Source organism: Rhinichthys klamathensis, unplaced genomic scaffold (assembly GCF_029890125.1).
Source record: "Rhinichthys klamathensis goyatoka isolate OS25496 unplaced genomic scaffold, OSU_Roscu_1.1 h1tg000281l_1, whole genome shotgun sequence".
Classification (NCBI taxonomy): Eukaryota; Metazoa; Chordata; class Actinopteri; order Cypriniformes; family Leuciscidae; genus Rhinichthys; species Rhinichthys klamathensis.
Genome location: NW_026606800.1, coordinates 7,384,438 through 7,631,809, shown reverse-complemented (window position 1 = coordinate 7,631,809; position 247,372 = coordinate 7,384,438). Strand labels below are relative to the sequence as shown.

The following is a 247,372-nucleotide window of genomic DNA, read 5'->3' as shown; positions in this document are numbered from 1 at the left end:
CACTGCAAAAATCATTGATTTAATTAGTATTTTTGTCTTGATTTCCTGTAAAAATCGAAACATCCTTTGAACAAGATTAATTTACTTGAGAAGAGGCGTATTGAGAATGTCTTTAAAATCCCAACTCAGTTCCTGAATTTGAATTGAGGTAGCAAACAGGATGCAGAATTATAATCGAATATATACAGTATATATGAGCCAAAGCATTATGACCACCTGCCTAACATGCTGTTGGTCCTCCATGTGCTGCCCCGCAGAGGCATATACTCTACTACAAGTCCCCTGAAGGTGTCCTGTGGTATCTGGCATCAAGATGTTAGCAGCAGATCCTTCAAGTCCTGTAGGTTGCGAGGTGGAGCTGCTGTGGATCACACTTGTCGGTCAAGCACATCCCAAAGATGCTCAGTTGGACTGAGATCTGGGGAATTTGGAGGCCAGGGCAACACCTTGATCTCTTCATCATGTTGCTCAAACCATTCCTTAAAGGGGTCATATAATGGTACATGCACTTTTACAAGTTGATTGTACTGAAATGTGTGTTGGCAGTGCCTGTACACAACCATCATAAAATGATAAAAATCCATCCAGTGTTTTTGTTTTAATCTCCTTATATGTTTTCCCCTGCCTCAAATTGAGCCGTTCGATTTTGTGACGTCACACGCTCGGAAGCCCCTCCCACGATTGTTGATTGACAGCATCGTTTCAACACAGACCCGCCCTCGCTCGTGAGCGAGCTGTCAATCATAGTCTGCGCGGACCAGCGCGGTCATTGTTGATGTGCCGGAGCACTGTCTATGAGCAGAATGGCGTCTAAGCGATTGTGTTGTTCTGTTCTTGGGTGTAATAACGAACACAGCAGTCATTTTAATGTTCCTTAATCCGAACCGCTGAAGACGCAGTGGCGGAGTTTGTTTTCGAAGGGAATATTCCCCACGAGCAACGTCAATGCTCTCATGTTTGCGCGAATCATTTCTCACCAGACTGCTTTATAAACGAGGGTCAGTATAAAGCTGGATTTGCTAAGAAGCTGCTCCTGAAAAAAGGATCGGTACCAGCTATTCGTGTTCCTGCTGAACCTCTAGAACAACTGAAGTGAGTGTAACGTTTTATTAAACTTTATATTAATATTTATATTAATCTTTGCAAATCGCTAGCTGCACGCTTCACAATGAATGCGTCTAAGGTTTACACTTAGGGTACATTACGGCATGTTTTCTATGTATGATGTTCTCAAAATAATTAATAATCCCACGTTTATACTGAACAATGCGTTATGGTTATTGTGTTATTGTGTTACAAACGGTGTACGCACAGAACAGAGAGGCGGGGTGAGCAAAGCTCATTATCATTTAAAGTCATATGCACTGAAACGGCGTGCTGAAAACAGAGCTGTTTTTGACCAAGTAAAATAAGTGTCCGCATCAAAGTGTCCAGTCAAATTTACGTCCACATGAATGGCCAGTCCCAGGGTTTCCCAGCAGAACATTGCCCAGAGCTTCACACTTTCTCCACCGGCTTGTCAAAAGGTGCACAAGTACCCGGCCATCCACGTGATGTAAAAGAAAACGGGACTCATCGGACTAGACGGCCTTCTTCCACTGCTTAAAGGTCCAGTTCCGAGTCGCTTTCAATGGTGGACAGGGGTCATCACAGGCACTCTGATTGGTCTGCGGATACACAGTCCCATACGCAGCAGAGTGTGATGCACTTTGTGTTGTTACACATTCCTCCCATAACATCATTAAAGTTTTGTGTGACTTGTGGCACTAGACCTTTTGTTGGCTCAGACGGGATAGCCTTCGTTGCCCTCGTGCATCGATGAGACTTGGGGGCCCAACACCCTGTCGCCGGTTTGTGGTTTGTCCCTCTTCAGACCACTGTTGGTAAATACTCATCACTGCTGCCCCACAATCCTTCCCATTTCAGAGATACTCTGACCCAGTTAGTTGCCTTGCCATAACAATTTGCCCCTTATAAAAGTCTCTCAGATCTTTATTGAGTGAGTTGATTTTTTTTTAATTATAACTAATTTTATTCCTGTCATTTAAATTCAAATTCAAATTTCAACTTTCTGTGTGTTGCTCAATTAAAATTCCAAATGGATTGAAGAGGAGCAAATTTATTAAGAGTAATTTATTATGATAGCTAATTAAAAAATAAAACAAAGTAAAGATACATTTCTTATCTTAAGGATTTAAAAAAAATGTCTACTGGGAAACCAGACAAAAACACTGATTAAGAAAATCATTATTTACTGTGCACACAAGCATTCTTTACACCGCCATAGGTGAGCAAATGGACAAATGACCACTTTACATGCATGTGGAGACTGGAAAGAGGAAGTGCACACATTCAATTGGCAAAAGTATAAGACGTCCAGTTAATTGGCTAGAAGGGATATCACATTCCAGCCTAATGCACACATGGCGTGTTCAAAACTATTCTCTAGTCTACATTATCATCCTGGCAAGAATGAAACATTCTAAGTCTACTCAAGACTCCACTGTGGTTACACCCGCGTACATATACATAAATACATATTGATGTTACATGACTTTGGATCAAATCAATTTAGGTAGTAATTAACCTTTGACCTCAGTGCTAAAGCATGCTGCCTCAGTGCCCAGGGGATCAATGCGACTTTTTCCTGCCCCCACAACACTCAGAAAGAGAATGACAGCAGGCATAAATTTAGGTGCTTAGTCTTGTGCATTTTGGTGTTTATCCAACTATATTAATACATATTTTTGATAACAATCTTGTATTTTTTATGTTTATTTTAATTACACATTCTTGTTTGGTTTGAATGAAAGGGTGAGATGAAACTACAGTCCCTTATAAAGCTCAGATCAATACGGATCAATATTTCTTCTGACATATATCTGCATCAGTGCATTTGAGACCCTCAGTCACACACTTATCAACATTGTCACCCATCTCAAATCTAGCCGCTCATCAATTATCAGACTGAATGTCACTTTCCCGAATTATCAAGCTTGCAGTCTGGCATTTTCACTCTACAGGGCACAGAGGAGCAACTAGAGAGAAATCTGAATGAACCTCTGTGGAAAATAGGTCATGCACGTCTAGGGCAAAAGAGACAGGATGTAATGAGCAGCTAGAAAAATATGGTCTGCTGGAGCGACAAGGCAGCCAAGGCAAACTTTTGTATAAATTCTAAATGAAAACAAGTCACCAGATTAGAAAATACATGAAAAAAGAATAATTTGTTAGAAATTGAGATGAGACTTAAGAAATGTCATGAAAATGCAAGGCAAAACTGATATGGTAAACAAACATGCTACTATATCATTGATGTTTGCAGGGATAGAATGCTGTATTGACAAATCAGAAGCCAGGACTGGAACAATCTATTTTACATAATACACACTTACACAGCTCTCTAGAATACTTGATTCTGATTGGTCAATATCCACAACCTGCAGTCCAAATTTTTTGTATAATTACCACTAAAACTTTATATATCACACATATTGACAAAATAGATGTGCTATATTCACTTCTCTCATATCGCAGTTTCTATCCTTCTCATTTATTTATTTTTTAAAAATCGAATATTTTATCTCCTTTTATTTATTTCAGGAAGTAGCTGTGCACTGTAATGCACTGATCCTTAATAAAAAATAGATTCACTCTAATATTGCCTTATGGCTAATTGTTTAATAGTGAATTTATTTTTATTAAGGATCTACACTGCACTATTTTAAGATAAAGCTGACTGACCAAACACCGCATGCAAATAAAAGATTAAAAAAAAACAATACAGTCAGATCATCAAGTCAAATACAGTCGATGTATCGATGCTGAGATTTTCACATTCCTCTGAGTCATATTTTAAAGGATTCCTTTGTAGCAGCAGAGAATAAACATGTTTTTAGACTGCTGAGTCACTGGTCGAATCCATTGCCGAAGCGTGCTCCCCCTCCCTTCAACAGCTCTTCTCCTCATTCGCTCACTTTCATCCTCTCCCTGGCCTGTTCTCTCCCTCCATCCCCCTCTCGTGTTCTGATCTACACCCACCCACCCGCTCCAACCCCAACTTTTTCTCTTTATCTCTGTCAGCACCCCCTAGCCCAGCTCCCTCAGTGCTCTCACTCTCCTCTCTCTGGTTTAATTAAAGGGGAAATGAGTCTGTGAGTGACGTGTAAGAGAGCAAGGTCTAGTCACAAAGAGAGTTGATAATGCAACTACTAATTCTTTTCTTACTGCCTCTGTTCCAATGGTGCAAAAAACACAGCAAAGTCAAATGCTACAGATAAAAAAAAAATAAAAAAAAAACCTTCAAAGGCTTCAAAGATTCAGCGAGACTTTTTTAAAGATTCGCTTTAATCTTAACATTACAAAAAAAGAGCAAGATCTGCTTTGTTTCAAGTTAGGTTATATTCCACGACAAGCAACTGACTTTAAACTGTCTTTGATTTGAAGAGAAAGTAACTCAATATTGTTTTTGGGACCTACCGGTGTATAATAACATATTTGATAAATTTATGAATATTATTATTAATCATTTTTATTTTACAAAAAAAAGACCATTAAATCTTCACAAAACATTTATTGTACTAATATATTCTCACTCCATTACCCAGTAATAGCATACTGAGATGATGAGAAAACTAAGGCTATTAAGGGGGTACATATCACATAAAACTTTTATATAGTTGAGTTTAAACTGTGTATTAAAAATACATAAAATCTCTGTAATTCTTGTGGTATCAAGAAATACGCACGGTGGCATAAACTAACATCAAATTTAATGAATTATGAACACTAAAAATATGACATCTGTCCAACTTATTTCAAGAGCACCTACTTCAGCTTTTGCAAGTCATTCTTCCAGTTTTTAGGTGTTTTTGCTGTAGCAGTTTGTCCTGCTGGTTTCCCAATGTTCTCCAGAGGGGTTTCCCTAATGAGCATGATGAGCTGTTGTCACATGACTTCCTGACATAACAAGTCAGTTTAACCTCATACATAGGGAATTTAAGAAAGTAAGTAAAATATATATTTTTTTTTTTACCTTATTGCATGCTACTCTGAGTGGAGCAAAATAAGCATAGGTGTGAAAATCCCTTTCCTGATTGGCTTGCAAGATCTCCCATTTGACCAATGGCTGAGACAGAGTATCCTCTGTCTCTGGAGCTTGCAATAGTGACATGCACAACATTTTAGCTGTCTGCTTAACATATTTAAATGGTCAACTATTTTAAATGACTTCTAATTGATTGATTAAACGTAAAATAAACTACCGGTATGCTAAATTCAACAAAAATAACAAATTCACTTCACTCTGTGAGAGAAAATGCCACACATTCAGAAGGTATAACATTCCCATTGTCTAATCTCAAACATGTTAAAAAACAAGTGTGACATTTTCTTTTTTCCTTTTCTCAACAGTTCTGTGAGTGATACTCACAAATTAGATTGGACGAGTCTTGTTGTTCTTGTCAACTCAACATTCACATGCTGCTGCCAAACAATGTTCCACGGCAGGTGCTACATTTTATTTGGGCCTCCCCTCCCCGACAGATTTCTATTAAACGTCGGTGACGTCAAAGCGGACGCCATCTTTGTCGAGGGCAGAGTTGCTATCCATTGAAGACGAACACACACGCATAGCCGTTGCAGCAACTCAGTCCCTACAGAAGGGAGTTTGATGGTGGTTCGCTGTTGAAATTCGCATACAGACACTTCCTTACTGACGGTCTAACAAAGACTACGGGATCAGGTAAGCTTTATTTAAAAGAGGAGATGATACAAAGGATGTGATACGATATGTCTTTTCTTCTTTCTTTTAATTTTTTTGGCCAAAAAGTGGTTGAGGCAAGAGCAACAGTGGATGTTTTTTTTTGTCAAAATGAAATATGAAAACTGATGGCTAATTAAAAGATATTAGTAACCTTTCATTTTCGTATCCGTTTAACTGATTGAATGTAAGCTTGATGCACTGTTTGGAGGATGTCAGATTTTAGGGATGACCATGTGTGGTTTATACGCATTTGAATCGTGTGTTGGATGCGGCACGATGTGGGCGGTTTCTGCGTTTCAGCACCCTGGACAGCGACTGCGTTTCTGTCCTGTATTCACATCCAGCCTCTGCAGCTAAATTGCCATTATATGTCTGGCAAAGTTTTGCGCATAGGCGCCATCTAAGTAATGGCTGATTTTACCAGATGTTTACCCGTTTTAAAAAGGGCTCTGTTGCATCAGGCCATTAATCACTGAAATGACAGTGAAAACTAACGCCTATGTTTCATTTTGCAGCATAATTTTATGAGCAGGTCGGCTCATTGCTTTCCTTGCCAGAAGCATTTTTATCTCAGAATATAAATATGTAAGGTTTGATAGCATCGGGTGGAGATTTAACGAAAGTGATCAGCGATTGATAGTGGGGGGAAGTCAATATGGAAAAATGCGACAATTGGTCGAGAATTAATGTGCCGCATGTGCGTGTTGCAAAGAAAGCAGAGTGGGGAAAGTCAGATGGGATGATGCAGTGATCAGACTTATTCAATTTAACCGACATATTAATTGTTTGAACCATATAATCTCAACCTTGCCGTATGTAGCCTATGTATGCGATGGGGCAGCGGTAATGATCAGTTCGTGTCTTCCTGGTGTTAGACGATGGGCGGGGGCTTGAGCAGAGACGAGCGGAGGCGGATGCTGGAGATACCCTCACTTACCATGATTCTTTGGGCTCATGTATGTTTAGGGGTGGCAATCTTAAAGAATTTCGTGATTCCCTTACCAGCTACTTTTAAGGAAGATATTTGGGGGGAAAATAACTCTGTCGCCAAATAATGAGATCATTTCAGATTTCGTGGCTTTCACAGACTTTTAGAGGCGGCATAAATGCAATAGCCTACAATAATTGGTCTTAATTAAGAATACTAAACAAACTAAAAAATAGTAACGCATTTCATTAATGAATTAATTTATTATTGATTACAACTAAACTCATAATGTAAAGCTACGTGTCAACTCAACATTCAACGTAGCCTACGTTGTCGTATGATCAACCAGCCAGTAGCTACACTGATGTAGGCTAAGTCTCACGAGACTTAACAACATACAATTATTTTGATTAAACTCCAGTCATACATGACGAAATTAAGAATGTTCTGTTCAGGTGTGTTTCATTCACTTCAAAGAACTGAGTCATAAGAGTAAGACTGGTCGTGCTGTAGCCATATTGTTGATTCACTATAAGAACCGACTCATATGATTAATTTTTTCGAATACCTGATCTAGTATGTTTTTGATTCTCTAAAAAGATCAGGGTTATATAGAGAGGGATCTTTTTCTCGGGAATAAATCTACAGAGGTCGCGCTGTAAATTGTTGATTCACTAAAAAGAATCGGCTCGTATGAATCATTCTTTCGGCTACTCCTCCAGACTTGTGTTTTTGACTCTCTAATAAATATCCGACTCACAGGCATTCGTGTTTGCTGTACATCCTGTAGCGATGTTGAACAACACTATCAGAGAATTTTAGTGTTCTAACCACATTGGCGGAAGAATTTCACGCTCGAGAACCGAATGTCACCAAAATAAAACTCGAATGGTTCTCCAAACCCTTTGTATGATGCAGATTCAATTCTTCGCCACATTGACTCCATCCTCACGTGAAACACTTTCTGGCTCACAGAATGTACTGATTACACAATAGTATTATCGCGTGGGTAAAATCCCTACATTAACCGGATGTCCGTAACAACCCGAAATATCATCTAATCATCCGGTCAAAATGCCGGTGTGACTTGGCTATGTCAGGATACTGCAGACGAGCTCCCTCTTTTCAGTCACGTGCCCTCATCTTGCACCTGCAAATGCTCTAAAGCCACGGTATTGTTTCACATCACTCTGTTTTTGGCCATCCTTCTGTTGCTGTAAGGTTAGTAAATGCGCATACTGTTACTGAGGCATATGAGCAACAGAAAACGATAGTGAGTAGAGCGTTCAGTTTCGCTTGTTCCGGTCTGCATTTGTCTTGCGGCGGTTGTGAGAGACAGGTTGGCACGCTTCTGTTGTTGAATCTGATGGTTTAATGCGGCTTATTATGGCTTGACTGCAGAGCGCAGGGCGGCAGGGATGTTCCCCAAATAAGTGGTGACTCACGCGATAGCCTACCAGACCGGGATTCATCTTGATTCATCGATGCTCATTACTTAACATATTTAGGTACCTAATATTAATACATTCTATATAATATAGCATAATACAATTTGAATTGTAGTACACATATTCGAGATAAACAAAAAGATACAGTGGATTTGTTCATAATAGGATACCCATGGATTGTTATGGGTTATTTATGCAAATTGTTTGGTGTATAAGGATAAACAGTTACATGCAAATTCTAAATTAGCCTATAAGTCATTCAAGATTTATTTGATGTATTTTAGAACAGCACATGTTCACAAATTCTACTTTTAATAAATGGCTGAGCTCAGTCAGGAGTGATTCACTTAAATAACTCATACAAACCAATTAATATGTCATTTGGAAATTGTTTCATCAAATCTTGACACTGAGACAGCGAAGTGCTTTGTTATGGTTGCTCCGATGTCTTGATTAACCACATACACTATTGTATCAATGAAATGTTGTGATAGATATAATGAAAAAAAAAGAAAAGAAAATCAAAAGCTTTACCAGCCTATTACCAGCCTATTATATGTTATTGTCAGCTACATGTATAACTATCACCCTAAAGTCCTTAATTTCATATTCCTAATTACATATCGCCTTTTAACACAAAATTGTTTCAGATTTAAGCACCAGCTGGGTAAAAAATGGAAACTGATTTGCAAATTCCCAAATGAAAAGGAGCAGGTAGTCTTGGGGAACACTTTACATCTAGCAAATAATAACATGGGCCCAAGTACAAAAGCCACTGGATATCTCTGCGACAGTCCTGCACAAGTGCACTTGGCTGAACACCCACAGATTGAAAATATGGACAAATGCGTCACAAGAGCATAAAAGACTGAAGACGGCTATGGATAAAAAGATGAGCAATAGAAAGAGTGGGGATAATGTTGGTAGAGAATTAAAAAAACAAAACAGATAAAGTACGTCAGAGGAGGGCGGCTGAGGACGAAATGAGAAAAGACAAGATACCCTGAAGAATTAGCTTGTATGATGCACAATGACAGCAGAAAGAAGCACCCTCATGCCAAGCATCTCAGCCTGTAAACTCTGCCCACACATGTGGGTTTCCCCTCCACCATTTATGAATATCAATAGTGCTGGAGGTTTCTGAGGGTGGAAAGAGAAGCATCATAAATCAGCATAAGGACTGACACTGTCCTCTCTCTCTCTCTGTGAGCACAAAGTAAGAGAGGTCACAGTGGTTAATAAGTGCAGTCTTAAACTTACTGAATAAAAGTTAGATTAAGCAAAGGATTAACAGCTAGCTGATGTAAATGACTGTAGTTTGTACTTGCCACGTAATACTGAGAGAGCTGAAGCAATGTATTTTGTATTTGACATCTAGTTTTTGAAAATGCTCATATAAACTCCTAACCTCATATTTGTGTTCGTTATGATGTGGAAATAGATGTGAGAATGCGTCATAGGACGGGCATTTGTTTAAAGTACAAATGGATTAAAATACAAATGCGTTTTGCGTGATCAATATGGTTTTTCTTACCTGTGTCAATTGTCTTTTGTAGGCATCTTAATGTTTGTACCAGATCAGATGGACTTGTGCAATTTCATTGTATGAATTTGGCTACTTTTGCAAGCTGTTATTGTGAGCAATTTGGACAAATGTTACGCATCTGTTCATTTGCTCATAGCTGCAGTTGCAGTCTGAAGCCATTTTAGAATGGCGCTCTTTCAGACTACAGAGAGTTCAATCAGTTCATGTCATGAAGTTTTCTACAGTGTAGTGCATATATAAGAGATAGATGATAAGATAGATGAGCTCATGCAGATGATTTATACTTTCTCAGTTCCATTAAAGTGGAATCGTATTTCAGTATTAAGCAGCATGCTATAGTAAACGCTACTCAGAAATTCAATATTAGCCTTTGCTTCATGTTTGCATATTTCTTGTTAGGATTATTTGACTGTTGACTTATGTTTGAGATGCCAAACAGTCATTTGTTAATAATACACACTGGCTCATTTAAGCAAGTCAATAGGATGTAGAAAGACAAACTTGCTATAGTTGAAGTTTTGATGCATGTATATTCAATCTTTGCTTGTCAATCACCGTTGTTTCTGATTTAAAAAAGAAAAACATGTTAAAGAAATTTGATTTTGTGGCATTCACTCTTTTTGATTATAAATAATCCAAAAATAAACCTTTAGATGGTCCTGCAGTGAATATCCATATCATTATACATCATTATGAATATATTTATTTGTACATTTTTTGGTACATTTTTGTAGCACTTTTCACTATGCTTATTGTTCCAAATCAGATTTAAAATAAACAGTGGTCTAAAAAGTACTTTTGTTTTGTTTTTGCATTAAAATATTTAGAAATCTTTAAATTATGATATACTTGAGATACAAAACTGCATGAGATATTAAGAGTAAAAATTATTTGCTAATGTGATAAGAAAAATATAAAGATAATTCAATATATTCTCTGAACACAAATCTTAATATATTTTTATAACTTAAAATATCTTTATATATAATAAATATGGTAATCGATAATTAGATGGTGCTTTCAAAAAGAATATTCAGAATACATAATTTAATTGAAGTGTTTTATTTAGGAGAGTTTTACTTCCTTTAGCTAAATGTACCTCTAGGAAATAGAGTGGTGCAGGGATGACGTCAAAACCCGGAAGACTAATTCACCAGCGCTTCCCGTGAGATTTCCCTATGGTTTTTGTAATGGGGTTTTTCAATTGACGAGTAAAATAAGGTCCGTGGTAAGTTGCCGATACTTGGACACAAAAATATACATTTTGAAGCTATGTTTATTTTAAAAAAAAGTGTGTTTCTAATAAGTAACAAGATAAGATCGTTTGGGGTGTGAGTGTCTAGAACATTGTAGAACAAAACATCCAAGTATCATCAAATTATGTTTACCACAGACCTTTTTTTACTCATTAATAAAAAAATAAAAAAAACATTATAAAAACCCATAGGAAAATCTCGAGCGAGCCAGTGGCGAATTAGTCTTCCGGATTTTGACGTCATCCCTGCACCACTCTATAATTAAATAAATCTGTTCATCATGTTTCCGTTGAGCAAAAGCTTTTGGCTGCTTTCTGGATTCTAGGCTTCTTAATTGTTTTTTAATGTCTGTTGTTTATGACTCCTCATATTTTAAACACCTGCTGATGCTATCATTCAGGTGTCATTTTTCTCTGCTTTCTTCCCTCCTGTCTGATCAACAAAACAAATGTCACAACCACATGATACCATCATTGCAGTTTGAGATTTTCATATAAATTACCTCTGATGGCACCCAATTCGTCTTTGATGCAATTTGACTTTTCTGCAGCGTCTGTTGTTGAAGAGGCATATTATGTAAATGCAATAACAGTATGTTTGGACGGACGCCAATCAAAAGTAAGATGGCAAAGCAATGATATTAGTGGAATGGCAATGGCAGTTGAAAACAGATCTTCTGCAGGTGTGAGGACGTCTGAACGTTTCTGTTTTAAGTGGGTCTGTTTCTATAGAAAATTTAAAAAGATGGCTGCACTCGCTCTCATTCCTCTGCCGCTTTCTGATCATCATTTCTATGAAGCTGCAATACAAATGTGAAGGTCACAGTCAAACAGACTGCATAGCCAGCCCTCCAATCCTTGCGCTGTCAAACTCATCACTTCATCACTCGTCATATATCTCCAAGAACCTTGGAGCCAGATGGGGAGGCGAGGGAATCAGGGTGTCAGGTGGGGAACACACTGTCTGCTTTAATGGCCCCGTTGTTAATAAATACATCCCGGGGCTTCCCTATGAGTGGGAGTTTACAGGCGATGAGAAGGGAGGGCTCTCTGCAGAGGACCTGATGCTAGTGTTGCTGCAGAGCTGACAACAAATGGGCTTGCGAAATAGACTCCGTCAAATCAATTGCACTGGCCATTGGATCCCCGCTAAATCACAAGACCCTTCAACCCAATGTAAAAGGGGGGATATAGATGAGGTTCTGAGGCTGCTGCAGTCATTTATGGTGCAGCAACATGAGTGCGTATTCTGCTATGAAGAATACTCAGCATGCAGCCACACGCACTCTGAAATGTATAATTTAGATCAGTACTAATGACCGCCACAGATCACAAGCCTAATGATTTTCTGTTGGAGAGTACAATGTTTATTTTATTTATTTATTTATTTTTTGGTTCATTTATTTAGTACTTTTCACTATGCTTATTGTTCCAATGCAGATTTAAATGAACAAATTTAAATCTGCATTGGAAACAAAGAGAGATTTTCTTTTGCATTAGAAAATATTTAAAACTTTTTACATGCCTTAAATTTATGTTTAAGGATGTGTAGATATTTTTACTGGAATTTTGGACAAAATAATAATAATTGCAGTGTAGATGAGGAAACCTAAGGAACTCACCTCCTCAGGCTGGTGATAAGCAGTATAATCAAATTTGAACTAGCATGTTTTTGCAGCAGAGGTCTTTTCATCTTATAGGAATTTCTATTTCTATATATTATATACATGATTTATATAAGAAGTGTGAACAGTTAGAGGTTAAGAGATGTGTTAATAGAGCCCTGGAATCACTCCACGCAATCCTCTACTCAGGAGGAAGGGAACTGATGCTATTAATCACTGCTCATGAGAGGAGGGGGCGGCATCGCTCAGGCCTGTCCTCTTCATCTGGTTGCATTGCGAATAATAAACCATTGCTATAGTTTACAGGTTGCTGGCTCTATCCGTTACTCCTTGGTTTTCAAACAAGGCATGGGTGGAGACAAATGGAAGCATAAATTAACTCAGGGAACTCCCTAAATTATGCATTGCCCACTTCAGTTTATATTTTACATTACATTTTACATTAAATGTGCTTTAGCTATGCAACTTTCTGATGCATTCAGTATGTTATTTTATGACAAACTAAGGCTAGGCTGTCAATTTACTGTGGAATTTAGTTTGATGGCTATATCAGATGTCCATCAATTTGCCAAGCATAAAAGGTAGTGAAATGAGTAACAAATGGCATATGGCTTGAGTTTCTATCCTCGCATCTGTGAATAAGGATTCTCTTGGAGATTTTAAAACATGCCAAGCTCAATAACCCACTCTACGAGAGTCAATCTGTTGCAACAAACATAACACTGTAGAGGGGAAATACCATAACCCGATTTCAAAGGTAATCTCGTAAAACACGTCTGTTTCGCCTGACTCTGAGATTTAGAGGTCAGGCATGATAAGTTCATTCCGTTTGAGGGGATATAAGGTGACGTTAGCGTTTAGCGAAGCATGTGAGGGGGGGAAAAAGAGAGTGCAGCGTCAAGTTTTGGAGGCGGACAGTTTTTGTGTGGTAACTGAAGTGCTGCAGTGAAGGGAGAGGCTGCATGTTTGAGGAGAGAAAACAAAATGGCAGCCAGAGACGAAGGATGAGCGAGCTCTCACACACACACACACACACACACACACACACACACACACACACACACACACACACACACACACACACACACACACACACACACACACACACACACACACACACACACACACACAGCTATTCTAAAAGAGCATGTTTAAACCATAGAGCTTCTCATTGTCTCAATAAACAAACATACAGCTACATACAACTTCCAGTAACCAAATGAATAAATATTGCTCAGTAGCCTAGTTCAAGAAACAACTTTTGATATGTTTACTGCTTTCAGAGGCATTACCGTGGAGCTTTTATTTCAGAGGTCCAAATGGGGGTCCAATCTCAAATTGTTTAAGGAAAAAAAAAAACTTAGTTTTCAAAGCAACAGTTCTGCTCAATGTTTCTCTGTCCCTCCCACTTTAAAATGTATTAATTAAAAGTTAAATGTGATGCTTATGTAATTCTACACATCAGTTCCTAATTCACGGCAGTATAATCAAATTTGAACTAGATTGTTTTTGCAGCAGAGGTCTTTTCATCTTATAGGAATTTCTATTTCTATATATTATATACATGATTTATATAAGAAGTGTGAACAGTTAGAGGTTACGAGACGTGTTAATAGAGCCCTGGAATCACTCCACGCAATCCTCCACTCAGGAGGAAGGGAACTGATGCTATTAATCACTGCTCATGAGAGGAGGGGGCGGCATCGCTCAGGCCTGTCCTCTTCATCTGGTTGCATTGCGAATAATAAGCCATTGCTATAGTTTACAGGTTGCCGGCTCTATCCGTTACTCCTTGGTTTTCAATCGAGGCATGGCTGGAGACAAATGGAAGCATAAATGAACTCAAGGACCTCCCTAAATTTGCTTTTAGACGCATTTCTGTGGAGCTTTTATTTCAGAGGTCCAAACGTGGGTCTAATCTCAAATTGTTTAATGAAAAAAAACTAGTTTTTTCATTTTTCAAAGCAACAGTTCTGCTAAATGTTTCGCTGTCCCTCTAAATTAATACTGTAAAATGTATTAATTAAAAGTTAAATGTGATGCTTAAGTATGTAATTCTATACATCAGTTCCTAATTCATGGCAGTATAATCAAATTTGAACTAGATTGTTTTTGCAGCAGAGGTAATGTTTTATTTATTAGTAATGTTTATTTTAATGGCTAGACATCACAAAGTTTGAAAACACATTAATATGGTACTCTGTGTGCATAATTATAGGCCAGTCTTGAAAGGTTGAAGACCCGCTTTATTTGAAGACCCCCCCCCCAGTTTACCAGTATTCATTTCTTGTAATCCCTGTCCATTCTTTGTTTATAATTTATACATTTGCAAAGTAATGTTCTGAAAAGACGCATACAGGTCTCATCAAATGTACATTCGACTGCCTCAGAGTTAGCATGGTCTGCCATCATTCAACAACCATAAAAATAATGATCATCAATAAAGCACGAATGAGATCATGTACATATTTGCATTGTTTTTCTTCTATATTTAATGACTGGTAGTGCACTGGAAATTTTTTTTTTAGAATAGGTTACCAGTACCCAATGCATTATTAATAATCCTTGGATTTATGCAACAAGTACAGTACAATTTTTTAATTTAACCTGAAAGCAGAAGTGAATTACAAAAGAATTTAAATTCGAGAGCACCTGCTAACAGGTCAATAATCGAGGGTTCCATCTGCTCAGTTCTCTGGCCTACACTGATGTTAGCCTTTTACATTTTTCAGGTTTAGCTATAGCCTACAATCCAAAGGACTGCTAGCAGTGCCAATCATATTCATAATACGGCAAATAACATTATGTATGCTCAGTTAAAAAATGAAAAGATGAAAGATGTGGAGGGAGAAGCAAATCAAAATATAGTTTTTCAGCAGTAAGGAACAGCGTGAAGTAAAGTAAATTAACAGTAAACACGAATCCTGAGGTTTCACTCAATGCAAGGCGCCTCTTTGTTTTTCCTCTGGTCTGGTCTCTCAAATTGTGCTTAACTTTTAGGTTATTTCAAGATTACTACCACAAAGAATTCTCTATGACAGTCATTCACTGACCTGACATTTTTATGCACTCATCAGAATCTGAATGAGTTCCTTCATCAGAGGTTGAGCGAGGACATGTGAGGGACGTTTCTGTATTAGTGCGTTTCACTGGCACCAGCTAGGGACTGATGGTACCATACTGCAAATTCATCACAAACATGTTTCTACCCTGAGAGAGCTTGGATCAGTACACAGCCTGGTTGTTGGGTCAATCAATTTTAGATTGGTGCTCCCTGATCTTTAACCAAAGCAGAAGATGACATTCACTTGTGGAGATGGGAGTGTAATATTTCAGCCTTTAGAGTCTCTGGAGTATTTCGCTGGGAAAGGTCAGGCAGGCGTGTTAAATTTAATCGCTTGAGTACAATTATGCAATTAATGGAAGCAGTATCGCTCTTTAATGCCTGCTTGGAATTCGTTGTTTATTGTGGATGGTTGTGGACTATTGTGGATGGTTGTGTTGGAGATATTTGCCAAAAAATCTGTAAAAATCTATTTTTATATTGCTTTTTCTTAAACAGAATTTAGTGAAGTTTCTGCTAAACATTTAAAAATGACTGGGCAATGTCTGGCCTTGCATGCAGGATGGTTTTGCGAAAGCATGTTTACCTTTTGCTTTGAATAAGGATGGAATAATTTAAGCTCACGTGCTTGTGCAGTTTAACACACACTCACAATTATTCAGTAAGCTGTTCTTATTAGACCTCTTGGGATATCTTGCTTGCTGTCAAGCCAGTCTTTTCAGGAATATATCTGTCAAGCTCACAGTTTCCATGGCAGAGCAGGGAATCATTTCTCCTGGAACACCCAGAACCTCAGGGAAGAATTTAATCAGCTAAACAGCAGCAGCCACCACCTCGACGCTCTTCGAAAGAGTGTACGAGAGGAGGCGATGGGTTCTTTAAGAGCAGACAACGTCTATTTCATGACATTTAATTAGCCTGTGTAAATGAAATTGCTTTATTAGCTGTATAACTCTATCTGCCCTATGAATTTAACATCCGTGGCTGTTTTTCTGGTGCTTATGGGTCTGGGAAAGGGAGAGTTTAGGTCAAGGATGAGTATATTGTCTTTGTTCATTCTTAAAATCTGGATGACACTTCATTATTCAAGTGAGCTCCATTGTTTAATGTTTTCCTTTTCTCTATGTCCAATTCTTTCAGCTTCCCCCAGACTTCCAGTAAGACCCACTCTTCCCAGTTGGAGACCAGCTCCACCCAACACACCCAGCAGCCATGGCAGATGATTCGGATATGCGCAATGAGCTCTCTGACATGCAGCAACGTGCAGACCAGCTGGCCGATGAGGTGAGGACATTCACTTTCTGCCTTTATGCTACACTCACATGAACAACAACCTTCAAACATTAACTGATTGCAACCAAAGACAAATGTAGTGCCAACTAAGAAATCAAAATGGAGCTTTGTGCAACATTGACATGTTTTCTGATAATGATGAATATATATGAGTATACTACAGTAAATTAATGTTCACTTTGTTTAAAAATGCATTCAGCAATAAGGAAATTAATCTTTTTTTTTTTAAGAAAAAAGGAGTGTACAATCAAAATAAAGCTTTGTTGCTGCATTAATGTGTTTTTGAATACCAAATGGTACCGAAATAATAACAATTTTGAGGGGGAAAAAACATGTACACTCACATGACATTAAGACTCCAGTCACATCAGTAACCTAGCCCAATAAAAGCTGATGTATTCCACATGGAGCAGGTCTCCTTATGGAGGCGGCCATGTTGGCCAGCTGATTACCACTTCCTTTATTTTGGTAACTTCCTGTTATTGGAACTTTTTTTACAGCTTTTTTTTTTACATGATGCTGCATCAATGCCACTGGTCAATGACTAAAAAACTTAATAATAATAATAAAATATTTAATTTGCTAAATCATCTGTTTAGTTGAAGCAGACATCAAACTTGTTTTGCTCTTATCCAAGTCTCCAACACAAGTTAATTATTTCATGTCTTTATGCTCTGTTGATTGAGGCTTGGATAAATTGCTGCAAGTTATGCTACAGATTTATTTATTTGTACACAGCTTGTTCTGTAGGCCGTGACTGTGAGATGTCAGAGTCCATATGTGAATGTGTGTGTCATGTGGAGGGAGGTTCACCTGCACTCTGCCTTACATAACGCTGCAGCATTTGGTGTGTGTGTGTGTGTGTGTGTGTGTGTGTGTGTGTGTGTGTGTGTGTGTGTGTGTGTGTGTGTGTGTGTGTGTGTGTGTGTGTGTGTGTGAGAGAGAGCTGGGGGTGGCGCCTGTGTGTTTGCAGCCTGATGGAGCTGCTCTCTGCCACCCCACGCTATGATTCTCACAGCTGAGCAGAATATTAAAACACAAACAGCACACTGCAAAAATTTCCTCCAGCCTTCTGATCCACAGAGATATGAATTCATAATATCCAGACACCCAGTCCATGATATTTGTGTGAAAAATGCTGTAATTTTCTCATCTAAATTGCATATTTCAAATGTATTCTGAATGTTTAGAAAAAGATAAAAAAAAAGAACTTGTTCAGCTTTGTTTTACGTCAGTGGGAGACAGAAACATAAGGTGGTCATAATGGTGGATGGACTAATGGATCTAGAGTTTGAAAGGAGAGATGAATAATGTTCTTTCTGACTTGGTGCCTCAGAGAACCGACCAGAGAGACATTATTTCACACAGATTGTTTATAATGCATTTAAATAATAAAACATAAAAAATAAGTAGTGCAATCATTGAGCACTGCAAATTGTTTGTATATTTTTTAAATGTTAAATGTTTTGGTACATTAGTGCTGCAAAGAACGTCAATTGATTATTTATTGATTATAGTGTGTGTTAAAAATCCTCCCACACACGCTACAGCTTGTGGAGGTTTTTTATTTCTGTCAGTTCCTAATGAATTCTGGTTTTAACATCTTTTTCCGCCCCCCCACAGTCACTGGAGAGCACCCGTCGTATGCTCCAGCTTGTGGAAGAGGTAAGAGAAAGACGCTTTATTATATTTATATAATATATTTATTCATATTTATTATATTTATAATCAAAAATTACATCTCACTGTATGCATATGTTTTCTCATCACAAATGTTTAATATATGATCTGGCATAATCTCTAAACATTTTTATTTATTTAGCGAGGATGCATTCAATTGATCAAAAACGACAGTAAAGACTTTAACATTGTTAAAAGAGGTTTCTACTTCAAAAAATGCTGTTCATTTAAACTGTCTATTAAAAAAAACGTTATCAGTTTCCATAAGTTATTTTAAATTGCAATAATATTTCACAATTTTACTGTTTTTACTGTATTTTTGATCAAATAAATGCAGCCCTGGTGAGAGCCGGTGGTTAAATTACATTTATTCATTTAGCATTTAGAATTATGTTCAGTTTCTAGGGCTGTCAATTTAACATGTTAATGTAGTACATTTAATCTGTTAGTCACTTTGGATAAAAGCTTTTTTCAGATTAATTGTACTACATTAACATGCTAAATTGACAGCCCTAGAAACTGAACATAATTCTATGGTCAAACTAGGAACAAAAAATAGAAGAAATAGATCAATATAAGGATAATAGGGATCCTAATTGTATCATTTTTGTTCTGTCATGAGAGCTTTAGTCTTCAGACAGAGCTGAGCACAAGCTGGGCTTGACTATTCTAGGCTTGATGGGTTGAGGGTGTTAGAAGAGAGGTGTGTATATCTAAGAGAAAGAACTGTGATGAAGTCTCCACAGCATATCTCAAGGTCATATTGATAATCACAGCCCATATCTCTGCAAAGAGCACTTCGCCATGTCCATTACTGGCAGATCAGAGAAGCGATAAATCGCCTCTGAGTTGACAAATAGACAAAATCGCCTGAAGACTCTTGAGACTGACAGACAGAAGAAAACATGGAGAGGGAGGGTGCACACAGATGGGAAATATGTCTCGGTCAGGTCTAATAAACTATACCAGCCTTTTCATGTTCTAGTTAGACTAATCGAATGTTCTCGGCACTTATAGACGATCAGCAGTATTCCTGTGTTAGGCCAAAATGGAGGTAAATCACATGCATTATTTATACTAGTAGAAGCATTGAGTTTGTTCCAGGCTTTTACTGCTGCGTGAAAATTCAGCGGTTTATGGCACAAACAAATTAATCCCCAAGGATCCATTTAGGGCACATTGTGATCCCATCCGGAAGGAGGGGGGTGCTGCTTCACGTCCCGCTGATATATGCACCACCGAGCCTTACGATTATCCCAAATATCGATATCCCGTTCCCACCAAAACGCTGAAGCTGCACTTTCTGAAATATGTCACAGCTGCCTGTTATTTTCCAAACACCAGGGGGAAAAACGGCACAGTAAATTTACCTCGCTGATCATTAAGTGCACGGAAAAGTCATATTTTGCAAGTGTTGAGATCTGGGATGCCAGTGACCAAATAGTGATGGAAATAGGTTACTTAAAGACATTTCTCATTGAAGACCAGCACAGTAGGAGCTGATTTATAACGCAGACCTTTTCAGGGCACTATGGCATGGACGTCTATAGCAAGATATTAAGAACTTCTGTACTGGCCTTTACGCTAATTAAAGCGTCCCCTAATCATTTTTACAGGGGTTTGGGAGGAGTAGGCATCCTTTTGTATGAGTGTAACTCATTTTATAAGCTTTAATGAAGTGCCAGATGATTTGTCGTCGTTTTAATGGGCACACCAAATAGTGTTGTGCTAAATCTGCCCTCAATAAGAGGAACGAAGAGGCATCACTCGTTCTCACCTTCAATGAGACCACACTGTATTTGTTGCATTGCCTAAATTGACTGTACTCCAACACTCATTTATTCTCTTAAACAAACAAGCGGATTCATTTTTGCCTCAATCCGATCATGTTTCAGCAGAATATTTCATTGATGGATTGTCGTACTGTTTAAGGGTGTATTAGAATTGCCTCAAGCTATGAAAGCTCAGAAATCTAAATAGATAGACTCTAAATAGATTCTGCCTCACATTAGCACAGAGAGTGCATTTACAAACTATATTGATCAGGGCTATGTGCTCCACAGTAATTAGCGTCTGCTTATTTAGTCTAAGAAAAAGGAGAAGAACATTATGCAATTTGAAATGTCACCAGTACAGCCTAAAAAAGTAGACTGCCTCTGAATGAGCCTTGTGTTTTGTGTGCTGAATCTCACCTCTTTTTCTTTGTCCTTTATTCTCCACTTTGTTTTTTCCATGTATTTCACGCTCTTTTCCACCCTTCTTCACCATGGTTCTTGATGCATAGAGTAAAGATGCTGGTATCAGGACTTTGGTTATGCTGGACGAGCAGGGAGGTAAGTGTGGATGTGTTTCAGATGACGACAAAACAATTTTCTTCCATTCTTGGCACATACAACTTTGAATAAAAATTGCATATGTCTATTAGCTTTTCATATCAAATTTAAATGTGCCAATGTGTCATTATAATATGCAACTAGAGTATGTATTATAAATTGATTTTTATCTTTATCTATTTTTATTTTTTTGTTAATTCAGTTGCTTAATTAATTGCAGTAATTTCTGTGCAATGTCATTTTGATTTCTTCTGCTTTTTCTGAAGTAACTCTAAATCTTTCACCCTTTTAACACACTTTTCTCTTTCATTTAATATTCTTTCAATATGCTCTTTTACCAAATAAACAGGACTGGCCACTGCAACTGTCCATTTAATGTTTGCATGTCAAATATATTCACAGTTCAGTTTAAAAAGTAGTTGCCATCACAATAGTTTTTAGGCCAGCTTCAAAACTATTCAAATCAAACAGCTCCAAGTTCAAATAAACAAATAAAGCAACGATCGATTTAGCTGGTAATGACAAATGATACTCTTTCCCATAAACTGCACTAATACTCTTTTGTATAATCCCTGGCGTAATCCTAATATTGAAACTAGATATTAAATACTGTAACGGTGTCATTTAAATCAGTAAAAAGTCAAAGTGGACCATTAAATAAACAAATCGGCAAGGCTGTAACCAGCTTTTTCCCATTTTAAAAGCACACGGTTAGCTTGTTTGGCTTAGTGTGGTTTTAAAAACTACATAATTAGCCTTGCTTTAAGCATTAGCTCATTAGAAGCCCTCTGATTGGCCCCTGTGTGTGAGGGCCCAATGTCTGTAGCCAATAATTAGTCTTTTCATAGGGGGAATGAGATCTCACTCCTTCATCCCCTCAAACTACAGCCTAAAGCCTATTTAAATACTCTCAGCCCAGAGGTGACACTAAGCTCCAGATTTATCAAGAAATGAGGTGTCAAAAGTTCATTTTCTTGTTTTAAATGAGAATCTATAGAATTTTGACACAAGGAAATTAATCAAATTTAGGTTCATTTGCTTTGCCTAAACGAAAGTGTCTTTGAATGCCAGGGATTAAACAAACGCAACTGATGTGGTAGGCTTGTTTCCCTCCTGAACCATTTCCAGTTTGCCTCTCTCTTTCCTGTGACTGATACCTTTACTAAACCTCTTAACAATATCGAACACACCCTGTCTGCACGACAAACACGCCAGACTGCATCACCACGGGTCACTCAGCACCTCAGCCATATCATCCCCTAACCACACAGACAAACAAACCATAAGCTGCTGCCTCCATTGTAACGAGGAGAAAAAGAGGCTGTCCGCTTCCAGCAAAAGGGCACTACAGCCACTAAGCCTTGAGAGAGATCAGGGGAGTGTTTTATTCTGCCCCAAGGTCTAATTAAGTAGACACTGTCGCCCTCCTGCAGTGCCCCTTGTGGGAGACTCTGTCTGCTATTGGCTGCTGGGATCAAATTCAAGTTTTCCATGTGTTAAATGTGAAAGTCAACGTGAATTGCCATTGCAACCCATTTTACTTCTGTAATGTGACATATTTTGAGTAATGATTAAAAATGTTTGAAGGGGCTTGATTTTACTTATTGGGAATTGGTGAAAAGTGAGCGTTACATATCAGAATTTAAGTGAATTTGAGTTTGCAAAAAAAATTCTAAATGCTAAAAAATAGCTATTTGACCACAGGTTAACATTATCCAATAGCCTGTGTGGCCTCAGTGATGTCAGCTGGAAACTTTTTGAATGGGGATTAAAAAGACACTTTTTAATCTTTTTTCATTCCCGATAATACCAGGAATGTGCATTAAGAAAGTAAATAGGGCCCGTTTTGATTTCATGTTGACTTTGATGCATATTTAGCTGAATAAAGGATGAAGTCTTGCTTCTTTAACTCTTTCCTAATTCTTTTTTTGCATGTAGGTTCACTCTAATGCATGCGTCCCCTCTAGATGCATTGAACAATTTCGCATCCAGTTCAGCAGTGCTCATTTCTCATATATTCTTGTCAAGCAAGGGCCAGTAAAATTCATTCCACTGCTGTCATCCCTTTGTCCTGACCAGAACAACTCGATCGTGTTGAAGATGGCATGAACCATATCAACCAAGACATGAAGGAGGCCGAGAAAAATTTAAAAGATTTAGGGAAATGCTGTGGCCTTTTCATATGTCCATGTAACAAGTAGGTACTGACCTATGTGGAAGAAGGGTCTTACATATGTGGTGGCGTCCGTTTTTTTCCCCTCCCTTTTTTTTTGAGTTTCTTTTTGTCACAGTGACTGTCTGAAGTTTTGTCTTCTCTTCTTTGTCCTCTCTTTCCTCCCTCCTTTATTTTCCTGACACCTGCTCTCGTTCTGTGGGGGATAAATTACTTGTTGTTTAATCAGAGCAACTGGAACGCATCGAGGAGGGAATGGACCAAATCAATAAGGACATGAAGGATGCAGAAAAGAATTTGAACGATCTAGGAAAATTCTGTGGTCTTTGTTCCTGTCCATGTAACAAGTAGGTGCTGCTTGCCTGCCTGCCTGCCTAAAAATAAATCTTATTGAGAGGCCTGTAGCCCTAGCCAGGTGTGCCCAACTCCTGCCAAGTTCACTACCCCATGATCCCAAGCACAGACAGTGAGCATGAGGCATGGTCATCACACATGCTCACAGAAGTACAACAGTCCAATAGCCTTAGCTCTGGGTCCTTTATTAGACAGTTTATCAATGAAATGTATGAATAGAAGGCATGCTGCACAACCCAAGGCCAAGTCAACATATTATGAACGCATTATCAAACCACTAAAACTGCATGGATGTGCCAAAGTTGAGTCACTTAACGTAGTCTCAATACAAATGAATAGAAAATACTGAACGAAAAGTAAATGACTCTTTTAATCAACTTAAGTAGCCTATTTTATCTTCCGATAATTTATTATTCCTTTCCAGTCCATCAAAAATAGCATACATAACGCATGTGACGAGCTCGTCATTTTGAGTCGTTTACGAGAAATACCTTAACTATTTTGTGTTTTAATTACGTTTGAATTAATTCAAACTCAAAGTCTTCAAAATGCAAATTTTAAAACGAATGCAAATAACAAATGGCGTTTTGGCGCTCAGTAATGTGTTACATCTACGTCTTTACTAAGTTACTATTTATAAGCACGAAAAACATGAATGGACATCAGAGGGCAGGTTAAAAGATATGGTATAACTTACTCAAATGTAGGCTTTCATCTGTGTCATCAGCGTTTTGACCGCGGAAAGACCTCAATAAAAACAGCGCGTGAACATGTCACGTGATGTTCCATTTACCTCAGGAAACGTCGAGAGGATCATATCGCTAAAATTGTATGTATATACACTATATTATAAATCATGCATTATATTTAATATTTAATATCTAAACTGTTAGTTATGTCTTGTTTAATGTTTTAATTAATTCTGTCTGAAGATGATTAATTCTGTTTTTCAGTGGCATTTTTGTCAGCCACTATTTAAATGAGTACAACAGTTTGGAACAGAAACATAATTATATCATTAGAAAGCACTTTCCTTTTTCATTTAATGCATGGAATTCAGAAATATGCTTATTGGTCTAAAATGACTCAAAATGATAGAGCAACTCACTCACATATAGCCTGGCTATAGGCTATATAGGCCTATATTAAAAGACAAAGATATTTAACAGTATCTGCTTGAAAATGTATAAGCATACAATAGCTTTTTTTTACAACTTTGAAAGCACATCCATCAATGCTACCTGTATGACTATAGCATGTCCCTGAATGCCAAATGCATGCTCATGCATCTCTTGCGACTGATACTGACATTGCTGCTATTTGTTATAAAGAGCAATTATGCATAGTAACAATGCTGATGACCAACTCTACTGAAAGTCATTCAGATGATCTAACAGTTTCAAGCCTGTCTCATTTATGTTGGCAGGGATAGTTCGGCAAAGAACAGGACACAAAGTCCAGTCTATAGCCGCAGTACAGTGGAGAGAACCAATGCTTTTACTGGTTCCCCAAGGGGAGCAGACGAGATCTAGGTCAGACAGAGAAAAAGATACAGTGCAGATATTCAGGGTTTTTTTTTATGTGACAGCCTGTCATAAAGTCCCGGACTGGTGCAGAGGAGCAAATGAACCCGTGCACGCAGGGAGGTTGAATTTGGGGTCAGATTGTGTGGTTCACATTGAACTCAGTCCATAGTTTTATCAAAATAACAGTCACTTTTTAAATAAAATAATATTCTATTTACATTATTATTATTATTATTATTATTTTAAAATCTGATTATGTTTCAAAACAATTTAAATTTTCAGAAGATTCTTTCATAGTTGGACAGCAAAAGGTATATTTTTGCTCTTACAAAAAGGAAAATAAGATATTCAAGGTTCTAATATATTTTGTAGGCATTGTTTGCCAGTTTGAGTATTAACTGCTCCTTCACATTAGATAAAGCTCAACATGCTGTTTAGAGAGAGAACGGAGGGAAGGCAGCCGGGGGAATTGTAGCTTTAGTCCGTCTCTATAAATAATACTGCAGTGGGAGGCTTGGGCATCTCTCTTTAGATAAATCAAGAAATATTAGAACTAAAATCCATATCAACAACTCACAGCAAGAACAACAGCAGATGATGAATAAAACCTTGTTTATGCAAAAGATGCAATCTAGATTAGAATTTATAAATTAAGTTTATGATTTTCTTGACGCTATTAGAATGAATTCAAGGATGTCATGTTGATAGACTATTAAATAAAAACTGCTTTCAGTCTTCTCATGATTTTGATTATTGGGTAGCACTTTACAATAAGGTAATTAGTTGTAACATTAGTTAACATAAACTACAACACTTCTGCAGTGTTTATTAGTCTTAGTTAATTTCAACATTTACTAATGCATTAATAAAAGTTGTGTTAATTAGTTCATGCTAAAATGACTATAATGAACAAACAATGAACAGTTATATTTTTACTAAATAACATTTACAAAAAATAATATTGCTCATTGTTAGTTCATTTTAGCCAATGGAAACTTATTGATAAGTGTTATCAATTATTGTTGTTCTATACCTCGCCTCTGAATGATCAGCAGATCCCAGTAGCATGTCTACAACAATATATAGTAGTAATCATAATAGGTTGTTGTCATATTTGATAAGATTGCATATGTTTTGGATAATTAGCATGTAAAAGAGGCTATAAATAGCAATAATTGATTATTTTGTGGCTGTGGGCTTGTAATCTCATAACAATATTGATCTGTCATTGCTTTTCTTTCATTATAACATTTATTTAACACATTTAAGAGTCAGAAACACTGAGCTGAGAGGTGGCCAATGAAAGGGCGAGATAGGATGCGCTTCTCTTCCTCCAGTTTCTTTTCTGTTGAAGTTATTTACACTTGTCTCCACTGATGTGGCAGTCCTGTTACTCTGTGTTGTCTGTCGCCAAGGCCTGTGCTCTTTGTTATTTGTCATAATTTGAGAGGGGGACAGCTCATGTGCCATGGGGCGGGCAGAAGTGACCTCCGAGTCCCATTTATCTTTGTTTATAAATGGCTATCCACCTCTATTTACGTCCCCCATTTTCAGAAAGGTATGTGTCTCAGCATCGAGTACATGTATGTTAAATGTCCGCAGGATATAGCATTACAAATTACAAAGCCCCTAGGAGAATGAGCCCATCCCTGTTATGCTTGCCTGGTAATTCATGTTTGTTGTTGATCTGTGGACACACTGCTGCTGATATGGAAGTGTCCGGTTACCCTAGTGCTCACGCTTCCCCCGACTCTGTGCAGAATGAAGAGCGGAGCCAGCAAGGCCTGGGGAAACAACCAGGATGGAGTGGTGGCGAGCCAGCCCGCCCGCGTAGTGGATGAGCGCGAACAGATGGCCATCAGCGGAGGCTTCATCCGCAGGTGAGACGCCCAGGATTCCAGGACACTCAGTCAAGAGGGTTAGCTATAAGAGAGAGGTTTAATCGTGTAGCCAAAAGCTCAAATAAACAGACTTAAGAGGTCAAATGTGTAGATAGCCCGCCCATGTGTATGCGTTCTGCTTTGAGAAATAAATGGTGATTTAAAGTGACATTCTACCGTTCTTACATGGATGCAGGGTAACAGATGACGCCAGGGAAAATGAGATGGATGAGAACTTAGAGCAGGTGGGAGGCATCATTGGTAACCTGCGCCACATGGCCCTTGATATGGGCAACGAGATTGACACCCAGAACCGCCAAATCGACAGGATCATGGAGAAGGTATGGATTGGCTCTCAAGGACAGTTTCCCCTATTGGATTTTCCAATGATTAAACAGAATCCTAAAGTGCTATTTTAAAAGTCAATTCAACAAATTAAGAGTTGACCTGAATATCTATTTGCAACATGTTTGACTTCATAACATAAATAATTGGGATTTACTCAATTTATATTGATTAATATTACTAAATGTTGTATTTTGTTATATATTTTATATATAACTTAAAATATTAAATAAATATCTAAATATTATATTTTATTATTTTATGATAAGTTATATATTAATATATACTGTACACACACACACATATATATATATATATATATGATATTATTTTGATAAAATATTAAGTCAGTTTGGATTTAGCATAAATAATTGGGATTTACTAAGTTAATATTAATTAAAATTACTACATGTTGTATTTGTTATATATTTTATATCTAACTTGAAATATTAAATAAAATATCTAATTATATTCTATGATACGTTATAGGCTATATAAATATATATATATATATATATATATATATATATATATATATATATATATATATATATATTAGGGCCGGGACTCGATTAAAAAAATTAATCTAATTAACTAGAGGCTTTGTTATTAATTAATCGAAATTAATCGCATTTTAATTGCATAAATATTTGACCTGAGAACAGGGAGAAGTAATTTTTTTCACATGGATTTTTAGTATACCATTGAATAATGACTGAATACATAAGCTTAAGCAACAAAATATTGTTTATTTTTGTTCAACCAAGTCCAGCAGACCAGTTCAATTTTTACCATTAAGTGTAGCAATAGCATATTGCTACACTACACTAATAGCAATAGCGAATTATTCCTTGTTGCATAGCTTGCACACAACCATGCTCTTATCGACGCTTCCATCATTTCGTTTTTTATAACAAAATGTCCCATCCTCGGGCCCAACCAAAGCGGTCTCGTCAGCTTCTTCGTTCATGTTCACTGTGGTTTGTTGTTGTCTGAAGTCATCATGAACGCTAGTTGGTGCTCCAGTATAATTGGTCCGCCGAAACTCATCCAGTGAGAAACGTTCCGCGGTGCAAAAATAAGTGTTTAACGTGTTATTTTTTGTGTAATTAATTAACGCGTTAAAGTCTGTAATTAATTAATCTTAATTAACGCGTTAAAGTCCCGGCCCTAATATATATATCATATTATTTTGATTAAAGATGAAAAGAATTAGTCAATTTTGATTTGACATTAATAATTAACTGAGTAAATCCCAGTTATTTATATTACTAAATGTTGTATTTTTATATATATTTTATAAATAATTTGAAATATGAAATATCTAAATATTATATTACATTATATTATATGATGTTATACATATATGCACAATTTTTTGAATATAATATATTTGATATTATTTTGATTAAAGATTACTCATGATGACTTTAAAAAATAAAACAATATAATAATAATAATAATAATAACAATCTATAAAACTTGTTTGACTTCCATAACTTAATTGGGAATTACTAAATTATAGATAGATAGATAGATAGATAGATAGATAGATAGATAGATAGATAGATAGATAGATAGATAGATAGATAGATAGATAGATAGATAGATAGATAGATAGATAGATAGATATGTATAGAAGGTTTGATTTACATGAATAAAAACATCTTTGCTAATAAAGCACTGTTTGGTCTATTTCAGGCTGATTCCAACAAAACCAGGATTGATGAAGCCAACCAGAGGGCCACAAAGATGCTGGGCAGTGGCTAAAGCTCTGGTCTGCCTGCTTTTACCAACCATGCAGTTTGTCAAAAGGCAATGCGCTTATCATGGTATTTACCTTCTAGGTTTGCACACATGCACATATCACCCGGCCCCCGTTGTAAATGTCGTTCTATGTGTCGTCTGTCAGCTTTTTCAATGATTGTCCTCGTAAAATGATTTCTTATACTCTGTACCATTCTTTCCAAAGGTTGTATATAGTGCTGACTCGATGGCTCTTGCTCACTTGTGAAGTTTTTATTCTCTCTATTGCCTGTATACATATATGTATGTATGTATACATATATCTACTTGTATGTGTATGCGTATAGCCTATGTGTATATACATATATATATATATATCGAATTTTTGCTGGAGGAACTATATAGGAATGCTATACAAGTTGTCTTTCCTTTTCAGTATATCTCAGTATCGTCTTGGTAAAACTGTCACACCACTCAGCTACTGTCATGCTCCTTATTTTGATGTTGTCATGACAATGAAAAATGGGAAAAAAAAATATTTTGCAAATGATACCAATACAACAAGCACTTACAATCAATGTCCTTGGTTCATATCCCTCATCACAACCATAATCAGTTACTGTTTAGACGATGTGCAACTAGATTCTGTAGCTGTAGTAGTAAAAACATTGCATTCCGAGTGATGTGAATTGTGCGTTATGCATGACAAATGGTAGATCTTAGCGTCTTATAAATAAAACTTGTTTTAAAAAGATGACAAAAAAATAACTTAATCATGGCAGTAGCAAAATTGACAAAAGCATGCTCAGTATTAGGACACAGTGGAACGTTCCATATTACTGCAAGTTTGCAATAGTGCCACCATTTCAGTCGATAATATATATTTACAGACTGTGACCTTTGTTGTAAAATAATGCAAAGTGACTTAAAGAGGAAATGTGATGGAAACGAAACAATGCTGGTGTGGTGGTCCTGCAAAAATGACTTGTTTTCTAAAAATGAATATGCAGTTTGGTGTAGAAAATGATGTTCTGAAAGGTGGGGTCCGGTTGTTTACTGTATCATAGGTTTTGGATGCTCTGAAAAAATAAAAAATAAATCATTTGCAATGTAAAGCAAAGACGCATATTTCTGAGAGAACTTACTTTTATAAGATGACTGTATCCTGTTAGTTTACTTTCCCCGTGTGGTTTGTTATTGGTAAAAAATTATAATAATTCATAACAAAAAAAGGATTTTTTTTGTTGCTTCTGTACTTAGAGCTATGCACACCAAATCACTACGATATTGAATAGTTATTATAAGAAGTCAAATAAATACCTTACCTGAATGACATAGGTTAAACTGTGAGATTGATGTCCTCAACGCATGTAATATTAAAACTCCCTCTGTATCCTGTCAGTCTGTGAAGTGGTTGACATTTTGTAGCTATAGCTGAATTGATTAAAAGTAATAAACCCCTAATCGCTGTGGGTTTTCATTATTGTCTCAAGCAAAACCTCATTGTCGCTTGACAGAGCTGCTTTGTGAGAAAAGAACAGGAGATCTGAATAAGCCAAACTTGAATTGTACATAGCTGGCAGACGCTTTTAACCAAAGCAACTTGCAACTATGTGTTCCCTGGGAATAAAACCCTGCAGCCCCGACGTACATATTAGTCGTTATGAAGGTTATGCATTTCTAATGAGTCAAAACTGGCACTGAATGATATGAGACAGCGATCGCAGATTGGAGTAAATTGCTTTCAGACAAAGTCCATTAAGGCAAGTCAGTTCACTCAGCCGCCATATTGGTAACAGCCCCGGGGCTGTTGTTTTCCGTGTAGATAATAGACAACTTGAATGGGGAATGAACGAAATATCTAGATAATATTATGTTTCAATTACAGATTTTAACTCGGCGATGAATGACAACCATTGTATCATAAATTTAGCTTGTTTAATTAAAATCATGCTAAAACAGGCTAGTCCAGTACATGAACATTCTAGAGTAAATAAACAGGTGATGACTCTATCATAAAGGTGATTAATAAGAACACATCAGCCTAATTTAGTTCCATTAGCCAAGAACAACAACACAACATGTCAATGCTTTGTGCAACCAGCAAGTGCCTACAGTTTATCCAAAAACATCAAGAAGCTTAATAATCATATATGCTGTTACAGTGTATTATAATGAACCGATAAATACTTCAGACCAGAGGTACACTGCATGCTAAAAATGTTTGCATTAAAATAAGAGGGTATGTAGGAGAAATTTAAATCATCTCATGCAAAACAAAAGAGAACGAGATGTAAAATAATGGGTATGCTATCAGATTTATTGAAAATAGACATAAGAAAGGCTTTGTTTCTAATCATTTTTATAGATGAAATGATTAAAGTCATCATGAAACGGAAGTTGCGATTAGTCTTTCCTTCCCTATTGTGATGTGTATCCAAGTGAAACAGCTTTTTGAACAAGAACAAATGTAGGGAGGGACTCTGACTTTAGGATTTTGTCCATCGGGAATTGATTAAATAGTCGGATGGGTGTGGTTTGCTATTGCTGTGATGTCATGTGAGTGACAGGTTGCCATTAAACACGTCATCAGAAAAGAGATGTCTTTGCAAGAGGGAGGGGAAGATATTTTGATTAATGATCACAAGGGCACATTCATTTTTATTTATTTTTTAATAATGATGTGCATGCATAAATCATTTATAATAAATACTCCAATATTCTATAAAGAAACTAAAGTTGTCAAGTTTGATTTCATGGTGACTTTAAACAATAGAGCTAACAGGAAACAAGCTCATGTCTCTTGTATCATCACACATTTTCTGTAAGAGACATTTGGAAAAGGTGTTGCAATATCAGGCAACACTGAACCACATGAAATATTCATTAGCATAAAAATATCCACTCTGCAGGCATAGAAAGCCTCTATGTTTACACACCATTTTCAAAGTGGAGTCGTTTCAGAGAAGGAAAAAAAATGTACAAGTGGTCCATCTAAATATTGTCTCCGCTGCTGGTTTTCCATAGGCTTATAAACAAACCTGTTGAATGATCCTATATGTGATAATGCCAGTTATTGTATGTTGGCAGTCAGTGTGACTCGTGTTGTATTTCGAATATGTGAGTCAACAGACGTGTGAGACAGGGAACGGTGCATTTCCCTCAGTGAAATCCAGCCCTTCGGGTTAATAAAATGGAGTGCTGTGAGCTGCATTCCCTCCTGAGGAAAAACAAATGTGATTTTCTTTCATTTTGGCCTTGTGTGAGGTTGGCTGATGAACGAGGTGCTGTAGTGTGCTTCTCTGCTGACCCAGAGGTAATTAAAGATGCTGGAGATTTACAATGAACATGCAACCTCTCTCAGCCACAGAGCTAATCTGAGAGAGCAAAATAGGTTTAAAAAGTGGCTGTTTGTTGCTTTACGCCCGGTGTCCAAAATATTCTGCATCTGTGTCCCATTCCCTCCAAAGTTTTATGTTATAATTAGTGACAATTAGTATCCTCATTGCCTGATATCTATATCTGTCTATAGGAATAGCAAAGTGTTAACTTATGGTTTTACGTTTAGCAATTATTTCTTAACATACACTATCATTTGGGTTCAGTTTTTAATTTAATGCTTTTATTCAGCAAGGATGCATTAAATTGATTAAAAATGACAGGTTAGACATTTATAATGTTAAAAAAGATTTCTATTTTTACTGTTTCAAATAAATGCTGTAATTGTGAACCTTCTATTTATCAATGAATCATGACAAAATATCACGGTTTTCAACTAAAAATAATAAGCATTCAGTTCACACTTAAGTATATTTTTTTAAAGTATGGAAGTACATTATTTCCATAATTAGTACTCTTTTTTTTTTTTAAATAAATGCAGCCTTGTTTAGCATAAACAAACCTATCAACCCCAAACTTCTGAATGTGTATTGACAGAATTTGGATATTTACTGCAATAAACCATGAAACACAATTATTTGAATCTAATGAGAGCAATCAAAACACTCAGCGCACTCTCCCAGCTAATTAGGTGCTGAGACCTATATATATCAGTACAAAAATGCAAAAAAAGATCTGCACTCTAAAAATACTTTGACAAACAGGAGATAAAGATTATACAAATGTTTCGGCTCTTTGCCTTCGTCAGTGGGACAATTTCACTTATTCTCAATAATTATATAGAAAGGTCTTCAGGTGATCATGATCGTATTTAAACAATCAAATAATCAGTCCACAGACAGACTCCATCTGGAACAGTAAAAATAAATATCTACATATAAACCAAAGCTTAAACAGTCAATTAAACAGTTAATTCTATTGAGAGCCAAATTTTCAACAGTAAGAATTAAAAACCAAATGTAAAAATAGATTAATCTCCTTTCTTGTGACAAGGGGTTCATTATATTACTGTTTCCTTGGTATAAAAAGTTCAAAACTTCTAGAATCTACTACTTATTTCCTTCTAAATAGTTTTAAACTCGCCTCAGTGCTCTGCTGTTTACTCTTAATAATACTCTTATAATGTGTCAGGAAGAGAACATGCTGGTTCAGTCAAAATGTCGCGCCTTCAGTCCGTCTTTCACTCTCACTCTCTCTGAATTTCACATTCTCTCCGGCTCATATACCGCCTCATCCCGTTGGATTTCACCCTCCCTGTCTCACGTTCTCTACACCTTCACCCCTCCCCCTCTCTCCACTCCTCCCCCTGTAGCTGTAACTGATGCTGCATAGCCGCCCCATGTCCTGCGACCACAAAACAAGTCTGCCATTAAGGAGTCCAAATCATACAGCAAATCCTTCTCTTCCGCCCCAGCACTCACTGCAACACATTAGCAAGGCTTCACCGGATCTGTCCAGATCTTTGACACGTCCCTGTGGCAAGCCGAGAAAGATCACACATAGTCCTAACCCTCCGAGATTACGCATGCGGTCGTTTCATGCAATCCGTCGGACGACTTCGGGAGGGGCGGAGGAGGACTGAGATTCAGGGTGATGCTTGGGCAAAATGAAAGCGTGAGAAGGGAGGGCGACTTACATAAGGCTTTGCAGTAGACTCGTGAGTACCAGGCGCCCTAAAACATGGCAAGAGAAACAATGTTCCTCAGAGGACTGGAATGAGGAAGGGAGAGAAAGAGTAAGACAGAGTACAGAAGACTGATAAGGGTTTTATGTACAATGCATACAATATGCCGGAGAGAGAAGCCTTCGGACTGGATCGCAGGCTTGGTGGAAAGGCGGAATGGGAATGGCATTTGAAAGATAAAGATGTGTTAAAGAGCTCACGAGTATGGGGAAAACTGGCTGAGGATGTGACGGGAATATGGGAATAGCAGCGCAGACAAAACAGAGAGAGAGAGGGTAAGAAAGAAAGAAACAAACCAATATGAGTCTCAAATCTACAAACATCACTGGGTCATTTCCTTTGTGTAGTAGCCTACATTTTCATGTCCCTATTTAATGCATATAATACTGTTCAAGTTTAATGTTTTTTTTTTTTTGTTTTTTTAAAGAAGTCTCTTCTGCTCACTAAGACTGCGTTTATTTTATCAACAACAAAAAAAACACTAATATTCTTAACTGTTTTCTATATTAATATATTTTAAAATGTAATGTATTCCTGTGATGGCAAAGCTGAATTTTCAGCATCATTACTCCAGTTTTCAGTGTCACATGATCCTTCAGAAATCATTATGATATGCATATTTACTTGCTCAAGAAACATTTCTTAATATCAATATAAACAAAATGGTTGTGCTGCTTGATTTTTGTGGAAACCGTGATACTTTTTTTACTGATTAAAAGATTTTTGATAAATAGAAGGTTCAAAATAGCAGGATTTATTAGGAATAGAAATCTTCTGTAATATTATAAAAGTCTTTACTGTCACTTTTGATCAATTAAAAGCATCCTTGCGAAATAAAGTATTAATTTCTTTCAAAAGAATCTGCTGGACCCCAAACTTTTCAAAGGTAGGGTATATAAAAAGTTGCTGTTTTAACTTTAAACATTAAAAACATTTTTAGAATTGATACATTTTCCAGGTCTGTATATACAGTATATACATACGTGTGTATATATATATATATATATATATATTAAATTATGTTTTAATTGGTGGATAATCTACAGATTTACCTGTGTCCTCAATATCATTAATTTTATGTCATATCAAATCCAGGCTCACATAAGCAAGTAAAAGCAATGGATTTAATTAATTCTATGATGATTTATGGTTTTAGTTGGTTTGTCTTACTCCTATAGTTGAAAAAATCCATCCTATAGTTAAAATGACAGGAATCAGTAAGATATAAGAATAACATAATACGGTTAAAAAATTTGACAATTGATTTCAATTTGACAAGATAACTCTCAAACCCTCAAGCAATAACTAACTTAAACTCTTTTATTTCATTTTTACAGCATATGAGGTACAGCATATGAGGAATCCCTCACCTTTGTCTTTCTATATGCCATCCTATCCATTTCTCATATATTCTACATGTCCTCAATGCATGTATGCAAGGTCTGTGAGTTTACAACACACTCTACTGTTGCCGCCTCTTTAGTCAAGTGTGACAACAGATTAAAACAATCTCCGTCCCAGCATCTCTTCATTTCCTGTAAGACTGAAAGCAGCTGAAGCTGAGTCATACTAACTTGTGCCTGCCAAGCTGCTTCATCCTTGGCCTGCATCTTTCAGCCCCTGTTCTTCATCCACTGCGACCCCCAGCCACCTCTCGTCTTACCTTAAAAAGATATATTCATAGCCTTTCCTAATCTCCCCAAACAACGTCTACCCCTCTCACACCAAATGACCTTTCCTGTCATCTCCAGCTCCACATAAATAACCAGCAGATGTGGAAATGGAAAAAGGAGACACCTAGTGGCAGATTTCTGTCAAAGGCATGTTAAAACAGAGATTAAAGCCCTTTTGGGTCAATTTAAAAAAAATAAAAATAAAATGGCCAAATCAATAACTCACTCCCAACCCACAAGACTTTTATTTCTCTTCAAAATACAAATGAAGATATTTTTAATAAAATCTGAGAGATTTCTTTCACCCAAGCTTCAAAACGTTCAGAATAAAACAAAATAAAAAAATAAAACAAATCCAAATCCAAATGAATTGAGCGGTTTAATCCAAGTTTTCTGAAGAAACACGATTACTTTATATGATTAACATATTTAATTTTGTGTTTTATTCACATATAAGCATTGATCAACGAACACACAACATACAATAAACCTCATTGGTTCTTACAGAAACTCAAATGTGCGGTGTGAGCTTCTGTGACCAAATTTGATCAATGTTTATGTGAATAAAAGCCTAAATTCTACTCAAGTGATCATGTCTCTTCAGAACATTAAACCTCTCTGATTTCTTTTGCGACCTCTTTATGAATATTTTGAAACATCAGAGTTATGGATGAAAATATATTCAATGGAGGAACATAAATCTTTCAGAATTCATTCAAATATCTTCATTTGTGTTCTAAAGATTAACGCAAGTCTTCTGGGTTTAGAACGATATGAGGGTGAAGAAATGATGACAGAATTTTCACTTTTGGGTGAACTATCCCTTTAAATAATTTAAAGGGCAAATTCACCTTTTCTGCAAGTTCTTTCCCTATTTGAAAATATTTGTTAAATAGAGATTTATTTTTGAAACTAAGTAACAGAAACATTTCTAAAGAGAAAGGTTCTAGCATCACCTTTCTAGCATCAGCACCAATTTGTTTGATATTTAGACGTTTAATGCAATGACATTCAAAGATTTTTAAGTGTGACTTGAGTCAGTGTTTTAGGGTCACAGTATATACTTTAAGATCTGAGACCTTTAATGGCTTACAAACAAAGAACAGGCCTACAGCACTCGATTCACAATCCTTTTGGCTAAGTCACTGCAAAATTTCAACAGAGATGAGCTAGGCTGAGTGAATCTGACAGATTACTCATGTCTACTGTCCGCTCTTCAGTGAGAACTGGACTCCATGTTTGTTCAGACGCTCTATTAGGGTGGTTCTTGCAAACGCTGAGCCCGGAGTGAACACGCCACCTCTGTGAGGACCAACAAAAGGACAACAGGTAAGAAAGGACTTCATACATGCTACTCAAATAACAGTCAGCATCAACCCGTAAATGTAACTCTACAGTTAACATTCACACGTAGCTTTGAAATTTAGTATCCAAAAATGAAGTGTATTCAGGTTTAACCACAGCAATTATATAAAATCACCCCAACACATATATGGATGTTTCTTCAAATATGAAGAAAATCTTTCTTCAACCCAGGGGTTGATTTCTTTCAAATTAAATCGACAATTTAAACATATCATTTCACATATAGTGAAAATGAAACTGTTTTGTTAATGTTCAAGTTTCACAAGAATGACAGAACATATACACTACCGTTCCAAAGTTCAGGGTCGGTAATATTATAGTATTTTATAAGTATTTCATGCTCACCTTTTATGCATATATTTGTATTAAAAATACAGTAAGACCAGTAAAATTGTTTTCTACTGAATATATTTTAAAATGTAATTCATTCCTGTGATGATTTTTCAGCATCACTCCAGTCTTCAGTGTCACATGATTATTCATTCAGTGTCATATGATAATTCTGATATTATCAATGTTGTAAACAGCTGTGCTTCTTAATATAATGCCTTTATAACTTTATAAATGCAGACCTGCAAACTCCTCAGAGTAAAAAAGGTGACAGTGTTGCCGGGGGGGGGGGGGGGGGGGGGGGGGGGGGGGGGGGGGGGGGGGGTGCTAGGGTGTGGTTACAGTTACATGGTTACAGTTTTGTTGTTCTGGATGAACACTATACTGTATATATAATTATCATAGGATTGGCAAAGGAGAAAAAAGGCAGTTAAATATAAATGAACCATGATGAGCAGCACATTTGTTACTGTATTTATTATTCTTTGTTAATAAAAATACAGCTGTTCGTTGTTTGTTCATATTACTTCACAGTGCATTAGGCTAACTAATGTTAACAAATATAACTTTTAATTGTAATAAGGCTACTAGTAAATAGTGAAATTAACATTACCAAAGATTAATAAATGCTATTTATATATAAAAATTAAGAAGTGCAGTTTATGAATAGTTAATATTAACTAGTTTGTTGTTATAGATTTGTTATACACCGATTCAGATCTCTTTTGAAGAGACAGATGTTGGACAGATCAGTTATTTTAACCATAAAAGTAAATCGGTTCAAATGAGTCATTAGTTCGCGAATCGGACGTGCCATTAGCTGACACACACGGCACGCGTTGTGTGATTATCCCAGCAGATAAGGACATCGCACAAGATTTGTCTCAACTCTCAACACAGAAAACATTGAATCACTGGATAGGTTTTTTGTTTATTGAAAATGTGGTTTATGTCAGCTGAATGTGCGGAAAGCTTTTCAGAGAGGATAGGGCAATTTTAGTAGGCTGCAATTCACACCCAGTGGTAATTCAGGAAAAAAAATCTCCACGTGAAACTTTGGTCTTTTGATCTTTTACTATCGTGTCACTTCTCAATAGATTTTGATTAATATGCGCGATAGAGGGAGAGCAAGGCAGTTTGAATACAGTGAGAGTGCGCGCGCGCGCGACCGGCTCGCTCTCTCGCTCGCTCTCTCTCTCTCTCTCTCTCTCTCTCTCTCTCTCTCTCTCTCTCTCTCTCTCTCTCTCTCTCTCTCTCTCTCTCTATATATATATATATATATATATATATATATATATATATATATGCTCGACTTCTTTCAGCGCCCTGTCACGAGCGCAGCATAACAAAGCGGTAGCTAACCTTAATTGAATCAAGCAAACAACTAGATGTTGTTTTTGCTCCAAAAAAGCTTGATTTACCTCGAATTTCACATAAGATTCCTTCACGTTCTGAGTTTCCATCAGACTCGCGTGGTAGCCAGGTGTCTCATCCAATGGCGATTCTGACGCAAGTGCTAAGATTCCGATTGGCCAAGAGAAAAAGTACTAAGATTCCGATTGGCCCAGAGAAATGTCAATTATAAGAATTATCCAATAATGTTTCGCAATTCTAGCCTGCGTGCAGATTAAGGGCAGCCTACACCCCCCCACCCCACCCCCCAAAAAACTCTCCGGTTCTACGCGATTCACGTGAATGACCCAAATGACCAAGAAAACGGCGATTATCGCCGAAAAGCGACAAGTTTGCAGGTCTGTTAAATGTCTTTACTTAAAGCTGCAGTCCGTATCTTTTCCTCTTTGTCGCCATCTCTCTGTTCGAAATCTGTAACTGCAGTGATTCGCGGAATTATCATCTTTACGTGGGTTGTAAATCGGCATGAAACAGCGCGGATGAACAGTGCTTTGAGGCGAGTGCTGCTGTCAGTCACCGCGCTGTGTGGATACTGTCATACAGAATCACAGATTCACTTTTTGAAAGTTTGACCAACATAAGAATTTTCATAAGAAAATGTCTTCTGAACAAGTAAGTAACATCCATTTTTGTTCTGACCAACTAAGGGGGAAAAAGCATTCGACATGATAAGCTTCGTTAGATTTAATCAACGCGATTTACAGCAACCGTGCAAATTATAGCCTACTTTGTTCTCAAATTGTTCATGTTAACAACATCAGCATTGCGTGACTAATGTTAAATTTAATGTGTTTTATGGTTAGCAGCGTAGTTCAGAATTCATATTCTCCATAATAGCAAAACGAGAAAGGCACAACAAAGGAAACTCCATAACTGTGTGAATTAAGAAAACGTACTGTTACACGATTGAACTATTGAAATGTCTTACTTGTTCAGCAGAAAAAAAGCCGTCTCTTCTTCCGTTTTGAACCCCTTCAAAACACGGAGTTCACGCACTTTTCAAAAGCCCCGCCGATGTTTAAATCCTTGTGTTCGCTGAGACGGTTTCTTTCTCTTTCTCTAGCCACCTTAAATCCGAAGTACGAAGTCTTTTGGGTTTTATAACTGCTGAATCTCCATTTGACACTGATGATTGTTGTTTGGATCTTTCTGGATGCCATAAGTTTAATTATGTAAAGTACTGCGAGAAAAGCCTATACATCTAAACATCTCGTCACGCGCAGTATAGCCGGCTAGCCGAAACTCCTTCTTTATGTGTACGGGTGTGACGTAATGACGCAAAGACATGCTCGAATTTCCCGCGGAAACCCACCAGTACCACTGGAATTAAAATCATTATTACAAGCTAACCGTTTTGAATCTAGCTATGGCAAGTAGATAGTTTTGACCACTGGCAGAATACGTTTTTTTTTATATAATTATTTTGGATTATTTTTAACTTAAAAAAGTTACGGACTGGAGCTTTAAACTTTGAGAAATGTAATGCATCCTTACTCAATAGAAGTACTAACTACTTCCCCCCTCAAAAAATAAAACAATAAACCTTACTGACCCCAAACTTTTGAACAGTAGTGATTATCCAATATTCGACAATGTTAGTGAACAAAGTAAATAAACTACTGAGAATATGAAATGTGGTTTTTTTAAGTTCACCGAAGTGCCAATAGCTGAAGAATCATCCATATATTATTTTGAGGTCGGATTACTCACTTATTAGGGAGACAGTGAGATTCGTTGAGCAGTGTAATAGCTGCCTGCACCATGGTAATCGGTGTAGCAATGTATCCTGGCTCTGCAAAATACGACAGTAGTGACCATTTAAGTCTAAGTATTTAAGATGAATATTTTGTGTCAAATCAAATTAGTAGGACAATACCTGGTCCTGTTATTTCAGTGTTGATAGTGGCATTTGGCTTGCCTAGAGAGAGGTCCTGACCTGTTGTGTAGCCCTCCCCCATAAACCTCAGGCAGAAAGAGGTTCCATCCATCTGAAAAAAGACAACAATGGCAGAGAGACACCAAATGCATCTTCAACTAAACAAATAAGGGCTTAGTCATTTGTTCTGTGAATTTCAATGCATTTTTATTGTACCTGCTTTCTTGACGGTCCGGACTTCGAGAACAAACCAAATGAGAAAAATTTGGGAAACTAGTAGAGAGAATAAAAAACAAAAAAAAAACACTTGAGTTGATATTCATGAGTTCATACAAGCAGTTCATGCTGTTCTATGGTATGAATGCGAGTTGTTTTAATAGTTCAAATATAATCCAATGTTTTTTTAAATGGTACTGGACCTGAGTAAGCAATCCCCTGCCAAAACTAAATTTGACCATGAACCAGAAGAGCACGCCTGCAAAGAGGGTCTTCACCACGGAGAAGGGACCACCAATACCTACATATGCCATGTACTGAACCTGAGGACAAGAGGACAGAGGAAACCAAAACAGTGAACTGTTGACAATTGATTCAATCAAATGAAGGCCATCTATACAACAACAAAAACAACAACAAATATAGCTGCGAGCAGCGATTACGGGCCCAAGCCGGTGGCACCGCAACCCCGGTGCCTTTAGTTACCTAAAGGCACCGGGGTGGCGGTACCACCGGCTTTGGCCCTTCATCGCTGCTCGCAGCTATATTTATATATATATATATATATATATATATATATATATATATATATATATATATATATATATATATAAAGCCGGTGGCACCGCCACCCTGGTGCCTTTAGGGTTATTGTGCACGACGTGCAAAAACGTAACCCTGCTTTGACTGTCGAAAAGTGTGCTGTAGAGCTTGTATCAGTGTGGGCTCTGCAAAAGTGTGCATTGAGGGCACATATCAACCACAAAGTATGCGAGAGCAACCTTCTGAAAGGTCAGGTCTACATCCAGGTCTACATCTGCCGTGTGTTTACATCATAGTAGTGAAGTTTGAAGCAATCAGGTGATTTCAAAGCTTTTTGAAAGTGACAGAATTCCTGCTGCCAGTTGGTGGCACTATAACCGGGGTGGCGGTGCCGCCGGCTTTGGCCCTTTCATCGCTGCTCGCAGCTATATTTATATATATACACACATAAAAACACACACACACACACACACACACACACATATATATATATATATATATATATATATATATATATATATATATATATATATATATATACATAAATATATATATATTGTTTTTTTAAGAGACAAGACAGAATATTACTTGCCTGATCTGATTAGAAAAATAGTGTTTGTGTGTGTGTGTGTGTGTGTGTGTGTGTGTGTGTGTGTGTGTGTGTGTGTGTGTGTGTGTGTGTGTGTGTGTGTGTTTGTGTGTGTGTGTGTGTGTGTGGCGTAATTGAACAATGTAGACATAAAAACATACTCCGTCCTTTTGTTCATACAGGACATTATTCAAACTGCAAAGTGTTTACTTATATTTGTGTACACTTGCAATAAAACACAACATTGTGCTTTTGTCAAGCTATAAACTCTTGTCAAACTGTAAACTACAACTGTCACCCAACCAAAATCTCTTACACACACACACACAGTTTAAAAGCAAAAAATATCAAACAATCCTATTTAAAAACAGTCTGTGGGAGCCATCTTTTGGACATTCATCATATCGCATTGGTTTTCATTTCTTGTCATCAAACAGAGCCCTAATCTGTTTATTTTTTCAGTTACACATTCTACATTGATTAAAAAAGAAAAATCAAATGTGTTTTTATTTTATACAGAAATAAATAATCTATCATTCAGATGAGAATAAAGTTAGTGTTAGTTCAAATTTTAAGGAAAACAAATATATGATCTGAAATATAGCACATTCATTTAAAATTCATTCAGGTTCAATTACCAAACATACAATCTTAATGTAATTTAAAGCAAACAATACATTTAAAATATATGGGTTGTATGACTATTTTTTAATATAAAAAGATATATATCCAAAAAGACAAGGCCTAAAGTTTAACAAGGGTTAAACTCTTATCACTGTAACAGACACAATCACACACACAATCACACACACACACACACACAAGTCAAATCACTTACATTTTACATGCAATATTGACTTTTTTTCTGTTTCAGCAGCGAAAATAGTTAAACAAAGATCACAGCAGAACCATCGCGCATCTCACAGCAACGCGTTCTCATTACTGAATGATTCAGCATTTTGAACGAATCGGTTGACTCAAAGATTCAATGACCAATCAATCCATAAACATCTATCTCATTCATGAATGACTCAGTCGTTCAAACGAATGAATCAATGACTCGCTCATTAAGACGGTCGCCTGGCGACACCTAATGACGGTTTAGTGTTATGTTTAAAAGTATCATTCTTTCCAACGATTGTTAATTAACTCATATTTGAAACATAAGCTATATTTATATATATACATACATATACACACACATACACAAAAATAAAATAAAAACACATTTGAAACGTGTTTGCTTACTAAATTGTGAGCTGAACGAAAGTTGCAGCAAATATCAGCAACAGGAGTCAAATTTCATTAATCACGAGAGTGAAGAGCTGACTGAAAAGATGATGACGGAATAGGCTATTTTATGTAAAAACGCCTATTTAAGCGAATCTGTCATTGTACTCTTTTATTGTTGTGTTTTCCGTGAAAAATAATAGACTATTGAACTCACAATTCAAGCAATCGGCCCCCGAAATTGCACTAATTTTAGTGACACTAAAAAGTATGCGGCTGCACTGGCATTCATAACGGTGCGCGTCCATGGCGACGAGCGAGCAGAACAGAGCGAACGTTTAGTTAATTTCTACTTCCATAGGAATTCATTCGAGCGCCACCATTTCAATGTCCGTGCGGACGTCCATATTATACTTTCGCTTTCAAGTTAGTGTTTTTAAACCCCCCAGCGGGAGGTTTACACAATTGGTTTACACAATCACACGTTGATTAACGGGTGGGAAAATATTCCCATAGTAACATCCCTAATATATAAATATATAAATTCAATAGGCCTACCTGATTTTGAACACAAGAGGGCAGTATAGCACTATATATGATTTGGATTATTATTATTTTTGACTAAACAACCATTCTGGCTGTTTTTAAACTTAAAAATAATTCTTAAATTGAAAAAAAGGAATAAAATGGGTTTAGTTCTAATATTTGTATAATTTTATATAAAAATAAATGGTGTATAATTACATTTTAGAAAGATATGAGACATGCCCTGATTCTTTTTTTGACATTATTGTCCTCGATCAGAGCCCTAATCTGTTTATTTTTTCAGTTACACATTCTACATTGATTAAAAAAGAAAAATCAAATGTGTTTTTATTTTATACAGAAATAAATAATCTATCATTCAGATGAGAATAAAGTTAGTGTTAGTTCAAATTTTAAGGAAAACAAATATATGATCTGAAATATAGCACATTCATTTATAATTCATTCAGGTTCAATTACCAAACATACAAATCTCAATGTAATTTAAAGCAAACAATACATTTAAAATACATGGGTTGTATGTTATTTTTTTTTATATAAAAAGATATATATCCAAAAAGACAAGGCCTAAACTTTAACAAGGGTTAAACAATCACTGTAACAGACACAATCACACACACACACACACACACACACACACACACACGTCAAATCACTTACATTTTAGATGCAATATTGACTTTTTTTTCTGTTTCAGCAGCGAAAATAGTTAAACAAAGATCACAGCAGAACCATCGAGCATCTCACAGCAACGCGTTCTCATTACTGAATGATTCAGCATTTTGAACGAATCGGTTGACTCAAAGATTCAACGACCAATCCATAATCTGTCTCATTCATGAATGACTCAGCCGTTCGAACGAATCGTTTGAACGAATGAATCAATGACTCGCTCATTAAGACGGTCGCCTGGCGACACCTAATGACGGTTTAGTGATATGTTTAAAAGTATCATTCTTTCCAACGATTGTTAATTAACTCATATTTGAAACATAAGCTATATATATATATATATATATATATATATATATGTATATATATATATATATATATATATACACACATATGTATACACAAAAATAAAATAAAAACACATTTGAAGCGTGTTTGCTCACTAAATTGTGAGCTGAACGAAAGTTGCAGCAAAGATCAGCAACAGGAGTCAAAATTCATTAATCACGAGAGTGAAGAGCTGACTGAAAAAAATGATGATGGAATATTTTGTGTAAAAGCGCCTATTTAAGCGAATCTGTCATTTACTCATTTGTTGTTGTGTATTACCTGAAAACCGGAAACAATCGGCCCCCGATATGGTGCTAATTTTAAAGTGACACTAAAAAGTATGCGGCTGCACTGGCATTCATAACGGTGCGCGTCCATGGCGACGAGCAAGCAGAACAGAGCGAACGTTTTTTCATTTCCACTTCCATAGAAATTCATTCGAGCGCACTGCGAGCGCCACCACTATGTCCGTGCGGACGTCCTTACTTTACTTTCACTTTTATATTAGCGATTTAAAAGGCCTCGCTGGTGTCTAACGTCGATTAACCGGTGGGAAAAGATCCTCACAGCCACATACCTAATATATTTATATTTAATTACAATAGCCACACCTGATAAAAAAGTTTTATGTACTGAGTTGATATCATTTTGGACACAAGAGGGCAGTATAGCCCTTTGTATTACTTGATGTATTTATTTTTTAACTGAATAGCACATTCTGGCTGTTTTTAAACTTGTACATTATTCTTAAATTGAAAACAAGAATAAAATGGGGTTAGTTCTGATATTTGTGTAATTTTATCTAGAAATAAATGGTGTATAATTAATTTTTTAGAAGATATGAGGCTTTTAGTGTTTACTTTTTTGACATGACTTTAATCCCTCGCCATAGCAAAACAATTTGAGATATTCAATAGCCATTCACAATTTAGCTTCTTTAATGTATTTTCATCATGTTGAAAAAGTTTGGTGGGAATTGAATAAACCACTTAAGAGGAGTGGGTAAAAAATCAGAGGCTTTTTTAGCCAAAAATCCACATTCAGACAAAAATATCTGACTTTCTGTTGATCCGAGCTAATTACGGTAAATTAGAAAGTTGTCCGGCTCGAAGAGTACAATATACATATCGAGTTTTATTACTGTAGATAAAACTAACCCCCCCCCTTTTGTCAAAAGCATTTAGGAAGTGACACACTTCCTGCTGCCAGTTGGTGGCGCTATAACTTTGACTCACAATAGTCACATCCATGTGATCGGGCTCTTACAACGAACACACTGTTGAAGTTTCATCAAGATCAGTTAATGTATGCAGTAGTTATGACACACTTCCTGTTTCACGTTTCTCGCCATAATTTTGTTTCCTCGCCACGGCCAAACCGTTCGAGATATCAAAAATCCCCTCGCAAACTTTCATCCTCAATGTCTTGACTTCATGCTGACCGAGTTTCGTGCCGTTTGTTTGAATTCTCTAGGAGGAGTATTTCACATTCCATTGCGTGTGTTTTACCAACAACCCTAAATAGCCGACTTCCTGTTGGGCTGGGGTAAAAAGTAAGAGTGTGAAGTATATATGAAACGAGGAGATCTACATGTGTACCGAGTTTCATATTATTACATGCAAGCGTGTTTGATTTATGGACCATGTTTTCGGACCCCGTTCCAGGGGGCGCTGTCGAGCCCCCCTGCCACGCCCGGGTACCATCTTCAGCCCGGCCCTGATGGCCGCGGGTTCTGACATGTGTGCAAAGTTTCAGGAGTTTTTGAGCATGTTAAGGCCTCCAAAAGTGTCCAAAAGGTAGCAGAAAAATAATAATAATAATAATAAATATAGCTGCGAGCAGCGATTACGGGCCCAAGCCGGTGGCACCGCAACCCCGGTGCCTTTAGTTACCTAAAGGCACCAGGGTGGCGGTGCCGCCGGCTTTGGCCCTTCATCGCTGCTCGCAGCTATATTTATATATATATATATATATATATATATATATATGTATATGTATATATATATATATATATATATATATATATATATATATATATATATATATGTATATGTATATGTATATATATATATATATATATATATATATATATATGTATATATATATATATAAAAAGCCGGTGGCACCGCCACCCTGGTGCCTTTAGGGTTATTGTGCACGACGTGACACAAAATATCTGCTCACTATCTGCCGAACGACTCTGGTAGTTCCGCTTCAGCACTGATGATGTTGTAGAAATAGTGCGCTCTGGTTGGTCTGGATTATTCGGGATTTTTTATTTTATACAGAAATAAGTTATTTATAATTCAGATGAGAATAAAGTTAGTGTTGATTAAAATGAAGGAAAACAAATATATTGATCTGAAATATAGAACATTAATTTTAAATTTATTTAGGTTCAATTACCAAACATACAATCTTAATTTAATTTAAAGCAAACAATACATTTAAAATATATTGGTTGTATGCACTTTTTTTTATAAAAATAAGATATATATCCAAAAAGACAAGGCCTTAAAGGGTTAAACTCTTGTCACTGTAACAGACACAATCTCTCTCTAATATATAAATATATATAAATTCAATAGGCCTACCTGATTTTGAACACAAGAGGGCAGTATAGCACTATATATGATTTGGATTATTATTATTTTTGACTAAACAACCATTCTGGCTGTTTTTAAACTTAAAAATAATTCTTAAATTGAAAAAAAATTTCTGCTCTGAAAATATAAATAAGCATAAAAATTGAATAAGCACTTTGAATATTCTAAACAGAATAAGCACTAGTCACTAATGAGTAAGTACTAGTACTTAATGGAATAGATACTAGTATCTAAAAAATAAGTACTAGTAGCATGAAAATAGAGACTAGTAGGTTAAAATGATTAAATGTTAAAACGGCTTGCCATATTAGCTCAGAGAGAGACAGAGAGAGGCTCACCATATTCAAACCAAAATATCTGACTTCCTCTTGGTCTGAGCTAATTACGGTAAATTAGAAAGTTGTCCGGCTCGAAGAGTACAATATACATATCGAGTTTTGTTACTGTGGATAAAACTAACCCCCCCACTTTTGTCAAAAGCATTTAGAAAGTGACACACTTCTTGCTGCCAGTTGGTGGCGCTATAACTTTGACTCACAATAGTTACATCCATCTGATCGGCCTTCCTAAACCCATAATATATGGGTTTAGGAAGGCCGATCAGATGGATGTAACTATTGTTGCTATATAGCCGACTTCCTAATTTTAAATTTATTTAGGTTCAATTACCAAACATACAATCTTAATTTAATTTAAAGCAAACAATACATTTACAATATATGGGTTGTATGCACATTTTGTAATAAAAAAAGAGATATATATCCAAAAAGACAAGGCCTTAAAGGGTTAAACTCTTGTCACTGTAACAGACACAATCTCTCTCACACACACGTCAAATCACTTACATTTTATATGCAATATTGACTTTTTTCTGTTTCAGCAGTGAAACTAGTTAAACAAAGATCACAGCAGAACCATTGCGCATCTCACAGCAACGTGTTTTCTCATTACTGAATGATTCAGCATTTTGAACGAATCGGTTGACTGAAAGATTCAATGACCAATCCATAATCTGTCTCATTCATGAATGACTCAGCCGTTCGAACGAATCGTTCGAACAAATGAATCAATGACTCGCTCATTAAGACGGTCGCCTGGCGACACCTAATGACGGTTTAGTGATATGTTTAAAAGTATCATTCTTTCAAACGATTGTTAATTAACTCATATTTGAAACATAAGCTATATATATATATATACACACACATATATATACACAAAAATAAAATAAAAACACATTTGAAGCGTGTTTGCTTACTAAATTGTGAGCGGAACGAAAGTTGCAGCAAATATCAGCAATAAATTTCATTAATCACGAGAGTGAAGTGCTGACTGAAAAGATGATGACGGAATAGGCTATTTTATGTAAAAGCGCCTATTTAAGCGAATCTGTCATTGTACTCTTTTGTTGTTGTGTTTTCCGTGAAAAATAATAGACTATTGAACTCACAATTCAAGCAATCGGCCCCCGATATTGCACTAATTTTAAAGTGACACTAAAAAGTATGCGGCTGCAGTGGCATTCATTACAGTGCGCATCCATGGCGACGAGCGAGCAAAACAGAGCGAACGTTTTTTCATTTCTACTTCCATAGAAATTCATTCGAGCGCACTGCGAGCGCCACCACTATAAATGTCCTTACTTTACTTTCACTTTTAACTTAGCGATATAAAAGCCCCCGGTGTTACACGTCAAATAACCGGTGAGAAAAAATTCTCGGAGTCACATAGCAGCTACCTATATTTAAATACAACAGGCCTACCTGATTTTGAACACAAGAGGGCAGTATAGCCCTATGTATTATTTGATATATTTATTTTTTAACTGAATAGTGCATCCTGGCTGTTTTTAAACTTGTACATTATTCTTAAATTGAAAACAAGAATAAAATGGTTTTAGTTCTGATATTTGTATAATTTTATCTAGAAATAAATGGTGTATAATTACATTTTTAGAAGATATGAAGCTTTTAGTGTTTTTTTTTTTTTTTTTACATGACTTTAATCCCTCGCCATAGCAAAACAATTAGAGATATTCAATAGATATTCACAATTATGCTTCTTTAATGTATTTTCATCATGTTGAAAAAGTTTGGTGGGAATAAAATAAACCACTTAAGAGGAGTGATGCATATTTTGTCATTTAAAAAAAAATACAAAAATTGTTATGCGAAAAGACAAGGACTTAGAGATTTCTTTATCCTTTAATGCAGGAAAAATCATACAGCCAGCCACACACACACACACACACACATAAACACAGACACCAACCCTCCCTCCCTCCCCTCCCCTCTGCTCCCCTCCCCACACAGACACACACACAAACAGAATGGCAGGGGGACAAGAAATCCATTCAAACTACAATATCTGACTTTCTGTTGCTCTGAGCTAATGACTTTAAATTAGAAAGTCGATTGGCTTGATGAGAACAATATGCGTGGCAAGTTTTGTAACTGTAGGTAAAACGAGCAAAGTTATAACACACTTTATGTGTCCTTTTTTAGTCATAAAATTAATTTCCTCGCCACGGCCAAACCGTTCGAGATATCAAAAATCCCTCCGGAATTTAGCATCATCAATGTCTTGACGTCATGCTGACCGAGTTTGCTTGAAATCCGATCAATTCCCAAGGAGAATTAAATAGAATTTCAGGGGTATGCGTTTCCAAACAAACCATGATAGCCGGCTTCCTGTTGGGATGTCGTAAAACTTAGAGCACGAAAGTTGTTTAACCCAATGAGATCTATAAGTGTACACAGTTTCATATTATTACATGCAAGTGTCTTTGATTTATGGACAAGTGTTCGAATCCCAGTCCAGGGGGCGCTGTCGGTCCGCCCTGCCACGCCCGGGTACCAGCTTCAGTCCGGCCCTGATGGCCACGGGTTCTGACCCGTGTGCAAAGTTTCAAGAGTTTTAGAGGATGTTAAGAGCCCCAAAAGCCCCCGAAACCTTGATCAACAATAATTAAAAGCTTTGTCACTCAAACAGACACATCCCCCTCCCCCCACAGACACAGAGGTATGCAGAGAGAGGGAGAGAGGGACAGAGATTACTCCAAAACATCCCATTCAAACCAAAATATCTGACTTCCTGTTGTTCGGAACCAAAAACTGTAAATTAGAAAGTTGTCCGGCTTGATCTGAACAATATGCCTACCGAGTTTTAAGATTGCAGGTAAAACTATGAAACTAACCCTCTCACTTTTGTCAAAAGGTGGCGCTACTGAGTCCCTGCACCACGCCCGTTCCTGAAACTTTGCACATGTCTACTGGCTAATATATGTGACATGTCTGTCGAGTTTCATGCAATTTCAAGCATGCTAAGAGTCTCAAAAGCATCAAAAAATAATTTTAAAGTTTGATGTGTTGCCACGGCAACAGTATCAAAGATATCAAGAATCCATTCACAGGTCTACATCTGGCGTATGTTTACATTATACAGATGAAGTTTGAAGCAAATTGGGTTAAAATAAGAGGGTGATTTCGAAGCATTTTGAAAGTGACACACTTCCTGCTGCCAGTTGGTGGCGCTATAACTTTGACTCACAATAGTCACATCCATGTGATCGGCCTCTTACAGCGAACACACTGGTGAAGTTTCATCAAGATCAGTTAATGTATGCAGAAGTTATAACACACTTCCTGTTTCACGTTTCTCGCCATAATTTCGTTTCCCCGCCACGGCCAAACCGTTCGAGATATCAAAAATCCCCTCGCAATTTTTCATCCTCAATGTCTTGACTTCATGCTGACCGAGTTTCGAGGCATTTCTTTGAATTCTCTAGGAGAAGTACTTTAAATTCCATTGCATGCGTTTTACAAACAACCCTAAATAGCCGACTTCCTGTTGGGCTGGGGTAAAAAGTAAGAGCATGAAGTATATATGAACCGATGAGATCTATATGTGTACCGAGTTTCATATTCTTACATACAAGCGTGTTTGATTTATGGACCAAGTTTTCGGACCCCGTTCCAGGGGGCGCTGTCGAGCCCCCCTGCCACGCCCGGGTACCATCTTCACCCCGACCCTGATGGCCGCGGGTTCTGACCCGCGTGCAAAGTTTCAAGAGTTTTCGTGCACGTTAAGAGCCCCAAAAGTGCCCGAATAGTCGTAAGAAAAATAAAAGAGGAAAAAAAAAAAAAATATAGCTGCGAGCAGCGATTACGGGCCCAAGCCGGTGGCACCGCAACCCCGGTGCCTTTAGTTACCTAAAGGCACCGGGGTGGCGGTACCACCGGCTTTGGCCCTTCATCGCTGCTCGCAGCTATATTTATATATATATATATATATATATATATATATATATATAAAGCCGGTGGCACCGCCACCCTGGTGCCTTTAGGGTTATTGTGCACGACGTGCAAAAACGTAACCCTGCTTTGACTGTCGAAAAGAAGTGTGCTGTAGAGCTTGTATCAGTGTGGGCTCTGCAAAAGTGTGCATTGAGGGCACATATCAACCACAAAGTATGCGAGAGCAACCTTCTGAAAGGTCAGGTCTACATCCAGGTCTACATCTGCCGTGTGTTTACATCATAGTAGTGAAGTTTGAAGCAATCAGGTGATTTCAAAGCTTTTTGAAAGTGACAGACTTCCTGCTGCCAGTTGGTGGCGCTATAACCGGGGTGGCGGTGCCGCCGGCTTTGGCCCTTTCATCGCTGCTCGCAGCTATATTTATATATATACACACACAAACACACACACACACACACACACACACACACATATATATATATATATATATATATATATATATATATATATATATACATAAATATATATATATTGTTTTTTTAAGAGACAAGACAGAATATTACTTGCCTGATCTGATTAGAAAAATAGTGTGTGTGTGTGTGTGTGTGTGTGTGTGTGTGTGTGTGTGTGTGTGTGTTTGTGTGTGTGTGTGTGTGTGTGTGTGTGGCGTAATTGAACAATGTAGACATAAAAACATACTCCGTCCTTTTGTTCATACAGGACATTATTCAAACTGCAAAGTGTTTACTTATATTTGTGTACACTTGCAATAAAACACAACATTGTGCTTTTGTCAAGCTATAAACTCTTGTCAAACTGTAAACTACAACTGTCACCCAACCAAAATCTCTTACACACACACACACACACACACAGTTTAAAAGCAAAAAATATCAAACAATCCTATTTAAAAACAGTCTGTGGGAGCCATCTTTTGGACATTCATCATATCGCATTGGTTTTCATTTCTTGTCATCAAACAGAGCCCTAATCTGTTTATTTTTTCAGTTACACATTCTACATTGATTAAAAAAGAAAAATCAAATGTGTTTTTATTTTATACAGAAATAAATAATCTATCATTCAGATGAGAATAAAGTTAGTGTTAGTTCAAATTTTAAGGAAAACAAATATATGATCTGAAATATAGCACATTCATTTAAAATTCATTCAGGTTCAATTACCAAACATACAATCTTAATGTAATTTAAAGCAAACAATACATTTAAAATATATGGGTTGTATGACTATTTTTTAATATAAAAAGATATATATCCAAAAAGACAAGGCCTAAAGTTTAACAAGGGTTAAACTCTTATCACTGTAACAGACACAATCACACACACAATCACACACACACACACACAAGTCAAATCACTTACATTTTACATGCAATATTGACTTTTTTTCTGTTTCAGCAGCGAAAATAGTTAAACAAAGATCACAGCAGAACCATCGCGCATCTCACAGCAACGCGTTCTCATTACTGAATGATTCAGCATTTTGAACGAATCGGTTGACTCAAAGATTCAATGACCAATCAATCCATAAACATCTATCTCATTCATGAATGACTCAGTCGTTCAAACGAATGAATCAATGACTCGCTCATTAAGACGGTCGCCTGGCGACACCTAATGACGGTTTAGTGTTATGTTTAAAAGTATCATTCTTTCCAACGATTGTTAATTAACTCATATTTGAAACATAAGCTATATTTATATATATATACATACATATACACACACATACACAAAAATAAAATAAAAACACATTTGAAACGTGTTTGCTTACTAAATTGTGAGCTGAACGAAAGTTGCAGCAAATATCAGCAACAGGAGTCAAATTTCATTAATCACGAGAGTGAAGAGCTGACTGAAAAGATGATGACGGAATAGGCTATTTTATGTAAAAACGCCTATTTAAGCGAATCTGTCATTGTACTCTTTTATTGTTGTGTTTTCCGTGAAAAATAATAGACTATTGAACTCACAATTCAAGCAATCGGCCCCCGAAATTGCACTAATTTTAGTGACACTAAAAAGTATGCGGCTGCACTGGCATTCATAATGGTGCGCGTCCATGGCGACGAGCGAGCAGAACAGAGCGAACGTTTAGTTAATTTCTACTTCCATAGGAATTCATTTGAGCGCCACCATTTCAATGTCCGTGCGGACGTCCATATTATACTTTCGCTTTCAAGTTAGTGTTTTTAAACCCCCCAGCGGGAGGTTTACACAATTGGTTTACACAATCACACGTTGATTAACCGGTGGGAAAATATTCCCATAGTAACATCCCTAATATATAAATATTTATAAATTCAATAGGCCTACCTGATTTTGAACACAAGAGGGCAGTATAGCACTATATATGATTTGGATTATTATTATTTTTGACTAAACAACCATTCTGGCTGTTTTTAAACTTAAAAATAATTCTTAAATTGAAAAAAAGGAATAAAATGGGTTTAGTTCTAATATTTGTATAATTTTATATAAAAATAAATGGTGTATAATTACATTTTAGAAAGATATGAGACATGCCCTGATTCTTTTTTTGACATTACTTGAATCCCTCAACCATAGCAAAACCGTTTGAGATATTCAATATCTGTTCACAATTTAGCATCTTCAATGTATTTTCATCATGTTGAAAAAGTTTGGCATGAATAAAATAAACTACTTAGGAGGAGTAGCTAAAAACTCAGAATCTGAAATCCACATTCAAACCAAAATATCTGACTTCCTGTTGGTCGTAGCTAATTACGGTAAATTAGAAAGTTGTCCGGCTCGAAGAGTTCAATATACATATCGAGTTTTGTTACTGTAGATAAAACTAACCCCCCCACTTTTGTCAAAAGCATTTAGAAAGTGACACACTTCCTGCTGCCAGTTGGTGGCGCTATAACTTTGACTCACAATAGTCACATCCATGTGATCGGCCTCTTACAGCGATCACACTGCTGAAGTTTCATCAAGATCAGTTAATGTATGCAGAAGTTATAACGCACTTCTTGTTTGTTGTTTCTCGCCATAAATTCGTTTCCTCGCCACGGCCAAACCGTTCGAGATATCAAAAATCCCCTCGCAAACTTTCATCCTCAATGTCTTGACTTCATGCTGACCGAGTTTCGTGCCGTTTGTTTGAATTCTCTAGGAGGAGTATTTCACATTCCATTGCGTGTGTTTTACCAACAACCCTAAATAGCCGACTTCCTGTTGGGCTGGGGTAAAAAGTAAGAGTGTGAAGTATATATGAAACGAGGAGATCTACATGTGTACCGAGTTTCATATTATTACATGCAAGCGTGTTTGATTTATGGACCATGTTTTCGGACCCCGTTCCAGGGGGCGCTGTCGAGCCCCCCTGCCACGCCCGGGTACCATCTTCAGCCCGGCCCTGATGGCCGCGGGTTCTGACATGTGTGCAAAGTTTCAGGAGTTTTTGAGCATGTTAAGGCCTCCAAAAGTGTCCAAAAGGTAGCAGAAAAATAATAATAATAATAATAATAATAATAATAATAATAATAAATATAGCTGCGAGCAGCGATTACGGGCCCAAGCCGGTGGCACCGCAACCCCGGTGCCTTTAGTTACCTAAAGGCACCAGGGTGGCGGTGCCGCCGGCTTGGGCCCTTCATCGCTGCTCGCAGCTATATTTATATATATATATATATATATATATATATATATATATATATATATATAAAGCCGGTGGCACCGCCACCCTGGTGCCTTTAGGGTTATTGTGCACGACGTGACACAAAATATCTGCTTGCTATCTGCCGAACGGCTCTGGTAGTTTCGCTTCAGCACTGATGATGTTGTAGAAATAGTGCGCTCTGGTTGGTCTGGATTATTCGGGATTTTTTATTTTATACAGAAATAAATTCTTTATAATTCAGATGAGAATAAAGTTAGTAGGGCTGCAACTAACGATTATTTTACTTTTCTTTTATTTAACGACCTTTTAGATACTAGTACCTATTAATAGATACTAGTATTTATTCAATAAATACTAGTACTAAGTCATTAGATACTAGTACCTATTAAATAGATACCAGTACTTATTCATTAGCTACTAATACGTATTCAAAAGAATATCTAAAGAATAAGCACTAGTATCTAAAGAATAGGCACTAGTACTAAAGAATAAGCACTAGTCGCTAATGAATAAGTACCAGTACTTAATGGAATAGATACTAGTATCTAAAAATAAGTACTAGTAGCATGAAAATAGAGACTAGTAGGTTAAAATGATTAAATGTTAAAGCGGCTTGCCATATTGGCTCAGAGAGAGAGAGAGAGAAAATGACCCTATTCAAACCACAATATCTGACTTTCTGAGGGTCGGAGCTAATTACTTTAAATTAGAAAGTTGTTTGGCTTGAGGAGAAGAATATACACGCTGAGTTTTGTAACTGTAGATAAAACTAACCCCCCCACTTTTGTCAAAAGCATTTAGAAAGTGACACACTTCCTGCTGCCAGTTGGTGGCGCTATAACTTTGACTCACAATAGTCACATCCATGTGATCGGCCTCTTACAGCGAAAATACTGTTGAAGTTTCATCAAGATCAGTTAATGTATGCAGAAGTTATAACACACTTCCTGTTTCCATTATTCGCCATAAATTCGTTTCCTCGCCACGGCCAAACCGTTCGAGATATGAAAAATCCCCTGGCAATTTTTCATCCTCAATGTCTTGACATCATGCTGACCGAGTTTCCTTGCGATTGGTTGAATTCTCTAGGAGGAGTATATCGAATTCCAGGGGCATACGCTTCCAAACAAACCATAATAGCCGACTTCCTGTTGGGCTGGGGTAAAAAGTAAAAGTACAAAGGATATATGAACCGATGAGATCTATATGTGTACCGAGTTTCATATTATTACATGGAAGCGTGTTTGATTTATGGACCAAGTTTTCGGACCCCGTTCCAGGGGGCGCTGTCGAGCCCCCCTGCCACGCCCGGGTACCAGCTTCAGCCCGGCCCTGATGGCCGCGGGTTCTGACCAGTGTGCAAAGTTTCAAGAGTTTTCGTGCACGTTAAGAGCCCCAAAAGTGCCCGAATAGTCGATAAAATAATAATAATAATAATAAATATAGCTGCGAGCAGCGATTACGGGCCCAAGCCGGTGGCACCGCAACCCTGGTGCCTTTAGTTACCTAAAGGCACCGGGGTGGCGGTGCCGCCGGCTTTGGCCCTTCATCGCTGCTCGCAGCTATATTTATATATATATATATATATATATATATATATATATATAAAAAAGCCGGTGGCACCGCCACCCTGGTGCCTTTAGGGTTATTGTGCACGACGTGACACAAAATATCTGCTCGCTATCTGCCGAACGGCTCTGGTAGTTCCGCTTCAGCACTGATGATGTTGTAGAAATAGTGCGCTCTGGTTGGTCTGGATTATTCGGGATTTTGTATTTTATACAGAAATAAGTTATTTATAATTCAGATGAGAATAAAGTTAGTGTTGATTAAAATGAAGGAAAACAAATATATTTATCTGAAATATAGCACATTAGTTTTAAATTTATTTAGGTTCAATTACCAAACATACAATCTTAATTTAATTTAAAGCAAACTATATATTAAAAATATATGGCTTGTATGCACTTTTTTTTTATAAAAAAAAAAGATATATATCCAAAAAGACAAGGTCTTAAAGGGTTAAACTCTTGTCACTGTAACAGACACAATCTCTCTCTCACACACCCACACACACACACACACACACACACACACACACACACACACACACACGTCAAGTCACTTACATTTTAGATGCAATATTGAATAAGCAGAAAAATCGGATTTTCTGCTCTGAAAATATAAATAAGCTTAAAAATTGAATAAGCACTTTGAATATTCTAAACAGAATGAGCACTAGTCGCTAATGTATAAGTACTAGTACTTAAAGGACAACTCCGGCGCAAAATGAACCTCGGGTGTAATAACACATTGGTACAGAAAATCGTTCCCTGAGATTTGTTTTCATGATAATCGAATATAAAGAGTTTTATCTCTAAAAACAATTTAGCTTATAACGCTAGTATATTGGGCATCGAGTAAGCAAAAAGAGATCGCTAGTTAATACCATTAACAAGGCTCAAATTAGCCCCACACTAACACGGCAGCATAATGAGTGTCCTTGCATGCAAACCGAAGCATTGAGAACTTTGTAAGTGTATAGACAGTTTAATAAGAAGATACTTTACACAGACAGTACAGTTAGCGCATACAGACAGCAGCCATCTTGGAAAACAGTCTCGATCAATCGAACCACGAAGGTGAGCGAACAGTACGTGTAGATATTGAAGATAAGATGAATTATATTTATTTTTTTATTTTCTCTGTTGCGTTCAGTGCTTCTCTTATGCGCTCAGTGCTTTCTTCCGGAAACAACGGACCATATGAGATTCCAAGTCACAGTTCAGCTCACGTATCACCGTGTTCGTGGTTTGACTGATCGAGGCTGTTTTCCAAGATGGGTCCTGTCTGTATGCGCTAGCTGTACTGTCTGTGTAAAGTATCTTCTTATTAAACTGTCTATACACTTACAAAGTTCTCAATGCTTCGATTTGAATGTAAGGACACTCATTATGCTGCCGTGTTAGTGTGGGGCTAATTTGAGCCTTGTTGATGGTATTAACTAGCGATCTCTTTTTGCTTACTCGATGCCCAATATACTAGCGTTATAAGCTAAACTGTTTTTAGAGATAAAACTCTTTACATTCGATTATCATGAAAACAAATCTCAGGGAACGATTTAGTCTGTACCAATGTGTTATTACACCCGAGGTTCATTTTGCACCGGAGTTGTCCTTTAATGGAATAGATACTAGTATCTAAAAAATAAGTACTAGTAGCATGAAAATAGAGACTAGTAGGTTAAAATGATTAAATGTTAAAACGGCTTGCCATATTGGCTCAGAGAGAGAGAGAGAGAGAGAGAGAGAGAGAGAGAAAATTACCTTTTAGATACTAGTACCTATTAATAGATACTAGTATTTAGGCTCTAGATCCACTCCGAAAGTCACTTCGTGATCATTTAACCGCTTCATTTGAGAAAAACTATCATTATGACATAAACAAACAAACTCAAAAGGTCTTCACGGCAACCCGTCAAAATAAAAGTTCAGTTTAACTTGACAGAAACATATTACCGTTGTACAGTAGAATTTAGATATGTCCCAATGTAATAATACTAACACTAATCCAAATAAATTATCATCAAAACTGAATTTAAGGAATAATCCATGTTTTAATTTTAACAGTAAAGCTCATTGTGCAGCACGTTATTTGACAAAAAGTTTATTTAATTTCATATGATTAAAATTGATGATAAATGATAAAATTTGTGTTTTATGTCTTCATTTTATTACCAGAAAAAACACAACACAGAATTAGTGTGACATTTTTTTTCATATTTTTTTTAAATGTTGTATACGTTTAATGATTCATAATACACTATTTCAATTAATTAGACATGCTTTTTGATTGCTAAAAAATTTACACCACGTATTCGTAATACACCCGCTCCGCAACACTAGCAGTTCCCCCAATCCCCCACCCCCCCCCCGAAAAAAAATCCTAGGGGAAACACTGGGCATTCATAACGGTGCGCGTCCATGGCGACGAGCGAGCAGAGCTGAGTGAACGTTTAGTTAATTTATTCATTCGAGCGCTCTGCAAGCGCCACCATTATCAATGTGGACGTCCGTATTTAAAAGCTCTCGATCCTCAGTCACATACCAAATATGTATATAATTTTGAACACAAGAGGGCAGTATGGCCCTATGTATGAGTTGGTGTTTAAACTAACCTATCACTCAAAGAGCCCCCCCCCCCCCCTCCCCACACAGACACACACACACACACACACACAAACAGAATGGCAGGGGGACAAGAAATCCATTCAAACTACAATATCTGACTTTCTGTTGCTCTGAGCTAATGACTTTAAATTAGAAAGTCGATTGGCTTGATGAGAACAATATGCGTGGCAAGTTTTGTAACTGTAGGTAAAACGAGCAAAGTTATAACACACTTTATGTGTCCTTTTTTAGTCATAAAATTAATTTCCTCGCCACGGCCAAACCGTTCGAGATATCAAAAATCCCTCCGGAATTTAGCATCATCAATGTCTTGACGTCACGCTAACCGAGTTTGCTTGAAATCCGATCAATTCCCAAGGAGAATTAAATAGAATTTCAGGGGTATGCGTTTCCAAACAAACCATGATAGCCGGCTTCCTGTTGGGATGTCGTAAAACTTAGAGCACGAAAGTTGTTCAACCCAATGAGATCTATAAGTGTACCGAGTTTCATATTATTACATGCAAGTGTCTTTGATTTATGGACAAGTGTTCGAATCCCAGTCCAGGGGGCGCTGTCGGTCCGCCCTGCCACGCCCGGGTACCAGCTTCAGTCCGGCCCTGATGGCCACGGGTTCTGACCCGTGTGCAAAGTTTCAAGAGTTTTAGAGGATGTTAAGGGCCCCAAAAGCCCCCAAAACCTTGATCAACAATAATTAAAAGCTTTGTCACTCAAACAGACACATCCCCCTCCCCCCACAGACACAGAGGTATGCAGAGAGAGGGAGAGAGGGACAGAGATTACTCCAAAACATCCCATTCAAACCAAAATATCTGACTTCCTGTTGTTCGGAACCAAAATCTGTAAATTAGAAAGTTGTCCGGCTTGATCTGAACAATATGCCTACCGAGTTTTAAGATTGCAGGTAAAACTATGAAACTAACCCTCTCACTTTTGTCAAAAGGTGGCGCTACTGAGTCCCTGCACCACGCCCGTTCCTGAAACTTTGCACATGTCTACTGGCTAATATATGTGACATGTCTGTCGAGTTTCATGCAATTTCAAGCATGCTAAGAGTCTCAAAAGCATCAAAAAAGAATTTTAAAGTTTGATGTGTTGCCACGGCAACAGTATCAAAGATATCAAGAATCCATTCACAGGTCTACATCTGGCGTATGTTTACATTATACAGATGAAGTTTGAAGCAAATCAGGTAAAAATAAGAGGGTGATTTCAAAGCATTTTGAAAGTGACACACTTCCTGCTGCCAGTTGGTGGCGCTATAACTTTGACTCACAATAGTCACATCCATGTGATCGGTCTCTTACAGCGAACACACTGCTGAAGTTTCATCAAGATCAGTTAATGTATGCAGAAGTTATAACACACTTCCTGTTTCACGTTTCTCGCCATAATTTCGTTTCCTCGCCACGGCCAAACCGTTCGAGATATCAAAAATCCCCTCGCAATTTTTCATCCTCAATGTCTTGACTTCATGCTGACCGAGTTTCGTGGCATTTCTTTGAATTCTCTAGGAGAAGTACTTTAAATTCCATTGCATGCGTTTTACAAACAACCCTAAATAGCCGACTTCCTGTTGGGCTGGGGTAAAAAGTAAGAGCATGAAGTATATATGAACCGATGAGATCTATATGTGTACCGAGTTTCATATTCTTACATACAAGCGTGTTTGATTTATGGACCAAGTTTTCGGACCCCGTTCCAGGGGGCGCTGTCGAGCCCCCCTGCCACGCCCGGGTACCATCTTCACCCCGACCCTGATGGCCGCGGGTTCTGACCCGCGTGCAAAGTTTCAAGAGTTTTCGTGCACGTTAAGAGCCCCAAAAGTGCCCGAATAGTCGTAAGAAAAATAAAAGAGGAGAAAAAAAAAAAAAAAAAAAAAAATAATCCTAAGGAAAACAATAGGGCCTTCGCCTTTTCAAGGCTTGGGCCCTAATAATAATAATAAATAATCCTAAGGAAAACAATAGGGCCTTCGCCCTTTGGGCTTGGGCCCTAATAATCCTAAGGAAAACAATAGGGCCTTCGCCTTTTCAAGGCTTGGGCCCTAATAATAATAATAATAATAATAAATAATCCTAAGGAAAACAATAGGGCCTTCGCCCTTTGGGCTTGGGCCCTAACTAAGTGGGTTGGACAGTGAACTGCACACATTTGTGACTGCTGAATTATTAACACATACGTTTGAGTCCACTGCAATACATCAATCAAAAATGATCATGTCCTGACAGCACCCTGTTGACCTTCATGACATCACCCTGTACACAGTGGTCATCGCTATGGAGATGAAAGAACAGGACGATGAATCACAAAGACTGTGAATCATCCCCTGCTCTTTCCATGAAGGCTTTCAGAGCACTATCACAGTAATCATGCTCGCACAAGACAGATCGAGAAGAAATGTAATTAAAACTAGTAAGGGGCATAATGGTGTTTGGAAAGCAAGCGAAGAAACGGTCAAAGTCTGTCTTTTTTAAGAGGATGCAGATGGGTAGGCAAGAACCCATTGGATCTACATTCCAATAACAGTTTAAGAAAACTGAATACTGGGTTTGGGTTCAAATTGTTCTGCTCACAAAAAATGATTGGCATGGTTTATAAAACAGCAGAAATTTGGACTTGTTTTAGTCAAATTACTATGAACGACAAAAAAGAATACATAATATTCATAATTCCGCCTTGTTGAACATTGGAGACTTTAAGAGTACATTGAAATATACTATATAAAATATTTATTTATTACATTTTTATTCATTTTTAAAAATAATTTAATTGTTTAAAAAAATATTTTTTATTTTGATATTTGAAATATACATTACAAAATTTGAGATTATATCGCTATAACCTAAAATAAACTATAAACCAATAAACTAAAAAACATGACAAATTGCTAATATGATGACAAATTGCTAAATATAATACAATATAATTTAATGTGTTATTTGCTATTTGTAATTAATATATATACTTATATATATAAACATATATAGTATAGTGGTGAATGGGAGACGACAGCAAAAGTTCAAAATAAATTGCATTCCCATTTGCTATAATAGCAAAAGAAAAAACATAACTGTGGAAATGTGTCATCACAGGTCCATTTGAGTTTATTTCATGGTAAACAATAAAAAGATGACTATAAGTATATATACATACATATACACACACACATGTATATATATATATATAATTGAATAGAAAATTATAAACAAAAAAATGGAAATATATTTAATTAAATTACATTGGTATCAAAAGTGTGTATAATTTTTTTAGACTCACAGGGCAGTGGTTATGTTCCTCATGCATATAGCGCTGAGTCCGTCGCACCACAGATGGATCTGAGCCCATGAAGGGAATAGCATACTGCTCAATCTCCTTAGTGAAGAAAACAGCTCCCCTGGGTACACCAAAATAGCAAGCAAATTAACACAAGTACAGATTTCCTTCCTGAGAACAATTCTCCTTCACTCCTTTGGGAGTCAACTGCTATATAAAGCACATGAAACATGATCAAGATATTATTAATAGAATCTCTATGTCGAGAATTATTTTATAAATACTTAAAGCCACCTCTTTTTAATTCTAGCGCCGACAGCCGGGAGAGGTTTATGCCCAAACTTTTTTCTTATTCTTCTGAGACTGGCACTGTCAGCAAAGCCAAAGATGGCTGACTGCCATGTCGCATCATGGGCACATCCACCCTGATGAAGAAGACAAGACAGCTGAACAAAAGCCAAGACATGTTTTGCTGTTTTGAGGACACGCAATAGGTCAGATCCAAACAATCTGCTATAGCTCTCTTCATACCCGATTGAAAGAGCAGGAAATAAAATTTGATAGAGTGCTTATGAAATACTACAAAATATGGGCCATAATACTCTGAATATACTCTCCATACTCGCTTTATGCCATCTGCTACTCTAACAGTGGAATTTAATGTATGTAAAGTTTTTATATAGTGTTTCTGAATGTATTTAAACATTTTCTTTCTTTCTTTTTGTGATCAATCCCCCCCAAAAAAAAGAAAAAGAAAAAAAATCACATAAACTATCTCTCCTTTGCAATCAAGTTACTCATTAACATGAATTCCCACAAATTCCTAGTTTGCTCCATCGGGATATGACAGTTAGTTGCATTATTTATGAGCAGCTGCAATTGTGAATTCCCAGAGCTTAATATAAGCATTGCTTTAATCCTAGATCACACCAAAGTTTGAGAGCTCATTTTTAATAACAGTCAATCAAATTCCAATGGACCCTTAATATAGTTGTGCAAATACTGTATACTGTATATACTGCTCACCCCAGGTCCTGTGTTGATGGTTAAAAAGCTCTCCACAGCAGTGAGCGTTCCTGTGGAAGACAGGCAGAGGAGTTGTCAGGCATCTGCTGCTCTACAGGCACGTTTGCCCACAGCAGCACTTCAAAGGCCAAGCACAGACACTCACATCCGGTGAGCACCGAGCGCCTTTGCCTTTGTCACTCACTGACACGTCCCACTAATTGGGATGAGATTAAAGAAACCGACTGCACAAGGGTCAGGTGAGGCAAAGGTCAAAGTTCATTCACAGGGCAAATATCACAGTAACATATGTACGTTTAAGCATTAGGACACTGATGCAAATAGCACCTCTAAACCTGTTATAAGTCAAGTCAGGATTAGATTCCCTACCCCCCCATACTGTATGGTACTGTAGATTAAAAGTAATTTCAGTATTTATATATATAAAATCAAATATTATAATTTAATTAGACTTTTAAATAATCAATTATTAATAATAAAACATTATCCAGACATGCAACCTACCTTTGAAGTGATTCTGTGTATAAAGGATGCCCATATCTGCTGGTATTGAATCAAACCCACAGCTTCCAATGATATACACACCATTCTCCTGAGCCTTACTGTGGTACTTCAGCTGTATCCCCTCTAAAAACTGCATAATTCAACAATCAAAGAGATATGCATTACCATTCAAGGGTTTTGGGGTAAGTTAGATTTTCCTTTACATTTATAATGTTACAAAATATTATTATTATTTTTTAAATGCTGTTCTTTTGAACTTTCTATTAATCAAAGAATGGAAAGTCACACTTTACACAAATATTTCAAGCAGCACAACTGCATGTTTCTTGAGCACCAAATCATCATATTAGAATGATTTTTTAAGAATCATGTGACTGAAGACTGGAGTAATGACTGCAACAAACAGTGATAAAAGCATAACAGTAACTACCTGTGGTTCTCCGCAGATGTCAATGCAGTGGGCCCCGTTCTCTATGCAAGCCTTCACCACAGGCTCTCCATAGAATCTATACTGTTGAAAGAAGACAACTCAGCACAATCTACTTCCATATATGCAAAATGGCATTTTACAGTCAACAGTTCACTCAGAATAACACAACTCCATTGATCATTTTTTGTCATAAAGCTATCGTGGGACTATGGGTGCGATGGGACAGGTGTGAATGCACAGATGTGTAAACTGACCCCTTCCTGTGCTTTTTACTATAGTCTTTGTGGACTTACTGGTCCCACGCAGTTGAGCACAATGCAGCCTTGTTTGCACATGATGGCCAATGACTCTGGCTCGGCTACATCTGCTACAATAACCTCCACACACTTCAGCTCTGGTTTACCTGCAGACAAATGATGCAATGTCAGAGATGGATGGATCGCTCTTCTCTAACAGCTCAAAATGATAGACAGACAGACAGACAGATAGATAGATAGATAGATAGATAGATAGATAGATAGATAGATAGATAGATAGATAGATAGATAGATAGATAGATAGATAGATAGATAGATAGATAGATAGATAGATAGATAGATAGATAGATAGATAGATAGATAGATAGACAGACAGACAGACAGACAGACAGACAGACAGACAGACAGACAGACAGACAGACAGACAGACAGACAGACAGACAGACAGACAGACAGACAGACAGACAGATAGATAGATAGATAGATAGATAGATAGATAGATAGATAGATAGATAGATAGATAGATAGATAGATAGCCTATTGCATAGTTTAAAATCATCTCAGTATGGGCAAATTTATGATGGGATTGTCAGAACATTATGCCTTTAATCAACAATATTCTCAAACCTTGTAATCCCATCGGATAATCTCAACAGACAAAATCTGCTGAAACTCGTCTAATACCATGATCTGACTGCCTCATGTCTAGCCATGGCAGTATGGTAATTCAATCTGTCATAAATAACATATGTGCATTGTAATTCTGTGTACCCTAGCAAAAAAAAAAAAAAAAAAATTTAAGTACTGTGGCAGTTACATTATGGTATTAGAGGGTAAACGTATTGTCCTTTGATATATTCATATACCAATATATTAAAATATAATATATAAAACAATGAATTAATTATTTTTGATGAACTATTCTACAATTTGAGATTATAGGTGAAAAATAGGTGACAAACTTACAGGGAAAAACATGGTAATACCATGTTAGTTTTTATTATTACTAAATGGTCACACGTATTGTATAAAGTTAATGTAATCCAAATGAGAATTAATACAGTTGAGTTCGTATTTTTGTACGAGTTACTACTATATTTTATGTTTATTATTTTCTGTTGTAATTCACTATGTTATATAATATGTGTGAGCACCGCAATGTAAAGTACAATTACGCCAAAATCTAAAAGGTTGTTGTTAAAACTTAAATGTACTGCGGCAAACACGTACACAGAGCGTCAGCTGCCTGAATGAGTGTTTTTTCCAGTCGGTCGCGGTTCCGTCCGGCTACAGCCCATTGTAACGACCCTCCTGGACCCTCGGTACACGTCCTCGCGACCTCCTCCACTACAAACTGACCGGTAAAACCGGTTGCCCCGAACACTATGATATGGTACGGTCTTTTGCTTGATGTTGTGAGCGTCGCCATTGTGTCTGTAATCCGCGTGCGATGCGACATAGACGAGGTCAGAGCGACCGCTGCTGCTCCTCTGGTGTCACTGTACAGTGTACAGTATCAGTGTAAATAAATACTGCACAAGAGGTTTAGAAGCTCAGGTTGTGCTTCAGATAAATTGTAGCTCATATACAAATCCCACTGTTTGTGGGTGAAAAATCCAGAAACGGCCACACTTTGAAGTAGTAGAGAGACATCTTGTGCTGGAAAGGTGATATTACCACAACAGTAGGCTACTGCAGTGTAATGTAAGCTATATTTTGTGACCATTAACATATTATATATATAAAAGCAAATGTATGTAAATATACACAGCTGTAAATAGCATTTGAATGTCAATTGATAAATTATAGGATCGCAGCTTGTTAGTGACTGTTTTGAAGAAATCAGTAAAAAAAAAATGTCAAGTTCAAGTCAGACCACTTTTGAAAATAATTTTCCATTTTTTTTCTAATGCATTTTTTATTATTATTACAAATGATTTTATCAGCATAAATATTTAGTTTTTGCTTTAATGACAGCAGCACCAACTTTGATCTTTTGTTCGAAGGAGTTCACATATTAACAAAATTAAAGAAATGGTGCTGAATCTTAGACGTTTTTGTATTCATTTTACATTGTTTCTTTCTTTAAATTTGTTTTTAAAAATCTAACACGTTGTTTATACACTTTGAACCCTATATATTTTCTATGCGTTTCTAGACTTTTGGTCCCCACTGTATGTTTTTGTGATTAATCACATATTGTAAAATTAAATTAAGCAATATGAATGAATTATTTCAATATGCACTTTACAATTGACTTTAAAGTTCAAGCATATTGTTCTTTTGGCAAGAAAACAATGACAGTACAATGATCAGGTACTTAATCAGGGCTGTGACACTATAATATTTTTGTTCTGTGCATCTTAATGCTTCATTGTTAGAGAAATTGTTATTGGATTCTGAAATGAAATTAGCTATGAGTCAGTCTACGGATGACACACTGGTCTCCAATGTGAAATGCTCCTACTTCACCTAGGTTATGTGTGCCAATTCCATTTGCTGCTGCGTCATCTTTTTTTCCATTCAGAAGACCATTCCACTATTATCAGAGTTACAGCATAAACCCACTTCCAAAATATATTTTATGTCATAATTCAGAGATGTCATGTGTATTACTTTGCAAAGGAAAACAGAAAGACATACAGAAATAGGATTCTAGTTCTGAGAATAACATTAAAACACTTAGGCGTGGTTTCACAGATATGGCTTAGGTTAAGCCAGGATTAGGCCTTAGTTCAGGGGTGGGGAACGTCCGGCCCCCGGGCCGTAACCGGCCCGCAAAACAGTTTGATGCGGCCCGCGAGTCAAATCCTCCCAAAAAAAAAAAAAAAAGACCTTCAGAACCTAAAATCTCAGCAATTACTTTTCCTGTGACAGAAAACACAAAATAGGCAAAGCGGCAAGCAGGGCGAGGCCAGTAGCGAGTGTTAATGAGTCACCTGCGCACCAGTTTCAAGTTTCTCACAGATGAGCTTCGGGGGCGCGCGCGCCGCACCGGTTACAAGTTTCTCACCGCGCCCCGCACCGGTTTCAAGTTTCTCACTGATCAGCTTCGGGGCGCGTAAAAGGATCGGAACGAAGACAGCGGAGGACCAGGCATGGACTTTACTTTATGTGTGTGTGGTCGTCGTCCACGAGGAGCTACTGCTTTTACTTTCGTTTTGTCATTTGCGTATTAATGTATTAAAGTGGTTTAAACGTTTGCCGGTTCCCGCCTCCTTCTTCCCTGAACAAACCAACCACGTTACATTTAATATAATAGATAATATACAATATTATAAAATAACATAATATATTATAAAATAACATAAGAGAGTCGACGTTTCCGGGTGGTCGCTTCCGACTGTGTCCGGGTCACAGTCAGAATGAACGCAACAGACACGTAACGTTAGCGGTTGTCATCGCTGATATGCATCATGGCGACTGTCAAAAAAAAAGAAAGGTAGATTCGCCGACAGCAAGTGGAATGAGTGGCCGACTAAAAGAGGAATGAGTCTGTGCGTGTGGAAAGAGTATTATATTATGTGACTGTTTTTGTGCTTTTATCCACCTCTAAATAGCTATAAATTAAGCTTATGTCGTTTTAGTTTCATATTGTTAATTATTAGTTTCATAGGTTGTTAAACCTGAGACGAACTCTTTCATATTGCGCTGCATTACTGTCAGTGTTGTTGACTATTACTGACGGTTGCGCTGTTGGCGCTCGCGCAGCCTCTCGAGCAGAAATCTACACAAATGAGCGCACACACACACACTCAGTTAACAACATAGTGCCTATAAAAAATCTAAATGTGGAGTTTTTATATTTTTAACATATGTTAAGCAACCTCAATTATTTTTCCTGAACACCATCACGATTAAAAATGTGACATTAATTTCCAACAACAGTTCAATAAACAGTTAAAATTAAGTCACTTACATTTTAGATGCAATATTGGCTGTTTTTGTTCTGTTTCAGCAGCGAAAATAGTTCCAAACAAAAATCACAGGAACACTCGACCTGTTTTCATTACTGAATGATTCAGCATTTTGAACGAATCGATTGAGTCAAAGATTCAATGACCCATTCATAAACATCTGTCTCAATCTTGAATGAATCAGCCGTTTGAACAAATCGTTTGAATCATGAATGAATCAATGACTCACTCATTAAGACGGTCGCCTGCCGCCACCTACTGGCGGTTTGTGTTATGTTTAAAAGTAGATCATTCTTTCCAACGTTTCTTATTTGTAAATTTAAATCAATTTCATAACATTATTTTATGCAATTATAATTTTTCAGTGTAAATGATTTAATTTGATCAGCCCTATAGTGTCTTATTATTCGAAATAATTTAATTTATTGATCAAATTTAGGAATTTAAAATGAAAGATGAAGCATACATTTAATAATATTGGGGGAGGGGATGCCCTTTAAAGGTGCAAATATTACAATATGCCGATTTAAATATCAAAGCTAATTGAACACTGATGAGAATATTGTTTCAGAATAAATTAACAAAAAAAAAAAAAAAAATCCGGACGAGAAACTTTTTTACTCGGACAAGTGAATGACAGATTACTTGTCCGAAGGACAAGCGTATGAAAGGCTTAATGTCGAGCCCTGCCTATATCAATGTCATCAGGATACACATACACAGTGGCCCACCTTACCGGGTGACCACGTCGTGGTCCACCAGAATTTATAGTTTACCCACCTCTTTTTTTACCACTACACCTCTGAATAAAACGTACGAGTCCCAGTCATGCCGACCCTCTCTTCTTCCTTCCAAACACTGAACCTCATTACAATGGCCCTTAAAGAATGTTAAAAAAATTGTAAATGGCCCTTGATAGGAAAAAGGTTCCCCACCCCTGCCTTAGTTAATTAGAACATTTAAGTAGCTTTTATAAATGCGCCTCAGATAAAAATATTGCTGGTGTGCATCTTGAGACAAAACAATGGCACTGAAATATTTTAAGATATATCAGTGCAAGTTGCTTTCAGTTAAATCAGCTCAAACATGCATTTTAGTCTGGGACTAGGTTTAAGCCTTGTCTGTGAAACTGGGGGTAAGACTATTATTGAAAACACAAAAACCCACACCCACTTTGATTACTGAACACAAAACATGCTTGTAAGTAAAAACAAATCGATTGCTTGCCGTCTTATACGATTATACAATTTTCAGATTTATTTTGTACCAGCTGACCACAGAAGAAGTGCTAGAACAAAACCGAAGTGACATAATCTAGTCAGATCTGATCGATCCTCATTATTCAGCCAGGTCATGTGCTATTCATTATTCAATGTACTTATCTGTTTGATTAGTTAATATCCCATAAGTTAACATTGCTAGATTTTTGCTTGTTCATGTTGATACTGTGTGAATTTCTGTGCTTACAGCACCATTGAAAAGTGCCAAGTCAATCTATCTCAAAATAAAAATATACATACAAAGATAACCATGGAATGTAGTGTATCGGAGTACTAAAATGTACAAAAACAATGTTGTGGCTCCAAAGGCAATTCTTTCAATGCATGTAGTTATTGATCAGTCAGAGGAATAGCTGTAGTATATTATTAATATATATAATTCTCTAATAAGCATATTTTAGTACCAGTATTAAATACTTTATACAAATCTATTTATGCATTAGGAAGCCCTGTGTGATGTGTACAGACTCACTAAAGAAACATTTATTAAGGCCTGTCTGGTAATGTGCATTTGTGCATATTATCTCAAGATAAATACTGTTGTTTATCATCAGAAATGGTAATATAAAGAAAGAGTTCCACTTAAGTTAGCATAAAATATCTGCTATGATGCACCAGAAGAGAGCCACTGTGTGAGAGCGTCCACTCCTCGTCGTACAGGTCCAAAGAAAAATTCTACGTTTTGCGAGAAGTCAACACACACATTAGAGTACGCCTCTCCAAAGAGACAATAAAGGGCAGTCCCACCCATGCTAATCACCACGGTAGCCAGACACAAGAGGAGAAGGACGAGGCAAGAGTTTCCAGACACCTCATCTGGAAGCACGAGAAAGATGATCATTCTCACATTAATACAAAACAGAAATATGAATATATAAAGGCCCTGTGTGACCATTTGTTTTAAAAAATGTGATGAAATTGTACCTTGATCGAAAGCATCATCTGGCTCTCTGAAACGGACTTTGCGTTTGGTCGAGTCTTTTTGTGGAGTCGCATTCTCCGTTTCCTTGACGCAGGGTCTCTTCTTTAAAATAGAGACTAAGCCATTTGAGGGAAACGTCTAGAGAAATACAGTATGAAAATCCATGAAATAGACAACAAAATCTGAGGTAGAATTCATTTTAAAGCATGTACATGGCAAATAGTGTAATAACAACTAATAACCAAAAGGGGTCAGTATGTGCAACATCATAATGAACCGAACTGCATTATTGTGATCCCTTGTGAAAAGAGCACTTATTATGGAAATAATATACTTAAATGTGAACCAATGTTTTTAGAACCAATTTATTATAGAATCTTTTTTTAGTTGAATTTAAGAGTGCTTTTAACCCACTTAAGTAGGACTTAAAGAGACAGTTCACCCAAAATTCATTATTTACTCACCCTAAAGTTTTTCCAAACCTGAATGACTTTCTTTCCTCTGCTGAACACAAAAGAAGATATTTTGAGGAATACCAGACAGTTGATGAGCCCCCATTGACTTCCATAGTATGGGAAAAAAAAATACTAATGGAAGTCAATGGGGTCCCACCAACTGTTTGGTTACCAACATTCTTCAAAATATCTTCTTTTGTGTTCAGCAGAGGAAAGAAAGTCATAGAGGTTTGAAATGGCATGGTGAGTAAATAATAACAACAGAAACACGTAATTTTTCAAGTCAAATCAGAGGCCTAAACAAAAGTGATGAGAGTCTTTAAATCACTACAAAATAATTGTGTACAACAAGCAAACAAACGCATGTAATCATCATTCAGTTGTCGTGTTTGTTGATCAAAAAAGTCAGTAACTCTTTCAGAATGTGTGTCCAGTACAGTTCTGGAGAAGGTTTTTGCAGTTGGACTGTTATTAAAACAACCACGCCCAATAGCTTTAGGAAACCATACACTCCCTGAACGCTTCTTTATAAAATTCCTGCAGCTGGCTGCCATAATGCTGTGGATGACATCACACTATTTTGCTTTCACAAACCAGAAAACCCTGTGGCTAAAAAATGTGGCCCGAGAATTAGAAGAAAGTCCCATTTGACCTTTCACAAAGTCGTAAAAAGAATCAATTTGAGGACCCATATTAATACATCATTGCATATCTAAGCTCTGAGGAATACAAATTGTTCTGCAAGCGGTTGATTTGGAAAGATCGCAGCAGACGGATGGCGTCTCAGCATGCTTATTTTTTCTATAAGCAGATGGTAATATGCAAGAGATTAACATCACTCCTACAGCGTCCTACCTCCTTTACCTGAATGAGGTTGTCCAGCTCATCCACAGGAACCTGGCCGTCAAAGTCTGTGTCGTCCTGCAGCTCCTCATTCCAGTACTCATCCTCCTCAAGACCTTCCTCCTCCTCATCCTCCTCATTCAATTCACAGTTCTCTTCTGGCTCCTGTTCAGCTTCCAGCCATGAGCAGTCGTCCGCCCGGTTTTCTCTCCCGGTTGAGTTCACTGAAGCTTGTTCTTGTTTTGATCTTCTGTGTTCTGTCACATGGGTTGGGTTGTTCTGTAGTTTTATGTCATCCATGTTCTGCAATAACAGACTGCTTTAATCAGACTCACAGAAACATAAACCGCATTGGTGGATAATAAAACAATTGTAATGTTTTTGACTTTACCTTTTCCAAAGAGAAGTTAGGCCTGAAAGAGGAGTAGAGTTTGTCAAATTATTAATTAAGGAGTTATTTAATTTCTGTAGTGTTGTTAAAATATTTTATACAATAGCAAACAATGAATAATTATATATGTATGTGTGTGTGTGTGCACATAATTATAATGTATATTGCATAACTGTGTGTATATATATATATATATATATATATATATATATATATATATATATATATATATGCATGTTTATAGCATTATCGTTTTTACATATTTTTATTTTAAAATATATACCTTTAGAGCAAGCTTCTCAACGCTATTTATACACACACATATATATATATATATATATATAAACACTTTAATTAGTATTAAAATAATATTACTGTTCTACTGTATCTTTGATCAAATAACAACAAGCTCTGAAATATATTAAATTAAGACAAAAAAAGTGAAAAACAAATTTTGTTTAGAAAATTTTCAAAATTTATGTCATTCTTCTTCAGGTATTTCCCTATAAATCGGTTTAAATTGATGGTACTTGACAAGGCCCTGGTTCTGTCAGAGTTAAAAATTTTAACATTGTAAATAAAATGTAATGATTATTCTTTTCTTCTCCTCTGACAGTTCTTGTCTACACACAGTCTCACCTCTGGTGTGTTCTGCAGATATGACTCAACACTTCCATATGCTCTCGCTCTCTGTCAGTTCCATTAGCGTTTAAAGTAGAGTTACTATCGGTTTGGATGCTGATTTTCCTCTGGGACTCTGAAACCAAACATATGGATTTGAGTCTTAAAAATATTTGGACTGTGCGTCTCATTTTCTCTCTAGCTCTCTCTCTCTCCTGCATACAGTATACAATATGTACTCACAGATTATCTGAAAGCAGTCTAAAAACACTGATATCATTCTCAGTTCCTGAGATTTCATGAAAAAAGTTTCACTTTCCACAGTAAGACCTTGTTGACAGTTAATCAGATAAGATGGGAGAGTCTGACCTCTGTACTGCACTGATATTGGTGAAGTAACAGAGTCACATGTGGTCTGGGCAATGAAGCACGGTTGGGAAATGAGCAATTTCCTGAGATCAAACCATACCACTGCGGTTTACTTATAAAGGATGAAGCTAGCAATTCAATTTACAACAGTATTCTCCTATTTATAAAAGAATTATCATCTTTATAAGATAAAATAATGCTTTAGGAAATCCTCTCACATGCAAACAATTTGACCTCGCCTGGTTAAAGTTATTATTTTAGGAAATACATTTTTGATGTACCATTATCCATAATCATCTGGCATTCTTACCCCATTTCTTTTGTATGGAGGCCAGATTAGACAGTAGTCTTTCATGGTACAGCTTCTCCAGATGAAGAAACTCCACTGCCCACTGATCTGAGATAGCCAATGCTTAAAGAAAGCAGCATTTAAAAGTCTTTATATAGAGAGAGTAACATTCAAAAGTTTGAGGTAAGTTTTTTTTTTTTTTAAACAAATTAGAAAAAAATTCAGGAAGGATGCATTAAATTTATCAAAAGTGACCGTAAATACAACTAAAACATTGTAAAAAAAAATATATATATATTTCAAATAAATGCTGTTCATTTGATCTTCCTGTTCATCAAAGAATCCTGAAAAAAAAAAAAAGTATGATGGTTTCCACAAAAATATTAAGCAGCACTGTTTTTAACATTGAGCACCAAATCATCATATTAGAATGATTTCTGAAGGATCATGTGACACTGAAGACTGGAGTAATGATGCTGAAAACTCAGCTGTGCCATCACAGGAAAAAAATTGCATTTTAAAATATATTAAATAGAAAACAATTATTTTAAATTGTAATAATATTTCACAGTATTTTCTTATCAAATAAATGCAGCCGAAACTTCTTTCAAAAACATTTAAAAATCTTACCGAAGGAGCCCATGATGACCAGAGATAAAAAAAAAGTTTTTTTAATTAAATATCTATCAACATCCTTCCTTTTTCCAACACCCTAAATGTTAGCATGGAAAGACACACCCCAATGAGCTTCCCCTTGGTTACGCTTGCCCTGGTCACTAAGACAACAGCATCAACAGGGACCATTTAGTGACAGTAAAGGAAAGGCAAAGAGGAAACAGACAGAGATCAGGAGAATAACAGTGGTGCATTTAATATGCAAAAGGATACAGTCCTCTTCAAGGAAGTAGCCCTCCGCTATCTGTTATGGAAGAAAAATATCAGCAAGTAAAATATTACATCTCCTTACCAATTCCTGGATCATCACAAAGACAGTTTCATCAAGCGTTCAGTTAAAAGACTCTCAGCTGTGGTCGATCAAAGCCGCATTTCCTGTTAGACCTGAATCTTGATTTCATTTCAGCTCTAGTGAAGAGCACATTTAAAAGGACAATCAACAGAATGAAGCGCATGCGAACATGTTAACGGGTCTGAGAGCGAGCGGAGAATGTTTGATAATAACTGCCCTATCTTTGCCCATCTAATGCATTCTCTTACATGGATCGTCTATATTTAGTGTAATGCAGGAAAATGAATTGGTTTTCCTGTACTCTTGATTTTATCTCACTACAATAATCTCATTGGGAGGTAATTTACACCCTGCTATTTATAACTCTACCGGGAGATTAAAACAACAACTCACAGAGCACATTTCAGCAGTTTGTCTTGTTGACAGATCTGATTATAAATGTGCATGGTGTTTTTGTCAAAGCTTTTTTACACGCAGGATGCCTGGAAATGCTGACAAAATATGGAAAAACAAGAAGAGACTATTTTTGTACAACTTATATCACATTTTGGTTGAAATTAAAGAGTTAGTTTAAAACCGAAAGAGCTTATAAGAATAGAGTTCATTAGCGCCCGCCCACTTTTTCAGCAGCGTTGGTTCCGGAAGTACTTTTTCCAATCATTTCTCCCATAGGGATTTAAAAAAAGGTCTTTGTTAAAGCATTATAAGCCATGAACCAAGCCAACCAGCTACGAGGTGAATCACAACATTACAAACTTTGATTTGAAGCAAAAAAGTATTTAAAAAAAAAAAAAAAAAAAACGGTTCAAAACTTAACAGCTTTAGTAATAGAGAGAACTACTATCCCATGATTCGACTCAGATTGGTGGAATTTTCCATACAGCATCATGGGTAATGTAGTTTTCACCACAAATTCTGCTGTTAAACGGGATTATTTTAAAACTAAGTTGAAATAATGCGGAATAACAGCTTCAACAGAAGCAAATATTATCGTACTCGTAGCTCACAGTAAGGCCGTCTTTATAGGTTTATATGTTACCCTTAAAAATCTATTTTCCTATGGAGAAAATTAATGGAGCTATATATACTTTCAGAACAAGACTGTTGCACTCTATAAGATTACTGTTTTTTTCCCCTTTAAAATATCCTTAAGTAAACAACAAAAGTTATCAACACTCTTAGAATAAAAGGTTCAGTGGGGTTCTATATATAACTCTAGGGTTCTTGAATTTTAAAGAACTCTTTATGCTAAAAAGCTATATAAGGAGAAATGTCTTCCCTGATTGCATAATACTTTCATGTTTAACAGGTTATTTAAAAAAAATTACGAGCTGTTTAATTAATACATTAAAAATGCATTGAAACAAAATTAATTAATTAAACTTAATACATAAAATTATCACTTGATGGGAACCCCTAAATAGCCCTTTAAGGTCTTTTCATGCCAATTTGTGTTTTGGCAAGGGCCTTTTTGTGGGCGTAACCTTTTCAAACTCCCAGTGCACTCACCTGGTGTAAGGAATGAGGGAGGAGCATGTGATCATTCTCTTCAACAAGGGACTGCAGTGAAGCCAGAAGAGAAGGACTAGGTCCAGGTGGCACAATCCCAGAGAGAGTACCTGTACAGAGATCACATCAGGAAAAAAAATTAGGAACTCTGATGCAATTGCATAATTATGAATTTTGTAAACTGGTAAATCCAGTGATTTGAGTGCATTATGGTTACGGTTAATTAAACTACTTAATACCTGCTAATAATTAAAGGAAAGATTGTTTTTGGAATGTGGTTAGCAGTTGGTCTAAATTTAACCTTAAAGGGATACTCCACCCAAAAATGAAAATTCTGTCATAATTTACTCACCCTCAAGTTGTTGCAAACCTGTGAAGAACGATTGGAACCAAACAATTGTTTGGCACCATTGACTTCCATAGTAGAAAAAAAAATACTATGGAAGTCAATGGTGCCAAAGTTCCAAACGTTCTTCAAAATATCTTCCTTTGTGTTCAACAGAAGAAAGAAACTCATACAGGTTTGCAACAACTTGAGGGTGAGTAAATGATGACATAATTTTCATTTTTGGGTGGAGTATCCCTTTAAAGAAGCAGTTCAGCCAAAATGACATATGTGTCATTATTTCCTCATGTCATTCTTAACCAGTAAACTGACATTTTTTTTCCTGGAACAAAATAATCATTTAAAAGGATCCTCACACAGCTCTTTTCCATACAACATATCATAGTGATTCCTCTCAATCCTCAAAAAAAGCTCCGTCAAAGTGATCCATATAACATGTGTGCTATAAGGTAGATATATAAATAATAATAACATTTAAGATGCTCAGCAAGGCTGCATTTAATTGAACAAAAATACAGTAATATTGTGAAATTTTAAATAACTGTTTTCTATTTTAATATGTATTTAAAATGTAATTAAACCTGAATTTTCAGCATCATTACTACAGTCTTTGTCACATGATCCTTCAGAAATCATTCTAATATGCTGATTTGCTGCATAAGAAATGTTTATTTTTATTACGAAATTTTGAAAACAATTGTCCAGCTTATTAAAATAAAATAAAAAACAGCAATGTAAGAATGTAAAAGTGTCCTTAGTACTTTTGTTTAGTAAGTACACTTTAACATTGCTGTTTACATTGCTGTTTTTTTAACTTGAATCATTTGAATAGTTATTGAATAACTTAATAATTTCAATTACAACTGTGTATATATATATATATATATATATATATATATATATATATATATACACACACACACACACACACATATGTATGTAGGACCAACTCTACAATATTTAAAAATAAATACAGAAATAAATAAATGCTCAATAAATAAATAAGCATACAATTAATTGCCCCAAAAAATACAATAAACAAATACATGTAGGTAGAAATTAAATTATACAGTGAGACATAAATGTATATATCTATTTATTTATTCACCTTTGTAATAATTACCTTATTTATTTATTGTCCATTATAATCTTCAACTTTATTTATTAATTACTTATTTTTTTTAAAGTATTTATTTATGTGCATGTTATAATATTTTTGTCTGTTTTATTCTTCCTTTGTATTTTTTTACCCTATTTATTTCTTCAATGCTATTTATTTCTGCCTGTCGTTTCTACATTTCTGTATGCATTTCTGCCTCATTATGCAAATGAGGAGGGGCTGTGTCTTAAGGGGTCAACTTCTGCCCATTGAGAGCCTAAGCCCCTCCCCTCCGCTTCCGCCTCATGGGACCTTATTTCGGAAAAAATATGTATGGTAGTCAATAGCGAGAGACAACTTATCTTTTTATTCCGTCTGAACTGTGCCCTGAATTACACATATGATGTTTGTCAATTTAAAAGATAATTATGAAAGTCAAGAAAGTCGCAGTTTGTCATAAAACAGAAGAGTGACATTTAGTTTTATGTGGAAATCGCTCAATGAACTACATCTCCCGGGAAGCGAAACAACGAGCGAGATCCGCTGCTCGTGTGTGTGCAGTCTGGTACAAAACACTCTGGCATGACGGCGTAACGTTACGATTATAACGTAAGACTATAGAACAAATGACAGACGTTAGCTTCAGTAAAGTTAGCTTCATTCATTGAGAGAAAATGTGTGCCTTTTGGGTTTGTAGTCTTTTTAATTACGTATTTTCACAGTCTTATACCTCAACAGTTTTACATCAAACTACGACTTTCTTGACTTTAAAATGTATATTTTAAATTGACAATCAGGGATGAGTTCCCTAATGAATATTAATAAGTCTTCCCCTACCACCCTGCAAAAAAAAAAAAATCGCAGCCGGTGGCATGTAGATTCGACCGATGCAGTAAAATGCTAACCAACCAATGGGCAGAAGTTGACCCCTTAAGACACAGCCCCTCCTCATTTGCATAACGAGGCAGAAATGCATACAGAAATGTAAAAACGACAGGCAGACATAAATAGCATTGAAGAAATAAATAGGGTAAAAAAATACAAAGGAAGAATAAAACAGACAAAAATATTATAACATGCACATAAATAAATACTTAAAAAAATAAGTAATTAATAAATAAAGTTGAAGATTATAACGGACAATAAATAAATAAGGTAATTATTACAAAGGTAAATAAATAAAAAAGCTAATTAAAAGAGGTATATACATTTATGTCTCACTGTATAATTTAATTTCTACCTACATTTATTTGTTTATTGTATTTTTTGGGGCAATTAATTGTATGCTTATTTATTTATTAAGCATTTATTTATTTCTGTATTTATTTTTAAAGTTGGTAGAGTTGGTCCTCCATACATATATACACAGTTGTAATCTAAATTATTCAACCCCCATTGCAAATTGAGAAAACATCTGTTTTGCAGATTTGTGCTGTTGTGAGGGATTCTATGAGAGGGAATTTAATTTTCAGTTGAATTTGGGGAAACCACTTTTGCGAAACATTTGTTTTGTCGAGCTATTTCAATTACTTTTGTTTGATTTGTTCATTGCAAAAATCTGAGTCATTGAGTCTCTGCAATGGGGGTTGAATAATTTCAACCTTTTGTGTTCCAAGGAAAAATGGAAGTAATTCCATTTCACGTTTCTGATTGAATTGTTTATAACCTTTTAAGTAATATTTCTTTCATCAAGACAAGTATTACAGCACCAGAATACAGCGATATAAAATGCCTACCATGATCTAAAGAGCAACTATGGCTCTTGATGTTTGTTGGAGACCTCTCTTCTGGGTTCCTTATCTCTGAGTCGAGTTTAACAGCTTCCACGTCCATTACCTCTGCCTCTTGCAGCTTGTTCTGATTCTCATCAGAGGCTGCTAGGTAAGACGTAATGATGTCCTCTGCGGTCTGGGTTATTGTGCTCGTCTCTTTCCATCGTACAGACTTTCTTGTATTGGATTCTCCCATAACTGCTAGGTGATCACAAAGAAGATAGACGATCATGAAGATGAATCTATATCTTAATAAGAACTCAAGAGAAAACATTAAGGACTAAATATATCCACCAATTGGGGACAGGGTGGTTTTTCAAGTTCTTAACCCTGCGCTGTCCCTTATGCTGGTCATATCTGTCATCAGTGACAATGCATCACAGTGATCGTAAATTGAAAGAGGAAACACAAGTAGGACATGTTTGGCGTTGCTGAACATTTTACAGGCAGATCTTGGGCCTTACTTAAGGAAAACCTTGTGAAGCTGTGAAACAGGGTGTCCTAAAACAAACCAACACTCACTTGTTTTACTCCCAAAGCTGACAGCAAGCTCAAACTGACAGGTGTGTTCAAAAACAAGAGCTGCGCTGCATAATTCATGGGATAGGGGTGCTTGTCTTTCACTCTGTCTAGGCATTTTGAGTGAAACCAGAGACAGAGATGGAAACTGGGTGGAGTGTGGATGAGTGTCCTCACAGTAAATTACTTGTCACTGTCAGAGTGGTAACAGAACAGGGCGAATGATGAGGTGGAAAAGGCTGACAGAAAAGTTGAGATGTTTCTTGACATAACATGACCACAACCAGATCGATGTCAAGTTGAACCCTACCCTAATAAAAGCTGAACAGTGTGAACAGGGTGGGCATATAATGAGACATGCTGAGATTACACTGTACCTGATGCAGCAAAAGTTAAACAGTTCTGTTTGCAGAAATTGTGCTGAAATAAATTTAATTGGCATAAGTTCGTTTAATACACTAGCGTTGAAAGGTTTGGGGTTGGTACATTTTTAACAGTAAAAAATAGAGTAAAAACATTAATATAGTGAAATATTATTACAATTTAAAGTAACTATTTATTCTATTTGACTATATTTTAAAATGTAATTTATTCATGTGATGGCAAAGCTGGATTTTCATTTTCAGCATCATTACTCCAGTCTTCAGTGTAACATGATTTTTCAGAAATCATTCTACTATGCTGATTTGGTTCTCAAGAAACACTTCTCATTATTATCAATTGTTTTGTTTTTTTGTGGGTTTTTTTGGAATAAAAAGTTCAAAAGAACCGCATTTATTTGAAAAATATTATTGTACTGTCACTTTGCATACTTGCTGATTAAAAGTATTAAAAAAACAGTAGTGTATATTGCAATATGCAGCAATAATGTAACTTAAAGAATCTTAAATCATAACATAAAAAATTGCTGTAGTATAACCATGTTTATTTGTTTTTTTTTATATGGAAAAATAATATTTCAGTTTTGTAACTTGTAACTTGAAGTACCATGTAAAATTTTCATATTTTAATCATGGTATATCAAAAATGCACTATAACATTCTGATTGTGTACCATGGCACCACCACGGTTTTTTTTTATTTTTTTTGGTTTCTTTTGTGCTGTTTTCTAACTGATTAATTTAGGCTATTTATTTATTTTGAGTGACATCCAGTCACATCAAGGTTGGGTTTAACAATAACTTTTAGAGTACACTAAAGTTAAACCATGAATTAGCATAATTTGACAGGCAAAGTGATTGTGTAGTAGCCTGCAAATATAGATGTCAGGACATGCTTATGTTTAACAGACAGGTGTTCACATGCCTGAGGCCTATCTGAAAGAAAAGCACATACTAAAACTAACCCATTTTAAAAGAAAAGAAAAGTAAATAAAAGAAAACTCTGTTCTCTGCCCCTCTGGTCAACTTTGAAGATTGCATTGTATTGAACTTCTAATGAATCTTCACCATTTTAATGAATGAGTGTGCTAAATTAATAAATGTAAATATAAACGGCTTCGGCGAAACCCAACATCACAACGTGGTCTGGTAAAATACATTTATGTTTACGTTACTGCTCTTGTAATATATTTCTACTGATCTAGTTTTGCATACATACCTTGCACACAAATGAAAAATGGTGTAAAGGGCGCGTGCTTTAGTGTCCCGTATTTCACAGCGTCTTGCCTTTTGTCGCTATTTTATTTTCATCAGAACCATTTCAAAAAGAAAAACAGACACACGACTCATGTCGTACTTACGTTTAGTCTCTGTAATGATGTTACAATAGTCCGCATCTGTCAACGCGTGCACGCGCAGCGTTCATATCTGTTCCCAGAGCTGCTCAAGCAGCTACCCCAGACCCCTCTCTGTAAAATACAGACCGATCTCAAATCAGTTTCGATACCTTGCCTTGTCTCTGCATCTTTGCAGTTGTTTACAATCCAAACAGGGGCGTTTCTTTGCAAGGTTTCGATCTTGCTGGACGACAGTGGACGTTAGTGCCACCCATCGGTTCACATGTGGCACTGACATTGAAAGTGTTTGGAGACATAAAATTAGCTGCTGTTAAAATTGTCTATTTGCCCACATAACAGCAAATATGACAAATTAGCTCTTAAAGCAATTAAATATTTAGTCGTGACTCCTGTCGGGTGACACTAGAGAAAATAAACGTAGGCTAGTTTTATTTTTATATTCCAAACTCCTTTAGGCCTACTTGCGTTGTAAGTTTTTACTCACTGCCCAAAACTAAACAATATCCAATAATGTTGAAACCAGTAAGCTGAATAAACTCTTCATATATTTATTTTAGCCTACTATCAAATTATTCATCATCAACAACAAGAAAAATGCAGGTAAAGAAAAAGTCTGCTTGAGTTCAGTAGCCTAATCCATCAGCATCATATAATCCAAGAATATTCCAAATATTTTCAGAAGTCTTACCCTAAAATATGAATAAACTATGAGAGGAAACATGAAATGGACATTAGAATATGTAGGAATTGGAGCAGAAAGTAAACACAACCCTTGAAACATGCAGTGATTATGTTGGCTTGCTGTGGTCTGTAATGTCTCTGACTTCATATTAGGATAGGTTTTATCCTATTGTACCATAGCTTAGTGAACTCTTAAGGGGCTGCACTTCATCTCAGCCGGTAATGGGCCTATGTGTTGTGACAGCGGGATGAGCTGAACATTTGACTCATTACAATGCATCCGAATGTTTTTTTAATCCTCTGTGAACAACACAAACCATGCACAGTTTTCAATGTCTATTAATGTTTTATAAAAATAATAATAATTCAAAATCATGTCGTTTCTCATCTGATGATTACAGTGGGTATTAAACATGTAAATAAATTGACACAATATCAGTAAAAGGATTTATAACTTAATTTAAACAAAAACAATACAAAAGTGCATAACAAGTTTTTATTAGCGCATAAGGATTAAAGACCTTAACAATAAAACTTCCAAATTATTTGCTCTTACAGCAACAAAATAAACCCTGGGTGTTAAAAAATTAGATATATAACTCTCAATAAAGTCAGTCACTTTTTTTTACCTCCAAAATTAATTTTATTTCACACTTGTACATTTTAAAAGGAGTAACGCATCACAACTTTTAAACTAGTGACATTAAGCCCAAAAGTATATTGTGTGAAACAATAAGGTGCGAGAATGTTACAGCAAGTTGTTTAACAACACGTAACAAATCATAAAATAATGCTTGGGAGAGAAACAGATTAAAATATTGTTCATTTCCACAGACAAGCAGTTATATTACAGGTCATCTCATAGGCTACTTAAGGTTAGGGTTAACCTAGCAAATATGCCAGTAGGAAGGTTAACCCCGGATTTACAAATGTACAAAGGGAAATCTTGAATCCTGACTACCCAGAATTAAAGTCTGAACAGTGGAAAAACAAGGAATAATCTAGGATTTCAAGTAATACTGCAGTCCAATATGTTGTTTTGATCCCTCCCAATGCTAAAGCTAACAACACAAACATTTACAGCAAATTAGATTTCAAGAATGCCCGATCAGCACCAGCGGAAGCTTCCGTATAATGTGATGATTTTGAGATGCTTTAGAGGCATGGATTTGCATATCATTTCATATGTTGCATAACTGGTACAAGTGATCATTTAAAATCTTGGCATGCTATATTCCTACAAACACTGAATGATCTACAGTGGGCCGATGCCGCCACTTTCGTCTGCACTTGGGTGTAACATCAAAGCTGGTGACCATCAAGACATGTGCTTTACAGAGGTTAACATGACGCTCTAGCCGTTCAGTGACCATCTCCAAAGCCTCTAAGTGCTCCAGGGAGTCTACCTCAAACGTTTGCCATAAGTCAACTGCAAAATACATCACACAAATACCATTATAATTATTGATAAGACAGGAGTTTAAGCAGAACCATAAACAACCCTACAGTTTTCTATCCTGCATTGCTTAATATTAGGTAATATACATAATCAAATATTTTTAACCCTTACATTCACGGGTCCATTTTCCTTGGTCCACCATCAGATGATGCTTGGCATGTTCCAGCTCCCTCTTGAGAGCATTATACTTGAGTCTCACCTCTGCTATTCTCTGCTGTCGATGCTCCAGGAATTTCAGCTTTGCACTAAAGAGGACTATACCCTGGAAACGTGGATGACAAAATGTCAGTTTCCCTCCATAAAAAAATGTGAGAGATCTGAGATTAGCATTTGGCCTTCCATCACACCACAGGTTTTTATACTAATGTAATATTACAGTTTTCCTATAACACATTTCATATACAGACAAAATCAAACACTGTATGCAGCTAAGTTATCTTGCGTCTAAATCAAATCTTGCCTTTAAATAACCCACAAAAACCACCAAATACACAGATACACTGAATTACACACTGTGAGATTTATTTAAAACAAAACGACCATGGTCGTTTACTACAGTGAATGAGCAGCAGCTATACATTTTAAACTCTGCAACATAATAGTACTACATAAATTAAAGTGAATATTCACGTAAAAAAGCAATTCCTGAACATACAGTTTTGGTTTTGTGATAACAATATTGTTTTGATAAAATTAATCATCATTTGAGGAACAGCATCTTTGCTACTAGGGATAAAACATTGTACACAACATTGTCAAATTTTCCTAAATGTGTACAGTACATTGTTGAGTGAAAACTGTAAAAATATACATTTGTAAACAAAATAACAAAATATTTCCCAAATTTTCAACAAAGAGTTGCATATTTTTCAGTAATAGAAAAAAACAAAAACAGGATGTATAAAGATTGCAAAATCACATTTACTCTGAATCAGTATCTAGTCTCTAATTTGTGTCAGAGTAAAAAAAAAAAGGAAGAAGAAACAGATTTGCAGATTGTGTGAAACTGGAATAATGTTTAAAGTTTTTAGAAATTAGTCTTAAGGCTGGAATACACTATTAAATCTGAACAGATTTCGGCACTTTCACGTTGTTCTGAACACAAACTCATGTTGCTAGAAGACGCATGACAAATTAAAACGTGTTCTAAAAATCGATCAAAATATCAAACATGTTTGATATCCTCTGATTGGATGGAATCCTATCCAATCCAATGCCCATCACACCCTACACGATTTTCTGTGAAATGAGTCAACTCCGACTGCCCAAAATCTGCAGATTGGCTCTGACTTTCGCCAACTAACGCCGACTCCTCCAGACTGCAAATCGGGCAAAAAACCTGGGCAAAAGTCATGTAGGGTATTCCAGCCTTCACTTTTAGAAAACGGTGTTGCAAGTCAGGATACTTGGCTAAAGAACAGATTTTCATGTCTAAGCAATTGAGTCAAGTGCTACCAATTTAACGGACCATACAACAATAGCAGTTTGTGAATGAAATACAAAGCAGACAGACAGACAGACATTTTTTCATTGACACATTTTGAACCTCACCTTGTTCCCTGCCCCACCTCTCTTCTGTACGCCATCTACATTATCAATCTCATAGACTTTAATTTCATAAGATTCAACAACCCCCCGATCCACCCGGTGCATTTTGGGCCCACTGAAGGATCTCTTCAGCGACTGGAGGTTGTCTTGAGATGGGCGTCTTATACTGGACCCTGTGGACAAAGACAATACAGTGAAAACCATCTTGTTTTTTATGCTAGAATACACTGAATTAGAAAATTCCTTACCTATGTTGGTTCTTTTCTTGGTACTTCTCGCCCCTTTAGCAGCACCGAGTGAGCAGCTCTGATCGCTGATGGAGTTGTGCGTTGAACTGCTGCTAATTGTAGCCTCACTGTCTCTTAGCATGCTTTCATAGCCACTACTGACCATACTGCTTCTGTTATAGAGTAAAGCCGTTTTACACATGGCAGGAGGCATCTCTCCACTGAGAACACTGGTGGTGTCGCTGGCATGGCCGCTGCAGTGGTATGGTGTCCGTGGAGCTGTGATCCGACTGTACGGGGATGGCAACGTGTGAACGAAAGGTTTCATCGTCCCCAGTTCCTCACTTTCATCTAAATCCGACCCACTTTGACTAAAAGCGGAAAGAGAGTCTCTACTGCTTCTTAAAAGTTCAACTCTTCCCTTCCTGACTGCACCAGGCGACTTCAAACCACCGCTGTCCTGACTTCGGGATAGGGAGTGTGTTGACCAGAAGCTTTGGTTGACAGGTGCTCCGTTAGGAGAAAAGCTTGAGCTCCTGTTGATCGAGTGTCTAGTGGGTTTGGGGGACAAGTTTGGCATCTTCTGGATCTTTGAACTGGGCATGAATTTATTAACAGCTGTTGTCTTAGAGTGACCATTTTTGGATGGCCGGGATGCATCGTTGGCATCATGCATGGGGAAGAACTGTGGAACCCTCCCAAGACTCTGACTAGCTCGACACCTTACAAAGTCCTCAAAGTCTTCTTTAAAACCAAGTGGGCTGGGTTGAGCTGGAAAATATTGTTCATCTAAAAGGCCTTTAGGAGCCATATCGATGAAAGCAGTCTCCTCGAGGTACTTGCTTTTAAGTCTTGGTGAGCTAGAATTACCTTTCAAGCTTCCTGTTGAGTTCCCGATATTACTCTCGTCCCAAGTTTGGCTCCTGCCGGATAATGCTTTCAGTTTTGCATTAAATAACTTGCTGCTCTCTTCAAAATGAGATTTCGTGTTGGTCTTAGTTTCAGTAGCCTGGTTTAGCATTGCACTTCTGGCTATTGCAGACTCTTCTTTTGTTTCTTTCCTTTTTAGGGTGGGACTGTTTGTGTATGTTGATGGCACATTGTCTTTGTTCCATTCCACAAGTCCGTCTTTCTTGGCATGTTGTTTCTCCTTAAGAGTTTCTTTTGGATTACATGGGTTCTTGTGTTCTGTGTTCATTTGTGGGCCATTCTTGATGTCTTTCTTTTTGTTTTGGCACAACCAGCTCTGCTCGGGTGTAATTTCACAAGCATTTTGTCTGGACTTCAAGACTTCACAGTGAGGGTCAAGTTTAGCATTGGCTCCTCTAGGTATCTCCTTCACATCTTCTGTCAGCGGCACGTCAGACCAACTATCATGCTGCGGCAGGTCTATTGAATCAATGAAGCCGCTTACCTTGTCAATATGTGGATTGATTTTTGTGTGTCGTACAGCTGCATCAGATGAGGCCATGGAGACTTCATTCTCTGAAGTTTTTGCATTAGAGGTGCTATAAAAACTTGCTGTTTGTTCTTCACCTATGCTGCCGATAATCCTTACAGACTGACTTCCTGGCGTTAAAGCCTGGAGAGAGTGAGACTCATGAATACTTAATATTTTTGCCTTTCCTTGCTCAGTGGCCCCATTTATTGATACCTCCTCAACCACGGTATACACAAGCTCATCATGTCCATTAAGATCGAGCGGCTGCTGAACGGTCACGGTAATGGTGGCCCTCATCTCTCGCTGGTTCTTTGCTGTACAATGTAAAACATTACCATTCAAAGAGGCAGAAACAGCCGGTGGGGAGCTCAAACTGGAAGATAGGGATGATGAAAAAGAAGAGGACGAGGTAGATCTCGGAGAACTCTTGCCGACAGGAGAAATTCGTGTCTCGGGTTGCATTGTGAAATCCGATAATCTTATCTTTCCTTGGTCTTCTAATTTCAGAGATAGTGAAGTGGGCATCATGTCCATTTTTTTATTATAAAGCTTATATTTGCTTGGAGATTGGCCAGACAGCATAGGATCACTTGGTTTGACTACATCTAGCTGTGCTGGACATGTATGAATAATCTGTGAATTGGAAGTACTTGGAATTTCCTCACTGTTGTGAATGATGGCAAATGTTTTTGATAAGTTTCCTTGTCTGGTACTATCATATTCCCTTTTGCTCAATGCTTGGATGTCCAATGAATTAGACCTCTTTTCAGTTTGGCTAAAGCGAGGTGCTTTATTCATTGTGTTCATTTCCGGATCTTTGCATAGATCCAACTCTGTTCCGTCTATGTTTCCCAGTCGATTCTGGAGTTCTGCAAATGTGTTGCACTTCAGACACTCAAACTCTGATTTATCTTGCAATATTGTTGGTGTTGACTCTTCTCTAGTCTTTTCTTTTGATATCTGCTTCATGCGATTGGCAATTGGTGGAGAGATTTCACAAAACTTCATCAACGAGAGCTTCTTGGACTCTAATTTGCTCTTGAGTAAGGATGGAATAATAGGCAAAACCTCTCTGCTTCTATTTGTAACCTCTTTATCTAGGAGGCCAGAAGGATCAACAGAGATAATGGTATCACAGGACTTGTCACTCCCAGGGTAAAATGCTGGATCACTAGAGAAACCAGGAGAGGAGAGATCTTGATCCAGTGTTCCTGTAGATTGGAATCTCAGCTTGGTGGAATTATTAACTTTCCTCTCATTGCCTAAGCTTCTTCCCCCGGGCGAGCTCGAGGAAGATTTCTGAAAGAAAGAAAAAAGTTAAAATGTACAACTCTGCCTAAAGTTCACATCACTTGAAAACTGGAGAACACATCCATAATAATAAATATATTTAATAGTTAGATTATTAAATTATAGTTAAATTAAATTAAATTATAAGTTAAAATAAAATAAAATACATTTCTTAATATAAAAGCATACCCTTGTCTTCCTTTTCTGCCTTCGCATTCGAGACACAGTCTGCATTGTACAGAGGCTTTCTGTAATGTCTTCAGATGAGGTGGATATATGGGCAATAATTGTTGTGGAGCAGTTGACATTGCTCAGAGAGTCTTGCAGGAGCATGGCTAATTTACTTTCCCTGTTTTGAACAAATTATAACTGGTAATTAAATGTAGCTACTTAAATACATTTTACTTCATTAAATCACTCTGCTTTATATTAGTGAATTCCTACTTTTATAATTGAGATATACACAAACGTACCTATTAGGGACATGTTTATGTCTGTTGAGATTGGCTGTGATAAAGTTTCCAAGCTCAGCAAGGCAAACTCCACAGTTGCTTTCACCCCTCTCCCCCACACAGCTCCCTAAATCGATCAGGCTCAGCTTGCTTTGATCCACATTCACTGAGGAAAATATATATTTAATTAATACAAGAAATTAAACAAATAATATTAAAGAAGCACCGAATGTTATGAAAAAGATCATATCATGAATGCAAACCAATCTATTTTATTATGCTGAAAATAGAAAAAAGTATACAATTTCACTCTCCTGGGTCAGTATCGCATGAGAAATGTTATCCAATAGGCCTTTGTTTATCAAGTCGAGTTTATCAAGATCTGTACTGAGAATCTGCACATGAACATACATATTATTGAACAACATATTAGAGACATGAAAACGCAACTGAACTCACTCCCAGACTTGGTGCTGCTCCCTATGTGCTGTTGGCGAACATGCAGGGTGAAGAACATGTGACAACAGTGTAGCGGTCTCCCTCCACTGCCCAACGTCCCACTGCGAGATGCAATAGCTGCATCTAATAGAAAAGCTGCTCTTTCTGGGGTTGGAGCATTTAGCACACTGTGGTTGCAGAGCTGGAATCAAGATAACACAATCCAATAAGGAGACTCTCAAGTAAATGGGAATGTCTCAATTAACATATCAATGAGTATGAATTAAATTTGTATTGATTGCTCATGAATATTGATAATATGCCATGCAAAGGGTTATAGACTTCATGCAAAATGTTTTTAAAGGAATATCACGGGTACAAGTTTAGCTCAATCAACAGCATTTGTAGCATAATGCTGATTACCACAAAAATGATTTGCACTTGTCCTCTTTTCTTCATAAAAAGCACAAATCTGGGTTACGTTGAGGCACTTACAATGGAAGTGAATGGGGCCAATCCACAAACATCAAAATACTCCCTTTTTGAATAGTATAAGCACAAGAAGCAAACAATATACTTTGTATTACATCCAATTTAAGAATGTAAGAATTATGCTTTAAAAAGAGCAAGTGCCTCCCTTTACTTCCATTATAAGTGAAGTGCCTTATATTTTTAAAGTAATAATCAACATTATGCCATAAATGCTGTCGATTGCACTTAACTTAACACTTAACCCTGAATATTCCTTTAAATGCTACATATGAGCACTCGCTTGAGGCTTTTCCATCATCCAACTAACATTATAGGGAATTTTTCCATGCAATTGTGCCCTCAGATTATCAGGGACTATTTTTTGCAAAGCTGCTTTGGAACAATATGCATTGTGAAAAGTGCTGCACAAATAAGTAGAAGGTAAAATGAAATGAATTGCCTGTATTCCACAGACATGGTCCTCTTTGAGGAAAGCATCTGGCTTATAGGTCTCCTTGCAGTTGCTTGTGTCAACATCAGAGAGTAAATCCCTAATGGCATTGTTTTCCCCACAGACCTCTACAGCTGACACGGAAACTGAGATGTTTGCCCATGTCTTGTCTTTCTTCCTGTTAATGAGCTTGAAAAGCCAAGAGATAGCACATGGAATGACACCAAGGCTTTGAGTACAACCATCATGACCAATCATGGTGTAAGACATTCCTGTAAAAAGATAAAAAGAGAGTGAGAATGCCATTTTTCATTACAGACCATCATTAGACAGAAAAGCCCCCCATAAGGGTTTTGCTAAATAAATCATCATTTGGAATGACAAAAAGCCACAGCTTGCAATATGCTTAAATATATGGTGAATGACTTTACAAACTGGGGTGTAAAATGCGTTGTGGCAATGTCATGACCAATTAAATGTAAAGCACTTTACTGGCAGTCAAGCATGGGCCGGTTTAAAAGATTTATGATGTCTGGCTGGGAGCCAAGGGCCAACATGGAGGCCGGGTAATTCAATCTAGCTAATAGAGAATGATGTCATACTCCAAATGCCATGTAGAGATTGTTCTCATGATTTTAGGAGGATAACAATTAATAACCTTAAAGGTAAATTACCGTGATGACCTACTGTGTAGCCTCTATGCCATCTCTTGAAGGAACAATATTTAATGCACATTCATTGAGAGGCCCCACAAGTCACAAGAAGTGACAAAAACATTTGAATCTAAACCTTTCTGCCCCAACACCATAGGACGCGGAGCTATGGAAGCCCATTTCTGCCCCAGAGTAAAAAATTAAAAGGTAATTGTGAAATAAGACAGTCATTCTGCAGCATATAGTCGCAGAGTTGCATTATGAAGATGCAAATATGAGAAAGGTCACGATCGTGAGATTTATCGTCACATAGTGAGATGTATAAATTTGCAATCTGAATAAATTTTTTTTTTAGTGTGAGAAATAGTCACATTTACTATGAGTAAAAAACCTCTACAATTAAAACTACAGAGCGTTGATCACAAAACTTAGCACTTAAATATTATTCAACTAAAACATTATTGGGAGATAAAGTGACAACTGATATGTATATGCATTTTATGTAAGCAGCCTGTTATACTGTAATTACAAGCTATCACAATTTCTTTCTGGCCATTTAAATAACAACAGCACCAAATTGCATATTTTCGCTCAGTTTGAGCGGTCTGACCTACTTGTCATTATATCATACTATTTGGGTCATAAAGGCCTGCATAAAACATAAAACACATTTGCAATTTTTTTATTTGTTAGATTTTCTTATATATACACTTACATATGTTTTGTCTTAAGGTTCAATAAAAGGTTCCATTTAAAAAGTAAATCTTATTTTTCTGACCATTTCCTATACGCCAGGCTTTACAGGGTAAAAAAGATTTTAATATAACTCACTTACCCACACTGGTTTGACCAAAGGTTAGGATGCAACCATCAGCCCCTGCAACCACACACTGAAGCACCTCACACAAGCTGTTCTCACAAACTTCAGCCTGAAATATAATCAACTTTTTTTATTTTTATTTTTTATGACAACACTGTTTAATCAATTGACAGTTGAACTAAACAGACATTTCAAGGACCTTTTCCCGGGATTTGGCATTATTTAGTCAAAATGCATTTAATACATAGAGAAATCAGCTCAATTGATTATACTGGTGAAGAATATCCAGATATTGAATATCTGCACTCAAGTGACCAAATCTGAAAGTGTTGCAGACGTTTGGATATTATGACTCAGATGGGCTCCAGACATTAGACAGATCAGTTTTCATATCATGAGACAGAAATAACAAAGCAGTGGCCCTGACCTGGGTTGAATCGTGGCCAAAGGCAGCATCAAAGGTGAAGGTCTTTGAGGAGACTGTAGTGCCAGCAGTCTGTCTCTGAGGGGTGAGGGTGGGTACATTCAGCAATGTGATCTGTTTCTTGTGCAGGTCCAGTTTGAAAGAGTAGGACTGGGAGGGATCTGACTCAGGAACCGAACAGACTCGCAGCATCACTTTGACCTAAAATTGGGGGGAAAACACAAAACAATATACTAATTAGATATTACATAATATAAATCTAGGATGTTTTTAAATCTACATTTAAAAAGTGCTCAATCCCATAAGGCAAAAATACATATTGTCAGATATATATTTTTAAATATAAAAAATGGCCAAAATATATTTTGCTAATAGTTCTTTTTAAAAATAAGTTTAAGTTACTTATATATAATTATATATATATATTATATATAATCTAATTATACATATTTTGGCCATCAATATACATTTATATGTCCAAAATATATTTTTTAAATAAATTTTGCACATTACCCAAAATGTATTTTAAGACTGAAAATGTATATTTGCTCCTTAAAGTACTTTTTGTAATATATTTAGCATTTGAATGTTTACATAATAATTAGTGATGTCAAATCGATTAAACACGATTAATCGCATCTAACATAAAAGTTTTTTGTTTACATGTGTGTAAATATATATTATAATATTTATATATAATTAAATATAGTGTGTGTGCACACACACACATATATATAATATATATTAATATAATAATATATATATATATAAACATTATTACTTATGAAGTCCTAAACCAGAGAATAAGACAGCTTAAACCACTGCGGTCAACATCAAAATCATCAGTGCGATACTTTTACTGAGACAAAAATGTCCTTGTTCCTGAAACTATAACTATAACAGTAATATTTAAGACATAAAATATTCCAATTTTTAAAGCATGATGTCATTGAACACACAACTAAACCGAGTTTTGGTTAATGCTTTGTCTGATATCGAATGCATTTGTCTAGTGATATTATCTTCTCTGTTCTGAGTCTGTCAAATCATATTTACACGAAATGAATTATTTAAGAACCCATTATCTCTGCTACAGTTGCTGGATGTGCAAAGCTGAGTGCGATCTTTCTACCAGGTGCTACCCTGAGAGCGATAATTTGAAACTCAAGATGAGTCCCATCAGTGTGAACTGTGAAGAGTGAAGTCAGGATGAGCTACAATTAAACTAAATTGATTTCCCTTCCTCAAGGAGGTGGTGTGATGGAATGGGAGGGCCATTAACATCACGTTCAAAGGTCTTCTCTAAAATGTGAGGCATCTAGAGATCAGCCACATCCCAAGGTCAGACTGAAGGACATCTAAACCATCTGTAAGTAAGGGACATTTGTCCTCATTCAGAAAGTTGTAGACAAAGACACATGTGTTTAAAGTAGGCTAATAGAAGCTGTTTCATTTACAAGGAGCTCATGGGGGCTGCCATATTAACATCACATGACCAGCCAAATACTACTAGTTTCATCTTGGTAACACTGTTATTGTACACCTTTGCTCACAGAATAAATAAATAATGCGTGCATGGGAACAGGACATTTTTACCATGGAAGCTGTATTCCGTCACTAAGGGGAAAAAAAGTTACACTTTTTCAAAAGGTTTGTGGTCAGTAAGATGTTTATACTTTATACTATTTAATACTTTTATTCAGCAAGGATGCATTACATTGATCAAAAGTGACAGTAAAGACGTTTAGAATGTTACAAAAGCTTTTCCTTTGCACTTTTTATTCAAATATTAGAAGAGCATTTTAGAAGAGACTTCAAGAGAGACTTACAAGAGACTGATAAGAGACTTCGTTCAAAAAGCATTAAAAAATCTTTCCACAGTAGTGTAAATTTGACTTTATTTCTCACAACTGTAATTGTCCGGTAACACTTAGGGTCCAATTCTCACTATTAACCAGTTGCTTATTAGCATGCATATTACTAGGATATTGGCTGTTTATTAGAACTTATATAGAACATATTAATGCCTTATTCTGCACGACCATTTTCTACCTCCCCTAAACCTACCCAATACTTAAACTAAAACTACTTTACTAACTATTAATAAGTAGTAATTATGAGTTTATTGAGGCAAAAGTCATAGTTAATAGTTAATTAATAGTAAGAATTGGACCCTAATCTAAAGTGTGACCAATTGTTTTTCTCAAAAATTTTAGACTTTATATCTCATAATGTGACATAATATCTCACAATGCAACTTTACATCTCACAAAAATTTCTTTATTTCTTGTAGTGTGTTCTTACTTTTACTTTAAACGTACAAACGTTTAAACTCATTTTTACTCTCAGGTAGAACACAGGCTTTCATATTTATACAATCAGTAAAAATCATAAAATAAACAATATTACTACATAAAATTGCTATTATATTATTGTCTCTGATTTATTAGCAAATGAACAGCTACGATAATCTAACAATGCAATATTACGTAATAACAGAAGCACCCATAAGTTTTGGTATTTTTTAGTAGCAAAATTAAACAATTAACATTTGTAGTAAACATTTCAGCCATACCTTCCCCATCCCAGGTGTTTCCTTGCTCTTACTAGCAGGTTGAAAAATGTTGGCAGGTACTGGAGGAGGAGACTTCTGCATGAGGCTACTGAAGTTTGTCAGCTGTTGGGAAGCACCACTTTCTGAGAACTGCCTCCCTCTTCTAACCATTACATTCAGCTTTTGTGCAGCCCTGTGGATGTTCAAAGATTTGACAGAGTTTAGCTTAGATGTGATTTCTACAAATCACACCTTTACCAAATCACAGTTTATTTTTTTATTTTCTGGTCTGCTCCTATTACCTGACAAAGAAAGACAAGGCAGCAGAGGTTCCTGAAGGTAGCAGAGAGGACATACTGGAAGAACGGGCTGGCGGCGAGGCGCCGTAGTTGCATAGGGCTGTAGAGGTCACATTCTCCTTCTCAAAAACCTTTCCTGCATGTAAAGGACTCTGGGAGGACTGAGAAAGAATCATCTTCACTGATATTGTTAAGCTCAATAACTAGAATAGGTTTTCATGCTTGAATGCCCAAAAAACATTATATATTTTTCACATATTTTACATAGTTGCAGCACCTCTCTTTCCAGTCTGTCAGTAACGCTCAGTTTAGTTTCTGCCTCTATGAAGCCCCTCCTTCTGAACAGCGCAATGTGCTCTGATTGATTGGCTGGACCAGTGTGTTGTGATTGGTCAACTCCTTCGAGCGAGTTTCCGAAATGTCACGCACCTTACCATAACAGCGAGTTTTAACACAGAACTAACGCAACTCAACCAGACCTAGTCCCCTTTATTTGCGTAAACCTTGGAAGAAGCTTTATTTCCCGGAAGAAAAAACCCGCAGTGTTTCAGGGACTTCAGAAACAGTGCTTATTCATAAATAACTCCCTTTGGAGTGCTTTGTAACTTTTCAGACCTTTTTCATGCTCAAACAGCAACATTACACACTAAAGAAAGTTTAAAATGTAAAAAAAGGTCCTCTTTAATACAACAAACTGGACAGACAATATGTTAATTCAGTTCATTGTTCTAAATAAATAACTAAAAGTCTTTCTGACACTGATTTAAAAATGATGGCTGTGTGAACACTACACCATGAACATGAGTGTGTTTGATGCACTGCAGTCAGACACTATTATTACGTATTGCCACTACAAGCTGAGTCATATGTGCAGATGAAGTCATGAGCCTTCTTATATGTGTATCAGCATACAGGCGATGAATGAGGCTGCAGGGGCTGACAGGACTTCAGTCCAAAATCTAATATTCAGACTGAATTTTGCCTATGCTTGAGAAAACCATAGCTTGCCTGCAGTCATCCACATATCCAGAGTCACTCCCTGCCTTTATGTCTCATCAATGCTTTTATCCAGCCATGCGAAATAGGAGCCCCCTCTTTGCTCCCCTCCATTGGCAGAATATAACGCCAATTAGCACTGGGAGCAACCCTCGGGCAGAGACGGCAATATTGCCTCAACTGTTATTCTTTCCTCTGTCTCTTCTTTCTTTCTCTCACTTCTCTGTACTCTAGAGAGAATCTAAAATTTAATTATGTGCACATCTTATTTCCGCAGTTACGCTTTCCATTAAAACATGCCTGTCAGTGTTGTGTTTTCGCTATTTCAAATAAAATACTACAAAAAGCATCTCGTCTGCTTTTACTTCATGCAATAATCTTTTTTTTTTTATTCCACTTCAAGGACAGAGAATTTACCTTGGATGTTTGTGTAATGAAATGGAGCTGGACTAATGGACTAGGTCTGCCGTCAAGCTCTCGGTCAGCGTCGCATAAAGATCTGGTACTGAGTGCTTATGGAGCTGTCTGAGATGTTCACTCTCTGCCGCACTTTCATAATGCATTCTCGTTTCATCTGTATTTACGAGCGCTGTGTATGAATATTTCACTGGTCATTAAATATTACAGCGATATTGATCAAGCTTCTTTTTTTCCCTGACTGGCTTCTCTGTGGTATGGATAAAATGTGGGTTTAACCATTAACCAGAAAAGTTCTGTATCTTCTGTATCTGGAGAAAATCAAGGCTGATTAAAGGGTTGTATATCATAAGATGGCACACATGACGTGTGTCCTGGTAAGTCCTGGTGGGCAGACATAGCTATGTATATTTAATTGATATACTCTTACATTATGCACACAGATGGTGTACTGGATATAAAATATGAAGAGCACAGAAAGGGCTTCTTTCTTTAAATTATTTGGAAAAGGAATACATACATATGTTCACCAAGGCTGCATGTGTCACAAAATCATTCTGATATGCTGATTTGATGCTCAAGAAATTGTTAATATTATCAATATGCTTCTTATTATCCTTCTTATTATGCTTATTTTTGCAGAAACCATGATACATATTTTTCAGGATTATTTGAATAGAAATTTCAAAAGTACAGCTTTTATTTGACAAAGTCTTCTTTACTATTGGTTTTGATCAATTTAATGTATCATGGCTATACAATTGTTTATTTCTATCTAAAAAAACAAACACTTTTGAATGGTAGTCTATGTTTAGTATTATGAAAGTGTTCACCAAAAGTAGTTCAGCCTAAAAATGGGAATTCTGTCATATTTTACTCACTATCACAACGTTTTAAACTTGTATGGTTTTCTTTCTTCTGTGGAACACAAAATAATACAATTTGAAGAATGTTTTAACTGTTCTTGTCTGTACAATGAAACTCATTTGGGTCCAAAACAACACTGGACCCAACTACCTTTCAGTGTATGGACAAAAAACACTGAAACATTTTTCAAAATATCTTCTTTTGTATCCCACACAAAAAAAGAATGTCATACAGGTTTAGAACGACATAAGGCTGATTAAACGATGACAGGATTAACATTTTTGGGCGTACCAACCCTTTAAAGACTTAAAGGGCAAAAATATGATCAAATACATAAAAAAATGTTTGACCTACCTTTTGAGATATTGAATTGATTCCTTTACATGAAGACAGGGGCCACAGGGACTCCAAATGTTGACGTCCTTTAATCCAGCAATCCGGCCTTGCATTGCTGGGCCTCTGATGGGGGTCTGAGACAACAGATCGGTGGCTTGAGGTTCTGGGGAGCGTTTGTGAGCCTGAGTCAAGGCTTGTGGATGAGATGTTGGCAGTGGTAGGTGGAGCCCATATGGCCCGATCCTGGGTGAGGATTGTGCGGATAGCCTCCTGCTTCAACTGGCTAAAGTGAGTGGAGCAGACGCCACAGCGTCCGTCCACGTTGCCCCAGGCTTCTACAGTACTAGCAGGTGGTTTCATGCTCTCATAAAGATGAATGAAGACTTTGGGATCCTGAGGCACAGAAAGAAAAATGTTGTCAGTGACTGTTAACTCAACATATCAAAAACGAGTAAAAGTAACTACACAGATTATTAGTGAAAATTGCTAATACAGTACTAATCAAAGTTTACTTTAATTGTTTTATCCATACATAAAATTATAAATATTTTATGAAATTAAAAAAATTATATTATATAAATATTGTAACATTATTTTCAAACCACAAACCCCTCTGGTGACATGATAAATAATCACATCCTTCTTTCTTATAGGGATGGTTCACCCAAAAACGAAAATTGTGTCATCATTTACTCACCTTCTTGTTGTTCCAAATCTGTATGAGTTCCTTTGTTCTGTTAAACACAAAAGAAGATATTTTGAAGAATGTTGGTAATGAAATAGTTGACGGCCCCCACTGACTTCCATAGGGAAAAAAATACTATGGGAGTCAATGGGTACGGTCAACTGTTTGGTTACCGACATTCTTCAAAATATCTTCTTTTGTGTTTAACAGAAGAAAGAAACTCATGCAGGTTTGTAACAACAGTAGGGTGAGTAAATAATGCCACAATCTTCACGTTTTTGGGTGAACTATCCCTTTAAAAATCTCATCCCTCCTTTATCCTAAATTCAGTAAAATTGCTCAAACATCTTAAATTTCATGAAAAAAGAGGTCAGAGATTTTGAGTTTACTAAAAAAAGGACAAGAAAGGATCCACTAACCTATTTCTCCCCACCACCAAATAAAAAGACACATGCCAGCCGCAAATACATCTCTATCTCAGCTGATCACATTATAGTGTCATTTACTTTATTGTTCTCCTCTGTAGGAACTGAGTTTTCATATTCCATCCATTATGCCCCATATTCCAGTGCAATCAGGGCTAGACGAGTGTCACATGAATCTCAGACCAACTGCAAAAGCTAATCGATTTAAACTCGTTTCAAGGGAAGGGGGAAAAAAGCATGCGCCTCATATGTAATTGAAATATGAGACATACTCTGGCTGATGGGGACATGCATGCAGCAGTCCACCGGAGATACCACCCAACACAAGGGCATTTGGTCCACAACTCAAAATGCATTAAAATGCATGCTATTCCTTTCTAAATGCATGCAACTTGATGATAAAGAAATATACTTACTTTGGTAGAAAGGTTTCCGTCAATTACTTGTTTAAACGCTTCCCCTTTGAATATGTTGAAATGAGAGATGCACTTTTTACACAAATGTCCCGTGTCGAATAACGTCTCTCTTTTCGTCCCAGTGGACTTGATGGAGTTGTATTCAGGAGGGTAACCGTTTAACGATTCTTTGGGCCATTTTGACCGTGAGAGAGTGTGAGTGAGGGGTGTCGGGAGTGAGCCCGCGCACCCTGTCCAGGGTGCTGCATGGGAATCATATCCTGAAGAGCCAGCGCCTTCGGGCGTGGGACGCTCCTTCTGCGCTGCATGTCCCTTCAACACGGGACTCATTTTAACGTTGGTCATCTGTGAAATATACATGCAACCCGTGCTATATTCATTTTTAAGGATCTTAGGCAAATTATATATTTTAATATTTAAACAATTAAATATTAATCATATTGAGATATTATGGAATATAACTGACCTTACAAAAGATGCATATTACTTATATTCAATCACGAGGCACGCAGAAGTAGTCACCTACTTACCATAAACCGCTGACTGCCTGTTGTTTCACAATCTCCTGTTTGATTCTTCATATTCGCTCAATAAAGCTCCTATCCTTCACAACAAGTTTCCATTCGTTTCAAATAAAAAACTATTGTGTTTCATGAAAAATCCGACTTTACTTGGTTAAAAAAAATGTGATGTCCTAGTGGCACATGCAGTGATTTCGCGCACCGCGCCTTTATGTTGTTGCAACTTGGTGATCCGGTGAGTAGCGGTGAATATTTGATTTATATTTACGCATACACAAAAAGTCCTTGAATTAAATCACCCCCTGCGAGCTGTTATTTAAGTTGCCGTTGATTTTAATATTCTACTCCTTGTTAACTTTCCTTAGGAAAACTGTGCATGCAAGGCATATGATAAAAAAATCTATATTCGTCCTTGGGTTGTTGTTGGATTAGGTCTTCATCTTTTTTGTTCTCCGTTTACAGTACCACCCACTTGTCATTGCTCTAAGGAATAGATCACACTGTTGTGGTTACCGTATGTTAAGATTAATCATGAGATAGCGCCACCCATCGACCAAAATGTAGATCTGCAAACGGCAGTGCTGCCCACATGCGGATTGATTCAAGACACTGCAAACTTTGAAAATGAGTGTAGGCTATAGTGTATTTGCATCGTCACACAGCACAGCACAATAATTTTGAATGACTGTGTTGAATTATGCAGAATTGAATTTAATCAAGCATTGAATAATTTGTAAAATTTTACAGAATTATGTTTGAATTTCTGGGTATTTTGGGGGAAATATTTTAAATACATTTTGTTCAAGGTGTTTAAATCAATAGTTTTTCAACAATTAAAGGTAGGCTATAGTTCACCCACACATTTAAATTCTGTCATTAATTACTCCCCCTCATGCCATTCAAAACCCGTAAGACACAAATGAAGATTGTTTTGATTAAATCTGAGAGATTTCTGTCCCTACACGCAACTATACTTTGACGCTTCAAAAAGTTAGAGATCGTAAAACTAATCCATGAGCAATTAGTCCAAATTTTCTGAAGACCGATCGCTTTATATGATGAAAAGATTTAATTTAGATTTTTATTCACATTTAAACTGATCAACGGACATAAACAGAAGCTCAAACTGCAACGCACAAGAATGAACCTCATCGGCTTGCGGAAGCTTAAACATACGTAAAACACAAGAATGAACATTGGTTCTCACACGTCAAGCGAAAATGCTTGAGCTTCTGTTTACCACAACTGATGTGTGAGATAAAAAATGTTTATGTGACCAAAAGCCTAAAATCAATCTGTTCATCATATAAAGCGATCGCATCTCTTCGTATGATTTTTACTAAACTGCTCAAATAACTTGGATTAGTTTTACGATCCCTTTATGAACTTTTTGAAGCATCAAAATGGTAGTTGCATACAGTGGCGTAGGCAGAAATTGTATTTTGGGTGGGCCAGTGAAAATGTGACTGGGCCTATATTTTTGTCTAGAAAAAAATTACTTCAATAATAATAATTATTGAAAAATGACTTCAATAATAATTAACATTAATAGACAAACTGAAAAAACAGTTACACCTTTATATTCGGCAAATCATCATGTTCAACCAACAGAGCTCAATAAAGGCTGGACAAACCAGTATACACAATAACCTGTCTATTTTATTCTATTCAGCAGTGCAAATACAGTTCACCCGAAAATAAATTAAAGTAAGCTAAAATAATAATATCACAGTTAGATCGGCGGATAAACCCGCGTCAGGCTGACGGGGAGAGAGGGAGCAAGAAGCGGCCGGCGCCAGCACCTGACTAGCCTTCTCCTGGGGAAATGAGTCGGAAGAACTGGGCTGGGTGGACTCGGAAGATGAAGGCAGTGGCGTGTCTTCTTCCTCAACTCTTGCTTTTTTTCAAATAGCACATTAAAGAAAGTTGTTTAGCCATTATTGTGGCGCCGACGCCACTGAGAGTTTTCCTATCGGAACCCCCAGCAACCATAGCAACCAATAACGTTCCGGAGAGAGGCTTTCTACAGCTTGCTTCACCAGTTAAATTTTATTCGAAAAACAAATTAAACACACACAGCAGTCAACAATTAATCAGGTAAATATTAATATATTTTCATAAATACATTTGAATAATAAAAATAAACAAAAAAAAATATTTTTATCAAACTTTCCTGGGCGGGCCAGTGAGTAATGTGGGCGGGCCAGTGCCGCCCTGGCCCAATACTGGCTACGCCCCTGGTTGCATAGCTGTCAACTGAGGGACAGAAATCTCTCAGATTTCATCAAAAAGATCTTTGTGTACAGAAGATGAAAGAAAGTCTTATGGGTTTGGAACATAATTTTGGGGGGAACAATTCCTTTGGGGAAAACAGGGAGAAGGGGCTTTAATTGTTGAAATAATAGACTAAAAGACCCCCAACATGGGGCAAAAGATGGGGAGAAGGGTCTATTGATTTTCAACGATTAAAAAAAAAAAGATTTTAATATAGTATACTGGCATAATTACAGTGCCGGTAAAGCATAGAGAAATGATTATAATAATCATCAAATCAACTTAATTCAAAGGGGACGTTTTAATAACTCATTGACAAATATTTGTTCTTGGTTTAATCAAACTTCCTTCATTTTGTTCAATTTTTAATTTTACATTTGCATCTCAAGTGAATGTGTCCTGATTTAAAGATGTTTAGATAAACTATTTGAATAAAAAAAAATGAGATATTAATTGTTTGCAATGCATGCAATATTAACGTCATGTTTTTTATTTTTTTTATTTAAGACTTTCTGCTCTGATTTCTGACCTTTTTAAGGCTTTAATTTGTGTAAGGGCGAACTAAGACTTTTTTTAAGACCCGCAGAAACCCTGCTTGTATGAGCCAAAATGGATAGTCTTTATGGTCGTAAGCATCTCTGAGGATCATTACGATTGAACACGCCCATGTTCTCTGTGTGCAGTTGCATTGGGAGGGGTCTAGCACCAGGCGCCATTGAATTGTTTTGCCGGTGGACACAGACGCAGAATCACCGACACACCGCGGCTGTGCGCAATTCAGAGAAGCTAAGCGGCCGTCGGCTCTCCCTGGATTGCAATAGTCTTAACAATCGAGTCTTTTAGTTTTCATAGACCATCTACACTAAACCGACAACATGAGTGAAATCAACGTAAAAAAGCTTAAGGTGAACGAGTTGAAGGACGAGCTCAAGAAGCGTCAGCTCTCCGACAAGGGGTTGAAGGCCGAGCTTATGGAGCGGCTGCAGGCCGCGCTCGATGCAGAGGCCCAGGCCGAAGAGGAAGACGCTGTCGCGCCAGAAGCACCAGAAGAAAAGGAGGCCGATGGAAACGGTGTTGCAGTCAAACAAGGCTGCACGGGTGAAGAGCCAGAGGGCGAGAGCATGCAGGCCGAGGAGCAAAATGGAGACAAGGGTGATGCCGCTGTTGTGGGTGATGGTCAGGACGACGAAATGGGTGAAGAGGAGGAGGATGGGGACGCCGGCGTGGAAATGGACAAAGCCTTCGAAGAAGATGATGAGGAGGAGGACGACGACGATATCATTGACAAAATCGACGATGAAGACGGTGAGCCTCAATCTCATCAATTAGAGGGTGAGCTTTTTGTATCAAAAATGGCTTTCTAGACGCCGGGAGTATCGTGTTCACGTGCGCTTTGAAGCCGGTGAGATCATCATTTAGCATACGTGGCTAACGGCTAACCGGTGGCTATTGTGTAGATGGCTAATGAGCGAATCCTGTCGGTTTCACGTTACTAGCTTGTTTTTCCAAGTGGTCTAACTCGGTTGAGTTTAAGTTAAGATTTTGATGGTTTTTCTGTTTTTAGCCGTGTCGGCAAATCTATTTAAATCACCCGCGCTAGCCTTTTGTTGTTAGGGGTATGTTGGTTATTGTTGATATTTCGTTACGATAAAAGGTATATTTATATTCTAGTCTACAACTAACGGATTTTTATGCTTTATTGTACTGTTTTGGTCGGTTTAGGTAGTTTCAGAAAACTCGAATTGTCTCGCGGGAGGATCGCCTCGTTGCATGCTCATGGCGGGTCGCCCTCGCGCGGATACAAATGTTGCTCTGCACAAAACCTTACGGTAGACAATGCAGAAGTGCGGGGGTTACAGTGCAATAATATATTCTCGGCGGGTGATACGGTTAGGTATATTATATAATGGCGGAAAAGTACTTATAGCCTCTAAAGAAAGGTGCATTGTGTAGTTTCGGTTCAGATTGCTAGAAGAAGGCGCCATTTACTTCCGCACAAGGTCAGTTCAGGATAATGTGTTGATGTTCCCCAGTTATTTGTCATCAAAGATGTGAACATTGACTGGTTAGCCAGCTACAATAGGCTATATATATATATATATGTATTTGTTTGTCAATGCATTACATATTGTAGAGAAAAGCACTTAAAACACTCACATTTTTGTCTGATCTGCTTTATGCAATCAGATATCAGTGCTTGCAATTTGAATCCTGAATGCCATAATGACATAACCAAGCAAAGTATTCTGTCTGATCAGAGGTGGTCGGTTCATTATGTAACTCTGAAGTCCGAGCACTCCTGTCGTGTGGGCCACCCTTAAAACCCAGGGTCCAACACGTCCGGGCATTTCATTACTGTTTGTTTTATTTTCAAAGGGGATGCGGACAAAGACATCAGTGCTGATCAGAAGAATAAGAAGGGTGTTAAGAGACGCCGAGAGGAACATGGAAGGGGCTACTTTGAATTTATTGAAGAAAGCAAATACAGCCGGTAAGGATGGAAGTAATGGCCTTCATTATCCCCGAAGTGCCACTTTTAATATATATATATATTGGCTTTAAGTGCCAATGCCTTACCTAGAAAAATGCAACCCTCATCTACCTCTTAAAGTAAAACTTTGTTGGGGGTCATTCCTGGCTAATACAAAACACCTTACCTGCAGAAAGCTCATGAAACAATTGGAAAAAATAATGTTATTGTCACACACACTCGCACTGTTGTCAGGCTGACTGTATGCGCGTGTGGCGATTCAGACAGCGACCAAAGCAATGACGATAGCACAAGATGCGGCTTCTGTCATGGCGGGGTGGGGGGTGATGGGGCAGTGGCGTAGAGTTTGTATCGCACAGTGCATCATTACGTAATGGGGCGGTAAGGTAATGGAAATGAAGCAAATTGTTGTTTCAATCTTCAGACGTTCCTTCGTCGTTTGTATTTTTTTTTATTTCTAAATCTGAAAGTTTAAATGTTATATTTTTCCTTTTTTTATAATGTTTTTTTGTGTATGTGTATTTAGATAAAGTGTAAAGAATTGTAATGACTCTTCCTTTTAAAGTTTTTCATTTGTGGTCATCAGGTAAGTACAACCAACCATTTGCAAACTCTTGCAACTCTTCACATTGCATTAAGAAAAGGAAATATATTTATTTCTATAATGCATGTTCTTTCTCTAAGTGTGTGGTGCTCAATTCCAGACAGAATACATTCATTAGGAATCTTCTGTCTAGGTTTAATTCTAAGTGAACCAATGTTTGGATAGAAAATTCTCAATCTGCTTTTCTTTCAGCATATGGAACAAAAAGGGAAATGTAAATATTTTCATTTATATGAATTACAATGGGTCTCAAGCCTAGAAAATTCTCAATCTGCTTTTCTTTCAGCATATGGAACAAAAAGGGAAATGTAAATATTTTCATTTATATGAATTACAATGGGTCTCAAGCCTAAAAAAATCTCCAAAGGTGTTCGATACTTTGCGAGTCATGCTGTAGAAGCTGTTTTTTCTAGCAATATCTGACCCAGTTGTTACCAATGGCTGCCATTGGTTTATTGAAGGGATGATCTAGACAGAGCCGTCACTTGAATTTATGGGGCCTGGGAGAACATAATGGTGGCAACTCCCATATACTCAGAAATGTAAAGACTTGTTTAATGACCCTGTCATTACAGGGCCTGAGATGACATCTGTGGCATACTCTTGGTTACCACGGAAAGCAATTTCAACTTCTCTTTTAGTTTGTAAAAACAAGTGCAGTAGAAGTCTATGGGGCAAATATACTATTTGCTGTCTACATGCTTGTTTTCTTTTAGCAATCTAAAACAAATACAGGATGGTTACATTTCTATTTTAGAATGTTGGATTTTGTCATGACAGCAAAATTCCTCTTCCAGATGTCCCTTATAAAACTATTATTCTAAGTTTTCTATATATATATATATATGTCTTTTGTATTGTCTGTATAGTCAAAGATAGGCCAAAACAGCTTTATGAACTTTAGTTTGTTTTGACCTTTTCAGAAAGATTTGCCTAGATATTACATAAATACCCTTAGGCTTAGAGCTTTTCAGACCATGACTTAATAAAACGAAAATGTCAACAACCTCTTCACGTAGCAATATATTTCCACTTTCTATTTCACCAACAAGTTTTCTTTCAGGCTTCATCATGGGGTAAACTGGTAAGCAATGATGGCAAATTTTGCATTCATAAATGTGAATTTACAAAACAGTAAGAATGTTATGAGCAGTCAATGTAAGGTAATGCAAATCTACTGTTGGTGCTGCAGTGGCTATGAGGAAGGACCTCACCTGGACATTGGAAGCATGCCAGTCCATCACAGTCCAATTCTTGTGCTTCACTCGTGGAATTAATGGCTTATTGCCTCTATTTCAGGGCTAAGTCTCCCCTGCCACCTCTGGAGGAAGAGGATGAAGAGTTTGACGACACACTGGTCTGCCTGGATCCCTGTGAGTGCTTTAAGAAATGAGTCCAGCATTCTTTATTAAATTATACAAAGTTCTCTTAGAAAATATCAACACAAGCCATTTTAGAGTTTTACCTTGTATAGGTTTTTAAATTTTAAATAGCTTTTATATTTTAACTTGTTACTCGCCAATAAAATTAGCCAAGGAAGCTGGTGTTAAAACATTAACCAACCAACCTTTATATGTTAAGAAGCTCACTGACCAGGATTGTAGAACTGATATAAACTGTAAAGTTGCTGTTCTTGGACTAACAAACTCTTCGATTTTCGATGTCTCCGTAGACAATTGCGACCTTCATTTCAAAGTCTCTCGAGACCGATACAGCGCCTCGTCCCTCACCATGGAGAGTTTTGCTTACCTTTGGGCAGGTGGCCGTGCCTCCTATGGAGTAAACAAGGGCAAAGCCTGCTTCGAAATGAAGGTGAGTACTGTGGCATTTTTATGTAACGGGATGAGGAAGTGATGCATTTTGGATCAGTACGTTATTCGTTATTTGTCTCCTGCATTTGCAGATCACTGAGAAAATCCCAGTCAAGCATTTAAACAGTAAAAACATGGACTTTCATGATGTCCATATTGGCTGGTCCCTGGCTAATGGAAGTCTTTTGCTGGGTAAGTGCAGTTAGTTACTCTTAACATGGTCCCTATGTGGCCACAATGTATGATTGTGCAGCTCTTTTTTATTTATTTTTTCACACTTATGACTGTTATATTACTGTTCTAGGTGAGGAGGAGCATTCCTACTCCTATTCGGGCAAAGGGAAGAAGACTTCAAACTGTGTGACTGAAGACTACGGGGAGAGTTTTGATGAAAATGATGTCATCGGCTGCTTCATTGTAAGGCCTGGAGTTCACAACGCTCTCACAACAGTTGGTTTTCCCCTTTACTTCACATTTATTCTTATGTACTTTGTTGTAATTTTGTTCTTTTTCTCACCTAGAATTTTGAAGCTGATGAAGTGGAGATTTCATTTTCCAAAAATGGCAAGGACCTTGATGTGGCTTTCAAGGTCAATAAGGAGACCTTGGCCGGACAAACTCTGTTCCCCCATGTTCTTTGCCACAACTGTGCTGTTGAGTTCAATTTCGGTCAGAACGAGACGCCATTCTTCCCTCAGGTGGAGGGCTTCACCTTCCTGCAGCAAATTCCTGTGGATGTGCGTATCAGAGGACCTAAGGGACCTGAGACCAAGAAAGATTGCGAGGTACTAACCTCACAAAAGTTTATGATTTTTCTGAAATGTTTTATCTTTTCCAGAACAGGAATAAATTGGATTTTAAAATGTTATTTTAAATTGTAATATATTTGAGTAATATTATTACTAATAAATAATGTTTTTATTTTTATTAAATTATATAAAATTGTATTATATTGCTCTATATTAAAATGGAAAGAAAAATATTTAAAATGGTACTTCACAATACTAATGGTATTTCACTTTTTGGTCAAATAAATTCAGCCTTAATGAGCATAAGAGACCTCTTTTAAAACATTTTGAACTCAAGTGTAAATAAACAAACACCTATGAACGTTCACAACACGTGAAACAACATGACTGGTTAATATTTGTTGTGCATTCATTAATGATATGATTGTTATCACTGTTGTTTTCAAGGTGATTGTCATGGTCGGCCTTCCTGGATCTGGAAAAACTGCTTGGGTAAAGAAAAACGTTGAAGAGAACCCTGGGAAGTTCAACATCCTCAGCACCAACACTATTTTGGAGAAGATGATGGTGAGTGTGTAATTTTACATTTTTATCTAGTCTTTCTTAATTTCTGTCGTATTTTCTCATCTAATCTCCTTTCCTGGACTTGCAGATTGACAGCATGAAGAGGCAAAACAAAGACACAGCAAAGCTCTCAGCCATCTCTCAGCGTGCTCCTTTGTTCCTGGGCAAGTTTATTGAAATTGCTGCCCGCAAAAAGAGAAACTATATTTTGGATCAGACTAATGTCTCTGCACCGGCCCAGAGAAGGAAGATGTGTCTGTTTGCTGGCTTCCAACGCAAAGCTGTAGTGGTCTTCCCTACAGACGAGGCCCTTAAGGAGAGAGCTCAGAAGAAAGCGGAAACCGACGGCAAAGATGTACCCGAGCACGCCGTTCTAAAAATGAAAGGTAAGATGTGATGTCTTATTTCCCCATTGCAAATCCAACCTGGTACGTAAAGTAGGAATACAAAATGTGTTTTTTGTGTGTGTTTTTTTTACCTCTTTACAGGTATCTACACATTGCCAGAAGTAGGAGACTGCTTCTCAGAGGTCACCTATGTGGAACTGCAGAAGGAGGAGGCCGTCAAGCTCTTGGAGCAGTACAAGGAAGAGAGTAAGAGTGCTTTGCCACCAGAGAAGAAAGTCAACCAGGGTACCTTGACCCCCAGAAAGGGGGGTGGACGAGGCAGAGGGCCTAAGAACCAGTTCAGTAGAGGTGGTGGTCCAGGACCACGTGGAGGCAGAGGTGGATTCCAGCCCCGTGGAAACTTTAGAGGATGTAAGGGGCTTTTTGTGGACTAATACAGAACTTTTGTACGAGGTGCTCTTCACTGAGCTGCCATTGAATCAGTTAAAATAAGGTCGATTTATAATTGAAATATTTTTTCCTTTCAGTACCAGTACCACCTCGTGTTGGCGGTTTTAATCGTCACCCACGCGGCTACATGCCGCCTCCACCACCACCACCTGTCTTCCGAGGCGGGTTCCATAGTCGAGGCAACTTCAGCAGAGGTGGAGGCGGTGGGATGCCCAGCCGGGGAATGTCTCCCAGAGGTGGGCACATGAGGGGCGGGCACATGAGGGGCAACATGGGCAGCAGAGGTGGAGCGATGAGCCGTGGAGGGCCTGCAAACAGAGGTAACATGCACCGCGGCGGTGGACCCAACCACAGAGGACCGTTTCAGCAGGTTAGTTCCTATATTTTGCAACCAAATACACTATTATTCAAAAATATGGAGTATGATTGTTTTTTTGAAATAAATATCTTTCAACAATATTCTGACCAAGGCTGCATTTATTTGATTGAAAATAGTTGAAACCGTAATGTTTAGAAATATTATTACATTTTATAATAATCATTTTCTATTTTAATATATTTAATTTATTCAATATATTTATTCATGTGATGGCAAAGCTGAGTTTGTCACATGATCCCTTAGAAATCATTCTAATATGCTAATTTGGTGCTTAAACGTTATCAATGCTGAAAACATTAATAAAGTTTAGAAGAATATATGTGTGTGTGTGTGTTTTTTTGCAAAAAAAAATCCAGTCTTTACTCTTTACTGGCACTGGCACATAATTTTATGTATGCATGCTGAATAAAATTAATTTCTTTAAGAAATTTACTGACCCCAATCTTTAGAATTGTACATCCTTATAAAGCTCAATTTGATAGACTTTGACATGGAGAGTAATTTTGAATTTTCACATTCTTAGAAGTTCCGCGGCAGAGGAGGCCACCAGCAGAATCGTGGGGGTTTTGGCAACAAAAACGGGTCTTTTGCCCAAACCTTTAACCAGAGTTGGCAACAAGGGGTGAGTAAAGTTATGTATATTGTTGAGAAAGCTAACATTTGATTGGGTCACAAATGAGTCATACATTTTATACTCCTCCAATGAGAAATCCTACAACAGATTGGCTATAGTTTCCAAAATATTTTACAACAAAATCAAAGTGTAGTCCATTTGACTGATGAAACTTTCTTTGACCCCTTAGTTCTGGAACCAGAAGCCATGGAATCAACAGTACCACCCAGGATATTACTAAGTGCACATTTGTATTAAAGACTCATGGCCTCTGTTGCACGGAGATGCACAGCCACAGAATATCCATCCACTTTTATGGTCCTCGTTTATTGTAATTTTTTAAGGAAGTCCATTTTTAAATGAGAAGCAAGTGGCAAACAAACATTCCGCCTCAGAAGTAAACAGTCTACGTTCTACATAGATGTGTGATGTCTTCACTCTCAGATTTTTGTAAAATGCATTTCCTCCCCCCTTTTTTGTATCACAGCTTTGATATTGTTATATCAGGAATCACTGCATGTCTTGCTTTGAATTTCAGGGTTGTGAATTTTATTCTGTAAAATGTCATTTTTACTCATTGTAAATTATTTTATTATTTTAAGTTCTTTTGCGCAAGTTGTAGTGTTAAAAAATCCCTGTGAACCTTAATATTTTCAAAACTTTTGTCAATAATCATTCATATTTACTCAGCAACTTTTCATGTTCAGTGGAGGAGTGAAAATATTGTTCTCTATTTACTATTTGCATATTCAAGTTTTTCTTTGTTAGCCCAGACTGTAACAGTTACTTCATAGGTTTGCAATAAAAGATGTGCTTGCTTTTCTATGACTTTTTATGGCTTTTGACTGATATCTTGAACAATCCATTTAAAAAAGCCTTTGAATGTCAATCAGATTTGTCTCTTATTCAGCACCGTAAGACCTTTCAGTGTCTTCCTGTCTCGTACGGTGGAAATATTTGTTAATCAATTTAGTTAATGTGACTTTTTAAATGCACTGCATAGTTTCAAAAGTAAATTTATGCATTTGTATCATGTAAAAAAGCAAGAGAAGCCATGATGAAACATGTATATTCATTGAACTTATTTACACAAATCAACATTTTATCAACAATAACTTGAAATATATATTGTACGTTAAGCTTACTAATACTTCTGAGTAATATTTTTTGGCAACACTTGTTCTGCAAAATCATATGTGAGTAACCACTAGATGGATCTATTTAATAATGCAACACTCCCATTTCTGGTCCACAATTTGGACCATTTTATTACAGGATAAAATGTTTCTGTTGGGATTAACTGGGCAAATAGTGGCCTTGATGACAACGGTTTTGGATATAACAGCCAGCACATAAGCAAGTTCTTTTCTCAAATGCATTATTAATGTTACATAGAGCGAGCTGTGAAATACTGCAGTTGAAGGTCATATCAGAATTTTCTAACTGATGTGGATTTTCTCAATTTAAATGACCTGCATTTTGATACTCAATCAGACCACATCTCACACACCCCATGAACACATCCTGTTTTTCGTCAAGACACCCTTGACTTGTTTCAATGAATATATTTCTTAAAAAGTGCCAAATAAAAAGGGCAGCTATTTTTGACTTAAAATTGGTGTATTTTATCATGATGTAATAGTTCAAGTGGATTTTTTTAACTGTATACCATATAAATTGATGTAAAAGTATTTTTTTTTTCTTGAAATGATTTCATGTGGGATAAAATAATGACCCTGTCCCTTATAAAATTAGTGCATATAGCATGGCATGAGAGATTTGCGATGATTACTACGTAGTCCTTGCTTGTGCTGTTTTGAGGACGACAGTGTGGCATTAAGTGTTGTTTAGAGATGGCAGGTGGTATGGTTTATGATGTTTGTATTTTGGCATTGTTTTTTTTTTTCAACGAGATGAATGTTAAAGTGTTTCATAATGTAAGGAAATGTGTCATTAAATAATGTAATAAACGTCTGAGATAAATCGTTGTTTTGTTCTCTAATGTAAAGTATTTCTCTTAATATCACTTAGTATAGTTAAATAGTTACTGTGGGAACTACTTAATGTCATGAAATAAATGACTAAAGAAATTAAAAAGAGCAAGATTCTTAAATCTTATTTGATTGAAGAAAACTTGTTTTGACTGATATTTTTTATGATTACCACCATACTTTTTTCTATATGTATCATCAGAGCCCTTTATGCTATTAGGCATATTTAAATAAGGATCTTGACACTTAACCCCTTTTTAAACTACAAATTGTTCTGTTTAATAAGTGATTATTTGTGTGTGTAGAGTAAACAAAAATACAACTGCCTTGTGTAGGCTATTTACGTCTGCTCTCCATGTGGCCATCTGCAAACACTGGAATATGCTAAACGTTTATTTGGTTTAAGAAAAGGAAAAGGTCACTAAAAGAGTAGAGGTTTCAATGAAAAATAGTTTAATTTATATTCAGTCAAAGTGACATATACAACAAACCCATTCTATTTACTGCTCAAAATATAACATCTACAACTCAATCTTTTCAGTTCATATGGCATCATATACAAATGCAAAAATAAATGCATATCAATTTAGCAATATTTACAAATTTATACAAAGTGCTTAAGGTATGTCATGAAGGCTAAGTTGCCAACACCCTTTCTTAGCCAGCCTATAACAAAGTACAGTGCGTCATCACGATGACTGAGGTCGATGGCAAATGGCATATTCATACAACTGAAATATTGTCCATTGCGCATCCACATTGTTCAACAATCATGTTTGGGAATTCAGCCACCTCAATTTCAGTATAATCTCCCTTTTTCACTAAATACATCATCGGTAGCGGCGCGCTCTCCACAACCGCGCACTTTCTCTCTCCGTAGCCGTAGTTGCGCTTGGGCTGCCGGCAGCCGCCGTTGCACCGGAACGCCTGATACCCGGACGGTTCGATGATCCAGTACTGGGTCCAAGTCAAGGCTCGGAAATTGATGAAGTATTTTTCCCTGCAGCACATTTCACTGTCTTTGTTGGTTTCACAGTCTCCACTAGACCTGCAACGTGAACAATAAAAGAATATTAACACATTGTTGAGCGTTTTAAATGAAACACATCCGTTTTATTTTCAAGAAATTAATTCCCTAAGGCTTTACAGACAGTGCTAGGCTACATAAATCACATGTAAAAAAAGATATAATTATAATAACAACAGGATAATTATCTTGACTATTTGACAATTTAAAAAAATTCCGCAAGAATTAACATTGCAATTATTTATTGCTAACTCTATGTATAAAATATTTATATTAAACAAAGTAGGTCTATTTATGTGACTAAATTTGCCATATTTACACTATGTAAATGAAACAAATTAGCCTAATAGGCTACTTTTTATAAAAAATAAAAAAGCAGGCCTACGTAACAGTAAATGTTACATTTTATTCAAGTTAGGATTAAGCAATTAAAGAAACAAAATAAAAAAATTGTGAATTTGTTCTTTAAAACTAGAATACTTTTTTCACAAGGTGTAGCCATAGAAGGGAGTAGCTAATACAAGCAAGACCTACTCCAGAAATGAAGCAAGGCTTACCCAAACTCTTCGAGGTTGAGGGTGTAAAGAACAAGCTCAGGTTTTCCCAGAGTGTTGTCGTTTGCATCTTGAGTTGTGAAGTGGACACACTTGGCCATCTCTGCCGCGTAACTGCCGGGTCTCTCGCCCTCGATCCACACCTCAAGGTGCATGGGCATCTCCATTCGGCTCTTCGACCAATAGTGTACTGCCTGGGTGACATCAAAGCTCTTCCAGCCGGTTTCGTGAATGGGAATCAATCTGAGGAGGTAATGGTTGTGACAATTAGCATGCATGTTCCTTAACGCCAATCAGCAGTGGAATTAGCATAATGAAGATAGAATAATGCCTGTCTGTGTCCGTCTCTGCTTACCTGGAATCCACTAGTGAAGTTCTGTTTGACCCGTCTTCCAGAGGTTCTACCCAGTAGATGCTCACCCTGGCGTTGTTGACGGGCCTGTGGCCCTTTCTCTCTGGGATGGAGCGCTTATGTGGGGCTTTCTTGAACAGTTTCAGTTCTGCCATGGTCACTTCACTGTTCTCAGGGATCCTTGATGTCATCTCAAAGACCACACGTTGACGTGTCGTGTCAGAATATACAAATTCACCAGAGATGTCTGGAATAGACGAGAGCAATTTTTTTTACATTTTTTTTTTTTTAAACTAGCTTAGACCTAATTAAAGTTTATTTTTTTAAATTGCAGCACATTACATGTTCATTTGCATGGCACAATTTATGCACGAAATGTTAGTATTTGATGTCAGTTTACTGGTTCTTTGTCTCTAAATTTTGCATTAGGCTATACATTGTGCATTTAAGTTAATTAAATGAATCTTACCTGCATTGCCAGGAATTCCCCTCAGGATACCGGCTAAACTTGGAAGCGAGCGCCGTTTCCTTGCGTGGTGCAATTTCAGCATGGAAATATATTTGTTCTTAATGTGCGCTGGAATCACAAGGTTCTCCAGATCCCTTTTGTGAATTCTCGGAACTTCACTAAGTCCCAATTTCTCCAGCAGAGCCTCTTTCATGTCTTCGTGGGTGAAACCCCTCACCATCGCGAAAAGTGCTGCGCAAAGGAGGCAAGCGGTACGGATTGAGGACATCTTTTACGCGAAGGTGCAGGAGAGGTTCTGAGTCTGTGCTGATGTTCTCGGTCTGAAATGAATCTGCTTTGACAGCGGCCGGTCCTTATATGCACCCGTTAGACCCCCAGTTGTTGGGGGGGTGACTGTGGGGGTGACTGACATCAGAGGGAAGGTGAATAGGTGATACATGAAAGCCACGATTCATCGGAGAAATTAACGCAAAATGCACAACTTAAAACTAGAATGATAATTCAAATAACCAATTTTTATTCAAACAAAAATTAGATAGAGATAAAATAAGATAGATAGATAGACATGTAGGCCTATAATAGATAGATAGACAGACAGACAAAAATATATATAGACAGACAGACATCCAGATACACACACACACACACATATATATATATATATATATATATATAGATAGATAGATAGATAGATAGATAGATAGATAGATAGATAGATAGAGGCAGACAGACAGATATAGATATAGATAGATAGATAGATAGATAGATAGATAGATAGATAGATAGATAGAGACAGACAGATATATAGACAGATAGATAGACAGACATATATATTTTTAACATTATGCAATTTAACAAAACATGTCACAAGTTATCTTTTTTGCAATACAAGCAATAGTTCACATAATTATGTGTGAATGTAGACCTGCTCTACTTGCATTTTATGTTATCTGTATTGCTGACATATAATGTTCTTGTTGTGTGGATTTACCGATGACCGGCTTCCAGACATGGTGAACCTAGAACGCTCCCTCCTTTCCAGTTTGCATGTGCACGTTGATGTAGCACCCTTGTTCGTCATGTGTACATTCCCCTGGACATTGTAAAACATTCCTAGTCTGGCAAGAGTCTGTCAGTATAGAGTTTTCAGTCCCTCTGTTTAAGCACCATTCTGATCACCCTCGCTGTGGTCCCATCATCATTGGGTGGGCTGAGGGATTAGATGTTTATTCGAAGACCACCATCCTTCAGCTTGATGCACAGATTAAAATTATTAGGCAAACAGACTGTTTAATCCAGGGCTGCAGTATAGGATGTGGATTGGGAGGCTCTTCACAGGTTGGTGATTATCTGATTCCATTGCCAGATTTGCCATTCCTTGTTTGGTCACACTAACATTAGAAGAGGGGCTAGTGGCACTGAGGGCCCAGTGTCTAAGTATGTGTATTGGCCCCTCTATTTGCTCTAAGATGTCAGACAGACTAAAGGAGCTCACAGGAAGAACAGATGACAAATGACTGGCTGGAGATGGAGGCAAATTAATGCAATACAAATGCAGAACCAGACAAAAGAGCTCACTGTTTGAGCCCAGAAGAGTATTACCATATCTGCTGCAAGAAATGATTAAGTTGTCATCTGTTAATATTTGTCCTAACTAGATACAGGTATGTTTCTCTGAATAGTTTAGAAACAGTTTGTTTGGACATCTGGTAATAAGTCTGGAATATGAAATGTGAATAAATATAGGCTATATATTTTTAAAATTGCTATGTTCAAATTATTTTTTTTATTCTTAAAGTCATGTTAGTTAGATGTGAAATTAATTTCCAAAAATCCTCAGTCTAGGGGCCTGCTTGACACATTTTGTACAATACACATGGTGCATGAGTAAACTGAAGTCCAGGATCCTTGTGTGATTACTGTCAGTCTTCTGTCCTTCCTTGTCGATTATTTTGAGGCCCTTTTGTCAATAGAAGTACCATCTAATTCTCACAGGTAGTATATCCTTAATCAAAGGATGGAGGTACGCGCCAATCAACAAAACATGTGCTAATTAACACCTCTCTACTACATACGAAAAACAGCACTATTCAAACGGATCCCGCCTCGGTTTGATAAAACAACAAACATTCTATAGCGACGTCATAAGGTAACGACGTTGAAAATTCAGTGTTCTTTTCGTCAGTGATTATCGATATCGTAAAAATGCATATCCTATGCAGGCTATATATATATCGTTTTTTTTTTTTTTTTTAAATGTGCTTAAGGATGTTTATTGTTTAAAAAATCTCATGGTCAAAAGAAATTAATTGAATGTTAACTTCCTGTTCAACATTCCCTACATCCTGCCGCAGTTTGGTTCTAACATCAAATGTTTTGAGATGAAAGACACTATTAGCACCTTATTAGGTTTGGTGTGGCAATTGTCAGATTCAGATTTATTGAAGAATGTTTATGAAATACGCCACCTTGAGAGGAGAAGATGTCACGTTCTCAAACGTCAAACGCTTACACGTGAACAGCTGCGCTTTGACATTTTCGTTTGATGTGACAAATATGTTTAGCTACTCTATCGAACTAAACAGCTTGTTTGTTTAAGACAGGCCTTATATTTAAAACGTGACATATAGCCTATATTATATGAAAATATTATATATTAGGCTCATCTTTAATATTTATTTGTAGACATAGCCCCACAGTTGTAGCCAATTTTGAAAAATTCTTAACTTAAATGTAACATTTACAACCATATCTGCTACTCAAGAAACGTTAAATAAATAGGGCTACGCAGACAAATAAATATCAGAGACCCTCTTGTTAAAAATTCTCATTGGAATTGCAATGCAAAATATTGGACACAAGAGGGCGAACGTGCTCATTTTTCTTAAAATATTACAACGTTTCTGTACTAAAGACCTTTCTCAAATAAGAGAAAACGTGTTTCTTTGGGTAACATGCCCATCAATATTCACTAGAAATTAGGATTACTGTTTGAACGAGACACCAATCACCATTAGTTACCATGCGTAAATTGCTTTTTAAAAGTATCACATTTATTTGTTTTATGGTGTGTAGTGTGTTTTATTTGTGAATGTAAAAAAGATCATTCATGGGGTATATGTATCATTTCAAGAACTCTCAAGGGGTGCATAAACCTTCTAGGCTGCATCCGAAATATACTTACCTACCTATAGTAGGCAAAAATCAGTGACAAAAGACGTATGTCTGAATTCACAGTACTCATAAAAGAGTTGGCAAAAAGTACCTGGATAACCAACTTCTTCTGGCGAGATTCTGAAGTGTGCATACGATGGACACTGTACTATCCCATGAGGCCATGGGAGAGGATTTATGAATGGCAGTGAAGCAACGTGACTGACTTAGATACTAACTTATATAATTATACTAGATACTGTAGATACTAACTTATTCAAAATGAGTACCTACTCAAGAGAATGGGAATCTACATCATTGCACATTGCATTATGGGTAGTGGTCGCCATATTTTAGGACACGCTCATAAGCGTACAATGATCACAAATACAAATCACCAAAGAAAAAAGCTGTATTTATGTTAATACATTTTTTAAGAACTGCTTGGACGCTTAGAATAAACCGACTAATATTTGAGTCTCTTTCCTACATCTGAGCGCTCAGCCAAGATACTGGACATATTCATTGCATACCATACACTCATAGAAATAAAAATACCGCCATCTATCAGACCACACATAGGACCAAATTGATTTCTCGAGTCTTTTGCAGTTTATTGCTTTAATGATTAAATTGTGGCACTGATATATCTTCTAGATAAAATAATAAACACAATATAGCTTGATCTCAAACAGTGGATCATTTATTTAATCAACATATAGCATCATATCGCCCTAATTTCTTAAATCACTAAGGGATAACAACAGTATGGCGCTCTGAAATGCAGATCTAAAATTATTTGTATTGTGAAAGTGTATTATTAATGGGATAGTTTACCCCAAAATTAAAATGTTGTCATTACTTATTCATCCTCAATTAATTTCTTTCTTCTTCTTAACACAAAAGAAGATATTTTGAAGAATGTTTTGTAATCAAACAGTTGACGGTATCCATTTGACTTCCATAGGAGAAAAAAATACTATGGAAGTCAATGGGTGCCATCAACTGTCTGGTTACCAACATTCTTAAAATATCTTCTTTTGTGTTCAACAGAAGAAAGAAACTCATACAGGTTTGTAACAACATGAGGGTGACAAAATAATAACACATTTTTCATTTTTGGGTGAAGCTATCCTTTAAATGGAACAAGTAGGGCCTACAAGTTTCCTTACCTAATTAAGTCCCACAAGAGACACAAAACAATGCATTTAAAAGTATGTATTGTTACATAATACACGCGTAAAACGCTTTTAAACGAATGAGTAACAAAAAAGTTAGCATAGTTGTTAGTCAAAGACAACTACTATAATTAGAAGTCGCCTTGGCTTACAGAGGTACCATAGCAACAGTACTTTACGTTGTTCGAGCTCTTTCGTCACCTTCAGACGTAAGTCAACAAAAAAGTCCTACCGTTATCACTTTATTATTTATGTAGCTGCTACTGCTACACAAGGATAATAACAAATCGTGTGTTCTGAAAGTGTTTAATAATTAGCGCACTGCGCTGAAAAGATAATTTGGGTTAAGCGAAACGAACCTCAACGGCAAATTACTGACAGAAATTCCTTCAAAAGGTCGAGCCCTCTGAAGGTCAGTGAATAATTGGCGGATAATTCGCACACTGCTCTAGTATACACTACTCTACTATTCCCACCAGCATATCCCCATCCATTCCCCGCAGCAGATGCCGTGACGTCGCCATGATGATGTCGGGTTTTGCAGCAGCAGCAGCAGCGAGCTTGTGAGAGAGAGAGAGAGAGAGAGAGAGAGAGAGAGAGAGAGAGAGAGAGAGAGAGAGAGGAGAGAGAGAGAGAGAGAGAGAGAGAGAGAGAGAGAGAGAGAGAGAGAGAGAGAGAGAGAGAGAGAGAGAGGAGAGAGAGAGAGAGAGAGAGAGAGAGAGAGACGGCGACCGGGAGCAGAGCAGGGAAGGCAGGCAGCAGAGCAGGGAAGGCAGGCAGCAGAGGCAGAGTCCTCACCGACATGTACGAGGACGCATATTTTCAGCCCCTCGCCGCAACGCTTCCCTCGACAAGTGCATTACATCGCGTAACAGTTTGTCGAACCCACGGCTTGCTCTCTCCGCCAGCGTTTTGTATATACAAAGAGAGGAATTTAAAGGAAAAACAGCTTGCTAAGGCTTTCGCAGTCCTGCCAGAGGAGGGGCATATGGGGCTTTGTAGCAATGCAGATCCCGTGCTGCTGATGCGCTTTTGTTGCTGCATTATGGATAACCACAGATATCACCATATCTCAGGGGATTGCTTAAAACTTCTTTGGTGACTTCTTTTGTGAAAAGTGTCCTTCAAAGGAGAAGCTGATATCGGGAATACATAAGCCTAGGTTATATACGTCAAATCCACCGGCCAGGGCAGGGTCGATGGCTGTAAGTTCTCTGCATCTAAGGACTGCGAATTCATGATGTTGTGGATTGATATGGACGCATCGGTAAGAGAGGGACCATGATTGACCCCCTTAAGCTTGACTATATATTTTTGAGCCTTTAAGTTTTTCGATCACTCAAGTGTGCCACTGGCCGGTCCCATTTACTACCGTGGGGAGCAAATCTTGACCATACTGTGAGACATCAGCACCATTTGAAACCATGTCTGGAGAGGTGCGTTTGAAGAAGCTGGAGAAACTGTTTCTAGATGGGCCGTCTCAATCCAGCGGCCAGTGCTTTAGCGTGGAGACCTTGTTGGATGTTCTTGTCTGCCTTTATGATGAGTGCAATAATTCTCCCCTCAGAAGAGAAAAAAACGTTCTGGAGTTCCTAGACTGGGGTAAGACACATTTCATGCACTGCACGCCTTGTCTTTCACGCGTCCCACACGTCAGTTGTTTGGCGATTCACTGTGACATGCGGGAGGCAAACAAACTATTGTTATATTGTCTGACGTTAGCCAGCTGCTTAACAGACAAAGTTGCTGTATGGAAAACACATTGAGTTGTTTTCGAGGGGGGAACAGAAATGAAGATGACATCATCGCTAGACTGGTTTGTGCATGAATGTGGAATGTGAAGCTCACCTTAATGAGTCCCTACTTACATTTGAAACAAGGTGGATACAGTGCAGTGGGCTTTCATTTTGACATGGGCCACAGATAAACAAGCTAATGTATGTATGGCTTCTGTGCATGTTCACCAGCAGAATAGTATATTCTATCTCGATGGCCTAACACTTATAATTTTCTACATATAATTTTCAGTCAATAGCTAAAGGTGCACTCAGTAATAGTTTGCTAAATTGTAAAGTTTGACAAATGATGAATAATCCAGATCTATCTATCTATCTATCTATCTATCTATCTATCTATCTATCTATCTATCTATCTATCTATCTATCTATCTATCTATCTATCTATCTATCTATCTATCTATCACATCCAGGCACTTTACAAATCACACAAAAAGTCACACTATATATATATATATTATTACAAACACAACATAACTGTTTAAGTCTCTTTTCCTTTTATGACCCTCACATTTTTTTTTAATCTAGGGCCTATACCTTTATTACTTTTAATTAGTTTAATTAGCAACTTTTATTGTATTTTTTATAAACCTTTTTATGGTTACTATTTTTGTAAATTATTTTAATATAGGCCTAAAGAACTTTGAATTACCCCATGTATGAAATGTGCTATATAAATAAACTTGCCTTGCCTAACTTAGCCCAAGTCAAAATTTAGATTGATGGTATGGATCAGCATGCAGTTAGTAAACACATGTCATGCATCCAGGCTTATACATGTCAGTATCACATCCAAAATCTATTGAAATGAATAAGATGCTGTATGTAAACAAAAACCTACTGAGTGCACTTTCAAGGGAAATATGCCAAGTTTTATGGGGGCAGAGTTCATCCTGCATCTGTAAATGATCTAATTGCTAGTTTAAAATGGAGCAGAATGAACAGCCTTCTATCTTTGGAAAAAGTTTGGCTTAACTAAAACTGTCATGTTATGTAACTCTGAGAAATAAAGAGATTGCAGCAAACAGCATGGGTTTGGATTCATTGACCATCGTCTGAATGCAGTGCCAATTCACAGCACAGACCCTGCTTAGTTTGTTGTATTGTTTACAATCCTCTGGTCCTTTTATTTGAATGAAAATGCAAATCAAACTAGCCTTCAAGCAACTTAGTTAGGCCCGTATACTTTGACAGTGCTGGTCAGTGCTGTTGCACAGGACGTTTTTGAGATTATTGTGATTTTAGCTATTGTGCATGTGTGCTTTTGCGAAAAAGTGTAAGTGCACCTTTCCTGTGGGGGGTCTCAGTAGGGCAACGTCAGGAAACTCCACTGAGCCACTGGACACATGATGTCATACGGGGAAACGGCTGTGCATTGTGTTTGTCCCCTTTGTGGACTTGACTATTTAAAGACCGACTGGATGGGTCACTCAGTCATGAGCTCATTAGCACACACTCACTCTTTCATTCACATTTCAATGTGACAGTCATTGGAACGGAGACCAAAGTCGCAGTTTATTGTCACCAAGGTCAAAGTTAGCTTCACAAGGGACTTTGTGTCTTGCTTTTTTGTGACACACTAACACATTTTACGGTGTTCGTATTTCAAAAAAGAGGCTGGAAGTCCAGCGTAACTTTGTAAGCGAAAGGGAATGAGAGGATAAATTTGGCTGGTTGCTCTGGATTTCCTCAGCGTCTGAGCGAGGGCAGTTCATAAACAGAATTACTGAGGACGCATCAACCACTGATGGTTTAGGTAAGGGCAGTGATGAGTATTCCACATTCAGCGTTGATGGTTTGTAATTGGAGCCTTGAGGCCGTCACTATGTACTACAACATAATGAGAATCACATGTATGTTGGGACAAGGCCGCTAAGCTGCAATTATATGTGAACCCCCCTGGAATGCCCCAGTCCACCAGAGAAATGTATGCATAACCCTACGAGACACAGAATGAATGATTCATCCGCATTTCCTTTCCTTCCCTTCCATTGCCAACCAAGTCTAGACCAGTGACCTAGAGCCATATTGTATTGTTCTGATTATTTTTTCATTGTGAAAGAGTGAATTCATGCAGACTCCCTGTGCTTTTCACTGAAATGAATCTAGGGCCAGTTGGCAAAGATGCTTAAATATTTCAGCTTTTCATTCGTTTTCTCTTTACTGGCCATAGAAGATTGGAGGCAGCTTGGGGAATGGTTTGACGGGGTTTCCCAAATGATACATTCATAACAGTGCATTGTGTTTAAAAGGTATTCCCACTGTCAGTACAAAATCAAATTGGATCAATGTCCATATGGAATTCTTTGACCAGTGAAAGTAATATACAGGCTTTTTTTTTTTCGTTTACAAAAAAGTACTTCTCATGGTTGATTGGACATGGTGATATTGTGGTATTATTTGAATTTTGTTGGTGTATAGTGTAAATACCATGGTATGCAAATAAGGTTAGTAATTTAGTTATTTTATTAAATTGAAAAGTGAGGTCACTCATTGGACATGTGACAATATTTCACAGTCTATTGCATATCCTGCTAAAATGCAAGGCATGCCAGAAATTGAGCTGCTCCACATGCACTGAGGTGTAAGATCAATGCCAAACTCCCAAAATAATGCCTCAGCAATGCAGAGATCTGGATGCATTGTTCCTCCCTGTCACATGATGTTTCTCCTGCGGAGGGCTTGGCTCGGATCGCTCGGCTGTAATAGTATGGTTTAAAGCCAAAGAATTCACCTCTTCTCCCTCATCCATCTCCATTCCCACTCTGGTCCCTCATTCCAGCACACCCTCCAGCACAGTCAAACAGGAACATCTTATTTAGTGCTAACATTATACGCTTAGACACCCACCCATGCCTGAAGCTGTAGTATGCACACACATATGTGGGAAGAGAGAATGTTTTTGTCATTGTATATACTGTAATGCATTCTAGACATGTTTAGGGTGTGTTTCGCTAATAGAGATCTGTTATTTGAGATAACACTCAGAAGTAGCCAGATAGCCAATTCTGCAGTGCATTGGTGCTCTGAGACCCTCCTTGTACACTGTAGATGAAGAAGTGCTGCATTCCGCTCAGACTAAGGCCAGATTTGCATGGAAGTGCTGACTCAGAGTTCTAGCTCTTTGCCGCTCTGATGTGCAGTGTGAAGAGGCTCGTACGGCAGCGGTTTGATGCCTACTCTCTGTCGCCATTCTCTCGATCTATCTTCCTCTCAATGCATCCAATTTCTTCATTGGTGAGCATTTAAATCAGCCTGCCAGTTCGCTAGCTTCAGCAGAGGAAAATAACAGACACCCTCAGTTTCATTTGCCATTTGAGATCTAAGTAAACCGATTGGTGGCAGCCTGACAATTGAGCATGTTGTAAACAATTGGTGGCAGGTGACAGTTGAGCATGTTGTAAACAAATGCTATGAAACGCTACAGTCTGCAGCTGTGCAAGTGTGATGCTGATGGATTTAATATAACTCGATTCTGTTACCTTAAAGCGATAGTTTTTGTCATCATTTACTCACCTACAACATTGCAAAACAACATGGGACCCCATTGACTTTCATTGTAATGACAAAAAACAGAAATAAACATACAAACAAAAAAACATAGGCTTAAAGGTTTGATTTCAACTAAAAATGGGGTAAATAATAATGTAAAATTGATAGATCTAATTTGGAACCCAATTCTACTACTACTTTAAGGGGGTAGTTCACCAAAAATGAAATTTGTCCCCATTTATTTATTCACCTTCAACATTGCAAAACAACATTGGACCACATTAACTTTCATTGAATGAAAAAGGAAAAACAAAACAGCCGTTTTCAAAATATATTTTGTTCCACAGAAGAAAGAAAGTCCTACAGGTGTATTTTAGCCAGGGACCTCTAGTTGAGTTGACAACTAGGAATGACTCAGTTATTTCTTCAGCAAAATACAAAAGTAGATATTTTTTATAGAACGTTTCAATTGTTTTTGCTCAGACAATGAAAGTCAGTGGGGTACAAAACAACACTGGATTTCATTGTATAGAAAAAATACATTGAGGTGCTTTTGAAAAATATCTTTGAGTATTTTCTATAGAAAAAAGTCTCAAATGTAAATGAGGACAGAATTTTCATTCTATGTGAACTATTCCTATAAATATGGGGTAGTTTTATGATTTACAAAATGGTTGGCAACTTTAGTAGCAGTGCAGATCGGCCAGTGTCCTCTGACATTGCTGACCGACTATAATGCTGCATGCACACAGTTATCACTTGGCCTTACTCTGTGCTGCTTCCTGATTTATGTGCCTGAATACTTTGTGTGTGTGTATTTTTGGTGTATGCCCTTGAACTTTGATGCACTGGAACAGTAGAGCATCCTATCAGAATGCTACCACATGCACCACTAAGCTGTGACACAATGTGACCCAGAGATTTGACCCCAACATTCAGTAAAGACTAAAAATATGACTTCCAAAACCATTCCGACTCTAAATTCCAATTGGATGAGTAAAATTCAAAGCTATTGTAAAATGACTATGCACACTGTCTAGCATACTTTTATTCTCAAATGAAGAGCAAACAGCGCATACGTATATCTTTTTTTTTTTTCCCTGAAGTGTTTTCAATGTAGACACGAAATATCAAAGTGATTTGCTGGTTCAGCGGTTTTGGTTTGGTTTGGTTTCTCTTTCAGTAGGCGTGCATTTGTGTTTTGCATCATAGTTTCCAGTCCTCGAGGGTCACGGGACGCTCTCGCTGGCCATGCAGCACGATAAAGCAGCCTCGAGTGACACAAAATGAGGAAATCCTGTGGTTGGAGTGATTTTTGTCTGTTGGTTATCTAGGCATGTTTTGCGTGCTGCTGTACTTGTTAGCCTCGCACATAACGTGCATGTCAGGCTATGTTTCAGTCGAATCTACCTCATGAGATTTCCAAATGACAAAAATACCCTCACACTTCAGTAACTATCACGCATGACTTACGCTTGATCAAGATTTTACGAGCTTTCCAAATTGTAAATGCCTCGTATTTTGAGATAATTACTCTTGTATGCAAAAAATGCTGCACCCCTGAGATGAATAGTTAGGCTGAATTGCTGTAATAGCTGGCTAGCTGTAAAACACACACGGTTTAGTTAGGTTTGTAAAATGGAAAATACAGGCAATTAAACAGACATTTTTATAGATTGAAATCCGCCTCAGACATGCAGGCGATAAACATCATGGAAGGTTATCTGATATCATATCACATTATGTTGATTGGTCTTGTTACCGATCTGACCTTCAAGATTTCTTGTCTGCACTGTCTAAGTTAATTTGCTTAGCAGCTCAGACTGCAGCTCCATTCTAAAAACTAGTCAGCTGCATCATATCATATGGTCCGAGCATGCTTTTTGTTTGAAAAGGTACATAATTCTGCTGCCTTCTAAGTTCTTTTCTTTTGACAAAATGGCATTGTGACAAGTAAAAAATATTGATAATTTAATTGATAAAAGTCATTAAAAAGTGATTTTTTATTTCCCTCAATTATTTATGGTACAGCTGCATGATTTGGGGAAAAAATCTAATAGCGTTTCTGTGATTTTTTTTTTTTTTTTTTTTTTTTTTTTTTTTTTTTTTTGTAAAATGCATCCCAGTTCTTTTTTGGCGAGTGTCTCAATCAGACTGTCACTTCAGGGTGCCAGCTTCAGCAGAGGAAAACTCAGTTTCATTTGCCATATGAGATCTAAGTAAACCATTGATGGCGGGTGACAATTGATCACGTTTTAAACCAAGGCTATGTTCACACTTGTAGTTCGGTTCTCTTGGTTCTTTTGGTCTGGACCAAAAAAAAAAAAAAATACATTTAGTCCTGTTTGCTTAGCATTCACACTGTCATTTTTTAACACCAAACCTAAAGATACCACACAAAAAACAACAACAACAGCTTTTATGACGTACAATTTGCGGCTGAACTTGTCAAACATCCAAAACAATGCTGTGTGCTGGGCTAAATGTGTGTACATATGATAGTATTTTGACCAGCTGAGAACTCGTGAAGAGTCTGAGATAAGTCCAATCTGGTAACAGAATCTAATTGTGTTTCTTCTCCGTTTTTCAAACCAAACGTTTTTTTTTTTAGATGTGTTTGGCAGTAGACTAAATTTAAAGGCACTGTTGATAGCTGTCACATGTCAAATTGTCAAGGTCATAGATGAGTCCTCTCATTATGAGTGCTGTCAGCATGTGTCTGACCTGCTGCGGGGGGCTAGGAAGAAGGGCATGGGTGTGAGGAGATGCTCCATGGATGGGGGGATGGGTTTTAAAAAAAAAGAGATGGGGGTTTTCACATACATGATGACTCCCATATATAATTCATGTTGTTGTAGGAAGCAGGTACCAGTTTGAATTTAATTTCAGTAAAGCCTTTGGTTTGGTTGTTTAATAATTCTCTTCCGTAAATCACAAAGATTCCAAACAAAGTGCGTGCTCGGAAGGCTTTGCGGTTGAGACAGTATTTTGCATGTCGGCTGTTCAGTAAAGCTGAAAGAACACGGTTTCCCCCACCCCCCACCTGTCTGTCATCAGTCGACGTGTTTTGCAACATCTTTCTTTGAGAGCCGATCCACTTTTTGAACTCTTGTGTGCATTTCTTCTAGTCTTGTCGAAACATGTTTCGTCAAGCGCATATTTTTGGGATACTTACAGTTTCAAGTCCTAGCACTGACACCTTTCCTCTGTAAGTTATAATTAGTAGTCGTTTCCAGCCTAAGGGATTGGCTGTGGCCCAGAAAGTGTCTGCACTGGAGGACTGCAGAGGTGTGTGTGTGTGTGTGTGTAGCCTTTTTGTCCCTTTCATTTATTTTTGCTGCTGAAAATGGGGGTTTGTGCCAGCTTTAGACCATGACTGCTTTCTGTCATTGTATATTGTGTTCACATCACATGATTTGGACTTCAGTCAGAGTTAAAATATTTGATTTTCAACATGCACTTAGGTTTAACTGCACTTATGCTTATGACTTTAGTCTTAAGGCCCTTTCAAGAACAATAACTATAAAGATGACCATAACGATAACTATCTTAGCATTCACACCAAGAATGAAAACCATAATGATAATTTTAGCGCCCACACCAACGAATGAATGATATTAAGGTTCTTTTTAAGCACGCGCTGCAGGTTTGTCATCTGCCGCTTTAAATGCTTGAGCTCTTTGAAGCGGAAAGGATTCTGATTGGCTGTCAATGTTTTTATTGTTTATCAGCTGGAAAAAAATTGTTCTTAAAGTTTATGATATGCAGTTTAGCCAGACTTTTGACTAAATGCCTAAACACTATTATAAACTTCACCTTATTCTGTCCTTGAGCTGCCTGCTTAAATGGAAAAAAAGACCATCTAATTAATTTGAGTTTGACATGTAAAGAAACCAGCCACTGGTTGTTTTGTTTTTCTTTTTACCAGAAAGCTATTATACAGCAATACACTTGTGTGAAATAACAATAATAATTTGGCACTTTCTGCGAGTGGTTGTACAGAAAACACTGGTAAAATGGTGGACCGTGTGTGTAGACTCTGATCAGATATCTTTTTATCTTACCCTTTTAGTGCCTCAAAAAAGTTTTTCAAAAAATATATTTATAAATTTAATAAGTTAGAATGAAATAAACTTTTTATTTTCTAAATGTCTTTTGTTGATCTTATACAATTCATCCATGCATGTTTAATTTGTAAAATATCTTTTGAACTTTTAAAGGGTTAGTTTACCCCAAAATTGGGTTTTCATTAGGTTACTCACCCTCATGTCGTTCCAAACCTGTAAGACTTTTGTTCATCTTCGGAACACGAATGAAGATCTTTTTGATGAAATCTGAGAGATTTCTGTCCCTCAGTTGACAGCTACGCAACTAGCACTTTGACGCTTCAAAAAGTTCATAAAGAGATCGTAAACAACTAATCCATATGAATTGAGCGGTTAGGTAAAAAAATTCTGAAGAGACTCGATCGCCTTATATAATGAACAAAAATATTTATTTTGTAAAACACAAAAAAGACATTTTGAAGAATAAACTGGTCTTAATTCCATGCAATTAAAATGAATGGGAAATTGAACTTTTAAGGAACTTTCCAAAAGCATCATAAAAGTGGTCATTACAAGCTTACAAGAATGTATTCTAAGTTCTAGCTATTAATTTATACAGTAGCCTGTGAGGAACAGATTATTAATTAAACTCAAACTAGTAGGCTACATTCTCAAAAATGTTTTTACTTTTATAATTTAAGGAAGACATACTGAATACCATACAGGTTTGGACCAATAAGAGGGTGAGTAAATGATGACAAACTTTCATTTTTTTTAAGTGAACTATCCCTTTAGCCTTATGTGAACAACACGGTGAGAAGCATGTGTGTGGATCACGTTACTAAATTGCAGGTTACTAATAGGGTTTGAATGTTTAAAGTTTTTTGACAGACAGCGTCTAGCCCAAATTAAAATTTCACAGTGGCATGTTCCAACAAAGTTGATTAGTGATTAAGATAATAATGATTAGGATGACAGTGATGATAATCTGAACATATTACATGGGTGGCGAAGTTTCAACAGTTCCGACTGCCTCCGGGTTTTCACTCAGTCGTGGTGGAACGTCCAGCAGGATTTCATTCACTCCTCTGTTCTCAGAGAATGCAGTAGGGTAGAGTTACATCTACCATGACATATTTTGCCACAGGGAGGTGACTGGGTGGTATTATGTTGACTGAAAAACTCCTGCTAAGCTAATGCTGGTATTTTTACATCCCTGCCAATTGAGCGTAAAAGCATTGCTGTCTGTGGAAAGTTTTCACAGCTCTTGTGTCAATGTCAATGTTGTTGGATGACTATGGGGGGATATGACCTTTCTGCTTTTCTTCAAAGGTGTCTACATTAGGTTCTGAGAAATGGCAACGGTCCTATTAATTATACATTGACCCTCACATGAAATAATATCATACACTACCTTTATTTCCCTGACATAGAGTAGCAACATCTCTGTATTGACTCCATCGATAAAGTAGTTCACCCATGAATGAAAATTCTGTCATCATTTACTCACCCTCATGACTTTCTTTCTTCTGTCAAACATATTTATATCTGATTGTCTAAGCTGCTCTTTTCCATTCAATGAAAACGAATGGTGACCAAGATTGTCAAGCAAAATTTTCAGTGATTAACAACTTAAACTTCAGTGTTCCTTACAGAAATCTGTTTTATGGTTTCAGAAGGCTGAAAAAATATGCTTTTTGCTTAAAAAAGCAAAACACATAATAAAAGTGGTCCATATGACATATGCTTTTTTTCGTCTGGCTGCGATTAATCGAAATAAAGGCGAAATCAGTGTGCAGCTCACAATCCTGTGTTTTCAGTGGCTCGGTTCACAGTAGGGCTTTCTGCAATTTTACATCCAAATAGGCTCTATGGTTTAACACTTTTAAATGAATTAAAACACCCATAAACATTGTCATTTTACAGTTTTATTGTAAAAGGTAACACATTATTTTAGTGTCTTTGTTACACATTACATGAAGTCACTATAGTAATAACTGTAAATTATGCATAATTATACATGCAACTAGAAAAATAGCATTTACATTTCCCACCACAAATCGTGTAGCACTGACAGCATTACAATTGCAGCTTGAACATTTTCCAAAAGACATCCCTTTGTGTTTCACAGAAGAAAGCAAGTCATAAGAGATTGGAATAACTTAAGGATGAGTAATTTTTTGGGTAAACTATCGCTTAAAAAACGTTTTCTCACTTTGTTTGGACTATAGCAGTGATGTTAATGGGGGGGGGGGGGATCACAGGTTAGCTCAGCTGTTTCTTTCGTTTTGTTTGGGTCTTAGTATGCAGGACGCCATAGAGAAGAACGAATGAAGGTATTTCTTAAGAAGATTGAAAAAGCAGGGGATCATGTTACAAAACGGGTGATGCGACTGCAGTCACTGATGAGAGCTGCAGTAACCAGGAACACAGTAAAGTGTCGAACATGCTTTTGACGTGTTTACCATCTCATTTCATCTCCGTCTTTTGTGCGGAGAGTTTCTGTTTATGGCGTTTGTCACATAACCTTCTTGCATTCAGTAAATTTTTAACATAGCTGTCTGTGCTAAAAGGGCCATGTGTTTTGCTCTCTTCCACCATTAATGCACTTGCAGCATGGTGCTTGAGTTTCGGGCATGTCTAATGGGTGAATCTTCATCTACCCCCTCTGTTTGCATTTTTTTCTTGATTAACATTAGCACAGGAACCCTGAGTTCTTATTGCTTTGTTTGTACTGAGTGGTCTTCCTCTGGCTTCATTGTATTTTGGGAATATCCTGTTTTTGCATTGCAGTGGTTAGACAATTGTAGTTTTTGTCTTGTCTGACACAAGTCATGCCATCATGCTTCTATAGCTGAGGATGCTTTAGGGGCGATATATATTGCTTTGGGAATTTGGCCGTCATGGGTGCTCACTCTGCATTAAACACAATTTATCGCCCCATTGCATGTTTATGCAGTATGAAAGTGATTCTCAGGCATGTTTATGTATGTTTGGTACTTATTAATGATTTAATGCTCTCCCCTCTCCTCACGGAAGGTTTCATCTATCACCCCCCGCTAACTACATGGTACTCTGAGCCATGACTTTGCCTTGGGGATTGGAAGCATGCATTACTTTACATTTTTTTATTCATTTGATATCCTGCTAGCTTGTTTAATAACAGGGCCTGCCATCGCATCTATTAAGGAAACCCCTGCTCAAGATCCCTTCATTTTGTAAATGTAATTTATTCAGTCTGTTGGGAATCGTCTTATTTATGACCTCTATTAGCAGTAGCAGTTGTGAGGCACTGGGACTTTTATTCCAGATTAAGCAAGACATTGTTGGAATCGCAGGTCATATGGTTACAAAAATAACATGAATAAATAGCCTACGTTTTATAATTTTATTTATTTATTAATTATTATTATTATTATTATTATTATTAAACATATTATTTAAACGTTGGAATTGTGTTTAATTAGAATAATAATAATAATAATAATATAAATAATATTTTTTTTTTACTTTATTTATTATTTAGCTGGAAATATGGTTTATATTGAGATAAAAAAAAGAACAAAAACAGTGACAATAAAAATTAGTTTTTGTTTGTTTTTGCCTATTAAAAGTTTTCTCTTTGGGCTTATTAGTAGTAGTATTTTATTCACAGAAAAAAGATGGGGACTGGAAATTAAACTAACCAACCTCAAGTCGCATCATGCACACGAGTGCCATCGTGCAACATGTCTGACCACCATGTTTATTTTTGGTGAAATTGAATTAACTGTACATTTCTTGCTGGGGGATTTTGTGCAGGCTTTCTGAAGACTGATTACTCCAATTCCTAAGATTTTTGTTTGAAATATTGCACCTCACAGAACTTCAAATTTCTCAATACCTTATATTTTTATTACGTATGTTTAAATTTCTGTAACTTTTTTGTCTCATATTAGAGGGCTACAAAAGTGTTCACATGACGCCTATATTGTAAAGTAGAATTTTATTAGTTTCACTGTACTCATCCTTGTTAGTGCATAGCCTCTCCTTCTGAAAGTTGTAGAGGTCAGAGCACATTGTCATAACTGTACTATTGTGTTAATGCTCTCAATGCCTTATTAGCCTCTCTGGTTATGAAAGAGGAAGGCCATCCTCAGGTCTTTTAGCTCCAGGAGCCGGGACGTGTTCTTCTGGAAGCGGCATTTTTGCGTTGTTACCTCACCATGGCTGTAAATAATCCCTCTTATGGCTTCCAGATGTCCCCTTGCCAGAGAAGTGGATGTGGGAACACACTCTCAGGGCCTAGTATTCCTCTTTGCATCCTTTGCACACACTCCTGTCCCTGAATACAGCGGGGAGGGCAAATTTACACAAGCTCACGCAGATTCTCATGAGCGCCGTGTGACGCACACCCTTAACCAGTCTGGTAGGAGACACAAAGACGGGACGTGTTTTTCCAGTCCCAAAATGCCAATGAGTTTACTTTGACACTTACTTTCAAAACCTCAGTATTTGTATTTTGCATAAATTTCATCCCTTTGTGTACCAGGGTTATTATCGTTAAAACAAAAACTATGAAAACATTAACTGAAATAAAATAAAATATAAAAAAACAAACTTATTTTAGTTTAACTTAAAGCACTAAAATAAGTAAAAGAAAAATTACACACACAACAAAATTACTAAAATATTAGAAGAAACTTTAATAGTATATCAATGATACTAAATAACACTGCCTTATACAACCTCGCTATTACCATGTCAACCATTCTTTGAAAGGATGATAAACATCCATACAGTCAGTAATGTGGCGAAGGTGTTTACATTTACAGCACTGCAGATTACCTCACTCTCATTTGTCATGACAACCGTTGCTATGTTTGACATGCCCGTGTTGTTTTATTAGGTTTTTAGGTGAGTGATACTGGATAGCTATTGTTCGGCTGCCAAAATTAAACAAGAGAAGCATCACTAAAACTATTATTGTTAACCCACTGATCCTTAGATACATAGGGCGGAGCTGGCTTTATGATGCACAGGTATCGCATGCATTTCTCCATTGACGGGCCCCTCACTCGATCCACGTTTATTTGTTTTTACTCTATAAAGACGAGCTTTGCAGGTCCAATTATGTTATGGTTACATAGAGATTCATGCTTGCAGAGTATTTTATTCAGTGGTTGTTTTGCAGTCCATGCTGTCTGTGGCGCTGCGGAGTCTTTTAGGACTCTATGGTTTATGAGCATTATATGCCTGGTTGTATGTTGTCGATGGTGTGTGTGACGTAATGCACGACTCCCACTGCAGTGGCACACTTATTTTACTAACATGTGGCTGACGTTAATGTGTCAAAACTGTTGAAAGTTTCTTAGAGGTCAAGCGTGGCTGATTCTATCCAGGGATGTCTGAAGTTATTTTTGCCCTGTCTCAGTGGTAAGCCATGGGCGATATGAATTTAATACATCCAGTCAAATAGCACGTTGAGACTGTTTTTGAACTGATGCCAGACTTACCTTTGTCTTTTGGTTTGCATCCATCAAGGGGTGTAACGATACACTCACGATTCGATACAAATCGCGATACTGAACTCATGATATGATACTATCGCGATATTTTGAGCCAAAATAAAGAAGTGTTTTTTTTATTTTTTTTTTTAAGTAAGCTTTTGAACATCCATGTTTACTGTGTCGTTGTAAATCTGTTCATCATATAGGCTAAAGCCATTGGTCTCTTCAGAAGACATGGATTTGGATAGACCACTCCATTGATTGTAAAAATAATGCCTTTATTAAATTTTTTGGATCTTTTAAGTTTTAGAGGAATGGACTTTGATTGGAGGGGACCGAAGTCTCTCAGGTTTCATAAAAAAAATCTTTATCTTTAAAAATATAATTTATGTTTGGAAGATGAATGACAATCTTTTAGTTTTGAAACAACATGAGGGTGAGTAGCCTACATGATGACAGAATTAAAATTTATATATTATACCTTATAAATACAGTAAGCTGAGCCTTGGATGAACTAACTCTATCGCAAATCATATATTTTATATCAACGATAAATATTTTTATATCGCGAATTTCTCGATATAGCAATGTGTCGTTACACCCCTAATCAAGTACTAAATAAAGAAAAATCGAATCTAATGTACTCTTTTTTTTATTTATTTACTAGATTATCTATAATATCCACTACCACATGTTTATTTAATATATAAGCCATATTTCCAGATAGAAGATATATTGTAATGGACTCTTATTTAGATTTTTTTGTTGTGTTTTGATTAGTTCCTGTTTCTCTGCTCTGTTCTTTTTTGGTTACTGATTATCTCCTTGTTTTTTTAGATGGTTACGTGTGATTATCACCTGTCAGTCATTTGGTTCGTCTTTTGTATTTAAACTCCCTGTCTTGTCCAGTCCCTGATCGGTTAATGTCTTATGTAAAGTGTTGTGTAATTCCGTGCGTTCATCATTAAAGCGTGATCTAGCCTAATACTTTAGTTATGCTGCCTACCCTTACTTAACGGTGTTTACACATAGTTGGTATTGTTGGCATGTTTTTAGCTGTCATCATCAGGGTGTGAGATAAACTACCTGTGATATGTGACTGTGACTACTGTTACTGTTAAATTAGCTGTGGGTCAGTTCTTAAATGTAATCACAGTAGTAATGTGGAGCCGTTCTGATGAGATGTAATGACCTGGTCGGGTAGTGAAGGCCTGCTGGGACCAGAATGCCTTGGAGCCACCAATTGTACCTTGGTGATCTACCCACTTATTTGCTCTGAAAGACAGATGCTGTAACTTCAACAGAGAATGACCCCTTAAAGGGTTAGTTCACCCAAAAATGAAAATTCTGTCAGTAATTACTCTCTCTTATGTTGTTTCAACCCTGTAAGACTTTGGTTCATCTTCGGAACACAAATTAAGATATTTTTGATTAAATATCAGAAAAACAAAAACAAAAAAAAACCAGAAAAGTTAGTAAAAAACATCGTTAAAATAGTCCAAGTGACTACAGTGGCTCAACCATAAGTTTATCAAGTGACGAGAATACTTTTTGTGCACAAAAATAACGACTTTATTCTCTGTGGGCCTCTGAGTGAGTTCACGTAGTGTAACAGCGCAGCGCTTCTGTGTTGTATGTCACAAGCATCACACACATGACCAGCGTCGGCCAATAGTGAGCCTACATTCTGACATACAACACAGAAGCGCTGTGCTGTTACACTACGTGACCTCACTCAGAGGTCTTTCCTGGGCCGGCAACTTTCAATAACATAGAAGCCTATGGAGAAGTGAGACAGCTCTCAGATTTTATCAAAAATAAATATCTTAATTTGTGTTCCGAAGATGAACGAAAGTCTTACGGGGTTGGAACAACATGAGAGTGAGTAATTACTGACAGAATTTTCATTTTTGGGTGAACTATCCCTTTAAATAGAATTGGAATATCATGTGGGGAAACATTTGATTTATTCTCAGTTTATATTATTAGATAGGGAAAGTATTTTTTACCTCTTCTAAAAAAAAATGTAACTGGTATTGCCCGTGTGCCACAATGCTTTAGTTTTCTGGATGGTTTTAGCCTTAGCAAATACGTGTAATAGTTTTTCAAATATTGTGCTATATTTTTAATTATTTTTGTTAAGGTTCAATCAATGTTTTTTAATGGTTGGATTTGTAAAACCAAATTTTTACATATAGAAAAAGGTCTCAGAAGTTGGTTTCTAATAGCTGTATTTTTGCACTTTGATGTCTAATGCATTTAATTTTTACTTGCATTGGGGACCCAAGGTATTTAATCATTTAAAAAATAGTTTGAACGTCATTGCATTATTGAATAAAAAAAAAAACCCAACTTTTTCACAAAAGATGAAGCACTCTTTTTTGGTAAAAAAAAAACAAGGCTAAGAAAGGTGAAATTAGTTGTTTGCACATGCATTTGGTTTCATATTCTGTTGCAAAGGAAATTCATATTTTCAAGTGCAGTGTTTAAAGGGATAGTTCACCCAAGGGATACTCACCCTCAAGTTGTTCAAAACCCTGTATGAATTTCTTCTGCTCAACACAAAAGAAGATATTTTGAAGAATGTGGGTAACCAAACAGTTGATGAGCCCCATTGACTTCCCTAGTATTTTTTTCCATACTATGGAAGTCAATGGGGCCCTGGGCCTGTTTGGTTACCCACATTCTTCAAAATATCTTCTTTTGTGTTCAGCAGATTTGGAACAACTTGAGGGTGAGTAAATGATGACAGAATTTTCATTTTTGGTTGAACTATCCCTTCAAGTTTTCTGGATCCACTATATATTCCAGGAGAATTTTCATCATTCATTTATCCACTTTGAAATAGCCAAACCAACCCCCCCATAACAGTTCAGTTTGACTTGTTTGTTGTAGTCTGACAGGCATTTCCTTATTTCTCACAGGGCCAGACTTTTTTGAATTTCTCTCCTCTGCACAATCCAATATTGCTATGGCAACAGAGATGTCCCACCCCGTGTGCATGATGCTGATTGGAAGAGATTTAGGGACAACATTGTGAGTCTGCGGCAGAGGCAGTACATGTGCTCCATGGAAAATCTTTGCTACAGCACACCTCAGTAATGTGTACAAGAGCCATTAGATGAGGTCGAGCTTTGATATTTTAGGAAGGTCAAGCTTACCTCATTCTGAGGGTTTAGAGCTACATAGACTGATGATGGCAGGTGTGGGTGGCGTGTTTGAACTCTTGTTGAGGATAAACATGGCAGATTTTTAACCTTATCGCACTGCGGTTGAGATCATCCACTTCTCTGTTCCCATGTTTTCCCACTTGTTAGATATCTGAGCCAGGGATGGCAGGTCTCCGTTTAGGATTGGCTACACCCTGTGAATAAATAGCACGTACAACATTGCTGTAGTAAAATAATTATTTATTTTACACAATATTTGAAAATGTTCTGCATTCTTTTTTCACAAATAAATGAATTGTTAATAACATACAGTTCAAATGTTTGGGGTAAGCTTTTTGTATGTTTTTGAAAAGTTTTACTCAAGACTGCATTTATATGATCAAAAATACAGTAAAAAAATACAGAAATATTATTACAGTTTAAAATAACTGTTTCTATTTTAATTCCTCTGATGGCAAAGCTGAATTTTCACATTTGTGTCACATGATCCTTCAGAAATCATTCTGATATGCTGATTTGGTGCTCAAGAAACATTTCTTATTATTATCAATGTTGAAAACAGTTGTGCTGCTTAATATTTTTTTGGAAACTAAGATGCATTTTTTTCATTATTAGAACATGAGTAGAAAGTTTAGAACAGCATTTATTTAAAATAGAAATCTTTTGTAACATTATACATGTCTTAACTGTCACAATTGAATGTGTTTTTGCTCAATAAAACAAAGTATTCACTTCTTTAAAATCCTACCCCAAACTTATGAATGACAGTATATTTATTCATGTTTTTAACAATTTTATAATTTGGGTAAAAGAAATAAAAATAGTTGTTTACTTGTTTGTTTTAACTGATTTTGTCACATTTCTTTTATTTTGTTTTTACAGCCAAACCTTTCACATCCAAGGTGAAACAGATGCGCTTGCGCAAGGAGGATTTTGAGATCCTGAAGGTGATTGGACGGGGAGCTTTTGGAGAGGTATTTATTGTTCTTGTTTCCTTTGGAACATTCTTTTTTTTTTAAATACCTGTAATAGCCCCATTGCAATATTTAATGAGTTAGTATACTGATGATTTACCATAAACACAGGTATGTTGCAGAGTAAGGATATTCTTCATGTAGTGCTTCTAAGAGCCTGAGGCAGTTGATGTTCTTTTGTAATGACAGACGTGTGATGTAGTCACTGGGGAATGTGTGGTGTACAGGTAGGCCAGGAAACCAATACTATTAGGTTACTTCGTGAGGCCTGGCTGATTAGAATGGCCCGTCAAGTGGGAACCCCAGCAAATGGTTATGGAATTTTTATTCAGGTTTTATTTCACAGTGAGAAAATAGCTCTGTGACACTTTGACGGTTCCAGAAATAGTCCACCCAAAAATAAAAATTGTCATTATTTACTTTAGTACAAAATTTACCATTTGTAACCCATGCAACTCACTCTCTTCCTATAAAAATAAAAAAAGTAATATTTTTTTGAGTAATATCTTGGCACTTGAAATATTGCGTATTACTTAGTTGTACAGAATATTTTTATGATCGTTTTATGGTATTTCTTCCATCTTTATTGAATCTTGAAGGCTTTAGTCCTCATTCAGATAATTTTTTCCCCATTGAAAACAAGTCAAGTGGGGTTTGGGATTTGCAATACATAACAGATTGACCAAATTCTCATTAAGCTAATCCTTTAAAATACAGATCTGCCTTAAACAAATTGCTCAGAAATCAAGTACCTTAAATTTTCCAAGAAGTGAAATACATTAACAACTATGTCTACAAAAAGACAGTTTTAAACTTTCTTAACAACGGATAGGTTTTTCATTATAAAAATGGCAACACATTTATTAGATTTGGTGGATGGAAATACATCAAAGATCCTTGAGGTTAAAGTAGATTTTAAAGGGCAATATTTGTCAGTCCTTGGGTTTTTCTCCACTTGTCAACGTCTGGTGAGCTATGATTCATCTATGCCCGCCTCAGTGGGAACGTTTTCGTCTGACACACCACTCGACAGGGTTTCCGGCCTCACTTCAGTCCAGCTGGAATCAACAGCTCATGGAAACCTAGCAGAAAGTCTGTTCTGCTTGACGTGAGCCTGTTGCCAAAATAACACGAGAATGGAAGCCATGCAGCTGTGAGAAAACGTGCGAAGGAACAGATTGAGGATCAGTCACACACTTTCATCTCCTGATGGATCAGGAAAGGCTTTGGCGAGAAGAAGAAGGGCCGATGACATCATTTCCTGTGAAGATTTCTGAGCCAGTAGCTGCTACTGAAATTCGAATTTGAAGACAAAAAAAAATCGTTTAAGATCATTAAGAGTTTTTTTTGCATTGTCACATTATTTTAACACTTCAACACATTTAAATCCCACTTACTGAAGTGCATTTTTTTTATTAAAACTGTGTAGGGTGTGGAAAAGGACATCACATACTGTCATCGTACACTTGATGGCAGAAAGCGAAGAGCAAAAGAACTTTGAAAGAGACTCCCCTATCAGCAAAGTCAGAGCCAAGAACAGTGTGCTCTTTCCTGATCAAGTCACTGAACATTGCCAGAACACTGTTGTGTTCGCTGATCATCATTTAATAGAGTGAAGACATCACACATCCAACTGAGCCTAATGCTTTATATTCCCTCTTTAAGGCAGATGCTAGATATGATCATTGTTACTTTCCTGGGACTATGATCTCATGACATTCACAGGCATCTGTTTTTCCTTGTATTTGAACTGTACTGTTTGTGGTCTCACAGAGATTGAATTTGCTGCTTATTGTTACAAATAATTGCCCGCTTAGACAGGAATAGACTGTCTGACTAACGTTCATAATGTTTTAAAAAAAATCTCTTTCAAATAAATGATGTTCTTTCTATTCATCAAAGAACCCTGAAGAAAATGTATCACGGTTTCTACAAAAATATTAAGCGGCACAACTGTTCTCAATATTGATAATAATAAGAAATATTGTTTGAGCCAAATCAGCATACTAGAATGAATTCTGAAGGATCATGTGACACTGTTGAAAAATGTAGCTTTGCCATCACATGAATAAATTATATTTTTATACATATAAAATACATTTAAATAAGTTATTTAATTTTGCTGTATAATTATACAGTTATTTTAAATTGTAATATTTACTGTTTTTACTGTATTTTTAATCAAATAAATGCAGCCTTGGTGAGGATAAGAGAATTATTTTTAAAACATTTAAAAACAAGCTGTTTTATTGATGTCTTTCCCTGGTTAAAACACTGGCTGGATCCGAAATATGCTCCCCTACAATATAGTTGGCTAAAAACAGTATGTGACAAAAGAAGTATGTCCGAATTCACAGTACTAATAAAAGAGTTGGCAAAAAGTACCCAGGTGACCTACTACTACCCGGCGTGATTCTAAAGTGTGCATATACGATGGACGCTTTACAATTCCATGAGGCCACGGGAGAGGTTTTGTTAATGACGGTGAAGCGACACAACTGACGCTGGGAGGTCACATGATAATGAAAACGTGTCATTGGAGAAGCGCTAATTAAACATCATTGTAATTTCGGTCATTGATTTCGGCCCTCCAAAACCATTTCAGCCTAAAACCGGAAATAGACATAATTTCGGTGCATCTCTTCTTCATTAGTTGCATTTAGTTCCTGCAAACTTGCAGTACCAGTAGAAATGAGCAAATCTACTGTACTTTTTCTGCTACGAATGCTAATGGCAGCACTTTTAACAAACAAGTTAAGTAGCAGTTGTGTAAATGGTAATTAAAAAAACACTGTTTCCAGGTAGAATCATGTTTTAAGATCACATCAAGACTGATGTTCTTGTCTTCCTTACAGGTTGCAGTAGTAAAGGTGAAAAATACAGACAAAGTATTTGCCATGAAGATTCTCAACAAATGGGAAATGCTCAAAAGGGCTGAGGTGGGCTGATGTTTTTACTGACATCCCTTGCTTTTATTCAGCAGATTTGATCCAAATAAACTAACTGCTTTAGCTGCAAATTACAGCAATGTTTTTCTCAAGACTGATTTTTATATAATGTGCAAATCTTGATCCAGTTAGCATCATGCTTGACCATTCAGCCGATGCAGCCGTTTCTCCTATATCCCTGGCATGTCATTCCTTAGCTTCCTACTAGAGTGTTACTCCCTCTGTCTTTACCAATTACACGATAAACCACTTAAAAACAAACAGTCTTTGCTCTATATGATTCAGAAAGCATTCCTCACAGTGGAAATAGACCCCTTGGTTGGAGTCATTCTAAGTATGTGGGGCACATTTTTGATCGCTGACTCTGAGAAGTGGTTTTCTTTGACATTTACCTCTTTTTCCCTCAGACGGCATGTTTTCGGGAGGAACGGGACGTGCTGGTGAATGGGGACAGTCAGTGGATCACAACGTTGCACTATGCTTTCCAGGATGAGAACAACTTGGTGCGTGAGAACTCTCAAGCTCACATTGAGTCTGATTCACATTCACTTGATAAGGTGCAGAAGGGGGGCATAACATGATCATCCGTCATGACTTACAGAGTTTCAAGGGACACTGTCTTACAGCCGACTATATATTTATCTGTGCCGTGTTGTGTATATAGCGTGACTGGAGAAGAGGGTCTTCGATATGAACTATTATTTTAGTTCAGCTTCATGAGTGGGAGTGTGAGGAAATGAAACTGGAGGAAGAGGGCGATAAGAGGTTTTAGATGAAAGCATGTCATGGATAACTGAGATGGGATGGGTTAATCCGAGGGTAAAGGGAATTTAAATTGTAAACTGTTTATGATTGATATCTTTGTTTCCCATACCTTTTGTTCCCTTTCTTCTCTTATTTCTGTCTTTATTCACTCCCTGTTTTTCTCTCCTCCTAGTATCTGGTGATGGACTACTATGTAGGGGGAGATCTGTTGACTCTGCTCAGTAAATTTGAAGATCGTTTGCCTGAGGACATGTCCAAGTTCTATCTGGCCGAGATGGTCTTGGCTATTGACTCTGTGCATCAGCTACATTATGTTCACAGGTGGGTCCTGGGATCTTTAAACCAGGGGCCAGTTGCGTAAACATAACCATTATGTTAAGACTATGTCTTACGAAATAGTATGACCAAATAGCAGTTAGTTAGGTGTAATCAGTCTTACTTTTCGCAATCAAATTAGACCAATCTACATTATGTAACTGACTTAAAAAAAGTTATAAACAGTCTTAAAGAAACAAATTTGATGACTAACTTGTAAGACTAGTCTTAGCAGTTTATGCAATCGGCCCCAGGGTTGTCCATCAGTTTCAAATGTTGACTGAATTAATTACATGATTTGCTGGTTAATTAATCACTATTATTGCAATATATCAATATTTTCTGAGCCTACAAATAGTAAAAATCTAAAGACAGCTTTGTGGCAGACAAAAGCATTGAATATTAAAAGCGGCTTTATAAGTCATTATATTGGTTGTTTTATTTCCATATCCCTGAATATAATCCTATTACTGTCCACAGCAATCCATTTTGCAGTCGGGTTTGCCTGTAAAATTGTTTTATTTGGTGAGAATACACAGATTCTTTTGATACTTAAATACATTGACGGATGTCATTGCAGAAAGATGATTCTGATGATATTTGACAGCTAAAGCCATGTTAACCAGCCAAAATGTAACCCCTTTATTGAAACAAAAAGGATTAGGGTTATCCTTATTTTTTCATTCTAGAGAGCATTTGATTGGACAACAACCTGTGTAGTGCACTATGAGTCATCATTATATTTGAAAAAGAAGACTATACATTTTAAAAGCGTGTGTCTGCTTAAAGTGAATTGTGTCAATGTTTAGGAGTACACTACCGTTCAAAAGTTTGGGGTCAGTAAGATTTATTTGAAAGAAATTAATACTTTAATTCAGCAAATATGCATTAAATTGATCAAAAGTGACAGTAAAGACATTTGTTACAAAAGATTTCTATCTCAAATAAATGCTGTTCTTTTGAACTTTCTAAAAATCCTGAAAGAAAAAAGTATCAAAGTTTCCACAAAAATATTAACCAGCACAGCTGTTTTTAACTGATAAGTATATATTAAAATAAATTAAACTGAATATATTAAAATAAAAAACTGTGCTTTTAAAGTTTAATAATAGTTCACAATAATACTGTTTTCCCTGAAATAATCAAATAAATACAGCCTCGGTGAGCACAAGAAACTTCCTTCAAAAATATTAATGTTTCCGACCCCAAACTTTTGAACGGTGGTGTATATTAGCATAAAGATGAACCCAAACCTAATACACATGAATTTAAAACGCCACAAAACACCCACTTCGATTTCATGGGGTTTTCAAATCAGCTAAGCATGCACTGAAACATGAAGCATGCACTGAAGCAGTGCAATGAGTTGGAAAAAAGGCTATGTTTAGTCTGAGGGATGGCTGGGTTGGAGCCCATTTTTGGTTATCATACAGGAAGTGGCTTCTCCATATTTGCATAATAACAGGCACCAGTTGCATCGAGCACTCAGTGTGATGAATGTGTTTGTACTGGGACTTTGGGTGTGCTTAACTCCCACCGAACACTTCATTTAGGTACAAACACACACTTTCTCTAATGTACTCGTGTTGTCTTCCTCACAAACTGATGTGCAGTCTTGGTCTGCCAATTGCAGTCTGTTTTTGGGGCACCCAGAGGGACAGGCAGGGGAAAGTTAAAAGCAGTAATCATGGGGTTAGAGGTGTGGTCAACTCTCCTCTCGTGAGAGTTTGGCACGCCTGGTTTGTGGAGGGTGGGGACGGAGTGGATTGGTCTCCAGGGATGGGGTTGGTGTGGGTGTGTTTTTGTATGAGCCATGTTAAAGGGTGTGTGCATATGGGAATAAGTGCGCCTGTACATATAAAGGTGGATGTACTGTGTGAAAATAGTTGAGACACCACAGTTTGCAAAAATGCACAGTGATGAGTCCATAATTAAGAGTGTATCATCAAAAAAAATATTTAAAGGGATATATCACTTAGAAATTAAACTTCTATGTACTCAAGGTTGATTTATTTATGACTATTATTATTTCTCTTTTAATATATTCAACAATATAAGAAATATTGTTAGTGTAATATGTTACTGTGAAATAAAAAAATGAAGAATTTAATAATATAATGTAATAAACATAATTTTGTTTTACAGTACAAGTGACATAAATAAATAAATGAGCTGCACATTTTCGAGTGAAGCATAATTAAATCATACTAATATAATAATCACACTAAGGCCTTTCACACTGAGCGTGATTAAGCGACGCGAATGTACGACGCGATGACGCTTCTGAATCGGAACGATACATCCCTATGGAGATATATACCGAACACAATCAATCGTGGCGCGACAGAGCAAGACTTTTTTTTCTTTGGCCATTCGCTTCGCTTCATTGTGTTGTGCTCAGTGTGAAAAGGCCTTAAGCCATTATGCATTTTCAGTTTTATTGCACTTAACCATGCAGCTCTAGTTGATACAACTCTACAATACAACTCTAAAGTCTTATGACAGTGTCTCAGCATTGACATCAAATCTGGCATGATGCAGAGTTTGGAATGACATGATTAAATATGAATAAATGATGACAGCATTTTCATTTTTGTGTTAACTATGCCTTAAATGGATTTCTTGAATCTCAAATGAATTCTGTCTCTTTATTAATTCACGTTTAGATTTTTAAATGCAGGTTTCACACATTGTTTCTAGTCGGCAGATCACATTAGTGGGCTCCTGCCCTGAAAGCTCCTTCCAGGAAAAGCTTGGAGCTCTTGCTTTCACCCAGCCCTCATTAGACTAAGTGGGCAAGCTGTTGTGTTAAAGTGGAGGATTTTTAGAGATTGTGCTTGTAAGTGGTGTTAAGTGCCCGGTTCCTCTCTGCCAGATATTTGCATAGGGTGAGCTCTGATCCTTCCACTGATGAGGACCGGCCCATGTCACAGTTGAAGTGCCAACCGGAAGCACTAGCATCTGTCATTTTGTTTTGCATGACTATTGCATTATATTCAGTTATTGATCAGGGCCATATGTGTGTCCTGCTATTGATCAATACCATGTGTGTGATGTCTCAGCTGATTCCTAAGGAAGCTAGCTGGAATTTCATTCACCACAGAGATCTGGCTCATCGCACCTTAAAAGTCTAGAGGGAATCTCTTGTTACCTGTAAAGATCCCCTATCAAAGAGAAAGATGCACAGATGTTGCCTGAGGATTAAGTCACATTCATTTGAAACAGCACAGGTGATTGGATGACCTCATAAAGAGCTTTGTTTGGTGACACCGGCGGCGGTCTTAGTGCTTGTAGAACAGCTTTTTTTCAACCAGAAGGCCTTGACCTACAAGTTGAAGTTTCCACATACTCCACTTTTCCTTTTTTCTTTTCTTTTTTAAATGGATTGAGCTCAATGCTCGAGTAAAAAAAAAAAGTACTGAATGAATTGCTGAAATGTATCCAACATCCCCATACAATGAGTCCCACCCCCTTCTCTTTCTTCCTGTCTATAGTTGACCAGCTCTTCCTGTGGTAGGCATGAGCCAGGTCCAGATGGTGCTCACAGATGGTTATTGTGGTCTTAAAGTGGGATTACCTCCCTCTGCTTGCAGTCCGCTGCTCCTTAAGACAGCAGCCCGGGACAGAGCCACCCAATTATCACCTACACTGCAACCCCTGCTGGCCAGACCGAACCCCTTAATGCACCATTACAAAGTGAATGGCTTTTTGCCTAGCAGGAGGCATGCGGCCAAGTTAACAAAATCTAATGTAGATTTAATGCAAGCCAAGTTTAACAGTTTAAAAGGAAGCTTAGCTATGATTGGAGTCTTAACGCACACAAGACTGGAGTAATAGTGAAAATAAAAGTTACATTTGCAGTTGCTATAGTGTCATTTTCAATGGCTATGTCACATTATCTATATCATGGTTTGGCTATATTATCTGAGGTAAACCTTGTTAGCTCGTAATGCTAATCTATGGTCTCTGCAGAGCATATTTGTTTGGTTCAGAGTTTCTCTACTTCTTAATTGGTTTAGCTTATCCTCCTCCGCTTTCTGCTGTTGCTCTTTGGCACAGGACCGTGGCGGTGAGAAGCACCCAGTCAAGCCAAGACCCTCTTAGAAAGGAAAACCGTTAAAGACCTCAGTGACAGAATCAGATAAGGAGTGGTCTGGATGGTCCACAGAATTGGTCATGGATTATAGCTGTTGAGAGATTTGCTGTGTATCAGGATCAGTTTTGTTATTGAAAATTTATACGTTAAATAAATGCTTTGTTTTGATTCATTTTGAATTAAACCTAATAATAAATAATTTTCCTTCTGAACAATAGATGAATGAATCAATGAATGAATCAATGAATCAATCAATGAATGATCATTCATTCATGAACAATAGATGCATCATCTGCATGTTTTGCGAGCCCCTCTAAGGAGACATTGTCTCATTGCGATTTATTAAAAGTCAAACAATGCTTTCAATGCTTTTCTTTTTAAAGTAATTAACTTTTATTCAACAAGGATACTTTTAAATATATCGAAAAGTGACAGTAAAGATTTTTAGAATGTTACAGAAGATTTCTTAAATAAATACTGTTCTTTACTTTCAATTATTATATGCTTTAAAGAATCCTGAAAAAAGTTTCCATGAAAATATTAAGCAGCACAACTGTTTTCAACATAATTTTTATAATGTTTCTTGATCACCAAATCAGCAAGGATGGATCTGAAGGATCATGTGACACTGAAGACTGGAGTAATGATGCTTAAAATTCCGCTTTGCCATCACAGGAATAAATTACATTTTAAAATGTTAAAATAAAAAACTATTATTTTGAAATGTAATAGTATTATTTCACAATATTGCTTTTTACTGTATTTTTGTTCAAATAAATGCAGCTTTTTTGAGCATTGGAGCACTTATCGAATCGAATCATAAGACTTAATCAAAAACATTAGAAAATCTCACGACCCCAAAATTTTGAATGGTAGTGCTTCGTTAAGTAAATATATTTTATATTTATTTTTTTTGAAGTGTATAAATATACTTCTAGTGAAATGATTAGAATGAATTAAAATCTTATGTATATAATACTTTTTTTTAATCATTTTAGTCTGCCCTAGGTTATAATAGCTGTGCTGAACGAAAACTTAATTTTTGATTTGCTCAATGTTGTTTTCAGAGATTAAAAAATTGTTTATTTATCAATGGTCACATTACTTAATTAAATGACCCCAAAACAGGAGTGCTATATATTATAAACATTGTAGTTTTGACAGTATTGCTTCATTATTCGGTGTGGATGAGGTCAAGTCATTATGGAAATCGTTCCACCACCCACTGAGTTCCTCACACAATCTCAGACAAACCTCTCTGTGTTAAAGCCCTGATACATGGTTCTTTTTGGCCCTCTGTTCAACTGCTTGACAGCGGGGGATGGCTGCCTGCCTCTTACCTCACACATGCACACACATACATCTTCATATCTTGCACGTTGCTGACAATTAATAATCAACACTTATGTAAAAACTCTGTGGGCTTTCCCCCACTCTATTTACTCCACACACACACACTCACACTGTATGAGCTTGTAATGTCTTATTTGAAACGTTGGCTATAACGTAAAAAAAAAAAAAAAAACTCAGTAGTGCTGAGTTTTAGGGTTTATGAGCTGTTATGATTAATGATGTGCTGACGCTGGTAAATCCCCCGGCTATTTGAGTGAGATAGTGTGCGCGTGTCCTTCAAAGTTTTGCTTATATCTTTTACGACAGCCAGCACTGTACATGTGCCACAGGACAGTTGCATGATTTATTGATATAGACAAACTTAAAGACTTTGTCTTAAACATAGAAGGTTGTATGTATCTCACAGAGTTTAGAAATCTCCAGTCATGACACAAATTGTGGTGTTATTTGAATAGTGCAAGATTGCAGTAAAGCTTTAGCTGTTTGGCTCAGTCCAATGACATGTAGACCATGACCTTTGACCCTTATTAAGTCACCACAGGCCCTTGGTCAGTCCATCTACACACACACACACAATACTTTAATTAAAACTAAATTTTATTATATAAAATGTTATAAATGTAATATATAAATAAATATAAACTAAATATTAAAAGTAATATAAATTAAAAATATTATATTAAAATATAAACTAAATATAAAAGTAATAAATATATATTATTTAATTTTATTTATATGATGTGATTTTTGTATACATGCATGCCATGGCACTGAATGATTACTGTATTCATTTAGGTTGACGTTGCCATGGCGCACTATCATTCTCCTTTGTTATGGTTCATTTTTGTTTTGTATAATGAGTGTCTGTGATTTGTGTTTTATGTTTAATCAGAGATATTAAGCCAGACAATATCCTGATGGACATGAACGGTCACATCCGGCTGGCTGACTTTGGCTCCTGCCTTAAACTCTTGGAAGATGGGACAGTGAGTTTGATTTTCAATCCTAAAGCTGTCAAGGACATGATTTCTTGGTCAGTAAATGTTGTGTTATAAATTTCCGTCTTCCTGTACACGTTTTCTCATAGGTCCAGTCCTCTGTTGCAGTTGGGACCCCGGACTACATCTCTCCGGAGATCTTGCAGGCTATGGAGGATGGGAAGGGAAAGTATGGGCCGGAGTGTGACTGGTGGTCTCTAGGTGTGTGCATGTACGAGATGCTTTATGGAGAGACACCCTTTTATGCTGAGTCTCTGGTGGAGACATACGGCAAGATCATGAACCATAAGGTTTGTTTGCATTGTATACCAACACGCAATTTTGTACCACAAGAATTGAACATGCCATTATTTCCCATGTTTGTTTAAAGGTGATGTGTGTAATTTTTCAATTTTATGTCAAATGTAAAATACATTCTTCCTTCAGAGACAACTGAATGCAAGCCATTCATTGGTTGATTCCCCTGAATAGTGTAAAAACACTGTGGCACTATCCAAATCATTACATTTTGTTCAGGAAAACAAGTGTTTTATGAAGTTGCAGTTTGTGATGCTAGTGCTGAGAAATTGCACATTTCACCTTTAATTATGGAGATGCACTTCTGAAATCTGTTTGGGGTAGAGTAGCTTAAAGGGGTCCTATTGTGCTTTTTTTAGATTTTCAAATTAATTTAGTGCGTGAGATTGCTGTTTGAGCATGAAAGGGTCTGCAAAGTTATGACGCACAAAGTCCACTCCGAATGGAGTTATTCTCTATATCAGTAAGCACTGTTTATGAACTCCCTGAAATGCCTCTATTGTAGTCTTGAGTTTTCTCCTGTACACGTCACAATTTATCTCATTTAAATAATTCCCATCCATGGCATGTAAACAAAAAAAGGAGGGAAGCTTTGTTGATTTGCGTTAGTAGTCTGTTGAAACTCGTGGTTATTGTAGGAGGCGTGACATTTCTGAACCACTTTTGAAGTGGTTGACCAATCACAAAACACTGGTCCAGCCAACCAATCAGAGCACATTGCGCTGTTCGGAAGGAGGGGCTTTATAGAGACAGAAACTAAACAGAGCGTTACTGACAGACTGGGAAGAGAGGTGCTGCAACTATGAAAACCTATTCTGGGAGACCCCAAAAACAAAATCAAGACTTTAAGAAAGGGCATAATAGGTCCCCTTTAATTTCTAGGTAACCCATTCCTTCTTTTAGTTAACCAAGACAATAATTTGTATGTGTATCTTGCTTAGTATAAAACAAAAAAGTCATGAGTGAATTGTAGAAGTTTTGAATTAAATATTCTTTTTGTCTTTCCTTCACTATTTTATTCTGGATTAGTCATCTCAACCTAACAATGAGGTAATTCACCTTTTCATCAAGGTTAATTTAGTTTTGTGTGGGACTTAACTAATGGAGCACATCTTCAACCACCGTAACTAGCGTAGTTAGGTCGAGATAAATGATAGTCTTACTCTGCAATGCTCAAGTATATTCCAACTCTTTCTTTCTCAGGAGCGCTTCCAGTTCCCACTTCAGGTGACGGATGTTTCCGAGGAGGCTAAAGATCTCATCCGGCGGCTGATCTGCAGCAGAGAACACCGGCTGGGCCAGAATGGCATCGACGACTTTAAACAGCACCCCTTTTTCACAGGCATCGACTGGGACAACATCCGCATGTGCGAAGCCCCCTACATCCCTGAAGTCAGCAGCCCCACTGACACCTCCAACTTTGATGTGGATGACGATTGCCTCAAAAACTGTGTATGCATCTAGTTTTGTTCTAATTTTATCCTGTAGTCAATGTTTTTTTTGTTTTGTTTTTTCACACAAATGCATTAGTATGTAGTTGAGCAGGCCATTATGCAGTGTAACTGGATGACTTTAATGGATGGTTGAGTCATAGATTGTTTTTCTGAAATATTTTAGGAGACGTTGCGCCCACCTTCACACACAGCATTTTCTGGACACCACCTCCCATTCATAGGCTTCACCTACACAAGCAAATGGTGAGTCAGACAACTTTTTATTCATCATGCCTTTCTTAATAAGGTACACTACTGTTCAGTTTGCGGTCAGTAAGACTTTCTTTTTTGAAAGAAAGGAATACTTTTATTTAGCGAGATGCATTAAATTGATCGAAAGTGAGAGTAAAGTCATTTACATTGTTACAAAAGACTTTGAACTTTCTATTCGTCAAATAATCATGTTTTTTTTTTATCTTGGTTTCCAGAAAAATACTGAGCAGTACAACTATTTTTAACATTGATAATAAGAAATGTTTCTTGAGCACCAAAAAATCATATTAGAATGATTTCTGAAGGATCATGTGACACTGAAAACTGGAGTTATGGCTGCTGAAAATTTAGCTTGGCCATCACAGAAATAAATTATATATTTTAAATATATTGAAATAAAAAACTTTTTTTTTTAAATGTTTAAGAATATTTCACAATATTATAGTTTCTACTGTATTTTTCATCAAATAAATACAGCCTTGGTGAGCATAAGAGACTTCTTTCAAAAACATTTAAAAATCTAACCAACCCCAAACTTTTGAACAGTAGTGTAGGTTGCTGTGCGCTTTAACAATATTATTATTTTAATACAATTTTAATTGCAATTGTGCGATATATGTGGTTCTTTAGCACACTGTCAGATCGAGGGTGTCTGCGAGAGTCCATTGGACCTGCACAGGTAGATGCTGATCTTCAGCGTAGCCTGGAGGAAAGCTTGGCCTCTGAAGCCTATGAGAGAAGGATCAGACGTCTAGAGCAGGAGAAGACCGAACTTACCCGTAAACTACATGGTGAGGGCACTAACTTATCCAGAATAAATCACATTTTATCCTTCTGTCTCTCTGAAACATATTTTTTCCCTTAGAGTCCACGCAGACAGTGCAAGCACTGCAGTACCCTGATTCGGACGCCCCTGTGAATACTAATACAGAGGTAGAGATCAGGAGTTTAAAGAGTGAGATCGACATCCTGAAGAAACAGATCGCAGGTGAGAGCTCGATATTGGGTTAGAACGCACACAGTTAAGGGCACAATCCCGGTCTTGGGTCTTTATTGTACTCTATTGATTACCCATTGAGGGTAGTGACATCTTTGGACAAAGACTATATAATGTTGTGTCATGTCAGACTCTGGTCAAATGGAACAGCAGTTGCAGGAGGCCAGCACTGCCCGAAGAGACCTGGAAGACTCATCTAAGGTCATCAGGGGCTTAGAGAAACAGCTGAAGGGTGTCACACAAGAGAAAAATGATCTGCACAAGGTACCTATTTCGTTGTATTTAAAAAAAGTAAGAGAGAAACAAAAAGATCATACTGTTATCTAGCTATATACGCCAATCAATGGTGGGGAAGCTATGGTTTGAAATATGGTTAACTAGTGCAACCATGACCTCACCAGGTGAGCCAAGGTGGTTTACTAGCTTTAATCATTTTTATCTTAAAGGGGTCATGACATGAAAAATCTAATTAGCTTTGATATTTTGATGTATAAGAAGTTTCCTGCAAAACCCTGCAAGTTTCAGAGCTTAAAAAGTCCTCCTTATTATAAACAAAGCATTTATTTAATCAAGCTCCAAAAACAGCTTGTTTGGATATTGGAGGACTTGTGATGTCACACGGGCAAATACATTTGCATATGCCTGCCTCCAGAGCAAGACATTGACGAATAGTTTTTACATCATCACATCATAGGCCCCGCCATCTGGCGTTCAGTCGCTTAATGGCTGACACTTGCCGACACTGGATGTGAGAGCGTTGTGTCAAAAGCAAATAGAATCCAATACAATCACCGATACTGTCTACACTGGATACAGTATACAGATGCCCGTTCACTTTACTTCACGCGCTTGAGTCTGTCAACAAGAGGACAAATGGAAAAATAAATAGAAGCGTCAAGGAACGTTCGCTTTGACGCGTCCAGTTAAAACAGCTCGTTTGCGTCCCTGTACAGACTTCAGAAGGTTACCAGCGTCAGGAACAAGTGGATTGTTTATTTTAATGGCGTCTCAGATCGTGTCGGAGGATTATATGTTTTTATTTTTTTTATCAAAGTCTTTTTATTGTATTTTAACATACAACAAACAAAAAACACTTAGCAACCTAGAACCCACCCACCCACATCGCACCACTGGTGTAAAGGCAAAAAAAAACAAAAAAAACAAAAAAAACATCATACAATGTCATTAGAGTCCATTTGTTCAATTAATGTAAGAACAGGTTGCCAGATATTACTGAATTTAATGTTATTACCCTGCAAATTATAACGAATTTGCTCAAGTGTTAAATAGTGCATAACATCGTTAATCCAATGTTTAAATACAGGTGGAGACTTGTCCTTCCATTTCAATAAAATAATGCGTCTGGCCAAGAGAGTTACAAATGCTATCATTGTTTTATCCCATTTGCCTATACCAAGTTCTTGTGGTACTACTCCAAAGATGGCAATGATCGGTGACGGGTCAATATGAGTATGCAATACTCTAGAAAGAAAAGCAAAAATCAACTCCCAAAACTCAAACAGTTTGGGACAGCTCCGAGGATTATATGTTTGTTCAGAGAATTTGACTGCAGATGGTTTAGTAAACGAAGCACGGTGTAATAGGGAGTTCGCAAAGAAACTTTTGTTGACAGCAGCTGCATCACAAATCATAAGTAAACAATTTCATAATGCTTTGTCTGTAAATGACGGTTTTATCTGGATAATGTTTTCAAAACACTTACTCGCATGCAATAGCCAGTAGCCAGTGGGCGTTGATACTGTTTCCTATGCAATGACATTAGCCAATCATAACAGTGGCCAGTTACTGACAAGCCTTAAAGGAGCCGTCCCTTAAATATATATATATATATATATATATTGTGCAAAAGCTTTTATTAACATCATAAGTTAACCTAAATGAACATACCGTAATTCCTCAAATAAAGGCCGGGGCCTTTATTTACCTGAACTGCAGATGGTAGCCGGCTTTTATTTGAAGCAGGCTTTTATTAGAGGCAGGCCTTTATTTCTAATTCGCGATCCCCGCCCGCCCGCCAGCCAAGTTTCCATGGTGACGCGTCATGCTTGGCACGTGTTCACCACAGCCAAAATAGCGCTGTATGACAGATGTAGCGCTTTTATCTCTAAATATTAACAAACTTGCTTACCATGTCATCAACGATCTTCTATTCTGACTCTCAAATCCGTGTAAGTGAGTTTGTTTTGTCGTTTAAAACCCTTTATAAATGATCTTGATCTGTAACGTGAGATGGGCACCGCAGTTCGGAGACTCCTGTTGTATTTGTTAAGTTAGAGCGTGTGAATTCTTCAGTTTCTCCCGAAATACATGAAAGTAAGTGGCCGGTGAACTGGGAGAAGAATAGAGTAAACTTTATAGTTACTTACACACTGTGTATCTGATATGAATAAAACACGTCGCCAAATATATTTGAATGGATTGTTATTGCTGCTTCCATAGACACCATTGTGTATTTTACAAACTATAAATTTATTGTTTTGCTATAAATCATATCTATTTAAATGTCTGAAACCTAAAATAAACATGTGGTTAAAAACACTGAATAGTTGTGATATATGACAAGTGCTGAGCGCGTCCGTCTTTGAGTGTACACTCATTTAAAGTGTACCTATTCACACTATTTTTTCCCCGGCCTTAATTTGAGACCGGCCTTTATTTGTCCGCGTTGACCACGCCCCCGCCCACTATCAGAGGCCCGGCGTTTATTTGAATACCGGTCTTTATTTGAGGAATTACGGTAGTAATATATAGGCCTGTAGCGGCGCGTCGATGACGTCGACGCTTCGACGTCAAAAATTCGTCGACGTCATATTTTTTTGTCGACGCTTCTTTATTTATTTATGTATTTATTTTTTTGCACCGTTCCCGGCGGTACAGCTCGCCACACACACGTGGGAGACCGAAACATTGCAGAATCGAGGACGAAACAGCAACCTCTTCACAGAATTCACAACAAAGCCATGCAAAAGTCCCAACAAAAGAAAAAGTCCTAAAAAAACCAAGCTCGCACTAAATCATCAAAGGTATGGGAATACTTCAAATTTAGTCCCAAACGTAAAGGTGTCGTTATTTGCGCTCTTTGTCAAATGGAGTTGACATCCCAAGTCTCCCGCATAGTGATAGCGGCTCCCTGATGACCGCAAATTAGTTAAAATCTCCCGGAATCTAGAGCTCGCGAGCTCCAAACCGTGTAGCGCGCGCAGCGAGGGAGAGAGCGAGAGACCTTGCGCGTGTGTGTGCAAATGTGCGTGTGTGCCTTATGAAGCGCATGTAAACCCCACCCCCGTCAACAAAACCGAAAAATCAGTCCGGATGATTTTATGAGCACTGAAAACATTAAAATGAGCACCACATCCAAGTGTGATAGGGCTCATTTGAGTAGCCTACCAAACATTTTACAGTGTAGATCAGGGGTCTCAAACTCAACTTAACTGGGGGCCGCTGGAGGTAGAGTCTGGGTCAGGCTGGGCCGCATCAAGTATTCCACAAAAAAATTGTATTCAAGTATTCCAAAAAAGGAGCACAACTGATCCAATCTTCTCAATATTTATTATTAACGTTTCCTCTGAACTGTTCCTCTGAATTTGAACATTCCTTTCTGTTCATGATTGGTTCTTTATGAGCTGTCCTTCTGACAGTTGAAGTTCATTTTTACAAACTTTCTTTGTCTATAACACATATTTGTGATATTTATATTTGCTTATGTCCTTATTATTTTCTTTATACAACACATTAATGATATTGAATGTTTTTTTTTTTTTTGGAAGGCACATTTCCTTTTATTATACTTAGAAAAACAATTATTGCTTTTGAAATACAAATATTTGCAGTCATGTCTGCCCGTCTTATTGAATTCTTTCTACACATGTATAGTGTCTCAAATTACTGACTGCACAAATCAAAGCAAACCTTCTTATGAACCTGTTGGACACATATTACAAGCTCAAAATGATTATTCTCACATTGTTTTAGAGCAGGGTCTCTCTCCAACACGTCGCTCGCGAGCTATCAGTAGCTCGTGGCCTGATTGGTGGCAGCTTGCCAAGGGGCCGTTCACATATCGCGCTCACATATTTTGCGCGCTCAAGTTCGTTATTTCAAATGTAGGCGCGCGGCAAGCGCGCTCATAATTGAAGCGACGCGCTAATTTTTTCCAGGCGCAGTATGTTTGTACTTCGCGGTTGTCTATGACAACTATTGACAACAAACCCACCGTGTCACGAGACTATCTATGGTAGCCCATGAGGGATACATTTTTTTTTTTTTTTTTTTTACACGGCACACGCAACGACGGGCCGCACTAACATTAAACTTTAATGTCAAGTAGGGGGCCACAAAATATCACCCTGCGGGCCGCAAATGGCCCGCGGGCCGCGAGTTTGAGACCACTGGTGTAGATACTCTGGAAGAACCAGATCAAAATTGTTGTGCATTGAATGTGCACTCCTGCAATTTCCATGTTACAAAAAAGAATCGTTCAATTAGTCGTTAGATTAGTCGACTAATCGATAAAATAATCGACAGACTAATCGTTTAATTAATAATCGTTTACCCCAGCCCTAGTAATATATATATTTTTTTAAATGTCATGGCCCCTTTTAAATCCAAAAATTAGGCTTTTAATCCATAGCTTAATATTGTCTGAGATTTGCTGGTCTTAGATGGTTTTATGTGTTCTAAAAACCATCCAAACAGACAGCTTTGCTAGACTGGAAGACTAGCTAGCCACTTTAAGCTGCTCTATGCTGTGTTTTTTTCAGGGTAATTGCCATAAATGACCAACTAGTTCCCTTGTTTATGATTTGCTGGCATAGTTTAATGGTCACAGTGACCTGAGTTGACTTTAATCTTTAACTGTGCCATTTAACAGATTACTCTTTAACTAAATGACTTAAGTTGATCCTAGAATGTAAGTTATATCAACGTTGATTCTGTAATGAATATGTGAAGGAGCTGCTGGAGTTGGGAGAGAAGGTGAAGGCTCAGTGGAAGGAGCTGAAGGAGGCTCACAGTCAAAAGAAGATGGCCATAAAGGAGTTCTCTGAGCTAAACGAACAGCTGAGTGATCTGCGCTCACAAAAGCAGCGGCTGAGCCGACAGTTCCGAGACAAAGAAGAGGAGATGGAAGGAGTGTCGCAAAAACTAGAGGCTTTGCGGCTGGAGATACGCAAGGCTGAGAAAATGCGCAAAGAGGTATATACTTCAAAACCACCCACCCTGCTGGAACTTACTGGTGTTAGACCACTATATAAGCAAAGTCAATATGGCTTTAATTTTGATGCAGTGCCCCAGCAATCATCAGTGGTATCATATTTGTGGATTTGATGGCTGCATATTTGATGTTTGTGGTGTTGTCCTTTCAGTTGGAGGCCCAGGCTGAGGAGCAGACGGCAGAAGCTCAGAAGGAGAGAAAGCTACGAGAGAGAACTGAACAGTTCAGTAGACAACTAGAAGAGGAGCTGGAGGGAATGAAGGTGACAGTGCATGACTACATTAATATACATTAATAAATGGAATATGAAATATGACTTTTACATATAAAAAACACTTTTAGACACTCATTTCCCCCTTTTCTCTTGTTCTCTTACACTGCGTCCGAAATCAAATACTGCTGTACTATATAGTATGTAAAAAAAGTGCACTAAAAGAGTAGTATGTCCGAATACATAGTATTCTAAAAACAGTCAGTGAAAAGTCCCCGGATGACCTACTACTACCGCCGAGATTCTGAAGTGCGCATTCGATGGACACTTTACTATCCCGTGAGGCCATGGGAGGAGATTTATGGAAGTGAAGTGACGCAACCTGACGCTGGTAGGTCACGTGACAGGAACAACATCTCGGATGTAGTACGTACGGATTTCTATATACTACCCATATTCATACTATAGCGTATATTTTTAAACGTTGCATAGTAAATTCAAGTATGCGATTTCGGACGCAGCGTTAGTCTTTTCTTCTACTTTACACTCACATATGTATGTCTTGGTCCTCTTGCAGCAGTTGAAACAGACTGGGCCGTCTCACGCAGCGCCGAGCTCAGACCAGCAGCAGGAGCTGATGCGCGTGCGGGCAGAGCTGGAGAAGAAGAACGTACATTACGAGGAGGAGTTGTGTCGTCGGGAGACGCTCCACAGCACTGAGCTGAAGGGCCTCAAAAACTTGCTACGTGATGCCGAGGGTCAACACCTCACACTCCAGAAAGAGATTCTCATGCTTAAAGACAAACTGGAGAAAACCCGCAGAGAAAGGTACATGTATAACTATATCAAAACTCATTCTTTCCATCATGTAATTATTCAGCTGCTGGCACACTCAGCCTTCGCATAAGTAGATTTTCACAGCTTTTCTTGTCTGCTGCCCACTTACACAGAAAGGCCAAACTGAAGGACCAGAGAGATGGCGTTTAGAGGCATAAATCTGAATTTGAATGTATTGACTATAATAACCAACTGTGGTCTGCGAATCGTTCATGGTCATGATATTTGAAGATGAAACCACCAGCTTTTCTTGAGTCACCAATGTAAACCTGTAGATTTGTTTCTTTACATTGAATCGTTTGTGGTAAAAAGCTCCGTGGTAGCAGAATGTAGCTGTACTGCAAACTTCATCATGTTCATTATTGTGTTTGCAATAGCCAAACTGAGCGAGAGGAGTTTGAAACAGAGAACAAGCAGAAGTACGAGAGGGAGAGAACCCATCTGACTGACGATAACAAGAAGCTTACAAGTGAAGTGGAGAAGGTGAGATCTGTATCACTCTCAAAAACACATGTGCCAATGTTCATGATATTCATTAGCCTGTGTCTCTTTCATCACAAAAAGTATACATCAAATCCTGTCTGAAATCCCCCCTTCTCCTTTGGCACCCTCTCCCCAAATCCGCTAACATTCCTAGAGAGAGATTGTAACCACACTTAAACAAAATTGCTTCTTGGCTCAGCCACTGTTTACTTTGGACCGCGAGGTAAAATCGGAATCAGCCAGTCAAATAATTCTGCAAGTTTGGACATATCAGATATTAAAGGGCTCCTTATTTTTGATGGCATGGATATTAAACATTATTCATTTCGTAAAAAATACCTGGAAACCCCAAACACAAAGGCAGTTTAAAACAATAGCGCAGCCAGCCAGGGCTGTCATGTCAAATGCCAGATTGGATGGGGTTTCGAAACATAAGCAAGAATGATGGCATTTGGAAGGAATTGAACCAGGATGTAAAATGCCTAAATAAAGTCACATTCCAATAAAAAGAGCACTACAGAAGTTTTGTATAGACTTGCCGTAACAAAGTATGTTTGCTTCCTGTCTTTTAGATAACGTTTAGTTTCCTACAGAACTTTACTTTACTTTATAATTTATTGTCCCATTCTTGGGAAATTTGTCGTGGACAACATGACACGGTCAGTACACAACTTCGATCACACACAACACAGTACATAACATACAATAATTAGAATATAGCAACATCCCAATAATAAAAACTAGCAGCATCCTACATCAATTTAGAAAATCTCTATTTAACATTTTGACCGCAGTTGGCACAAAAGTTGGCAGTTGGAACAGATAGAACTGATAAAAGCTAGTGAGGTTGATCAAGGATGGGATAAACTACAAAATGCGCTATTACTTTTCTAATCACTCAGACGATAAAACAAGCAAAAAAATGCCATAGATTTATACCTAAGGAGGGACTTTTCCAATTTCAAGAGCCTTGTGACTGAGCTCTTTTGACTGGGCCAGTGAGTAACCATCTAGCAAACAACATTCTATTTTCATTTGTTTTTTAAGCATCCAACATCGCCACAAAATGCTGAGACCACACATATCAAGTAGATCTACTCAAACTAGAGAAATTTAGTTTCCTGATTTCATTTGAAGTCTTTTTTTTTTTTTTAAGTTTAAATGGATTTTAATGGTTTCAATTAATAACAACACTGATAACAATGAGAACCACCTTAACCACATAGCAATGGCTGTTTTATCCATCCAATCTCCATCTGTCTGCTTCCTCCCATCTGTACTCTTCTGTCTCATTGTGGTCTCGTTTTCTCTCTTCAGCTAAACTCGATGTATGAGCAGCTCAGCAGTAGTCACAGGCAGCTGGAGGAGGAGATGAGAGAGTTGGCTGATAAGAAGGAAAGCGTTGCCCACTGGGAGGCCCAGATAACTGAGATCATCCAGTGGTGAGTGGAGCCCCCTACCTGCACCCGCTTGCCATCACACCTGCAGAGAAAGACATGATGATGGTGACCTTTACCCAGATCTGCATGACTGTGCAGATCCAGATCATGCAGATGATGCAGATCAAGTGGCCATCTTGTGACCATTCATCACTTTTCAGTTGTAAATAAGAACACAGATTTTATGCTTAAAGGTGCTCTAAGCGATGTCACGCGTTTTTTAGGCCGAAACATTTTTGTCACATACAGCAAACATCTTCTGACTATCCGCTAGCTGCCTGTCCCCTGAACACACTAAAAAAACGCGGCCTCTGTAGACAGCCTAGGCTCCACAAACAGCAACAAAAACAAACTGGTCCAACCTGGACCACGAAACATAACAAACAGTGTTCCAGCCAATAACCGACAAGAATGATTTGGGGGTTGGGGGGTTAGTGCGCATGCAACGGGAGGGGGAGGGGACGGGATGAGGAGGAGGGAGGGTCGAGCTATCCTCCGTTTTGTTTGACAATACTTCGAACGTCAACAAAAAATGTCACCTAACATCGCTTAGACAGAGCACCTTGAATTTCGAGGTTAAGCTGAACTAAGCTAATCTGTGCAGGGTGAGCGACGAGAAGGATGCTCGTGGTTACCTCCAAGCTCTGGCCACAAAAATGACAGAGGAGCTTGAAGGGCTCAGGAACACCAGTTTGGGAGCTAGAGGAACGGTGAGACACACGCACACATCAGATAAGGATGAAACGCATATCCTCTTATTCCTGCTCTTCTGATGTGGTGGGTCTCTCTCGCTTTGTCAGGACATGCCGTGGAAGATGAGGCGCTTTGCTAAGCTAGACATGTCTGCGCGTCTGGAGCTGCAGTCTGCGCTGGATGCCGAGATCAGAGCCAAACAGTCCATCCAGGACGAGCTTAACAAAGTCAAAGCATCCAGCATTGCCACGGAATGGTGAGGCCACACATATCAACATAGGTCTGCTCAACTCTACTGAAACCACAGAGATTTTGTTTGCTGATTTGATTTAAAGTCTAATGTTTGTTTGTTTTTTCAGCTCAATAGAAACAATATTTGTTTCACCCTTTATGTGAATAGTTTTGAGATTCTCTTCGGTTTTTATTTTTATTTGGTGAATAGGCTAAACTTAGTTTATTTTGTTCACACTCTCTTCTCGAATGAGGTGAATTTAAATAGAGTGACATAGTTTTCGGTCTGTTATTTTTGTCTCACAGCAAATTGCAAGAATCCGATAGTACAAACCAGGAGCTGCTGGCGGAAATTGAGAGGCTGAGGAAGGAGACAGAGGAGCTGAGGCTGAGAAGAGGTAACAATCTGTGTTATTTACATATATGACCCTGGACCACATCACATGGGTCAATTTTTTTAAATTGAGATGTATACATCATATGAAAGCTGAATAAATAAGATTTCCATTGATATATGGTTTGTTAGGATAGGATAATATTTGGTCGAGATACAACTATTTGAAAATCTGGAATCAGAGGGTGCAAAAAAATCGAAGAACAAAGTTGTTTATGTTTGTGATTGTGCTGCATTCACTCACAAAAAATAAATGTTTTATATATTTACAGTAGGAAATTTTCAAAATATCTTCATGAAACATGATCTTTACTTAATATCCTAATGATTTTTGCCATAAAAGAAAAATTGATAATTTTGAACCATAGAATGTATTGTTGGCTATTGCCACAAATATACCTGTGCTACTTGTGACTGGTTTTGTGATCCAGGGTCACATATTTTCTGGGTTTTTTTTGTCATTTGTTCTGGGTTTTTAATACAGCATAAATTCATTTTATTGCAGTTTAGTTTGAGTAATTTTGTTTTTGTACTTCAACTTATTTGTTTGTTAGTTGCCATACAAACATTTTATTTTTGTTTAAGTTTTGTTTATTTTATTCTATATCCGCCTTATTTCAATTAACAAAAATGAATGTAGGTAACAATAAACAACACTGGTGACAATCAAATATCCACATGATCGGTGCAGCATTGCTTTTCACAGTGTCACATGCTAACAACAGTTCTGGCTTTGTGAAATTTAAATAGATCTTTTAATAAGATTCTGTCGTTTGTAGGTGTGAAGCATCAGGATTCACAGAATTCCTTCTTGGCATTCCTCAATGCGCCCACTTCTGCTCTGGATCAGTTTGATGTAAGTTTGAGATCCCAGGTGTTGTTTATTAGAACATCTGCATAGAAGGTCGCTCTGGTTTCCAAAGAAATCATTTGCATAATTTTTCTTTATTATTATTTTTTTTTTCCTGTTTGATTTCTGTATTCTTCTGATACCTCCTGATCTGTTTTATTATTTTCAGTTTTTTTCTCCTGTCATAATGTGTATGGTTATTGTTTTTGCTTTTTTTTCATCCGGTTGCCAATCAGGACTCATTTTCTTCCTCTTCATCTTCTTTAGTTGAATTTTGGGAAGATGTAAGTTCTCCTTCAGCCATGTTATAGTGCAATCAATGTCTTTTTTTAAATAATTCATTTTACACATTTAAAAGCAGACAAACAAAAGCCCTACTCCCGTTATGAAACTCCTACAGGAACAATATCAGAAAACAACAGAAAACTCAACTCACAATTGATTCTAATTGAGTTTGACATTAGCATGTTGCCAAGCTAATAGCACAATACTCAAAATATACAGTACAGACAAATTGGGAAATAAAGTAATTTTTTCACTACTCAAATCCTTTTTATTGATACTTTTCAGGATTGACTTTTCAGAATTTTACATTCTACTGATGTTGTTTTTCTTATCTGATCCTACATCCACCTCAGTCTCTTTGGTAGTGACTCCTTGGAGTTCTTTAATGTGAAGTGATTTCTTTGTGCATGTAAACTATACTCAGAAATCCATCCACAGATTAGACGTGTTCTTACATGCCCTCATTCCCTTCCCTCCGTTTCCCTGCCTGCCGTCCCAGGCCTTTATCCTATCCAGCTGACATTGCACATGAAGTTTGACTCTCTTTTCATCTTCTTTCTCTCTCCATATGAAGCGGTCACCCTCTTTTGGTCTCGGAAGCAAAACCAGACGTGTAAGACCCACTTTTGTCCTGCGTCATAGTAAAATCCCCCTGTCATATTGTTTTTCTCCTGTGGTTGTGATGGCTTGTTTTGCAAACTGCATCGGTGGCAGCTGATTGTGGTGATATCTGTATTGCATGAGACCTTAAATGCATCTGAAATGTGTTTTGGAAACTTCCTTTCATCTATCCAAATGCATATATACCTTATGAATGTACTTCAGAGAAACTGGGTTTTTGTCTGGGTTGGTTAATTAAACTTGGTGGTTTATTTTCCATACCATGTGCTTTTATAGTACATTTCAAAAGCCCTTTTAAATGGAAGGATATAGAATTAATTTACGTGGCTCAATATTTGGATCTAATTTTAACTTTTGCTCACGTGTAAAGATTATAAAGACAAAAATAAGTTTGTTTACTAGAAAATGAACATTTTCTCATAATTTACTCTCCCTCAAGATGATGCTTACCCGGTACTTTGTTCCTTGGTTCACAGAAGTTAGTAAGAGTTTGTACTCTCCTCTTTTTCATATAAAGACTGTCAAACTATAAAAAGCTATAGGATAGCTTTGTATATGAGGAAAAGGGGAAGAACACTACCATTCAAATGTTTGGGGTCGGTAAGATATTTTTATTCAGCAAGGATGCATTGAATTTGAAATGGATCTAAACTGACAGTAAAGACATTTATTATGGTACAAAATATTTTTATTTAAAATAAATGCTGTTCTTTTGATCTTTTTATTCATCAAAGTTGGCTGAAAGATCACGGTTTCCACTAATTTTAAGCAGCATAGGTGTTTTTAACTTTGATGATGATATTAGAATGATTTCTGAAGGATCATGTGACATTGAAGACTGGATGAATGACTGCTGAAAATTCAGCTTTATCATCACAGGATAAATTTCATTTTAAAATGTATTATAAAAGAAAACTTTACTTTAAATTGTAATAATATTTCACAATTTTACGGTTTTATTGTATTTTTGATCAAATAAAGAGACTTCATTAACGAATCTTACCAACCTCAAACTTTTGAGCAGTGGTATAATTGTTTGTTGAAGAGTTATACAGAAGTCATACAGGTTTGCAAAGACATGATGCTGAGTAAATGATGAAAGAATTTAAATTTGAGTGAACTAATCTTTTACAGATCACTTTAATGTAAGACCCTCATAAAGTGTGGATATGGTTTCCATGTAGTTCCATGTGTTTCTGCCCTTCATTCTGTCTTGCATGTATAGTTGGTGTGTGGTCTCTGTGTAGTGGAAATATTGTCCCTTTACTCATTGGTTTGGAGCCTGGGTGCACATGCTTTGTTCTGCTTAGAGGGTGTAATTCCAGTAAAAGTGTTATTGTCATGATAAGCTTTATAGGCTTAATGTATCGCTTTGTGTGTGTTTCGCTCTGCTGCATGGTGGCATGTTCTTCTGATGTCACAGTCTGTGCCGTATGACAACTTTAGTAAAGATAATTATCATCTTTTTGCTTCTTAGCTTGACTCAGCAGATTTCACTCCCTCCAACACTCCATCAAGAGATGAAGACTCAAGATCTCGCCGCATATCACGCTCACGGTCCCCGTCCACCACCAGTGACATGGAGCCTATTGAGGTATCATTTGGACTCTTAAAAGGGATAGTCCACCCCAAATATGAAAATCCTGTTAGGATTTACTCACACTCATGTCATTCCAAACCAATATGCAATTTTTTTCTGTGAAGCACAAAAGCAGATGTACTGGCCAATCTTTTCCATAAATAAAGTGATCCAGCCTGTATCCGGCATTTAACGTTTATGCTTTTGTGTCGCACAGAAGAAAGTCATACAGGTTTGGAACGACATGAGTAAATGATGACAGTATTTTTACTCATCACTTTAAGTCTTACCATGACCTTTGTTTATATAATAAAATGCACTGATATGTTAATGTATCCTTCTCGTAGTTGATTGACCATACGTCACGTAGTCTTCAGACTCCAACAGGCAGATCAGGCTATGGAAGCTTGGGACACTCATCACCTAAGGTAACACAAGGGATTTAGGCCACAATATCTGGGTGCTATGCCGATATCCGACTATTTACATAATCTGTACAATGTATCAACCTGTATAGATTACACTACCGTTTAATATATATATATATATATCATATTTTATATTCCTGTAATGGCAAAGCTGAATTTTCAGTGACTTAAGCTTCACATGATCCTTCAGAAATCATTCTTATATGCTGATTTGGTGCTCAAGAAACATTTCTTATTATTATCAATGTTGAAAACAGTTCTGCTACTTAATATTTTAGTGGAAAACACAATACGTTGTTTTTAGGATTCTTTGATGAAAGAAAGTTAAAAAAAGAACAGCACCTATTTGAAATGGAAATCTTAATGTAATGCATAACAAAGTAGTAATTTCTAATTTCGTATTAATGTCTTGCAAAATATTTTTATGCTGTAATGATTGTACTGTACTATACAGAACTTCATTATATAATATTAGCAGATTATCCAAAAACCTTTTTTTTTCATGAATTTCCAGCAAAAACAACTGTATTGTAATATATACTGTTACTGTGATATAAAAGGACTTGTATTGTGTGCTATAGGAATTTTGTCCAACACTCATATTAAGCATTTGTCTATTTCAATTGGGACATCTATGGAAATGGTTTAATTACATTGCTGATGTTCTCTGCTCCACAGCCCAAGGCGCACCAGTTTATTGTGAAGTCCTTCACCGTTCCCACCAAATGTAATCAGTGCACCTCTCTCATGGTGGGACTTATCCGTCAGGGCTGCGCCTGTGAAGGTGAGGACAACACAAGAGAAATGAAAGCTGGGTGTGATATGTGAATATGACAACAGCGAATATGACATTTTTAGTTTTCGAGATGATCAAACCCGTACAACTTTATTTCTTCAGAGGAACGCATAAGGATAACCAATATAATCCTTTAAAATTTTCCCTTTTGTGTTCCACTGAAGAAATAAAGTCATTCCAGTTTGGAATAAAATAAGGGCGAACCTTTCCTTTCACATTGGTTTATTAAATATGCCCCAATCCCAGGATGGCTTATTGACAAAATGCTTTGTAATACTCAGTGCCTGTGCCCTCCATCTCTCCTTATAGTCTGCAACTTCTCCTGTCACGTCACCTGTGCTGATAAAGCCCCCTCTGTGTGCCCCGTCGCACCTGACCAAACAAAGGGCAAATTGGGAATTGATGCTCTGAGGGGCATTGGGACTGCATATGAGGGACATCTTAGGGTAAGATTTGTTCTGCTCTTCATATATTCTTCACTATTTGCTTTGCTGTCTTTAGTATGGTCATCTGAATTAGACACATTGCCTACTACCTTTCCCATTGTTGTTCGTTTGTCTGTACACTTTTAGCCACAATTTGTTTTGGCTGCCTTGAAATGAAGATTCGACTGTCTTTTTCAGGTGCCAAAGCCCACAGGGGTGAAAAGGGGTTGGCAGAGGGTATGGGCAGTGGTTTGTGACTTCAAACTCTTCCTGTATGAGCTTGGAGAAGGGAAAGGTGCCCAGCCTGGTGTCATAGTTAACCAGGTCATCGACATGAGGTGAGCGAGGTGTTCATTCAAATGTGATGCTCAAATATTTAAGTCAAATATGTCATGAAATATTTCAATATATTGCGCTTGACTCTCTATCCTGAGCAGGGATGAAGAGTTTTCCGCCAGCTCGGTTCTGGAGTCTGATGTCATTCATGCTAACAAGAAGGATATACCCTGTATTTTTAGGGTAAGAGCATACATGCACTTTATTTCTATTTTATTCAAAATAGAAATCTTTTGTAACATTCTAAATGCCTTTATTGCCATCAATTTAATAAATCCTAGCTGAATAAAAGTATCAATCTAAATTTTTGTTTTTTTTTACTGACACCAAACGTTTGAACATTAGTGGATAGTCTACCTTGAGAAAAATAATTTGAATTTCTTTTTGAAAATTTCTTTAAGGCTGTTATCAAATATTGTACAGGGAGAGACTGATATGAACAACAGTATTTAAAAAAGTGCTTACAAATATTTATTTAGAATATTACTGCAATATAATTATTATATATTATATAATTGTTGTTATTGAAAACGAGCGAGAAGGTTGCTGGCCGCACACTGGATTCAGTCCAGACTACAGAAGTCTATCAAATTTTAGTGCAAAGTGAATTAAAAACAAATGGACAGGAGCAGAAGTTTCTGCACATTGCTATCTTCAGTGCTCCAGGAGTGTGCTGAAACGTCTGCTCCTGTCCATTTGTTTTTAATTCACTTTGCACTTTTTGCACGATGCAATTCATAAAATAAAATAAATGTTTTGATAGACTTCTGTAGTCTGGACTGAATCATGTGTGCGGCCAGCAACCTTCTTGCTCATTTTCAATATTCCCTTGGCTCTACGCACCTGAGGAAAAAGGATTTTTTGTCAATTTAGAGCGCAACAATTTCTTCTAGTTTTCATAATTGTTGTTATTGGCATAGAAAAGCAAAATATAGTATTTTGTCAAAATTTTGTTCTAGCAAAAATCTGATCTCTAAAACTTTGGCCTGTCTTGTGACAGACTGCCATTCTTCTCAGTTCAAGTGTTAATGTTTTCACTATTTTGTCCCTTTGTAGGGCAGAATAGTAATTTATTTCTGTGCTAAATTCTTCACTTTCATCATTCATCACGCATCACCACACAATAATTGTGATTTTCTTAATATCACATATCAAATAATAGCAACCAGGTGATTATGTAATAATCATGTCTGGACTCACTATAGTCTTATGCAGAATTTTGTTATTTAATTTAAAGACATTTTTGAATTGTCTTATATGCAGTGCTATCCATTCATTCCACAGGTAACCGCATCTCAGCTGTCCGCCTCCCCCAGTCAGAAGACGTGCATCCTGATCCTGGCCGACAACGAGCAAGAGAGGACGAAGTGGGTGTGCGCTCTGAACGAGCTGCAACGCATCCTGAGAAAAAACAAGCTGAAGGAGCGTTTCGTCTACGTGCCTAAAGAAGCCTACGACAGCACGCTTCCTCTCATCAAAACCACCCAAACTGCTGCTATTATAGGTACAGAGACTCACAAAACTCTTGTCAGATCGACACAATGTTAAAGAACAAATAGTATTTCCCTTATCTAGTGTTTAACCGAAAATGTTTGATTGTGTCTAGATCATGAGCGGGTTGCTTTGGGGAATGAGGAGGGCCTGTTCGTCATCCACGTCACCAAAGATGGTAAAACTTCAATCTTTAATCCTTTTACTCCTTCGTTGTCTATTAAACTTGGTTGTGTGGTTTAGTGGTCAAAAATCCGGACTGGTGACTGAAAGTTTGTTGATTCAAACCCCAGAAATGCTGATATATGAGCTACCAGGTTGCTTCAGCATAATAAGTTTACTCAGAAATTACTGTAATTTCCAAATGTTAAAAACATTGACATGCTCTCCATCATTTTGACTGGAAAAATGGGTCTATTGCATTGGAATGCTAGACGTTTATTTAATTCTTTGGAAAATGAAAACAACAGATTAAAATGGAGCACGATTGAATTTTTTTGTCTCAGAGGCTGGACTAAAAATAACCATTATTTGTCATTTTGACAGACTGAGTAAACCTTTCATTGGATAAATGCAGCAAAATAATGCTATTTTTCTCTATTTGTTAGAGCAGTCATAGATTACAAATCTATTAAAGGTTGTAAACTATCAAAATTAATGATTTGTTAGATTTAACAGTTCTTTCTTGGCTTTGTGGCACTTTATGCATTTTTAACAGTAGACCACTATCGTTGTTGAACCGCATACACATTTAAACTGAAATAACTGATGCAAGACAAACATCCACTGAACATTTTTGTTCTTTCTGCTAGAAATCGTTCGCGTGGGTGATATTAAGAAAGTGCATCACATAGAACTGATGCCCACAGAGCACCTCCTGGCCGTCATCTCGGGCAGGAACCGACAAGTGTGTCTGGTCCCCATGACGGGGCTCGACGGGAGGGAGATTGACAAGATTAAGGTGGCAGATACTAAAAACTGCCAGGCGCTGGTGTCCGGTGTGGTGCGCAATGGCGTCTGCTTCTGCCTCGCCATTAAACGGCAGATCACCTGCTTCGAAATTAACAAGAGCAAATCCCGCCACTGCCATCTCGTGGACATACAAGTACAGTATTCAAAACCTCTTTTTTTCTGATCAATTATATTCAGATGTAATTAGTGTTCATACTCATTAGATCGCAAAGATTGTCTTTGTTAGCACACACAGCAACATCAACAGCCCTTTCTAAATCTCAGGCTCCAGGAACTATCCAGTGGATGGCACTGTTCAGCCAGCAATTATGTGTAGGCTTCCAAGCGGGCTTCATGCGGTACAGTTTGCATGGAGAAACCCCTCCAGCCAGCTTACTCCATCCAGATGACCCCACATTGGCGTTTATTAAGGCTGAAAACCTGGATGCCCTTTGCGCAGTGGAAATCTCTAACAAAGAAATGCTGCTCTGCTTCAGCAAAATTGCAGTGTACGTGGACACACATGGCAGACGCTCACGCCAGCAGGAGCTGATGTGGCCCGCAACGCCCACCGCCTGCTGTGAGTACTGAGTAGAGAGACGTTAATCCTCTGCTTAAACGGTGAGGCGGTGAAAAGGTTTGGTTGGATTGACCTTGTGGCTGTTTTATATCTCACAGGCTACAACGCCCCCTACCTGTCAGTCTACAGTGAAAATGCAGTGGATGTGTTTGATGTGAACACTATGGAATGGATTCAGACCATTCCTCTTAAAAAGGTTTGCTTTTTTCAATTTCAGAAGAGTTTTAAATATTAAATTATAATAAATGAACATCTGTTGCACACCTGAATGGTTGCAGCTGGGTGCATTTGACACAGGAAATAATATATATACAACACCATTCAAAATGATAAATTGAATGAAACATTAGTTTTGATAAATAATTTTATTTAGCAAGAACACATTACATTTATTAAAAGTGACAGTAAAGACTTTTACATTGTTACAAATATTTTTGATTTCAAATAAATGCTGTTCTGTTGAACTCTATTCATCAGAGAATCCTGAAAAAAAAAAATATATATATAATATATATATATATCACAGTTTCCACAAAAATATTAAGCAGCACATTACATTTTAAAATATAATATATATTATAATTATAATCTTTGAATATTAAATTATAATAATTCTCAATATTATTGTTTTTACTGTATTTTTAATCAAATAAATACAGCCTTGGTGAGCATTGGAGATTTATTTAAAAATATTTTTTTAAATGACCAACTGCACATTGCTGAAGCTTGCAAAACATTCTATATTTTTAAATATTTTTAAAAATAAATATGCTGAGTAGATTTATATTTCATAAATATTTCAAGTACTTGCAATTTTAACATTCTCTTAGATAACCAGTGTTAATAAATTGAATTCTGCCATCTCTAAATGAATACATTTCAAAAAAATGTAATGAATACATGCGTTTAATAAATGTTCATATATATACCTTCAGAAAAGCAATATTGAGTTACAATAAGAGTTGACAATATTGCAGTTTAATGAGACATTACCATTAGCCTTGTGCTCAAAGTTGTGTTTATGTCGATTTGTTAATACACTTGTTTACAAAAAAAAGTGGACTAAAAAAAAAACTATACATATAATATATAATTGCAATGAAGAAAAAAATGCTTGATTTTTTTATTTTTTTATTTACTGAAACCATAAATGAGTCATCTTGATGAATGAGATCAATGACTAAATAATCCCAGCATCTCACTGGCTCTGTGCAGGTCCGGCCGTTGAACATGGATGGCTCTTTGAATCTCCTGGGCTTAGAAACGGTCAGACTCATCTACTTCAGAAACAAGACTGCAGGTAACAGCAGTCACTCCACAATTCAGTCAAAGGCAGAAATCGTGACAAAAATCTTCAGTTGGGTGTTGATGTTGCTGCCTTTGTTTTAGTAGTGCCGTTTGAAATAATGAATAATTCAGATTTGAATAATATGTCTGATAATGCATTATTTGTGTGTGTTTAGAGGGGGACGAACTGGTGGTGCCTGAGGTGTGTGATAACAGCAGGAAGCAGATGGTACGCAACATGAGCAATAAGAGACGATTCTCATTCCGTATTCCTGAGGAGGAGAGACTGCTGCAGAGGAGGTGATTGACACACACACACACAAACACACACACACACACACACACACACACACACACACACACACACACACACACACACTCACACTCACACTCACACTCATGTTGTGTTTTCATGTTTTATGGGGACTTTCCATAGACATAATGATTTTTATACTGTACAAACAATATATTCTATACCCTAACCCTACCCATCACTTTTTGCATTTTTAAATGTTCAAAAAACATAATTTAGTCTGATTTATAAGCTGTTTTCCTTATGGGGACCAAAAAAATGTACCCACACGGACAAGAATTTCGTACACACACACACACACACACACACACAGTTAGAGACAAAGTTCATTTGACATTTGTAGCTTAATTTTTTAGGTCTGGTTTCAACATCCAACTCGTTTCCAACTCGCAAAATGTCATTATTGTCATTGTAAGGCCGTGTGTCCACCAAAGCGTTTTTACTCGTGCCTGGCGTACGTTTTCAATTGTTTTTTTAATGGGAGCGCCGCGTTTTTTAAACGCCATGAGCGCAACGAGGCGCTGAGCGTTCGGCGTTTTTTACACGCTGAAGCGCTGAGCGCCCGGCGTTTTTACTGGTCGCCGAGAGTTGAAAAATGTTCAACTTTTGGATAAAACGCAGCGCTCATCACTGTCACTTTTCACCAACCGTCCAATCACAGTGGAGGAGGGGCGGGACTAATATCACACCGACCAACTGTCACAACATTCTTTCTGTACAACGACATCAACCAGCAGAGCAAACCGAACAAAATGGATGAAAAATATTTTTTTAGTATGAAACAAATTACCTGCGAAATCAGTTACAAGTAAACTGTGCTGCGGATATTCTGTATCATAGCAACGAAACGTCTCAACGGAAAAAACGCTGCGCTTCCAAAACGCTCTCATGCGCTCACAGCTAGGCGTTTTCAGCAGAGCGTCTAGCGTTTTCAGCTGGCTAAAAACGCTTTGGTGGACACACGGCCTAAGGCTGTTATATGAACTGGTGTGTTTTCAGAGAAATGTTGAAAGATCCTGAGAGGAGGAGCAAGCTGATCTCAAATCCTACTAATTTTAACCATGTGGCTCATATGGGCCCTGGAGATGGAATGCAGATCCTCCGAGATCTGCCAATGGTGAGAGGCTCATCTTTTAAAATAATATTCTGGGTTTAGTACACGTTAAGCTGAATCGACAGCATTTGTGGCATAATGTTGATTACTACAACAATTTATTTCACTCCCTTTCTATATAAAATGAAAGATAACCATTGCTTCAATTGTAAGTCAGGCACTTACAATGGAAGTGAAAGGGGACAATTTGTTAGTTGAAATATTCAAAATGTAAACAATATGCATGTTAACACGATTTTTGTCTGAGAAATGGCTCACTAACCTTTTATATGCCAATTTACATTTTATGTGTAACTAATAATGTACACGTCTCAACAGAAGAATTAATTTTTTTAATCCTCCAAAAATTCCAGTAGCACCTCATTGCAGTACACGAGATCCAGGGGGCGGAGTTGGATCCAGATCTAAGGGGTGGAGATGGGTAGGATTAGGGGTGGGGTTAGGGATCAGGGGGTGGAGATGGGTAGGATTAGGGATCAGGGGGTGGAGATGGGTAGGATTAGGGATCAGGGGGTGGAGATGGGTAGGATTAGGGGTGGGGTTAGGGATCAGGGGGTGGAGATGGGTAGGATTAGGGGTGGCGTTAGGGATCAGTGGGTGGAGATGGGTAGGATTAGGGGTGGGGTTAGGGATCAGGGGGTGGAGATGGGTAGGATTAGGGGTGGCGTTAGGGATCAGGGGGTGGAGATGGGTAGGATTAGGGATGGGGTTAGGGATCAGGGGGCGGAGATGGGTAGGGTTAGGTATATGTAAGGTGGGAGATCCAAATCCTCCCCCTGGATTTCGTGTTCTGCAGTGAGGACCATCTCAAAAATCCCCCCCCCCCCCCCCCCCCCGCCCCCTCCCCCTACACTGTAAGTGAATCAATGTAACCTTGATTTTAGCTTTTTTCAAAGAAAACGAGTCAAAATAATTTTTGTGGTAATCAACATTGTCACAAATGCTGTTTATTGAGCTTGGCTTATACTGAAGTCAGAATATGCTTTTACAACCTTATTTTGCTTTGTATCTTGGTCATTTTGCTTTGTTTTCTGGTCATTTATCAAGTCACTGTCATTTTTTTTCCAAAAGTAACAGTAAAGACATTTATAAAGACATTTATACCGTAATCCAAATAAATGCTGTTCTTTTAAACTTTCTATTCATCAAAGAATCCTGAAAAAAAGTATCCAAAAATGTTTCTGCAAAAAAAAAAAGGAAAAGTTTTCAACATAATACAATAAGAAATGTTTCTTGAGCACCAAATCAGCATGTTCAAACAATTTCTGAGAGATCTTGTGACACTGTCTTCTCTTTACATTTATTGATGTGTCGGGTCATTCGTGCATCCTGTATTGATAATATGTATGATATCATAAAGATCATTATATTGAAAGGGCTGGGCGATATGGAGCAAAAAATATATCTCGATATATTTTGCTATATCTCGATATTCGATATATATCTCGATATCTTTACAGGAAAATGGATGTGAATACAACTCAAAATATAGGCCTACAATCAATAGAAAATTAATTTTCCATAACAGAATGTAACCAAATGAGAAAAATTAAACACAGGCCCTGAATTTCGTCATCATTATTAATCACGTGATTCATATACAGAAACTGAATAAAGTAATCAAATGGAAAATAACACTGAGTAGTATTTTAGTCCTGAATAAATTAAATACATAGGTTAATAATCCTGATTCCTTTAACTTAAAGCTATCTTTTGTTGTATTGACAACAAAATGAATGACACACATATGGCTGCCGTCACTTTAAGAGCTAGTGCACGGATCCTGTGTTCATTATACTGGCATGCGTTTTATGCTTATTAAAGACAAAACCGACTATGTTTAGAGTATACTCACGACGACCGAAATTGACAATTTTGCGTGTTAAAGCAATATAATCCGCGAAAAATAACTTTTGTTACTGGCCAGCTGTTCTTAAGGCGGATTTTCTATGAATGTGCGCATAGAAAATAATCTCTCAGAGCGCGCGAGCACTGATTAGTTTAAAATCGCTTGAATGTTTAAACTGGTAAGACTTAAAAAGACGTGCAAATGGTAAACTTCAGTCACGATGCACTGCTGGCCCAATTGTGCGAGTGAATATCCATCATGTCCCGACTCCTAAACGCGAGTGTGTGTTATCGCCGCAGCTCTTGATGCTTGCCTTGCACAACACATTATGAGAGACGAGAAAGAAGCGGCACCGCTGAACACTCACGCTGTTTGTGAAATTGCGTCTGGCAGATAGTTGTTAAAAGAATGATTTGATTTTATAATCTGTGTGGATTACGATTGCGGGAATTTCCCGCATTATAAAAGGGAGACCTGCGGGAATGATTAGAATTATGCGCAATACCCGCGCCGAAGTTCGAGCCCTGCAATAGTTTAAAACAAGACGTTTGTAGTAGCCTTCTGATTACTGGAGTCCATTAATCAAACTTCCATGCCTCTTATATAGTAATTATATATTGTAGTATGTAGGCTACCAATTTACTAATGCAATTAATGCTCACACTCGGTTAACTCGGTTTCTCTCGTGCTCTGTCGCTCGCGCGCCGACACACTCGGAGTTCTGTAGCCTCCGGGCTGGTTGCGGATGAGACAATTGTTGAATGAGACAACACGCGAGGTGAGGGGGAACAAAAGCAAGGAGACGGGGGCGAGCACAGCACAGAGAAGGCAAACAAGCAAAGTGGCGAAATCAGGATTAAATATAAACAATATATCGATATATACGATATGTCAAAATCCATATCGTGTTAAAAAAATATCTCGATATATTTTAAATATCGAGATATCGCCCACCCCTAATTGAAACCCATAGTTTGTTTTCATCAAGTCATGTTTGTCTCACTCATTGCATGCTTGTGTCATCTGTCACTGTTCTGTTTGTGTGTGTGTGTGTGTGTGGTGTTTCTCTGTGTAACCTGTAGAATGTGCGTGCTCAGGACAATCGTGCTGGGTTCAGTGGATCCGTCAGCATCCCATCAATCACCAAAAACCGAGCCGAACCTGGTCGTTCCATGAGCGCAAGCAGTGGTCTAGGAATGCGTAAGTACACACACGTGGCTGCTGTTATACTTCTCAGATTTCCATGCGTTTCAAACCCAACACACTTCTTTCTGGTCCTCTTCATCAGGGACGTCCTCTCAGAACGGCAGCGCTCTGAGGAGGGAGCTGTCGAGCAGCAGCTACAGCTCGAAACGCCAGACCATGACATCACCTTCGGAGAGCTCGCTGTCGTCAGGAGGGGGGATGGATGTGGGCGAAGCGCCACTCTCTCAGTTTGATAGAGAGGTGAGTCATGATGTAGGAGGAATCAGGACTGTGGTATCTTCATTACCTCATCACATTAATGGCAGATTTGCACTATGCAGGGACGTCACGGCACATGACCAGCAAGCTATAGCATCCGTGACGATTCAACTTGAGCCTTATGCTGACTTCACATGCTATAGGAATTATTGTAAATACGAGTTTCCTCATCGGAAATTGGGCATGATTGACAAGTCTTATTTACGACTGGGAAACTTGGAGATAATTGGAGATAATCTGGACGGGCCATAAACTTAAACCATGGTGGAGGAGAAAATTATCACTGTCGTGACAGTTTTTCCATTAACATCTACATTGCTTTCTCCTGCCGTCACAATCTTTATGTATATTGACCATTTAATGCATAAAAAATAGCATTTATTTGACCTAAATTACAGAATTGTCAGCAAGCTTGACAATTGAGAATTGACAAAGCATGTGTACAATAGCGTAATGTTTATGGTTTTCAATAAAAAAGACTGTACATTTAATTTAAAATCTTCAATACATTTTAGCTTACATCACATTCAGAATGTGCAAATAAAGTCATATAATTTCCAATGTTAAGCATGTGAAGTCACATCTTATTATGCACAAACAGTTTTCAGGCAACATGGCCTTGAAAAAACTGTCTACAAAAGTTAGTTTTTGTTCTTTTTTAGACTCTCTTTTCTCTCATAAACCACTTTTATATTTGAAAACACAAAGTCAGAAATGACTGTCGATGACTTGTTATTGCTACTCAAAAAAGATAATTTATTCACCCTCATGTCGTTCTAAAACCCGTTTGATTTTTCTGCACACCTCCTTACTTATAAAAACTGCTGGCCCTATCCCTTCCCATGAGGCCTGTAATGGTGGAACACTCCTAATGTCTTTTTCCCAAAGAAGTTAAATGCGCTGTGTTCCCCTCCACCTAGCTTTGTCAGTGCTTACTCCACTTTATGCCTGCCGCCCCATTCCACTACATCCAACAGTCTCCTTAGCAAACCACCCACCCGCGCCCTTATCTCACCCGTCATCTCCCATATCTCTGCGCTTTGCGCTCCCTGGCCGCCCCATTCTCCTTCAGCAAGTGTGGAAGCCGTTCTGGCACTCAGTCTGCCCTTTCCTTCTCAGTGGCAGGCGGTATCGCCCTCGGAGAAGACCCCTGATCTGAAAAGGGCTTTAAGGACCCTGCTTAGTAAGATGAAGGTAAACGCCACACGTTTGCAGTGAAACACATACACACACGCACATACACGCCTGCTGTCATCTGCACACTCTGGCAGCCCTGCAGAGTGCTTTACCCACTGCCCATTTTTGAAGCCGACAGCTTTATCGTCCACTGCCTACAAGTGAAGCAGAGAGCTTCAGTTGGGAATGGCAAGCTTCCATCCGCATGTTTCGCCTTCAAACTGCTCCTGCTGGCCAGCCCCTGTGAAAATGAATGTTTTTACGAGAAAAAAATTAAACCAAATGTGTCATTTTTCCGGTAGCTAGGGATAAACATTAACAGTAGAAGAAGACTACGCTAATGTACTATAGCGCCCCTTGTGGCAAAGCTTAGAATGCAACGTGTGCATTTTGTTGTGGACTTTTTTTAGGCTGCAGTGTTTGCATTAACATACTTGTGAAGAGTGTGTTTCAATTCTGGACTTGATGCACTAATTTCTCCAAAACTTTGCTTCAAAGAGTCTTCACAGAGTTGACAACTGCGAACCCCTGGCCATGAGTGTGTTTTTGAGGATGAGCACTTGAGTTACTTTATAGTGCCTTGTTCTCAAAAACGCAGCTGGATCAAAGGACCACCCCCACTTTTATGCTTTTTAGACATGGCAGAGGCCAGTCAGGGAGGCAAATGCAATAGTATTTAATGTAAACTTTCACTTAAATCAAGCACAATTCATGTAGTTTAGCACATACACATTTGTGCTATTTCTATATTTTGGGTAAGCTAAAGGGATAGTTCACCCAAAAATGAAAATTCTGTCATCATAATACTCTCCTTCATTTCGTTCCAAACCTGTATGACTTTCTTTCTTCTGCAGAACACAACAGATGTTTTGAAGAATGTTTCAACTGTTTATGTCCATACAATGAAAGTTAGTGGGGTCTAATGTTTTTTGGTGAATTATCCTTTTAAGACTGATTAATATTCTCTTGATGGCGGCATGTTAAATGGTGAACCAAGCATGCCATGTTTACAGAGCCATCCTCTTTTAAAAACTGCTGAAAGTCAGATTCCACTTGACTGGGTTTATTTGCACCTTTACAGGATTTGGAGTCATTGCATGTGTACACTACCGCTCAAAAGCTTGGGGTCAGAATGTTTTTTGTTTTATAGAAATAAACACTTTTATTCAGAAAATTATATTTCAAATAATTTTTTTTTTATTTTTTACTTTCTATACAAAAAAAAAATCCTGAAAAAACCCCCATCATGGTTTCCACAAAAATATTAAGCAGCTTAACCATTTTCAAAATGTATATGAAATAATAAAAAAAAGTTTATTGTATTTTAAAATATATATATTATTATTATATATAGTAAACGAGAAAACCGTTATTTTAAGTTGCAATAATATTTCACAATATTACTGTTTTTACTTTATTTTTGATCAAATAAATGCAGCTTTACTGACCCCATTTATTTTGAAGGGTAGTGTAGTTAAAGGCTTCATATGTCCATTGTCTTCATCTTTTTCTTGTGTTTTTGAAGTAAAACTTTAGACTTAGGCCTGGTTTCACAGACAGAGCTAAGATTAAGCCAGGATTAGGCCTCAGGGAATTTAAGTAGCTTTTATAAACGTGTCTTAGAAAAAAACATTACTGGTGTGCATCTTGAGACAAAACTATGGAAGCTTGTTTCCACCACAGAATAATACATTTTAAAAGATAATTGCGACTTTTTATCTCACAATTGCAAGATATAAAGTCAGAATTGCGTGATATAAAGTCGCAATTGCGTATTATAAAGTCAGAATTGTGACATAAACTCACTATTGCGTGTTATAAAGTCAGAATTGTGACATAAACTCACTATTGCGTGTTATAAAGTCAGAATTGCAAGATATAAACTCACAATTGCGAGAAATAAACTCTCAATTCAAAAAATTTTCGTGCAATTGCGAGTTTATATTTCACAATTCTTTTTTTACTTCTTTTTTTAATCCTTTAGTAAGCTTCACATAAACAGGGAACCATTAACAGCAATACGGTATGTTGAAACAAGACTTCACATTGCACTCATTCCTGAATGTTATAAGTACAAGTCATACATGTTGTACTGAATACGTAAATAAAGACATGTAAACGTATGAACACATAAACGTGAGGAAAGAGAAAAATAAATCAAATTAAATAACTAAGTAAAATTAACTTGATAAGAATGCATACAAATTATACATGCATATACATGTCATATACCTATATATACACATACATAAAGAGAAACTATATGTACATATATAATTATACATATGTGCAATACTTATACTTACACATCCATATTATACGTACTTATACGTACACATTTTTATACGTACTTATTATACGTACTTATACGTATACATTCATACATCTATTGCCACGCATATTCACACACTCCTACCATGTGCTTACATACTTGCAACAAACTACATTATATTCTATATTCATGCAAATGTCCGTGTAAAAATATAAAATAAATGACTCTAAATAAGTAAAAGAATATATGAATGGAAAGAAAAACTGTAAATGAGACTTATATCGCAAAGGATAGTACTCGTTCCCTGTGACATTAACTTATACATGTAAATTTATAAACTCCAATTCTAAGGACTTTTTTGCTCAGAATTGCGAGTTTATGTCTCACAAATCTGACTTTATAAAACGTGATTGCGACTTTATATCACGCAATTGTGAGAAAAAAGTCGCAATTACCTTTTTTATTTTTTATTCTGTGGCGGAAACAAGCTTCCGTACAAAACAATGGCACTGACATATTTTAAGATATATCAGTGCAAGTTACTTTCAGTTAAAACAGCTGAAACATGCATTTTAGTCTGGGACTAGCTTAAGCCTCGTCTGTGAAACCGGGGGTAAGATTATTATCTCTTGATCAATATATTCTGTAGGTAGTGTCAGTGTTTTTACAGTATTTTTGTTTGTTTTTGTTTTTCAGGACTCTGATTCGCCCCGGCACTCCACTGCCTCCAACAGCTCTAACTTCAGCAGCCCGCCAAGCCCCGCCTCCCCACACAAGACAAAGTCCCTCTCACTGGAGAGCACAGACCGCACAGGGTGGGACACATGATGGACTCAACGGTGAACCAATCACAACAAACTCTGAGTCTGCCTGTAACAGTGCTCCGCCCCCCTCCCATACAGTCGCACCCAGGCACTACAGGCCCCTCCCACCTCATTTGCATAAACGATCACCACTGGGGAACATACAAAGGAAAAACCACACCAACATGTGAGCGTTTGTATGTGCGCGTGGATGCGGATGTTTGAGCGACGACCCCGCAAAGCTGATTGGATGAAAAAGTGGAGGCTACTAGTTCTGGATTTAATTGTTACTGGCGTTTGTACATAGACCGGGTTAGGGTGAACTTTTATTTATTTATCATTTAGCCATTTCAAGGTGGAAAATACTGTCACGTCCCTCACTCTGCTCTTCAGCTGTGGACCATACGGGAATGATGATTCCATTATAGAATCCCACTAATTTACCAGGAAAAAATTGCAACGATGTATATTTTTTATTTGCTTTTAAAAGTGATGTGTGCAGTGATTCGTTTGTTACTTCAGCTAATGGAATATCAGGCGACCTCATCTATTGCTTCCTGTCCTATATTTGTAGGAATTTGCAGAGGCTTTCTGACATGATGACATCTTGGGATCTGTTACCATCATCATCGCCAGTCTCCATGTAATCCGAACCTTCCGTGAAACAACATGACCTGTGAAAACACATCACAGTAATGTACATAGGTTAAAAGTATAGTATAATATATAATAAGGAAATATTGAAGAGATAAACTATGTGGAAAAAAATCTCACTGCTTTTATTTTTAAAGAATTATTTTAATATACTCACGCCAAGACCATTTAAAAAAACTTCAGTTGCGTCGGTTCTTTTAGATTTTTATTTTGTTTTATGAGACAATACTGCCTTGTGTATTTTTATTTCCTTGAATATCTTTGTGAGACACAAGCCAAGCTGTTTTACTACAAGTGTGCTTTAAAAAAACAAAACAAAAAACTGCATAATGTCCGCCGGCTTCACTTCTGCTTTATCAGATGGCAATACATGCATCGACCGAAACTGTACAAATATCATATTTCTGCGATCTGGAACTATTAGGTCCAAATTGTTGAACTTGTCCATGTAATTTGAGGTTTGCAGACAGACAAAAGCCACTTCGTTTTGTTTCTGGATGGTTTCATGGTTACAGTATGGGAAATAGTTAACACACTTTGCTTCACACACATAGTTTGGGAACTTTCTACCCTGGAAAAACTTGTTTTCAGAAAATCTTTTCATGGGTATTAACAGTAATTATATCCCGTTAAGTGTTAAAACATTCACCGCTGCTATTAAATGTAAGGTTAGACTTTACCATTAAACTATATTACAATAATCTGCTCCCACAAAACCAGTATGTATTTGTCATTATGTAGTTTTCAAATTGCTGCTATTGCAGTTCCAAGTACATTTATTCCATCCAAAGAAAAGAAAAAAAATAGAGAATAGTTTAAAACTCATAAATTGCATGTCTAATGAGCAACACAGGCTTCACTTTGTTCCTTATTCTGTTTGTAGTTGATTTAATTTGGTTGCACAAGTAAGCGAGTCTCCCGCCTCATGCAGGCTTCTGTTAGGTCCTCACGTCTTGATTTCTGCACCAGGTTCACATCTGTTCATTCCACAAATGGGGAAACTCACTGAATTGGATAATTTGTTAAAAGGTTTACAATAAATTGGCTTTCAGTTTTGCAGTATCATTCCAGTAGTAAGTAACAGCAAAGGAAAGCAGACGTTTGGATGGAAACCTGCATTTCCGTAACCTCTTACACATACGTTTATATGAGCTCAATCTCATCTCGGTGGTTTCTTTTTTTTTCTTAGGATATGCTTTTTAATAATTTGTACAGTTTTGCATGTCAAATGTCCATTCCATATGTTTCATGGTTGTATCGTTTCTCACTCACTTGAAAAAGGTGGATATCACTTCAAGCAATGAGGAGTCGTTTTGCACAGATGTATTTAAGGTGAAAGGTCAATCAAAGACTGGATAAACTGGCCACTATGCATATATGGAGACGTTACTATATTAACCTGACGCTGATGTATTCAATAAACGGAGGGAAATGACACACATGGATAAGAATGTGTTAAGACTGGTGATGTTTTATTTTGTACATATGCACATAAAACATGTTTATAAAAAAAAAGCTTTTCACAGTTTTCGGTAAATGACACGAAATTGACTCGACTAATTATCAGTGCTAGAACTCAACAGAGAAGAGCTTGGTTGTAAAGTATATGCCAATTTCCAATCGAAAAAATCCTACAATATCTATTCTAAAACGACTGACGTAAAATGTTTTTTTTACTCTTTTTCTTTTCTTTTAAATTCAGCTCTTCACACTTAAAGGGATATTTCACACAAAAATGAAAATGTTGTCAGTTTCCTCAGCTAAGGGAAACATGAGAAGTAATTACCCCCCATTTTTGGGTGACCTGTCCTTTGAAATTTGACCCAAATGTGCAGGATTTCAGTATCCATCACTAGTTCTGTTCTACAAAAAGGTCAAAAGTGCAACAAACAATGGGAAGAAACATTCAAAACTGCATCTGTAGTGAAACAAATCAGAACGCTCAAATCATGGGAGTATAAAACAGCAAGCGCCTCAACACATCACAGGATGATGATGTATCAAAAGCCCTTACGTGTGACCCTGTTTATGTAGGAACCGAGAGGTTCCACACAGATTTAACTTGAGAAAGCTAACAGAACATACACACACTACCGTTCAGTTTGGTCAGTAAGATTTTCTAATGATTTTGAAAGAAGTATCTAATTCTCACCAAGACTGCTTTTATTTGATCAAAAATACTGTAAATAGAAATATTGAGATTAGATTTTAAAATGTAATTTATTCTTCAGATGGCAAAGCTGAATTTTTCAATGTCACATGAACCTTCAGAAATCATTCTAATATGCTGATTTGGTTCTCAAGAAACCTTTTCCTTTTCAGGATTCTTTATTTGAAATAGTAAAGACATTTATAATGTTACAAAAGATTTCTGTCTCTTTTGATCAATTTAATGCATCTGTGCTGAATAAAAGCTTTAATTTCTTTAAGAATAAAAAAAAAAAACGTACTGACCGCAAACTTTTTAACGGTAGCGTATGCCATTTTTGCACAGTTTTGCACAATTTCAAGTGTTTGGCATCCTGATCAACTGATCTTATTTAATAGTCCATTTCGTTCCATGTAGCTCAACTAGCAGCGCAAGGCGCTAACAACGGCAAGATTGTGGGTTCAATTCCCAGGGAACGCACAAAGTTGCACTTTGTAGTTTGAATGCTCTCATATTTGTGTGATCCATCGTGAGGAGTTTTCACCAGAGGAGTCCATGTTCTCTTTACTCATTTGGTCTCTATCTGCACGTTAAAGTTCAGGCCTTGGTCGCGTCCTCCTCTACGACGCGGTGAATGCCGTTGCCAGGGCTGCTTTGGATGGCCTGCGCAGTGATGCTGAGGTCCCGCACGCTGCTGTGCCGTGATTGGCTCTCCAGGCGCTGCAGGCTTCCGTGCCGTGATTGGCTGTCGAGGCGGTTGGCGGCGCAGTGCTGGAGCGGATCATTAAGGCGCAGGGTGCTTCCTTGAGGGACACGTTCCTCCACACCACGATAACTGCAAGCTGTGTACCTGAATACGGGAAACAGAATGAGATTCAGTGATGCTTAGATCTTTGATCTGGAAGGCAGCTGTAGGTTTCGTCCAGCTGTGCCCAATGGGGGCTCTATTATCCTGGGACATTTGCTGAATTTAGTAGGTTTAGTACAAGTTGATAATTCATTCCACCTATTTTGAATGATTCATCCATGATTTTTTTTAAATAAGTCTCAGTCTACACTAAAAACAGTAATATTGTGAAATATTATTACAATTTAAAATGGCTATCTTCTATTTTAATATATTTTAAAATGTATTTTATTCCTCTGATGGCAAAGCTGAATTTTCAGCATCATTACTCCAGGCTTCAGTGTCACATGATCCTTCAGAAATCATTATGATATGCTGATTTGCTGCTCAAGAAACATTTATTATTAATATCAATGTGAAAAACAGTTAAACATTAATAATAATATTAACTATTATTAGCAAAAATAATTGAAAAGCAAATCAGCATATCATAATGATTTCTGAAGGATCATGTGACACTGAAGCCTGGAGTAATGATGCTGAAAATTCAGCTTTGCCATCAGAGGAATAAAATGCATTTTAAAATATATTAAAATAGAAGATAGCCATTTTAAATTGTAATAATATTTCACAATATTACTGTTTTTGGTGTATCTTATCTTTGATCAAATAAATGCAGCTTTGGTGAGCATAAGAGATTTCTTTCAAAAACTAAAAAAAACAAACATAATTATTTAAAACTTTTGACCAGTAGTGTTTCATTTAAAGAAAAAAAGAAGATCTTGTAATGTTTAATCAAAATATCATAACTCGATCTTCAGATGAAAAGGGTGATGTATGCCGGAGTCCTCCAATCATTAAGCATTCATTTTTGAGTGCAGCGCCCCCATCCCAAAATACAATCAACAACTGATGCCTCAACCAACTCTCCGCCCTGAATTTTTTCCCCCCCGATAATCCATTACACTCAGATGTACATTATAATGCAGAAGAAAAGGTCTGTCGCTACCTTTGTTTCATTGTGACTTTAATATTGGATATCTAGCCTAGTACAATGCATCACCATTGTGCTCATTATTTATGTATTTGTGTTTCTATGCATTACTCGTTTCTTGCAAGTCTTTTTATTAAACAGTGACTAATTGGCATTCCACAGATTCACAAAAACCAAAGCAAAATGTGATAAAAAGTCCTCAGATTAGTCATGATGATTTGAGTGTGAATGCGTCACCTTCCGTCTCGCGAGCGGTGCAGGCTGCCGTGGAAGCTGCTGGCGCGGCTGGTGCTGGCGCTGGGCGGCTCGTCCAGCATGGCCAGGTGTGTGGACGAGGCGTGAGTGGAGGTGCCCTGCGTGGACGTGCCTCTAGACTTCCTCACCACTGGAGTGTTGGCGTCCCGGAGGAGGAGCTGGGTGAAGTCAGGCTCCTGCAGCACCTGTCTGCTCTCGTGCACTGCTCTGCTGGGGGGGGGGGGGGGGGGGGGCAAAGAGGGGAGCGAGTGACAGAGGAGTGAAGGAAGAGAGAGGGGGAAGGCGGAGGGGAAATGAATGAGGGAGGGGGGAGTGGGACAAGGGGAGGGAGAGGAGGTTAATGCCCTGATATTAGGGATAGGGGTGTGTAGAGAACAAGCCTTAACACTAACCCCTATGAGACAGTACACACTTACTGAACTATTTCCTCTAGCTACTTCCTGTCCTTCATCAAATATCCATATTGCATACACAAATGGAAGAAATGTATCAAAATGTATACTGACTGAATTACTTTCTGTGGCTGTTATCTGTCTTTCATTGACTTTACATTGAAGCATATGACAGATGCACAATATATCTGTACCATTTCTGTTATTGGATGATACTAGAGATTTTTGTATCTTTTGTAGAGATTTTATTTAGATTATCTTTAGCAAATCATTTTTTCAATTCAGTTTTCATACTGTACAATATAATGTTATGATTCCTACATTTATATAATATAATAATATGTACTGCCGTTCAAAAGTCTTATACCAAGGCTGCATTTATTTGATCAAAAATACAGTAAAAACATTAATATTGTGAAATATTGTTACAATTTAAAATATAGTAATTTTAAATTACAATAAATAATGTAATTGTATATTATAATTTTTCTATTTGAATATGTAATTAAAATGTAAATGTGTAAATAATGCATCATAACAGCATCATTACTCCAGCCTTCAGTGTCACATGATCCTTCCGAAATTATTCTAATATGCTGATTTGCTGCTCAAGAAACATTTCTTATTATTCTCAATCTTGTATACAGTTGTACTGCTTAATATTTTTGTGGGAACCATAACATGTTTTGTTCAGGATCCTTTGATGAATAGAAAGTAAAAAAAAAAACAGCATTTATTTGAAATAGAAATCTTTTTTTAACATTATGAAATGTCTTACTGTCACTTTTGATCAATTTGATGCATCCTTGCTGAAAAGTAGTTTCTTCCAAAAGAAAAAAATCTTTCTGACCAAACATTTGAACGGTAGTGTATTTAGACTAAATAAAAAAATCCATAAAGAAAAGTCAGCTTCACTTTTAAAATGATTTTTTTAGGCCATTATCAGTTTGTGTTTCTTGGAAATCAAACCTATGACCTTTAGGTCACACAAAATATGTGCATTACACTGTAGTAGGCCTAAACAATAATGTTAGAAATCTGCCAAGCATTTCATGGGACTCACTCTTTTTTGCGATTCCCGTTGAAGAAACTGGCCCACTCGAAGCAGGTCTTTTTACTGCCGACCCAAAACACTGACGGGATGCCCACCACCAGCATCATCAGGTACTTGATGAGGAACAAGGCGATATCTGGCCTGCTTGTCTGTTCCACCTGTGAAGATTCACATATTTGCTTAGTATGCAACATAAGAACAGGAGAAACTTGATTTGTAATCGGAACGTTCTTCCCTTGCGGATCTCGGTGTTTGCTCATAACCTCATGCAGTGTGTGCGTGAGTGTATTTCTGGATGTCAGTTTAGCCCTGGGTTGTGTGTGTGCGATTGTGTGGATGGGAAGTGCTTTATCTCAGCTCACTGCACAATTGCCAAAGGCATAAACACAACTACAGCCAACACAAATGTCTATCCTCCTCTTTATCTAATACACACATAATCTCTCTCTTTGTGCTTTGGATGGAGCATTTTTTCTGCTCTGCTTTATATTCATATAAATTACTGTTACATATTTTATTTATATCTCATTTAATGTAATAGGAAAACATTATTCATTTCCAAATTGACTTCATTGCATAACAAATATCAAATCAAGTGGCACAAATTATTCTAGATCTAGACATTTCACTATTTAGACTAAATGCAACAATACCTTTGTCTTTATTTTGAACAATATGTTTTATAGTTTAATCAAATGAAACCTAACAAATGTCGTTTGCTTATATAGCGGCTTGTGCTTTCTTTCTTTAAAATATCCCATCTGGTTTGGTATTTTGTTATATAATGCAATATAATTCTAAGATTTATACATTTTTAGTGTGTCCAAATACTTTGTGTGGCCACTGTAATGTATGATGACATCACTTACTGCAGTGTAACTAGAGATCTGCTATTTATAGCAATACACTTCATAGCTCTTCATGAAGCACTGTTACAGATATAACATGACACATGACTGTCCTTTTCTCTTTCTCGCTCATTAACAATCCCACAATCGCACACTGCCTCAGGCATGCACACACACACACACACACACACACACACACACACACACACACACACACACACACACACACACACACACACACACACACACACACACACACACACACACACACACACACACACACACACACACACACACACACACACACACACACACACACACACACACACAGATAAATAATATCATTACTTTGATTTTCATTGAGGTGAAGCTGAAACTTCCAATGACAGTCTTTAGGTTTTCAGTTCTGCTTCAGTTGGTTTGCATCATGTTAGACATGAGATATATTCAGTGCAGCTGCGGCTGTGTGATCAACTGAGATATACAGCTGTAAATGTGACTGATGAACCCAGTGTCAAAAGCTATTATGAGGGCATTTTTTTCTAGACATATCAGAAAAGACTGTGTCATCTTTGTGTTACATACTTCCATTCAATTTAAATTTACACATGGAAATTTTATCTCTTGATGGGAGATTCATTTAGGGCCAGAAATGTTTAAACAACTGTTAAAGTGACCATTTAGGTCACAAAAGTCAATATTTTAATATAGAGTGAAGACACAGTTGGCAGGAGCCTGTCGAGGCCTTCAAATATTCACAACAAGCACAGTAGTACAAATTCACTTGAGTCCAATGGAAGCATATTTTTAATACGTTTGTTTTTTCCTAGTGATTCTGTACAAAGTTCACATAAAAATAATTATCTACAAATTAAATGCATATTCAACCCTTTAAGACTTTTAACTAATTCATTTGCTTTTAACTATGAATATACAGAACAGTACAGTTAAAAAGTCTGGGGTCAGTACAATATTTGTTTTTAAAGAAATTCATCGTTTTTTCAGCAAGGATGAATTCAATTGATCAAAATTGACAGTAAAGGCCTTTACTTTGTAACAAAAAACTTATATTTCAAATAAATCCTGTTCTTTTGAACTTTTTATTTATCAATGAATCCTGAAAAAAAGTCTTACAGTTGCCACAAAAAAATTGTTTTCAAGATTGATAATAATAATACATTTTTTGGAACACTAAATCAGCATATTAGAATGATTTCTGAAGGATCATGTGAGACTGAAGAAGACTGGAGTAATGGATGCTAAAAATTCAGCTTTATCATCACAGGAATAAATTACATTTTAAAATGTATTGAAATAGAAAACAGTTATTTTAAATTGTAATATTTCACAATATTACTGTTTTTACTGTATTTTTGTTTAAATAAATGCAGCCTTGAAGACGGTAATGCAAGTATTTCATAAACAAGTGATTGTTACCTGAAAGGGGCAGGGGATGTGGTACTCTCTGCAGCGCTCCTGTACCCAGGTGGTCTCCCACACGGATCTGTGGCTCTGCTCGTACAGATAGCATCCAATGACAGTCAGCAGTGGCACCAGATACAGGACAGAAAACACGGCGATCCGGATCATGAACTTCACCAGTTTGTCCTGGTTCTCCTTCTCTAGGGGGATTTCCATTCGGACCCTATTTAGCGCCGCGACCCCGGCTAACAGCAGCACCACACCTACGACCACATCCAGTGCGAGAGGCACCAAGAGGAACCAGCGCAAGGCCATGAGGTCGTAGAGCCCCACGAAACAAACACCGCTCATGCTGTCACCCTCGATTTTGTTCATGGCCATGAGGGTGATGGTGAGGGCTCCCGGGACGCCCCAGGCCACCGCGTGGAAAAGCAAAGCCTTCTTCTCGATGGCCTCACTTCCCCATTTGGGAACAGCCGCCAAGAACCAGGTGATGGTGAGAATGACCCACCAAACGCTTCCTGCCATGGTGAAGAAGTAGAGTGTCATGAAGAGCAGCGTGCAGGCCTTGTTGTGGGAGCCCTGGGTGACGGTGGAGGCGCGGAAACGCCCCGGGCTCGCTGAGTTGCACGACACGCGCTCCTCCAGCAGGAAGCCCAGAAAGAAGACCAGGGACACCATCATGTAACAGACCGCGTAGAAGATGATGGGCCGTTCGGGGTAGCGGAAGCGCCCGACATCAATGAGAAAGGTCAGGAAGGTGAAGAGAGTCGCCGACAGGCACACAATGGAAATGACGCCGATGAAATAGCGTGCGAAAATGAGCTCATCTTTGCGGAAGTACATGTTGGGGCAGGGAGGTGAGCAGTCGCGGACACCCATGAATGAGTAGCCCATGTCAGGCTCCATCTTCAGCTCTCGCGGGCACCAGAAGCCATAGTCCCGCTGAACCGGCGAGGGAGATTCCTCCGTGCCGTCACTGCGCGGGAGCAGGTCTATCGCTCTGGGGTAAGACTCGTCACATTCTGGAAACCTAAGGGACAAGAGTGTCATTTCAGAATATGATATCATATCATAAAGATGTCTTAATAAAAGTGATCCCGTACCTGCTACACTCCATCTCATCTGGCCAGCTGACCCCAAACATGTCCATGAGCTTGTAGCAATCGCTCTTGGCACGCTGGCACAGGTGCCGACATGGCAGGGTCACACGGCCGTACTCTGTGCACACGGGTGCGTAAAGGGCACACAGGAATGGCCGTATTTCGGTAGAGCACTCCAAGTTCACCATAGGATGAAAGGGCTGTATGGACAAGAAAAATATGGCATGTTAATAATAATAATAAATAATTGTAATTTTTTATTCTATTTTAAATGTTTATAAATAAATAAACAAAACTCTAACTTGGGGTTTCATGGTTTCATGACAAATGCTATTGCTTTTTATCCTGCGTGACCCATGTGCAATATGTTTAAATAGGGTGACCAAACAAATACATTTTAGACCATTTCAAATAAAAGCCAAGCACTGACAGTTTCAATACTGTTTGTCTTGATACATAGTCTTAACCGTAGTTGTAATGCTAAAAATAAACACTGAAGAAAATACATGCTGGTATTTTATTGGTCTCCATCTAATAACTGATAAAAACAAACCTAATTACTGTAACTGGAAATGGTAGTGACAAACCATTTCCAGTCATTTTGAAATCATTTGGAGAATGTTAACCACTCAACAGAGGCACAATATCCACCAGGCCATGTCTATGACCCACACCGAATTTTATAACAGTCACTTAGTCACCCTTATGTTAAATGAGAATAAAATTTGATCTGTAGTTCTAGCACAGTAACGTACTACCCTCATCTCTCTGAGGAGGCCTTTGTTTGGGGCGGGGAGACATGCTGTTTATTGCTGAGGCCCACTTACACCATGAGGCATTCTGGGAGTAGTACCAGCTTCGGGGCCGGACATAAATATGCAAATCCCACAGGGGAGAAGGAGAAAGACTCCACCCAGGACCAGACAGATAGACAATAATGCCTCCACCCCTGCAGAGTAAGGGCTTTTGTGATGGTAGGGTGGGGGTTCTGACACCCCTTGTGTTGAAAAAAAAAGGACCAAAACCTACAATCATTCACAGCCAACATGAACAGGCTTAACATTTACAGTGCTATACATTTGATTTTTTAAAGCTTTTTCTGCTGTCACTAATGGTAAGAAGAAATGAATAATTTAATACAAAAAACATATAAATAAACAAATTAAACAACAACAAATAAACCCAATGAATTACTATAAAAATAAGAATAATATTGCTATTAGGGGGTGGCTATTAAAAATCCTATAATAATAAACAATTATAATATACAGAAATATAACTTCTAGAGTTTGGTTGTTAAAAATGCTAATAATTTACCCACTTATTATTAAAATAAATTAACAAACAAACACCAATGAATTACTATAAAAAATATTGCTCCTAGGGGTTGGCTATTAAAATGCTATAATAAATTACATCATTTTAATATAAAAAATTTAATTTTAAAATACAACTATGGTTTGGCTGTAAATTTGTTTTAAATAAAATGATTTACATAATTATTCTTTAAATATTTTTGGCTATTAAAAATGCTATTTGTTACAAATTACACGCCATGATGACTTTCATTATCTTTATAAACCACCGATCTTTCACTTAATATGGAGAAAATCAAGTTTTCAGGCTGAATCCAATCTAATGCACTAACAACAGTGTTACCATTATTCACTATATTGCAAAAAAACATCCACCCTTTAAGTTATTGCAACAGTCCAGCACATTTATGATATACTTTTTGATGTATAATACATATTCATAATGAAAGCATTCAGTCACACAGCCAGCACACTAGTAGGCTACCACCCAAAATGTCTGTAAAAAGGGATTAGGATGGATATTATGCTTGCCCATTTTGACACAAAGCTTCTAAATCCAGCAATCATTTCCACGCACCTAATCCATATTTAACGCAGCATATACCATTGAGATGTGCCACTAACATGACACGAGAAAGAGCCCTGCGTAAAAAAGGCTTGTTTTCATCATGTAGCTTCCAAAAATGTGCTTTTGTGTATAAGGATCATTTGAATATTTTGTGAACAATAAGTAAAGCTATATAAAATGACATAAAACCTTAAAGTGATGGACTTTTATTACTAAGAAAATGTGAACTTCACGCTCCTTGATTTACCATTACTGGCATCTGCGGCTTTAATCGGGTACAAAAGGTTTTATGACATCATGTCTTACACCATTCTGAGCTCAATTGAGTGGACATACACTAGCTTTTAGGCAAGATAAAAATAAAGCAAGTGCTATTATTTGCTGATCTGGTGAAACACATTTTCTCATCACTGCTGTCACTTCACATTACATGCAATGGTATGATCTGATGAACTCAAATGTGTGCATCTTGCCCACTGTTGTCCTAAGGGCAAACATACACTTTCTACACATTAATGTCTATTCCAGTGCCTTTGTGTTTCTTAAGGGCCTTGCGGAAAGTTATTAAGGGATATTCAAAACATACAGAGACGGCAGGCATGTAAACACGCACAAAGCAGAAGAGGCACAATGATTGTTGTTTCTTGTTTGGGCAGAGACCATGTGATTCAAAGCATTATACATGATGGTTCATACAGATGACACACTATATAAGCTGTATGGGAGATGTGGAGGCATGCCATATAATCAGACATTTGAAACCATAATCCCCAGAAGCAACATGGTCAGGTCTTTTGTAAAATGGCTGGATCTGTGCGTTTTACATATTTGGAGCATCACTATTGTCGGAAACACAGATTAGCAAGTTGACTTTCAATGCAGCTGCCGCATGTTTGGAGCTGCTGTGTGTTTTCACGGTTTGCCTCTAATGAAGGACTCATTTATACCCTCAATTCAAATGCATTTCATTTATACCCTCCTCAATTCGATTCAAATAGCTTTCTCTATTTTTGAAAAGGACTTTTTAAGCCCTAAATTCTTTTAGCACTCCAAGACACACTTGTGTAACAATTAGGGATACAGCAATTTGTTATTATTTTTATGGTAAAAATGTGCAATATTAAAACATAAAACAATATATGTATGTATCACACTAACAATAAAATCAATCATTTTAAATTCTAAGCATGAATTAAGGCACTGCAATAATTTCATAAAAAACATTTTAAAAAAAGTAAAAGATTAAGTGGTGATGACAATGACAATAAAAAAAACTAAATCAGAAATATCATGACAGTCTTTTGAAATAGTCTTTCACTGACTTATTCTTAGATCGGAGTCAAAAAAAGAAAATGGAAAAACAAGAAGGCAAACAGAAGAAATCTAAAAGTCACCTAACCTGACCATTTAAATGTGTCCATTCACAAGTAAATACACTTGTTCCTCCCTCTACCCATAAATCCAGAGTGCATATGCCTTTCTCTGTGATCCTCCACTTGCTCATTGATAAGGAAGATTAGGTCTCGTCCTCATGGTGATATTTCAAGTTATATTCTTAATACCACTTTACCAATTCTATTTTAATTATATATACATTCTCATATTCCCTTCTGACTGGTTTTCCCTTTTCTACCGGTCACTATTTAAGGCAGTGAATTCAACAGCACTGCCATGGTAACCAGCGATGCATAAACGGCCGGTTTAAGGGAGGGGTGTAATGGAGAGAGGTCAGAGTGCGAGTGACGACCACCTCCTGAGAGAGAAAGCCTGCTCTTTTGTTGCAATACAATTGGGATCCGTTTCCCCAGCAACCGCAGTACCTTGCGTGGGGGGAGGGATGAAGAGAAGAGAGGAGGGAGTGGAGAGAAACATACAGAGAAAAGAGGAAAGGGGACAAAGACGAAGATATGGATGGGGAATAATGGTCAACCCTGCCATTCCAATAAAGATTGTCCTAATGCTTATGCATTAATACATGTGCATAAAGGATACAGGCTAACATATTTTCCTCATTTATAGAATGAACAATCATGTTGAACCCTTTACTATATGCAAAACAATATGATTGTACAAGCATGTTTTTGCTTCTGTCACCAGTCTTAGATATGACATCTCTGAAGAAAATGTGAGTGATGTTCAGATAACTTCAAACTTCAAAGTCATAGCACCTCATAAATATCTATAAAAAATAAAGAATTTCCAAGCAATGCATAGCTGATATCATTTGGGTTTGAGTTGCCAGATTGCATTACAACCGCAGGAAGCCCTTAATGATCACAACATGGTAAAAACAACACAAGGACAAGGTCAAGGTATCTTTGCATGTCTGTCAAATGGGGGAGGAAGTTTAAATTAACTAGATGTCAAACTACATCAATCACTCCACCTGAACTGCTGAATATGATTAGTTTTACCCAGCATTCTCTTTGCATGATCAGTTCAAATCCTTCCTGAACCTTCCTGTTATTACTGCACACAACAACAACAATCCCAGAAACCATCCCTTTAGGCTACTGTCCCACTTCACAAATGAGGTTACCCAGAGTTCAGAGCAAGATGTTGCCACTGTCCTACAGTGGTTTTGAATCGGAAAGCAAGGACGATTAATCTGCTCCTTATGAAGCCAGAAAGAAATAATTGGTTGGCAGCTGATGAAATGAAAGATTTCTGAAAGACTGGTTTCCTTCAACTCAAGATTAGTTAATTAGCTATTATCATCACCTTCTAGTCATTGATGCCCGTTGTTTGTAAAAAATAGTAAAAGCTACTGGTTATTCAGCAGACTTAAAGGGATAGTTCACCCAAAAATGACGAGGTCGAGGGAGGTGAGAGAACGGCGCGAGGCCGGTGGCGTGATTACTGATGAACGACACCTGTGAGACTCACTGGTCTCGTGCCGTTCTCTCACGTCCCTCGAGCTCGTCCTGCTCGCCACAAAGATATTTAGAAGAATGTCGGTAACCAAACAGTTGATGTGTCCCATTAACTACTTCCATAGTATTTTTTCCCATTCAACGGAAGTCAATAGGGTACATCAACTGTTTGGTTACCAACAATTTTCAAAATATCTTTTTTTTTGTGTTCAGCAGCTCAACTCATACAGGTTTGGAACAACTTCAGGTTGAGTAAATGATGACAACATTTTCATTTTTGGGTGATCTATCCCTTACATTCTCTTCATTGAAAATCACATGTCAATCTTACAATGGGTTTTCTTTTTCTGTTAATTTTACATCCTCAAAGTCACGCCAAAAACGCTCTGACCTATTAAGTTATTTTATGGTAATTTAAAGAACAAAATCCTTTCATTCTTGCAATCCAAACTAATAAAATATTTTCTTAAAGAATTATAAAATAACAATACGAAAAATATTAAAATATATTTAATATTTTTTAAATATTTAAAATATAAATAATATACACTACCGTTCAAAAGTTTGGGGTCGGTACGATTTTAAATACTTTTAAAAGTATTCTCTTCTGCTAACCATGGCTGCGCTTATTTGATTAAAAATACAACAAAAATCAGTTATAGTATTAAATATTATTCCAGTGTAAATCAGCTGTTTTCTGTGTGAATATATAGTAAAGTGTAATTTATTCCTGTGATCAAAGCTGAATTTTCAGCATCACCAGTGTCAGTGTCTTCAGTGTCAAATGATCCTTCACAAATCAGTATAATATGAGGATTTGATGCTCAAGAAACATTTATTATTATTATCAATATTGAAACAGTTGTTGGTCTGTCAGTTGTACAGTTTTTTTTTTTTTAGGATTCTTTGATGAATAGGAAGTTCAAAAGAACAGCATTTGTTTGAAATAGAATCTTTTGTAACATTATAAATGTCTTTACTGTCCTTGATAAATAAAAGTATTGATTTCTTTCCTCCAAAAAATAAAAATAAAATTCTCACTGACCCCAAACTTTTGAACGGTAGTGTATATATATATTTTTTTGTACATAGTGCTTGGAAAATATATTATGCACATTGTTACATGTGAATTGTGATTATCATTCAAATTCTTTTGAATATAATCCTTTGTGCAACAGTGGGTTTAAAAAGTATCATCGCTTTCTGTGTGTGTTTGCGCTGGCTACAGTGCAAAAGGTTATGTAACTCCACATTTCCACACAATGTACATGAGGACGAGCAGATGGGTTGCCTCAGCTCAACTCCATCCATTCATTTTTCCTTATCTTTCTTCTTCTTTTTAATTTTCTGTCCCATCCCTCGGTTATACTGAGGAAGGACCGGAGTGAATAAGTTAAAACCTTGTGACTGAGGACAGCAGGTTTTAGATAACATTTACAGCGTTGTGTGTGTCCAACAGATACTCTGGCCACTGTAACAAGCTAATGCAGCTGTTGTCAGTTTGGCTCAGCTGAACACTGCGGCCCGGTAAAGAGGATTAACCATCGGCTTGAATCAATCCAGGCGTTATGTCTGCAGATACAAAGATTATAGAGCAATCAAAATAAACAACACGTCCAAGCACCATTAACTGCCCATAACATCAACCACTGTGGCTTACACTAGCAAGCCGTTGTAAAGCAACCTTGTTATATAAATACTTATAAGATGCTTATTTTGCCACGGCCACATGCAAAAGAGGACTAGATTTTTTTTTCAAAAACAGCACGATACTTCAGAAAAAAAGACACAGAAAACAGCCCCGTAGGACAGATTAAAGATTAATTTCCCTTTAAACGTTTCTGTAATGTGATCTGAATTATCTGCAGGGCACAAGAAAGAACTGGGTCAAATCGAAAACGACAAATCTTTGACGCTGTTAGAACATACATTTTGAAGCAATGCACTTAAACATTCACAGTTATTCACAGATTCGTGGCAAAGGGTTTCCCTGCATATTTTCATGACTCAAAAAAGTTTTTAATTATTTCTCTGCTCTCACTATTTTCCTCACTATTCAGGAAAGATTTATATATGAATGCATACATGTATAAGCACAACCCACATCTATATGACTGCTGTTGAGGTCACGCAGTTATTAGAGCATGATGATTCGAACTAGTCCAACACTCTCAGAAAAAAAGGAACAAAAGCTGTCACTGGGGCGGTACCCTTTCAAAAGGTACAGTTATGTACCATTTAGGTACTAATATTAGGGGTTTTCTAGGAGTGTAGTTTAATGTAGTGCATTTTGATGACATTGTTTAAACAGTCAGCCTGTGTCATGTGGTTTACCTCCATGGCGAGAGCAGCGGTCTGCTGGTCATAGTGATTCAGAAGGTTGGGCATGAAGGTGGTATTGTAGGAGAGGCCCTGGCACATCCTTAATGTGATAGACTCACAGGTAAACATGCTATGGCTGCCAGGAGCTTCCAAATTGATGGCCATACATACAGTCAGCATGGAGTATAGAACCCAAAGGAGATCCATGGCATGTCCGTCTGCGCTTGGACTGGCAAAGGACGATTATATCAAGAAAATCTGAGCTCCGTCATTCCTTCGTTAATTATCTGTTGGTTGACACGAGACTGAAATCGCACGGATATGCTTCTCCATTTTGCTGTGACAGATGATCCATAATTTTTCAGTGCATGTCCATAATCCGGTGTGGGTATGACTGAGGTTGCATTTATCAGAGGTAAATTTTCATCTGTGTGAGAAAGAGCACCAAATGTCACATTTGAAATGAACAGGCTAACATGAATTATTCATGAATGCGGTGACAGTTTAGTCAAACATGAAAAATCTTCTGGAGATCTCTCAAGGCGTGGGAAATGGTTTCAAAGTGAACAATGCATGATCAAAAGCACTGCATATTATAGTGGCAGCAAATAAAAAATGCTTAACTAGGGGAAACTTTAATGTAAATATGTGTTCAGTGTAAATAAAATTAGAACATTATAACCTCAGGAACAATAGAACACACACAGTATTAACCTGTTCAGAACTGAATTATGTTACATGATTTATTTCAACTCTAAATGCAGCCATTAATAACAATTAATAATTAATAAAAAACAGTTTATGTAAAAATACAAATATTATTGTAATATTATACAATTAACTGTAATGTAATAACTTTAAAACTGTTAAACTATTGTTGATGTAGTTTTAGGATATATATTTTGTAGTTATAAAAGAAGGGCAGATAGTTGATTTCAAAAGAAAATTGTCAACACAAAAAGTGATGCTCACAGGAATAGACACTGCGTCTAAACGGTTCACACACACACACACACACACACACACACACACACACACACGCACACAATGCTGAATTATTTTAATGATGTTCTTGATGCTGGTTTGTCCCTGACACTAGTATACTAATTTAATTACAATTTAATTCAACGCATTTAACGCTCATTGCAAACACACACACACAAAAATTATTTATATAGCAGCTATAGGCTACCAGGAACCAGGATTTTACTATCACAAGTGTCCTGTGATAAAATGATTTTATGATTTTTCCCCCATTTTTTCTTGGGTTATAATGTTAAAAACCAAACATTTTTAACATTATTGCTGTCGCTTTTTCATCAAAAATGAAAATAAAGGGGACCAACAGATAACGTTAGCCCATTTCTTCATTAACCCTATCCATTGGGAGTCGTGTAGCAGCTTCGCTATAATAATGAAACTCCCTTCAAAATAGGTGCCTGGTGTAACTCTTAAGGTGTGTTATTCTTATTTTTACTAAAACATGTTCCTGCGCCCAATTAATTTTGATTATGATAAAAAGTCCTTCTTACCTCTCGAGATGAAACCATTCACGTGAGAGACCCCACTCCGCGTCTCTAACAATACGAGCCCTGTGTGTCTTTCTGCAGGTTTTTTTGCGGATTTGTACGGGCGCGCGCATTTGTCGATGACGCGCGACGAATATTGCTCTCACTCAATATAAAAGCATATTAGAACTTACGTCACTGGATTGAGCGTGAAAAAAACACAATCAGTAGGCAAAAAGAGAATGACTTGGGTAAGGGTTTATCCACGGATATCATCGTTGCATTGGCCTGGAGCTGTTGGGAGCGGGGAGCGTCTCCGCACTATAATGAAATGAAGTTGGCGCTGCTGATTTGTGGATGCCCGGAATGATGGGCGTGTGTTTGGTAGTGGGAAGTTCGACTCATTTTCGCAATTCGGTTCTTTCGAGCAGTTCATTTCGAGGAATCGGTTGAGAACGTGTCATTGATTCTTTTACGTCATTTTGTGATTACGTCATCGCGTGTTTGCTGCATGATATATTTACGTTCTAAACGGGTTGTTTTATCTACGTTTTTGGATGTATGATGTTGATTGTACGTTCATGTGTTTCAGATAGTTTGTTGCAGTCACGATTCTGCTAATAAAGCATCAATTAATTTCCAATCTACATTTTATCGGCATTTACATTAAACAATACTAAGTGTTAAATACTTAAGTGTATGTATATTTCAGTAAGTGCTAAAATCATCTCATAAACACATATTGTGTTGCTAAAGCTTTCATACAATCAAGTCGTAAACTATATATGCATTTTGTACACATGCAAGAATTAAACATTATGCATACAATACAAAAAAGTGAGAAACAATTATATAAAAAAGAAAATAAAAGGGTGCCAGCCAGGGAAGATAACAACATAAAGATCAGAATAAAGGTGCATTTGGGTATAGAATAGATATCAAATAAATGTTTTGTTAATCTCACAGATTTTTAAAGTATTGACAGCTTTCTTATTCAGTCTCTAATACTGTTTACATACAGCCTACTTCAGTGAACAAAATCATAAAATCGGGATTAGTAAACTTACACTATGAATATAAGATTTGGTCAAAAGTATAAATAAATACATTGACACCACAATATAACAGAAAAAGTACAACACCAAAGTGCAAGGTGGTTTCATGATAATCTATTACAGATAGTACAGTTTAAATGGATATATTATATAAAATTTCAGTCAAATTCTTTAGGCTACTTCGAATATTAGAGTATCGGTTTTGTGAACTGATTCGTTTAAAAGATCCGGCGACAAGGATTCGTTTGCGAATCGGACATCTCCAGTGTTTGGAAAGAGGCGGGACAGAGTGAGAGGGAGTGAGATTGCTATGGAGACTGGTAAACTTACCGAGCAGGAAGCGCAAAACCATCAATATCGAATCAGTTAACCTTTAATGGTTTCGTTATAATAGCTATCATGAGTATTTTGGGTTGACATTGCTGCAAATGGTTGGTTTGGTTTCTTTGCTACTGTAATGTACTGTGCGTCTAGACCATTTTGTTGTTGCTGGTGTGAAAATCACAGCACATTTGTTTGCCTTACCATCGGTATGTTATTCTGATAAAGCACGCTTGGTAATATGACTGAGGTTTTCGCAGGTATGACTGGATGGAGCTGAATCTCAAACGTCTGAACTTCAATGAAAGATGCCACAAGCCCCCAGCTCAAAAATGCAGACCAAATTGAGCACCTGGACACCTCTAAATCATCCTCTCTCCAATGCTAATGTACCTGCAAGACTTAAAAAATTGATATGATATGATCTTCTGCTTGCCATTATGTTTAAATATGTTGATTTCAGGTTTTATTTGTTTAGCTATGGTAACATTGATAGTGATAATATTATTGCACAATTTCATATCAAAGGTAAATTCTGTAAACATTTGTTTGCAGGTTTTTGAAGAGAGAAGAAATCTGCTTGGAAAGTGGGTAAGGCATGCACTTACTGTAAAAAATGCAATGTTTACACTTTCTTGTTTTTGATATTTGCTCAGTTGATATAGCTATGCTCAATCCAGCTTTTTGCCCCAGTTTGAGAAGTGGACAGATAGCCAGCGGAAACAGGTGCTACAAGATTTTTTCTCCAGATGTTCTGTTAGCCAGCTGAAACATCTCAGACAGACTTTGTGCAGCTGGGTACCAGAGGAAGCCCTTGACTTCACTACAGTGCTTCCCAGGGTCATATCCCTCTATATATTTTCATTCCTAGACCCCCGAAGTCTCTGTAGATGTGCTCAGGTATGTATTGTGTCCATTTGTATGAATGTTTTAATGCGATGAAGAAGAAGAAAAACTTTTATACATGTATTCTACACTTACTGTGTCTATACACCACAGATTTTTGGTCACACTTTAGTTTAGGGTCCAATCCTCACTATTAACTATTAACTATGACTTTTGCCTTTAATAAACTCCTAATAGTTTGTAAGGTAGTTGTTTAGGTAGTTTAGGTATTGGGCAGGATTAAGGGATGTTAGAATATGGTCATGCAGAATAAAGCATTAATATGTGCTTTATAAGTACTAATAAACAGGCAATATCCTAGTAATATGCATTTTAATAAGCAACTAGTTAATAGTGAGAATTGGACCCTAAACTAAAGTATTACCGAAAGAAGTCTCTAATGCTCTCCAAGGATGCATTTATTTAACCAAAAATACATTAAAACTGTAAGAGTATTGTAATGGAATATTATTACAAATTAAAATGTCTATTTTTAATATATATTCATTTATTTTTTTGTAACATTATACATATCTTTGTTCTCACTTTTGATAAATTTAGTGCATACCTGCTTAATGAATTTATTATTTTCTTTTAAACAAAATCTTACTGTGCCTACACTTTTTAACTGTACTTTATGCTTGACATTGGTGTATCTAATGACTAATATTTTCATTCGCAGGTGAGCTGGCATTGGAAAAACCTGGTGGAGCTTGACCAACTGTGGATGCCTAAATGTCTGAAACTAGGCTGGTGCATAACTTTTGCTCCAACACCATTTGAACAAGGTGTATGGAAGAGGCATTACATAGAGACAGTGCAAGAGCTTCATATTAGCAGGCCCAAGGTAAGAGATAATGTGGAGAAAGAGAGAAATATCCATTGAGAAATACTGGAATCAATGTAATTTTTGTGTTCTCTCACATATTCCAGATGCCTGTGAAGGAAGACTTTATTATTCCTGAGGTGAAAGTAATTGGCAGTGAGATCGTGGGGTCACAGAAGTCTGTCCTCTCAAGTCTGCATGGGAAAAGTAAAGATGGGAATGACTTGGTGAAATCAGCCAAAGGTCTTCCTCCATGGAGAGACTCAGACAGGCATCCCACCGACATAATACGCTTTAACTACTTGGATAACCTTGACCCAGTTGAACATGCAAGAATAATGTGAGTGAACCTATTTTGTTTTGCGCACACACATAGATACACAACAGTTCAAAAGTTTGGGATCAGTAAGACTATTAAGTTGTGCTGCTTAATAGTTTTGTGGAAACAACTGTTTTGAACATTAATAATAAGAAGAAATGTTTCTGGAGCATCACATTTTTTTAAGTTTCTGTTACAATGTAAAAGTTTTCACTGTCACTTTTGATCAATTTAATGCATTCTTGCTAAATAAAAGTATGCATGTCTTAAAAAAAATCTTACTGATCCCAAACTTTTAAACTGTTGTGTATCTATGTGTGTTCTTGAGCATCAAATCAGCATATTAGAGTTCTTTAACATTTAAATAATATCTCACACAATATTTTTGCAGCATTATTGATCATAAAAGTTGCATTTCAAAAACATTATAAAGTCTTACCAACCCCAAACTTTTAAATAAATATATACATATTTATACAGTATGTTCTATATTTGAGTTGAGTCCTTAGGTAATATAATATCACAAAACTACATGTGACCCACTAACAGGTATGCTGTACTAATGTAGTTTATTTAATGATCAGTAAACACGCTGTCTGCATGTTGAAAAATATTACAATTACAGTAGAAAATGCTAAGCCATCTTTATTGCTACAGAGGGGAAAAGGGGAAAAGTGCTACTTCCAATACAACAAGACAAGAAAAAACAACGAAAGCACCATCTTTCTCAACATACAAGCTGCGCAAGGCCAAATCTTTGGTAAGCCAATATAACTGTCATGTGACTGTGCTGTTGATTCGCACAGAAATCATCAGCAGCAGCATGAAAATAATTCTCCAGAGACTACATAACCAAGAGGCATCATGCATATTGAACAGACTATATGTGGAATATCATGGAAATGTGCTGCACAGAGGCAGAAGAAGGCACTGTGTTAGGGGAAGAAAACAGACATTATATTGTATGCATTATATTATGTGCTATAATTTATATGTGTTTTATTATAAATATAAGAGAAAACAAGGCTTTTATTTGTATATTTTCCCAGATGTTTTTATCCTTGGATCTCAGTGCAGCAGGAAAGCAAAAACATAACAGGCCGCAATGGGCAGCACACAATTTACAAGCACTTCCGGCTAACAAGGACTCCATAAAGAGACTTTCCCAGACCTCCCAATGGAATGCAGGGATACGTCCTGGTCCAGTAAGGCCCCCAGTGCCCAGACTGAGTAAGGAGGGGCTCCGTGCATCACAGAGATCCCATAGAAGCACACCAAGTAAGCCCATATGTACTTTCAATACCAGTTTTAAATAAGTGCTTTTATGTTAGTTTAACTTAGCCAAACCAAGGATTTAAAATATTCTCTGTGAAATTGCACCAAAAAATATTTAAATATTTAAATCATTATAATTAATTATTAGTAATTGGTATAATAAGCGTTATTCTGTTCCAGCTATGTCTCTCTTTGAAGGACAGCCATGAAGGAGACCAATTTATGAAGAATCAAAGACTGTATAAAACAGCTGGAGACATGAGGCCATCTACTGGATCATGTTGTGATAGCAACATGAACAACTTGGAAGTTATGAATACAAAGTTAATTTATTATTATGTATTTAATTAATAATAATTATGTCTTGATAATAATACTAATAATGTAATGTCATAATTTTATGTTGACAGACAAAGCACAATGCATTCAAATTATTCTGTTTTTATGTGATTATTATTTTTGTTTTCCCTGAGTCCCTTACTTTAGTTATTGTCCACTAGATGTCCCTGTTTGCTCAGAACGTCTTAGATTCCGATTAAAGGGATATTTCACCCAAAAATGTGTGATATAATTCTGTCATAATTTACTCACCATCAAGTTTCTCCAAACTTGAGTGAAATTTTTATTTAATTTTTTTGCTGAACACAAAAGAACATATTTTGAAGAATGTGGGTAACTAAACAGTTGATGGTAACCACCATTGACTTCCATAGCTACAGTCAACTGATTCTTCTAGCAGAAGAAATTCACAAAGGTTTGGAACAACTTGAGTGTGAGTAAATGATGACAGAATTTTCATTTTTGGGAGCTGACGCAGATTCCCTTTAATCTTTATTCACAGTAACTTAGTGAGCTATTGTTTGAAATGTCTTTAAAATTATTGTTCATCATATTGCCTTCTCTTAAATATTACCTGTTTATGAGTTTTTAAACTGATGATTGTCTTTACCATGGAAATGGAATACAAAAAAACAATATTAAATAATCATGTTGCATTTATGTCATATTAAAATATATGAAACTGATCATCTCACTGTACTTTTTTCACTGACCTAAATGGTGCTTGACTCCTAGGTATACAAAATTTATTTTCAACGTACTTTTTTAATCAGATAAAGCCTTAGATAGCAGTTTTTGCATACACAATTACACTAAACAAGAAAATGAAATAATTTATCTATTTTTTCGTTAGTTATCTTAAATTATAATGTCGGAATTATCCGTTGAAATATGTATAAAAATACCGTGGTATAGAGTCCATGTATTTCAGCATCCAAACTTCTCAATCAAATCAGCCTAAAAAAAGATGTAAAGAGAAAATATGAAGGTCATCCAGGTCCAGAAGCCTCTGAATGACCAGTGTCTGATAAACGGTATTGGAGCAGGACTTTTATTATGAAAATTTAACTTTCAGGCGGCCATTTTGAATCGGAGCGCCTGTCGCTGTGTTCACGCGGCTGGCTGTGTTGCTGAGATGTCTAGTACACTCAGTTGACTGCAACCGAAGTTGGAAAGTGTAAGGTGGAGCTGTCCGAGGGTTGAGGTGGTAGAGTTGACAGAGGCGAAATCCCAGGAAAAACTATATTTGCGGAATTATTGGTAAGTATAATATGACTTTATAGAGGCGTCTACCTTTATAAAATAATGGGGGAAAGCATTTATTCCTGAATACGCTTGAATTCACTACAGTCAGCGCGCGAGCCAAGAGTGCGTTAGCTCTTGCTCTCTGTCAAACGTCTCAATATTCTCAAAGCCGCAGGAAGTGACTTACCGTAAGTTCACTCTATAAAAATATAAGTCTTTAGATCTTAGCCTTTCAGATGACGTTTTGTCTTACTTTAATAGTTGTGTTGTTTAGATTTTACGGAAACAAGAATATTTATGATTTACAAAAAGTGAAAGGCATTAGTTTGTTGAATAATTTTATGGCTTTTACTGCGACAACGGGTTATGAGTAGTTTCAACGCACATTAAATATTACAAATTCATTATGTGTCTATACTAAATATTAAATATGTGTACGTTTTTTTCATTTGTATGGTATGGTATGGTATACTTTATTGTCCCCAAAGGGAAATTTGTTTTGGGCTCACAAATACTTGTTTGGTTTACGAGCGTAACTTACTGGTATTTTACAGTGAAGCCCACCCGCTGGCGGTTAAATTGAGATGTCATTTGGCAGTTTTGTGCGAGCAACGTTGTTGTTTAACTGCCAAGTGCCAGCGGTTTATCTGCTTGCTGGTTATTCAGAAGCACGTTTGTAACGTTATAGGATTTTAAATGGAAATTAGGATTTGAAAAGAATTATATCTCAAAGTAATGACTAATTCATGTGTATTTTGTCATAAATGAAGACTGCTGACACACAATAAAAGTCGCTGTTTTGATTTAAATAGGCAAATGCTTAAAGAGTCTATGATTAGACCATTATTGGAGTGATTATTTAGTTTCTAGCATGTTATATGTTTGGCAACAGTTCTTCTAACCCTAGTTGATGGAGTGTGTAGATCAAGATCTTGACCAAAAATGTATGTACCTCTTAATGGAGATAACATCACAACTTTTATTTCCATTAAGAGCGAGGTGCATACATTTTTGGTCAAGATCTTGTATTGACAATGCAAGGGTCGAGCACTCTGTAATGTCTACTCCAGCACATCTCAAAGAGTTTCAATGAATTTAAGCTCTGGACTCCAGTCCAATTAATGTGTGAAAATTGTAGCCTACTTCATGCTCCCTCCCAACCTTTCTTTCACAATTTGAGCCTGGTGCATCTTGACATCGTCATCTTGAAATATGGCAATGATGTGTTTTCCTACATGGTTGTTTAAGAAATGAAAAGCTATACACTCCATCAATTAGGCCAGGGTTAGAAGAATTGTTGTCAAACAACATACTAGAAACATAATGATCACTACAATAATGATCCAATCATAGACTCATTTGCCTATTTCAATCCAAACAGAGACTTTCTTTTTGGCCGGGCAGTGTAGTTTGAAGGTTTAACCCCCCAGTACAGTTTACTGAAATGACCAGTAATTTCAATTTGAACAAAGAGTGTTAATGCTGGAAGATAATTTTACTTGAGATGACGGCTTTGTAAACATTTTTAAAGATTGTTAAAGATTGTGACTATTTTCCAAAAATTTCCAAAATACTGACATTCCAGTCATGGACTAAATGTGATTTTCCCTAAAATGTAGCCTTGGTTCTATACAGTTGCATTTCTCAAGATAAAGCTTCTTTCAAAGTGCTAAGCAGAGGAAGAGACGCTCCAGGTTGTTATTGTCAACCCCAAGCGATGGCAGCTGTTTCTTTACTGACACTCAGGAGAGCTGGGAAACTAAAATCCCACCCATTGGATCCTTTACAGGGAAGGATGGAGTGCCATTTAGGACACCCCCGTAGTTTGAAGTGAATCTGACAACTTGCCTAATTGTTAGGGTACTTCAAGTTTCTTTAATGCTTTAATTTTTGTTCTTTGTGCAGCCAGAGGGTTTCTAGATTTATTATTGTTTTCCCAGATCAATTGTGAAATGCTGCCTGCTGCCAGACGGACGGCGACAGCTGCAGTGCTCTGCGCGCTGAGCCTCTGGCTATGCCTTTGCATGATGTCTTTGAAATGACAGGGATCTTATTTCAGGATAGTTTGACCAGTCTCCCCCATCCTGACAAAGTTTTTATTGTGGTTAGAAAAGCACAGAAGCACCTGAAGTAAGAATGCTAATGATTCATCGTCTGTCGATTAATTGTCAATAATAATGTACAGGCTAATCGATAAAACTTATCGATGCGAAAAGTTTTGCATTTCACTGTTCCAAAGATCAGGTTTGGTGAACTCTTAACTGTGATTTTGCATCACGTAAAGAATAAAACATAAAAGATTATCGTGGCGTGACCTCTTGGCTGAATTAAAAGAAAGCATATTCTTGTCGTAAAGTTTAGATTATTTTATTCTAGATATATTTTATTAAAATATTTTATTATTGCCCCTTGGTTATTATAGATTATTTTTACATTTTGAATATATCACTATATTTGTTATATTTTGAATTCATGTTTATAAAAAAAAAGATGGCATATCACGTGATCTCATATCATAATCATCACTGTGTCTGTGGAAATTTTGTGTGCCCAAAGTCCTGTGTGACCGCGGCTTCATGCGCAAAACATGTGCGAGCGTGCCGTAGTTACATATTCTAAGGCCTGGTTTCACAGACAGGGCTTAGATTAAGCCAGGATTAGGCCTTAGTTCAATTAGGGAATTTAAGTAGCATTTATAAACATGCCTTAGAAAAAATCATTACTGGTGTGCATATTGAGACAAAACAATGGCACTGACATATTTTAAGATATGTCAGTGCAAGCTGGTTTCAGCTAAAACAGCTCAAACATGCATTTTAGTCTGGGACTAGTCTGTGAAACTGTAAGCCTTGTCTGTGAAACCGGGGGTAAGTGTATTAATGTGAGTGTATTAATGTGTCCAAGCCTGGATTAGGTAGGCTAGCCATTTATTTCAAAACATAAATAAGGGTCCAAAAAACCCTCCAAACAAGTGATTTTACTGAACGTAAGACCTATACTTACTTGTGTAAACGGCACAATAAAAGTGTATAGAATAAACTAGTAATAAAATCCTGGTTGATAATGATAAGTGATGTATCTTCCAGTGCTGTTTCAGCTGTGCATTGTTATTTTATGGCCCATGATAAATCAAGACCTGTCAATCTGAGCGATCAAACCAATCCAAGCGCGCTCCAGCTGTAAAACAGTGTCCTTGCTTGTCTCTCTACATCGTCCCCACCGTAGTGCTCCGATCAGGATTTTTGGGGCTGATTACCTGGAAGCAGTATTGCCCGATATACTATATACAAATAAATAATAATACTATTTTTTAAACAACAATGTATTTTTTTAAATATAAAAAATGGAGAGATGAGAAAGTATCATGAATTGACAATTTTTTATTTATTGGCAAGCAACATGTGCAACATATTCCATTCCCTCTCTCAGAGGTGATTTGGCACAGCTTAGAGCTTAACAAATATGGCACTTTGTGAAATAAATAATACAAATTAAAAAAACAGTATCAACAGAAAGTAATCAAATTTAAAACAACACTGCATAGGCTAAATTAAATATAGATTAGCCTAATCCTACTAAATCTACTAAAGAGCAGAGAATAGAAGAAAGTTAATCTTTTTTGATTAACATTAATGACTCAGACGGCAGCAGAAATATAGGTGGCTGTCACTTTAAGACAAATTGCACTGACCCAATATACTGATACACATGCCACTTATTTCCCAACTGTTTATGTTCATTTAAGACATAACTGACGGTGTTTACGTGAATACTCACTAAGATGGACATTTTGACATCTGTGTGTTTTTGACCATTTAGGTGTGAACATGAAGTTCAAAATTCACTTTGCTTATCCGTGTTCCGCTGCGCCTTGGAGCATGTGCACAGAAAGCTGCTTGGGGAACAGTATCTCTTCCGCTGCTTAATGCAGTTCTAATAACTCTTTTTTTATTATCGAGCACATCCTGCAGTTTAGCAACAGTAGACTGTATTTTACGACAATCACTGATCTAGCTGATTTGGACATTATGTTTGGGCTTTAAAGTAGGAAATAAAGCGCACTGCTGTGATGGAAAGAAAATTGCACAGCTATAGTTTCTTGCTGTTATTGCTGGGTTGCTGTTGTTCCAATGTCTCTGCTCTCCTCAAAGATGTTTTCTCAGACACCTGGTAGAACTGTTAATGTAGTGAAGCAATCTTGTGAGTTTTGGCCTTTATCGACCACCGATCAAACTATATAAAGCTCATTTCGGCCGATAATGATTGGAGCACCCTTAGATTTTACAGATCACATTTGAATGTAAAGCAGTTATTTTTTATGCTATAAAAATTGAGCACTTCTAATATGGCAGCAAATTTAAAAGCACTTGCTAAGTGATGGTCATATTCCCTCCCTATAAAGCCAAGCTTCTAAGCTTTAAAACGACACATATTTTGTCTTGTTTAGGCAAGTGGTTGTTAAGTAACAAGATAACTTGGTAGATCGTTCATTTTAACAACGATCGATTCGATTATGAGAATTTATGTAAATTGACATCCCTAACCTGAAGATTGATGATGTAGTTTTTATGGACGAGTACTTCCTCTTACAGTAATATGCAGAACTGCCTGAAATACCTTTCTGTTCTCTTCTGATTATAGATTGCTTGCTCAAGCCTTTTTTGTACTCTGATACATCAGTCTGCCAGCCCAGAAATCTAGACGCACCCTAGCGGCAGCAAAAATTATTTAGCAGCAAAGTGTGGTCTAGCAACTCTCCATAGACTTCTGAGCTGGAAAAACCAAAAACTGGTCCGGCCAATCAGATCGTGTAGAGTTGGTGGGCGGGCTTATCATAATGACGGCAGAGTTGTGACGGTTCCGCGTGATCTCCCTCTGCTTGAAAACAAAGAAGATGCTGCTGGCGAACAGCGGTCTTTCGAATCGGCTTTGCCCGCGACTCTGGATGACTTGAGAGAACGTCACTTAAGTCATGATTCCTAAAAAAGGAAGATGTGTTCAGAGTTTTGACGACCGGATACGGCAAAAGTTTAATATACCAACTAGCTGGTTCACTGGTGGAAAAACGCATGGGACTCACTCAGCCACAGCCGTTCGTTGCTCTGGTTGGTTGTAGCGCTGTCCTATTGCGTGCCGAGGGATATTGAAGGACAACCGTTTATCCCGCCCCTCGGATTGAGGTATGCCAATTGTGAGTTCCCAGACCTAACATCTTGATGTAGGTCTGGCTTGCCAGGCTATCAGTCTGCATCTGAACAGTGGGAATATTTTGGGCCTAAATCAGTTTGCATTACAACTGCACATACGTGCGGTGCTGCATTCATTTTAAAGGCCTTCCTTACTGAGGAGCTAATTGATTAATTGGTTAATTTTTCAGTCTTTGTTAGGCATCTCATGCCATGCCAAGCATGGTGGCAGGCAGAGCATGCAAAAGATCGCCAAAGGGAATGCAAGTGGTAGTAGTGAATGTTCAGTGTTTTGGCTGTGTGTAAATACATTGTGTGTCGTCCAAAAGGCCTCCGCTGCCTCATCCAGCTGGCAACAAGGCCAAGTGTAAAATCACTTGTTAATCCACAGAGGTCGTTTGTCTGTTCAATGCAGTGCATGTGTAGCAGCAAAACAGGATGCTCCCTCAGTTGTTTTAGCTGTCCAGAGTTTTCTAAGTGTGGCTGGATTAGTCTACTCATGATTTGTCAAGCTTTCAGAGCTGATTACATGATTAATTTACGACAGTGTTTTGTTCCCATTACAACATGGAAAAATTAGGAATGCACTGTCTGTTAAATTGGTTATTGGAAAAGATTTTTTAAATTATTTGTATGGTTGATATTAGATATTTAATTGTTCTTGCTCATATCATTTAAGTTTACATTTAGGTTACATTTGCCATCATCTAATGCTACTTAAATCTTCAAAAACACTAATAATTTAATAAAACTGCTTAATGTAATCATTAATTTTTTTTATTTATAGCTATTTTTATGTTGGGATTGGGATATCTAAAATCTCTTTTAGCATTTTAAATAATTGATTTTTATTTATTTATTTATTTATTTAGACAAAATATTTTAGAATTGTAATATCAGATTTTTATTGGTTATCAACCATAACATAAAAATAATTATAGTTATTGCCCATATTTATATCAATAATGCATCCCATTCTTTATTTAATGTAGATTCAGTTGAAATGCGATTTCCACTTCTCCACTGGTATTCAATGCTATATAATGTCTATTGCATTTTTTTAGTTTGTATTGAAAAGTTTGTTTAATGCTGTGTGGTACTTTTATAATAGACTATGCTAATTTATGATCAAAAAGATGATTTTCTTTCCACTTTATCTGTAAAAAAAAATGGCTGAGACCACCTGGCTTATCATCTTCATCTGGCTTATTGCATTTGCACAAGTCAGTCCCTCCAGAAAAACGCGATTATGCGATCGCTGAATTCAATGCATAATCAGCCAAAGTCCGCATATTTATGCGGGGGTCGCATTTTTTCAAATACTCTGCAATTTCGCCGCATAAATTGCTGATTTCCGCGCAAAATATGCGGGGCTTGCATGATTTCATAATCCCCGCATTTTCGGCCCAAAAAAGTCACAGATATCTTAGCAGAAAGTTGGAAAATGTTGCGTTTGCTTCACACAAGAGCAGCCTTTCCCCCTGTTGCCATGGGAACGCTATGAAGTGACGTAATTACGTGACGTGAACATCATTGAAAAGCTGTAAAACAGGAGCACACTTTATTTTTAAATATTTGATTTATTCATTTTTACTGAAGTTGTAGCATATTCCTCTAGTAAAGCTACAGAACCTTGTTTGACTCATCAATGTTTTGTAAGTTTGATGTGTTTATTAAGGTCTTGTAACGCGTTGTGTCGGGAAGAAAAATAGGAATAGGCTAGCTCACAGCTGAAGTTATTGCAGAGGCCAGACTCACGGAGGCGATTGGCATCTTCTCACAACTCACACTTTATTCCCAAATCGAACTCGTATGTCTGTCTGTCATGCGTTCTACCGTCCACATCATTACTTAATAAACAAAATAACATAAAATAAGTAGCATCAAACAGAAATTACCCGCACACATGGGGTGTTCGAGGCGCACATACAATATAATACTGCAGACAGCGCTAGGGGTGTAACGATATTTGAACCGAACCGAAAAACCGCGATACACCACCCACGATACGTATCGCGATACTCTCATGGCGAACCGAACACGCCCCGCCCCCTGCGGCCCCGCCCAGCCCCGGCTCATTGCAACTCATGTGTTATGTGTACACAACGAATACAGGGCTGTTGCCTAACCACCATTAACCACATATAATCGCAATAAGCTCAGTGTTTTGTTACTTTTGATAATAAGCAAGGTGTAATCTTTCAAATTATGTCTATTTGATCTTGAAATGCAAACAATAAATGCCGTTTTGGCGTTCATAGATGTGGCGTGACAGATATCACTGTATGCATGCGGCAGCGCGGAGCGCGATCATCTCTTCCTCAGTTACAGAATAAACATGAATGGACAACCGAAGGTATGTTGAAAGATACAGTATACTTACTGAAAGGCATCATAACTCGTGTAAACACTCAATCAGTGTTTCAACAGCAGAAATACGTCAATAAAATGCTTAGTTTTTCACATAGCTTTATATTTACCTCAGGCAAGTCATTCAGTGTCCACAGCTTGCTGGTTTGCTAACTCTTTCACTAAATAAATGCTATATATTAGCCTATATATTATATTTTACTTACCCTCATGATATCTTGATTATTTAATGTATGTTTAAAATAGTTGTCATGAAAATAACAGCAACTGTGTAAATTATTATATAACAATAACAAATTAGAGTAAAAACATGTTAATTCAAAAATTGCCTTATGTGCAGTTTACATGTTTTCATACAATTTGTTATTTGAGTGTTGATTATTATTATATAATTTAGGCTAAAAGTCTAGGCTCTGTTGTTAAGCTTTAATATTATAGTAATGTGCAAGTAAGGGCTGTAGTTTACAGCATTAGCAGATCATTTTTTTTTATCCTTTAGAAACGTTTACTTGTAATTGAATTAATTTAAAGACAAGGACACAATTTGTTCATTAAAGCACTGTTTAATAAAAAATAAAAGCAATTTTAGCTTTCTAAACCCCCCCCCACCCCACCGAAATGAACCGAACCGAACCGAGACCTCAAAACCGTGGGACGAACCGAACCGTCAGGTTTGTGTATCGTTACACCCCTAGACAGCGCGCAGCTCTTAAAGGGGCCACACCTTATTTCCACTCATTACAGTCTGAAATAAAACAAGATGAGAAATTAAATATTTCCAGCACTTTCTGTGATGTAGTATGCTTGCTTATCATAGGAAGTAATAAGAAATTACTCTTTACATTAAGGTAGTAGCCTAGTGAGAACAGGGTGTTGGGGGAATCACTTTTTTTTCTCTTTTTCATCAAACCGCAGTTTTTGCAAGTTCCCGCAATATTTGCAAGTTCCCGCAATTTCGTCGCAAAAAATTGCATAAATATCCCGCATATTCCATCGCATTTTTAAAGAAAACGGGCCGTGTAATCAAGGATTTTTGCCCGCAACAATCACAAAAAAACTCCGCGTTTTTCTGGAAGGACTGACAAGTAAACCTGCAGTTCAGTCACTGGTTTTGTCGGCTTGAAGCAGATGGACTCTTAGACTCATAATGTGCTTAGTAACTCTGAGCTCTAATAAGAGTCTTCATCAGCAAATTGCAGCTTGGAGATTTTACTAATATCAGAACAATCCAGTAGCCTGATTTGATTTGTATGTCTTCAAGAATGCATGATGAACTAAAATTGACATGAAGTGGTAAATTATCTGCCGCTGTTCAACATCTGCCTTAATGAAATACTTGATTACATTGATTCTGAAATTTCGCGAGAACAGGTCAATTGCACTCAACCAAACGCATGGCAGGTTGTTGGCACTGCGTCAGATGTGCTGTATTGTGGAACACCGGTGTGATCTTTTCTTTCCTGCTTGTTTTACACTTACACTTTCTTATTTCCTCCCTGTTTGTCAGACAGGCGCTTACGCTGAGCGAGGGTAATCACAGGGGAAGTAGCTTATGTGAATGCAATGATTGCAGAAACCACTGCTAATATCTTTACATAATATATTAAGTAGGATGTTTGTGAAAGCTTGTAGGCCTACTGTTGAAAACAGAAGCGTGGTTTTGCTATCTGCAGGTGATCGTGTAGGTGATAACTCTCTGTGTTCAGCTGTATGCTGTTGGAGTGTTGCCAGACCTGACTCCTCAGCTGGCATTTGAACTTGACAGTAACCTTGGCTGCCAGAGTTGTCTGGCTCTTCTCAGTGATGCTGCTTTTTCATCGAATCGAGCAGCTGCTGGAAGTTAGATTTATGATGTTTTCGTCCATGGTAACAGTCTGTGAAAGCACTGTGAATGAAATTCATCATAGCTCAGATACTCTTTCTCTCTCCCTTTCTCTGTCTTTAATTTGGATTCACTTGTTTAAATGTATGTAACCTGGTCCTTGCTTCACTGTTTATTTGTTGCTATCTATTTATTTGGACTGGAAGGTTAGCCAAATACCAAGTGCTCTTTTTCCTATGACACCAAGAAACAATGAATTAGTTCATGAAGCCTCCATGACCCAGATATTTTTTTGATAGAGTCAGTCAGGAATCTAAAATAGAGGCAAAGCTAAAACTCCGTTTGCAACAACTACTATGTACTAGGGTGAATAATTAGTGATTTTGTTAAGCAAGTAGTTTTTCAACATACCATAGAGTCATGCTAATTACATATGGGACCATAATGGGTTTGTAAGTGTATGTTACAACACCCTTTCTCTCCAAGTAGGACTACAAGATTTGGGGATACAATCTCAAATCTAACCTTTTTTTTTGTGTATAATTAAGTGTATAATTAAGAACAAGAACAATAATAATTTATTTTACGGTGCAACTGTAAAATTATAATACTAATATTTAATATACTTAATTTGTTCATTTGCAAACATTAAACTATCAAGGCAAGGCAAGTTTATTTGTATAGCACATTTCATACACTATGGCAATTCAAAGTGCTTTAAAATAATAATAATAAAAAAAATGAATTAAAATAATAAAATTATTATTTTATAAAATAATAATAAAATTAACAAAAATTATCAAGCTTTTATTTTGGTGGAAAACTGAAAGGAGCCCTTAAAACTTCTCTTTACAAGTTTGGGAAAACGGTTGGTGCATGTTGTCCTCCCAAACTCACATTATAAGCAACCGAAACTGAGCAGATGCAAAGATGAGTTTGTGTGGAGGAGCATTTAATGCGAACCGAGCCGCTCTGAGACACTAAAAACACAGTATCATGAGCTACTTGTGTATAAGATAGCATAGTCACGCTCTGCATATATATATATATAATGTTTAATTAATTGAATCACAGCCTTTGTGATTTGATAATCGCACTAAACCATATCACGATAACACTTTTATTTTGATTAATTGTGGAGCCGTAGTTGTAAGATAACCAACACAAGCTTTAATGAGGCTCTTCCCCACATGGCTCTTTGTATCTCAGAGCTTTTGAGATGCCAAGATCACAAAACAGAAGTGCTATTCAGACCAAAAGCGGACTGTAAGAAGAATTGTACGCCTCTAAGTCCTACACGCTTTATGATGGGCTGCGGAGGCCGCCTCTGAATACCAAACCCCCATCGGTTTATGCACTGAAGCTGTTTTTTGTTTTCCAACACTCTTTCCTCTGCCTGATAATCCAAAATGCCAACATTGGCTAGATGAAGTTTTGCATACTTTAATTAAGAGAAGCCATTATCTGAAGGATCTAAATTTCTTTAGACACTATAAACACTCATACTTTTAGGACCAGAGGTTCACATGTGCTGTTTGAATGGGATGCGTTGTTTTGGAAGTGTTGCCCCACCCCTCATGACCCCTTTGAGCACAGTGTTACGGCAGAGGAAGCAAGGCAACCATTGTGGCAGTGTTTATGTCGCTCTGCCTCCTGCCACATTTCCCACCCACCAGTGCCCATGTAGGGGCAAAAATCTCCTTCAAGCCTCAGTCACATTTGCTGCAGCCCGAGGGAGGCACAGTTCTCCTAACCCAATTTTAGGTTTGCTGTACTTCACACAGTCAAAACAGAGAGGTCTTTAAAAATGGATGAAACCATGAGGTCTCGCCCTGTGGTGTCTCTGTTATGTTATACAGGGTGGAGCAGCCCTTGTGCCTTTCAGCCTTTTATGCTCTTGAGTTTATTGGTTGAAGAAATCGTTATTATGACAGACCTTTGCTTTTAGTCTTCTGATGCAGAATTTCACGTCTGATATGGTATGTGTCAGGTGTCAGTGTAAGAAGCAGGTTTAAGCTCTCTGGTGTTCCGAGAGCTTTTTTAAAGCAAACAAAATGCACTTGTGCACGGCTCACTGGCCTCTCTGCACTAGGTCGGCACTAAATATTTTATTGTGCTTTAGACCACCCTGTGCAGTTAGCAAGCTGTAGGATCAATTCGTAGCTACAAACACAAGTTCTACTACAGTTTTGAAGGTTCTTTGATAAAAAACATAATATTTGAGAATTTGATACAATTTTGTAACTGTGTTTGAAGTTATATGCTATTTGAATCTATGAAGTGTAGGTCTTCTGGCAAACAGTATGAGGGTGTAGTGTGATTGTCTAGAGTAGACATGGCTGGTAAAGTTAAAGACACCGTATTCATGTCAAGAACTAACGTGGTAGCCTTTGAAATCCATTTTTATTCTTTCCCACAATTTTCTGTTTGAATTTTTCTGGATTCTGTTTTAATGGTTCTTTAAGTTTAAATAATCAAAAACCATCTCTTATCAATTGAATTCATAAAACTTTAACAATATAATAATTTTGTATTCAAATTTTGAGTCATCTGATAAAACAACAGCCTAATGCATATTTTAAAATGTAATCAAATGAACATTTTACATTTCCTTTATTTTTATTTTTTTTGACAAAGTGCTTCACGACTTGTTTGTCAAAAAAGTAGTTTACTGTTAAAATTAAAACATGGATGGGAAAATGTCATAGTACTTAAAAAATATAGTTTTAATAACTTTATTATTAATATGAATTATTATTATTACTAAGGGTGGGAATCTTTTGGTACCTCCCGATTCGATTAAAAATCTATTCTTGATTTTGATTCAAATTTCGATTCGATATAGGCTAGGCTATACATAGATTTGATTCTAGTTTTACTGTTTTGTTTTACTTTTCCTATTTAACCACGGTACACAGTTCAATGGGTGGGTCTTGAAGAAAAAAATTCCACTGAATTAAATTTGAACCTTGAAATTGATTTAGTTTTTCTTCCCATATCAGTCAACCCAATATTATTATTAAGCTGACTGCAATCATTACACACATGACTGGCTGTTCTTCTATAATAAAGTAAGGCAGGCAATTTTATTTTATTTTTGATATTAAAAATAGGAAAAAATAAGCAACTTTTTTTCAGGTACAGTAGCCTATAAAAATCGATGTGAATTGATTTTTCCCCCACCCCTAATTATTACAATTTCTAAGTCACAATTTCTTCAAGCTAAACCAAACTTTTATTTTGACGTGTTGTTATAAAGACCTCTGAGTTTATATGCTGATATTTTTTTTATATGAAACAAAATGTTTAAATTTTTGTGAAGTGAATTCTGAGACCGACTCTGGAGTGGAAGTTCAGGTGAAGTGACCTCATATAGTGAGACGAGTGTCACGTGTGCTTGAAGAATGTGTAGTAGATGAAACTGCGCCACTCATTTACACAGAGAAATGCAGAACGTGCAGACTTCATATTTAAATAGCAGTGTTTTTGTGCTTTAATATTCACAGATAGGCCTAGGCTACTTGTCCATATTTTATTAATTGTACAGCACTACTGTTGATTTATTCATCAAAAATTTGCCAAATTCCATGACTTTCCGCATTATACTGTTAATTCCATTTTTATGACTAGATTCCATGATTCCGTCCCGCATTTTCCCCACAGCATTTGTTATGCCGCATAAGCCCTTTCCATGGTCATGGTTTGTGTGTGTACTAGTGGTTCAACAAATCACAAAACTCACGGTTCAGATCATATTACGGATCGAATCATTTTTCGGATCAGCAAGAAATATTTTTGGGGGTGGGTGGATAACTTTGTTTCCATTTATTACTTAAAGCTCACTTTAAGTACTCCGACCGATACCACAGCAAAAACCACTAGCCTAACTAATAAAAGTTAAAACATTATTAAAGGCAAGTGTACAGACAGTTAAAAGACAATTACAAGCATAGATAAATACAATATGTATTTGTATAATTAGTATTTAGTATATATTTTGTATTAGTGTTGTTAATGTGCAATGTTCAATGTGTTTTTTTTAAACCGTAATGTGAATGTATTTATATCACCAGTGTCAAAGATAAATTTCCGCTCTGTGACAAACAGAATGGACAATAAAGTTCAACTCAACTCATATAACAAAGTTACAAATAAAGTAAGGTTTAACTGTAGTTTTCATTTCGGGTACAGAAATGTAATAATTACATGTAAAATAACACTGTTCACTGTATAAATTTAATATAGATTAATCTTTGTGAAAGCTGTATTTTGTAGTTTGATTAACATGGCAGACAACTTCAGGTATTATAGGCTGCTGTCACAGATCCAGTATAATGATACACATCCGATTTCTTTCTCAGCTCATTCACTTAAAGCACAATATATAACAGACAAGTAAGTTAAGCAGTTATACATTTTAAGACATAACTGAATGTATTTACGAGAATACTTGCCGAGATGGGTATTTTGACTGACATAATTTGTGTGTACTGTAGGCTATGTGTCCGTCCAAGTGCATTGGGGAGACGAAAGAGGAATCAATTCGGAGTTCGCGCTATCTTAAACGCGGCCCTCTGTCTGTGTCCTCTGTCTGATTTTAAACACCATTTAAAATCTATTGAATGTGTAAATTTGCAAGACAAAATACGTGCAACTGATAACCTTTCACTCTATTGCGGTTAAACTTGCCATTGATCCATAAATCACATGCGTCCCGAACAGTGGGGCCTGGTCCGTGAGCCACAGCACTTGGTTCTGTCTGTAGTCTGCTACACATTCTCTGCGCGTGGGGTGTGATACTGTGCTTTTGCAGTCTTTTTGCAGATTAGCTCCCCATATGAGCATGCTTTACACAAACACCATTTGGGAGTGCAGTTTGCATGCGTATACAAGTACTAATTTGTAAATTAGTATTGAAATCTTTTTTATTTCAGAAATTCTGCAAGCAAGTTGCTAAAGCATTGATTTAAGACATGGAGTATTTTGATGATTCATTCAGTATAACTGATACAATATCTGATATTTTTATTTGGCTATGTTTAGGCCTAGATGTCCCCTTATGAGGTTAGTAGTAAGTAATATTTCTCAATTATGAATGTTATCTCAGCAACAGCAGAATGGAGAGAAACCACTAGTGATGAGCCGCTTGCAGCAAATGGACTTGTTGTGGAGACAGACAGGAAATGGCTGTTTTTACTACACTGTTATTGGGTAGGCTAGACTTTTGAGGCTATTGTGTGGTGTTCTATCACTGTGTTTTCTGCACTACTCTGGTGTTTCTCAGAGACCGCACTGAGCATTAAAAGATTAAGAACTCCCACACATTGTAAAGTAAGCTCGCTTTGCTACTTTTCTCCAGGGGGGTTATCTATGGAAGTAAAATAATCCCAAATGTTTTTGAAACAAAAAGCCTGTTGAATTGTACTACTTGAAAAAAATATGCATTGCATTAACCCTGCTTGTATTTTAATGCATTGTATTTTTAGGGCTTGTATTTTTATAGGCTGAAATTTAGCATGGTTGAATATTTAAGCTGTGAATATTTCAAATCAAATCATTTCAAACACATTTTCATTAGTAAAATTTCAATAATCCATATTCACCTTTCATATTTCATTTCCCAAATATTCAAACTGATTAAAAATACAACCTATAATATTCAACAGGCGGTTTTCGGTCCATTTTATTTCGCTTTGCAAATTCGCTTCCACAAATTCAGTGGTTCAAATTCGACAGTAAATTCAACGTTGACATCCAGGAGCTGCAGGAAAAGCAGTAGATTACCGAGCATAATCTCCATCTGCTGTTAGTCGACCTCACCAGCAGGGGGTGCAAGCGCGTGTTGTTGACGAAGACCAGAGCAACAGTTAGCGCAAGCCATTCATTCATAAAAACTCAGCATGCATTATGTTTTTTGTGACGATTATCTGGGTCAGTATATATGCGGAAAAGATGATAAAGGCACAAAAGCTGTTTTTATGTTTCATTCATTGTTACTTTCCCTGTGTAGCCTTATGTTATCAGCCTTTTCTACAGTGAATGGGATTATAATCTGTTTCCCTCAATACATCATCATACTCAAAGATTCCCCGAATTCCGTCAGGACAAAGCGCTTAACGTAGCTTAATGGACTACAGTGATATAAAAGACCAAACTCGCACCTTATTTGGAAAGTATAGTACATGTACTGCATTAGATTAAACTGGGAAGTAGCACTTTCATATTGTTGTTCTATATTGTTAGTTTAACTAGTCGCTTTGGATAAAAGTGCCAGCTAAAAGACTAAATGTAAAATTGGGTTGACATTCGCACATTTAGGGACCGTCTCTAAAGTAACAAGTCCTATAGGCCTAAACGTTTCTAACTTCAATAGCAAACTTCAATCTATTTGAATAAATTGCGCATTATGCCTGAGCCTGACACCTACATGAACACTTTACAGTTGGCTTTATGACTGTAAGTCGTTCTTTTCAAATGGTATTTAAGTTAGAAACGTGTATACCAATTTCGTATGTAACTTTAGAGACGGTCCCTAAATGTGCGAATGTCCAATGTCAAACCAAATTTATGCCAGTATATCACTGGGAAACGCTCAGCATTAAACTTTGCGCGTTAAATTCATATTCTGAGTCCATCTGCTAGCCTGCGAGTTTGGTCTTTTATGTCCATTAAGTTACGTTAAGCGTTTTATATGTCCAGCAGGGGAATCCTGACATATTGAGGGAAACCAAACCCTAGTACTGCATGCAGCACATCGCTGCAATATAAGGTTAAGGCAACTAAACAACCAAGAGAAATATGTCAAATGTAACACTGGATCTGTACATCCGCATCGGGGGAATAACATTATCGTTCATGGTAGAGAAAGATGCATGTAACTTAGGCTACACAGGAAAAGTAATCGTGAACACACTGAATTTCACATAAAACAGACGTCATAATAATCACAAATACACTTACATTTTTGCAAATAAGTTTTTATGAATGAATGGCTTGCACTAACTGTTGCTCTGGTCTTCGTCAACAACACGCGCTTGCACCCCCTGCTGGTGTGGTCGACTAACAGCAGATGGAGATTATGCTCGGTAATCTACTACTTTTCCTGCAGCTCCTGGATGTCAATGTTGAATTTACTGTCGAATTTGAACCACTGAATTTGTGGAAGCGAATTTGCAAAGCGAAATAAAATGGACCGAAAACCGCCTGTTGAATATTATAGGTTGTATTTTTAATCAGTTTGAATATTTGGGATATGAAATATGAAAGGTGAATATGGATTATTGAAATTTTACTAATGAAAATGTGTTTGAAATGATTTGATTTGAAATATTCACAGCTTAAATATTCAACCATGCTAAATTTCAGCCTATAAAAATTCAAGCCCTAAAAATACAATGCATTAAAATACAAGCAGGGTTAATGCAATGCATATTTTTTTCAAGTAGTACAATTCAACAGGCTTTTTGTTTCAAAAACATTTGGGATTATTTTACTTCCATAGTTATCGCAGAGGAAGCGCTTTCTCACCTGTGTGTGTGTGTGTGTGTGTGTGTGTCTGTCATGTGCGAAGCTGACACATTGCATACAGTAAGTGGCACAATATTTAGACTCCAGATCAGTTTTATGTCTTAATGTTCCTGCTCTGTATTATACAGTATCAACAACATCATGTTGTTGTTTGTTAGCTGTGTCTACTAATAAATAAAAAATGGTGCAAATGGAAAGTGTGATTATTTATGACCTGTCTTGTCTAATGAATGTTTGTAAAACACCAAACCACTAGGCTAAACCTTGCATCAACATTTTGGTTTTTCAAAAGAAACAGTGCATTAGTGGTAATTAGGTGTGGGCAGTATGCCAGAAATACATCACAGGCAGCACAAGCAATTTTGTATAATGGTTTATATATTAAGTAGCCATGTATTGATTTAATCAAATACTTTATGAATGAAATGTTTAGTTTATTATTTTCTATCTTGAGATTTTCATATCTGTTAAAAACAAAGATAATAAGTGCTTCTATATTAAGTGTTAAAGCATAATAATGAGATAATGAGCTGCTACTGAAAATATCTATTTGTGAATTTTCTTGCTGATACAGCTGTTGTAATCTTAGTGTTGGCTATACGTAATGGTGGGCAAGTTTTTAATTTGTTTTATGTGAGCTGCTTCTGAGTTTACAGTGCTCTTAAAGGAAACAGGATTACAGGAACCCCCCTCAGTCATACTTCAAATCCCACTGAACCGGCCCATCATTAAAATCACATTCTTTTAAGGTTAGCCATCCAGTTTATTTTTGCTACTACTTTTTGCTGTTAAAAACAGACTCCTGCCCATTTCAAAATGTTATCATTGGCATGTTACCAGTTCAGAAGGGGAAAAGACCTGTGGTGTATACAACAATAAATTAGACTTTTAATAATTAGAGTTAATATTTGCACTTGCTTTACTTAAGCCATTGTACTTCGTTGTTTCCTTCAGCTTTTTTTGTCCATCTACACTTGTTTTCTGTGGTGGGTTTTGAAGATTTACACTTCATGACTCTTCATGCATCTTAACCTCTGGATGAACTGAGGGGAGTGGCTCTTAAGAGCTTCTTGAATGGCTGATGTGTTGCCTTTTTGTCTGGGTTAAAACACTTTGCCAATGCTCTAATGATGTGCAGAATGGATATCAGAAATTGATACCCGGAAGACACCTTTTCTTACCTTTACATAGCATTGCATGATGATAATTACAGTTGTGTCCAAAATAATAGCAGTGTGTTTAAAAAAGTGAGTAAAGCTCAAAATCCGGTGTGTTCACACCGGACGCGAATAGCGCGTCAGGTGCGAGTGATTTCAATGTTAAAGACGCGTTAAGGCCAATTTATACTTCTGCGTCGGGTGCGCGCAGTAGGTACGGCGTAGCATACGCGCAGACGCGTACCATACGTCGTACCCTTCGCCGTAACCTGACGCGCACCTCCTCAAAAATGTAACTACACGTCGCGACGACGCGGACCGCAAGATCTGTGATTGGTCGGCTTGGTAGCATCGCGTTTCCTCCTATGCATTTCCGGCGTGTTCTTCTGCACCGCCCGCCATTTTTAAATTCTAAGTACAGCGAAACTGTTAAAAAAACTAAAAATGTACCTTTTCCACCTCGATAAGCTCCAACTCCAACATGATCTGCTCTCTTTCAGTCGCCATTGCTTGTAGTAACCTAAACTCAAAACAGCCGCGAGGAATTTTCTTCTTCTTGCCGCGAGGAATCTAAACACAGTGGAATATTAAAACCCTCTGCCGCCAACTAGCGTTTCGTCGCTGTACTGCAGAGCAACGCAGACCTAAACGCAGAAGTATAAATGCTCATGACGGCGTCGCCTACGTGCGTAGCCTACGCCGTACACTACGGCGTACACTCGACGCAGAAGTATAAATTGGCCTTTACGCGCGTAAAAAATTCCTGCGGCGCGAATATGCGCGTCTGCCGCCCGAGTTGAAAAATCTGAACTTCTGCGTCAATTCGCGCCGCGTTAAACAATCAGGAGCCTGCTTGCTGCTGTCACGTGGTGAAGTGACAGTTTATAATGTTATTTTATGTTTGGCCTCAATAAATTATTTTGTAATATGACAAAAATGCTTGGTGTGCAAAGCAAATCTTTCACATAAAAATTTCAATAAATGAGAGATACTCATTTTGGATTTAATGCTATTTATTCCATATCTATTCTAGATTATATGAAACATTATTATTCTAATGTAAAGACAACAAACACAATTTAGTGTATAAAAACTTTTTAAAAAATCACAGGACAGGTTTCACTTTTGGAGGCTGGCTCCATTTATTATCAAAACAAAAATAAATGACAGATTAGGTGGGTGCGGGCGAGGGTGAACCCCGCGCCGGGCTGTAGAGCGCGGGCTCGACAGGCATAGACCACTCGAGGGCAAGGCCTTATACGGCCTACGCTGTCCTTGTCAGCGTCCTCACCGTTAGGTCCACCAAACCTAGCTCCTGGAGCAAATTGTGAAACTCCTGAAACCCTCCGGAGGGTCTGGTGGACCCGAGTACAGCGACGATGTCCTCCGGATGGCGAAATTGACGCGCGTAAAAACAAAAGTTTTAAGCGAAATTTACGCGCGTCAATTTCGCCATTGACACGCGAATTAACACAAAGTGGTCAAGCGTCAAACTAGACGCGGTAGACGAGAATTTGACGCGCTACTCGCGTCCGGTGTGAATGCACAGTAACTTTTATTTCAATACACAAAAATGCATTGGGAACACTGCACATTCTAATCAAGATCAAAACATGAAGAAAAATTTATGAAATTTGTTTTTACTTTATAGAAAGTGAAAAAAAGGGAATATTAGGCTGTTCAAAAAAATAGCAGTGTCTGCATTTTTCTTTACAAAGTCAAACATTTACTGTATAAACTGAAAAATGCTTGAAGATTTAGCTTTCTTGTGAATCACTGAACTAATATTTAGTTGTATAACCACGGTTTCTGAGAACTGCTTCACATCTGTGTTGCATGGAGTCAACCAACTTCTGGCACCTGTGAACAGGTATTCCAGCCCAGGACGATCGCACTACAGACCACAGTTCCTCTGCATTTCTTGTTTTTGCCTTTAAAAACAGCATTTTTGGTGCCCCCAACAGGTTTTCTATTGGATTAAGGTCCGGGGATTGAGCTGGCCACTCCATAACGTTAATCTTGTTGGTCTGGAACCAAGATGCTGCTTGCTTAGAATGCTTACTGGAGTGTTTTGGGTCGTTGTCTTGTTGAAACACCCATTTCAAGGGCATTTCCTCTTCAGCATAAGGCAACATGACCTCTTTAAGTATTCTGATGTACTCAAACTGATCCATGATCCGTGGTATACGATAAATAGGCCCAACACCATGGTATGAGAAACATCCCCATATCATGATGCTTGTGCCACCATGCTTCACAGTCTTCACAGTGTACTGTGGCTTGAATTCAGTGTTTGGGGGTCGTCTGACAAACTGTCTGCGGCCCCTAGACCCAAAAAGAATAATCTTGCTTTCATCAGTCCACAAAATATTGCGCCATTTCTCTTTAGGCCAGTCAATGTGTTCTTTGGCAAATTGTATCCTCTTTAGCACATGTCGTTTTTTCAACAATGGGACTTTGCGGGGGCTTCTTGCTGATAGCTTGGCTTCACATAGACGTCTTCTAATTGTTGCTGTACTCACGGGTAACTTTAGATCTTCTTTGATCACCCTAGAGCTGATCATTGGCTGAGTCTTTGCCATTTTAGCTATTCATCGATCCATTCGAACGGTAGTTCTCTGTTTTCTTCCACGTCTTTCTGGTTTTGGTTGCCATTTTAAAGCATTTGATACCATTTTAGCTTAGCAGCCTATCATTTTCTGCACTTCTTTAGAAGTTTTCCCCTCTCCAATCAACTTTTTAATCAAAGTACGCTGTTCTTCTGAACAATGTTTGGAACGGCCCATTTTATTCAGATCTTCAGAGAGAAATGCACTATAACCACCATGTACAGTCCAGTACTGCCTTTGTCCTTAAATAAGGGCCACTTATTGACACTAGTTTTTTCACAGAATGATTAACCTCACTAATTGAACTCCACACTGCTATTATTTTGAACAAACCCCTTTCAATTAATGATTCGATTATACAGAATTAGCAACATACATGTCATGACTGTTGGGTCTGTTGTTTTTCTATTACTCTACTACACCTACTAGTAAATTATTTGCCATGTAGAAATATAATTTCTACCAAAAACTGTGATTGATCTGGTTAGTGATGTTGGACTGCTATTATTTTGAACACAACTATATAAGCTGGCTTCACATGCGTCTGTCCCATCTATCTTACATCAAATGAAACATCTTTAAATATAGACGTAAATTAATCTTGCCTCATAATTACAACCAGATCTTTTAGACCCATGATGTCATCATCTAAAAGTCCAGTCATTGCCTAGAAGGTGCTACAATTTCATGGTGTTGACATTGTTTTTGGGACAGATCACCATCTGTTTCACCACAATTGCTTCTGACTGAGTTGCTGAATGTAAGTAGAATGATCAAGTCAAGTAATCCATCTTTTAGTCAGCAGCACAGTTTGTCAACAGATGTCATGTTATGTTCTTGCACTGATATGATTGCTGGGACACTATTAAACTAATCTCACTTGTCTGTTTGTAGTTAAACTGATATGTGTGTCAGCCAAGTGAGAATGTGAACTGTGAGTTGTTTGCTTGAATATTTCATGCTGTTGGTCATTTGGCCTGGGTCGTTTGAAGAGCCCATCTGCCTCTCATAGTCCAACAGCTTTGTCCTGGAGGTTAGCAGCTGGTCAGAGTCTAATACTTTTAAAAATGGACCCAGCTCCTCAGTCTAGAGTCTAGTACTTGAAATTGAGTCATTTGGAGTGTATTTGAGCTTCTTTTGTTTGAGACAACAAAAAAAAAGAACTGAAACTGGATTAAAATATTAGAAAATGTTTGCTTTACTTTTATATCTTTTGTAGTCTCTATACTGCCTTTAAGTGGATGTACCGGTGTTATATTAGCATTATTTATATATTTTTTATGGTATTTATTCATATTTAGAATTATTTTTTTATTTGTATATGTTTACATTTTAGAATTTTTAATAGTTTTTAAACATTTTTAATTGGCTGGTTTATTGGTATTTAGCTTTAATTTGTTTTTATTTTATTTATTTTATTTTAGGACTTCAACTTAGTTGCCAAGACAGAATTTCTCATTTTCGTTTAAGTTAAACTTTTTCTTATAACATTCATTTTATTTTAGATTTATTTCAACTGGAACAATTTGTAATCGTTTCAGTTAACAATAACAATGCTGGGATGAACATTATTTGCTATTTGGTATTACTGTCTGGCGTTGAATGTGTCATACTCACAACTGTTTTTGGTCCATTTTACTTGAAGATTTTAGATGTGTATGTCTGCTGAAAGAGATTATATTACTACCTAGAAGACCTCAAAGCTAAGATTGTGCAACAGTGCCCGTCCACTTTTTTAGCGGTGTTGGAAGTATTTTTTCCATTCATTTCTCGCTTTGGAGTTATAAGTTGTGATGAACCAATCCATGAGGTATATCATAACATTACAAACTTTAAAGCAAAAAAAATCTTGAAAATCGGATAAAAATATTAAAGGCCCACTGAAATGCCTTGGAACGTGCAGCTTTGTATGATGCGTTGACGTAATCTCCACTAAAACAGGAAGCTAAGGCGGGGGATATCGAATGGCTCCTCCCCCTTTCCAAATAGCCAATAGCGTTTAGTTTACCTCACAGACTGCAAGTCGTACTTAACAGCACCATGGAAGCGAATCCGAGCACTGATGATACGGGTGTGAGGTTGCAATACAATACTAAGATATTTCTGCAATATATGTGTACAATTACAATTTTCGGAAAAAATAACATTACGATGGTCATAAATCAATTTCAGTAGTACATTGGGTTTAATTTGCCATTTAATGAGATCTACTAATATTGTTAGTGCCAAAATTTTCACATGAATAAATCCATAGATCGCATGTGTACCTTCATGGTCTAGTGGCAGAACTTTTGCCAAGCGTGGATTCTAATCCGCACTCGTATTTATTTATTTTTTTCTCATCAAAACCGAATATGTTTATCAGTGGTTGTATATCAAGCAGGGACACGTTTGTGTGCATTTTGTTTTGTAATTTCACCTCAGTCTCTGCAACGGCGATAGATTGAAGCGGACGTCCGACTGAAGACTGTGCGCGAGCCACAAGAGAACACTGTATCCGCGCCACTGATAGCAGCGGCAACAAGCTCAGCAGCTTGATTTACAAAACAACACGTTTCAGCGCTAGAACGCCTCTTATTTGACAAATGAACTAATTGAATGCCCTTCTTAACTGGAGAGTGTTGGTGTTTCACACAATGGTGTTTCATGTATTCAGAGTTGTTTACAGTGTTAAAGAGATTGATTCTCATGCTAAACATGGCCAAAGTTTTTTTTGGACGAATAACGGAGAATTTCTGTGCCGAAAATCTATCTTACTTCCGGGTTGGTACAAGTTCCGGCTGTTTTTTTTCGATCGTGGATCTAATGACGTAGACGAGAGTGGAACTCCTTATATGAGCATTTCTCTCGGAAAAGCGCGCCCGCACACACGTGTACCAGAAAAGAGCGAGACCGCGCACATCAACGCGCTTCAACAGGAAATCATCGGCAGCGCTGCATAGGATTTGTTCAAGAATGTCTTTAAATACATTTGTTTAGCTGGCCACTGTAGGTGTCTGTTTGTTTATTGTAAATCCAAATCATGTCCTCATATACCACGAGTAAACACACACAAATGTTGTAAGTTATAACTCGCGCATGACATGGTGTTTTAAAAACACTGCGCTCAAGTTCAAATCATTTCTACTTTTAAAAAACTCCCGCCTCAGTCGGCATCAAACTACACTTCCCACATGTACACCTTTGAAGAAAAAAAATGATGAAGAAAAAAAGTGAAAATTAGTCATTTACAGAAACCGCTAAGCAAATATAAGTTATACAGTTCCAGTACACACCACATAGAGACGTCCTGCTGTAGTCGTTGCTGCTCGTCTTCAATTTCAGCCTCGGGATCTGATTCGGGATCAAAAATGTATGGCTGAATCTGATTGTTAGCCATAGCCATGGTTTGTTTTGGGATGTCACAGCTTCCAGATGCTCTCAACGCAAAAGCTTCGCGCGCTCGTGATTATTTAGCTCCGCCCACACGGCACGCCTCCACCCGCTCGTTTTTTTTCCGGAAAGACTTGGTACAGCCTATCTTTCTTTTATAAAAATAATAAAACTAAAGACTTTTTGGAGATATGAAGGATGCATTACTACTCTATAGGTACTCAAGTAACTAAAAATCCACATTTCGCTGCCTGGAGTCCAGTTGTTTCTGTGAATTGCAGTGATCCATTTGCTTCTCTTTTCTATAGCTTTCGGCAGTCTGTTAAAATATACCTCAGATTTCTTGTCAAATCTATTTGTACAGTCAATCTTAAAGGTCTTTCCCGTTTTAGATGTGTTTTGTGTGTTTTTCGTGGCATTCACGCTGAAAACCAATGCTGCCACTCAGTCTTGTTGCCACTCAGTGGGCTTAACCGCAGTCACCCAGGCCGACGGTGACGTCACGTGCATACCCTCTATTACGTCATTTGTGGTGCTTGATAGGAGTGGGCGCAGCTAACGAGATCTTTTGGCTCGTTTTGCTTTTTCGACTGCGATTGGTGGAATTTTCTGTACAGCATCATGTAGTTTTCACCACAGATTCTGCTGTTAAACATGATTATTTTTAAAACTAAGTTGAAATAATGCAGGCTAATGGCATCAACAGAAGCAAATACTATCAATTAACAACTTCATAGCTCACAGTAAGTCTGTCTTTACAGGTTTATGAGTAATAATTAATTTATTTCCTTGTGGATAAAATGAATAACATTTTTACTTCTGAAACCTGACTGGCTCTCTATGAATGGGGTCTTTAAACTCCTTTCCCTGTGTACATGGGAAACCTTTTTTTATATATATAACTAATGCCAAGTATGTGATGGAATTTATGATGTACTTATCCAAGAATGTGATCTTGTTTTGATCATCTAAAAACCTTCCATGCTAGGTTCAGCCAAGAATGATGCAGACTTCGCTACCTCCTTGATTATAGGTCAGGACGTAGTGTTCATCATACTGCAGTTGCCTCAGAGGAAAGCTGTTACTCAAATGTGCTTTGCTGTGCAATAGTCCTTGTGTTGTCATGGAGATTGGCATCCTGGCAGATTTATTTATGCATGTGTGTGGCAGCCCAGTTTTTCTGGAAAGAATGTTATTTCTAGAAGTGTGAATCTTCACTTGCCTCACGATTAGATTAGAAAACAATTCTTGATGCATCTTTTCCTCCAATTCCTTTATTAATAACAATTACTATATTAATTATCACAAAATGTTATTAAAAATAAGTATTTCAAAATAATAATATTTTATGCTAGGCCTACTTCATTACATAAAAAAAAAAATCAATTATTTAGTTTTTATCCTTCGATGCAGAATCATTGACATCAACTTCGTGATGCATCATAGAAAAATATTATATTCCACAGCTCTTGTTATTTTAATGTTTTTTTTCTTCAATTTACGCAATTTTTGAATTTCTGCTTGTTGCAGAGATTCTGATATTTCATAAACTGAGCGGAAATTTTCCATTTGAACGCTGATAATCTGAGAGCCGGGACTCTCCCTGATTCATCCTTTCAGTTTAATCTCAAATGATAACTGCTATTCAGCAGCATAGTGCAGCTTGTGTTATTGGGGTCACTGGAAAATTCCATTGCGAGTTCTGAAAAACATGTTTATTCTCTGGGAATTCTCTTTTCCTGATTCCAATACCTGGACCTGCTGAGAGGGAAATACCACAGATGAAATATCCCCATGCTGCTTTGACCCAGATCATCGCGGGCTAAAGAAGATCCTACCAAGATACTGTGCACTTTTTGGTACCAATATGGAGTTGATTCAAAAATACAGAAAGAATTTGTCTATCACGGTGTTTTTCATTCAGAAATTCCACTGGTTTTGCAGAGCATGGAGAAGACAGGCGTACAGTGATGACTTCTTTAGTGAGTGAAAGGTGCAGAGGAGGAGGGAAGGGAAGACCACTCATCCGGCTCATGCGTTGAGCAGCCGTATGCCCATATAAGGGCGTGTGACTCCATGGCAGAGTCCCCGTGGGGTCTGGGGGGGAGTGTGAGCACTATGCACACTGACAGATGGGAGTCGAGCCAGAGGGAGGCACTTCTTTATCTCTCGATCTGTCTATTAGAAGGTCTGGGTTTATGAGCACCGTTGCGATGCGTGAGGGCAGAAGAGGCCGCTGTTTTAACTGGGATCAGTGGTCTTAATCTTCAAAAGAAAATCAAGGAAAGAACGTGTAACAAGAACGCCGTCTGGTGGGAGGGTGACCGTGAGTATCAGTTTGTGCTGACAAAGGAGGAAAGAAAGCTAATTTCAAGCCTTCGCAGGGAAAAAGGTCAACACGTGTTGATATCAGCCCGTCTTTTGTCAGGGGAGCTCTAGAGACCTGCTTTGTAGATGACTTTATCATGAAGGCAGCTTCCTTTTTCCTTGACCAATGGATTGTTAATTTGGCAGGTTAACTTGTGTGACAAGTTTTTTTGTTTTTTGCCATTCTTTGCATGCTGCTGCTGTTTGAATGTTGTTTGTTTTCCTTTTCCGTATTGTTGAAGATGTAGGCTACATAAGCACTTATGATTTGTCTGTGATGTGTTGAAAGACTCATTTTAACAACCAATGATAACCATACCACATTGTAGAAAGGTGCTGTAGAAACAGTATGCATTGCTGTCATGTGCATATGAGCCTCTTTAGAGAGTGTCTCTGATGGTTCCTGCCCTCCAGTGTTTTTGGGTTGTCATTAGTTACACTTGGCTGAAATTTCTCTAGATATTTAATCCCCCAGTTAACATAAAACAGCTGTGAAGTGCATTTTAAATCTCACTGTGAGATTGAGATTCATGTCATTGTTTGTTTATAATCATTAGCTAGCACATTGCAATCTTGTTTCCCCAACAGTTATTTGTTTCCCCAATAAGAGAGCGGTGCATTCAAACTAGATTGCAGTATATACACATTTATAGTGAGATGATTTTTATCACAACTTGCTTGTAATGTGAGAAACAGTTTGCGTGTTCAATTACCGTTTACATTTTATGCTGTCAGATTGATACAAAATATGTGGTTTTGTTTTCCTCATTCAACACAACTTGACTGATTTGGCTCTGTATGTTTTGTTTTTCAGAATCAAGAATCAAGTGGATGATCTAAAAGCAAGCATACATTCTCCTCCAGAAAAGGTAACGCTGAACAGCCTTCACTGAGAGGCATCATGTTAATAACGGCAATATCAGATCTACAGTCACAATTACACTTCGATTAGGCTTGTTTGCCGTGTCGGCAATCGGCATAGACTCAATAAACTCTGCTCCTCTTGCCACAGTATGTAACCGTTCTGCGTAAGCAAATGAGCTTAGAAACAGCCAGACGTTATTACAACAAACAACTGCTGTAAACTCTGAATGAGAGCTGTGGTGTGTAGCCTCTACAAAGCAGGAAGTGTTGTAGTGTAGGCCGGTGCATCTCGTAACATGAGGATTTGATAAACACAAACACGCTCACTGTGGGAACCCCATTAGGAAGTGAATAAACCAGTAATTTGTGAGGTTGTTAGTATTGCGGCTGTATGCAGGACCTGAGCAAGAGCAAGCTCTGTTTAAGCCCAGCCGAGATGCAAAAGTTCATTTACTGCTCTGTTTATGAGCTGCTCAGCAGGCAGAGGCTAACAGAGGTCTTTTCAGCCACGGATAAAGTGGATTATTGTTCTGCTTGCATGGCCTTTAATTGCAGCATACATGGTTTAATTGCGAAGGACAGACGCTTTTGATTTTATTTTATTCCAGAAGCCATGGGGGTCTCAGCGTTAATGTACATCCAGTGTTGGGCTGAATTTGTCCAAAAATGAAAATTCTTGCACCTTACTCATTATCTTTTAGTTCCAAACCTGTATAAATGTCTCTCTTCTATGAAACATAAAAGATCTTTTGAAAAATGTCTCTTTTTTTTGGGCCATAGAATGGAAATCAATGGGCTCCTCTGTTGCCTGATTCACAATGTTCTCCAAAAGATCTTATTTTATGTTCAGCAGAAGAAAAGTCATACAATTTTGGAACGACATAAGGGCGAGTAAATGATGACAGAGTTTTTATTTTTGGGTGGACTAATAAGACTATCCCTCTCTTCTACCTGTGACAAAAAACATTGTTATTAGTTTACATTTTAAAACCATACACGTGCAGCTAGTACTATCATGAACTAAATCCTGCACCAATTATTAAAATTAGGCTGTTTGTTTTTACTCTAGTTTCTTTAAACAGGAAGTTATTTTGTGTGACACTCCCTCGCCAACTTTCCTGGTTATTCCGGTATCAAACATGTACTCGTACCTCTCAAAAGCATGTAAGAGCACTTGTGAAATATTCGTCAAGGAACAAACTGAATTGGTTTTCATTACACTGCACAAACGACTGCCATAGCTCCTCCAACATTTTTACAACATAAGGTCACCTCATTGCTAAAGCAGGTCAAGGCCTGTGTGCATGGGTTTTCAGATGCATTTATAATGTTTTTTAATATGCAGATTAGAATGTGGGCAGAGAGTGCTGGGTTTGTGCATGTTGTACTGTGATGATTCACTCTGTATAATGAATAGGGTTCATAATGATGGGCCCATCACACATGCACGCTCACACAGACATGGCGTAGAAATGGCCAGACTGTTCTGTGCCCGCTTTGTTTCACAGCCACCAGAGTGACGGTTTCTCATGCTTTTGCAAGTGCAGTTCCGATGGTTGGAGCACTTTAGGTTTGACAGGAAGCTTGTTTGAATCGCCTCCACTCATGTGTGGCGGTTAACCACATACAGCAGAAATGGTATTGTCTTCACATCCTCTTGTGCAGAAGAGCATCTGGAGAATCAAACTGACTTAAGTATGTAACTTTGTTCAAAAGAGGTTGCGGTTTTATGTTTTTATTTTTTTTATTTTTTTTTAACTTACTAATAGATGTGCTACACACTCAACCACCAATTTAATAAATATCCTAGCTGAAATTAGATTCATGAAAGTGCCATGTCTCTCTCCACTACTGTACATCTGCTGTCAGAAGCTGAGATTCACTGACACTATTGCCAGATAATGATGATATTATTATAGTGAGCACTTGCTCCCTCTGCTGGAGCAGTGAGAAGACACAGGCACTGCCATATATATTAAGTCACCAAGAAATTGCAGCATTTGTTATAAATGATTTGTCTGTGCCCATTATTTTTTAAATTCATGTGCCCTCATCATTTTTTAGTCTTTGTGCACCAGTTAAAGGGCATGACAATAATCCCTCCCCCTCCAGCCTGTCAATCGCAGCAATTAGTGACGATTCAATCGATTTCCAATGCATAAAATCAAGCCCTGTCCGTCCTACATTTTTTTTTCTTTTTCTCGTTCATGAAGCTGGTATACTCTATACGTCACAATAGGGGTTATGATCAATAAACTTCTGTAATCTGTAAAACGGGTCACATTGCTTCCGGTTTGGGTCTTTTTACCTTCAAAGGAGCGAGCGAAGATGCGCATAACCGATTTCCATCCCATATGCAAGTTGATATCTAAAAGTTTTTTATTTTTCTTCTCACTAACATTTTGATATTTAAATCGCATAAAACGCCAACGGTAAAAATACCGTTGTACACCGTCAGTTCGTACTGCTGTTAACACTTTCTCTGACAAGCGGATGCAATGATGAGAACTGTTTTCTTGTTTATTCATGTGAAGTTCAGCATAAAGCCTATAGAGAAGAAAAGACTATTACAATTTTGTTTCGTGATGACTTCAATGCATTACAGCAATGATCACCTTTGTAGCACTGACAGAAACCATAGGTGCATCCCAATTCACATACTTTTGCTTTATTGTATGCTGTTTTGTAGTGTGTATATATATAGTGCGAGTAGTGTTCACATTTAAAATTCCAAAAAGAAAAACTTAAAGACAAGTGCATTTTAAATACCCGGATGATGCACTTAATTTAACCGAAAAAACGAAGGCACTGTCTCAAATGGCACACTTCATATATCTTGTCGACTTACAATGGCTGCCGCGTGTCCGTTAAGTCCATGAGACCTTAGGGTGTCCCGTTTGTCATTTTGGGTTTCAGAAGGGTGGTCATGAGCGCCCCCTTTTGCGGTCGATATGCACCCTCCATGCACATATTTGCAGAGGCCACACTGCAGCGAGCTCCGGAGCAGACTTCTTTTTGACAGTCAATGCGGCGTTACATCACGAAAGTGCGGACTCATAGGAAGGCCTCGTGTGCTTAGGCTGCCATTTGGGACAGGGCCTAAGTGTGGAATGTTTGACACTTCATGCACTCAACTGTTGCAGCTATTACATAGCGGGAGGGGGAGGAGCTATTGGACCAATTTTGAATGACAAAATAACCTTACATTCACTACACTGTAGAGTACAAAGTGCATACTGCATAGTGTATAGTGCGTCATTTGGGACACATAATGTCACCGTCCCAATCCCATGTGCTCTGGCAACATGTGGACAACCAAATCATGTGTTTATAGATTATGCACTTGTTGTGCCTGTCGGCGTAATGATATATATGCTGTAATAGAGTACAGTTATAACTTTGAAATGATGAAGCATCTCAGTTACTCGATAACAATACTGGAGTCAAGTGTGATTTAAAACAGCTGTTATAACCTCATTTGAAATGACGGAATTTACTACAAACTATTTTATCCTCTGGCTGTGTGTGTGTGTGTGTGTGTGTGTGAACAATCTCTTAAGTACAAATGAGAAGAGCAAAGTAAAATTGACAATGTTTGTCAATCAACAAAGTCTCTTGTGTGCTACATGCTTTTCCTGTAGTTCAGTCTTTTGGTGGTTATTAAAAGGCTTGCTTTCACATATGCACATGTTGCATTAAAAATAGCTAGAAGTAACACTACAAGCATACACCATTTATCCATCAGTTATGTGCCAATTTAGATTTTCTATAAAATGTTACTGAAACATTTTCTGTTATTGTTAAACAATTAGTATATTACAGCTCTAATTGCATTTCTCACCATTCTCGCCATATTGTTAATGAAGTAACTGTTTTTTATTGTGATTCATTTTGTTTTTGTTTTTTTGTTTTTTCATCATTATATCTTGATTAGGTTTCGCTGGAATGGGTAATCTTCTAAAAGTCCTTACAAGGGAAATAGAGAACTATCCACATTTTTTCCTGGACTTTGAAAGTAAGTTTTGAGTAGAGGTGGAGTCTGGGGTTGGCAAGACTCTTTAACCAGCTGTTTTTTCCCCCCGACAGTGGCAGGAGGAGCTGAACTGATGGTCTCAAAGCTCTTATGAGACAGTTTTCCCTCTTTGCTTTCTTTTAGTGAACGTTTATGCTTCCTGCTGGCCAGGGCTGCATTTCTCAAAAGCATTGTTAGCCTAAGTTGATCGTTGAGACCATTGGTGGCAATTGTTCTAAGGTCAACTTACAATGCTTTTGGGAAACGCAGCCCAAAGCAGTTGCACTGACACTTTGTCTAAAAGCTTGTCCTGTGATTTAACTACCAAAAAAATAGCTGATTTCTCAAAGTATAAAGAGAAAAAAATCTATTTTGTCCATGTTCACCATGACAAGCTGAGGGAATTCTGTATGTTGGAGCTTGAGAATCAATCTTTAACGCTCAGCTTGACTTCCTGATTACTGTCTTTGACGTGCAACACCTTTCTCTTTTTGTCTCTTTCTGCCTTTTTTCTTCTCTTTCTCTTCTTGCTTTTCTGTTTCAGAAACCAATGGGGAATCTGTTAAAAGTGCTCACTTGCACAGAGCTTGATCAGGGGCCAAACTTTTTCCTTGACTTTGAAAGTGAGCAGAGCTTTTGCCTGGCCTGGTGTCTGTCACTTTTTCCAGCTACTAACATTTTGCAAGTACCATTGTCAGAATTGTCCTTGAAAATCTGCTCGTCATAACGCAACAGCAAAACAGAGCTTCACAATGCTTTTGCATGTGCAAATGCTTTGTGCAGATGACGGCAATATGTTTGCATGTCTCATCTTTTTTACATAGTCTTTAAATTCTAAAAACTCATATTTCAAATACGAAGAAGATTCTGAAAATCTGATTTGTTGTTGGCAGCCTAAATGTGCATGACTTGCCAATCAGTATTTGTAACTAACCCCATATCCAACATGGCTATGTATGTCTATGTTGCATGATCCATTCTCTTTGCAGCTCCTGCTTGTTCTGTGATATTTTTCTGGTCTCTGTTTTTGTCTTCCTGAAATCTCAGAACTTTCAATCCTTGCCCTCTGTATACTTGTCGAGTTAACATTTAAATCCTGTGTGACTCAAACCCAATTATATTACACTAAACATTGGACTTTGATTATTTTTCTGTCTATAAACTTTGAACAGAGCTTTACCCAAAATGTTCAACATTTCCTGAGTATTTGCTAGCTTTGAGAGAGATCTAACCAAAGTCAGGATGTTGTTTTTTGACTGTGATTCAGTGGCAATAACCCATAAACCTTTACTTTTGAAGTCTCTGTGAAATGTTGAATTATTGGGAATCTCTGGTTTAAAGAAAGCAAAGATTTTTTTATATGCAAATGTCACATTTATTTGTTTGTTTGTTTTTGTTGTGACTATACAGTACCCCTAAAAATATTTGGGTGCTTAAGTCGCAACTTAATGTATGAATGTTATATTACATTAGATGACAAAATATCAAACCAAGTGTCATTTATTTTAAAGAAAAATGACAAACACAAACCATTTCACTAGACAAAACTTGACAAAAAGATTAACTAACAGCTTGCGCTAGCACAAACCCTCTTTTGACTTTAAAAAACTGTCAGGATTTACTGAAGAGACGCAGTGAAAAATTAGTGCAGAAAAGGTGTGGACATGGTTATTTTTGCGGCTGACCTTATTGCAATGCATTTGTAGGAGTTTCCTTTTCAGACACAAAATTTATGGTAGGAGAGTATTTAAATGAATCGTGCAAGGTGATTGACTAAGGTTTGCGCTCGTCAATTTACTGGTATTTGAGCCATTATTTAGCCTGCCGCCTAAAAAAGCATGTCTTAAACCAGACGCTAATTTGCGTTGCTCTTGGTAGATTACGTTGGTCGTTATGAAAATGATCTGACTGCATCTGTGTTCTTTAATTTGTGTCATCAGTAGATCACGCGCAGAACTTTCCACTCCCATTTGTGTTTTTGCTAATTTGCCCTGTTTAGATCAAAAGTGAAGTATTTGGCCACTTTCTGGTTGTCAAATTTAGTGGTGGTTATAATTCTAGGACACCTGTGTGAACTGGAGAATGTGAAATGGAGTAAAATAAAATAAATATTGACTTAGTTACAGACCTACTAAAAATGAGATGGTGAAAATGTCTGTTGGAGATATGTAGAGCTAAAAAAGCTCTATCCTCCATTTGTTTGCAGATGCCACTTGGTTTGGTATTATATCTAATGCAGTGAAATTCATTGCATGTATTAACTAGTGTTTGGCAGTGCATAATGAAGTTTGTTTGTGTCAGACGCACAGCCGACAGACTGTGAGAGAGAGGTGTGGAACCAGGTGAATGCTGTTCTCCAGGAGTCCGAGAGCATCCTGACCGGCCTGCAAGCCTACAAGGGGGCGGGTCAGGAAATACGAGATGTACGTCCGATTGTAATATTTCTACTTTTGCTTTGTGGGTCAGTCAGTTGTGTTTAAAGCATTTTGTGGGTTGTATTTCTCATGCCACTTTAAATCATGTGCTTTGTTTGTCATTTTAGGCAATACAGAATCCTAATGACATGCTCCTTCAGGAGAGGGCTTGGAACTCTGTGTGTCCCCTTGTCATCCGCCTAAAGAAGTTCTATGCTTTTTCATTGAAACTAGGTACACTTTTCATTTAGATTTACCTATAGACGTGCATTATTTTCTCCTTGACCAGTAAAAATGTAACGTAAGCTCTGTGTATCCTCTCTCCTCTCTTTCATGTAGAGGAAGCGCTGAAGAGCCTTTTGGAGTCTCTGACGTGTCCGCCGTACACTCCTACTCAGCACCTGGAGAGGGAGCAGGCCCTTGCTAAACAGTTCGCCGAAATCCTGCATTTCACCCTCCGCTTTGATGAGCTTAAGGTGCCAGCTGATTCAATGCTTTTGTCACACACCAATTTTCATATTCCGGGAATAAAAAAAAAAAAACTATGTATTGCTCTGTTCTGGGAATTACTTATTAAAATGTGTAATTTGTTTAGATGAGAATTCCAGCCATCCAGAACGACTTCAGCTACTACAGAAGAACAATCAGTCGAAACAGATTAAACAACATGAATGTAAGTGCAGGAACATGAGTCATGACATGACGTGCAATATTCTGTGAACTGCAATTTCAATGTTCATGTGCTTGTGTTTTTTTTTTTTTCCTGTATCAAGCTCGATATTGAAAACGAGGTCAATAATGAAATGGCAAACAGAATGTCTCTGTTCTATGCTGAAGCCACACCTATGCTGAAGACCCTGAGCACGGCAACAACAAACTTTGTGACGGAGGTACTGCCTGCTGTCTTTCTATTACATTCTATTCATATTCTTCATTCTCTCGCTTTTTCTACAGTCACAATTTTAGCTCTTTAATTTTCATCACAAATACTGTAGAACACTACCATTCAAAAGTTTGGGGTCAATAATGTTTTTTTAAAGACATATTTATGCTTTTATTCAGCAAAGACGTATTAAATTGATCAACTTTTATATTTTTAAATATATGCTATTTTTTTAAACTTTCAAATAATTCATTGAACCTCATGAATTCATTGAAAATATTTATCACAGTTTCCACAAAAATATTAAGCAGGACAACTGTTTTCAATATTGATAATTACAAATGTTTCTTTGCACTATATTTGAATTTTCAAATGATTCTTCAGAAATCATTCTGTTTTACCATCACATAAAATAAATTGCATTTTAAAATATATTCAAATAAAAACATTTATTTTAAATAATAATATTTCACAATATTACTGTTTTACTGTATTTTTCATCAAATTAATGCAGCCTTGGTGAGCATAAGAGACTTTTTTCAAAAACCTTACTAATCGCAAACTTTTGAACAGTAGTTCATAAAAATCAATATACATAAGTAATATCCATATACAAATGTTTGCTTGAATTATTCCCATAATTCTTTTTTCTGTAGAATAAGACATTACCTCTTGAGAACACCACAGACTGCCTGAGTACTATGGCAAGTGTATGCAAGGTCATGCTGGAGACACCGTGAGTACCTCATTGCTTTTTTAATATTGCTGCTTTAATTAACATCATATTTCATATATGTCTTTATCAGATGCCTTAAAAACAATCCAATAAAATCATGGGAATTTCTATTCTAAAATGTAAAATGCTCAAACATTTCAACGGCTATTGGTGGCTGCTTGTGTACAGTAATAACTTGCTGATAACATCAGTCTGTCCGCTGAAGAAAACCGCTTTGGGTGGCAGTCAAGTATGCTTTTCTGTTGATTAAGCATTGACGACTGGAAAGACCATGGAAATGAATTTGTCTGAAGGTGTGAAATGCCTGTATTGAAGTATACTATTGTAACAATAAGCTCTTCTTCTGCTAACAGAGAGTACACGAGTCGATTCAACAGTGAAGATACACTTCTGTTTTGTATGAGGGTGATGGTGGGGGTTATTATCCTCTATGACCATGTGCATCCTAACGGTGCCTTCAACAAATCCTCAAAAATTGATGTAAGTCTACATTCTCATGTTTTCTCAATCAACCAAAACATTTTTTCCACATTTGATTGTGTTTAAAATGACACATTTTCCATCGTAATATGTGATGTACATACTTTTTCTAGATGAAAGGATGCATTAAAGTCTTAAAAGATCAACCAGCAGATAATGTTGAAGGTCTCCTTAATGCCCTCAAGTAAGTTTCCCTTCCTGATCTTAAAGACAGATACCATGGTTTGTATTTATTTTTTAAATCTTTTTTTTTTTTTTTTTTCAAAGGTTCACCACAAAACACCTAAATGATGAGTCTACTCCAAAAAATATCCGAACGATGCTCCAGTAATGGTTTTAAGTGAAGTGGGTCAATATTCTGACCTCTAAAGATGTATATGTTTACATTTATTTAAGGACTTGATGTTAATACTTGGGTGTATTTACATAATCATTCCCTCCAAGTTACTGCAATGTAAAGAAAGCAGACCTTTATTCTAAACAAATTGCCTATACTGTCGACAAGCACAAATGAATAAAAACCAAGCAGCCTTATGAAAATTCATGGAGAAAAAAAATCATTTGCCATTTTGTTTTCAAATTAATAAGTTATCATGTTAACCAGAGGGGCTGATGCATTGGTTGCGAGTTACAGTGAAATCATTGGCTAAAGTGTTGTCAATATTGAATGAGTAAAGTGTGTTGGGATGGTTGCGCTTTTGTATTTTGTAATAAGACGAGAAAAGACAGTTCAGAAAAATACCATAATGTGATGTAACCAATTTTTTTTTTCTATTTGCTCCCAAATCTGTGGTTTGGCTGAAGGTGGTGTCAGCTTTTATTTTTTGTTATTACGTGATGTGTGTTCTTCATGTCGTTGTGCCTCTTTGTTTCTAACATATTCAATACTCATCAATACAGCTTTAAAATCTGAAATAAAATTGACATTTTGATTATATTTTTGATTAATGTTCTCTAAATAAAAAAAAAAAAGTGTGATATTTTGGGTTGTGTGGTACTAATTTGCAGTCCACAGTGGTCCAGTGTGGGTTTTCCAAATATACATGTTTGTGCTCTATTTAACAAAGATGCACTACTGTTCAAAAGTTTGGGGTCACTAAGATAATTTGGGGTAAATAATTTAATACTTTTATTCAGGATTAGATGCACTAAAATTGACAAAAGTGACAGAAAAGACTTTTTACATTGTTACAAAAAAAATCTATTTGTGAACTTTTAACCAACCCTGAACCGTTTGAAGAAGTCATAAGGTTGAGCAGGAACTGCACTCATTAAACTGATTCAAGACCCAAATACTGTGAGGTCATTTTTAGTAGTTAAACTGTATTGACTGCAAATCACACTGATAATGTTTCAACACTGGATGGCAGTGTTTCACTACTCTCACTTCACAAGACAGTCAGTGAGCATCACTCCATTTTTTGCCTTTAATTATTATTATAGAAACATTTCCACTTCAACAGTAATTACTGATGATCACTAGAATTTCCCAGCAATAATGTGCTATTTCATTTGATTTTCTCTATTTCATTAAATGTATTACATGTTCCATTACACAAGCTTCAGTATGATTCACGTCACGTTAGTGTTGTGAAAAACACATGCAGGCAATGCTCTGAACGCTTTTTCGTGTATTGATGACTAGCCAGTTAAAGTGCTAATGTGTTTTGTAACCGCTTAGAGCCGCTAGAGGCTGTGAACTGAGAGCCATGAAAACAGGCTCTCATCTATGCAGCTCCTACAGCAAATGGGATTAGAGACTCCCATCTTTCTTAGTGGTCCCTCACCCTGGTCTTTAGACCAGGTCTGAAAACCTTCCATCTCCTGAAACATTAGAAGTAATCAGTTTTTAATTGTCTCTCAAATATTGTGCTGTGGTGGAGAGGTGTTAACAATCATATCATGAGGATATTTTTATGTGGGTGAGTGTGTAATGTGTGTCCAGGGGTGTTTTATTGCATATTTATTGCGATGTCAGAACTGTTTCCTGACTATGAGCCTCGAAATGTGCATAAAATTACAGGGAAATGAGCCTTCACAAATGTCATCGGTACATAGTAGTACCTCGAAAAAAGGCAAGAAACACATATGGCAGGCTTAAAGAATTTCAGGGTTATTTATGCCTATAAAAATCATTTTGTTCCCGATCAATCAGCAGGGCAGAATAATTTTTGGCTTGAGAGATCAAGCCTTGAGACCACGATGTCGCTGTTAAAAAAGAAAAGAGAACTCTTGTCATCATTTACTTATCCTCATGTTGTTCCAACATGTATGCCATTCTTCTGTGGAACACAAAAGAAGATATTTTGAATAATGTTAAAGGGTTAGTTCACCCAAAAATGAAAATTATGTCATTAATGACTCACCCTCATGTCGTTCCAAACCCGTAAGTCCTCCGTTCATCTTCAGAACACAGTTTAAGATATTTTAGATTTAGTCCGAGAGATTTCTGTCCCTTCTTTGGAAATGTATGTACGGTATACTGTCCTTAAGGAAATAAAGACATCATCAAAGTAGTCCATGTGACATCAGTGGGTTAGTTAGAATGTTTTGAAGCATCGAAAATACATTTGGGTCCAAAAATAACAAAAACTACGACTTTATTCAGCATTGTATTCTCTTCCGGTTCTGTTGTCAATCCGCGTTCTGTGACGCTGCTGACGTGTTATCTGGTGCGCCCGAGCTTCGTTTACAGTCTGAGGGAGACGCACGCTGTAAACAAAACAATCTTCACAAACATGTCTAAGGATTTCGACACAGAGGAAGATTTGCATTTTTTCGCCCAGCCATATTTATTTGAACCCGAATACACGGACACACCAGAACATGTCAGCAGCGTCTTACGTCAGCAGCGTCACTGAATGCGGATTGACAACAGAACCGGAAGACAATACAATGCTGAATAAAGTCGTAGTTTTTGTTATTTTTGGACCAAAATGTATTTTCGATGCTTCAAAACATTCTAACTAACCCACTGATGTCACATGGACTACTTTGATGATGTCTTTATTTCCTTAAGGACAGTATACCGTACATACATTTCCAAAGAAGGGACAGAAATCTCTCGGACTAAATCTAAAATATCTTCAACTGTGTTCCGAAGATGAACGGAGGTCTTACGGGCTTGGAACGACATGAGGGTGAGTCATTAATGACATAATTTTCATTTTTGGGTGAACTAACCCTTTAAGAAAACAGTTTCAGTTCCCATTGACATTCATTGTATTATTTTTTCCATGCAGTGAAAATCAATGGGAACCAAAACTGACTACCAACATTCTTCAAAATATCTTCTTTTGTGTTCCACAGAAGAATGAAAGTCATTCAGATTTGGAATGACATGAGGGTGAGTAAATGATTACATAATTTTCATTTTTAGATGAACTGTCCCCTTAAGTTTTTGCATAACACAAGTATGCACTGTTTCCTCTATTTGTAGACTTAAATTGTGATATTTCCATATATTTTATGATCATTCGAAATCTTCAGGAAATTTTAAATTGTGACAATTGTTAGATCCGTTGAAATACATTTTTGCTCAATTTTGTCACCAAATGAAGGATTTCAGTGTTATTACATGCAAGCACACTGTTGAGCAGCGTGCCTTCAGCTGAGACTGGCAGGCATTTATGTGCCATGCTGTTATTGTTTATGGCCCAGCACCATTGCTGGAGTGGCCACGGGCGGCTCCATATTGTTATGCAATCAAGAGCGGTGTCTCAGTATGGAGGAGGAAAATCCTTTCAGGTGCCAGAGCCTGATGGTGGCGCTGCGAAGTCATGCTGCCTCTGAACAGAAACTTGGCGTCACCAACAGGATCTAAACCTATGAGACTCAGTGTGCAAGGAACATTGCACTAGTCAAAAAAAATCTGAGTTCTGCCTTCCTCCATTAAATCATTACTTTAAAGTAACATACATACATACATAAAGTTTGTTTGGATCAAAAGGCCCAAATTATTATAAAATCATCTGTGGTGTTTTTTGTGATTCTGTAATGGAATAGTGTCTTATGTTAATGTAGCTTTTAGTCCACTTAAAGTAAATCATTCTTAACTAATTTAAATGTCAGATGTTTAATGTCAAGACATTAAAGATTATTACATATTAAAATAGTAATTAAAGTAGTAGTATTAAAGTCCCTCTTGGCTATTTTTGTTTCAAAAATAGACTAATTCGCCTGAGACAATATGGCTCTTACTTTAAAAACATGATCAATAATTACTGAAAAAGTCATATTCATGGTTTTCCAGTCTTTCTTTTATTATCATTAGGACCATGCTTATCAAATATCAATTACAACACTATTTCCAGAAAAGTTGGGACATTTTGTAAAATGCTAAAGTTTGTATATTAATCCTACAAGGCCCTTTATGAGCAAAAACCGGAGTGCTATTTACTTAGAACAAGACATAGTGCTTCTCCCTTTGTGTTCCAGAGTAACTCAAATGCAGTGTTTTGCCTGTAGGGAGTTAACTGATGCGAAAGCAGTTGGGCGTGACAGTACAGAAATTGGAAAAGAAAGGATATTTCAGTGTTTTGAATACATTGATTAAATATTCACAGCGCATGCTCGACCACTGGGGATATGGATTATGTGAACAACTTGAATAGCTGATCAAATGTTTTCTCCATGGATGGGAGAGCACATTGATGAGAGCTTTGGTCTTTGGGCATAAAAGGCAAACAGTTTCAATCCATCCATTTCTGTCCACAATGCAAAATAAACTCCTAATCCAGTTCACACAAAGTAGCTCCTATTGTGTTCTTCGTGCATTCTCTCATTTGATTTTTTGCCATATAGTTAGTTATTATTACATAAGTTATTTTACAAAAAATATAGGCAAGAACGATCAACTGTGTTTGAAGGAGAACTGCTTTATTTCAGCAGCACAGCCAAGTTGTAGTTGTAGTCGGTGTCTCATTCTGGTTTGGTTTTTCACCAGTGGTTTGTTTACTTTTGAAGAGTTTATAGAAAAGCTTAAAGCAAAAGTTAAAGCTCTCTGTGCTGTGAAACATCTAGATCCATCTCACAGGTTCAAACTCGCTCACAAACTCTCTCCTTCTCCTGAATAATAGATTCCTTTTTCTGAAATATTCATGAAAGCGTTCATTGTGCGCTCTATGTGAAGTGTGGCGTATTACGTAAGCTGTGGCTTGATGAATGATACATACCCAATTCCATCTTGAATTATGTTGCATAACTGGAAGGATTCATACAGAGACCTTGGGACCTTTTTTGCCTTTGATTAAAACAAACAGCTTTCTTCATTCTGCTGCCACACATTCCTAAAGTTTTTTCCGTCCCACAGCTGCCAACCGTCACGTAATGCCAGATAATTGGTGTTCTTGCTCCCTGCGTGGTTGGCAAAGTAAGGCCACGCTGATTTGTCTCTGTTTTCAAAAGAAGTAACAGCCATGTAATCACTCAATTAGATAGTGCATGGTGTTTGTGTGAAAATACCATTCATGGGAAAGGACCACAATGCATCTGTCTAAATCGAACAGGGCAAGATGTCTTATTTTAATTGCATGGAAATAACTTTCAGTTGTAGGTGTGTATAAATTATACCATTCTTAATTATTTTGATTCCAGATGATGTTTGTTGTCAACAATGCTTGCACTGCAAATGCATCAGGATTGATTCATTACGCAGCGCTCTGGAGTTCTCAATTCGTATCGGTCAATGATATTTAATATTCAATGTTGTTCATGGCAACGCAGTAATGCCGCTTGGGTACTATGAGTGATTTTCATTCTACCCAACTGACTTTCGTCACTGATATTATTTCCAGTCAGAACACATTTCAGACTGCAGGACTTTATCCTAATATTAATATTTAGGATAAGTTTGCGTCTCAAGCTACTGATTGCGGTGAAAATGACCTCAGGGGACTTTCCTTCCCTGTTGTGATCCAAGTGAAATGGCTTTTCAAACAGGAACAAATGCATAGGGCGGTGCTTTGACTTTGGGATTTTGTCCATCGGAAATTGATTGGATGGTTGTGGTTTGCTATTGCTGTGATGTCATGTGATTGACAGGTTGCCCCGCGCTCGCGCCAGTAAATGCATCATCAGACAGGAAATGCCATTGCAAGAGCGAGGGGAGGGTATTTTGATTAAAGATTATGATTATGAAGGCACATTAATAATACAAAAAAAGGATGTGCATGGATAAATCATTTATAATAAATACTTCAATATTCCATAAAAAAACAAGAATTGTCCATTTTGATTTCGTGGTGACTTTGATATTACTGTAATACTGTAGCAGTGTATGTCTTGTTGCAAGGCCAATTGTTTTTGGACATTGGTGGATTATAAGATAAATATTCTATTCTCAAATCTATATTCCATGTGCATGCATTTATGCCATGTAATAAAAAGGGATAATGTGCAGTCATGGTCATTATCACAAATTAATTTATAATCCACTTAAACCTTTCTTGTTCAGAAAGGTGTGAAAATCACTGAACGAGAGCATTCTTATTCCACATGCATAGCTACGTGTTAATCATGAATGAGTAATCAAGACATTCAGCTCTGTCAGTGAATTGTATGAAAGCACAGATTATAACTGTAGGCACCTGCGGAAATGTGTGGGAGCATTTTATTGACGTACAACGTCGACCCACCGCCTCCAAGATCACCATCTCATTCAAGGTCAGCTTCCAGCTGCAATTGTCAGTCACCTCAAAGACACAAACCAGAATCCTTTTTTTCTCTCACAGTGGCTTTGGTCCCATGATGTCTGTGCCCTGAAGGGAATGACGCATCATTTTCAAATGCATGGGGAATTTGTCATATTTGTCATGTTGAATTGATTCATTTTGTGAGCATAATAGCTGTATTACGGCTATTATAGCATAACAGGGCATGATCAATTCTTTGTTGTTATCCACATCATAGCAACACATTAAGATGGAGTGAGTCTCTGCTGGGCGTCCAGCTGACTGCAGTGGAAGGGATACTCCTAGCCTCGTCCCAGAGTCTCCGATTGGTATTCAGCACCAGATGTTTGCGTTCTGCAGTGTGGGCTTGTGAATGCTGGTGTGTGTCCGGGAGATGTACTGCAATAGGGTGGAAGGAGAAGTGAGTGTGTGTGTGTGTAGTGGTTGAGGGGAATACCATGAAACACACACACACACACACGCACACACAGCTCTGTGCCAGGAATCCCTGTCTGAAATGATCCAAGTCATCATGTCTGTACCATGAGAGCACACTTTGAAAATCATTTTGCTCAGAGAGCCGCATTGAAAGACCAATGCATATTTGCGAGTATGTCTCCTGCAGTATGTGCCAAAACGGCACAATTATTATATATGCAATTACACAAATAAATTCAGAGCTTTTTTTAGCATATAATATTCCTATCTTTTCTAATAGCCATACAAAATATACTAAGCTATTGATATGAATTTAGAAAACATCATATAATTAAGATGTATTGGACAAACAAGAGTGCTG

General features: G+C 37.3%; 10 protein-coding genes and 1 long non-coding RNA gene across 21 annotated transcripts; 6 read left to right on the top strand and 5 right to left on the bottom strand.

Annotated features, from left to right (window-relative positions):
* The first annotated feature begins 5,585 nt into the window (after window positions 1–5,585).
* Window positions 5,586–30,424, top strand: snap25a (synaptosome associated protein 25a). Of its 2 annotated transcripts, none has more exons than XM_056269169.1 (8): window positions 5,586–5,743; window positions 16,771–16,914; window positions 18,547–18,588; window positions 20,888–20,936; window positions 23,016–23,133; window positions 26,750–26,869; window positions 27,066–27,210; window positions 28,916–30,424. In XM_056269169.1, the coding sequence occupies exons 2-8, from the start codon at window positions 16,843–16,845 to the stop codon at window positions 28,982–28,984; spliced, it is 615 nt and encodes a 204-aa protein (XP_056125144.1). In that variant the 5' UTR covers window positions 5,586–5,743; window positions 16,771–16,842; the 3' UTR covers window positions 28,985–30,424. The 2 variants fall into 2 exon arrangements, with proteins under 2 accessions (XP_056125144.1, XP_056125143.1); XM_056269168.1 differs by lacking the exon at window positions 23,016–23,133 and adding an exon at window positions 23,339–23,456 and having other exon boundaries at window positions 5,592–5,743.
* Window positions 30,425–36,759: 6,335 nt separating this feature from the next.
* On the bottom strand, window positions 36,760–66,696 carry sccpdhb (saccharopine dehydrogenase b). The gene is made up of 12 exons (XM_056269375.1): window positions 66,268–66,696; window positions 65,074–65,183; window positions 64,781–64,861; window positions 64,351–64,480; window positions 63,847–63,896; window positions 63,115–63,245; window positions 62,824–62,941; window positions 41,120–41,239; window positions 40,917–40,973; window positions 40,701–40,812; window positions 40,535–40,616; window positions 36,760–37,018 (listed from the first exon to the last, which is right to left on the bottom strand). The coding sequence occupies exons 1-12, from the start codon at window positions 66,494–66,496 to the stop codon at window positions 36,919–36,921; spliced, it is 1,320 nt and encodes a 439-aa protein (XP_056125350.1). The 5' UTR covers window positions 66,497–66,696; the 3' UTR covers window positions 36,760–36,918.
* A 3,997-nt stretch (window positions 66,697–70,693) lies between these two features.
* On the bottom strand, window positions 70,694–82,278 carry cnstb (consortin, connexin sorting protein b). 2 transcript variants are annotated; one of them, XM_056269166.1, is made up of 10 exons: window positions 82,077–82,278; window positions 79,782–80,018; window positions 76,601–76,710; window positions 75,013–75,043; window positions 74,146–74,232; window positions 73,485–73,602; window positions 72,846–72,867; window positions 72,476–72,757; window positions 71,159–71,294; window positions 70,694–71,050 (listed from the first exon to the last, which is right to left on the bottom strand). In XM_056269166.1, the coding sequence occupies exons 2-10, from the start codon at window positions 80,011–80,013 to the stop codon at window positions 70,839–70,841; spliced, it is 1,230 nt and encodes a 409-aa protein (XP_056125141.1). In that variant the 5' UTR covers window positions 80,014–80,018; window positions 82,077–82,278; the 3' UTR covers window positions 70,694–70,838. The 2 variants fall into 2 exon arrangements, with proteins under 2 accessions (XP_056125141.1, XP_056125140.1); XM_056269165.1 differs by having other exon boundaries at window positions 79,782–80,015; window positions 82,077–82,277.
* A 1,094-nt stretch (window positions 82,279–83,372) lies between these two features.
* On the bottom strand, window positions 83,373–100,057 carry kif26bb (kinesin family member 26Bb). Its single transcript, XM_056269167.1, has 15 exons — window positions 99,954–100,057; window positions 99,424–99,768; window positions 97,916–98,290; window positions 95,285–95,442; window positions 95,004–95,175; window positions 92,432–92,629; window positions 92,020–92,113; window positions 90,541–90,803; window positions 89,631–89,811; window positions 89,193–89,337; window positions 88,909–89,068; window positions 86,010–88,728; window positions 85,765–85,934; window positions 84,325–84,475; window positions 83,373–84,183 (listed from the first exon to the last, which is right to left on the bottom strand). Exons 1-15 carry the CDS (start codon window positions 100,002–100,004, stop codon window positions 83,984–83,986), a joined length of 5,382 nt encoding a protein of 1,793 aa, XP_056125142.1. The 5' UTR covers window positions 100,005–100,057; the 3' UTR covers window positions 83,373–83,983.
* On the top strand, window positions 93,385–96,913 carry LOC130102994 (uncharacterized). Of its 2 annotated transcripts, none has more exons than XR_008809314.1 (4): window positions 93,385–93,769; window positions 95,042–95,177; window positions 95,294–95,423; window positions 96,681–96,913. It is a non-coding gene; the product is annotated as an uncharacterized LOC130102994 (long non-coding RNA). The 2 variants fall into 2 exon arrangements; XR_008809313.1 differs by having other exon boundaries at window positions 95,039–95,177.
* Window positions 100,058–102,926: 2,869 nt separating the features above from the next.
* Window positions 102,927–111,054, top strand: hnrnpub (heterogeneous nuclear ribonucleoprotein Ub). Of its 2 annotated transcripts, none has more exons than XM_056269098.1 (13): window positions 102,927–103,550; window positions 104,595–104,709; window positions 106,613–106,686; window positions 106,986–107,125; window positions 107,217–107,316; window positions 107,429–107,541; window positions 107,646–107,909; window positions 108,321–108,440; window positions 108,526–108,823; window positions 108,926–109,195; window positions 109,312–109,604; window positions 110,137–110,235; window positions 110,417–111,054. In XM_056269098.1, exons 1-13 carry the CDS (start codon window positions 103,094–103,096, stop codon window positions 110,465–110,467), a joined length of 2,394 nt encoding a protein of 797 aa, XP_056125073.1. In that variant the 5' UTR covers window positions 102,927–103,093; the 3' UTR covers window positions 110,468–111,054. The 2 variants fall into 2 exon arrangements, with proteins under 2 accessions (XP_056125073.1, XP_056125074.1); XM_056269099.1 differs by having other exon boundaries at window positions 102,928–103,523.
* A 1,647-nt stretch (window positions 111,055–112,701) lies between these two features.
* Window positions 112,702–114,968, bottom strand: lft1 (lefty1). The gene is made up of 4 exons (XM_056269426.1): window positions 114,620–114,968; window positions 114,154–114,397; window positions 113,802–114,041; window positions 112,702–113,265 (listed from the first exon to the last, which is right to left on the bottom strand). Exons 1-4 carry the CDS (start codon window positions 114,885–114,887, stop codon window positions 112,941–112,943), a joined length of 1,077 nt encoding a protein of 358 aa, XP_056125401.1. The 5' UTR covers window positions 114,888–114,968; the 3' UTR covers window positions 112,702–112,940.
* Window positions 114,969–119,741: 4,773 nt separating this feature from the next.
* On the top strand, window positions 119,742–181,638 carry cdc42bpab (CDC42 binding protein kinase alpha (DMPK-like) b). 3 transcript variants are annotated; one of them, XM_056269546.1, is made up of 41 exons: window positions 119,742–120,552; window positions 137,826–137,917; window positions 140,773–140,856; window positions 141,273–141,368; window positions 141,803–141,951; window positions 148,287–148,380; window positions 148,482–148,682; window positions 149,719–149,739; window positions 149,893–150,141; window positions 150,307–150,386; window positions 151,026–151,186; window positions 151,261–151,383; window positions 151,523–151,656; window positions 156,364–156,606; window positions 156,777–156,887; window positions 157,414–157,664; window positions 158,051–158,156; window positions 159,474–159,598; window positions 160,200–160,305; window positions 160,396–160,544; window positions 160,826–160,917; window positions 161,693–161,769; window positions 162,623–162,661; window positions 164,147–164,263; window positions 164,596–164,676; window positions 165,355–165,460; window positions 165,782–165,918; window positions 166,096–166,235; window positions 166,335–166,416; window positions 167,518–167,737; window positions 167,840–167,902; window positions 168,537–168,829; window positions 168,961–169,255; window positions 169,354–169,451; window positions 170,471–170,555; window positions 170,719–170,842; window positions 171,855–171,972; window positions 174,901–175,018; window positions 175,107–175,264; window positions 176,402–176,476; window positions 179,427–181,638. In XM_056269546.1, the coding sequence occupies exons 1-41, from the start codon at window positions 120,375–120,377 to the stop codon at window positions 179,556–179,558; spliced, it is 5,403 nt and encodes a 1,800-aa protein (XP_056125521.1). In that variant the 5' UTR covers window positions 119,742–120,374; the 3' UTR covers window positions 179,559–181,638. The 3 variants fall into 3 exon arrangements, with proteins under 3 accessions (XP_056125521.1, XP_056125522.1, XP_056125523.1); XM_056269547.1 differs by lacking the exon at window positions 149,719–149,739; XM_056269548.1 differs by lacking the exons at window positions 149,719–149,739; window positions 176,402–176,476.
* Window positions 181,639–182,561: 923 nt separating this feature from the next.
* Window positions 182,562–198,136, bottom strand: fzd3a (frizzled class receptor 3a). Of its 2 annotated transcripts, none has more exons than XM_056269087.1 (7): window positions 197,863–198,136; window positions 196,343–196,757; window positions 189,255–189,451; window positions 188,164–189,181; window positions 185,888–186,036; window positions 184,415–184,639; window positions 182,562–183,186 (listed from the first exon to the last, which is right to left on the bottom strand). In XM_056269087.1, the coding sequence occupies exons 2-7, from the start codon at window positions 196,535–196,537 to the stop codon at window positions 182,934–182,936; spliced, it is 2,037 nt and encodes a 678-aa protein (XP_056125062.1). In that variant the 5' UTR covers window positions 196,538–196,757; window positions 197,863–198,136; the 3' UTR covers window positions 182,562–182,933. The 2 variants fall into 2 exon arrangements, with proteins under 2 accessions (XP_056125062.1, XP_056125061.1); XM_056269086.1 differs by having other exon boundaries at window positions 184,415–184,642; window positions 197,863–198,135.
* A 1,037-nt stretch (window positions 198,137–199,173) lies between these two features.
* Window positions 199,174–202,754, top strand: fbxo16 (F-box protein 16). Of its 2 annotated transcripts, none has more exons than XM_056269092.1 (9): window positions 199,174–199,324; window positions 199,475–199,603; window positions 199,770–199,805; window positions 199,908–200,114; window positions 200,782–200,946; window positions 201,033–201,265; window positions 201,902–202,004; window positions 202,294–202,522; window positions 202,718–202,754. In XM_056269092.1, exons 2-9 carry the CDS (start codon window positions 199,523–199,525, stop codon window positions 202,726–202,728), a joined length of 1,065 nt encoding a protein of 354 aa, XP_056125067.1. In that variant the 5' UTR covers window positions 199,174–199,324; window positions 199,475–199,522; the 3' UTR covers window positions 202,729–202,754. The 2 variants fall into 2 exon arrangements, with proteins under 2 accessions (XP_056125067.1, XP_056125066.1); XM_056269091.1 differs by having other exon boundaries at window positions 202,700–202,754.
* Window positions 202,755–203,958: 1,204 nt separating this feature from the next.
* Window positions 203,959–240,630, top strand: fam49a (family with sequence similarity 49 member A). Of its 3 annotated transcripts, none has more exons than XM_056269093.1 (12): window positions 203,959–204,118; window positions 231,328–231,382; window positions 235,934–236,012; window positions 237,691–237,812; window positions 237,932–238,037; window positions 238,143–238,279; window positions 238,399–238,476; window positions 238,577–238,693; window positions 239,343–239,422; window positions 239,776–239,902; window positions 240,016–240,086; window positions 240,170–240,630. In XM_056269093.1, exons 3-12 carry the CDS (start codon window positions 235,940–235,942, stop codon window positions 240,231–240,233), a joined length of 975 nt encoding a protein of 324 aa, XP_056125068.1. In that variant the 5' UTR covers window positions 203,959–204,118; window positions 231,328–231,382; window positions 235,934–235,939; the 3' UTR covers window positions 240,234–240,630. The 3 variants fall into 3 exon arrangements, with proteins under 3 accessions (XP_056125068.1, XP_056125070.1, XP_056125069.1); XM_056269095.1 differs by lacking the exon at window positions 235,934–236,012 and adding an exon at window positions 235,312–235,392 and having other exon boundaries at window positions 203,960–204,118; XM_056269094.1 differs by lacking the exon at window positions 203,959–204,118 and adding an exon at window positions 230,315–230,472.
* Window positions 240,631–247,372: the final 6,742 nt, after the last annotated feature.

Excerpts from the sequence above, each read along its gene's own strand:
- snap25a (XM_056269169.1), top strand. The coding sequence starts at position 16,843 with ATGGCAGATGATTCGGATATGCGCAATGAGCTCTCTGACATGCAGCAA. Across the intron at positions 16,915-18,546 it reads CAGACCAGCTGGCCGATGAG|TCACTGGAGAGCACCCGTCG; the intron begins GTGAGGACATTC and ends GCCCCCCCACAG. Across the intron at positions 18,589-20,887 it reads TGCTCCAGCTTGTGGAAGAG|AGTAAAGATGCTGGTATCAG; the intron begins GTAAGAGAAAGA and ends CTTGATGCATAG.
- sccpdhb (XM_056269375.1), bottom strand. The coding sequence starts at position 66,496 with ATGTCGCATCGCACGCGGATTACAGACACAATGGCGACGCTCACAACA. Across the intron at positions 64,862-65,073 it reads TGCTCAACTGCGTGGGACCA|TATAGATTCTATGGAGAGCC; the intron begins GTAAGTCCACAA and ends TTCTTTCAACAG. Across the intron at positions 63,897-64,350 it reads TACACAGAATCACTTCAAAG|GAACGCTCACTGCTGTGGAG; the intron begins GTAGGTTGCATG and ends TGTCTTCCACAG.
- cnstb (XM_056269166.1), bottom strand. The coding sequence starts at position 80,013 with ATGGGAGAATCCAATACAAGAAAGTCTGTACGATGGAAAGAGACGAGC. Across the intron at positions 71,295-72,475 it reads AGCTGGACAACCTCATTCAG|ACGTTTCCCTCAAATGGCTT; the intron begins GTAAAGGAGGTA and ends GTATTTCTCTAG. Across the intron at positions 71,051-71,158 it reads AGATGATGCTTTCGATCAAG|ATGAGGTGTCTGGAAACTCT; the intron begins GTACAATTTCAT and ends TCGTGCTTCCAG.
- kif26bb (XM_056269167.1), bottom strand. The coding sequence starts at position 100,004 with ATGAAGAATCAAACAGGAGATTGTGAAACAACAGGCAGTCAGCGGTTT. Across the intron at positions 92,114-92,431 it reads TTGGCCACGATTCAACCCAG|GCTGAAGTTTGTGAGAACAG; the intron begins GTCAGGGCCACT and ends ATTATATTTCAG. Across the intron at positions 90,804-92,019 it reads CTTTGGTCAAACCAGTGTGG|GAATGTCTTACACCATGATT; the intron begins GTAAGTGAGTTA and ends ATCTTTTTACAG.
- hnrnpub (XM_056269098.1), top strand. The coding sequence starts at position 103,094 with ATGAGTGAAATCAACGTAAAAAAGCTTAAGGTGAACGAGTTGAAGGAC. Across the intron at positions 107,317-107,428 it reads TAATGGAAGTCTTTTGCTGG|GTGAGGAGGAGCATTCCTAC; the intron begins GTAAGTGCAGTT and ends TTACTGTTCTAG. Across the intron at positions 108,824-108,925 it reads CGCCGTTCTAAAAATGAAAG|GTATCTACACATTGCCAGAA; the intron begins GTAAGATGTGAT and ends ACCTCTTTACAG.
- lft1 (XM_056269426.1), bottom strand. The coding sequence starts at position 114,887 with ATGTCCTCAATCCGTACCGCTTGCCTCCTTTGCGCAGCACTTTTCGCG. Across the intron at positions 114,398-114,619 it reads GGGAATTCCTGGCAATGCAG|ACATCTCTGGTGAATTTGTA; the intron begins GTAAGATTCATT and ends CGTCTATTCCAG. Across the intron at positions 114,042-114,153 it reads ACTTCACTAGTGGATTCCAG|ATTGATTCCCATTCACGAAA; the intron begins GTAAGCAGAGAC and ends TTACCTCCTCAG.
- cdc42bpab (XM_056269546.1), top strand. The coding sequence starts at position 120,375 with ATGTCTGGAGAGGTGCGTTTGAAGAAGCTGGAGAAACTGTTTCTAGAT. Across the intron at positions 141,369-141,802 it reads TCCAGGATGAGAACAACTTG|TATCTGGTGATGGACTACTA; the intron begins GTGCGTGAGAAC and ends CTCTCCTCCTAG. Across the intron at positions 166,236-166,334 it reads AACCAGGTCATCGACATGAG|GGATGAAGAGTTTTCCGCCA; the intron begins GTGAGCGAGGTG and ends TATCCTGAGCAG.
- fzd3a (XM_056269086.1), bottom strand. The coding sequence starts at position 196,537 with ATGGATCTCCTTTGGGTTCTATACTCCATGCTGACTGTATGTATGGCC. Across the intron at positions 189,452-196,342 it reads CCGCTGCTCTCGCCATGGAG|CCCTTTCATCCTATGGTGAA; the intron begins GTAAACCACATG and ends TTGTCCATACAG. Across the intron at positions 189,182-189,254 it reads GATGAGATGGAGTGTAGCAG|GTTTCCAGAATGTGACGAGT; the intron begins GTACGGGATCAC and ends CTTGTCCCTTAG.
- fbxo16 (XM_056269091.1), top strand. The coding sequence starts at position 199,523 with ATGCCACAAGCCCCCAGCTCAAAAATGCAGACCAAATTGAGCACCTGG. Across the intron at positions 199,806-199,907 it reads GAAATCTGCTTGGAAAGTGG|TTTGAGAAGTGGACAGATAG; the intron begins GTAAGGCATGCA and ends TTTTTGCCCCAG. Across the intron at positions 201,266-201,901 it reads GTTGAACATGCAAGAATAAT|AGGGGAAAAGGGGAAAAGTG; the intron begins GTGAGTGAACCT and ends TTATTGCTACAG.
- fam49a (XM_056269093.1), top strand. The coding sequence starts at position 235,940 with ATGGGGAATCTGTTAAAAGTGCTCACTTGCACAGAGCTTGATCAGGGG. Across the intron at positions 237,813-237,931 it reads CGGGTCAGGAAATACGAGAT|GCAATACAGAATCCTAATGA; the intron begins GTACGTCCGATT and ends TTGTCATTTTAG. Across the intron at positions 238,038-238,142 it reads TGCTTTTTCATTGAAACTAG|AGGAAGCGCTGAAGAGCCTT; the intron begins GTACACTTTTCA and ends TCTTTCATGTAG.